We start from the raw sequence: 288,358 nt of genomic DNA on the forward strand, positions 1-288,358 counted from the left end.
TTTTCTTGTGATGAGAACTTTTAAGATCTACTCTCTTAGCTACTTTCAAATATGCAACACAGTATTATTAACTATAGTCAGCATGCTATACATTTCATCCCCATAACTTATTTATTTTATAACTGGAAGTTTTTACTTTAGACCCCCTTCACTTATTTCACCCACCTGCCTCTGGTAACCCCCAATCTATTTTCTGTTTTGTCACAAATGGCAAGATTTCCTTCTTTTTTATGGCTGAGTAGTATTCCATTGTGTGTGTGTGTGTGTGTGTGTGTGTGTGTGTATATGTGTGTGTGTGTACATTTTCTTTATCCATTCATCTGTCTAGTGAACACTTAAGTTGTTCCATATCGTGGCTATTATAAATAATGCTGCTATGAACATAGGGGTGCATGTATCTTTTTGAGTTAGTGTTTTTGTTTTCGTCAAATAAACACCCACAAGTGGAATTGCTAGATCATACGGCAGTTCTATTTTTTATTTGTAGAGGAAACTCGATACTGTTTTCTATAGTGGCTGCATCACTTTACGTTCCCACCAACAGTGCACAAGGATTCCCTTTTCTCCATATCCTCACCAACACTTGTTATTTCTTGTCTTTTTGATAATAGCCATTCTAACAGCTATGAGGTGATATCTCATTGTGGTTTTGATTTGCATTACCCTGACAATTAGTAATGTTGAGCATCTTTCATGTACCTGTTGGCCACTTGTATGTCTTTAGAAATATGTCTATTGAGATCCTCTGTTCATTTTTTAATCGAATTCTTTGTTTTTTTGCTATTGAGTTGTATGAGTCTTTATATATTTTGGATACTGACCCCTTATTAGATATATGGTTTGCAAATATTTTCTCCCATTCCATAGGTTGCCTTTTCATTTTGTTGATGGTTTCCTTTGCTGTGCAGAAGCCTTTTAGTTTGACACAGTCCCACTTACTGATTTTTACTTTTGTTGCCTATCTGGCCAGACTTGATCAATAGTGAGAAATATGGATTCTTGAGCAGTGGGAAACCTGGTCATAGGAGTTTATAAAGCATATTAGTGTAAAGGGAAGCAGAAAGCCCTTTAGAGACCAGGAGGACTCTGGGCCCAGATGCCCATATACTGCCAATTCATGGCCCAATCTCGCACTCACAGCTAATGTCACTGTATTTTCAGGGGACCAGGATAGCATCTGCTACCCCTTATTTCCAGCACGGGTGTCAAGCCCTCACAGAGGGAAGCTCTCCGGTGTCCAGCAGGCATTCTCCACACCATGATCCTGTCCTAAGCCTTGCCTCTCAACTGCCCTTTGTAGGGGAATGACTTCACCATGCACCTTGGCAACCTTGCAGGGATCCAGGCAGGCAAAGGGTCAAATCACAGTTTGTCTTAATCTTGGGGAAACACCTTGTGATTCTCCTGGAATCCAAGAGGACAGGAGTCTGGTAGGAGCTGCTATGAACTATCTCCCACTCACCTTCCCATCTCCCCTGGGAGGCTGTCATAACACGTTTCTCATTGCCTCCCAGGTTCTATGAGGTGCGGGGCTGTCTGCCGTATCTCCCTCAGAACACAGCTGCAGAATGTAAAACCAAAACCTCTTAAATGTAGTCTAGATTGGCTCCTCAGCAACAGGGCATCCCATAGCTCGCGTGGTAGTCATCTGGCTCCTTCTGTTTTGGTGTCTTCCTTGTTGATGTATGGGACAAAGATGACAAGATCTGACACTTTGGGTTTATTCTCCTCTTTGCTGTCCATGTAAGTGATAAACTATCTAAATCTAAAGTGTCTCATTGTATCTTTAGCCGTTGAATCACTCAAGGCCTTGGTCTTGCCTTGTCTTGCATGTGTGTGCTCGACACCCTTCCAAGAAGCAGCAACTGTGCCTTCATCACCTGGGTGCAACTCAAGGAGGAACACCAGAAGTTCACAGTGCATGGCGCCAAGTCACAGGTCCTCACTCAGCACATCAGCAATAAGTCATTTCCCCCTTCCCAAATGTGTACACTAGGACTCTTTGACCAGCAGAACAAGTTGGGGAAGGCCTTTTTACTAAGGCGTGCGGGCTCTTGGCAAGCCCCACACAAATGTTCATAGTCGATGATGTTTGCTCAATGACTGTCTCCAGCGTCTCCAAATCCTCCCAGTGTTGAAAATGCTCTTTTGTTCCTTGAATGGCCTTATTCTTCCTTTAGTGATTAAGATCATAGGTCCTGGGGCCAGCCTGTCTGGATTCACATCCTACTTCCTCCTTTTCAGGAAGTTACTTTACCTCTCTGGGCCTCAGTTCTATCAACTTATAAAATGAGACTAACAGAAGTGACTTCCTTATAGGATTGTTATGAGAAGTCATGAGTTAACATACGCAAAATGCTTACCAAAAAAAATGCATACCTCAGAATATGTTAGATATTATTATTATTATTATTATTATTATTATTATTATCACCAATCTCTCCATCTCTTCTTTTACTTTTCCAGCTTCCTAACCATAACCTCAAACACATCAAGGAACCATTACCAACAAGTTCATGAACAATGATTCTCAATTATTTAATTTTGAGTGATATTTGGGGACTTTTATTTATGATTTTCCCTTTAAGGAATTCCATATTTCTTTGGCTTGCTACATAGAATAGAAAGAGGGGAACAAATAATCACTGTATCCAGTAAACAAATAAAGGAGGTTTTTTGGGTATAAAGTTTTTAATTTGAGACAATTTCAGACTTACAGAAAAGATCTGAATATAGTACAAAGAATTTTTTTTCAGAACCATTGGAAAGAAAATTGCTGACCCAGTGCTCCATCACTCACAAATACTAGTGCGTACTACAAGCAAAGACATTCTCCTACATGACCATAATCAGGAATTTAACGTTGATACATTACTACCATCTAAGCCTTAGGCCCAATTCAGATTTCACCAATTGTCTCAATAATATCCTTTATAGCAAAAGGATCCAGTTCAGAATCCCGTGTTACATTTACTTGTGAAATCTTTTTAGTCTTCTTCAGTCTGAAAGAGTTCCTCAGTCTGTCTTTGACTTTCATGACCATGACATTTTTGAAGAGTGCAGGCCAGTTTTTTCATAGAATGTTGCTTAATTTGGGTTTGACTGATGTTTCCTCAAGGCTAGGTCCAGGTTATGCAAGAAGTCAGGTTGTGTTCTCATTGGATCCTGTAAGTGAGCACATGCTTTGTCCCCTTACTGACTTAACGTTGTTCATCTTGATCCTTTGATTAAGATGAAGTCCGCCAGACTTCTCCATTGTACTCTTTTTCCTCTTGTAATTAACACATATTTTGTGGGAAGGTACTTTGAAACTATGTAAACATCCTATTCCTAATCAAACTTTCAGTTTATTGTTTAAATATCAGTATGGACTCATGGTTTCCTACTTATTAAATAGATTATAATCCATTACTATAATGTTTTATTTGATAACCAAATTGCTCCAAATTTTGCCAGTGAGTGCCCCTTCAAGTTGGCCTCCTTCTCTTTGGTGTGTCCCCACCATTCTTTGTGCACTTCCTTGCTTTCTGGTCCTATAAGATGTTCCAAGCTCATCTTCAACATTCTCTGCCCCAGCCCTGGAATACACCTTTTCTCCAAGGAGTGACCCTTAGTTCTTTTTAGTAGAAGAGGAACATCGTGGAATCATCCAGGCACTAGGTTGCTCCTTTTACTAGGGGTGTCCTGCTCCAAGGCCCTCTCCATAGACAGAGCTGGGGAATATATGTGTGTATATGTAGGCATCTGCAAATGCCCTCCTCACTCTGCAAGGGCTTGACTCTTGCTAGCCGTCGCCACAGTGATGTCCTTCTTGCTCCATTTGGGCCCTGACTCCAATCCAAGGCCAAACCCCATGGATGCCCTCACCTCTCTTAATTAAGTCAGTTCTCCAGTGAAAGAAGTTGTTCTGTTCTTATCCTGTGTCCGCACTTTAGTTTACTAGCTCCATCCACTTATATAGATGAAGAAATAGAAATAACAGTTGAGAGAGGTCAGAGAAGTTTTCATCCATCCCAATCTCATTTAATTTCTGTAGCAAATCATTTCACCTATCTGAATCTCAGCTTATTCACCTATAAAGGAGGATCATTAATTCCTCCTATATATGATTGTGTGGATTAACTGAAATGGTATATATTCAGGCCCTTGGTTTGCAGTTAGGTATTACTATAACGAAAATGATGGTTATAATTCCATCAAGTCTAGAGAAAAGTTCAGGACTCATTCCTGAAAAATTCAGGAACTGAGAAATAAGCGATAGACCTAAGATCAACAGTCTTTCTTTTTAAATCAACATGAGTAAGAAGTGTTTTGGTCTCAGATATTATTTCAAATGTCACAGGTTATGTGAAAACACAGCTGTAAAAATCTACTAGAATTATACAAATGTGATATCAAAATCAAAGAGGAAAAAAATCTCATTTATTACCGGTTATTAGTCACAGTCAACATATTTAGATCTGAATTTAACACTTTTAAGCCATTTGTAACCTGGATCTTTTAGTTATTTAAGGCTGCCTAATAAATGACTCCAAAACTTAGTGTCTTGAAACAACCACGGTGTATTATTTCTCATGATTCTTTGAAAGGACTGCATTCTTCTTCTGCTTCATTCATATTTACTGGGACACTGGGATGTGGATACACAAAATACCGGCATTTGCAGTTGGCTTTGGCTAGGAGCTCAGCAGGGGCTGTCTGCAAGCGGCCTGGGTTGTCCATGAGTTCAAGAAAGTACATTCTAAGATATGAAAATTGAAATTGTAGATGTCTTAATTCTCAGCCTCAGAAGACACATAGCATCTCTTATGCTAGATTCTATTATTCCAATCAAGCCAAAGGACCAGTCCAGATCCAAGGGGAGAAAAAATAGACTGGACGTCTTGGTGGGAGAGATTGCAAAGAATGTGTGGCCATATTTCATCCACAACAAACTCATTAAGAAGGGTGTCCAGGCTTTCAAAGGATCCTATGAGAGACAGTTAATGAATATAGAAACATCAGCCTAGAAATAAGATGAATCAAGGAGACCTTAAAATATTGTTCAGATACTTGGAGGGCTATCACAATGAAGGAAGAATAGACTTGGATATAGAATAGAATTTGAGAGTTTTTTTGAAATGTGCTTAGAAATTACAAGAAGGTACAGTTTAGTGATTCAGTATGGAAACCCACAAATAGAAGTTGGCTAATGTCATATTTACTGTAGGAAATGTTCTTATAATAGATAAGAGGATAGATTAGATTATCTTCATTACCATTTCTGATTCGATGATCATAGATTCCAACAGCTTCCTTAACTGAAGCTTAATTCAAGAAGAATATGCTCAAGAGTGCAACAAACCACTTTAAAACTTATAAAGCTTCCCACTCACCATTTCCAGAACTCTATCACAAGCAGAAGTCTCCAACTAAGTAAAAGTCGATGCACAAATTATTTTTCCCTATGGGTCCCAATTTTTTAAGGTTTTGGCTATCAAATAAGCAAAGTTACAATAATTTAAGTCAAAAGCAAAGCTACCTGATGTTCAACACCAATATAAATCCTGACAATATTTCTTTTTCAAAATATTTAAAATATCTCTCAATACCTCACCAATATGTTAAAGAGTGACACTATAACAGATCTTAAGATCTAGGGCCTTCAGGTTGACAAGCTGGATAAGAACATGTCTGATATGCCTCCCAGCTCTAGAAGCCCCATAACTGTTCACTGTATTTCTTCTAGGGTGGAAGAAGAAGTCCAAACCATGGGAAACCACAAGTGTGTGAAATTTAATGTTGAACAAGAATCATTTTCAAAATGGTTCACAAGTGCCCTCTTGTGGCCACTTCGGAAATTGTGCTACAGTTTCCGTACAAAAGAAAACAAAGCAAAACAACTTGACAATAGGTTAGTGAATACCCTCTTTGTGCCAGGCTCTGTCCTAGAGGAAAATAAAGAATTGCCAAGTTAAAAGGGGGGATTGAGGGGTATTGTTTTTGTTTTTTGTTTTACTTCTTAGATGATAAGCCAGCTAAAAGAAACACTATCTCAAATGTAGTAGAAGGTTTGGAAACGATTATAGTGGATTTGGAGAGACACGTGTGTGTGTGTGTATTTGTGTGTCTGGGGTGGAGGCAAGGGGATGTGCACAGAGTGATGGCAGAGTAGTCAAATTGACTAATGTACCTGGAAGCCCTGGGAGCCTCTAATCCACAGAGATTTTTACAGCATCCCTAAATATTTAGCAGCGTAGGGGGAGACCTTCAGGATCTTTCCGTCATACCAGAACCTTGATAAACGGACATTCTGGTGAACACGGGCTGCATTAATATTCAATCCTCCATGCATTTCTTGGTCCACGGGTGCCAAATCCAGGACTTCCAAGATACTATCATCTATCATAGTAGAAAGCATTTAAAAAGGATAGAGCTGTTTTCCGGTTCCACATGTAGGGAGCTTGGAAGTCACCACACTGTCTTATCAACAAGTAAAAAGCTGAACAGACTGAAAAATTAACAACTCTTCTTGGATCCATAAGACAGGTGAGAACACAGGGCAAACTGCTACCCCAAGATTGGAGAGGCAGCCAGGCGATTACAGGGCTACCAGAGCAAGACTCCTGAGTGGAAACCACCTGGGGAACCAGTGCTGGGGCAGGACAACCTGAACTGTCATTCATGAATTGCTGGAATCTCAGTGTGGACAACTCTGAGAGTTAAAAAGTCCATGGGGAGGTCTCCAAAATATTGTGAGATTTACCTCCAGAAGATTGAGGAGATTCCTACAGTAAATAGGAGAAAAAACAGAGAAAAGTCCCTTGGGCTTCCCCCAGAGGAAGGAGGAAAAGGAACAATTTCGGAATATGCAAGAGCACTCTGTTCTTTTTAGCAAGAGCTGCCCTCAAGGGAAACTAGTTAATCAGAGCCTAACCAGCTGGGGTATTATCAGAGCCTGACTGATTGAGGAAGGAAAATATCCAATTCCAGCCCACTCCAGCCATCATGTTCCACCTAAGGGAGGAGAAGAAACTGAGAAACACTTGTGAAGTTCATAGTCCAGAGACGCACAGGCTCACTAAGACTGAGACCTAATCATAGGGCTATAGAACACTTCTCCTCCCCCAACAACTCACCATCATATTACTAAAGCCCTATTCACAGCAGTTCCTTTTACTTAGTACATCACATCCAGCTATCAAAAAAAAAAAAAAATTACAAGGCATACTGAAAAGCAAAAAACACAATTTGAAGAGACAGAGCAAACATCAGACTAGACATAGCAGGGATGTTGGAATTATCAGACCAGGAATTTAAAACAAATATGATTAATATGCTAGAGATAAAAAATAAAAAACAGTGTAACAGACAGAAGAATGTCTTTGATGGGCGTACTGGTAGACTGGATATGGCCATAGAAAGAATCTCTGAGCTAGTGGATATATCAATACAATTCTTGAAAACCAAAACCAAAGAGAACAAAGACTGAAAAAAACAACACAGACTATCCAATAACTCTGGAACTACAAAAGGTGTAATATACATGTAATGGGAATATCAGAAGGAGAATAAAGAGAAAGGAACAGAAGAAATATTTGAAACAATAATGACTGAGAATGTCCCCAAATTATTGCCAGATACCAAACCACAGATCCAGAAAGCTCAGAGAACACCAAGCAAGATGAATGCAAAAAAGACACCTGGGCATATCATTTTCAAATTACAGAAAATCGAAAATAAAGAAAAATCCTGGGCCGGCCCCGTGGCTTAGCGGTTAAGTGTGCGCACTCTACTACTGGCGGCCCGGGTTCCATCCTGGGCGCGCACCGACGCACCACTTCTCCGGCCATGCTGAGGTCCCTAGATGTTCCTAAGATGCAATGAATAAGCCATCCTAATTGTGCCATGACCAAAGAGAGGCTCTCTGAGCCTCAGTTTTCTCATCTACCCAAGTGTCACATGAGGATGGCCTGTCTGAATATTAACATTACATCCTTATAAAAGGATGTAACACTAATTATAAGGATATAACATAATTATATGGATATAACATTCCATCTTTACCATTTTAAATTCCAAACTATTTTAAACCAAATAACATTTCACACATTTGTATTATGTTTTCTGGTTGTCAAATTGTCTTTATTAACTGGACTTAAGCTACAAAAATCTATACTAATTTTATAGCTAAGCTTCAATAATGTTAAGCTCATTTTACAGGTCAGTCTCAAAATTAAGACTCAAAATTAATCCTTTAAAGTCCAGCGATTTTATGGCCACCTATGATCAAGCAATCAGTCCTTCCATCTGCATAAGACATTCTCTGATGTGGTCTTTCAGAATGTTAGCATTACCCTCTTCTGATACCAAAGTAGAGGACAACAGAGAGGTTAAAGCTGCCCTCTACTAAGCACTCCGTAAATATTAGCTGTTACCATTAGAATTAACATCAAGCTTTACCATGCTCATGTACTTTTTTATTGGTCTTCTTTTTATATTTGTTAAAAGATCTTAGACAGAAATTCCATCAAAGATACGGTTACATTTCCTAAAAGTTTCAATTACCTGGACCAATGGACATCAAACTTCAAGTCCCTAAGGAGTAAAAATTGTTCTTACCCTGAGTTCTTAAACGGAAAGAATTCTAGGCTTTCAGAGAAACCTTAGCACATGTCCCTGGCTTCCTCTTTTCAATTGTTTTATTTAGGTCCCGAGCAAAGAGCTTTCTTCACTCTGACAACTGACACAGAAGCCTTCAGAATCCCACAGCCCCCATACAGCAGAAAACCTCCAGGAAGGATTTGGCTGCTGCAAAAGTCCCAGCAAGGAAGCAGAGCCCCAAGCTAGCCAAGGTGAATGTGTGGGGCTCACTACTGAGCAGTGCATCAGGGTTCAGGGGTTGTCTGGGGGTGGCCATTTAGGGGAGACGCTTATGGGAAGCCGGATAGGAGTTGGTCAAGAAGAGGGAGGCTTCACTGAAATAAATGAGGAAATAAGACGAGAAAAAGTGAGTGCCTTCTGGGAGAAGCATTCTGCTTTAACTCTTTAGGCTTTATAATTCATACTCACATATATTATCTCATTGAATCTTTATCAGTACTATAAGTAAACACATGCCTATGGAATGGCTAGCTAAATCAAGTGTATGAGATAAAATAATGAAAATAATGACAACATCAACAAAAATAATAATAACCAACATTATCAAGTATTTTTGATGTATCAGATATATTCCCAAATATTTCACAAGATTATTCCTTTAGAGCTTGGCAACAACCCTATGAAGTATTAATATTATATACCCATTTTAAAGAGGAGGAACATAAAGCTCAGAGAGGTTAAATCTCTGGCCTAAGATTTTAAGTGGTGGAAGTAGAATAAGATGTGGTTTCTAAGACAAATATTGAGACAATGATTTCTGATAAATAGGCATTACTGCTAGAATTAAGCATATACCAAGTACTATGAGCAATGAGAGGAAGAAGCAACTCAATCTACTAGAATATGTGTGTGCAGGATTTCACCAATAGAAAAGAGTGGAGGGAAAGGCATTCTAGGCAGCAAGAACAGCATAAGCAAAAACATGGAGGCATTAACAGAATTGAAGACTCTCCCCACAACTTGAAGGACTTAAATATAGAAACAAGAGAACAAAACAGAAATAGACAGCAATACGAACAACGTGAGGCAGAAGTTACTAGGTTTCCCATAAGAAATTGAGAAAACAATAATTCGTAAGGATTAGACATTGGTGTTATCTTATGTCTGGCTCCTAAATGCAGCCAATGTGACCATCTTCCCTTAAAAGAACTTGGAGAGTCACTGGGAGAGAGCCCAACACCTCCAGGCCCAGCTTCAAGACACCCTTTCCCCATAATAAGGAAGCATTGTAATGCAGTGGGGAAAAGATATAGTTTGGCATCAGGAGGTCTTAGTTCAAGACCCAGACCTGTCAGCTCCTAGTGCAGTGAGCTACACGAAAACAGTCTCTTCAAGTCTTTGCTTTCATATGTAAATGAGATCAATAATAAAACATGGTTTGCCTAGCATTCCATCTTGGGAATTATTAAATACTGTGAAGTACAGGAAAGCCCCTTTGTAAGATAAATTGGGAAAATAAATATGAGCCTCCTCCATGGCATTGAGAAAGGAATTTATGGAGAGAACCAAAGAACAGTGCTAAGAATATGAATTTTTAGTTAAGCAACACTAGGCTCAAAACTCAGTTCTGCTTTTTTACTACTTGTATTTTTGACTTTCAGGAATATACTAACTTCTCTGAACCTTATTTTCCTCATGTGTAATAATTTCTTTCTACATCATAGACTTGTTATGGGGAATAAATTAAACACAACATATGAGCAAAGCATTGGACTCATAGTAGGTGATTAACTCATGATATGCAATATCATATGGCAAGCAGGTAGAATAGTAGCTGGCATAGAATAAGTGCTCAAAAATATAGCTAAGAAGCTGAATGTGAAAAAAAAGAAGAAGAGGAGGAGAAGGAAGAGGAATAGACTGGGGAGCAGAAAAAATAACACCAGTAGAGAAAGACACATCCTAATGCAGGGACATGAAAGCTCTTTGCAGTCATGATAAGAAGGGAGATGGTAAGAATTTAAGCAATGTATGTAGTTGTGGAAGTTTGAGCTCCACACCTGTGTCAGACTATTATGATGATTCTTTGGAGAAAATCAAGTCTACTTTTGACATCTTTTCCATGATAGTCTACTCAGTGACTTTCTTTCCAGGCTTGGCTAGCAATGGCCTTGTGATCTAGGTGGTGGGCTTCCACATGCCCTGCACAGTCACAGGGTGTAGTATCTCAACCTGGCCGTGGCTGACTTCACCATCATCTTCTCACTATCTCTCCAGCTCATCATGGTGGCTCTGTATTACCACTGGCCCTTTGGCTGGATGCTCTCTGAGTGCAGTAACACCATGTCTATACTTAACTTTCTGGCCAATGTCTTTCTTTTGACCCTCATCTCCATGGACCACTGTGTTGTGATCTTCTGACCAATCTGGTCCCGGAACCACCACACACCAGCTAAAGCAGCTCCGGGGGCTCTGCGAGCCTGGTTTTTGCCAGTCTCCTTCTGTGTCCCCTACTTGGTCTTCAAGCAAACGGTTGTGGTGGAAGGGGTCACCTATTGCTTCAACTAATAGGACCTGTGAAATGAAACTCAAGGAAGTCACCAACTGTGGAAGGAGATCATCATTCCATGGTACCAAACACTGATCTCCAGCCGTTTTGTCTTTGGCTTCATTCTCCCTCTGGCCATAGTCACCTGCTGCTACATCCTTGTAGCCTTGAAGTTAAAACAAAGCCAACTGGCCAGATCCAGCTGACTCTTCCAGGTCCTTGTGGCCATAGTGATTTCCTTCTTCCTCTGCTGGTTGCCCTTGGAAGTGTCCCTGTGGCTGGACATTGCCTCGCCTGAGAGAACAGAGAGGACCTGTACCAGGTGGCCTTACTCATAAGACTGCTGGACTCATCTGTGGCCTTTATCAACACCTGCCTCAACCCAGTTCTCTATGTCTTCATCAGGCATGATTTCTGGGAACATTTGTTCCACTCCCTGCCAGCTGCCTTAGAATGTATGCTCAGTGAGGAGCCAGACAGAGGCCTAAACCCCAGCTCCTGGACAAATGAATCCTTCACAATTAGGACCCAGTTTCCTGATTTATCTAATCACAACTTACTCCATCTTCCTAGACAGGTCTACAGGAATCCAAAATCAAACAGCATCTTATAGAACAAATCACACTTTGTAAATGGCTTACAGGTACTGGGCTGTGTTTCAGAAATAGAACCTTACATGTCTGGGAGGCAGGAGCAAGAAACAAATAAGATCTCATTCTCAAAAGGAAGACACACTGAACAGCTCACCAAGACTCGAACAGAAAAAAGATAGGAATCCTGGGACAGGACTGATCATTATGATCAGGACCAGCAGCAAGAATGACAATGCTAGAGTCCATAGGATTGACAAGAAACTACTTAAAATTTTGCCTATACACAGAGGATCTAAACAGACATTTCTCCAAAGAAGATACACAGATAGCCACATGAAAAGATGTTTAACATCACTAATTATTAGGGAAATGCAAATCAAAACCACAATGAGATATCACCTGATGCCTGTCAGAATGACTATTATTAAAAAGACAAGAAATAACAAGTGCTGAAGAGGATGTGGAGAAAAGGGAACCCTCATACACTGCTGGTGGGAATGCAAACTGGTGCAGCCACTATGGAAAACAAAATGGAGATTCCTCAAAAAATTAAAAACAGAACTATGATATGATCCAGCTATTCCACTTCTGGGTATTTATCCAAAGAACAAGAAAATACTAATTTGAAAAGATATATGCACCCCTATGTTTATTGCAGCATTATTTACAAGAGCCAAGACTTGGAAACCAGTGTTGGTTCTGTAGTTTTGACAAATGTACCAAGATAATGTAAAATGTTAACAACAGATAAAACTGGGTAAGGGGTATACATGGACTCTCCGTATTATATTTTCAATATTTGTGTAAATCTCAAACTATCCTAAAATAAAAAGTTTACTTACAAAAATAGCAGGATGTAGCGAGAACAGCTGGGAGACTGTTTCAATGAGTTGATAATGGTCTGATTAGGGAAGCATCAGCAGGGAGACACTGTGTCAGAAGAGAACAGAGTGAAGATTTCAAAAGTAGGTTCAATGTGAGTTGGTGACTATGTTAAGGGACAAAGGAAACTGGTGAGAGTTAGAGAGAGGACAGAGATTACATTGTTGACGAGTAGCCAAACCAAGTCATAAATTCAGGTCCTCTGTTTTTGTAGGACCATTAGACGCATAGCATCCAGCATGTAGGAGAGCCCATCTGAAAGCACATAGGGGAATAATCCAAGCAGGGAGTAGAGTGACAGAACAGGACTAGAAAGAAGGATGTGGATAAAAGATGAACTAGGAAAACTGGTGGATAATTACATCAAGGACCATGGAAAAGTAGGGACCAAAGATATCTTTAAGCCTGAAATTTGAAATGATGATGATACTCTCAAGAGAACAGAAAAAGCTTGGAAAGGAGGATTGACAGCAAAGATGATCAGATTTTTTTATAAAGTATGCTTTAAATGTTGTCAAGGCATCTGTGGAAATGCTCCATGGTAGAATAAAGCCAGGTGGAGTCTGGAGACATATACTATGTATCTAGAGATGTGAGAAGGACTAAGAAAAGATCATTTGAATTGGCAAGAATGAATTCATTAGCCAAATATGAGAGGTTAGCTTAAAAGTGGTAGGACCAGAAGCCAGAATCTACTCTTAACTGTTTTCATTTTCTTCACATTCTCTCTCTCTTCCTGGGGCTGTTCCATAGCCATGCTATATTTCCTTATTTGAAATGTGGTTAGTTATATTTTGATATTTTGTCCCCAAATATACGCTTCAACTTTTAGCTACAGAATTTTTCTTTGGTTTCCATATATTACAAAAACATTTTCTTTTCTTCCAGTAAGCATTTACATTTCTCAACTGGAATGCTTCCTGCTCTCCTGTTTGAGCATGTAGTTAATCATTGCCGGAGAGGAAGCAGGGCCAGGCTGGGAGAAGGGCAAAGCAGCTGGGAAGTCAGACTCAGGGCTCCATCAAGGAGGAAACCTGGATGACAGGTGTTCACGACTGTTCTGGGCCCAACAGAGGTGGTGTCCAACATTGACGGCTTGCCCCTTTAAAAAAAAAGTTAATATAAGAGCAGTTCAGAAGTTTCCTATAAATTAAATATACAGTATAGAAAGACTTTACCGACAAGAGGAAAGAGAGAGGGCAGGCAGCAGTTGTAGTAACCATTGATTAAGCCTTTAGTGTCACAATCTGAGCTCTGAGCTTCACATGCATTAGGTTCTTTATTCAAGATAACTGCATGAAGTATGCATAGATCCACAGTCGCTAATTCATTCCAAACCTCACAGAGTTCTGAAAACCAGAAGTTTTTGTTTTATTTTGTCACTCATTTGACAGCAAAACTTACCAAGAGATGATCTAAGGTTGTTTATTTTCTTTATATTATATGTTTTGCTGCAGAATTACCAATGTGTTTGATTAGAGAGTGCTACCCTAGACAGCTCTGAGCTTTCTGTAATGAACAATACACGCATCATATGACTTTTCTAAAATTATAAAACTTCTGAATTCCAAGACTCTTCTGGCACCATGGGTTTGGGGGAAAAGACTATGAAAACTGGGGGTCATAAATGTGAAGTTTAGCTCAAAGTCACACAGGCAGAGATTTGAAGTGAGAGCTGTCATTCTCCAAAGACTCAGCTTTCAGTCATTATGTAACATGCTGGAAATGTTGTTATCTTAACAGCTGGCACCAGAATTTATCTTAGGGAAAAAAATATCTTTTATGGGAAAATATCCTGAAAAGAATTTGTTGGATGTGGTATCTTAAGAATCTAGGTGTCATTTGGTTTGCTTTAGACAAGGAAAGACACTGGTTGTTTTGTTCTTGAGTGGAGGGGGTAGAAAAGAAAAAGAAGGGGAAGGAGCAGTCAAACATCTGTGCTTGGAGGGAAATGACCAAGAAAGACTCCCAAGGAAGAATGGTTCTGAAGGCTGATGTGTTGTTTTTTAGTATTCTGTTGTCTGGTGTGTGATACAATCCCCTCCACCATTCCTTTGCAAACTTACTAAAGTCTACTATGCCCACAAACGCCTTGAATGAAAGGATTTTTCCCATTTTATCAGGTGCCTCTCTATTGAACAGTGTGCTTAACTCTGGAGATTTTTTTTAAAAGGTCATGACCTTAGGAGTTTAGTCTAGTAGAAGAGAGAGAAAATAAAAATCAAAAATTAGAATTTTTAGTTTAATATTGTATCATAGAAGCATGCATAGGTACAGGGTTTGCACAGATAAGGAAGCAGCTCTTTCTGCCTAGCAGTGTACCATTATTCTAGCTACATATCCACAGGGACGGCCAAAGCGGGGAAGACCATAGTCACATGATACTGAAAAGTGCTTTTTTAATAACTGTTATTTGGAAATATACTACTGGGATTCCCAGGGCTGGAAGAAATTTCCCTCTTGAGTTACACAGTTCCTTTGATCTCTCTTAGAAGTCCTTTATTCAAAAATATGATTGTCTCAAGCTGTTTTATTCCTCTATTACCCCAGTCATAAACACTCCTCACTTGCCTTTTATGTATTAAATACTGGAAGGCTCTATAGAGGGTCTATGATATTTTCTTGCCACTCTGGTAAATGATTAAAGCAACTAAGAACTTTGAGCCTGCAGAAAAGATTATTAAGATGGGCCTGATAGCGGTCTTCATGAATCTATATTTGAAGTACATTATTTCCCATCTTAAAACTCTTTGTAACCCCATGTCCACTTTCAGGAATAGCCTCTATTTCCCACTCTGTAGAGAAAAACCTCTTGAAACATGTCATTCTCTTTGTCTCCATTTCCTCACATTCTGTTCACTTTCAAACTTAATTTAAATGGAATTCACATATCTTTCCACCAACACCTAACACATAATAAGTCTAGATAAGTATTTGTTGAATGAAAAAGCACATCATACTTCATAAATTTCAAAAAGTACATAAATTTCAATTTGCTAAGAAAGTAATGAAGCTGAGGTACTTCCCCATCTGGTTCAGCCCAGATGAACTGACGCACTGACCGTCAGAAAAAGCACACTTTTTTTGAAAATAGAAACTCAGGAGCATCGTATGAGGGGAAAAGCACATGTAGGTAAATTTGTTTGGTAAAGTAAATAAAAGTATCACATTGAGTTGGAAGATACTTAATGAGATTTTAGACGTCATTATTAGAGTTTTGTGCATAGGTGAGAGAGGAGGTAAAAGTCCTGTAGGTCACTGCAGTGGTTAAACCGTCCTGAAGTAGCACTCTAGGTAGTTCCCTTTAAAAAGCACAAAGGCAAAATGGAACCATTCTAAGGAAGAAAAACTTGAAGCAATGTCAAATGAGAAGTAGTTGATGGACAAGGTTATCTCACAGACGAGATTTAGAGTGGACTATCGTCATTATTAACAAATATTTGAAGAAGGATCATGGAGAATTGTTCTGAGGTCAAGGATTAGGAGAAATAGATGGAAATTCCAGGACAGTTTCAGCTTGGTATAAGGAACTGCCAATCCCTATCTATCATCTGAAGTTGATAGATAGATGCCCACTTGCAGATAGATGAGATTTAAACATCAGAGAGTTCGAACAGATGATTCTTATCCTTCCCAATCCTTTGAGGAACATAGTTATTCTACAGAACAACTGCCAACTGACATTCACTTTGCCTTAAAACTGTGTTGTTAAAAAACACAGTATTAGCATTCCCTAAGGTTAACTACGAGACTTTTATGATTCTGTTAAAATAACCAGTTGATTGGAATACTGAGGAGCATCTAAGCCCAGACCCTCACTGACAGCTACACAGCAAGCGCTCATCTCCACTGCCTTCAACATTCTTTGCCTATAAAAAAGCAGCCCAAGAAAGAGAAGAATATTTCAACTCCAGTTAGATTCTTAGTGATATCTGTTAAAGATCTGTTTCAATGAGACCAAAGTGGTCTGAGACATAGGTCTGGGTGGATTTTCCGTAGCCACAGGATGGGCCTCTACAAAGTCAAGAAACATTAGCCAACAGCAAAGACAAGACATCATGGAGGGGAAGCCTGCCATCTACTGTGTGTAATAGTAAACAAAAGTAGTGCATCTGTGAGGGGCAAGTGGGTGTTAGAGAGCGAGAAAAGCACACTAGATAAAAGGCCCAGTATGGTATCTGAGCAAGACAGACAAAAGAGAATAGGATCCAGAAATTTACCTAGAATTATATGGCCAAGTGGTTTCCGACAAGATTGACATTGCTCTGTGATGGGGGGAAAATGGTAGTTTCAATAACTGAAAATGGGTTGACTGTCCACAAATCAATATTGAAAAAAGATTGATTGATACCTGTTTACATAATGTACAAAAATTAATTACAATGGATTGTAGAGAATTATACAGAATAGAATTATATTCTAGAATTATACAGAATATCTTCATAATCTTGGGGCAGGCAAATTTTCTTAAACAGGATATAAAAATACAATAACAATAAAAGATTGCTAAATTGAACTCAAAATTAATAAACTTTGTTCCTCAAAAGATATCATTAAGAGGGTAAAAATGTAAGCCATTCAGTAGAAGAATATACTTATAATACATATATCTAAGGAAAGTGAAGCGAGCACAGTAAAGAGATCTTGCAAACCATCAGACAGGTTGTCAGTGGCAACATTAAATAAGGAACCCAGGCCTCCTGAAGTTTAAGCCAGCGCTCTAACCATGTCATTGAGCTCAAATAATTGTCAACTTGAAGAAGTACATTAGGAAGAATGAACAAGATATTTGAAGTGAGATATACATTATATACACATACACACAGAATATGTATATATATATATAGAATGTGTATCTGTATATATATACACACACACATACATATGTGTGTATATGTATATGTATACATGTCTATCATAAATATGTCAGTATATCATAAATATATATGTCACATATATCAGTATTTGAGCTCTATGTCCAGCAACAGGACAACTGAAATCTCTGTGCCTCAGTTTCCTTACTTGTAAAATGGTAATAATAATGCCGTAGGGATTAAAAATGATGGAAATAAAATGCCACCACGCCTGGCATAGAAGCTTTTGAAAAATTTCAGCAGTAGCGGTTATAACTATACTGATGATGATGATGTAATTAATATCATTATTATTAAGAGATAGTTTTATGAACTGCTATGAGAGATTTAAAAAAGGGGGGAATCACTACTAACTGAATCAAGCACCACAGGTATTTTAGCCAAGCTTCAGAGGATCAGTACAATCAAAACCAGTGGAACCTATCTGGAGAGTAAGCAGTAGAACGAAAAGAAGGGACCATTTACGAAAAGCCATGAAGTTTCATGACTAATGAAACATAAGTTTGAAGAGTTAAGATGCAGCTAAGTCCAAGAGGTCTTCAAACGTCGGGCTACATATATTAGGCTCTGTATCTCTAGTTTCTGTCATTTTGGGCACAAACCTTGGGCACACTATGTGAAAATCAACAGGTGCCCAACCAACATCCCCATTCCAACAAGTATTATTGGCACCCATTGGAACAGTTCTCTTAAATTTGTCATCGCTCTTTATTCAGGTGAACAATTAGTCCTTGAAACAGAGAAGAGTAGGTCATAACATGTTTGCTTGAGTTCCCGGTAATATACATGCATTGATATGTACACAGAGAGGTAAGAAGAAAGAGGGAGAGATTTACACAAGGCTGGGCCATGTAAACATGCTAAATATGACTAATAGTCTAGTACAGTAGCAGAGTTGTTTCAGCCAATGCCCATCCCATCCCCCAGGGCAAACAATACTTATTCTGTCAAGACCTTGATCATATGAAGCCTAAATGTATTATCCATTATTCTAATCCATGGAAGGAAGAGTGATATTATTACTAGCTAGCAATTATCACTCCAGGGGAAATGGAAGATTATATTTTTGCAAAATATTTATTTACATTTTCTAGGTTTATTCTTACACTAAATGAAGATATTATGATATATATTTTCGAGGTTGTGGAAAATGATTTACCCAGAGTCACGTTACAATTGAAATGGCAGATTTGTGATTGGAGCCAGATCTGTCTCTCATGTCCTCTTCAACTTGCTACCTCCAAGAGCCATTTTTCCATCACAATTTTAAGGCCAGTTTTTAACTAGAATTATATCCTGGTTGTATACTGATTGAGAAATCAAGATTGTCTGTGGTCCAGGGGATATCACTGCAGTGAAATGTTTTTCAAACTACAAGTCAAAATTGGTGAACTATGAGACAGAACAGAATTAAAAGTACTAAGAGTCATAATATATAATAAAGCTACATTTGTTCTTAACAATTTTATTTGTCTACTCATATGTATACACATGCTAGGTCATAATGCAAAATTGATTTTTTACTTTGGGTAAAATCACTGTTTAGTAGAAAGAGCTGAGGCTTTGGCATCAGACAGGCCTAAATCTGTATGTTATTACTGCTGGTATTATTACCTAAAGAGTTCTTTTGACAAGATCCTAACCAATTCCCTCCTCCCCAAACTGCTTACAAGACCAAAGAAAGTCTCCTTTCTCAAATATTAACCCCTCATCAGAGTGGCTTTTGGAACCTTCTTATTGGCAACAAAAGTACTATTTAAATCATGATTTGAGATGAAAAGAAAAGAAACTTTACTTGTTCAACCAATAGCTATCAATGTTTAGCCAAAGTTCCACGAGGGCCAAAATCGTATCCATTTCCCTAGTACTCACAACAAAGCTTTTAAATAGTAGGGACTCAATGACTATGTGGATTATAACAGTGGTTGAATGAATAAAAGACTGAATGAGGCAATGAATGACAACTTTATAGCAGGCACTGGAGACACAGAAATTGACAAGACATAAATCTGGGTCTTCAAGAAAATCAATATATATATTTATTATTTAATTCATGTTTTCAGCAAATATTTATTTAGAACCTACTATTTTCCAGGCACTTCGGTAGGTACTGTAGTAAACAAAATAACCGTATTTGCTCCCTACAGGTGAAGAGGTATTATATAATAATCATACAAACAGCTATACAATAAAGTTTTAGTGTTACACAGAGTATCATGAAATAATATAACAGGAAAGCCTAGTCTAGATGCAGAAAAGAGGGAAGGAAGACTTGGAAAAGCAGCTCCATGAGAAAACTATATTTAGCCTGAGTCTTGAGAGTTAAATGCTGGAAACTTTGTTTTCCTTTTAAGGAGAAACAGGGAAATGACCAGTGTAGCCTGACAGATTGAGCAAGCAGGGGATAAAATGAGAGAGGTAGAAAGGAGCCAAATCACGCAGGCCTTAAACCCTTCCTGGGGATTCTGATCAGTGGGAAGTTGGACAGTGGAATGACCACATTTGCATTCCATAAAGATAATTTGACTGTCTTGTGGGAAGTAACTCTGAGGAAGAAATAACAGTAGATGTTGTTTGGAGACTGTTTGAAGGAAATTTCAGAAAGCCAAAGGCAAAATGATGGCATCATCTTAGATACGACTTTGTAAGGTGATGAGAAATGTCCAGAATTGAAGTTATTTTGGACATAGATTCAAAAAGAGAACTGGGTAACAAATTAAGTGTGGAAGATGGTGCATGGTAAAGGCAGAAGGAGGCAGCAAGGAGAACACTTAAGTTTGGGTTTGACCAACCAGTTGGAAGGAAGAAAAGCAATGAGGAGACTGAAGAAAAACATATTTGTGGTGAATGATCAAACAGTAGTATGGGACATGTTAAATTTGAGGTGTCTATAGGATGTCAAAATTGTCAAGAAGGCACTTAAAACCTGGTCTGAAGATCAGAGGAGAGATCTGGGAAAGAGATTCCTATTTGGGATTTACATATATATTTACATACATGATGTAAAGTATGTGAATGAATGAGCTCACCTAAGGAAAATGAAAAGTGAGGCATGAATAGGGCCGAGGACCAATACTTGAGAAACTCCAAGTATTCACTCATTAGAGGTTCGAGAGTCAATAAAGAGGATGAAGACGACACGAGGATGGAGAAGGTAGGAGGAAATATAGGAGACTGTGCAGTCAGGAAACCTAAGAAAAGAGAATATATCACATGTGATCAAGCGCTTGTGAAGAATTAGAGGCCATGAGTTCTGAAAAAATCTCCACGGAATTAATCAACCAATTAATTAAAGGTGACCAAAACAAGAACAAGTTCAGAGGTAATAGTGCAGGAAGAATCTAGAATGGTGAAGGTTGAAGCCTAAATGGAAGATGGGGAACCAGTCATACACATGAACAGTTTCAACAATGTATTTTGTGTTAAAGTCAAGCATGTTCAAGATACCATGGAAGCCCAGAATGAGCTGAGAAAGTTTTCCAATAAGAAACAACATTCAAACTGAATTTTAAAGACTTAGGAAGAACTCACTGATGTATAAGGGTAGAGAGCATTCTGGTTAGATGGAACAGCATTACAAAGACTGAAAAAATAACAACAATAAAAATAATAGTGATGGATAATATTTCTAAGTGTTTACCATGTACCAGAAACTGTTCAAAAAGCTTTACATGTATTAATTCACCTAAACTGCAAAATCAACCTCTTCCTTCCACTTGCACCATCATCTCTTATTTGGACTATTACAATAGCCTAGCAGTTGGTTTTCCTGCTACTGTACTTGCTTTCTAGCTTATTCTCACAACACAGTTAAAGTGACCTTTTCCAACAAATGCTATATCATGTCATTCCTCCGCCATAACTCTCCAATGGCCTTCCCTTTGGTAAAAACCAAAATCCTTACTATGGCCTACATGACCCCACATAATCTAGGCCCCCACTGCTTCCTTTATCTCACCACCTATCTTTCCCTCTATCACTTTGCTCCAGCCATTCTGTCATCCTGGGTGTTTCTCAAACATGTCAAAAAAGTTTCTGCCTCAGAGACTTTGCACTTGCTGTTCTCTCTGTCTGGAGTTCTTGGATATTTACATGGTTTAATTCCTCACTTCTTATGTCTCTGTTCAAATGTCACTTAATCAGCAAAGCCTTCTCTGATACATCTATAATAACTATCTCCCAAATCCTCCAGCATACTTATACTCTTTATCCTTTTTCTCCATAATATTTATCATAATTTGATATACTTTATAATTATTTGATTACTTTTTTATTGCCTGTCTCCCTCAACTAAAATGCAATGGAAACTCCATGAGGGCAGGGACTATCATTTTTACTCACTGATGTATCCCCAGAGATGAGTATAGTTCTTGACTTATGTCAAGACCTGAGAGCGTCTAAGATTCTACCCTACTTGGGAACTAACGAGTTAGCCTGACACAATTAAAGGGATGCTGGCAGAAGACATAGATTCCTGAGTCAGAGACAAGAGACTTAATTATTCAGTAGCAATAGCCAGAGTGTCAGCATTTGTTCTGCTTTCCCAAGCCCCAGTTTCCACAGGGCAACATGAAGAGGGCCAAGTGGCACCTGCACAGAAAGTGTGTTACAAAAGAAGGATGCCAAGCTTTTTAAAAATCCCTCATCTTGGGGCCGGCCTGGTGGCGCAAGCGGTTAAATGCACGTGCTCCGCTGCGGCGGCCCGAGGTTCGCCGGTTTGGATCCTGGGCGCGCACCGACGCACCGCTTGTCAGGCCATGCTGTGGCAGCGTCCCATATAAAGTGGAGGAAGATGGGCACGGAGGTTAACCCAGAGCCAGTCTTCCTCAGCAAAAAAAGAGGAGAATTGGCAAATGTTAGTGCAGGGCTGATCTTCCTCACAAAAAAAAAAAAAAATCCCTCATCTTTTTAAAAGGGCACTATGTCCACCTAAGCTTTGCCCCAGAGAGAGATAGTATCTTTATTATACTGAATGGTAAACAAATCTCCCCTTTGTTCCAGAGAGAGACACTATTCCACTTTCCAAAGACGTTTGTTGTAAAAACACTCTTGATAAGATTGTCTGAAATGCAGGCAGCCAGTGTCTCCACTTGTGAGACATGCAGAAACATGAGAGAGAATGGAGACTAGTCTCCCAATAACACATGATAGACCCACTGCATATTTTTGAATGAAAGAGCAACGCTTTGAGTTAGGTAATACTATTATTTCAGTTCTCAGATGAATAAAGGGAGGCACAGTGAAAGTGAACTACCTGTCCCTGAACATGGAGCTAGTAAGTGCCTCTGGGGAGCACACTCTAGCCCCAGAACACACACATCTTAAGGAACCGAGTCCTCCCTGCCTCTAACTTGTCTCTCTGTCAGCTATTTAGGCTTTGTGGATGGGTGACAGGAAAAGATAAAAAGAATAAAAAAGGGAAAAGCTGAGGGAAAGGAAGAAAGAATGCAGAGGGTTTTCTAGATATCCACACCTGTTCATATACCCAGAAGCACAGAGTACAAGGGACCTCTGAGTTCACCTTACAGATGAGAAAACTGGGGCTCGAGAGAGGAAGGGGTCCCCATAATCACAGAGGGAGTTAGAGAGAGAACCAACTAACTAACCACCGCAACTCTTTTCCTGACAGAGACTCGGCCTTGCACATTTCAGGCCCACGGCTTTCCTTTCAGGTTTCTTACACAGGGGACAGTCCCCAAACCTGGGGGCCAGGCTGTGCTACGGAGTCAATCAATAACCAAGGAGGTGTGTGACACGGGGCAGCAGGCGGAGCCTGGGTTGCCATCCTGCCTATATGACCCTTCCCGTCCCAGGCTTCTGAAGAGAAGCGGTAAGTTCACTGCGGTTTTTGACTGAACTCCTGGCACAAAACATCGCCATGAAGGTAACAAGCATCTTTCTTCTCTGTGCCTTGGCCCTGCTGAGTTTATCTGGTAGGCGTCTTTGCATATTTTTCTGATTCGAGAAATACTTCTTGACCTGTTGCTTTACCGAGCACATTACCTTCCAGACTTAGACAGAGTCTAGCCTGGGACGGATCTTTTGGTCCCAATGAGGTGAAATAAGATCAATGGATGAGAATTATAGAAACAGGGGTTTTAACATAAAACAAGGAAAACAATTTTACCAGTGGGAATTGCTCAGAGACAAAATGGTTTTCCCCTAGTGATGAAGATGATCCTTTGTCAGAGATATCACAGAGAAAAGAAGAGATTATTATTAACTCTGAATGTCTAAGGCCAATTTAAAAATTTTAAATTCTCATGAAATTGCATAAAATAGATAACAATGATTTCCAGTTATTTAGTATAAAAGGCAGAGTTTGACTGATTAAAAACTTTATTTTTGACCTGTAGAATGTTTGCAGGAAAAATATCCTTCTCGAATAGATGGAGTGCATTATCACCAAACTATGTCCTGAAAATGTTGACAGACAATTCTGAACCCACAGGATTGGGATCAGCTTTCTTTTTGTCATTAGAAAAGGTTAACATTTTTGACGTCTTCTCAGATCTAGCAAAGAAACCTACTGACAGTCAAATCAGCTCTTTGCGAAGAAGAGGAAGAATATTGTTCGTTGTATTTATGAAATATTTATGGGAGCAGTGGTCCCTTTGCTGCTCCTCATGCTTATTAATTAACACAAATAGATGCCTGTGGTGACCACCTGCTCATCAATGTTCAGACTCAATTAGATTCCGAAATCCAGTGGGACCCTGACCACATCAGGTTTGAACTATTCCAGAGGCCTTCTCCAAGCCCACCGGTGTCTCACTAGTTTTCAGGACATTTAGCTAGGAAGAACTACCTCTTTCCCAGATCACCTCAGAGATCTTACCAACATTTCTTTCTTTGGATGCTATCAGATTAGTTCCCCTTCTCTTCAATGAGCTCATCCACAATTACCATCCCCTACATGAGGTCAGCAAGATCTGCTATTTTCTGGGCAACGCAGGACAGATACTTTAAGTATCTATCTGTAAATTCAAGAAATGTGAATTGGACTAATAATCAGTGTAATGCAATGGAGGAAACGAGCTCTTTGGGAACTGAAGGTGAGTCATTAAAAGAACTCCATTTTTTAACATTATTTATAAAAGGAGACTTAAATGCAATTGCAAAAGTTAGTTTTGTGTCAGAAGACCTGGTTACTGCTAGTGGTAACTGTTTCACAGCTAGTTATGTGAACTCTTCACATCTTCATCTATAAACTGAGATAAAGATACTTATACTTCCTACATCACTAACCATGAAATCAAAGATCTAGGAACTGGTTGTGAGAATGTCAGTGAGCATTCAGAAGATATTTGCTCAGTCCCTGATACATTTAAAGCAGTAAGTACCTCATTTCTGTTTTCAACAAAACCAGTCAACTTTTCTGAAATACCAAATTGAGATACTTTGGTCATAATCAAATTTTTGCTTAATTTTTTTGAGGTTTCAGCAGGCATGGGTTCAATGGACTCCAGTGAGATGTCTGTGAGAGAAGATGGAAATGAGAAGGGGTGGGGAGTAGAAGAAGCCAGCAGGGAAGTCACAGTCTTAAATTAAAGCAGAAAGTTCTGAATAAGAAAAGATCTGGCTTCTCGCATTCAGGACCCAACTTCACAAGTCCAATTTATGTTTTCTAGGTAACACTAGAGCTGACTCCCTGGGAAGACGGGTAATGGCAATTTTGTCTTTTCTTATCTCTGGGGCTAGAACTGTTTGTTCCAACCAAAGCACAGCCTAGTTGTCATCTTTCAGCATAGCTTGAAATCAAGACGAGGAGTATGAACGCCAGCAAGGCTGAACCTGTTAAATGCAGATAGTAACAATAGTTCGCCTCAGGGGCTTATGTGGAAGGACAAATTCACTGAATCACAGGCAATTTCTATGCAGTCATCTAGCGCTTGCTGTGAAGGGGTCTTTACATATACTAGGGCTATCTGGTAGGACAAAGATTTGAGGTGGAAGTCTTCTTAACTTCACTCCGAGTAGCCCTTCTTCCTTACAGTGTGACGATGTTGGCATAAAGTTCTCCCAATCATCAAGGTGGGGCTCTAATTTAGAATAAGCAAAAGAAAATAATAAACTGGGTTCTTCCTCTAGAAAAATATTGTTTTTTTTTTTAAAGAAACTTTATTTGTGTGTGTGTGTGTGTGTGTGTGAGAGAAAGATCAGCCCTGAGCTAACATCCATGACAATCCTCCTCGCTTTGCTGAGGAAGACTGGCCCTGACCTAACATCCGTGACCACCTTCCTTCACTTTATATGGGACGCCGCCACAGCACGGCCTGACAAGCGGTGCCTTGGTGGCGCCCGGCATCCGAACCTGGGCCCCCAGCAGTGGAGTGCCCGCACTTAACCGCTACGCCACGGGGCTGGCCCTAGAAAAATATTCTATATCTAACTTTTCCTTTTTTTCCTGTGTTTATAAGGTAAATGTCAGTAAATTTGGAGACCAGAGGAAGAAGTGTCTCTATCCTCAGTACATTTATATCTAGCGAGGATGTGGATGACAAACCAAAAGTGCATGAGTGAATAAATTATTATATTTGTGATAAGTGTTATAAAGAAGGTCTGGTACCTTTAGGAACCTAGCCTAGTTAGAGAGATCAGGGAAGGTGCCCCTAAGTAAGTGAGATTTCCTTTGAGCCATGAAGGGTAAATGAGTGTTAGCCAAATATAACTGGGGAGGGGAGCGTAGTAGAGTGAAGTGGTTCAGAGCTAAAGCTCAGGACCTCGATTGACTGGGTTTGAATCCCGGATCCAGGAATTACTAGCTGTGTGGCCTCAGGTGATTTAATCTCTTTGTGCCTCGTTGTCTTCACCAGAAGAAGAGTATAATAAATCAGTTTATAGGACAGTTGTGATGTTTAAATAGAATAATGCATAAAAAGCACTTAGGACAGTGTTTGGCCTATAACAGTCATTCAATAAAGACTAGTTCTTACTGATGTAGAGGAAATAGGCTGGATAGAGACTTCGAGGGTGGAAGGCACCTAAGGTCTTTAAGTGACAGAGAGAACACCAGTGTGACTGGACCACAGTGTGCAAGGAAGAATGTCCCAAGGTGTGGCTGACCTGAGACGAGCCAGCCCTGCAGTAACTGTAAACTTGGACATTCTCTCACTCACCTTGTTTAACTCTCACAGCACCATTATGAGAGAGGTGGGGGAAATGATCTCATTCCCATTTTGCAGATGAAGTGACTAGGGTGCAGAGACACTAAAAGGTTCACCAACATCACATAAGTTGTAAATAGCAGAGGCATTACTTAAAACCAGGCTTTCTGTCTCCAGATCTTGGATTCTTTCTCTTGGAACACTCAGGATCACTCTCCTAGTCACAATCATGCTTCCATCTTTAAGCTGACCAACTCCAGGGAGGGGAAAACCATTTTAGAGATTTTGCTATAAACTCAAAGAATGGAAAATGGTTCTGTTTAATTCCATTTTTAGGCTCAGTGTAACAATCAGGTGCGTGGATGTACCAAGAACTATAACCCTGTCTGTGGAACTGACGGAAATACTTATTCTAATGAATGCGTGTTATGTATGGAAAATCAGTGAGTAAAAACTTGAATTTCTTTTAAAATATATATTTTAAGCTAGCTGTCTTCAAATTTTCATATGTCTTATCCCTCTAAGCTCCAATCAGTATATCAATAACATTAATCTTACTATGAGAGAAACAAAACATTTAGTTTTTCCAAAAATAATTCTCGATCTCTTTTTCTCCTTATTATATATCTGGCGTGATTATGTATAGAGTGTGTGTGTGTATTATGATAGAAAATCATATTTATTGTGTGAAGCATTGTGCGAGGCACTTAATATTCACTATGAGGTAAATAGTACTAAGCCCATTATATACATGAAGAAATTGAGACTCAGTTAGTTTAAATAACTTACTCAAGATCACCCAGCAATAAGTGGCAGAGCTGGGACCGAATCCTTGCTCTTTCCACTGTGCTTTAAAGTCAGGTACCAGACTAAGTATTTGTGAGACAAAGAAGAAAATCCAGCAGATTTTGTCTCTCAATTTGCTTACACTCAACGCCAATATAGTGTGTGCAATGGAGGATGAGCAAAATGTTCTGAGAGCGCAAAATTAAAAACAGCTCATTAGGCTTGCTAGGATTTGGAAAAGTTTGGAGGCTTTCTCTAGGCCATAAAGAAGGAGAGAGGGCATTCCAATAAGAATAAAAAACTGAAAAGAAAAGGGAAAGGAATTAATAATGTGGTGCAACATAAAATGTGTTAAGGAATAGAGGAAGGAAAGTGTTGAATGGTTCTCTCAATTGATTAAAAAAATTACTTGTATGATAAGAACCCATGCTTTTACAGAAAAACAGGAGATAGTCTGGATTTTTAAAAAGTTCATATACCCAAGATACCTTTAAATTTTAAAAATTATTCTTGGTGATAGTAATGATTGTGTTTACTAAAGCCCTCAAATAAGCAAATATGAATTATATGGATTAGGTGACCAAAAACATATTTTTGTAACACTTTTATTTCTGGATATGAGAACCAGCCTCAAAGAAGCTCATTTTCTGAAATGATAAGTAGGTGATGGAAATCAGACTCAAGCACTCAGAGAAATAGATTTGCCACAGATTTCCTATCTTATTTGGCTACTGAACACTTAACATGTGCCAAGCATTGTACTAGTCTCCTCTGCTTTCCTTGTGCATATGACTAAAAGAAAATAGGTCATGAGCACAAATAAGGTAGCTTCTTGTAACTTGTGACAAATGCTATCAAATGAGGCATGACTGATGTGCTACCAGATTGAGGGGGAGAGACAGATTTCTTCTTACTGAAAGGGTCAAGAAAGTATTCGTGAAAAGGATGCCATTTAAACAGGGCTCTGAATTTTGGTAGCATCGCAGAAGTGTTTCAGGTTAAATAAAGGTGTAGAATGATCAAAGCAAATAAAAGAAATTTCACGAGTGACCCAGAAAGCTTTACATTATTCTAGAACAGATTTGGTATTAAAGACTTTGATTCAGGCTCAAACAACGGCATCCGTTTCCATTATTCCACTATATAAATGCCCTGTAACACAAACGCTCTTCTTGGTCTGCTTTAAATCATTTCAGAAAATTCTCGGTGTTTAACAAGGGTTGTGGAAATAGGTTCCCAGGGGAAGAGATCTACTATCCTGAAGTTTTAGACCCAAAACATTAGGTGTTCTGCTTTGTGGTGAATGTATTTCCACATTAAAGACTTGTAAAAGGAACTTGAAACCACTTGTTAATTTTCTCATGACCTATGTTGTTGACATTAAGGTCAAACATCATATTTCCATCCAAGGGGAGGAGAAAGCAATAGAGCAGCCTTGAGATTTGGGACGTTTCCAAGCGCCAAACCAAAAGGCCCAATATTTAGAGTGAAACATTGGGAAATACGAGCATAGAGCTGGGACACTCTATTCCCTTAACCTTTAAGACCTACCAGTCCTGCTTGCTCTTTCTATCCTTTCAAAAATACATAAATATGAGGGGATTATTTGAATGCCAGAAAATGTTACTTATCTTCCTATATTTCTTAGAAATATAGAAAACAGGTCTAGAGAGAAGATGTGGTTTTCTCAAATGCAACATATTTTCAAATGTACCATATTGCCTTTCTCTCTACTGCCCATTAAAAGCCCCAAACAAATATATTGTATAGTTAACTAGAGCCCGGCTCTGACTCTAGCTGTTGGGTTTTGAGACGGGTAGACCAATAAGGGCTTACGTCTCTTTGATCATTATGTGCTTGGCAGATACTCAGTGAGGCTTTTTTTTCTATTTCTTCTATGTCTTCTCAGGGAATCTCTACTGGCAAATTCTTTTCTATAGACCAGCACACTCCAGTAGAACTTTCTGCGATGACAGAAATACTCTATATCTGTGCTGTCCAATATGGAAGCCACTGGCCACGCCACCAGCTCTTCAAATGTGGCTAGTATAACCGAGAAACCAAATTTTTAATATTACTTAACTTTAACTGATTTAAATTTAAATAGCTATCTGTGGATAGTGTCTACTGTATTGGACAGCACAACTACAGAAAATAAGTCAACTAGTGTGCTCTGTTTAGATGTTTGTGCTTGTGTATGCTAACTGACTCAGAAATGAGTATTTTGAGTGGTTAATGATTATGGAACCTGAAAGCATTAAAAACTCTTAAGATGAAGAGTCAGCAAGGTCCAGATAAAGATAGCATAAGGATACATGGAAATCAGATGTCCTCAAGCAATAGAGAAATAGAGGAATTTTTATAAGCCAGTATATTCAAGGAAAGGATGGTTAGAAAAATGAGAGATCTGAAAACAATCTCATGAAGAACAATTACAGGATTTAGGAATATTTAGCTTAGAGAAGAGAAGAATGATTTGGGAAAGGGAGTGTGGGGGAACAGAGAGGTTTATAACTCAAGGGGAGGATGCTTAGAGCTGGCAGGTATCGTATGCGATAGAGATATGATTTCCTTTTGTGAGACCTCACAGATATGAATCCCCAGAGTTTTAAGGCAAAAGATTGATCAATTAGTAGGTCTTGCCGTAGCCCAGGCACAGGCTAAGATGAAAACCTGGTGGCTAGGACAATGACATCAGGAGCAAAAGAAGCAACAATGGGTTAGACATTCATTTCAGAGGTTTACGTAACGCCCCACCAGATCTGTAAACACCACAAGGACAGACATTTTTCCTTTCTGTTGTATCCCTAGTGTATGTAATAGCTCTCAATCAATATTTGACGAATTAATGAATAAGTGAATGAATAAATGAACGAAAGACAGACAGAGAAATGGGAATAAATCTCAAACCTGTCTATTTTAAATAAAGCTGATCTTTTTTCATTGTTTTTCTCCATAGTCACTTTTCGTCAGCAAAGTTTAAGCTAATTTTTTTTTCAATTTTTTTCTACAGGAAGCGCCAGACGCCTGTCCTCATTAAAAAATCTGGGCCTTGCTGAGAACCAAGGTTCCGAAATCCCATGAGGTCACCACAAACCCTGGCTGGCTCGGTTGTTGAATAAAATGCATCTAAATACTTCTTGTTGCTCCCATATGCTTTTTCCCCAAAGGCACGTTTGATTATTTGGGGGACAGGGGACCCAGGCAAACTCAGAATAGATCAAGTTTTACAAAATACAGCAATCCTGTAATTTCAGACAGGGTTTCCTTCATAATGCTTTTCCTTCCCCGTCTTCCTCACATTCTGAGGGCTCTGTCTCAGGAAATGTGATTCCGGATATTAAGTGACAGGACACAGTTGATCATGAGTACATGTAATCCCGTAGAGGATTAGACTAGCGTTTTAAGGAACAGTCAGAAAACTCATAGTCCAGAAACATGTTACCCATCACCTTTCACCTGCCAAAATAATTCCTTTAGGTTTCCTTGGGATTTAACTGAGCATCTATTGTGCCTGGCATTGGTCTGGGTACATGGACATAAGATTTCAAAGAGCTGCCTGTCTGGCGGAATAGAGTTTAGTCTTTAGATTTTCCATATAACTCAGAATGTAGATTTCACATGAGACACAATTTTCACCAAGAATCATTGAGGAAACCAAAAATGCTACATTTCTATGCTGTGGAGCAGCCTCTGCATTCAGCCTAATTCTTCCCCAGCAAAGGCAATCCCCATTAGTTACTGAGGTTAGCAACAGTAATGTAGAGCTCTCCGTTCTCCCTGGTAGCCTGAAGTTTGGATGGAGGACTTCATCTAGGGTTTGACTTGGAGATCTGCTTCACAGGGCCTGACAGGTTTGTGCTGAAATAACCAGAGGGGGAACAAAGACCTGATTCTGAATTAATTTGAAGAATGGTGTCTTTTACCAGAAACGATCCCCAAAAGATGATCTGGCAAGGAAAGAAGGGACTATAGACCAAACGAACTGATCGTGAGGACTCTGCGTAATTCACTTTGCTTTACACGTGAGCCATGATAACCCTGTAAGGTTACCCTTGTCTTGTGAGTAACTTAGAAAAGTTAAGTAACCTGATTAATGTCACCAGCAAATAAGGTGGCAGAGCTAGGCTTTTAATCCAGGGCTGACTCCAAATCTAACACTTCTCTGTCTAAACCACAGTCACATCACGTGGATTATTCCTTGTCCATTTCTTCTGTAGGAACTTTAGGTAACATCCTCATACTAAAAGGCCTATGTGTTTATATTCAGGGACAGCAAATAAGGGAGAAATAAGGAAGTACCCCCAAAAGAAAAAAGTATCTACAATCATTAAGAGAAGGGAAAGCAGCTTGAACTCCTGAGCTCATATGAAGAACTAGCCTAGAATGAAGAAGTGGATAGTGGGCTAAAAGAGCTTGGGGAGCATCTGGTTCCCTGACATATAGGGGGGAAAGGAATCATCCATTGAACCAGAAATAGCCAATCAAAATCTGTCCCACACTTGCAAAACACAGTTGCCTGACAATCTAAGGTTCAGCTTAATTTCTTGTGATATTCAGAATATACACCTTGAGGTTAAATCTGACCACTAGAGGATGCTGTGGTCTGCCAAGTGACTCACCCAAATAGGAGCCTAACAGCTCACCAAATAAACGCTAACAGAAGTTACAAATGCAAGATGGATTCCAGCATCTTGTCTGTGACACTAGAGGACACTTGAAGGGCACCCCTAATATTAAGGAACTTTGCCACAGTAAACAAAATTTAAATCACTGAATGATAGAAATTGTCATTGTCTAATGGGACCATTTTACAGGTCTGGAGAGAAGAGGTTTGGAGATTATAGGCAGAAGCAATACATAAACCCAGATTGTCTGCCTTTAACAGTTCTGCTCTCTCTCTGACCTGTTAAAAGATAAACTGAGGCAACCCACATTTCTGCCCTGCCATATTTTTGGGGCCCCCAACCTGACAGCTGCCAAGCCAAGTTGTCAGAACACAAAATGAAACAAACAAGAAGACAATAGCTGTCCCAGGGAGAGAGAGGATCGATAACCAATGGGTATCTGAAAGCAAATAAACGAGTCACGGGCGGCCCCGTGGCTTAGCGGTTAAGTGCGCGCGCTCCGCTGCTGGCTGCCCGGGTTCGGATCCCGGGCGCGTACCGACACACCGCTTGTCCAGCCATGCTGAGGCTGTGTCCCACATACAGCAACTAGAAGGATGTGCAACTATGACATACAACTATCTACTGGGGCTTTGGGGGAAAAATAAATAAATAAATAAAATTAAAAAAATAAATAAAAAACAAACGAGTCACAATTCTAAGACCTAATTCTCTAATAAAACTAATAAGGTTTTTTGCCTGCCAATCTGAATTTGGAAAGGAAGAGACAATGTGAAATTTACCTTCCTCTCTTGAGCAGGAACCACAGATAAAGATAGAGATGGGAGGGCTGACTTTGGTAAGAATTCTTACCCCCTTTGCCACATTCTGTCTGCAGGCTCTGGAGCAAGAGGGATGTCCCAGTGGGTCTCATCCTGGTCACCAGAAACCTCAGAGGAAGAAAAATAATTTCCCTCTACCCTTTACGTTGGGAGTTCGGCTGAGACATTTTCTCTAGGGCACCTCATAAATAGGTAAGCTTAGCTAGGTTAAAAGTTCTCCACTGTGGCCACTGTACTTCAAGATTGTCTGTGGTTAAGGTAACTGCTTTTTCAGCCTTCAAACAAAATTTTATTCATTCAAGGCCTCACACTGGAACCAGTACAGCTTAAGTCAGACCCAGACTGGACTCAGTCTGGTTTCAAGTCAGACCCAGTCCAGTTTCTAAATCAGACTCAGTCCCTTTTCCAAGTTGGACCTCTGGCTGCCTTCCGGACCCAGTTTGGAAAAAGAAATGCTCAAAGCCTGAAAGCTCGTAACACACAAGCTGCAGAGCTAGGATCTGAGAGGGCCTCACCCACGGCCTCCTGAGGCAGCGAGACAGCAGTGAGCTCAAGGGGCTCACGGGTACCTATGTCAGGCTGCTCCTTGCTCCTGGGGGCCTTCAGGGCTCTCCTTTGGTTCCCTCTTCTGTCACCAGAACTGTTCAAAAAAGAAACGAGGCATATTAAAAATTTTAAGAGTTTGTTTGAGCAAAAGTCGATTTGAATTGGGCAGCATCCAATCTAGCAGATAGAAAGGAGCTCAGAAGAGCTGTATGAATTGAAAGACTTGTTGTATAGGCAGAAGGGAGCAGAAACAAGGAAGTTATACCAGACAGGAAAGTGGGTTGCTTATTGCAAGGTTACTTTCCTTTTAGGGCATGGCAGGGATCTATCAGGCAGATCACCTGACTAATCGCCTGCTGACCAGGCGATTCCTAACTAACTAATTTAAGACTGCATTTCTGAGAGAGCTGAAATTGTAATTAAGTGAATTCTTGGTTTGGTGACACAGGGCTTAGCATAAATGACTCCATTTTGGGCCTGTTGTCTTGTTTTTAACAGACCCATCAGAAAGCATGTGATTTACTATGTTCCTGTCTGGTGGTTACATTTTAAAAGATATTTACAAACTGGAATGTGTTTAGAGGAGAGAGACTACCACGACTGATAAGACTTTGAAACTTTGTCCTATGATGAGTGGTTGAAAGTAGGAAAATTTGATCTGAAGAAAGGAAAACCCTTAGAAATCTGGTGGGTCTTTTCAAACAATTTAAGGGAGATAACATTAACATCATGAAAGGAGAAACTTTGTTCTTTTTTCCTGCTCTATTACTGGCAGGAAGACAGTATGTAACATCTAGGAGGTGCCCTGTTAATGTTCTTTTTGTTACATATATGAATGGGGAAGAGGAATGAACATGTTCTGGTTGTCTCCAAAGGTTAGAATTTAGACTAATTGGGTAGGGATTAAATGGATGCTGATTTGGGCTCAGTAGGAAAGCGTATACTGTAATGGTTAAGATCAGGGCTCTGATTTAGAGTGTCTGGGCTGGAATCTGGCTTCCCACCTTCTAACCACGTGTCCTGGGAGAAATCAGAGAATTTTCAAAGTCTCAGTTTCCTCATCTCTAATATGGGGTTAATAATCACAATTCCCTCCTAGGGCAGTTAGCATAATGCCTGCCATACAGTCAGTGCTAAGAAGTATTAGCTATTATTATTGTTATTGTTTTATTATTATTGTAATCTTGTAAACCTTTGAGCTCACTAAAAAGATCTCCTGGTAGGAGAGAACATTGCCATGATAGGAGCTTTGCCTCTTCAGGTAACAGTTCATTGCATTATTGAACTGTCAGGGATTTTATGGAAGAGATTCCTCAAGTAGGTACAAGATTGGACTAAAATCTCTCTGCTTTTAACTGTAAAAAATTCCAGAGTTATAAGCCACATCCTCCCCAAAAGAACTCCAGAGTAGTGGCTGAGAACAAGTTTTGTGGACTGAGAAGGGTTTGTGGCCTTGGCAGGGAACGGGGGAGTAAACCTAGCTCCCACTGTTCGTTTCTCATCCCTGGGTAAAGATAAGGACTGCAATCCTCGTTAAATGCAGGACACAACACTGCAAGTAAACTCCAAGAGGGCATGGCCACAGGCCCAATGGATTTCTGTACAGTTTCCTTTACTGGTTTCAGAGTATTTGAAATATGAAGCTATCAGAAGGGAATAGTATATCAAAAATATTTTTGTCCCATTGGAGAAGTAAACTTGTTTGAAATTAAACATTTAAAAAAAAACTATATTGAGCATCCTGACAAATAGGAACATGAGAAAAATTGAACCTCTATTTCCATTTCTCTGACCTGATTTATCCCCTATAAACCTTAGCTTATTCCAACTAAGTAAAAATAAAATGTATTTGCATAATAAAAAAGCCAATTACATAAAAAGGTGCAAGGCTCTTACCTTTCAAAGCCTTAGTGCTGCCAAAAATTTCCTTTGTTTTCTTTCGTTCTTTCAATAGTAGCTGACTTTTAGCTAAAAATATGGAACGTGTAGATAATAAAATGATGTTCACAGGAAAGGAATAATATAGATCTTTGCTTTTCAATAAATCAAAAGACACTGAAAAGCCAATGAACAGTGAAAACAAACAAAAAAGGCTGGTTGGAGATCAGGTCAAAAGACACTTGGGTGGAGTGCTGTTTGTGTCATGTGATTTTTAGATGGTAATAGGTAATGCATTCTACTCTTTACATTTGTAGTCATGAATAAAGAGTGTAAAATAAAATAATTACTATTTTTTGGCTTTGTATTATTCCCTGTAGAAGGAAGAAAAAGGAATAAGAGAAAATTGGGGATTAGGAGTCACCAGCAGAATAATCATGTTGGAAATAGAAACAGAAAAGTAAACACAGAGAAAACTACAAAGAAAATAAGAAAAATACACAACTGTGGAAGTTAGGGAAAAAAAGCAAAAAGAGCCATGCATATAATTAAAAAAAAAAAATAGAGAGAGATAAGCACCTGAATAGAAAAAGAATGAGAAGCAAAGCAAAAGCCAGTGAAAATGTATTGTTTTATTGTGAATGTGGTTCTGGAAGGCCATATTCAAAATAAGTTACACTTTGAACGCTCATGCTAAATTTCAGGGTTTTTAAAGCTCTCTTAGGGCCGGCCCCGTGGCTTAGCGGTTAAGTGCGTGCACTTTGCTACTGGCGGCCCGGGTTCGGATCCTGGGCGCGCACCGACGCACGCCTTCTCCGGCCATGCTGAGGCCACGTCCCACATACAGCAACTAGAAGGATGTGCAACTATGACATACAACTATCTACTGGGGCTTTGGGGGAAAAAAATAAATAAATAAAATTATTAAAGCTCTCTTATTTACTGAAATGAATTGTATGTGCTTTTCTTTAAAACTTAGAACTACTCTATAGCAACCCAACAAAAAGGATGATTAAGGGCTCAGACCCTTCAAGAATTGAGGTTTGAATTACCCCGCCAGGTAAAGAATCTCAACCAGCTGAGGCGCTGCTAGAGGTCAAAGGGAACATGGAATGAGTAGAAGGGCATTATAAATATTACCATAGACTCAAGACCTGCTAACCACCAATTACAGACGTGACGACTCTGGCAGTTACGTACGATGTATTCCTTACTTGTTATGTAGTATTTGTGTGTATTAATCCATTATTTCTTTTGTCTTCTTTCTCTTTCCCACCGTATTTTTATATAAGAAGTAAGATGACAGCTAATTTTATAATTTAGCATTTAAATAATGGGATTTCCAGAGTGAGAACATTCCTGTTTGTTTGCAAAATTGTTAATCACGTTAAAAAAGCATACTTTGGGGATTGTTGCTGAATGAAGTTTAAATAAGGGTAGAAGAGAAGTGAATGAACACTGAGTAACCAAGGGGTGGACTATGTTGATTCTTTGTCTTTTAATTGTCAGTCTGTCCCCACTCTTCAGTGCTCTTTTCTGTAAAATTGGCAGAAATGAGAGCCTGCAAACCATATTTCCCAGGTTCCCTTGACAGATGAGGCTAAGAAGAGATACAAAAAGGGAAGGAAGTGGAAAGCCATTTTATTTTCTGCTATTGGTGGTTGGTCAAGAAATGGCAGCAACATCAGAAGGAGTATAATCTCCTTAGTCCCTGCTCAGCTCCATGGTGTGGATGCAACCGTAGAAGCAGCAGCAGTGGATGCAACAGCCGCAGTAGCAGGATTATAAGGTCCTGCATTCCTGCTCAACTGCAAGACACAGTTTCAGCATCAGTGGCAGCACCTCTAGCAGACAGCTGGCAAGATAAAGGCAGGGGCTCCGGGCCAGATTCAATAGCAACTTCTAGTTTCTAGGTAACACCCTAACCTCCTTTGTTCCTTCAGCCCTTTTAAGAGCCTTGTAACCAATTCCCTGCATTAAACACTTCTTTTAAATATTTCGAGTGGGCTCTGATTTCTAGGCATGACACTAACTGATACAGGTATGAACCTCTGATTTATAAAATATGTGAGAAAACTATTTCCTAAAGATGTCTGCTCTTTCGAGTCACTATTTCCTACCCTAGGCTGGAATATCGTTTGGGTGATTGGGCTGATCTTCTCAGCCAGGGAAACAGTGTGGTGTGGCTGAAGAGGATGGCTAAGCAGGCTGAGGGTGAAGGATCAGGATCCCATCCAGAGATGAAGCTGTTGTGCTGATGGATCCTAGAACAGAGCTACCACTCCCCTTCTTTCCTCTGCTGATTCAGAATCCTCCAAAGGAAAGAGCAAAAGGATAAAAAACTCAAAAAATATGCTGAGTCTGTGAGCCAGTACAAAGAGAAGATGCCAAGTCTGGGAAAGGAAGAAGAATGCAGAGGATGCTGCCTTTCCCTCATCCAGAGAGCCCCTACCCCTCCTGCTACCCCTAGTTGAACCCTGACAGCCACTGCTACGAGGAGCCTCTTGTGAGTCCAAAGGCATAAGCGCCCAGATAGTCAGCCTCCCCAGGCTCGTCCATGGGACTGCTACTGATCACAAGATAATCAAGCAAATGGCTTTAGCATGGAGGATCCCTGGATGAGCTGCTCCTTCTGCTCAAGAAATAAAAGTCTGAACACGCTGGGATGGCAGAAAGGGCCAATATCCATGGAAAAAGAAAGCACAGCCATCAAAGGAGACAAAGCAGAGGGATTGGGGATTGAGGCCTATTGGCCCCCTGCTTTCAGTGCAGATAGCAGTGAGAACAGGGCTTCTTAGGGGTCAGAGAAGCAGAACATGTAAGGCATGGGGAAACACACCTAAGCATCAGAGCACATCATCTTCAAGAAACAGATTATCACTGTTCTCAAGGATATCACCCCTGTGCTAGACTTCTCACTTGTTTCATATGCCTACTACTGACATTCCTCCAAATCCTGCCCCAGTGTAACTTATGCCCTTACTTCTCTCATTTCTACTTTCCTCTGGTCTTGCCTTTACCTGTTTTTACCAAATTAGCCAGAATTCTATTGCAAGATAGTAAAGCATATCATCTCTACGAATTGTGTCTATGAGAACTAAAATGGGTATTTTGCTCACATGACTAGGAAGGAGGAAGCGTATTGACTGATGATTTTGGAAAGCGAGGCAGAGATTACTTCTCAAACATTCAAAGAGTCAAAGGCCAGAGGTTACTTACCTGATATAAAGTCTTTTCAATCAAACATAATTGAGAGAGATTGGTATCCATGATGTTAACTTCTGAAAGAGAGAAGAGGTAAAATTTGGCCTAGTCCAAGGAATCTGTGTGAAATACGCTGAGTGTCACTGGTGCAGGCAGAGACCAAGGCTGGGACAGAGAGTAAGGCCCCCTAACACTCAGGCAGCACTTGCTTTCTCAAGAGAACATTGACTGGAAGTCAGTTTCATGAGTAGGCAAGAAACTAAGGAAAAATTCACCACTATAACAGCGTTCTTTTAGCAATGAGAAGGTCTGTGCTTTGGTCCCAGGAAAGGAAACTGTGAACTTCCCTAGATGGAATGGAGGGAGAAAGTAGGAGCAGGTAACTCTGCCCTCTCCACTCTGATCTGTGTATCTATCTTTGTCCTGCATTGTCTGATATGAAGTTCCTCTAGAATCCAGAAAACCCGGGTAGGAAGCCCTAGTGCTCTTTGTGATGCCCAGTGTGGCCCTGACACCAGCCAATGAGGTTACTGTGTAAGTATCCACTGATCCTTTCAGAGTGAAGGGAATTTCAGGAGTCACTTGTTTTTCATTCCTTGGCAAGGAAAACAGAGCTGAGCAGCAGCTAGAAACATCTGCCTCTGTCTCCCTCAACTTCTGATTTCTAATCTTTGACAGTAACCAAATCCCCACCTGTCTAATTCCCTTGGAAACCAAACAGTAAACAGGAGTGTATACTTCAGTTTCTGCCCTGATGCCTCCACATTACAGAAACCAGTTAAGCATGCTCCAAGACAATTGTTTGAAATCAGCTTTGAGTGGGCAAGGTTTGCTAGGGTCAGTTGTTCCCCCAGAACTCCCCCTGAACCGGGAGGGAGCACTTTAAGTGTGAGAGAGAAGAACCACAGATATAAGGGGCAGTGAGGACAAGACTGGCCAGAAAGTGTAAGGTGAGGGGCAGAGCACAACCAAATCAAGCACTAGGGTCAGATTTCCCAGGGCTCAGATCATACCCCTACCATACCCATATCAAGAACCATTTTTAGTGTTCCCTTCCCTCCATCCCAACCAAGATCCCCAATCCTCGCTGCCAAGTCCCAGGCTAACCTAGGCACTCACCTGACTCAGCTTCTAAATCCTATCTTTACCTGTTTATCCTGCTGTTTTCTCAACATTTCTGGCTGGATGTATCTTTTGCAAGCCAGGTTTAAGACATGTCCATCTGTCTCCCTAGGTTAACTTAATTTAAATGGGCGTGTCCTCCTTGCTGCAAGAAAGAGGGGTTTTTATGCATATTTCAGGAAAACTGGGATGGAGTCACTTCTGAGAACTAGCACTGCATTTATTCACTCAAAGCCACTGGGAAAGAATGACTGATGAGCGGAGGTTTGCGTTTCACCGTAAGTAACCAAAGGAGTCTGTATTCAGTGTGCTTTGTTTCTCAGTGTGTAGTCAATGGAAAATATATTTGATTGGATCGAGGGAGAACTATTTAAGTGGGCTTCTTTACTTTAGTATCAATATTAGACCACAAATGAGTTAGGTCTTTTATATAAAAACTGGTATTTTTAAAGTCATTAAGTAAATACAAAATTACCAACTCTCAGCACTTACACTAAGGATGATCCATGTATTGAAGCATACGAGGATTTTTTAAATCAGAAATGCTGATTCTCAGGCCTAAAAGACTATTATAAATACGAATGGGAGATTCCAGCTAAAAGGCTTCTTTCTGAAGATTTGTATAACATTTTCTGTATGATTATCTGGATCCTGTGGTAAACTTGTCCTCACGTTCAACTTGTTTTTGCCATGTTTGCTTACCTTGACTTTCTGATTAATCTTGTTCTCACCGTCCTTTAATTGTAGGGAACTCGCTCCCATTCCAGAAAACATATTCCTGGTGCCCTTTACTGTGCCATACTTGAGGTATTTCCTTTTAGCAACAACTGGCAGAAAGTCACGAGTGCCAAAGCAGTGAGATTTGTGAGAGGGGAGGGTGGAAAAGGCCCAGTTTGGCTGTTTTTAAACTCCTTTACGTAAGTAGGCTCTTTAGGGCATTTGGACTGTACCTCCTTGAAGAACAATTACATCATAAAATTGGCCAACAATGAAAATTGTTACTGGGCCAGGTACAGGGCCCAGTAACCCTAAAATAATCCCCCAGCCACTCAAAAACTCAACAGAGCACTCCTATCATGTGAGAACCATGGAGCAGGACCTCAGGGGTCAAATTGGAAAAGACAGATTATATTTCATTTCCTACCTCTTCTAGTTCCTGCATTACTCAGTGTGCATTTTCTTTATTCAGTCATTTATTGGCTTGCTTTATCATCTTGAGAGAGTCAACAATTTACAGGAAAGAAATTCTGAAGGAGAAGGGATTTTCCATTGATATTTAAGGCCCTGTTTATTCCAGAGCGTTGAAAGGCAAAGAAAAGAGATCTCTCCTGATGATACCAAAAATCTTGGCTGATTTAAGCAAGATAAATAGTCACATATAAAGCTTTTAAGTATCTCCATATTTAAAATTAGTCCAATCTCTAGGCAGAGGAGGGGATAATAGATGCCTATAAAGACCCCTACTGATTAAACATTTTGTGATTTCAGTGTAGATAGAATGTATCCCTCAGCACATACAGGAAGACTGGGAAAAATTCTTAGAGAAACGAGAACTCAACTTGGGGCAGAGTCAAATCTAAATATTCCAGCAGGGATTGAGAAGGAAATGGGGTTTACATTGCATCTCAAAGTTTAAGAAAACATGTGCTAGAATACTAGGGGACAGAGAAAAGGAGAGAGGGTGGGAAGTACATTGTCATATCATGATAGAAATTAAATGGATTATAAATGTCTGGATTCAGAGATATATTGTGAAAAGACAGTCTTCTAAGAGAGGTAGAACAGAAGGAAATGTAGCTTAAGTATGTTTCCAATGTCAGCTTCAGGGATTCTCCTTGACACAAGAAGCCTGTTCAGGGCAGCTCTACAGAAGGGGTCATTTGGTTTACCTAAGAGGACTGCCTGGAGGCAGAGGCCCAAGGGGCTGTTGTACACCACCTGCTGGGAGAATCAACTCCAGTCTCAAGTGCAGGTGATGCTTCAAGTAGCTGAGCTGTGAAGACTGAAAGGAAAGAAGGAAACCAATAACTGCAACTTATTATAGGGACTCGGGTTGAGTTTTAGATGCATATTGTTTTTTTTTTTTTTTTTTTTGCTTTACATCTCAATTTTCTGACACATAGTAGACCCTCTCTAAATTAGAGAAGAAATAACTAACTGTAAGATTTATTCCTTGAAGGAACACTAGGTAAATGTCCAGAGAGGGGCATAGAAATGAGTGTCCCATTGGACTCAAGTCCCACCATCAGCCTTGATTTCTCAGAAAGGCTCTGGGCCCCAAAGGCAACAGCTAGACAGCACTGGGGAGCTCTGAACGAGGCTTCATAAGGCATCTCCTTGTTCTCTTAGGCCAACCTCCAAGAGGTCCTACCACAAAAAAAGGGCAGAAATGACAGAGCAAAAGGGTCTGAAATAAAACCCAGCCTTCTGCTCTACCTCTCTCTGACTCCATTCATGCTGAGACTGAGAGCTGTGGAGAACGGGGAGCAGGCACTGGAGCTGCACAGGACACTGCACTCCTCCTGATTCTGCTTGAGTTGATTTGTTGCCCGCAGAAGACTATGACCCAGAAACTGGCCAGTAGTTGAGGCCCTTACAGGGGACAATGAGCAGAGACCCTAGAGAGCTCACACACTTGTGGGTACAAGAAGATGAAGACCTCTCTTCAGCATTACATTTTTATTGGGCCACAAAGACCCTTCTTAGACAGCTCTTGGGGAATAAGAAAGGGCTGCATGAAATCATCCTTTACTGGTCTCCTCTCAGGCCTACATGTGCTCCTCTACCATGAAGTCAAAGTATAAGAAACTCTGAGAGATGGGAATGATCCTTCCCTTGTCCTTCTCTTACCCACTATGGTACAATGACTTGAGCCACAGTGAAGTAGTCTGGGAGAATGAGGAATAGTTTAGGATATACAGCGTGAATCTTCATTTCTCCTAGTTTCAGCTAACCTCTTCCCATCATTCTGACTGTTAAAACCTCTCCAAGTTTTCACTGGAAAGGCTTCACATTTATCCTGAGGAGTTAAATCTAGCCCATGCAGAAGAAAGGGGTAGAATTAGATAAACTCTAAATGTTGTTGTCTAACTTAGGAGACTCTGTCTTGCTGCAGTCACCCACACCAAACTGAGGAAGCCTGAATGAAATTTCCGTGGACAATGGCAACCACAACGATGGTGTATGAGGCTCAGACTCTGACAGGAGAATTTGCTTCCTTTAATTTAGCGTTAGAAAACCTGGACATATATAGCTTCTTAAAGTATTCCTCACAGACTGCGTCTCTCATGCCAAGAACCAGGTCATGAAGACCCCTCCCAGACAGCTCTGAGAGGCTTAGAGGAGGTGGCAAGAAGCAGTCCTTTCCCTTGACATCTCATGACTCTGCACTTCTTTGCCATTAAGCATGACTGCAAAGTAGACAGGAATCTCAAGGAATAAGGACATTATGAGGCACAGAATCCTGTTCTTTCTTTCTAGGCTTCTCTAGATGTCAGGGCTTGGGACAATGGGGAAAACAATCTGGGAAATTTGGAAGCACAATAAAAGACGCAATATGAAGCTTTATTCCTCCTAATTCTTCATCACTGAATTTGCTCCCAAACTGTAGCTATAAAAGCCCACCCCCAACTCTATGGTGTTAAACAGAGAGCACATCACACAGTTCACTGATCTGCAACTTGAGGATATTCTCCCAGGAGCCATAATCTATAAAAAAATAAATAAATAAACATCTCAGCCCTAAAGGTCAAATTCAGAAGATCTGGTTATGCTGTTGTGAGGGAGAGACACTCAATATGCAACGGAAGGACCTTATATCTCATAAAGTCTAGAGGAGAGGGTGAATGATCTCTAAATGTTCTTTCCCGGAGAAGGAGCTCATAATACTTGATTCTCAACTAAGATCCCAACACTAGTGCTGCGAAAAAACTTGCTGAGAATTTTATAGAAACCTCAAGAATAAAGCATATAGCTCCTTCCTATGGAATGAAAGTGTCCCCTTTAAGAAAATGACACTAGGAATTTTGAACACTCATAGGTCAGAGTCCTGTCTACCTAAGAAGCAACATGAAGCTCCCTTTTCAAGGCTGAGTCTCGTATACTGAAGTATAAGTCATGAAGGCACCTCCTAGAAAGCTCTGAAGGGCTAAGAGACAACATGAAAGACATTTCAGCTTCAATTCTACCCTTCCGTACTTTGATTTGTGATATTAGGTCTGGGACTATGCAAACCTCATTGTTGCTTGGCTAGTCAGCCAACTCTGCCAATAAGGGGAGTGCTAGAGGGAGATGAGAAGACTGTAGGAGGGAGAAGGGACTTGTTCTTTTCCATTTGCATCATGTATGCTTGATGTTCCTGTGAGCATCACTGCAGCAACACTGGGAGGAGGAGGGCTAGGAGAGGTAGGGAGAGGAAAAGGGGGAGGAAGGGGGTAGGAGAAGGGGAAAAAGAACTAGAGGAGGGGAAAGAGGAGGAGGAAAAAGAGAAAACTTACATAGAAAAGTTACAGACATTATTTTCTTTCCCCTAAATATTTCTGCATGTATTTCCTAAAAACAAGACAATTTCTTTCACGACAGGAATTCAATTATCAAACTCAGGAAATTAACATTGATACAATTCTCTCTAATCTATTTACCTTATTCAAATATTGCCAATTATTCCATTAATGTTCTTTACGGCAAGTTGCTTTATTTGTTTTGGTTCCCCAGGATCCAATCCAAGATTCCATAGCATTTAGTAATCATGTCTCTAGTCTTCTTTAATCTAGAAGGTTTTCTCCATCCTGCTTCGTCTTTTATTACCTTGACATTTCTGAAGAGTACAGGCCATTTTGTAGAATGTCTGTCAATTTGGGTTTGTCTGCTGTTTCCTCATGGATTAGAACTGACACATAACACATTCTGGCAGAATTTCCTCAGAAGTGATGTTGTGTTCTTTTCAGTGCCTCATGTTAAGCAGACACATGATTTCTATTTGTTCTACTCTTGATGCTGTTAACTTTAATCACTTAATTAAAGAGATATCGACTAGCTTTCTTCACTATAAAGTTACTATTTTTCCCTTTGTAATTAGTAGGGACCTCGTGGAGAGATAGTTTGAGACCGCAAATATGCTCTTCTTCATCAAACTTCTACTCCTTAGTGCTAGCATCCATTGATGATTCATGCCTAAAAATATTATTATGATGTTTGCTAAATGATGATTTGCCAAATGCTGGATCATTCCTTTTATAGTTATTAGTTGGCATTCTTTACTGTAAGAAAGAGCTTTTCCTTCTCCCCTATTTATTCCATTTTATTTATTTGTTTATTTATAATAATATGGACTCATGGATTCTAATTTTATTCTATGGATTATATTCCATTACTACCATTATTCATATTGATGCTCAAACTTTCCTGTATTTTGTTCATGGGAGTCCTTTCAAGCTGGCTTCTTTGACTTTTGAGGTGACCCTATCATTCTTTGGGTACTTCTTTACTTACTTTTTTTTTTTTTTTTTTAAATTGTATTTCTTTTTTTTTATAATTTTTTTTTTCCCCCCAAAGCCCCAGCAGATAGTTGTATGTCATAGCTGCACATCCTTCTAGTTGCTGTATGTGGGACGCGGCCTCAGCATGGCCGGAGAAGCGGTGCTTTGTTGCGCGCCCGGGATCCGAACCCGGGCCGCCAGCAGCGGAGCGCACGCACTTAACCGCTAAGCCACCGGGCCGGCCCTACTTCTTTACTTTCTGATATGGCAAGATGTTCCAGGCTCATCTAGTACTTTACTGCCCCAGCCTTGGAAACAGCCGTTTCTCTGAGGAGCCCTGTTTTCTTTTCTTTTAATGAAGTATGGTATTTAGAATGCATGATCTGGACACTGATGTGTCATTACTGCTAGGTCCTCTCAGCAGACAGAGCTAGCACATACATGTAAGTATCCTCTCTCTCTCTCCCTCCCCCTCATCTCACTACTAATCTGCATTCACACAAGCAATCTATGAGAGTGTTGGTTTCTCCATGACCTCATCAACAGAAGCTGTTTTCATAAAAATCTGACTTTATAAGACAGTTTCCCGTGGTCTGTTCTAGTCATAAAGGCCAGACTCACACAGATCTGGGAAGGGGCAGTGCCCACTGTGCCTCTTAAAAGTGTATGCTGCATCCCAGCCTGGAGGCATAGGGTGATAGATGTCTCCAAAGGGCTCCCCCTAGTATGTCAGTCTATGACTGAAGTTCTGCCTGCAACTCTCAGGAGAAGGCAGGCTAGGTATTTCCCAGTAGACTCTGTCCACCTGCCCCATTGTATATGGGAGACATAAGAAGGGTGAGCACAAATTACAGGAGGTACATGAAGCTTTGTCTCAAAGGCTGGTCCCTGATATTGGACTTTGGGTGATTAAGATTCCTGCTAATTCTAGAGTCCTCAGGGATGGCTCAGTGAAAAAAAATCTTGTCTATGCCTTTAAAGGCAGCATATAAAAACTTGCCACAAAGGTAATTTAGAGTGGACAGAAATATTGGGGAGATGAGTATATGACATAAAGCAAAGCATTCTATTACTCCTCTTTGGCCTGCCCTTAATGCTAAGATTCTTGGCCAAAATAAAAAGTGATTGAAAGGAGAAATAGGATAAACGAGTTAGCATAAAACTCTATTCCACCTGATTCTGCCATAGCAAACGTGTTCGCCAAAGTATACATGTGAAAACCAATCCCAGGCTGTTTAATAGCATAAGACATAGGATATATCCATGGGTGCCCCATAGTTTGGATGAGGCCTTGCCAGAAGGCATGAGTGAAAAGATCCTGGTCTTGATGGTTAGACTCAACGAGTTCTGGGGATGGGTCTGTGAGGGGTGAGAATCAATGCTCTGTTGATAAATTGTGTGTGTGTGTGTGTGTGTGTGTGTGTGTGTGTGTGTGAGAGAGAGAGGAAGTTTAGCCCTGAGCTAACACCTGTTGCCAATCCTCCTCTTTTTTGCTGAGGAAGATTGGCCCTGGGCTAACGTCCGTGCCCATCTTCCCCTACTTTATGTGGGACACCTGCCACGGCATGGCTTGATAAGTGGTGCAGACCTATGCACCGGGATCCGAACCTGTGAACCCTGGGCAGCCAGAAGCAGAGCGTGGGAACTTAACCACTCTGATAAATTTTTAATCAAGCCAAGAATGGAGGAAGAGTTAAGTAGGATGTGTTCTAAAGGCTTTTCATTGGAGAAGGAAGGTACAATTCTAGTTTCCAACTGCAGCTCCCATGCACAGCTACAAAGACTGAGGGTTTGCAGGGATCTTGACAACAGTCATGAAGTCACTTTTCTATTGAGAGGTGGAGGTGGAGGGGAGATGCCCATACTAAGAGGACACTAGGAGTATTGGTGACACATCATTTAAGTACTTGTTAAAGGAAATGGAGAGAAACAGCATTAGGATTCCTCTCTAAGTCTGGTCTCTCAGACAGGCTCTAGACTAAATTACCATCATGTACTTGGAGTTGTTAGTTTCAATCATCTTCATTTCTCATCCTCTATTTTGTACATGAATCTGTATGACCTGAGAATACGGTGCCAAATGGAGGAAAGTACGAGGTTTCAGGACACTGAACGTACCACTTATTTTGTGATATATTAATTAAAGCTTAGATAAAAGAAATCTGGGAAGCCCAGATGTTAGGAGCCAAAGTACGAAGCTCTTCTTTTTGGTCTCATACCATCTGCTTCTAAAATCCTGTTTATAGAGCTTTACCCAGGTTGATTGAGGAACTGAAGCTCAAAAACTCAATTTAATATCTACCCCAACCTTTGGTTCAAGAGATAGAAAAGAGCATCACTATGACATATAGAAGGCCAGGCCTTTGAATTAGTCTAATTTAGGTCAGAGAGGCCACAAGTAGGCATAAAATATTCTTTCTGGGCTTGACATCCCATACTGAGTTCTGGGACATGAAGACTTCTCCTTCAGGGACAATATGTGAAGCAAACCCACTTTTGTTCTATAATATCTCCATACAGATCTCTGCATAAAGTCGGACCCAGCTCATTTTTCAGAAAATTCTGGGAAATTAGGACATTGCATGATACAAAGCACTTTGCTCTTCCTCTTTGACATCCCTATGCCATTATGTCTTCTGGCCAAAATAGAACCGGTTGGAAAAATGGAGAAAATATTAGGAGCTCCATCACCTCGGATTCACAATAGGTGTTTTAATCCCAATAACTAGGTATTAAAACCAGATAGTCATTGTCATTCTACTGTATCAAAAGAAAGAATAAAGATCTACCCTCAATTATGAAGGCCAAACAAATCTTAAGAATTACGGAGGAATTTGCATGAAGCTCAAGATGCCACATCTCCTTTTGCTCTGGTATTTAAAAATTGTTCCTTATTACAAAGGCAGATTACAGGTTGCTGGGAATCTAGGGGAAATAATCATGAAGCAGTGTGGCCTACTGCTCCTGTCTAGGTCTCCAGCTATTCAGTGACTACAGGTAAAATAAAGAAAGCTTGGAAACTGAGCTGTTTGGAGATGTAGAAATAAGGGACATTTTTTCTCACTCACTGTGAGTTTGCTCCTGATGTAATGACTTTTAAAGTCTCACCTAGGACAATATAGCCTGAAAAGGGAGGTTAAATTCACTATTCATGGCATTCTTACATGTCACGCCTTTCAGGAGATAAGAGGATGGTTGAATAACAGTGCAGTCTTGAATTCTACTGCTGATATTCTGCTCTCATATTAAAGGCCAAATATCTAAAACTCTGGAAAAGGGCCTGGCCCAATTTTCCATATTATAATGTAAAATCTAAATCTGTCTGCAGTTGGGATGATGTAAGTGACCCCTAAAGAGACAGTTGTGGTGCAAAATCCATTGACTCTGCATTGTCCAGAAGCACAGCTTCAATGACTCTGTAGGGAACTGTGGCCACATAGTGTTAGGCTTTCTAAGAGGAGCTTCCATTTGAGGGGGACACTAGAAAGTAGGATCCGCAGAGTTTGCAATTCTACTGAACAGAAGGAGAGGCATGAAGTCCTTTCTCCAGGCTTGATGTCTCCTACTGACTCTGAGTTCCCTGGGCCTCTACCAGACAACTCTAGACAAATGAAGGGAAACTCATGAAGCAAAGATTCCTCTCTTCTTCTCATGCCTTCAAGAAATTCTCTTTTATGAATACAAACAGTGAGATTAACAGGAAATTTGGGCATGAGCAAGTTGTACAAGTAAAACTGTCTGTATTTTTCTACCACTGTCCTACTGCACTCTAATGTGGAGGCAATGAAGCACGAAAAGTCAGACAAATGAGGCTGCACTGAATTTCTGTAGCTCACTCTCACTTTATGTGACTGCAAAGAAGATAAAGGAGATTGGAGAAGGAACTCAAAAATAACTATTTGTTGGGGCTGGCGTGGTGGCGTCGCCGTTAAGATGGCATGCTCCCCTTTGGTGGCCCCGGGTTTGCTGATTCAGATCCAGGGCACGGACCTATGCACCGCTCATCCAGCCACGCTGAGGCAGTGTCCCACATAGAGCAACTAGAAGGATGTACAACTATGACGTACAACTATCTACTGAGGGCTTTGGGGAGAAAAAAGGAAAAAAAGGAAGAAGATTGGCAACAGATGTTAGCTCAGGGCCAATCTTCCTCATAAATGAATGAATGAATGAATATTTGTTGTATAACCAAAATATCCGGAGCCCTGATTTGCCTGGGTGAATGGATGAGCCCTGACCTACACAATGAAAGGTCACATTCTTGCCAAATATACTCCCTACGCCCTCCACATCTGCTTCAATATTTCTCTAAAAGTCCCCCAGGGGCTCATTATATGAACTCCAGTATCAGTGTAGCAGCCCCTCGTCTTTGCTTCTCAGGACCAGGCCTTCACCAGTGCCATAAAACACGCAACCCCTGCTAGTTCCAGATGCCCCTTACACACGGTCCGCTGTGCTTCTTGCCACTCTGCATGAGTCCTTGTCTCCTCCATGGTGCAATGGTTGACCAGTTTATCCTGTCCAGGGATGCCCTCAATCCTTGTCAGGCAGAAATGCTTAGCAGTCCCTTTCAAGGTAGGGAAAATTCACTCTCACCTCCACACCTTATGCTCTTTTGGGGAAAGAGAGAGCTCTTTCCCTCTATGTAAAGCTCTTTTAGTGAGGTGAGAACAATTCTGTCTTCTTTTAAAAGAGTTGTCAAGGCAGGACTACTTGGGCCCCAGTGTGTGAAAGTGTTGAGGAGGATGGATCTTTCAGTTTCCACAAAGAGCACAATATACCTGACACCCCCCAGTGTAACTGGGTGAAGACTGATTCAAGGACCAGTGCCACATTCTACATAAAAACATTGTTTTCATCCATTCTCCTTTTTTGTTCTCTGTTTTTGGTTATATATCTCTCTGCCATAAATATAGTTGTAAAATAGAAGGATATTGTGAGAGATGAAGACATTGCATGAAATGAGAACTCCAAAATTTAACTTTGGGCACCTTGCAATTCAGTGGATAAGGTTAAAAAATTATCTGGAAAGACCAAGAAAGGTTAGGAGAAAGGATATGAAATTCCATTTCTTCAACTTCAATGTCAGACCATTGTGCCCTTAACATCCTGTGTGAGGTCTCTCCCAGGAACAAAGGAAGAGATTAATAGTCATTCTATCTTCAGGTTCAGATGATACAAGGGCTGGCTATTATGACCTACAAAAATCAACCACCAGCTTAGTTTATTCAGGGTCATAAAGATCAATCCTGTGCATAAAATGTATATCTCAGGGCTTGAAGATCAAGTGTGACTGAATAAGTAAAACCACTCTTGTCTCCTCATTTGTATATTACCTATAAGTACGTAGCTTCTCAAATACTCTTTGGGCCAGTGTTAACATCTTACAGGTCTTCAAAGTAATTAATTAATTAAAATCATTGATGTGTACATTTTGCATTTGCCTGAGGGTTGTGATTTTACCATTTCTAAAATTATACTTCAACAAGAGTTAAGAGTTTTACAGATTTATTCGAGAGATGGATTGGGTTTTTGTTAAGGATTGAGACATTTATTAGAAAGAGAAATGGATGCTGAGAAAAGGGAAGGAATTTGGACTTAGGGTAGAAAAAAAGAGGTTTAAAAGAGTTAAAATGAGGGAAGTTGCTTTCCTGAAATTTAACTGCCTGTCTCCGGGTTTGACCCTGCCTTTCTTCTATCATCCCCATTCAGAATCAAACCCACTTGGCCCAGAGTGGTAGTCTCCAACCCCTTCAGGAAAGACCGCTGAGCTTGTAGCAGGAGCTAGAGCAAGGGATACATTAAGTAAGAGTGCCCTGGGAGGAGGCAGCGGGCAGAGGCAAGAGAGTTCAAAGATTTCCTTGCAAAGTTTGTTGTTCTTGGCAGAGGGGAAAAACACCCCACAAAACTCAAATTCCTTCATTGTGCATTTTCCTAACGTGGAGGTGTTTGCAGCTTCCAGGCTCCCAATTTTAGACTTCAGATCAACTATAAGAAGCAAACTGAATAGCAATAAAATATAAATGCAGAATGTAAATATTTAAAGAAAGTGGGCTCATAAATACATGAAACAGCCCATGCAATCTGTAAGCTCCACTTTCAGACAACCCTTTCTCCTTTCAGTCCCTCTGCACCTGGCACGTCTGTCAGAGGAAAATAAGTACTCAGGCATTTGAGGGACCTAAGGAATAATTTGGGAGTCTTGAAGTGGAAGGTATTAGGGAAATTTTCAAAAACTTGGAGGCTGGAAAGAAAAGATTGGGGCTTTAAAGTCTTTAACAAGAAAGGTTCCAATATGGAGGAGGGGATAAAATAATAGAACAGCTGGAACTCACAGAGATCCTTCTGCATGCTAGGCATATGCTAAGGTTCTTACAAACATAATTCATTTAAATCTCCATTTAGTAGGCAAAGGAAAGTTTTACTCCAGCTTCATAGATGAGACAATGAGTCTGAGAGAAGATATGGTTACAAGGTCTCATGATTAGAAGGTGACAGAATCAGGATTGCACCCCAGGAAGAAGCCGAACTAGCTGTGGAAGAGAATATGGTTTGGAATGTTTGGGAGACTCAGAGTAGAGGAAGGCCATTCTTGTTGGCAATGGACTTCTCAAGACTTGGGGATTTTCTGAGTCAAAGTCATGGTGTTCTTTCAGCCAAGTTCCTTCCACTGCAGTTGCACAGCTCAGTGAAGATTTGCCCAACGCACTGATTGATCGTTAATGCCTAACTCTCTAGAGCACTAGGCCTGGGGAGGGAGGGAGGAGAGACCCCTGAAATTTGGGCCCTTAAAACTCCTTCAAGTTTTCCCATACTTTCCCAGAACCAGAGCCCTGAGGTCTTTCCTCACTACAGAAGGTAAAAACAAAACCTCAACAGAGCGACCTTCAAAATGGAAGTTAGTTGTGTACTGAGACATGATCTTTGATACCTGCGTCTGCCTCAGCCCCAACATCCAATCCACCAGCAACACCTCGCAGTGCCACCTCTAAAACGCATTCATTTGAAACAGTCCGATTTTCTCCGTATCCACTGCCACCACCCTAATCTAACCACTCTCATCTCTAGTCTAGATGACCACAGCACCCTAACTACATCCACTTTTGACTACCACCAATTCATTTCCCACATGCTTTCAACTAGATTTAAACTCTTCAATGACTCTGCATGGCCTTTAAGAAAAACTCCAATATGCCCGACAGTGGGCTGCAAGGTGCCGTGTAATTTGGTTCCTGCCCACCTTCCCAACTTCCCCTCATGTCACTTTCCCCCACGCTCACCACATACAGTTGTACTGACTTTCAAAAATAGTTCTCATTCCTGGCCTTTTCTCTCCTCAGAGCTCATCTTTCCATCTGAAACTCTCTTTTCTTAGCTCTTACATCACTGGTATAACCCATACTTCATTTCTCAGTTTAAATGTCACCCCCACCGCGAGTCATTCCCACTCTCCCCACCTCCAGTCCTTATCTTCCTCTTCGTCATTTATTGCTTCATAGCACTTGTGAAAATTTGCTCTTATTTTAGGGATTTGTTTTCTTGTTCTTTGACTGCTCCATCCACTAGACTCTAAGCTCCCTCAGGACAGGAACTACTTCTCTTTTGTTCACTGTGAGATGCATGTGCTTATTATAGTGCCTGGCCCATGTTCTCGACTCTTCGTACTGCATGGAATAAGACATTTTGAGTTCCTAAGCACTGTAAAAATTATGAAAATTATGGCGTCTCCCCTAGATAACTAAAAGTGAAAACTATACTAAAACTAAAACTTGCATGTATACTGAAATTAAACTAGCTTATATGTAGATTTTCTGATTGCAAAATTTTGGAAAAGCTCATTGAAATGGAACCTTTCTCATTTCTTTGGTCTCCCTGACTTGCTGGTAACCTGAGCCCATGTGTTGTCTGCCATGGGGTGATATACAACTGCTCAGGACCTGAAAGGGAAAAACTGTTTCTCGTTTCCACATCAGAGCAAAGGTTTGTATTATCACGTAAATCTTACTTAATAGGGGCTGGCCCGGTGGCATAGTGGTTAAGTTCATGTGCTCCGCTTCAGTGGCCCTGCGGTTCACGGGTTCGAATCCCCAGCACGGACCTAAGCACCGCTCGTCAAGCTATGCTATGGTGGCGTCCCACATACAAAGTGGAGGAAGATGGGCACAGATGTTAGCTCAGGACTAATCTTCCTCAGTGAAAAGAGGAAGACTGGCAATGGATGTTAGCTTAGGGCCAATCTTCCTCAACAACAACAAAAAATCTTAATAAATGTGTAATGGAGCAGTGGTCACTGTTAGCATAACACTTCTTTTTCTACCGTAAGAACAACTAATCTTTTGGCCTCTCTTTATGCTTTCTCATCCCATTCAGCCTGTTAGCTCCTCAGATATCAATAAACTCTAGTCCTGCAAATAAGTTAACAGAAGGGAAATATGGAGGAAAGAAGTTGTGTGTTTATGTGTGTTGGGAAGGGGAGGCAGATTCTTTTAACAAACATGTAAGTGGCACATAATGTGCACAGGTACTATGGTACAAGCTTTAAACAAAAATTGAGTAACATGCCATGTTGTTCCACATCTCAGCACCTGCATACATTTCCTTCCTTTTGTCTAATACCGCCTGCCCCCACACCCTCCCCACAATGCCTCCAGCAATATCTTCCCTCGGCTCCCAAACTCAGTTATATCCTCCCCTTATACACTATCAGAGCTTCCTGTAGTTCTAAGAGTAATTTATTCTAAGTAATTATGTAGCCTCTCTTTGCTTTTAGATGATAAGCTCCATGAAGAGAGTGCTCATTTTATCTTATTCGCAGCTAGAGCCCTGGTACCTACTACAGTATACGGTAACAGCTAGCGATAAATATTTGTTAGATTAATGTATCAATAAATGAATAAACAGTATATCCCTGACCTCAAAGTGTTTACAATCAAACAGGAGAGAAAGGCAAAGAAAAAAATATTTATCATTCAACATGATGAGTGACAAGGGAAAATGCAAACCTCAGTTTTAATGCTAATTCTGGTATCAGTGAAGACTCTCTAAAGGTGGTGATGGATAAATCTTGAAGGTTGAAAAGCTGGGGCAGGGAATGGATTTCCAGAGGAAACAGGATGAGCAAAGGCAAAAGTTTCCACCTGCTGTGCCAAGAGCCATCCATCAGATGGTTGGCCATAGGAGTGTAGAGTTCATGGGAAAGGTCTCTTTCTAATATCCTTTCTCACTGATACTATTGATAAAGAACATGCACTGAGGTCAGAATGATATCCTTATTCTTAGTGAACTTGAGAAGATCCTGACTGCTTACATTTAATGTTCTCTGTAAATATACAATATATTAATAGTATCTTATAGAGTAGACAGGAAATAAACAACAGTCACTTCTAAGCTCCTCCCTTTTTGGGGGCAAATTCACACGTTGGCCTATCTCTGAGATAAACATCTCCAGAAATCCTCATAGTCTGCTGAAAGCTGGTCTGCAGTCATAAAAACAAGTTCTTAGAATAACCCTGAGTGATCTGAGTGTTTTGGAAACAGCCAGAAAAATGTGCTATGCATAACCATAGTTATTATCAATTATATTAATAATGATATTAGCTAATATTATTTATCCTTTATGACATACCAAATACTTGTTAACTCTTTGCACCGTGAACTTTGATCCTCAAAACAACCCAATGAAGTAGGGACTGCTCTTATGTCGTACAGATGAAGAAACTGAGGCACAGAGAAATTAAGCAGCTTGCCCAAGGTCACTCAGAAAACAAATGGTGAAGCATGAACTCAATGTAGGCAGTCTGTCTCCAGAGCCCACACTTTGCAGCTTCCTCCCATTATGCTGTGGTTTCTCCTGAAAATTTAATGCTGCTTTTGGAGTCAATACACACACCCTGTACTTTGTCAGACATCTCATAGAATTCAGAAGTCAAAGTCGGAAAGGCCCCAGGAGAGGAAGATAGTCTGGTCACTGTTAGTACTTCTGGAGAAGACGGTCTTACAACAACATCAGTATTTCCCAAAGAACACCACGCATACCACTGGTGATATGCTAGATGACTTTGAATATGCATGGACAAGCATTTCCATTTTAACAGCTTTGTATCTTTAAAATATGTTTTAGATAGACATTATACTAATGTGCATGTATGCTAATAAGATAATTATTGTAATTATCTTTTTGATTTTGAGAAATATCAAAAATAATATAACTAGACAAATAATATTATAATAATAACTTATATAGCCATGCTTCAAAGTAGAAGTTGTTGATATTTTATTTATTCACTGGTTTATTCATTCAACAAATATTTATTGAGCACCTAATATGGGTCAGTACTATTAACAAATAAACAAACAAAAATCCCTGCCCTTTTATAGTTTACATTCTAGAGGGGAGAAACTGATAAAAAATTTTAAAGTGCAAATAAATAATATAGTATATTAGAAGATGATAAATAGTATGGAAAAATAAAGCATGGTAAGAGAGTGAATGGCAATGGAGAGAAGGAATGAAATTATAAAATTAAAAATCATTACAAATAAAGTTGAAACATCTGTTTTACTAAAAATATACGTACAATTTTGCTTTAAGTTCCTTTCTCTGGGGCTACTCTCTTTGCCATGCCTATTTTTATTTATGTTCTGCTGAAGCCAGAGACGAATTTCATTTTAAAGTAAATAACCAATAATTAAAGTAAGTAAAAATAAATAATAAGTAATTAAATATCTAAAGAAAACTATTATTAAATAATGATAACAATGCTGCATGGATATGACAAAAAAACGGGAGAGTAGCATTTGGATGGCTAAATTGGGGAATTGTTCAAATAGGGAACACCAGACACTTTTCTCTCCCCCAATTGATTCCGCTTGCATTGATGGGAGGAGAGAAAACTAGAATCACTCCCGCCAACCAAGTCAGCTCTTGGTGCTAAAGATGAAATGCTTCTTCACAAGGCCAGCGGGGAGGATTCTGTCACCTAAACACGTCTGAGCTTCCACAACCTGCAGCTTTCTTCTCTGCTCACTTACATACCACCTCTGTGGAGACAGCAGAAGAGGAAATATGGAGAATACAAAAAGAAGCGAGATCAACACACCCATTCCTTTATGTCACACAACTGCATTTAGGGGACACTGCTGTGGAAGTGTGTGTGGACTGTGTGATTGTTCAGGGAGGCAGGGGCCACTGTCTGTGCAGAGCAGGATGCAGGCTCTCCCTTGGAGAGGACCCCGAAGCAATGCCAAGGCTGAGGATGAGCTGCGACCCTTTCCCTGACCACCTAATTACCTTCAAGTCAGTTTTGTTGGAGTCAGGCCCCGGCATCAAGGGTGAGCCTATGTGGGAAAAAGTCCTCTCACATTTTCATATTAATTACTTAAGAATGAGTAACAAATAATTACAGGTAACATTTATGGAACACTTACTATGTGCTAGACATCGTTCTAATGTTCTACATACATCATTCTATTTAATTCTCACAATGACTCTCTGAGGTTCTATGATTATTTCCAAAAACATAGGTTCAGGGAAGTTAATTATGTGTCCCAAATCATGTCTATAGTAAATACCGGCCCCAGAAATGGACCTCAGGCCGTCTGACTCTGAAACTTGTCCTAATCCCATTTGAACCTATAAACCTTAACCTTATGGGTTAAGAACAGAGTATCTCCATTCCACAGAGGAATGGCAGGAAACTGAAGTGGTTAGGAGAGCAAACGCTAGTGTGAGAAGAGTCAGAGGTTCAATTCTGGCCCTACCATTTACTAGCTGTGTGAATTGGAGAAATTTATCTAACTCCTTTAAGACTTAGAATATCTTCAACTGTCTCATTTTAGAGAACTTTTAGTTTCTCAGGGCCTCCATGTCTTTGCCATCATCATCTTCATCCCAATTATTAGGTATTGTTTTCTCGCCTTAATTTTTTCCCTTTTCTGAAATTGCCATGCAATTCCCTTAATCCCTTGGATTAAGAAGTGGCTACAGGGCCGGCCCTGTGGCTTGGTGGTTAAGTGCGCGCGCTGCGATGCTGGTGGCCCGGGTTCGGATCCCGGGTGCGCATCGAGGCACCACTTCTCCGTTCATCCTGAGGCCGAGTCCCACATACAGCAACTAGAAGGATATGCAGCTACGACATACAACTATCAACTATCCACTGGGGCTTTGGGGGGAAAAAAATAAAATAAATAAAATCTTTAAAAAAAAAAAAAAATTAAAGAAGTGGCTACAATGTACTACTACTACTACTATTAGTAATAATAGTAAACGTTTACTGTATGCGTACTACACGCAAGGGCTTTTAGTGCATTATCTCATTCAGTCTTTACAACTATTGCATGAGATAAATACCAGTGTCATCTATAATTTATAGTAGAGAGACAGAATTTACCTAGAACTCAAGACTGCTGATTTCACTTCCTTTTTTCCTACTTACCACTGGCTGGGAACTCCAAGAGCATCCATGAAAATGGCATGGAATTTCCTGCAGGCAACTGAACGCTTCGGGAGTTTGACACTAAAGACGTTTGGAACTATCCACCAACTGGCGCTACGGACAACTGTGGTTGCTCAAGGAATTTCTGCTTCCTCAGTTCCAACTTCCTTTTCCACAGGGGAGTGCCAAATACCTCTGGGTCCTCTTCAGAGCTGGAAAAACAGTGAAACCAAGTGACTCACCTGAGAAGAACAAGCAGAGAGTAGTGCCAAGAAATCAAACAGACTTATTTTATTGCACTGTCCAGCCACTCTCTTTGCTTTTTGACAACCTTGAGTGGCACTGAGTTCAAGATGCTACAAAGGACAAACATAATTGGAGTAATAATAATCTCCTATTACACGACATGATTTTCTCCATATTTGCTATTATTTTTTCTGATTGAAAATTTAATACATTTTCTCGGAAGACTATAGAAAATGCAAAAAATAGCTAAGCTATTTATATGTTTCAGTCTAGATTTCGATTAAATTTAATCTCTTCCCACGCCTATACACCCTTGCCCCATTTTTCAAGACCCAGAATCCGGGGTAGAAGAGACCAACAGCGTCACAGAGGGCAGCAGCACAAATTCACTGCCCTCCCGACCCCACAGCTTGTTTCCTCCACCTCCCCTCCCCCTCAGTCTGGTAGCCTACCATTGGTCATTACCATGACAACCAGCAGCTGCCGGGGCAGGCGGCCTCTACCGCAGCAGGGGTGGGGCCGTGGGGGAGGGGGCGGGAGAGGAGGAGCCAGAGGAGGTGTCTGCTGCAAGTTCCTGGCTGCTTCTGAGCTCACCCCATCCTCCGAGAGGGAGGAGGCCAAGTGGTGATGCTGCTGCTTCTGCCGCCTCGACTGCTGATACTCTAGTGGAGCTGGAAGGGTGGTTCCTATTCGCACCATCGCCAACCAGAGAAGGAGGGAAAAAAAATTCCCAGCAGCCGCTGCTGATGTTGGGTTCGGAGGCTGCATCCGACTCGGTCACAAGGAAAATGGATTCAGTTTGCATCTCTCTCTCCTTTCAGCCGCTTCTCCGGGTCTCAGCATGGTGAGTAGGAGACAGCGGGTCTATCTTCTTGGCTTAGCTGGCTGTTAAATGACCTGTGTATACATTTGTGGCCTGCACTTGAACAATGACTCCAGGATAGAAAGATGTGGAGACAGAGATGGGGATGGAGGGAGAGGAAGGTTGCCAGGGAGAGAAGTAAGAAGGCATCCGCTTGTGTAAAAAAAAAAAAAAAAAATTGGTGTTCTGATTTTATCTTGAACTGGCTCAGAATGCAGACTGAGCCACTTGGTTTCCTTACAAGCTTAGCAACAGAATTGGGTAGAAAAAGAGCTAAGAAATGGGTGTTGTTGAAAGGAATCATTTCATTTGCAGCTCTCACATATGGGGTTGGGCCTTCCTCAAAAACACAATTGGTGCCTTATAAGCTTCCCGGCCTAATTATAAGGTGGTTTTGCTTATTTCCTTCATTGCTAAGAAAAGGTGGCCCCAGAATTTAGCATTCTATTTCATATCCTAATGTACTCTTGTTGAGAAACCATTTGCCGGATACAGAGTTTCATTTTTAGTACATAGAGTTGATTGTGAACATATAAATGTATACCCTATGGATATGCATATCATATAGACACATGTTACTTAGCATTTATAATGCATTTATGAAACATATTTATATGCAGAATGTGCTTTGCAGTCATTTTTATGGGTTATAAATGCCCTTGCATGCTTGGAGGTAATTGCATATTTTTGAAACCGTGCTTCTGGTTTGTATTATTATTCATTGGCTTCATTTGGATTAATGTGAGTTTTTTTTCTTATTATTGTCCCTTAGTTTCCTTGTGACCAATTAGGACAGGTGCCTGTCATTTAATCTGTATCATAGCCCTAGATGCGAATTCATAGCCTGCCCCTTTTCTTTATTTTTGGTTGGGTGTGTGGAGGGTGATTTGAGAGCCCTGAATTTACAATGATGGGAAAGGGTGGTGGCTTGTGGTATTATGTCCAGTATTTTGCCAAATGAATGTTGAAACACATCAGTTTTCTTGAAATTCTACCCCAACCCTTTCATGTTTGTGCCTTGTGTCCCAGGAAGCACAGACGAGCTGGAAGGTGAAATGCATTCATTTTATTTAATAGTGCTGCTATTTGCTGTTCATTCCTTCAGTATCCAGGCACCATTTTACAGTTCTCACAAATGTTGTATTAGGGGTCTACTTCTTTAGGTGGTTAAGTAGGAAAGTGGGATTGTTTTGAAAATCTAGGTGTTCCCAAGTACCCTAGCCATTTCCAAATTAGCCTGCTTATGAAATGAAATGAAACAAGAGAGTGAGCAAAGCTTAGCACAAGAATGTGTGGCTTGTAGCTGAAATGGGGGGCTATTGTAGTTTACAAATGCTTTCTGGGTCTGCTTGACCTTTTATTATCTCAAGGCTTTCAGGCAGCTCCGGAGACTAAAGATGCCTGAGATGAGTAGGGTACAGGGCTCTGTTACCACCCAGGGTAATGGATTTCACTGAATTAAAGCCAGAAAAATCCGTGCAGGTAAAAGTGTGTTAATAATATTATATTCATCATACGCACTAGTATTATCTATCTTTTCTATAACAATATCATTGTCAGTGCAAACAATTTTTACCATGTAAAATAACAGTATTTTTTGTTTTAGTCTTGCATTTTATTTTACACATTGCCCCCCTTCATTTAAAATTTTTGCGTGTATTTGAATCAGATTTATAGTTTAATTTCTCTGAGAATAAATGTCCTGTTTAGTTTATATATGGGGAGGCTTTTCAGCGACTTAATGGGAAGAATGGATTTAATATGCTCAAGGCATGTCATATATTATATAGATTCACAACTCTGTAAAGTCATGCTACCGTTTGCCTAATTATAACAACTACATAAAGTAGAGCAAGGAAAGAGTTACTGGGCTTGTATGCCATATCAAAATTTTTATAATACACTGCATCTTAAATCTTTTAATGTTAACTTTTGACTTCCAAAAATTAAAATTTCAGATCCATCTACAGTAAGCTTTAAAAAATTAAGACACATTGTAGTTGACCCTGTTTCATGCAATGAAAACAGATATCTTGGGGCTTTGTATTATTTCCTTTGTGTTGAGTTTTCATTGGGATGTGGTTTTATAGATGAAGTTGATACAGTTTGAGCAGAGGCAAATCACTGTAGGCCATGGGCATAGAACTATCAGTAGCATGTTTCAGCTATGTAGTTAGACCCTGATGGGAATACAGGTCTAGTTTTTGATCCCACAACTTGAGACGATTATATGGCCTGTGCTGAGGGGCCACAGAAAAGTGAAGTATGTTTACAGGACCACAGATTGAACTCTCTAAGAAAAGATAAGGAAACTAGGATTATTTCATTTGGAGAAGAGAAAACCGGGAGATGACAATCATTTGCTTCAGAAGAGCTGAGAGTTTTTACATAGGGCATTGCTTATTGCTATTTGTTGGAACCTAAAATATGGTCAGTAGACTTCAACTTCATTAGGAAGAATGAAGATTAGAAACAAAATGTGGAACTTCCTGATAGCAAATTTGAGTTGTGAACTGGGTAACCAGATAAGGCAGTGCATTCCTCTTTCATCAAAACTTCCAAAAGTATGACCTAGACATGCATTTATTTGGGATGGACTAGATTTCTTTCTCAAAAACTTCTCTTGTTTTTTCTAGAGTAAATTGTCCATGTAAGAGTGTGATTTAGTTGTTTAACATCAGGTACTTCTAAACCTATAACAGTAAGACTCCATTTTGTAATGGGCTTCTAAATTACAGAATCTGGATATTTTTAAAGAAATCGATTGACCGTCTGCTTGGAGAAATTTATATGTCATCTTGTCAGGATGCAGGAAACTGAACACTGGCCTCTTCATAAGAGTCCTTTCTCAGCAGCTTCATGGCATGTGATGCCTAATAGCCATATTAAAATTATTCCTTTTGGTATGGCTAATTTTGGAAGATAAAATGGGGTTTAGTGGGGTCTAGATACAAAATAATTCAAGAGCCATCAAGGTGATATCAGAAAAAACCAAGTGTCTGAAAGATACATACAAGTTATTATTTAAATCTGCCGTTTAACAACAAACATTTTATTAATTACCTTTTTCTCGAACACTAACTTGAAGATGTTGTTCTTGTTGGAATATTAAATATTTGGACCTGTATTTACACTTTAGTAAAACTTGTTTAATTGGAGTAAAACACACATTGTCTAATTTCTCACTTTGTGATAGGATGTTTCTTATCTCTTCAAGTGACTTCAGAAAATATTTCAATTTTATGTACATGCTTCATCCATCAGGGTGACTTAGAAAATATCTGGAGAGTCAAAACTGTTTTCTACATTTCTCATAGGTTCATAAAACGATTAATGCTTTGCTTTCCATGGTTGGAACCTAAAAGAAAACCAGATTTGTCATGGAAGTTTTGACATAAATAACTCAACAGTTGGTTTTCACTGAAATAAATAAACTAGATTTATACTTGGGTTACTCTGAGAGGTCATTTGCAATTCCCCCTGTTTGCACATCCCAACTATATTATTTTACCAAGTGAAAACGTGTTTTCAAATAAGATGAATTAGTCAATTGAAAAATAACTATTTGTAGAGCTCTTATATGACTAGCACAATTTGCATATGCAAGCGACATAGAATTTCCTTGGGGGATGTAAAGTATACACACGTGAGATAGTAATGATGGAAACAATATAGTTGTAATTTGTACTATCGTTACACCTTATATTAATATAATCTTTTGTAGTTCTCAAAGTCATTTTACATTCTTTACTTTTCATCTTATATTCCTCAAATTTCTATCATGCCAGTAAAGCTAGTATCATCATAATTATTTTAAATATGTGGAAACAGGCTTAGAGAGGTTAGACTTATCCAAGTTTAGGTTTGGTAAATGATCTAACCAGGCCTGGATTCTGAATCTCATGAGCCCAAATCTGCTGTATTGGAAAATTTAACAAATTATCTCACTGATTTGAATTTTAAAATATCACATACAGTAAATCTGCGTTGTGTGGCTCATTTTTATTTGAATTTTTGGATATTTCAGATGCCATGATTTGCTTTTTGGTCATATTGAATTGCCAGATAGAGTAAGTGTATGCTTAGGGTATCAGGCAAAAAAAAATGGTGCACACAAAAATTATTTTGGAGAAAATATGGGATTCTTGCTATTTCAGAAAAGCATAGAAGCGTTTGTCTGGGGAAAAATCAGGACTTTCTTGGACTGATGTGCACTTATTTTATGGCTAAGTATTGTTTTTTATTTTTAATGACATGCAGGTTGGGAGGTAACATAAATTTTTTCTGTGCTTAGGACCAAATTAAGATTCCTATAGGTCCTGGACCTTGAAAAAAGTTAGCCGTACCTCCTACCTTAATGTCCTAAGCATCTCTCCACCTACATGTTCTTAAAAATGAAAATGATATTAAATCATAAATAAGTGTACATAAGTTCAACATTTTTATGATATTTTCCCTGGACAAATATTCTTACACTTTTCTGAACTATCAAAAATCAAATACTTTTCTTCAAAATATTCTAATTTGAGGGTGTCTCCTCTTCTTTGCTGATGCCCTAGGCACATACTTTGTCTGACTCTCATAATTCAGCGCTGGCCAAAGAGCAAATCATGCCATCTGAACTGTCATTCCACATTTGGGAAGTATCCTTTATAATTAGTTATCTTGCAGTACAAGTGAGATCTGTCACACTAAAGACATTCTGCTTTAAATCAATATTCACCGATGCAATTAAATTTTATATTTTAAAGGTTTTTTCACTTTTGAAAAATACATCCTCATTGTGAGAAAAAGAAAAAAGATAGTACAGAAATGTATACAAAGAAAATCACCCATAAGCCTATCATCAAGAAATAATTACTCTTAGCATTTTGGAATATTTTCTTCTAGATTTTTTTTCTGTATGCCAATATAAACACACTCTGACACACAGTTTCTTAAATGGGACCATACTTTAAGCATTGTGTTGTGCTTCTTTTTCTTTATATAAGGTAGCCATTTTTCCATGTCAATGAAATATGTCTCTCCAAAAATTTTAATCTCTGTGTGCATTTTTCTTGGTGATTCAAGTTGTTTTTCCCCCACTTGAGGGGCTTTATACTTTGCTTTTAAATATTTCTCATGATACAGGTAGATTCTGCTTGATTTACAGCAGCTGTGAGTCAAGCGTTATTTTCAGGAAATATGAGATCTGTTACCCTGACCTGCCACTGCCTCTCACAATGGGTATTAAATTAACCTCAGTCATCTCTTGTCTCCTGATAATGAATGAGCTTTAAGCCCAAGTCAGTGAAATCCCTATTTGAATCCCTAGGAATTTCACCTGGTGCATGCATAAGGAGCAATTAAAAAACAAATACAAATCTCTTTCAGATTCTGTTATTTTTCCTTGGTGTGGTAGTGGCATCTTGCAGTCTTAACCTCTGTGACCAACTCAAATCCTTTTTTTTTTTTTCTTTGATGAGGAAGACTTTCGCTGAGCTAACATCTGTGCCAATCTTCCTCTATTTGGTATGTGGGACGCTGCCACAGCATGGCTTAATGAGCGGTGTGTAGGTCTGTGCCCGGGATCCGAACCTGCAAACCCTGGGCTGCTGAGGCGGAGTGTGTAAACTTAACCACTATGCCACCAGGTTGGCCTCTCAAATCCTTTTTGAAAACATTTTTAAACAACATGACTTCTCAGACTGAACTAAGATATATTTTTGGCATCTGTATATTCCTTAAACCTGTATATAGTTTTAAAATGAAACCCTAGTCATCTGACTCTTCCTTTTTTTAAAATATAAAGGTTGGATTCTTCTTATACTTTAAGTTTGAGCTTTAAATATAACTCCTTGGAGAGGTTTCCTTAAGTATATGCCCACTGTTACCCTCTGTACCCTGTGTGTTTTCTTCATAGCATTTATCATAAAGTTGCAGTTATAGAGCTATTTATTTGCTTACTTGATTTTCCCTACCCTTCACTAGATTGTAAACTCTATGAGAGGAGAAAAGGGAACTGTTAATTAATAACGAATGCCTTGGCACAACATATGTGCTCCATAAATACTGGGTGACTGAATGAATGAACGAACGAATGGTCCCCGGAAGGACCTCTGGTCTAAGATTGTAGAAGAGCTTTCCATTAGTAGTTCTTCGGACTGTGATTCTCATCCTTTTATTTTGGCTGTAAAAACAAAATGGATTATATTCTTATAATGATATTCTCAGGATTTTAAGACTTTCATAAAAGAAGACCAAATTCTTAAAGGTAACAAATCACAACACTTAAAAATCCATCATTGGAGCTGGCCTGGTGGCGTAGCAGTTAAGTGCGTGCGCTCCACTTTGGCAGCCCGGGGTTCGCAGGTTCGGATCCCGGGCATGCACCAACACACCACTTGTTAAGCCATGCTGTGGTGGCGTCCCACATATGAAGTAGAGGAAGATGGGCACGGATGTTAGCCCAGGGCCAATCTTCCTCAGCAAAAAAAAGAGGAAGATTGGCATCAGATGTTAGCTCAGGGCTAATATTCCTCACAAAAAATAAATAAATAAATAAAATCCATCATTAAAAATTGTTCACTGTGTGCTATGACATAAATAAGAAAAGCTGTGAACATTTCTGTGGCTTCCTTTTAGTCCCTTTAAAAAGTGAATTGCAAGTCAGGAATAGTGACACCATGAAAGGAATATCTTTGAATTCACTGTAATTTATTAAAACAAATTAGTAATTTAATTATTATTAGCATCAAATTACATGGTACACACTCATAGCTATCTTGCTAGTCTAGAAATCCATTCTTACTAAATTCACTAATCATAAATAAAACATTCCTTCATATCTATATCCAAAAATTAAGCTGAAACAGAAATGGAGGCAATAACCCTACTCAAAAGGTAAATTAAGGCAGCTTCTTGCTTTCATGAAAGTTTTGAAATCAAATATAAGAAGAGTGACTTGGAAGGGAGGGATATACATGGCAAATACAGCGAAATATCTTCAAACCATTGGGAACAGCCTCTCTGTAGGTGCCTAACCTGCTGATACACTGAAACTTGAGTGTGAGGAAAAAGTCTTTGTTCCCTTTCTTTGTTTGACGTCTAAATCAAGATTGTTTACTGCAATGCTTGAAACTCTGGAATCCAACTGCAGTTAAAATATACATAGAAAACGAAATCTGACTAAGTTTAGTTGACACTATGTGGTCAGAAAACAATTCATTGGTATTATTTTCAAGAAGGAAATTTTGCTGAGATCATTATGACTCTAAAAAAGCCTTATGAGCATGTGCTTATGAAAAGAGGGTGATATTTTCATCATGCTTTCTGTTCCAAACTGGAAATGTTCCCCTGGAAAATGCTACCCAGTATAACCACAATGAAAATGTAAACCAAGCAAATGTTTCTCACCCACATTCCTTATCTGGCTATTTCTTGTGCAGCATTTTGTGGAGAGAGGTACCTTCCAAAAACAAGCTGAGTATTTACTCCATAGTCATTACTGATCCATATTTAAGGCCTGTACACTATTCATAGGTCAGATATACCTAATTTGAAGACATCTTCCTAAACAGAAATTGTTTTGTTAAATGCAAGAATACTGATGAAAACAACTAGACAGAATATTTTAAATGAGTACCATTCTGTAAAATCTAGGATATCCTGTCATTCTACCAACATGCCGTTAAAAGAATGGCAAGACAATCAACAATAGTTTTTTATGTAACAATAACGAATCTGGAGAGTTTATATTAAAAATCAACACTGAATTCACATGAGAATTCACAAGATGCTAATTCTGCTAATTGGCACTGACAAGACAGAGAGGGGGACTTAGGTGTTTTGAAGATATATATTATAGATCCCCAAATTGTTTTCTTATGAATTTTCTAGATAAATCAGATTATGAAACTGGGTACTCTGGAATTACTGGGGTTTCTCCATTGTCTGCTCCGCTCTTGTTGCCTAGACCCAGAGGAAGGAATTACTCCTACTCCACTGGCTCAGTCTTTGTCTCCTGAGTCTCTCAAGGAGAAATTTAAGCAGTAGTTAATTAACCATAAAATGGATTTTGTATTTTAGAGACTATATGATTTTTTTGATGTATTAAGGAAAACATTTGAATTATGACTTTTACTTTTAAAGCACCTTGTTTAATAAAGGCATCTACAAAATTTAGAATTTATAGTATTTTGAGCCAGATGCCTAAAACATTAGCAATCGTTAAAAATAAACCCTAGCTTTTTAAAAATAAAGTAACAAGGAACCCCTTACCCCTAGTTAATTTTACTTAGAAGGGACATTTTAGCCATCTTCCTCTCTTCTTCGCTAGATTGTCCACATTGTAGGCTCCACAGGGTGCAGTGCTATGCTCTGAAACAAGAGAAAGGAAAATATCAGCCTGCAACAAGGGAAATGATTCTTCCACCATGGGGGCGACCTTCGGGTTTTTATCCTCTATAGATTTAAAAGAGCCTAGTCTCTAAATGCCTGCTCAACATGCCCGATTCATCCTAATGCTCTTATCTGGACAGGTTTGACTACACGTATTGTCCAGTCTCTTTTAACTGTGGTATATGATTTTAATTTTTCTCGTTTCACTCCATTTACAGTTTTTGAAGTCAAACCTAAATGGCTTAGTTAAGGCCCCTGGAAGATAGTAAAGAGACAGGATTAATATTTCTAGTCATTTGCTTACTGAACTTTCACTAACATTTGTATCGTTTGAAAACATTAAGTGTCTAAATTTATTTTATATAATCCTCTTGCTTTGAAACATTGATCTTTGGCTGTATAGTCCACTGTAATCTAAGCAGAATCGATCTCTTCTCAGTTCACGTGGTGCCATCCCTGACCACATTCTTGATGTCCTCAAGTGTTGTTTGCCTAACGAAAGGATCTTCACGACAGAGCGTAGCTGATGAAGTAGTGGAAAAGCGTTTTGTTCAGGGGCAGTCGTTTTACAAAGACGCACTCTCCCTCGGGTCAGTCTGAAAAATTTTTCAAACTTGCTGCTGACACATTTCTATTCCTTAGAAGAATTGGGGACATCCATAGTTTCAAATTTTCTTTATAATTCAAGTAAAGTAATTTATTCCCACAGCAAATGAGATAGTCCAGACCCTTTTAATAACAAGGATATCTAACACATTCTGATTATAACAAATATAAAAGGAAGAAAACAGAATGATTTACTTTTTCAAAGTTATCCAGAAAAAAAGAGCTAAATTCTTTGAGCACCTATTATGTATTACACTGTTTTCACCTGTGTCCATTTTCGCAGTTCTCACAACAGAGGCATTGTTCTTCCCATTTTGCAAGAGGAAAATGAAGCTTCGGTTAAATTTCTTAGGCAAAGCCATTCAATTATGAGTTTAGAGCTGAGACTGCAGTAAAATCTAATTTTATAGCACAGTGGTTAAAAACTGGAGCCTGTGGACTGGACCAGCTCAGGGAAGCATTTGTAAACATGTGTAAAGTGTTTGTAAACAACAGTATATGTTTCTAGCAGCAATATTTTTAAAAATACACTTTTATCCAAAATTTTATAATTTTGACATTTGAAAAAACATCTGAGTATCTGTCTTCTCTTAGAAAATAAGAAGATCTGGCCTCACTGGGCCCATCTCCTCATGGCAAACACATCTGGAGTTGAATAATGGGTATTCCTCTGGGTGGGTCTTGTGCTCGACAGCGTGTGCTACATAGACCTCCAAGCCCCCTGCCCCCCCCAATTGATTTGCATTGACTCTTTGGCCCTTGAGACAGTTGGGCTTTTGACCCCTGTTTAGCCCGTTTTCATCCAGTGTGCCATGTTATTTCCCTGTTAAGCAGAGGTTTTGTTCTTCAGGGAAACATTCAGTTTTTATTAATATAGAAGCTGAAATGAATGTAAAGAATAACCCAGCCGATACGCATTTGATAAAAATGAACTATGCGTGTGAAATATAATGCTGTTGATCTGGTTTTTGGGCAATCACAATGACATTTCAACAGGATAATTTGCAGCTTCAAGTGTTTCCTCTTATGCACTATCAATTATTTATTTTATCTCTTTCATAATTAGTAAGTTAAAGATTTTTCCACAATTAATACGTATTTAATACTTCATTTTACAAGTTACAGAGAACTTTGGATACTTTAAGTTCTCACAAGTATATAGGTAGAGGAGATATATATTATGGTATATGGTATTCTATTACATTACATTATGTTATGTGATATTATTTATAATCATCCTTAGGGTAAAGTTCAGACTGTCTACCTGTGTTCAGCATCACCTAACCACTAAGCGATAAGTATAGGACTTCAATCCAGATTTCTCTACTTCAGAATTTTTTTGTTCTATAAGATGCTGCCCCAAACAACCAAATGATCCATAAGTGATGCAAGTCAGGGCCAAAGAATTGTGACGTGATCTGACCTGGCCTGTAAGTCCTAACTCAGGCACTAAAGTAACCTAGGCCTTCCGGTTATCCTCATCAAGTCCTTTCTTTCACATACAATCAATGGGTGTGTGTCTGTATATAGAAACAAATAAATAAACCAAGAGCTTTGGGCCAGGGAGGAGGGAGGATATGTGTATCATTATCATCATCGCTAACACCACAAAAGCTAATTGAAGGTCCTGAAAATAGAAAGCATTCATAGATTCCGATTATTAGCCCTGGTCCAAAAGGAACTTATGTTTTTAAAAGGGAAAAGGGCCACATTTAAGTAGAGTATTAACACATGTGACATTTAGGATGGAATACATAAATAGCACCACAGTTCCTAGCAGAAGTCTTTGTTTTGGGGAAGTAACCACTATGGCTTCTAGCTAATGGACCTAAACTATTAATGCACCTGTTGACCGGGATGGTTTTGAATTGGTATTCAATCCTATCTTTCTCCTCCTAAGATAGATCGTTCATTTGATGAGCCAAATATAACAATGTTTACATTAATAGAGATTATGGAGGCACATCAATCTACTTTTTGGACTAAATTCAGATTTTAAAAATGTCTAAGAAATTTCTTTCAAAACACATTTGACATTAATGTTCGGTGTTGTTGCTGTGTTGGTTTTTGTTTGTTTTACTACCCTGCCTAAATGTCAAGCATTGCACTCAAGTCATTTCATACCTTGTACCAACACACTTTAAAAAAGGTAATAATATCCCTCTTTTATACATAACTAAACTAAGGTTGATTGAGGTAAAGCAATTTAATACTTACTCAAGGTTATCTAACTAATAACTGATGGAACCAGATTCTGAGCTCAAGTTTATCTGACTCCAAAGTTGCTCTTAACTGATAAGCTAGCCCACTTCCCTCTTATAATGACAACTTGATTGTGCTCCTGAAAATTAAAGTAAATGAATAGAAAGGCAAATATATTTTTAATGTTATTATTATTGTTAAATATTAATCAAGATCCAATTCTTTCTAAGTGAAAGCTGGCAACACTCTGCTAAAATTTACATTCGAGAACAAAATCCACGTAACCACAGTTTCCTCAATGAGGAAAGAAAATAAGGGGCTGAATGAATCCCAGTTCTAAAATAGGCTGTTTGGAGATTTTATGTTTCACTACCTATTAGGAGATCATGCACGAGTTATGTGTATTTGTACAATGTAACTGGGATTCTCTTTCTAAAACAAAATTTTAAATAGTCCTTAAATATATTTTCATAAAAGAAAATTACCTAGTTTTCCTTCCTACTTTTTTCATGATAAAAAAGCAAGAAAACATTTTGTGCTGTGTTTTTGACAATTCTGTAAACTATGAATATTTCCTTTTCTTAAAGAGATTCAGAGAGCAGTTTTATAGAAATTTCATTTCTGGGAAAAATCCCCAACTGCCAAGTAGACTGAGCAGCAGAAATCCCAGAACTTCTGTTATGAACAATATGATTTCTGTGCACTTATAGTTTCCATGGTGCTAAATTTATGAAACAAGACTTTTTTGTTTCAATCTTTTGCTTGTAGTGAATAGCAGGAGTTTTGATAAGAATAAGTTTGGGTGAGAAAAGATTAAACCTTGATTTATTTGTCTCTATATATAGATCAGTTATCTATGACAGATTAATTCTGACCTATCCCAACTGTGGAATACAGTGAAGCCCTTTACACAGTATGTTGTTGAAAACGGTTTAGTGGTATAGGAAAATATGTAAGCTACATCTTTTAAGTTAATAAAAAGAGGTCAAAAAGCTAAGGAGGGAATTTAATCCCAATTTGTGAAAAGGGAAAAAAATTACACAAACATATATACATTTTTTAAAAGGATCAAAATAGTATAAATTAAAATATTAACAGGAATTAATTCTGGGTGGTAAGTTTATGAGAAATTTCTTCATTGAGTTTTTTATGTTTTCTAAATTTATTAAAATGCATTTCACTTATTTAATTAGCAAAACATGGTGAATATTTTTAAATAAAAAGTTATATCATCAAAATTTGTAAATCATCCGCAAACCCAAATATTTTGCTATCCAGAGTGACTCTTCATGGCTTCTGGAAGGTGGAAGTTTTGCTGTCTCTGGGTTGGAGGCTCCAAGCTGGTTCCCATAGACAACCACAATGTCCCTGATGAGCCATAGAGAGAAGGGAAAGGCTAGGAGGATAGGATTGAGGCTCTCTACACAAAGTACCCTTTGGGTGTCCTCCTAAAGTTTTGAGAAAAAGATCCTGTCACAAAATAGTTTGAAAACCCAATGATATAATTGATGTAATTGATATTCTGTGTGCCAAAATATCTAATTTCTTTAAAAACTAAAATTTTTTAGTTGCATATTTATCATCTTATTTTCACTTGAATATTTATCATTTTATTTTCATCTGCCTCTGGTGGTTTTAGTTCACAATAGTTATTAGACTCAGTATTAATAAGACAAAACTCCAAGCTTAACTCCATGTGACTCAGTTATAATTCATTTTTACTGAAAACTTCAAACAAAGGTTGTTAGATGAGAGGACAAAAATCTACACAAATTCTTCAAAATGCTGACCATTTGCCCTTCAGGAGGTAGACATAGTTATCCCCAACATGAAGGACCTGCTTACACTTTTGCTGCTCTCTCTGTAGTTTAGATGAAATCTTTCTGTTCTTGGGCCTAATAATAATGATGATGGTGGTGGTGATGATGATATGATGATGTGATGATGATGATGATGACAGTTCATACTTTGAGTTGCACAGCTCCAGGGAGGACTATGTGAATGACACCTCCCAGAGTTGTGCAATGAATTAACACCTGCTATGTACCAGGTGAAGTTCTGAACACTTTATAAGTATAACACTTTTGATGTAGGTACTATTGTACCCTCTTCTTACTTCTTTAGTTGAGGAACTAAGACAGAGATGTGCTCAACCAGATAACAAATGGTTTACTGAATGGTTCCTAAGTGTTTGTCTTTATACTGGGTAAGTGGGACAAAGATCAGGGCTCTATTCTCAAAAGGCTTATTGAATAGTAAGGGAGACAGGTCTATAAACAAAGAGTTAACAGTAAAACATGGACAATATTGTAATGGTATGGCTTTAGCATTCAGCCAGCAAAGGACATGGCCTCAAAAAAAACTAAATACCTTAACATTTGCCATCAAGATATAGAGTCTTATTTAAGCTGAATTGTATTTGTTCTTTACTGAAGAAATAAAAACAGAATGTGAGTGATTTTTTAGTGAGTATTTCCTATTGCTGTATATTACACATTGTAATACTGTACATTAGATTGTATATTTTAATACTGTCTGACCAAACCCATCTCAATTGATGAATCTTCAGATACCTCAAATATCTTATTTCTTATGTGAATTACTAACCAGAGTTTTTTTTTTTTTCCTTTATGACACCACCTGGTGAACATGTTCAATTGAAACCAGGAAGCTATTTGAACATTTTGAATTAAAACAGAACTTTAGGGCCGGCCCGGTGGCTTAGAGGTTAAGTGCGCGCGCTCCGCTGCTGGCGGCCCTGGTTCGGTCCCGGGAGTGCACCGACGCACTGCTTCTCCAGCCATGCTGAGGCCGTGTCCCACATACAACAACTAGAAGGATGTGCAGCTATGACATACAACTATCTACTGGGGCTTTGGGGGAAAAATAAATAAATTAGTTAATTAAAACAGAACTTTAATATAGTCTTCAAACCGAATGCAAATGAGTATTCTTTAGATTTGTGGTCCGCATATTAATACAAAGAAAAATTAAGTTTAATAATAATTCTAACATCTGTGATGTGTTCTTCTAAGTTAGGTGTATGTGTGAAGGAGTAGAGAGGGGGGAACATACAAAGGTGAATAAGACTCAGTCCCAAAGGTACAGTGAGCAGTAAGCATTTAGGCACTAAAATTATGCCAAGAGACACGGAGGCCTTTATCAGGACATAAGAACGTTTACAAGTTGAGTATCAAACAGTGAAAATCTATACAAGAAAACTTGGTTAGGAACGTCAGTCAAGGAACATGAATGAAGAAAAATAGTAAATTCACGAAGATTGAGTTTACTCCCCTGAAAGTGGGAGAGGGATGTTGTAACTTGCCTTAAAGTTAAAAAAGAATGTTACAGTGACATGGAATCAAGCCACTAATGGCATCCTTTTTCAGAGAATAAAGGAGAATATGGATTTTAAAAATAAAGTGAAACGAAACCACACAGACAAATCGCTTTGCTGCATAAATGGTTTGCTGTGCTCTGAATTTGAACATACTGGAAGCTTTATCACTTGGGGTGTATTAGAAAATAGACAATAAGACTGATGTAAGGCATGACTGTTAAATCCTGAAGAGAAAATTATGAATGGCTTTCTAAAATTTTTTTCCTGTTTGAACCCTTCCTATTATGTGAATCTAATGAGCCCATGTGCACAGTAAGTATTGGAAAACATGTTAAATACATTGATTCCAGTTACAGTCAAGGGACTCTTTCATTATGTTTTTTCTGTATTTAATTTAAAAAAAAAGAAAAAAAAAAAAGTAACCCAGAAAGTGAGGAACAATATAAATCCAGAGGGAAAAGTTCACTGAGTATTTAATGAGAGTATTGATCCCAATTTGCCTGCCTTCACTTTGGTGTTTTTCCTTCTTTGAGTTATGGTTATCAATACTCCAACCTCTGTATTAAATAATCTGTAAACTCTCTCTCTCTCTCTCTCTAGTCAAATGCCACTAAGGCAGAAACTTGTAAAACCCTGGCAAATCTCTTAAACTCTTTATTTCCGTTTAAGTAAAAGGAAAGTCTTGGGCTAGATTGTCTATAAGTAGGACTCTTCTAGCTGTGAAACTATATGTTTATGACTGTGACTGTCCATCACATTTTCTGTTAGTCCTTTGTCATAATAAATGCTTCCAAAGGTAATAAAGCAATATTAGCTTTTTGTCATTTTTCTCTTTCACTGTGTACAAGTGTGTGTGTATGTGTGTGCGTGTGTGTGTGTGATGTTGCCATTCAGTTTAGCAAACAGGTCATTAAATCCAGGCCATACATCTAAAAAGGCATGTAATGTGGTGTGCTGCTGGGCTAATTAGTCAGTCCAGCGCATAAAGCTATTGGGTTTACTTTTTCTTGGCTTCAGCTCACTGAATCCATAATTGCTAATGTTCAACTACAAGGTGAATGATTGATTGACAGAGATATTATTGAAAGGTTTTCCAGTTTATTTAAGGAGTTACATTAGCTTATATTTAAGGACTCTTTCCACTCAATATTATGAATGTGTGGTAAGTAGACCCCCAAGGCAGGAGTATTCTCTGACTCTTAAAATATTTGCTTTTGCACATTCAGAAAGTGACTTTCTAGATTTCCATTTTTAGAGGCCATGTTGGAAGCCAGCTTGCCATATGTGTGGTATTTTAATCAAAGTATGAATATAGCTCTACTTTTTTTTTTTTTAAAGATTTTATTTATTTATTTTTTCCCCCCAAAGACCCAGTAGATAGTTGTGTGTCATAGCTGCACATCCTTCTAGTTGCCGTACGTGGGATGCTGCCTCAGCATGGCCGGAGATGCGGTGCATCGGTGCGTGCCCGGGATCCGAACCCGGGCCGCCAGCAGCGGAGTGCGCATACTTAACCGCTAAGCCATGGGGCCGGCCCTGAATATAGCTCTACTTGAAAGAAAAAAGTCAAATGAAAAGATACAAGATTATCTTTTTCATTCTCTCCCATTTCTCAGGACATGTTTTGCTGTTGTAAAATAATTAGAGAATCCCTTGAGTTGACGGGCATTTTTTCCCACAGTCTTTGTCTTGCTACCAAGTTCACTTATCCTAGCTGTGATTTTTTTGGGGGTGAACCAGTGCGACACAGTAGGGAAGCCCAAAACGGATTCAGAAATCCTGGGTTTAATCTTTGTTCAGCTACCAGCTAGCTGTATGGCATGAGCAGGCATCCCATCCATTCTTGGCTTTTCTTTTTCAACTGTAAAAAGAGAGATGAAAGATATCACCTTCTTTCTTGTCTTGTTGCTCCCCTTGAAAGGAGGAAAAAAAAAGTAAAAGTATATAGAAAGGTTTTCTTAATTCCTTTGCCCTCAGATGTGTAGGTGTATTTGCAAACTAATTGAAGAAATCGTCTTCAGAAATCCGAAGTCCTTTTATTTGCCTGTGGTAGTGATTACAATTGTTTATGGACCTTACTCATTTCTCCCGTTAGCCAACAATCTGCTTGAGGGAAGTGAAGTGGGAGAGAGAAGGAGACAAGGGGAGAAACACAACCCTAAGGAATAGATCAGAATCCAAGAAAGGGTGAGGGAATTGCAGAAGGCTCAAAAATGCATATTAGGGCCGGCCCCGTGGCTTAGCGGTTAAGTGCGTGCTCTCCGCTGCCGGCGGCCCGGGTTCGGATCCCGGGTGCGCACCGAGGCACCACTCCTCCAGCCATGCTGAGGCCGCATCCCACATACAGCAACTAGAAGGATGTGCAGCTATGACAGACAACTATGTACTGGGGCTTTGGGGGAAAAATAAATAAATAAAATCTTAAAAAAAAAAAAAAAATGCATATTAATTTGTTTGTAATATCTAGATCAGAATCCAAGAAAGGGTGAGGGAATTGCAGAAGGCTCAAAAATGCATATTAATTTGTTTGTAATATCTAACTACAAAATGTAAAACTGCATAAAATTGCCTTGACTGGTTGGAATATAATGAAGTTATAGTGAAAGAACATTGCAGAGGGAATGTGTTATAAACTGTTTTTGTTTTGTTTTGTTTTTAATTGAGGTATAATTGACATGCAACATTATATTAGTTTCAGGTGTACAACATAATGATTCGATATTTGTATATATTGCAAAATGATCACCACAATAAGTCTAGTTAACATCCATCACCATACATCGTTACAGAGTTTTTTTTCTTGTGGTGAGAACTTTTAAGATCTACTCTCTTAGCAACTTTCAAATATGCAATACAGTGTTATTAACTGTAGTCACCATGCTGTACATTATATCCCCATAACTTATTTATTTTATAACCTGAAGTTTGTGCCTTTTGACTCTCTGCACCAATTTTGCCAACCCCCCACCCTTGCCTCTGGCAACCACCAATCTGTTCTCTGTATCTATGAGCTTGGAGGTTTTTTTGTTTTTGGTTTTTTTTTTTAGATTCCACATATAAGTGAAATCATATGGTATTTGTCTTTCTCTGTCTAGTTATTTCACTTAGCATAAAGCCCTCAAGATCCATCCATGTTGTTGCAAATGGCAAGATTTCCTTCTTTTTGATAGCTGAATAATATTCTATTGTACCTATATATATATCACATTTTCTTTAACCATTCGTTTGTCAATGGACATTTTCTATATCTTGGCTATTGTAAATAATGCAGTGAACATGGGGGTGCATATATCTTTTTGAGTTAATGTTTTTGTTCTCTTCGGATAAATACCCAGAAGTAGAATTGCTGGATCATATGATAGTTCTATTTTTAATTTTGGGGGGAACTTCCATACAGTTTTCTGTAGTGGCTGCACCAGTTTACATTCCCACCAACAGTGCACAAGGATTCCCCTTTTTCCTCATCCTTGCCAGCATTTGTTATATCTTGTCTTTTTGATAACAGTCATTCTAACAGGTGTAAGGTGATGTCTCATTGTGGTTTTGATTTGCATTTCCTTCACGATTAGTCATGTTGAGCATCTTTTCATGTATCTCTGTGTCTTTTCATGTATCTCTGTGTCTTCTTTGGAGAAATGTCTATTCAGATCCTCTGCCAATTTTGTAATCGGATTGTTTCTTGCTGTTGAGTTGTATGAGTCTTTATATTTTGGATATTAACCTCTTTTCAGATATATGATTTGTAAATATTTTCTCCCTTTCAGTTAAATGTTTTAAACACTGTTATAGATAAAAAAAATTTTTTTAATGACATGGAAAGATGTTTAGAATATATTTAGTAAAAATGTGGATTTAAAAACACTGTGTCTGGGGGCCAGCCCAGTGGTGTAGTGGTTAAGTTTGTACACACCACTTCAGCAGCCTGGAGTTCGCAGGTTCAGATCCTCTGTGCGGACATATGCACCACTCATCAAGCTATGCTGTGGGGGCGTCCCATATGGGAAGTAGAGGAAGGTGGGCACAGATGTTAGCTCAGGGCCAATCTTCCTCAGCAAAAAGAGGAAGATTGGCAATTGATGTTAGCTCATGGCCAATCTTCCTCACCAAAAAAAAAAAAAAAAAAAGAAACACAGTATGTCTGTTAAAAATATGTTCATATATACATAGGGAAAAAAGACCTAAAGGAAAAAGAAAAATATAAAAAGTGTTTAAGTGGTAGAAATATTGGTAAATTTTATTTTTTTATTTTGTTGATCAAGATTTCCTGTTTTTCCCAATGAACATATATTACTTGGTTAATAAGAACAGAAGCAAACCAAAAAAAACTTCTAAAGTTTCCTTTACCTGAACATTTTAGAAAGTTTCTGATGGATACTAGGTAGGGGCAGGCAGACTTCACATTCTTTAACAATTAAGTTGAATGATTTCATTGTTCTCTTGATCTTTTTTTTTTAAATGTCAATGAAAATAATTATCAACCCTAACTATATGCAGGAAATGAAAACCCTGGGATTTAGGCAAGCCCCATGAAGAGCAGCAGTGCTGTCTTGCCAGTGTTAAAGCTGTAAAGATACTGAAGGAAAAGCCACAAGATCAGGTCAAGCAAACCAGAGTGATTACATCATCACCATCGATAGAAAAAACCCAGCATTTCTTGATGTTCTATCTACTAATAGTTAGGCAAATTAATATTGGGGTCATCTCTTTTTTGGAAAATATGGCCAATTGGCCTATATTCATGGTTCTTTTTCTTAATTTACAAAATGAATTCTGATAAACCATTATTGTCATCTATTATTTATTCAGTGCAAACTCATACTGTAATCTTTCTTATTCATTCTAGCTATTTTTTAATGTATCTGTTACAAGCATGAATTATTCTTTCCATAAATTATAGATCAGTTGAAGAGTTTCATTTATCACTTTTGCTTAATTTTATTCAATGTCCCTACCATTTATTGTGTCTGTGCTCCAGCATCCCCCCGCTATCCCCTTTCAATATCTTCTTTCCTCAATTTGCTTCTCTATGTTGCTTGTCCTGGACACTCAGTATGTAAGACCCAACAATTAGACGAATCTCTCGCTGGCAGAGTAGTCCAGTGCACTCAGATCTCCCCTTGTCTGAATTCCTATCATACTTGTGATCACTACTGCTCTGTTTAGTACATAATTGTTCTCTTTGTTTCAAATGTTCTCATTTTGTCTCCACATCTAGATTGAAAGGCCCTTGAAGAATTTACAGTCCTCCTCCTTTTCTCAGAAATGGAAGGAAACCTTTGTTTTACAAGTGAATCCTGTGTGCCATGTACTATGCTGCGTGTTTTGCATGTTATCTCATTTACACCTGATAACTACTCTAAGTTGATATTAATTCCTCATATGCCATGGAAGGAGACTGAAACTCAGAAAGGTTGCATACTTTCTTGAGGCCACACGGCTGGTTACTGTCAGAGCTTTCTGCCTAAGTGTTTTCTATTCCACCATATTGTCTGACTGGTTGATAAGAAGTCACTTAAGTGTGGTAGCTCTTTCATTATTTTATTTCCTTTTCTACCTTTCCATATTTTTGCTTTGTTTGACATAATTGAGGAAAATGTAATGGTAGAAACATTAAATATAATCAACTCTTGTTTATTTGCTTTTAAATGGCCTTCCGTGTTCATGCCAAGTTTTTCTTACTCTCTTGGTATCTTCCTCATGATATTTTTTCCACTCACCAAAACTTCGTTAAACCTCAACGTGCCCAATTCACTAAACTGCTGCTTTAGCCCAGGAACAGTATTAAAGACATGGATACGTGGATAAAGTCTGTTTATTTCCTGTGTGACAGAACCTACCTTCTCCCTATTTGAATTTGAGATTCCTCTAGGCCTCTAAATTATTCTCCCAGTTGTGGAGGCACCAGACTCAAGACAAAAGGCAATGAAGGGGAAGCAGTGATTCTGAAGGTAATTCCCTCCAGTGCTTCTGGGATGTTTAGAAGCCTGTAGTGACCTGACTCCAGCAAGAGACAGCAGAACTGAATATATACGGAGAGAATGCTGAGTAGGAAAAGGCTCCCCTTCGACTGTGTTAGCTTGGCAGGAAGCAAGAGAAGACAGCCTCATAGCCACTCCCAAATTAACCAGCACGTTCCCACTCTTCTTCTGTCTGCCATGTTTCTGTTTGTTGATGAGATACACTGGGTTTATCTTCCCATCAATGCAATATGAAGAGCTAAGAGGGAGTGCTTCAAAACACAGGCAACAAGATACTAAAGGAAACTATCTGAACGCATCATTCCGGGCTATTCTAACTCTTTGCCTTTCTCACAAAGTTCTTCTTTGCTCCCCAGAATTCAGATGGGACTGCAGGAGCGAACAAACTGGCTACCAGTGGTCTGGTGTTTGAAACTGTGGTAGTCATAGACAGTCAAGAGATGGTGGCCTGAGCTATTATTTAGTTCAGGGTTAGAGAATTTTACACATGTATATTGTTCTTAAAATGGTTGTTTCATTCTCATACTATACTGGCAGAAGTTCGAAGGGAAAAACGTTTCCAGAAGACAACTTGGCAATTCATATCAAAAGCCTTAAAGTGACGTACTCTTTGACTTTGCACTTCTGCTGTTAGGATTGTATTCTAGGGAAATATTTGGATAAAGATCACCTTACCATTTAGCATCAAAATGTTTTATACTACCAAAAAATTGGAAACAACCTGTTATCGAATGAATTGAGTTCCCCCCACCAAATTCATATGTTGAAGCCTTATCCCTCAATGTGCCTGTATTTGGAGATAGGGCCTTTAAAGACGTAATTAAGGATAAATGAAGTCATAAGGGTGGGAGCCTAGACTAATATGACTGGTGTCCTTGTAAGAAGAAGAAGGAACGCAGAGGAAAGGCCATGTGAGGACACAGCGAGAATATAGTTACCTACAAACCAAGAAGAAGAAAGTCCTCACCAGAAACCAACTTTGCTGGTACCTTGATCATAGACTTTGAAGGAGAGAAAGACTATCCTCTACCCACTCTTGGTCTTTCCTGGCTGGGCTACAAATTAAATTGACATGAGACCGAATAGCAGGAGAAAATCAAACAAAATTTAATAACATGTATACATGGGAGAAACCAGGGAAATTGAGTTTCTCAACAAATGGCACAGGTTTTCACCTCAATTAGCATATTCAGATAGACAAAGGTGGATGTTGGGGTAGTGGTTTGGATTTCAGAGGGGAAGAAGACAATTCATATGGAGATGGAAATGCAAGTGTTTGTCACACAACTCTTTACAGGGCCACCTATAGAGAATGTGGCTGGAGAGACAGAATTTTTGATAAGATGGGCTTGTTGGTACCTTTCTTATTGCATGTACTTTACATCATACTACAGCTATCATATGGTAGTGGCTCCTTCCTGGAACAGGCCTTCTATGTTAAATTCTTTAGGCAGTTTGGGAAGGGAAGGTCAAATGTCCTTCAGAGAAAATAATCAAAGTAAAGAGACATATTTTGAGGTAGCCAATTTTGGTCTCCCACAACTTATAGCCTTCAGAAGTGTGAGAAAATAAATTCGTGTTATTTAAATCACGCAGTCTGTGGTATTTTGCTATGACTGCCCTAGGGAACTAATACATAACCTAATCGTCCAATAATAGGAGAAAATGACATGAAGTAAAGTACAATCCAACAACGGAATGTAATGCAATCATAAAAATAATGATTTATACCATGCTTTTTGATACAGACAATGCTCCCAATATGGTTTTAGTTAGAAAAGAAGGTAACTGAAAAACACACATAATCTGATCCCATTTTGTATAAAAATGGATTTATCTGTATGTATGTGTGTGCCTGTGTGTACAGTGTCTAGAATTATATGCAACAAATCCTCAAATCCTTATTAGATATAGTTTTCTTCCTCCTCCTCTCTCCCTTTCCTTTCCTTCTTTTTTTCTTTTTTTGCTTGTCTGTAAAGCCTATTTTGTTCCCAATGAACATGAGTTATTTTTGGAAATATTCATATAAACACATAAATTTTTATCCCACAGTTTAAAAGTGGCTTTTATATGGAATAAAATGTGTCCATATTATAAAATTCTTGAGTTCAGTAACTACTACTATCTTATAAACTCATGTGTATAATATCATTAAATATTTAATTCTCCTCATCATCATTATAATTTAATCTGTTTTCATTCCCATGATCAAAAAATTCCCTTTCTACACCACTTGTCATATTTATTAAGCATTTCTGAGTGAAGAAACATGTAAACGTTTTACTTTGCCTGTTTCTAAAACTTGAGTGTAGTGGTAAGTGCTGAGAATATGCACTTGTAGAGAAAAAGATGCAGATTGAATGCTGGCCCAGACACTTAAACAGTATGACCTTGAGGTATTTACCTAACCTTTCAAAGTCTCACTTTTCTTAGCTCTTTAAATATATAATAATAATATACTTTTCTTAAAGTTTGTGGTTAAGATGAAATAAGATAACATATCCAAAGCGCAGCAGAGAGATTCAGGGCAAGGATTTTGGCATCAGAGTGCCTGAGTTTGAATCTCAGCTCCCTGACTTGTTAGTTGAGTGGCTCTGCACAAGTTACTTAACCTCTCTGTGCCTCAGATGCCTCATATGTAAAATGGGAATAATAATGCTACCTACATAATCGATATTATTTTGAGTATTAAATGTGTTACTACTTATAAAATTATTTTAATGATACTGGCACATAGTAAGACTATGTGGGCATTTATTAACTCTATGACGAATTAATACAGGGGTTGGTATATAGTATTTACCATCAAGAGTGCCACATTGTCAAAATATAATAGCCCAGGTGTTTTGCATATATGGGAAACGACTGTGTATTTGTTGGCACTTTTCTTGGTGTGTAACTGGTGAGAACACCTTGATTTAGGAGCTTTTTTGAGAATCTGTTACCTTTAAAAATTCTATTTATTATGAAAATAGATATTAAGGGACACTAGAAGAAGGAAGATTCCTTCCAGTGTCTTCATTTAATTCTTCAATTAATCATATTTCCTTCCAGCCTGCCTAATATGTATAGGAGGTCATAGTTATAATTAGAATGTATATGCCTTTGTGTGTGGGCCTCAGACTTTTCACAGTGGAGGAGTCTCCCTGTGCCTGTCGAGGCCAGAGGAGCCTGTGGATTCTGGATCCCATCCCTTCTCACCTTCTCAAGGTCTTTTCTCCTGAAGTTGTATTCTCTTTCTCCTGAATCATCCATTTCTTTCTCTCAACTCGATTACTCGCATCAGCTTATAATATGCTCTTGTATCTCTAATCTTAAAAATTCCTATTTTGGCTTCAACATCCCCTTTAATCACTACCTCATTTAGAGTCTGCCCTTCACAGCAACACCTGTTGAAAAAAGTGTTTCTCAGTGCTGTCTACACATACTCCCCCCATGCTTCCTCCTAAACCCATTCTAGATGGCCTTCCATTCCCATCTCTCCACTGAGACTGCATTTGTCAAATTCCCAGGACCTCTGTGATGCCAAATTCTAGTCATTTTGTCCTTTTCTTTTCTTGACCTCTCAGTTAAGACTGTTGACCGGTCCCTTATTGTTTTTCCCTTCATGGTTTCTATTACTACACATTCACTGATTATTTCTTCTATGTCACTGGCTCTCTCTTTTCCCTTCTTGTGGCTGGTCCCCATTCTACTGTCTACCTCTAAGTATTTGAGTTCACTAAGCTCAGTCCTCGTTAAGCTCTCTAGCCACACTCTCGTCGGGTCATCGCATGCATTCTCATCTATAGGATGACAATGCCCATTTCCAGTGCTGACTTCTCAGAAGTCCAGACTCAAACTCATGATCTATTTACCATTTCCACTAATGTGTTTACTAGTTTATCAACTTTAACAGGGACAAAGTAGCACTCTTTATTTATGTACGTGTCACACCAAGCCCAACGTGTCCTTCTCCAGGCTCCATCTTAGTAAATGGCATTAATTCTCTAAATTTTTTAAGCCAATTTGCAAATCTGCCCTTGATTTCTTTCTTTCCGTGATACCCAACATCCAATCTATTACCAATCCTGTTACTTTTACCTCAAAACATTTCCTAAATTGGTCTACTTTTCCATCTCTATTTCTACCTTCCTAGAAGAAGCTGCCATCTTCCCCGGCCTGAACCACCTCAATAACCCACTAGTGGGATGGCCTGCTTCTCTCCCTGCTTATGGTAAATTCTCCTCACAGAAAACAGGGCAATCCTTCAAAGTGTAAATCAGATCACAACTTTTGCTTCAAAATCATCATAAATATAAACTCTTTATCAAAGCTTACATAGTCCTACAAATTGACTTGCACACCTCTCTAATGTCATCATCTTCTGCTCGTCTCTTTCTCATGCGTTCCCCTTTCTTTTCTTCAGGCATGCTCTTGGAATGCTCTTCTCTCTTCTTTTAATGAGATTGGCTTCTTCTCATCATCCAAATTCCGTGTCCTTTCTTCAGAGACGCATTCTCAGATCATCCAATCTAGAGAAGTCACCAGACACTCCCCATCACCTCACTTCATCTTAGTGATCTGTATAGCACTTGCTACTGATTGGTATTTTGTTTAATGGTGTGTTTGTTTTCTTTCTACCACCGTTACTCTATTTGTTCGTTTTCACATCCCAGAAGCCTTAAACAGTGCCTGAAGAGTAGGCACTCAAATATGTGTTGAATGAATGTTCTAGACTAGATTTCACTTAAACATTTCCCCATGTGATTGCATGTTCCACAAAACTATCTTTAAAAAATAATAATTAATCTAATTGATATACCATCTCATATTTTTTCGACATTCAGGTCATTTCCTTTTTTTCTCCTTTCCACCTCCCTTGATCCCCTTCCTCCCTCACTCCCTCCTGTCTTTCTTTGCTTTTTTTAATCCCCCTGTACCTTCCTTCCTTTGTTTTCTTTTGTTTTTCATTAATAGATAACACTGATATGAACATCTTTAGGCATGCACTTTTACTCTTCCTTTTAGTTATTTTCTGGGAATAATTTACCAGGTAATGGAAATCAGATCAAAGGGTAAGACACATCCTATGATCCTTAAAATCTGTTTTCTCTCTCTCCATCCCTTGAGTCATTAATTACCAAAAACGAGAGAAGGCACAGTGCTATGCACAGATAGATAGAGACGTTTCCAAGAGTAGTAGAGTGGACAGTGAACACTTTCCAGTAAGTAGTAGAAGAATTAGTCAGTGTATGTGAAAGACTTGAATGAGGCACCTGGACTACACATAGCCTCATAAATTGCACGCTGGGACCTTTGTTTTCCTTTTTTTGGTTTGTTTGTTTAGTTTTTGTATGCATATGTATGTATGTATTTGCATGCATATATATTTCTCTATGTTCTACTGGGATTTTCATTGTATAAAACTCTAAGGCTTTTATATTTGAGTGTGTTGAACTTTTTCTTAGTGATTTACGGTTTCTATTTTTTCAAACTTTAGAAAGTTATTGCACCTTTGAAAATCTGATAGTCCATTTTTAGCTAGTTTTTCTATTATTTGAAAGTCATAGTTAACTCGTTAAGCAAGCTGAAGCTTATTTTGATATATGATAGTGAACTGTAAGTTAGGTAAGCTTTTTCAAAATAATTTCCTTTGCTCTATTTAATATTACATTTTATTTTCAAAGAAGTTACTTTTATCTTTCCTAAAATTAGCTTTCATGTTTATATTAGCAATTACTCACTAAGTCCTTCCCTTATTAACAAAAATTATGTAAATTATTTAATCGTTATATTGCCATATACTTTTCTATAACTGTTTAGATACAGTCGTAAAATTGGGAAATAGTGGACAATATTTTGATTACCTTAGTATTTGTGTTCTCATTATTGGTCTAATAGCATTTTAAGGAGGAGTCAAACTTCAGGGACTCATTTTATTTTCTGAATCTTTACTAAACTCTTCATTACTGCATTTGACTATTTATCTGAAATAAAATCTATGATGAATAATAGATGTTTGTCCTTTAAAAGTTAACACATGATATAGCTTATACATGAGTTTAAAAAAAATTATGGCTCATATTTTGAAATGAAAAGAAGTAAATATCAATATTAGTATTTCATACATTGCAAAAAAAAAAAAGAAGCAGATACTGTGGATTGATGTGTATATATAAGCTTTTATGTTAATTGATGTATATAAATCATAAAATTTCCATCATATCTCTATTTATCAAAAATTATCAGAATGCTTTAAAAATGATGTAGATTGATACTAAACCTCACATATAAGTGCATTATCATCCCAGGATTTTAAAAAATTGCTACCAGCATATACATATATTAAATTCTTACCACGTGTCTTATTTCATTATGACAATTGCTCTAAGAGGTATATATTAAAGATATTATTATTATCACTCATTTCATAGAAAAGGAAACCAGGGCCCAGAGATTACATGACTAGGTGAGGTTAAGTGGCAGAAGCTGGATTCACACACCAGCCCCGTCTAACTGCAGGGCCACTGGGATACTGTGCCTGATTTGGTTGATTTGAGTAGCTCTCTTGTCTCATGAAAGCTGTAACTCTCAAAGATCTCCTCTAGATTTTTATAAAAATTTAAATCCCAAGTTTAATCCTGTGGGTTGAGAGAGTAAGATGCCTCCCTAATGCCACATTACAGTCTCTGCTGTGCTACGAAGTCAAGAAGTAAGGCAGGGATTTCATTTGTGAATTCTTCCCTACCCTCAATAGTCCACTCCACTAGAGAAAAGATCTGTGGATAATTTGTATTCTTTGTCCCGGTGGCTACCTCTGTCCTGTGTCCCTTGGGTTCTTCATTTTTGGTAGTAATATTTTCTGTGAATAGAAGGGGTCCTACCTGGATGTAATCACTATACAGCGCATATAAACGGACCTTAACCCGGCACTGTGCCTACCCTTTCCTTTATGCCTCAAAGCACTGATACATAAATTAGCTTCTTTCATGATCAGCAATTTTAATTCACAGGGACTCTTCTTTTTCTCTACAGAAACCAGTTTCCTTTAATCAAATAGCATAAATTATGTGAAAGGGAAGAAACTTAAGTATTGACTGGGCGCCTACTATAAATGTGACAGCATCTAGCGCAGTTTCCAGAACACAGCAAGCACTCCATAATTTTTCCTTTTTCTTGTCTTCCTCCTTTACCTCTCTACTCTGCATGTCTGAGGTTTTGTTCACTGTTGCTCACCTGTGTCAACAGATGGCAAAATCTAGAAACAGCAGCTACCGCTTGGAAAGGGTAGAGACTGGCTGTTTATGTTGACAAGTCCTATCAGAGAATGGATGTGTGCAGCCCTGCACTTCTTTGGTGACTTTAGATGACAGCGGGTGCCTGCACCCTCCCTTCCTCCTCTCAGTCTCTGGTCTCCCTCTACCTGTCCCCAGTGTTCATTGAGCAGAGAAGAGTTCCCACAAGCAACTGTCTTAAAGAGATTTATTATATCTTGTTTGCAAAGCTTTTTCAATTCCTCAAACAAAAAGAAATATAAATACAGCACATCCACTTTTGTTTCATGTTTTATTACCATGAGAACTTTTCATGAACAAAGCCTTTCTGAATAGCTCGGAAGGTGAAGTACGCAGTGATTCTAAGGCTGAGTGGTTAGAATGTTCTAATCTCTGCACAAACCAGGGTGAGGAGTGAGGGCAGGAGCCTCCCTGTTGTTTTTTTATTGACCTTTACTGACAAATGGTTTCTGTAAAGACAACACAAATGCAAATTGTCTCTGGTAGAATTCTTCTCTCTGACGCTTTGGTCCCTACATACAGATATAAAGTGCTTTGAAAAGTAATTCTTTCAAAGCATTGTACTTTCGTTTAATTCACTGTAGTTGGAACATTGATAATCACAGTGAATATTCCTTTTTAAAAAAACATCTAAATATTCCTCTTGGGCCCTTCCCTTTGCATTAATAGATTCATCTGTTTATTACACTTTTATATGGATGTTTGTAAGTAACCGATGTTCCTTTTCGTTAAAGTAATACATGATAATACGTGCATATGTAGATTAAGTTAAATGATCTCAATACTCATTGCGGGTCCTCAGATGGAATATCTTCAGTTCACTGATACGCTAGTGTCAATGAATGCTCGGATCCCCTAGCCATTAAATACTTGCAGATGGACTAGTTGTAAAAAAAATGTTACTATGCCTTGTTAGTTTCAACCAGTTAACAAAAACAAATTGCAGAGGCACTGGGAAGAATAATGCTTATCTGGTTAACCTTATTGCTAACATCCGTGTCTGAGTACAACTCTTGTTGGTGTTGCTAATGTGTCTTAGGTCTTCATTTCTTCTCATTCCCACGCTTCGCGTGGGTGCAGGTGATCTCCCCTTTCTTGTGGCTCCTGAATCTATGTTTTCAAGACAGATTTCTATATTACCAGTTTTCTTGGACTTATCAACTTGAACATCCATGGCCCTTCCCCTTATGTTCCAAATTTCACATCAACACCTACCCAGTTATTCAAGCCAGAATCCCTAGTGTCACCCATGGTACCTCTCCTTCATCCCTCCAATTAATCCATTCCGAAATTGTGTTGATTCTCTCTCCACAACACCTTTATGAACCCTTATCTTCTTCTTTGCCCTCACTGCCAGTACCCAAGTTTAGACCATCATCGTCTTCTGTCTGGATTATTTCAATAAACTCTTAACCGGTTTTCTAGTATTTGGTTTTTCTAAAGCTGCTTCAGAGCTCCTGGATTCATCTAATGAGCTCAGTCTTGATCATGTTACTCTGATTTTTACAAACATCCAAAGAGTCCTTGCTGCCTACATAGTAAAGCTCCAACTCCGTAGACTTAAAATCTGGAGCCAGCTTACAAGTCTTATATTGAAATATTCACAGCTGCTCCTTACCTGCACCCCTCACCCCAACACACATCATTGCAAGCTATCTTCTACTTATAGTGGACTAATCTCTAGTCCTCAAACAAAAATGTTTTATGTCTATATGCTGCTTACCCTACCTGGTGATAGAGTATAGTATTTAAAAGCCCAGGCTTTCAAGTCATGCAGAGCTGGAACAGAATACAGTTTTGCCCATGACTAGCTATGAGGCCCTGGCTAAATTACTTTACCTTTCTGGGCCTCAGTTTGGTTTTTTTTTTTGGTGGGGAGATTGGCCCTGAGCAAACATCTGTGCCAATCTTCCTCTATTTTATATGTGAGATGCTGCCACAGCATGGCTTAATGAGTGGTACATAGATCTGCACCCAGGATCCGAACCTGCAAACTCTGGACCACCGAAGCAGAGTGCGCGAACTTAACCACTACGCCACAGGGCCAGCCCCTGGGCCTCAGTTTTTTAATCTGAAAAATGGGGATTTAAAACAAGTTTAACTTATTAGGTTGTTGTGAAGAATGATCCTCAAGTGCTCAGTACAGTACCTTATTAATGGTAAACTTTTAATATATTAGCTTGTATTACCCAGAATGCACCTGTTCTTACACCTGAATTCTGAAATTCCAGCCGTCCTTAAAGTTACAGCTGAGCTGTAACCTTTCCTGTATAGCTTTCCTTGACCTAGACATCTCCCGGCTCTGCCCCCACGAAGTCATTATTAATCATCCTTTTAGCTAACTTCTCAGAGCATTTTGTAATCATGCTATTATAGCGTGTATCTCAATCTACTGTTATTTATGGATCTGTTTCTCCCACTGGAACGTGACTGCTCGCAGGCAGGGGCAATGGCTTGCTCATTTTGTATCCTGGGACCTAGCGCAGATCCTGGCCTATAATAGGCATTCAGTAATTGTTCACCAAACTGAATTTGTTAGATACTTTAAACATCCTATTTCCCTCCTTGTTACACTATTTACAGATGATTGTGCTTAAAATTGAAAAGATAAGCCAGTGATAGCATTTTCTAATCTCTCATTTTTATGAAATTAACTTAAGTTGGAACCATCAGTATGATATCCAGTCTCTGAAAACCAGACTTAGTAATAAATGAATCTTAAAAACAAACAAAAAAGGAAGCATTCGATATCTTTCGTTCTAAAATTGTAGGTCTGTTGGCACAGTGAGGTCAGCATAGTTACATCATTGCATTAGGAGGAGTTCATGAATTCATTAGCCACTCAGACAATATGATTTGGGGTTTCACTCTAGTCATCAACAGATGTTCAAACATCAGAGAATGGCTACAGTGTTCTAGACACAAAAAGCAAGTGCCTAGTGCAACCCTTAGCTATTCTAAGAAACATCTTCAACAAAAAATACATTTGGCTAAGCACACAGGGACACTGTGTCACGCCAGAGTCACCAATAATATTTACGAAGGAGTAGATTAGCTTTTCTCCCCACTAGAAAGGCAGTTAGTATACAAAGGAAAGTGTGAGAGGTGCCTGCTAGGACTGGATCCTTTAATGCTTGCTCTAGGACATTTATTTATTTATTGTTTTGGTGAGGAAGATTAGCCCTGAGCTAACATCCGTTGCCAATCCTCCTCCTTTTGCTGAGGAAGATTGGCCCTGGGCTAACATCCATGCCCATCTTCCTCTACTTTATACATGAGACACTTGCCACAGCATGGCTTGATAAGCGGTGCGTAGGTCCACACCTGGGATCTGAACCTGTGAACTCTGGCCCGCCAAAGCAGAGCCCGTGAACTTAACCACTACACCACTGGGTTGGCCCCTAGGACATTGTTTTTTTAATTGACACATTTCACGTTTATAAAATGAACTGGATTTCCAGTTTCTCTTGAAAAATCAGACCTATCGGTTGGCTGCTTTTTCACAGAGCAAAGCTTAGTGGCAGCTGATAAACAATTACCTGCTTAAGGAAGGCTGTCATTCTGCCAGTTCCCATTAGTCAATACACGGTCCCCTTCACCCAAATGTATCTCCTCACTCGATTCTGTAGGGCAGTCATTTGTGCTTTTAATCTCTTGCTCCAAGGCTTGGTTCCCAAACCTGCAGAATTGGTAGAGCAGCAATTAGCTTGTGAGCTTTTTGTAAGGACTAAATGTGATTTATGTGAAGTGCCTCACCGAGTTCTTGATGTCACCGTAAGTTCTCAGTCAACGGTGCGGACTATTTCTTCAGTTCACTTTCAAAACCTTTGTTTATTGAGCTTCTACTATGTGGCAGGTACTGGGCTCGACATAGAGATAGAATGGTGAGCAGTACAGGCGTGGTCCCTGCCTGCACAGTGTTTATGGTTTAGCATCCAAGGAAGTGTCGGTTATCATCCTACTAGCCACGTGGCTTTTGTTTGTGTTATGGAACAAAGAGGGAGAAGTCATTAGGTTCTTTTGAGAATTGCTACATTGGACTGAAAACACAAAAGCAACAGACAGCTTTGTAAAAAGGCATTTGAAACTGAACATTCCAGACAGCTCTTCATTCTCACCCCTCCCATGAAGCTGCTCCTCCTCCAGAACTCCCTAACTTAGTATATGACCTTGTTATCCACTCCGTTGCTCAAGCCAAAAAGCTAGAAATATTTTGATTCCTCTCCATCCTCTCCTCTATCCCCCACCATGTTTAATTCTTCAGGAAATTCTGTCAGCTCCTCTTGCAAAGCATTCCATAGGTCTGTCCGTCTCCCCAGCTCTGTACTGCTTCCAGCCAGTCTGGTCCTAGCCACCATCACCTCTCTGTTGGATGACGGCACAGCCTCCTGACTGCTCCCTCTGCTTCCACTCCACCAAACATTTTCTGTAAAGGGCCAGACAGTAAATATTTTAGGTGTTATGAGCCATACAGTCTCTGTCACAACTGCTCAATTCTGCCCTCATAGCACAAAAGCAGCCATAGACAATTGAAACCACTGGGCCTGGCTGTGCCCCAATCAGACTTTATTGACAAAAACAGGCTGCAGGCTGGATTTGGACCACGGGCCATTGTTTATAGTTAGACCCACTTAACTTAAACCCCTTCAGTGGTTTCGCAAAACACTAAGAATCACCCTCAGCTCTCCTGGTCGTGTTCTACATTGCCCTCTTGATCGCACGCCCCTTTTACCCCAGCTACGCCATCCTTCTGATTTTCAGGCACGCCAGCTGATTCCCCCCACAGGGCCTTTGCACCAATTGCCTTGAATTCTCCTCTCCCATCTTAGCATGGCCTGACCACAATTCAGACTCACCCCGAATGACTATTTAAAGTCATTCATTGCAATCTTTTATGATCTTTTCGGTACTTACCATCATCAGAAAATATCTTATTTACTAATTTGGTTAATTTTATATGGTGGTCTGTGTTTACATACTAGTTTGTAATCTGGCAGCAAAGAGTAAGGCTATTATTTCACTGCTCTATCCCCAGAACCTGCCCAGTCCCAGGCACAGAGCAGGCCTCAAAAAATACTTTTTGGAAGGAAAAATAAATACTCTCAATCAGTATAAACCACAGCACCACTTTAAGCCTGCAGTCCTTAAAGGCCAACAGATCCTCATCGGTCAGTGCAGGCCATGGCTTTATTCTGCCTCCTTGACCAAAAACTGCCAAGTGTGGCTGGCTTAAAAAGGTGGAGTTGTAAAATCCCTTTCAACCAGAAAGAATGTAAATTTCAGGACAAAGAGTAAAATCCATGTAACCAAAGAGCCTGTATCATTACTAAGTTTACACTGATTTCTGCTGTGTGACTGGTCTTGGTCTCCCTGTGGCCCTTTGCCCGTGCTTAATGTCTGGAGGGAGGTACTTACACAAGAGATTCCTAATAAAGAGACACTTTACAAAACAAGCGTTATGTGTGGGTGTTAATATTTTTCTTTTTGTCTAAAGTATGAAAGCCAGAAGATCCAAACTACATCTCCCAAATGTACTCCTTGACTTCAAAGGGACACAAAAATCCTTTGTCCAATAAGCCATCCTGATTCTTCATTGGAAAAATATAACCATTGTTGTTATAGGAGGATAAGAAATAATTTAATACAAATGTTAGTCAGTATATTAGTCTGCTCCAGCTCTCATAATGGAATACCACAGACTGGGAGGCTTCAACAACACAAAATTCACTTTCTCACGGTTCTGGAGGCTGGAAGTCCAAGATCAAGGTGCCAGCAGAGTTGGTTTCTGGGGAGGCCTTTCTTCCTGGCTTGTAAAAGGCCACCTTCTCACTTTGACCTCACATGGTCTTTCTTCTGTGCATGTGGAGAGAGACCTCTGGTTTCTCTTCCTCTCCGTGTAAGGACACCAGTCCTGTCAGATTCAGGCCCCACCTTTATGACTTCGTTTAACCTTAGTTACCTCCTTAAAGGCCTTATCTCCAAATACAGCCACCTTGGGGGTTAGGGCTTCAATATATGAATTTGAGAGGAACACGATTCAGTCCATAATAGTCAGGGACCTTCAAATGCTGCGATTTGATATAATATAGACGTCTTCGTTGATTATATGATCTTTATTGATTAAAGACTTCTTTATTGATTATATGTATATATTTCTCCTTTAATCTCCCTTGGGAAGTCTATGTCTTACTCTTTTTATCTTATTGGCTCTAATATTTTACAACCAGTCTCAATCTTGCAACTCTTAATAAATCGGGGATCAGAGCTTCCAAATAAATGAGTACTACATGTGAAATTCACTCTCTCAGTGAGACTGGAGAACAAAGGAAAACCCTCTCTGTGGGGCCTTTATCACACGTGGTAACAACACAAAGGCACCCACTGGGGATTGTGTCCCTTGGGTTAAGAATGAAGCTGTTTACCACCGAATGGCCCCCTTCCTGCCAGTTCTCACATGCTTGGCCCTTTCAAGGCACCTCTCCCTAGAGAGTTATTTATTTTCTATTCCTTCATTTTCACTCAAGTTTATTTCAGAGTATTTGTGATCTTCCCTTAGGAAGATTTTAGATCTGGCGCTTGAATGATCAAGGAGCTATTCTTTAATTATTTGACTTTTAAAAAATAATAAGTTTTTGTTTATGAAGGAAACTTTGCTGAGTGTGTACCATGTACAAATCACAATGTTAAGTAGCTTTTATGAATATTTCCATTTAATCTTGTCAAAATCCCTAAGAGGGAGGTATTGTTCTTATCTTCTTTTTATAGATGAGTAAACTAAGGTTTGGAATGGACACGTAAAACAAACAAAAAAGTTAGTAAGCTTGGGGCTTGATTCCAGCTCTATCCAATTTCAAGGCTGAGCCTCTTTGCATTTAATGTGAAAGTTGTTGCTCATTCATTAGTCATTCTTAGAGGAACTGGACTCAAGCCCATTGTCATTATAATTTAAAGTGTCAGCATATAGGCAAAATATTTTCTATGCAACATTTGATTCTTCATGATCCGAATTCCAACGTGAAGTTCAATCCAGTCCAAGATTTATTAGGCGTCTACCACTTGGAAGACACTGTTAGGTGGGCAGTATGGATGGACAGAGTCCTGCTCTTCTGATCAGTAACAGGTTGACAGTGGTTCTGACATAAGCGCAACTAACAAAGTACCCTGGGACATTAGAAATAGCTTCTGCTAAGAGAACTGAAAGAACTGAGGAGTAATTTCAGCTAAAAGTAAGGCAGGATATCATTTCTTATAAGAGTCTGGGTTTGAGTCGTAGCTCTGTCACTTATAAGTTGTGTGATTGAACAAGTTTCTCTAAAGCACCGTTTCCTCCTCTATAAAATAAGGATAAAGATGGTCCCTAGTTTCTAAGTCTGCTGTGAGAATTAAAAGACATAATGCATGAATAGTATTGAATATTGTGCCTAGCACATAGTAAGTATTCAATAAATGTTACAAATGTTGTTACTGTTACTGGTAACCCTTAAGAAAATCACTAGATTGAAAACAAAGTCAACTAGTCTGCCCATATTGAAGAAAATAAGGTCACAGGTTTAGAGTTGACAGATTTATGTGTATATTTTGGATCTGTCACATATTAGCCATGTGACTTTATTCATGTTTTCAACTTTTCTAAGCCTCAGTTTCTTCATTTCTTAAATGGGAATAATGAAGACATCTACCTTGTAGCTCATTGTAGGTACAATAGTAGCATCAGATATTTACATTGTAATTACAGTGTGCCAGGAATTTTTCTAAGGGCTCTCTGTGTATTGTTTCATATAATCCCCATAACAACTCTGCTAAGTCTTATAATTATCACCATTTTATATATGAGAACACTGAACACACAGAAGGTAAATAAGTTCCCAAGTTCATCAGCATATATGTGGTAGAGCCAGGATTTGAACCCTGGCATTCTGCATTCTTTTTGTGTGTGTCTGTGTGTGTGTGAGGAAGATTAGTCCTGAACTAACATCCGTTGCCAATCCTCCTCTTTTTTTTTTTTTTGCTGAGGAAGACTGGCCTTGGGCTAACATCCGTGCCCATCTTCCTCTACTTTATATGGGACACCCACCGCAGCATAGCTTGACAAGTGGTGCATTGGTCCACACCCAGGATCTGAATCTGCGAACCCCAGCCTGCCAAAGTGGAGCACGCGAACTTAACCACTACACCACTGGGCCGGCCCCTTCTGTGCTCCTTAACATTAGGTTATACTTTTCTCATTTGTTACATAAGTCTATCAGGGGCAGGCCCCGTGGCTTAGCGGTTAAGTGCGCACACTCTGCTACTGGTGGCCCGGGTTCGGATCCCGGGCATGCAGTGACGCACCACTTGTCAGGGTATACTGAAGCGGTGTCCCACATACAGCAACTAGAAGGTTGTGCAACTATGACATACAACTATATACTGGGGCTTTGAGGAGAAAAAAGGGAAAAAAAAGGAGGAGGATTGGCAATAGATGTTAGCTCAGGGCTGATCTTCCTCACACACACGAAAAATAAGTCTATGAAACCTTTAGCAGAGTGCCTAGTGCAGTGTAAACATTCTAAATGTTCCCAGTTATTGTTATAAATAGTAACATATGGGAAAATAGCTCCTCAGAAGAGTAGCATATGAGATGTACTTTGAAGAATATGTGTCAGCAAGTAAATAGTTAAGCAAACCCAGGCCTTGGAATTTTTGCATTTAGACATTCTAGACAGAGTAAATAGCTTGTGCAAAGATACAAAGGCAAGAAGATACAGGACATATTTGGAGAATAGCGAGGGTTGAATTTGGCTGGAATATAGGATGGGGGAGGAGGTCTGGGACAATAAGCCTGAAAAAAGTTGGCTGGGATTAAACTTTGGAGTGGTTTAAATACAATGAAAGGGTAAGTCACTTACTGATTTTGAGTAGAAAGAGACATTCAGTAATTTTCATGGCACCTTGAAATGGGTTGCAGGAAGCAGAGTCTGGAAAAGGGGAGAAGGCTATTGAATTAGTTCATGTGACAAATGATGAGGTCCTGAAGTAGACCAAGTGGTCATGAGACCACATCAGGACAGAAACTCAGCCTCTGTCTGTTTATTTGCATCTTTGATTATTACCAATTTTTATTGCTAGAATCCTCATGTTTTCAAGCCAGTCCAGTGTGTAATTTTTTGTTCTTCAACTTGTTTAATTTACCCCCAGAACAGAAGCTCTTGGTGGCTAAGTAGAAATGATGGTTTAAGCCATTTTTCTTGCCGGGACATTTATATGTGTAATGATTTCCAGCCTTTATCTCCAGCAGAGGAATGGAGAGCAGTTCATTTCTCTGTGCTTGATTGCACAGCCTTCTCTGGTTGCACCATGGCACCACCATAGTTTATTTATTTATTCATTTTTTGTGAGGAAGATCAGCCCTGAGCTAACATCCATGCTAATCCTCCTCTTTTTGCTGAGGAAGACCGGCTCTGGGCTAACATCTATTGCCAATCCTCCTCCTTTTTTTTTTTTTTACCCCCAAAGCCCCGGTAGATAGTTGTATGTCATAGTTGCACATCCTTCTAGTTGCTGTTTGTGGGACGCGGCCTCAGCATGGCCGGAGAAGAGGTGCGTTGGTGCGCGCCCCCGGGATCCGAACCCGGGCCACCAGTAGCAGAGCGCGCGCACTTAACCACTAAGCCATGGGGCGGGTCCCACCATAGTTTAAAAGAAGCTTGTTTTTTAAAAGAGCTCCTAATGACTCTACTGGGTAAAAAATGTAGGCAATCTGGCATGAGGACAAGTAGGGGACATTTGTACTTACATGGAGTCTTTTTCACATCCTAGGACTCACAATGCTGCCTGATTGTTAATAAGCGTTGGACACACAGACAGCTTTTTCTGCCTGGACGGTTGGTCCTGGTGAAGACTTAGAAAAATCCAATCTCCTGCCTTAAAGCACTAACTTTCGGGCACTGGCTCGTTTGGTGACTTCATTTTTATTAGCAGAATAAGTGGCTTATAAATCTTCCAAGATGTAAGAATCATGAAACAAATTATGCTAAAGCAAACCAATGGACTACCGGGTTACCAATTGTAAAGTGAGATATATGAACAGCAGTAATGCCTCAAATGTATGTAAATGAGAAATTCTGAGTAATAATCATTTTTAGAAAAACAAAAAGTGTATATTTTTATACTAATGAATGAGTAAATAAAGATGTATGTATAAAAATGGAGGAAAATAGAGTTATATAATTGGTTGATATTTTGGCAGATATTTAATTCTGCATTAATAAAACCAGCTAATGTTTCTTGAGTACTTTATAAAAGGTTTCAAGCTCCATGATAAATGCTTTGCATATATATAATATGAATTTATAAATTATATGTTTTTATTTTGTACATTTGGTGTTTATATGTTTTCTATATTTATTTTGTTTACATATATTCGTATATTTAAATATAAACAATAATTTATCAGGCAAAAGGCCACCTAAAGTCTCAGAAGAGCAAGTGGCACCAGAAAATTGTCCTTCTTCTGACAGATTGGAGGTCTACCTCTATGTCACTTCCATTCTTATTTTTAATCCATGGGTACAATTTAGGTCATCAGGCTTTTTCTACGGAGGATTAGAGGAGGAAATACCCCTACTGGGCACATCTGAATGAAAAGCCATTAAGCAGTACTTGAAGTTTGGTGAAGCCCTGCTACTCCAGGATAGCTCGGATGCTCCCAAGAATCCTGAGAAGGTGTACCTATTTCCTCTGGCTGAGTCTGATACCTGCAGAAGTCCACTTTTTTCTAACCATGTATGTATTTTGGATTTTTTCAGCTCAGATCCTATACTCTCAGAATTACAAAATTTGATATCATCTCCCCAGAATTCAGCTGTCTGGAAACCTCATCTATCTTTAACACAACTAGTAATCAAAAACAGTAATAACTATAAATGCTTGTCTATATTACTATAAGGAAATGACGTTTATTTCTATTACACTATATGACTATATTAATATTCACCAAAATTCTATGCACAATTTTATGGGTGATGAGTCTGAGGTTCAGAGAATCTCTGAATAGGCAAAAGAACAAAAATAAATTCAGGTACTAAAGTTGATGCCTGGTATCTTGAATTTATAACATCGCCCAAGGCTGCTTGTGTTTTTGTTTTTAAACACAGCCAACAAAATTTGGTTCTTTAATCTTTAAGCTCTCAGGGAAAGAAAAGAGCACAGGTCAGAGGAGAGTCTGTTATTTGCAGGCTAATAGCAGATGTGAGAAATATGATCGTTAGCAATAAAAGAGGAGAGTACAAAAGGCCATAAAGATCAAACATAAGAGCTGAAACCTCCACGTGGGTCTGGAGTGGTGAGGGAGGGATGAGTGTTCTTTTCCTCCTGGTGGACACTAAGGGAAGGACTTGGCCACAGCAAAGACAGTCACTAGTCCTTATAGTGACGATGCAGAGACTGCAAGCCAAGACTTTGTTACTCTCTGTTTAATGAATCAAGGAGTGTTTCATCAAACGGAATCTAACAAAATCCAAAAGTTTGGGAATCCAAAGGAATAGGTCTTGAGTTGTCCACATCATTTCAAGACAGTTTTAGTCTTCATTTTCCTGCACTGGCAAATATCTTGGTGATGTGCTGGCCTCACATCATTGGTAAGTGTTTGTTAGTGTAAATCTAAGTGTCATTCCCTAAGGTTTGTCTGTCTGTGTGTGTTTTCCATAGGATCTGTTGTTCAGGGAGCACTCAATGGGCCTGTAATAGGGGCTAAGGGCAGACCTCATTTTCAAAGAGGATTTCCATTTAAACATTGATGCTCTGTCCACGTGAGGATTTGTGTACAGTCAGAGTTAGCTTGACAGGATTGAAAAACGTCCATCATAAAATCTAAAATTTTTATCCCATTGCAAGATCTTAGTGAACTATGATTAATTTTATATAATAAATACTGTAACTATTTTTGTCAGGAGCACAGTTATTTTGCTTTGAAACAGTATAGATGGGTTTAATATGTTTAAAATATATAACAACTTTTGGAGAATTGTTTTGGATTTTTATTCATTTTTTAATACAACTGGCCTTTGAGAGTCTTTGGCAATTCATTGATAAATATCATAGAACGTTTCTTCAGTGAATTTTTAAGAATCTGATCATGTTCTTAATAGTGTCGTACAAGGGGTGAAATTGGAACCTGGGGGCTCCTTATCATAGACATGGTGTCCCCTGTCATCACGTAATGTGGCATGCCAAGCTGGAGAAGACTTGTTTGTTTTCCTTTGCCAAGCAGAGTTGGGAAAAAATTTCATTAGCCATCCCAGGTCCTCTCTTTGATATCTTCAGCTACCTTTTGGAGACAGGCCAATTCCCTGTGTTGGCTCATTTAATTGTCTTTTTTTCTTTGAAAAACAAATGAGGCAACTTGCTTTAAAAAAAAAAAAGAAAGAGAAAGAAAGAAAGAGGAAAACAGCTGGATGCTGCAGAGAAGGGGTATTGAATTCAAGCTTTGATTAACCTTGGAAAAATGCCAGCCTCCATAGAGCATAATTTTCGGTTCTATTTTTCAAGGCTGAGCCTTTTGGAGAAGAACATCACTACGAGGTTAAGGGCTTCATGGGCCTTTTGGTAGCTCTGGAGAATTCACAAGGAAATCAGAGCCAACTCGAATGTAATACCCTAGACCAAAAACAAAAGAAAGAAGATAAATCCTCTAGACAGATTCCCTACATTCATTAGGATATTTGGTGCTATGGAACATTCTCAAATAAGTACTGAGAGTAGCATTCGACTGTCCAATCAGGTAGCTTATCCATGAATTATTTTCTCCGATAATGGAGAGACAATAAGGATAATCTGCTAATCCGGGTTTCTGTCTTAACCTCAACTTCATCTCATCAGTGAACAGAAGAGATTTTTAAAATTTCTGGGCTATAAGTTTCCTTTGAGATCAAAGTCTTATGCCTGCAATTTATTGTGAGATACACAGATTACAATTAAAAAAAGCATTTCTCCTCCATATACACACCCACTCAAGTACTGTTACTCAAGTACCATCAGCAATTTTTGTATCTTTATAACAGATTAACCAACCTTCTACATGAAAGCTATTTCAAATTAAATGCATAATAAAAGATTTATTTAGACAATGTGGGTGAGAGTGATGAAGAACGCTGGCTCAGCTCAAGTCAGATAGCCGTGGCTACAAGCCTGTCATGCCTCCTACAAGCTGTGCGATGCCGAGCAGGTCACCTAAAATCTCTAAGCATGTTTCCTTATCCATAGGAAAAAGGATCAATGGGTACTTTCCTCATAGTGTCGATGTGAGGATTCGTAAAATGATAATCTAAAGAATTAACACAGCAACTCATGTATTTATCACAGTAAGCACTCAGTAAGGTCGATTATGAGTACAATTATTATTCGAAACGTTTCTCACAGAGAGAAAGCTGAACATTGAGGATTGGGATAGTGTGTGGAATTCTAGGAGAATCAAAATTCAGTTCTATTTCAGGTTTTCAATGCTATTAGTCAAGAAGCCTTGTAATATGCCTATTATATGCCAAGCTTTTTGTGAGACATTTTTCTAAGCCATTAATATTCATATTTCCATAATTAATTTGCTTCTACCAAGAAAATAGCATAGGGATGATTAACAACTTAATAGATTAAAAAGGAAACACCTGGAGGAGGGCGTAACAGCGTTAAGTACAGGTCATCATTTCTTGAAGGACCAACTGAACAAATGTAGGATTGTATACAGCTGTGCTCATTCACTTACACAACAAGCATTTATTGAGTACCAACAATGCACTTTCTTGACCATGCTACGTAAATAAACCCTATTTTTCTCTCTCTTACCCTGCTTTACTTATTCTTCTCAGCGCTTATCATCCCCTGCTGTGTTGCATACTTATTTCTGTTTTGTTGTTGTTGTGTCTTCCCTCCTAAGACTGTAAGTTCCATGACGGCCAAACTTCATTTGTTGTTTCCCGTACACCTGGCACGTGGTAAATGCTCAGTAAATACTTCTTGAATAAATGAAGGAACAAATGAATGAAAATAAACTTGCTCCTTTTTTTTTTTTTTAATAATTTTATGTATTTATTTTTCCCCCAAAGCCCCAGCAGATAGTTGTAGGTCATAGCTGCACATCCTTCTAGTTGCCGTATGTGGGACGCGGCCTCAGCGTGGCCGGAGAAGCGGTGCGTCGGTGCGCGCCCGGGATCCGAACCCCGGCCGCCGGTAGTGGAGCACGCGCTCTTAACCACTAAGCCACGGGGCCGGCCCTAAACTTGCTCCTTGCCACAGAAGAGCTCAAGAATGAGTTGACTTATGAAGAAAGCAAGATCTCAGAGGGCATGATCCAGGATGGAGAGGGGGCTACCCTGCACCTTAGTTGCATCGAATAAATAAAATAAAAAAAAGCATCAGGGTATAATATGTACTTCTGAGCCAATAGTTCAGTGTTGGCCAGCCCTGCTTTTGTGACAGCTTAGGGTGTCTCTAGTTATCTTAAGGAACATGTTGCAATCCCACCAGAGTTCCGTAAACAATTCACTAAAAAATACAATACAATAGTATAAAATTATGTATGATCCACCTGGCTTGTGGGGAACAAAGAGAGAAGGTCACAGATAATGCAATATCAAAGTCACAATACACCGTTTGGCAGTGTGGTTTGATAGTGGCAAAGCCGTTGTCTTTAAATATTGTGGGCCTGTGTGTATCTATGTGTGTCTGCACATGTGTGTATGTGTGTGTTTAATTGAAGCTTTGAGCGAGACCTTCTATAATTTGGTCACCTTGACCACTGCTGTCACTTTGATTGTTAAGGTTAGGCGACCTGGATAGCAAATGGAGTTCATCTTGAGTGCTGTTTCTTTTCAGCAGTTTTGTGATGCCCAGACTCACATCTCATTCAGGCTCGGGTATCGATTGCACTGACCATTGATTCTAAACCAGTAACATTCATTCAATACTTAATTATAGCTCACAGGCTTTCTCTGAAGCTAGAAAGAAAACACTTTCTTGTGCGTTGCTGGGGGGAAATTATTTTCCTTTAGTTCAAATCTAGAGTGAATATTGCCCATCTCTATCAGTTTTCTGTATAGGTATTTTCTTGCACCACATAACAAATACATTACCCAACTCTACTGACAATTATAAAGTGAAACAAAGATTTCTCAGTTTTCTGGTGAATTAATCAAGGACATGAGGAAAATTCCTCACCTCTAGGAAAGAGTATATACTTATTACTTTTACCTTCTTATATAGTAAAAAAGTTATATGTGTTCATTTTAGAAAATTTAGAAAATAAAGTAATAAAATTTAAAAAAATAGACATATAATAAATGCCAGTCACAATTCTACTCTCTAAGAAACAGCACTTTGGCATTCATTCTAAAGCTGGAAGAAGTATACTTTTTAAAAAGTGTATATCGGATAAGTTTTTTGCAATGCAGTTATTATCAGAATTATTTTAAATATACTCTGTGCAAATATTTTTAATTTATATTTGGAGAAGTACTGAAATTATTTGAGTAATTAGGTAAGATAAAAAATTTTTTCATATAGTGATACCCTAACACCTAATTCAGCTGAACAAGTTTGTATTTTAGTCAGTTGGGATTTTTGCTGCAGGATGTCTGTTATGCACTTCCAGGTCTGAATGGACTGGGCACTCTGTACTGATCAACTCCATCCTAAGAAATCAGGCCCATATGAAGAGTTAGTTGTCCAGGATACCGTGAGAGGCTGCATAAATGATCTCATTGGGCCTTCCAGCTCTCGCGATTCATGATTATATCACAGTGCCTCCCCATATAAAAGGAACCCACAACTCATTGTAGAGACAGTGTTCTTCACCAACCCTACGGGTGAGGTCTGCTCTTCAAGATGGGCTGCAGTAATAAGAATAAGACACTTTTTTTCCAGCTGTCATTAATTGAGCACCTGCTAAGTGCCAATTATTGTGCTAAACTAAGCTCTGATTGTGGAAACAAGGTCTGATATCTGAGCTTTAGCCTTTTCATTATGCCAGAGGATTCTTGGAGGATGAGAGAAGAATCTGCAAGACAAAGATTTCAGGATTATTGTGACCATCCCATACTACTTCTAAGTTGTCCAAAAGTTTTTGGGAATGCAGATACACTGAGCGTCAATGGGGAAAGACTTGGTGTTGCGGGGAAGGTTCATTGGGACAACTACCAGGTTCTAGCCTGGGAAAGGCTCAAAGTCAACTGACAGAAAAAACGAATTTCGTGAAAGTGGCTTGTCCTTTAGGAACAAGACTATGGCCAGACCTACTTGTTAACGGCTGCCATTGTTAACTCCCTAACTCTTCCCCTCCCCCAGCAATGTGCAGTCCAGCTTCACAGTGTGCTGATAATAAATATATTTTTAGGTATGTAATGACCATCAGTCTTCAATTTCTTTTCTTTCTTTTTTTTTTTGTGAGGAAGATCAGCCCTGAGCTAACATCCATGCTAATCCTCCTCTTTTTGCTGAGGAAGACCGTCCCTGAGCTAACATCTATTGCCAATCCTCCTCCTTTTTTTCCCCAAAGCCCCAGTAGATAGTTGTATGTCATAGTTGCACAGCCTTCTAGTTGCTGTATGTAGGACGTGGCCTCAGCATGGCCGGACAAGCGGTGCATTGGTGCCCACCCGGGATCCGACCCCGGGCCGCCAGTAGCGGAGCACGTGCACTTAACTGCTAAGCCACGGGGCCAGCCCTCTTCAATTTCTTTATATCTGAGTGATTAATGTGTCTTGCAGTCTGATTCTATAATTATAAATTAAATCTTAGTGCTACCTACAGTCCCACTTTACATATTATTTGCCCTTATGTAACATTGTTCTGAAATACATATGTGTAACAAGCATGCCTTCTCTGTGGTGGCATCTGGCTAAAGCCAAGATAGCAGGTTAGGAGTGTGTCTCAAGAGAAAGCACCATATGATTGTATGGAAAAGGGTCTAGTTCTAGTGTCCAGTAGATAAGGTTTTCCTGCTGTTAAAAAAAAGAGAAAGAGCTATTTATACCTATAATCAGTTGTGCTTTGAACAAGTACAGCTCATGGAACATAATCAAGTACTTTATTTTTATTATCCACCACTCACTTTAAAATTTTCATACTAGGCATAGTCTTTCTATGACCCTGGATGGAAAATGGGCAGGGCCTGTGATTTTTCTGGTCAGTCTTAGGTAATAGAAAGTCCTGTGATCTCTTTAAATCACAGATAGTTACATTTTAGAAATTAGACTGTCTTGTCGCAGGGGGTGATCACAACTCTGAACTTGATTTAATGTTGGATTTTCTGCCACTCACAATGGAGGCCAGACTTTTGTAGTGTGTGTAGCAGGGACTCCTTGTCTTTTTCTCACCCTCCACTGTGGTTGGAGCATTGGAAAAGGAAGGGCAAAGGAGGCTAGAGGAGTTATTATCAGTTGAACTGGTACTGTTTCAAGATGGCTTCACGCTCTCTTCTCCTGTGGACTTCTTTTCTTTTTTGCCACAAGAGAAAAGAGTTTGAAGCTGAATTTTACCTTGTGGACATTTTTGAGGGTTCTTTAGAGGTGTTTCCATCAGCCCCTGGAGCTGTTACTCTCATGAACCAGGCAATGTCACTCCTTTGGTTGGCCACCCCTGCACTCCGCTGCTGGTTGTGTGGGAGGACCCTCCACATGGACTCTCATGGATAGATTCCCATTGCCCCTTCCAGGTGGTACTCTTGGGCACGAGTGCAAACACCCCTAGGCCAGCTTTTCCTCTCATGAGGCTTACATTTGAGGGTAAACACATATTCTTTGATCCGCTATTAGAGGGAATGCAGTTGCGCCAAGAACTCTTTTCCACTGTTTCAGTAAAGCAGCTCACCAGCCTCTCTGCTGCCTTCCAGATTTCCCTGGTGGGAGTCACTCTCAAGTCCATTGCCTCTAAGGTTCCGAGAGACCCACATCAAGCTCTCCCTCACTAGGCTTCAGTGGCAAGGACAGGCACCCTCTCATCCCTTCCCCTCGGTGAGGGTTATGGAGCAGATGTGACATACCACCCTCTGATTTTTCCCAAAGTCAGCTAAACAAAACCCTTCTCCTTTTCACTCTCAAACTTTTTATATCCTACCTCTTGTTTCAAGATCCTTGGGTGAGGGCACAAGGGTCATGAAACTGGTTTTCAGGAGTACACTGAAAACGTATATTTTGATCTGGTGTCTCTCTTTGCTTTGCAGCATCTATTAGATCTTCAGCCTTAGTTAAAATGTTAACATTAGCACTCTTCTGCTCATGATCATCTCATGATCTCATTAAATCCTAATAACGTTCATGTACGTAGCTGCACTCTTATCACTCTTTCTGATGTAAAGATAAAAACCAAGAAAAGTAACTGGCTCGAAGTCACACATCTGTTAAGAGGCAGAGCCAGTATTTGATCCTAAGTTTTTCTCACTCTAAAACCCAACTTCTTAATTATCAGTTTCATATTTACTAGCACACTTATTATAAATGTAACAGTTCTATAAATGAAGTTCTAAAGTAATGTCAGTACTGAGTAATTGTTTGCATGGCCTATACGTTGAATTTCCATATACTGAATATTCTTATAAAATACACAACCTAAATTTCTCTTGTCTTCAAGGCATTGCTACTTAAATCCATTATATTAACATTTTGAGGAAAAAAAGTGTATCTGTATATATGTACTCAGTAAGACACTTATATTAACTGAGACACTTAAGTCACTCAACTTAATCAATCAAGAAGAATCCTGACTAGGGCCGGCTCCGTGGCTTAGCGGTTAAGTGCGCGCGCTCTGATGCTGGCGGCCCGGGTTCGGATCCCGGGCACGCCTCAAGGCACCACTTCTCCGACCAACCCGAGGCCGAGTCCCACGTACAGCAACTAGAAGGATGTGAACCTATGACATACAACTATCTACTGGGGCTTTGGGGGGAAAAAATGAATAAATAAAATCTTTAAAAAAAAAAAAAAGAAGAATCCTGACTACCTTTAATGAGAATGTTATTTTCTGATAGAGGAATGTACATTTCATGAGCAGAATCTTAAAATCAATCAGCAGCTACTGGAACCAATTCCTGTATAATATTTTAAATAGCTAAACCTAGAGGTCTGTCACAGCGTAAATGCATTCTTGGTCAGAATGTATACCTTAGAGATTAGAAAAGGAGGAGAATTGTGGGAAAATCCTGCTCCGTGTAATGTTTCCAGCCTTCGAGGACTCCAGTTCTAAATTTATATCATTACCATTTCAGTTAAGGGAAATGAAATTCTCAGTGCTATTTATTAGTGAGTTCTTTCTTCTTAATTTCTCCCTGTCTCTAGAAAAAAGTACTTGAATGTCTTGGTTTGAAAATGACAAAATAGAAAATTACATTCTTTATTTGTAGTCCTGATTTATAACACTGAAAGAGCAGAGTTACTGTAAGGCTAGAACAGGGCACAAAGAAAAACAGTGATAATCATATGCTTCAGCTCTATAATTCATTTTCTTAGGAGATGTTTTGACATTAAAGTGGGAAGTATTTTCATTCTGCAAGATCAGGCAATACTTAAATCTAAGAAATTAAAATGAAGTATGGCGGGCCGGCTCCGTGGCTTAGCGGTTAAGTGCGCGCGCTCTGATGCTGGCGGCCCGGGTTCGGATCCCGGGCGCGCCCCGAGGCACCACTTCTCCGTCCAACGTGAGGCGAGTCCCACGTACAGCAACTAGAAGGATGTGAACTTATGGCATACAACTATCTACTGGGGCTTTGGGGGGAAAAAAAATGAATAAATAAAATCTTAAAAAAAAAAAAAAAATGAAGTATGGCATTCAAAATTTCTATTATTGCAATAAATATTTCTGAAAATATCCTGTTTTTTTCCTTCAAATTTATGTGCTTTAATGGAGATTGCTGGGCCTGGCATCAGATGGTCAGCAAATATCTTACCTAAAAGGACAAATGCCCATCCCTGTAGTAAGAGAGGTAAATGAGCACTTATATGGTCTTATAAATCATATATCTCACGCAATAATAGTAACTAAGGATACCTCAGATCTCTCCCCATCAGGCTCAGTGTCTCTTCCGGTAAGCCTCTCTCTTCTTCCCTAATTGGGGAACTCATTTGGGAAATGGTAATACTCAGCAGGTATATGTGAAGAATTAACCTTAAATTCCCCAAATTGCTACCAGTTACCTGAATACCTCCAGTATTTTAACATTGAAACAATATAGAGCTCACGTAAAATATGTGTAAAAGATACATATAATATTCAACACTGGAAATCTTTAAAATATAGGGTTTTGATGAAATGAACTCTAAGATACCCGTTTATAGCTAATGGTCTTTAAATCAAACAGATTAATCTTCCTAGAATGTTCTTGGCAATGATTGAAACAAAATTTTCAATTTTGTTGATTAATCAAGAAATTAAATGAACTAGAAAACCCCACCTCTTGAGAATTGTAGGTGAGAAACAGCTTACTATATTTCTTTCTTAAGCCAGGTTAAGGAATTAGGAGTGAGAAAGAGCATTAGTTTGTAAGAATTGCCTCATTTAATCTGCCTTGAGACTCAGATTGGAGAATGACTTGCCCAGAGTGGTAATAAGTTGGACTCCACACTGAGACCAGAACTATCAGACTCCTCACTTCTAAACCAGTTATGCTAGTCCACTGTGCTGACTTTATTATTTCATAGCAATGGTCCCCACAGTGAGTTACCAATAGCAACCTTTGATAGAAAGTACAACGGACTAAAAACATTTAGTACCATGCCTAACAGACAGAATTTCGCAATAGCCAAGTATTAACTAAGGCTAATTGTTAACAAATATGAGAATTCAATTGGTGGAAACATTTGGAAGATGATACCTGTAATAATAACAAGCAACGTTTGAAGTGGTCTTTACTGTTTGAAAATCACTTTTGTGTTCTGTAAGGTGTTGATTTGAGTTTCACACCACTCTCTTTTTTTTCAAACAAGGGAACTAAGACAGTCTCAGTAATTTGGCCAGGGTGACATTATTGGTAGAGCCAGCACTCAGACTGAGGTCCGGCAGGTGAGAAACACATTGAGATACAGACAGCTGAATAGCAAGGCTCTCGGAGGAGCCCTTCTTCCTGATGCTGCTGACCCCAGCATATGCAGATCCACAGGAATCCTTTTCCGGGGATTCCCACTCAGACCCTCTGCATGGAACCTTGCAAAACTGGTAGAAAGTCTGCCTGGGAGGAGGATGTTTGCTGTTTCTTGCAGCAGAGCTTTTCTTTCTCATATAGACGTCTGCAAGGGCTCTCAGGGTGCCCCCTTACACCTCCTCCCTTTACACAGAGGATAAATCAGACTCCCTGTTCACACTCATTAGAAACAGAAAGCAGTTTATTAGCAGTTTGTTATGAGCTGCATGTAGTTTGTAAATCTTACCCGCAAATCAATTTCTCCTGTTCTTGGAATGCAATCTATTTTGTCAATAACCTTCCATACAAAGATGCTGAAACAGCAATGGTAAATGGAAGGATAGAAAGTTTATCAAGAATAAATAGGAAAACAAAAGGGCATAGGGAGCAAAATGGAAAATACCAGCACAAAAAGACAGTAAGTAGGAAATTCAAGCATGAGGTAGTGCAGTAGCAGCATAACATAGAGACAAACATTCTCCTTTGTTCCTTCCCTCCTTTGTTAAACACGGAGCCCAGTATAGACTGAAGCTGCCCATTTCAGTTTCTCTGTGTCTGAGCTGCTTTCACAACTAAAGTGAATGATATCATCATGAGTAAAGTTTTTTTCTTTTTTCTTCGTATTTATTCAGTAAGCATTACTTGGTGACAACTACCTGTCAACTGTTGTACTTATCATCGGGGATGAAACGATTGATACCATCTCTCCCCTTAAGAACCTCAGAGTTTAATGGATTAAAAGAAATCCTCACCTAAACCATGATTCAGTGACAAGTAGCAGTTTTGTACAGGCAATCTCTATCAATTTAAAATTCTGTAAGCATCATAAAGATTTTAATTTTAGATATTTCCTTGAAGGTGCTGGGAAGACAGGAGAATTCTAATATAACATCATAAGATCAAATGTCAGGATGGTGTTAGGTATGTTAGAACTTCATGCTATGAATGACAAATATCATAGCATGAGATTAAGAACAAATTCAAAGGTCAGACAGATCTAGGTTTAAATCTCCATCTCATGCAAAAAGTACCTGCTATGTGACGCTAGGCAAGCTACTTAACCTCTCTAAGCCTTAGTTTTCTTACTAAAGAAATAGGAGTGGTAGTACTTAACTCATCAGGTTTTTGTGAGGATTAGTGACGTGAGGCAGATGAGGCCTTCAGCACCTAGTAAATATTCAATACACGTGTGTTATTAATATTATTGTTATTATTATTAGCAGCAGTAGTAGGGGAAATAATATCATTCATTATTATTATCTGAAAGTTCTCAATAAGCCCTGTGTTTTCTCCTATATCCACCATTGAGGCAGATAGGGAGAAATAGCCGTATTTAAATTCTAACACACTCCACTTCTTACAAGGGATGGAGCCATCTCTTTTTCTGTGTGGATAATAACAGCTATGAATAGAACTCTGGAGGCCCCACAAACACGTGGTGAAAGAGAACAACATTAAGAATTACTCCTGCAAGATGGGGGAAGGGCACAAGAACAGCAATGATTCCAAATAAAGCCACTAATCTTTTTTATAGTTATGTTGGGTGTTATGGGAAAATATATGGAGTCACATGGCCTGCTTTCTTAGATGCCATTTAATCAAAGCTTTATTACAGAGTCAATTAAACGTGCTGAAAATAATTTACTTAACGTGGACTGGAAACCCAAGGTGGTAGGAATTTGGAGATGCAAATCAGGAGTCTGTATTAACCACCTCTCTTAGAACAGTTCAGGGACAGGGGAAGAGATCACCCATGCAGAATATGATTTAACTTGCAACTGCTCAGCAATACTTAGTTTTTAAAACCCACATATTCCAATGTGTTCCAAGACTTGCTGTAGCGATGCTTTGTATGCGCAACACGCTGATCCTAATTGAAATGCTGAGTAGTTTGTTTCTCTAAGGTTCAAATTCTTGATACATCTTCTGAATATCAAACACCCAGAACAATGCTGCAACACTGGCAGATGTGCAAATAAGTGTGTTATGTTGGGTTTCTACCACGATGTCAAAAACAGCTAATTTCAAAATCATCCTCAGTCTCAGATGGCTGGAAACAAAATAGTTTTGAAATCTAGGTGACCTATTTTTCAAAACTATTGTTGCGATTATCTTTGAGGGAAATAATCTAGATGAAAGGAAGAGGAGAGCATTGCTGTGTTGTCAGGGACTCTACGTCTGAGGCTCTTTTTCCTGGGTAAGTAAACATGACCATGAATTGAAGAGATGGTGCAAAACTTTTAAACCATTTGGCATGTTATCGAGGATCTGCTGCTTTCACAACTCCTGTGAAATCCTCATCCGGAATTCCTCTCAATAGTCCCCCTTGATTGTCAGGCCTCAGTAGTAGGGGGACTGCATGTAATTCACTCTCCAGAACTAGACGCTTTTAGAGCACTGCTAGTTACAACAGGAGAGCAGGCGGGGAGCAGATCTGTCCTGAGCGCACTGGAATATTACCATTGCTTTACTCAGAAGTCTGAATTATCTCACATCCCCAAAAGGATTTCTTTGATCTTGAATGATTTCTTTTCCTAAAAGTTCCGAGCAGTGCTTTTTATTGTCAAACTAGATTGTCGCGGCCTCCTTGACCTCTCTCCTCTAGTCATTCGAAATGCAACTGATAGGATTCTTGTTTCTGCATCACATCAACTCTGAATCTGACCTGGGACACTCACCCTCATTTCCTGTTCATTTACTTTGTTCCAGTCTAACAAACTTGCGCGATTCTGCCTTGCACTTTATCTGCTTGTATTCTTTGTTAAGTTAAAATGGCCTGAAATCACTCAAGCTTGGCCCATAGTTAAAGAAACCAATCCAAGTGCATTGGTAGGAAATCATCCAACGTATCACTCTGCAGAGACCATTTATCTCAATAAATGAGCATTTTCTATGTGCCAGGAACAGTGCCAAACGCGATGCCAAGCACTTTGCATCCGTTAATTTAATTTTTACAACCATGTTTCAGATAGCTGTTATTATTGCTCTTTTATAGATAGGAAAGTGAGGCTTAGAGAAGTTAAACAACTTGTATGGTCTTGTAGATAATGACATGGCCACGCACATTTCAAACTAGGCACAACTGACCTGGAAGTCCACTTCCCTAACCATTGCACTCTACTGCTTCCCCTTTAAAGACAAGCTCTTGTGTTTGCTCTGCTCTGCTGGGAGAGTTTTTCAAGGAGTAAATATTTCAGAGGACGAAGTTTTTTATTTGACAGCATCTAGCCTTGCCTTAGCCTTTTGAAATTATAACATTTTAGAGATGTAAAGCTTGGCTATTTTTCTGCCCTTTATTTCCCGCCCCCCCTCCAGTTTTTATTGATGACACTTGAGCATCTTCTTTCAGTTTCCAAAATGCTGTCTCAAACATCCTCTCACTTTATCCTCATGAAAGTGAGGAGGTGAGCTAGGCAAGGATGGAATTAAGACTTTATAGACGAGAAAACAAACATGAAAGGGTTAAATGAGTTGGCCAAGGTCATGCATCTGTGACTAAAACTGATGTCAGCCAACTCATAATCCAGGGACACCCTGACTTGTTATATGGGAGTGCAATATCTATGTATGTATGTATGTATCTATCTATCTGGACAGTGATTAAAAAGGAAAAGAAAACTTCTGATCCAACTCTTTTAAAAATCAGTTCAAAGTGCCTCAACTTGTGAAGACTTCATAAAGATGGAGTGGGTACAGGAAAATCTTCCGTCTGTATCACTATTCCATGTTAACAGACCCAAGTTTGAGTTTGAGCTGAGCCTCTTATTAGCCTGATTAATCACTCTGAACATCAATTTCTTCTCATTAAATTAACAGGATAATAGTTCTTACCTCCTAGAGTTTTTAGATGGATTTAAAGAGATGATGCCTACAAAGCACGTATCACAATGCCAGGCACACAATAAGTACACAGCACATTAGGTGTTTTTCTTTTTATTGTTGTTATTGTTACTAAAGAGCAAGAAAGACAGAAAAAGATACTTCTATGCGACACCTTGTCTCATTATAACAAGTTGCAGGTGTGATAACAAATAAGAGGAAGATGACAAAAATAATGGTGCTAGAAAATGTATGTTTGGCATGTTTACATGGGGCTTTCGTTTGTGAGCATATGGCGCATTAGATGGTAAAAGAAAACTACCTTGCACTGTAAACACTCTACAGTGAAAAACTGAATTTAGGTCAGTGTCTTGAATCCTCAGGACCTAGTTCAATGCTTGGAAAAAGTAAGTGTTCAAAAAAAAAAAAAAATTAGAATTATGAATAAAGGAATAGTTTAGTTAATTAACTTCTTATTTGTCTTTGTAACCTTATCATCTTGCAGCGTGCCTGCCAAAAAATAAGTCCTCAATTAAGTATCTGGTGAGGTGGATTGTTTTCCTTTATAATAAACAGTGTCTTTTAGATTTGGAGTTGAATTTGATTGAAACCCCATTGGAGATGTGAAGATGCCTTCCCACAGGGTAGTAGGAAATTACAAGATCATTTTACTGTAGTATCTTCCAAATATGTCGTCCATCTTTTCTTTTGAGTTTTAGACCATTCATTATATTTTTTAAAGGGTTTATGGTTTGAGATTGTTATCCCCAGGCTACCGTGAAGAGACAACTATATAGTGATAGCTGGTGGGTGAAATATAGTGAGTACTTTTTAAGCCGTGTGCTATTCTTTCCTGTAATGTCTAATAATGGTTTATACAGACTGCATAATGAATGAGATACAGGCAGAGCTGTAATTGCGAAAAATAACTATGCCAAAAGGCATAGAAGAGGAAGAGAGAATCATCTTGTGAATATTAAGGAGACATTATCAACTTTTTACTATATTTGGATCAGCGATTACCTGTTTTAAAAAATTGCCTATGATTGAACACCCAGCATTGAGAGAAAACAAGTTCTTCTTTTTTGAAAACAGTGACCAACCTTCACCCCATGGCATTGCCCAAATTAATGTTAATAACCCAAAGCATGAATTGTAATAGAACATTCCACCTAGAATGTACAAAGTCATTGTGTTAAACTCTTCCCCTACCCTGTTTGAATTATTTTTTTAAAAATCACACAAATGTTTCTTATTTTTGGAAGAGTTATTTCACATGGCCTTCATATTTCAGTTAACATATGTGGGAGGCTGCTAATTTGTTGGGTTTAATTGTATTTTATTCTCTAAAGATGAAATCTCTCACGGATTAAGTGTAGAAATGGAAGTATTGTGTTTCTTAACGATTGCTGTAAACTAGAAAGTAGGGATTAAAATCACGGTATTATATGCTAGTTTATAAAATGTTTAGCTAGGATGCTAAATGTCATGTAAATCAACATATTTACAGAACACGTATACCTAGATTTTGTGTGTCTGATTAGGTGGGATGTATGATATTGTTTTTCTCTAGATCTGATATTAAAATGAGAGTAACAAGGCATAAAGCCTAAGTAGATTAGAAAGACCAACCCTATCAAAACATGAAATTTATGAATTATATTCTAAAATTCCCACTATTTCCTTTAGATTTAACACTATGCCAATGATGCATGGTTAAATTTTTCAAAATTCAAAATGTAATTAGTCATATAATATTCATATTTTTCCTGTCCCAGAAACACTTTGCTGATGCAGTGTAACTATACTAACATTGTAAAAGTAGTGCAGTCTCTCCTGCAATAACAACATAAACTGGGTTGCAGGGGGAAAGAAAAGAAAAGAAGGATGCAACTGGAAATGAACTATAGCTATTTGCTACCTTTAATTTTTTGTAAGTAGATAATTCTTTGAGAAAATTCGTTAACTTGGCATCGAGAGAACAGTAAATTGATAGTTTTGTTTTATTAGACAAAGCAACAAACTTGACATCTTTAGCATCAGATGATTTAGTTTCTTCTTTATTTCACTTCTAATGTAACCAAAATATTGTCACCATCCTCCTATGACTAACGTTGCCCCATATTATTGTATTAGTAACACTTTCCTGGGGCTGGTCAGGTACTATAAAAAATCTCAGGTCAAATTCTCTTCACTCTATGAGACAAAAAGAAATAAGAAATTTCCATCTATGATATTCTGGAACTCATCAGTGCAGATCTTGAAGGATTTAGAAATTTTGGAATTCATGGAGAGGAATTTTCGGAAAGCAGCCACTCCTTACACAAGGAGACTCCCACGTGCAAAACACAATCAAAACCGAAGAAAAAATGAAAAGAGGGAGGAGAGGAGGAGAGGAGGGGGGGTGGGAGAAAGAGAGAGAGAGGAAGAAGAGAAAGGAAGGGAAGGGAGGAATAACTAAAAAGAGCAAGGAGACAAATCTGTAATCTGCGATAGCAAGATCTAAGAACATCCTTAAAAGATTGCACAGGTATTTATAAAATCATCAGGGTGAAAATTGCAACCAGAAACAAAACACTATGATTAGTCATTTGCAGCAAAGTTGGTAGAGAGTGCAGAGAGCAATTAGTTGATTTTTAAAATGTTATAGACATGGAGGACCCTTTAGAAATCTTTCAGTTTACTGACTTTAAAATGTTGCCCCTTCAAGTTCTTTTGTATTGTAAACTATTTATGAGTACTCAGATAAATAGGAGTAATACCTGTTGAAAGCAAGTACCGTGTTCCATAATTAGCCTTGAAATACTTGTCATCTCTAGGATAAACCCTTCCTAAGAGATTCCAGCCCTGGGAAAAAATGAGAAAGGTGACCCTCATTTCCTCCCACACTTTAGTATCAAGAAATATGATTTAAAAATAATAATACCAGTAGATGTCTTGAAGGGGCTATCTTTTACTCAGAGAGGAGTATTTTTAAAAAACCTCCCACTATGATTATAGATTTTTCCATTTCTCTTTATAATTTGGTCAACTTTTGCTTAATGTTTTTTGAGGCTATGCTAATATATACATACAAGTTTAGAATTGTTATATCTTCCTAGGGAAATTGAATTTTATTGTTATGGCGTTATTCTATGTGTTTCTAGTAAAATTTATTTTTCAGATATTAATGCAGCCACCACAGCTTTCTTTCAATTTTGTTTTTGTTACTTATATTAACATGAATATATGTATTTATTTTTTTAATTATTTTATATCCTTATATTACAGATAAAGAGCATGTAATTTTGGCTTTTTTGTTTTTTTCCACTGTGCCAATTTTATCTTTTTCTTTAAATTTTTTTTGTTGTTTGTTTGTTTGTTTATTGTGGTAACATTGGTTTATAACATTGTATAAATTTCAGGTGTACGTCATTATACTTCTCTTTCTGCGTGGATTACATCATATTCTCGTGTTCACCACCCAAATACTAATTACAATCCATCACCACACACATGTGCCTAATTATCCCTTTTGCCGTCCTCCTTCCCCTCTTCCCCTCTGTTAACCACCAATCCAATCTCTGTCTCTGTTTCTTTGTTGTTGTTATTATCTACTACTTAATGAGTGAGATCATATGGTATTTGACCTTCTCCCTCTGACTTATTTCTCTTTGCATAATACCCTCAACGTCCATCCACGTTGTCACAAATGGCTGGATTTCATTGTTTCTTATGGCTGAGTAGTATTCCATTGTGTATATATACCACATCTTTATCCATTCGTCCCTTGATGGGCACTTAGGTTGCTTCCAAGTCTTGGCTATTGTGAATAACCAAGCTGCTATGAACAGCAGGGGTGCATGTATCTTTACGCATTGGTGTTTTCACGTTCTTTGGATAGATACCCAGCAGTGGAATAGCTGGATCGTATGGTAGTTCTATCCTTAATTTTTTGAAGAATCTCCATACTGTTTTCCATAGTGGCTGCACCAGTTTGCACTCCCACCGGCAGTGTATGAGAGTTCCCTTCTCTCCACATGTCCCCAACACTTGTTGTTTCCTGTCTTGTAATAATAGCCATTCTGATGGGTGTGAGGTGATATCTCATTGTAGTTTTGATTTGCATTTTCCTGATAGTTAATGATGTTGAACATCTTTTCATGTGCCTGTTGGCCATCTGTATATCTTTGGAGAAACGTCTGTTCAGGCCTTTTGCCCATGTTTTACTTGGGTAGTTAGTTTTTTTGTTGTTGAGATGCATGAATTCTTTATATATTTTGGAGATTAACCCCTTATCAGATGTATGGTTTGCAAATATCGTCTCCCAGTTGTTAGGATGTCTTTTCATTTTGTTGATGGTTTCCTTTGCTGTGCAGAAGCTTTTTAGTTTGATGTAGTCCCATTTGTTTATTTTTTCTATTGTTTCTCTTGCCCGGTCAGACATGTGCTTGAAAATATGTTGCTGAGACCGATGTTGAAGAGCGTACTGCCTATGTTGTCTTCCAGAAGTTTCATAGTTTCGGGTCTTACATTCAAGTCTTTAATCCATTTTGAGTTAATTTTTGTGTATGGTGTAAGGTAATGATCTACTTTCATTCTTATGCATATGGCTATCCAGTTTTCCCAACACCATTTGTTGAAGAAACTTTTCTTTCTCCATTGTATGCTCTTGGCTCCTTTGTCGAAGATTAGCTGTCCATAGATGTGTGGGTTTATTTCTGGGCTTTCGATTCTATTCCATTGATCTGTGTGTCTGTTTTTGTGCCAGTACCATGCTGTTTTGGTTACTATAGCTTTGTAGTATATTTTGAAATCAGGGAGTGTGATACCTCCAGCTTTGTTCTTTTTTCTCAGGATTCCTTTACCTATGCGGGGTCTTTTGTTGTTCCATATAAATTTTAGGATTCTTTGTTCTATTTCCGTGAAAAATGTTGTTGGAACTTTGACAAAGATTGCATTGAATCTATAGATTGCTTTAGGAAGTATCGACATCTTAACTGTGTTAATTCTTCCAATCCAAGAGCACAGAATATCTTTCCATTTCTTTGTGTCTTCTTCAATTTCTTTCAGCAATGTTTTATAGTTTTCAGTGTACAGCTCTTTCACCTCTTTGGTTAAGTTTATTCCTAGGTATTTTATTCTTTTTGTTGCAATTGTAAACGGGATTGTATTCTTAATTTCTCTTTCTGCTACTTCGTTGTTAGTGTGTAGAAATGCAACTGATTTTTGTATGTTGATTTTGTATCCCGCAACTTTACTGTATTCACTTATTACTTCTAAAAGTTTGTTGGTGGATTCTTTAGGGTTTCCCTGTATAAAATCATGTCATCTGCAAATAGTGACAGTTTCACTTCTTCCTTTCCAAGTTGGATCCCTTTTATTCTTTTTTCTTGCCTGATGGCTCCGGCTAGGACTTCCAATACTATGTTAAATAGGACTGGTGAGAGTGGGCATCCTTGTCTGGTTCCTGTTCTTAGAGGAATAGCTTTCAGTTTTTCACCATTGAGGATGATATTAGCTGTGGGTTTGTCATATATGGCCTTTATTATGTTGAGGTACTTTCCTTCTATACCCATTTTATTCAGAGTTTTTATTATAAATGGATGCTGTATCTTGTCAAATGCTTTCTCTGCATCTGTTGAGATGATCACGTGATTTTTATTCTTCATTTTATTAATGTGGTGTATCATGTTGATTGATTTGCGAATGTTGAACCGTCCCTGTATTCCTGGAATAAATCCCACCTGATCATGGTATATAATCTTTCTAATGTATTGTTGTATGTGATTTGCTAGTAGTTTGTTGAGGATTTTTGCATCGATGTTCATCAGTGATATTGGCCTGTAATTTTCTTTTTTTGTGTTGTCCTTATCTGGTTTTGGTTTCAGGGTAATGTCGGCTTCGCAGAATGAGTTAGGGAGCTTCCCCCATCCTCAATTTTTTGAAAGAGTTCGAGAAGGATAGGTATTAAGTCTTCTTTGAATGTTTGGTAGAATTCACCAAGGAAGCCGTCTGGTCCTGGACTTTTATTTTTGGGGAGGTTTTTGATTACTGTTTCGATCTCCTTACTGGTGATTGGTCTATTCAAATTCTCTATTTCTTCTTGATCCAGTTTTGGAAGGTTGTATGATTCTAAGAATTTATCCATTTCTTCTGGTATTCTCTTATTTTTTTTTTTTAATTTTTTGTTTATTGCAGTAACATTGGTTTATAACATTGTAAAAATTTCAGGTGTACATCATTGTACTTCTATTTCTGCATAGATTACATCATGTTCACCACCAAAATACTAATTACAACCCATCACCACACACATGTACCGAATTATGCCTTTCACCCTCCTCCCTCCCCCCTTCCGCTCTGGTAACCACCAATCCAATCTCTGTCCCTATGTGTTTGTTTATTGTTGTTATTATCTACTACTTAATGAAGGAAATCATACGGTATTTGACCTTCTCCCTCTGACTTATTTCACTTTGAATTATACCCTCAATGTCCATCCATGTTGTCACAAATGGCTGGATTTCATCGTTTCTTATGGCTGAGTAGTATTCCATTGTGTATATATACCACATCTTCTTTATCCATTCGTCCCTTAATGGGCACTTAGGTTGCTTCCAAGTCTTGGCTATTGTGAATAACGCTGCAGTGAACACAGGGGTGCACGTACCTTTACAAATTGGTGTTTTCAAGTTCTTTGGATAAATACCCAACAGTGGAATAGCTGGATCATATGGTAGCTCTATCCTTGATTTTTTGAGGAATCTCCATACTGTTTTCCATAGTGGCTGCACCAGTTTGCACTCCCACCGGCAGTGTATGAGAGTTCCCTTCTCTCCACATCCTCTCCAACACATGTTGTTTCCTGTCTTGTAATTATAGCCATTCTGACGGGTGTGAGGTGATATCTCATTGTAGTTTTGATTTGCATTTCCCTGATAGTTAGTGATTTTGAACATCTTTTCATGTGTCTGTTGGCCATCTGTATATCTTCTTTGGAGAAATGTCTGTTGAGGTCTTTTGCCCATTTTTTAATTGGGTTGGTAGTTTTTTTATTGTTGAGATGCATGAGTTCTTTATATATTTTGGAGATTAAGGCCTTATCAGAAGTATGGTTTGCAAATATCTTCTCCCAATTGTTAGGTTGTCTTTTCGTTTTGTTGATGGTTTCCTTTGCTGTGCAGAAGCTTTTTAGTTTGATGTAGTCCCATTTGTTTATTTTTTCTATTGTTTCTCTGCCCGGTCAGACGTGGTGTTTGAAAAGATGTTGCTAAGACCGATGTCGAAGAGCGTACTGCCTATGTTTTCTTCTAGAACTTTCACAGTTTCCGGTCTTACATTCAAGTCTTTAATCCATTTTGAGTTAATTTTTGTGTATGGTGTAAGGTAAGGGTCTACTTTCATTTTTTTGCATATGGCTATCCAGTTTTCCCAACACCATTTGTTGAAGAGACTTTCTTTTCTCCATTGTATGTTCTTGGCTCCTTTGTCAAAGATTAGCTGTCCATAGGTGTGTGGGTTTATTTCTGGGCTTTGGATTCTATTCCATTGATCTGTGTGTCTGTTTTTGTGCCAGTACCATGCTGTTTTGGTTACTATAGCTTTGTAGTATATTTTGAAATCAGGGAGTGTGATACCTCCAGCTTTGTTCTTTTTTCTCAGGATTCCTTTACCTATGCGGGGTCTTTTGTTGTTCCATATAAATTTTAGGATTCTTTGTTCTATTTCTGTGAAAAATGTTGTTGGAACTTTGACAGGGATTGCATTGAATCTATAGATTGCTTCAGGAAGTATCGACATCTTAACTATGTTAATTCTTCCAATCCAAGAGCACAGAATATCTTTCCATTTCTTTGTGTCTTCTTCAATTTCTTTCAGCAATGTTTTATAGTTTTCAGTGTACAGCTCTTTCACCTCTTTGGTTAAGTTTATTCCTAGGTATTTTATTCTTTTTGTTGCAATTGTAAACGGGATTGTATTCTTAATTTCTCTTTCTGCTACTTCATTCTTAGTGTATAGAAATGCAACTGATTTTTGTATGTTGATTTTGTACGTTGTATGTATTTTGTATGTTGATTTTCATTGGCATATAGCTTTTCATAGTATTCTCTTATAATCTTTTGTATTTCTGAGGTGTCTGTTGTAATTTCTCCTCTTTCATGTCTAATTTTACTTATTTGAGCCTTCTCTCTTTTTATCTTGGTGAGTCTAGCTAAAGGTTTGTCAATTTTGTTGATCTTTTCAAAGAACCAGCTCTTGGTTTTATTAATTTTTTCTATTGTTTTTTAGTCTCTCATTTATTTCTGCTCTGATTTTTATTATTTCCCTTCTTCTACTGATTTGGGGCTTTGTTTGTTCTTCTTTTTCCAGTTCCTTTAGGTGCATTTTAGATTGTTTATTTGAGATTTTTCTTATTTGTTGAGATAGGCCTGTATCGCTATAAACTTCCCTCTTACAACCGCTTTTGCTATATCCCATAAATTCTGGCATGTTATATTTCCGTTTTAATTTGTCTCCAGGTCTTTGTTGATTTCTCCTTTGATTTCTTTGTTGACTCAGTCGTTGTTCAGTAGCATTTTGTTTAATCTCCACATATTTGTGGCTTTTCTGATTTTCTTCCTATAGTTGATTTCTAGTTTCACACCATTGTCGTCAGAAAAGATGCTTGGTATTATTTCAATCTTCTTAAATTTGTTTTGTGGCCTGATAGGTGATCAGTCCTGGAGAATGTTCCATGTGCACTTGAAAAGAAAGTGTATTCTTTGGTTTTTGGATGGAATGTTCTGTATATATCTACTAGGTCCATCTGTTCTAGTGTGTCATTTAAGGCCAATGTTTCCTTATTGATCTTCTGTTTGGATGATCTATCCAGTGGTGTAAGTGGAGTGTTAAAGTCCCCTACTATTATTGTGTTACTGTCTATTTCTCTTTTTATGTCTGTTAATAATTGATTTATATATTTAGGTGCTCCTACGTTGGGTGCATAGATGTTTACAAGTGTTATATCCTCATATTGGATTGTTCCCTTGATCATTATGTAATGCCCTTCTTTGTCTCTTTTTACAGTTTTTGTTTTAAAGTCTATTTTGTCTGATATGAGTACTGCTACCCCAGCTTTCTTTTCATTGCTATTTGTGTGGAGTATCTTTTTCCATCCCTTCACTTTCAGTTTGTGAGTGTCTTTAGGTCTGAAGTGTGTCTCTTGTATGCAGCATATATATGGGTCTTGTTTTTTTATCCAATCAGCCACCCTATGCCTTTTAATTGGAGCATTTAGTCCATTGACCTTTTGGTAAGCTATTGATAAGTGTGTACTTACTGCCATTTTTTAACTTTTTTCTCTCGGTGTTTTAGTCGTCCTTCTCTGTTCCTTTCTTCTTCTCTTGCTCTCTTCCCTTGTAGTTTGGTGGCTTTCTTTAATGTTATGTTTGGGTTCCTTTCTCTTAGTTTTTTGTGTATTTATTATAGGTTTCTGGTTTGTGATTACCATGGGGTCCATATACAGTATACTACCTACATATATAGGAATCTGTATTAGGTTGATGGTCTCTTTAGTTTGACCTCTGTTGGAAAGCTCTACTCTTTAACTCCCCTCCTCCGACATTTTATGTTTTTGATATCATATCTAACCTCTTTTTTGTGCATTTGTGTCCATTACCTTCTTATCATGGAAATAGATAATTTTTCCTATTTGTGGTCTTCTCTTTTCCCCTTAAATAAGTCCCTTTAGCATTTCTTGTAGTACTGGTTCCTTGGTGACAAACTCCTTTAATTTTTGCTTGTCTGGGAAACTTTTTATCTCTCCTTCCATTTTGAATGATAACCTTGCTGGGTACAGTATTCTTGGCTGTAAGTTTTTTCCTTTTAGCACTTTAAATATATCGTGCCACTCTCTTCTAGCTTGTAAGGTTTCTGCTCAGAAATCAGCTGATAGCCTTATGGGGTTTCCTTTGTATGTAACTTGTCTTTCTCTTGCGGCTTTTAGGGTTCTCTCTTTATCTTTAATTCTGGATGTTTTAATTATGATGTGTCTTGGTGTGGGCCTCTTTGGGTTTATCTTGTTTGGTGCTCTCTGTGCTTGCTGTACCTGGATGTCTGTTTCCTTCCTTAGGTTAGGGAAGTTTTCAGCAATTATTTCTTCAAATGGATTCTCTGCCCCTTTGTCTCACTCTTCTCCTTCTGGGACAACACCTATAACATGGATGTTAGTGTGCTTGATGTTGTCCCAGAGGTCCCTTAGACTGTCCTCACTCTTTTTAGCTCTTTTTTCTTTTACCGGTTCAGCTTGGGTGATTTCTTCCAGTGTTCCATCCAGCTTGGAGATCTGTTCTTCTGTATTCTCTACTCTGCTTTTGAGTCCCTCTAGTGAATTTTTCATTTCCGGTATTGTATTCTTCATTTCTGATTTGTTCTTTTTTTATACCTTCCATTTCTTTGTTGATGTTCTCACTGAGTTCATCAATTCTTCTCCCAAGATCAGTGAGCATCCTTAACACTCTTTGTTTGAACTCTCTGTCAGGTAGCTTGCTCATTTCTCTTTCACTTAGTTCTTTTTCTGGGGTTTTGTCCTGTTCCCTTAGTTGGAATGTATTCCTTTGCCTCCTCATTTTGCCTCTTTCCCTGTGCTTGCATCTATGTATTAGGTAGGTTGGCTACATCTCCTGCCCTTGAACAGGTGACCTTATATAAGTGATGCCTTATGAGGCCAGGCAGTGTGCTTCCCTCAGTTCTGAATGTTCCAGGAGTGACCCCTATGTGAGCTACGTGTGTCCTTCTGTCATGGTTGTGGTTGCTCTCCCTGTAGGTGCCCAGGGAGGCTGAGCTGTGCCCCTGGCCAGCTGTTGTAATGCTCAGCTGCTTGTAGTTGTTGTGGGCCCTTCAGTCTCTTTATCAGGTGTGGGGAGCCCCAGCACGGTTGGCTGTAAGTTCTAATAGCACATTTGTGTTGCAGTATTTCTTTTAAGTGAGTAGGTCCCCAGCGTGGCAGGTTGTTAGGTTCAGGGGCTTAGAATTGCTATAAGCCTCCAGCCTTTAGGTCTCTTGTCAGTTCTCTGAGGATTGCAGCTGGGTGGGACTGACCTCAGGCATGGGAGCACCTAATTGTTTCAGGCTTTGGAAGGTGGGGCAAACCCTCATGTGGGTCTTTGAGAAGCAAAAGTCTTCTGCAGCTGCCAAGCCCCGCCACCTGCAGATCCACACACACAGTCAACACAGTCCTGCCCCATGTGCACACCCCAACCTCCTGAAGTGGACCCACTCTCTCCAAGGCGGGAGCTCCACACACTCTACCACCGCCTCACACTCTCCAGCCGTTCCTTGGACCCACTTGCCAGTCTGCGGAGAATCCAGGCAGCTCTCTTTGCAGGCCCACAAGTTGCCCAAGGGCTTGTTGTTGGGTGGGGCCAGTCCCTAGGGTGGGCTGCCTGCCCTGGCTGAGCTGGATTAAATCGGTGCTCTAGTGGGTGAGGCAGACCCTGGGCTAGCAGGCCCCAGGGAGAACTCCAATGGCGTCTGCCAGCGCCTGTGTCAGCACGCCCACACCAGGCCACAACAATGGCCGCCGCCAATATCCCAGTCCCTGGAGAGTTCTCACCTCTCACCGAGATGCATTCAGAGCCTATCAGGTGAGTCTCTTTTCACCAAAGCACTGTGCACCTTTCTTTGGTGATTTTCGGTTGCTTTCTTAAATGGGTGAGTATGTGTCTGGGCCCTTTAAGAGCCGATTTTAATTTCTTTGTGAACCAGCTTTTCTGCGGATATTCCCCAATGTTTTAGTAGCAGGCAAAGTCAGATATTATGCCACTCATCCTGATTGTGCTGGGTCCAAAACTGCCCACAGCGGGGGCACTCCCTGGCTCAGGGCCCCGCTCCTCCAGGGAGGGCTGCATACCTTTGGGCTGCTCCAGGGCAGCCATGAGGCGCTGCGGCTTGTGAAGGCAGCATTTTTTCTCTCCAGAAGGGAGTTTCTGCCTCTTCCACCTCAATTAGGATTGTCCATTGTTGCGGGAGTTCCTCTTATCGAGTTTTCAGTTCTCTCTCTCTCTCTCTCTCACCTCAGTTTCCCTCAGGGGTAATTTTTCCAAGAGTAGTTGTCCGCGGGAGGAGGTGAGTTCAGAGTCTGCCTACGCTACCATCTTGACTTCTCTCTGCCAATTTTATCTTTTAACTGGTGTATTTAATTCATCCAAATTTAATGTAATTACTGACATTTGGATTTACATTTACTACATCACTATATGTTTTCTGTTTGCCCCAAGAGTTCTATATTAGTTTTTCTTCCTCTCTTTCTTAACTTCTTTTGGATTGATAGGAAATTTTTTATTGTTCAATTTCTTCTTTCTATTAATTTAGAAGTTATAGACTTTTATTCTATTCTTTTAGTGTTAACCTTAGTAATTATACCATATTCTTGACTTATTAAAGACTAACTTTAATCTAATCTATCTTCCTCCTAGTCCTTAAACCATATTTATCCTTCTTGAGTTATAGAATTATCTATTATTTTTGTGAATTATAATTATATATATGACAAGAAATATTCATATTTTTAAGTAATCAGTATTCATTTAGATCTGCTTAGGTTTGTATCACTTTTCCTGCTTTATTCCTTCTGTCTGAAGAATACCCGTTAGAATTTTCTTTAGTGTGCACCTAAACTGTCTTTATTTTACCTTCATTCTTGAGGATATTTTCAGTGGAGAGAGGATTCTCATTTGGCAGTTGCTTTCTTTAAACATGTTGGAAATATCATTCCACTGTCTCCTGCTTCTCGGCTGCTGTTGAGAAGTCAGCTGTCAGTATAACTGTTGTTCTTCTATAGGCCAGCCATCTGTTTTTCTCTGACAGCTTTTAAGATTTTCTCTTTGTCTTTAATTCTTGCTGCTACTTATTGGACTTCTTGAATCTATAGATTAGTGTGTTTCATCAATTCTGGAAATAATTTAACCATTTTCCCTTGAAACATTGCCTCTGCCCCATTCTGTCTCTTGGATCCTTCTGTGGCTCTATTGAACATATGGCAGACTTTCGTTTTGAATCCTCTGTCTTCTCTTGTATCTTACATCATTTTCCATCTTTTGATCTCTCCATGCTTTGGACCTATCTTTCATTCACTGATTCTCTTCTGTTGCACCTAAACTGCCAGTGAACTCATCTATTGATTTCTTAATTTGGGTTGCTATTTTTTTTTTCAGTTTTATAATATCTTATTTTGTTCTTTCCCAAATCTCCTATAATATCATTTTTAATATTTTCAGGTTGCCTTTTGAAATTTTCAAGCTTGATTTTTATCTCCTTGAATTAAGTAAGTATAGTTGTTTTACATGATCTTTCTGATGATTACAGTATTTGATGTGTGTTGTCTCTTGGTTCTGCTGGTTCTTACGCATGCTATCTTGTCTCCTCCTGTGTTTGGTCACCTTTGACTGTGTGCTGAGCATGGTATTTCAATAATTGTTAATAGAAACCATTTGAACCCTCCAACTCAATTTCCTTTTGCTCTTCTCAGGCTCCCGTGGGTAATAGCAATGTGGGTTTACCTTAATCTAAATTTGGGGTTTGAGATTTTCTGGGTCATCCAGATGACTCACAGCCAGACTGGAGTCTTTATGAATATTCATTTACTTTTCCTTCATCTTTTCTTTTAGTATGCAGCACTCTGAGGTCCCAGCCCCAAGCAAGGACGGTTTACCTGGATTCCAACTTTTTTCTCCTAGCCCCATTAGTCTATCAAAAACTCATTTCAGCCCCTTAGCCATCTCTCCTGGATCAGCAAATGCCATCAGACCAACAGCCCCTGAGTGCTCTGTGTTCTTGGCTCTGGGTTCCTATTTTTCCCCAAATCTCAGCCTGGTAGTTCTTTACAATCTCGTTTACTTTTTAATGCTTTTTAAAATTTGGAATTTTTTTCCAGCCTTTTAAATTGTCTTTATTGGTTGAGGATCGGTCTGAATTATCCAGTTGCCATTACTTAAGTAGAATCCCCAATGTACTTAAAAATTTACTATTTTTCCTACTATTAATGTCCTCATAAGTAAAAAGGAGATTACCTGCTTCTTTCAACTCTTTTAAGTGAATTGATGCCTGTAAAGCCCCAAGAATTGTACCTGGTACTTAGTGAATGTTCAATAAAGTTTTTGTTGTTTTTCCTAACATGATTGCTGTTTGTTAAAAATATCTCATGTAAAAAATGGAACCTTGGGCCGGCCCTGTGGCTTAGCGGTTAAGTGCACGTGCTCTGCTACTGGTGGCCCGGGTTCAGATCCCGGGCACGCACCGACGCACCGCTTCTCCAGCCATGGTGAGGCCACATCCCACGTACAACAACTAGAAGGGTGCAACTATGACGTACAACTATCTACTGGGGCTTTGGGGAGAAAAAAAGGAGGAGGATTGGCAATAGATGTTAGCTCAGAGCCGGTCTTCCTCAACAAAAAGAGGAGGATTAGCATGGATGTTAGCTCAGGGCTGATCTTCCTCACACACACACACAAAAAATGGAACCTTGATGCTAATGGAGGCTCACACTTGCAAAAAGACTTCTCTAGTTTGTAAACTGTCAAAAAAATTAAACAAGTGCTAAGTGATTTTGTATTAGTACAATAAAGATATACTAATTCTACAATCTTCAAAGTGAAAATAAATGAGTCAGCCGCATTATATCATTAAATGTAAAATGTAACAAATTAAATTTATACAATATATTATTAATATTTAGGATGTGGTATATTTTTTGAGATTGCCAGTTTTGACAGTTCACTTTACTCTGTTTCCTCCCCTCCTTGTACACACATTTCTAAATTGCTAGTCATATTCCTTAAAGGAACCCTGCCTAACTAGAATTACTTGGATTTATGAACTTGCATTAACAAAGAGTATTTATTTCAATCCTTAGCATTCTCAAAAGGATTACTGCTTAGGCTTTTACTTGAGAAGGAGAAAGGCAAGTAAATGTATTTGAAGCTGAAATGTGTGTCCTTCCATTTGTGCTTTTAAACATTCATAGACATGACCATTATTTCCATGTGGTTATGGTGCCTAAGTTAAAATGGATGAGGGAGCAACTGAGTGAAACATCCAATTGCTAATTTTAAAATGTCCACTCCCTCTTGCACTAACTGATGTTGGCAAAGCAATTTTATAATGTGAGAAAGCCAAAGAGATGAGAATAAAACCCTATGTAAGTATTATTAGTGGAAAGACTCCAAAATTTGCTCCCTGGCCTGTGTGTTCCTACCGTTGCAACAGATTTCATATGAATTTACGAGACATATAATGCATATATATTTGCGTATATGCAAAATATGATCAGTTTCACACAAAAAATCAAAAAGAGAAAACAGGGGATTATAAAATTATAGATGAAAAGGCACTATCTAATCAAGTCTTGTCATTTAACAGATGCAGAAACTGAGACCTAGGGAGCATAAATTGCATTATTGCAAATAAAATTGACTAAATCCCTCCCTAGGGCTGGAGCAAACCCAGTGGGAATCTTGATCCTATGAGTCTGTGCAGTTATTACCTGGAGTAGCTGGAAGTCATGACTTGCGCAGATGAGTGTGGATTGTAGCCAGGAAGAGCAGTCCAGAACAGGAGGGGCAGTTTCAGACATCAGTTTGATGGTAGGTGTGAAGTTGAAGACCTGAGACAAAACCAAAGGTCAGAACACGGAAAACTTGGATCAGAAAACAAAGTTCAAAGTGCAACATGGCATACAGTTTAGAGATCTAAATTATGAATAAAGCAAAGTTCTCTGTAGAATGTTCTAACATGACATAAAGTCTGTTCGACTAGTTTAAAGTTGTATAGCTGGTAAAGATACCTTTAGCAACACCTTATAGTCTACCATTTAAGAAGAATTTACTGTGTATCACACACTATGATTTATGTCCATTGTTTCATTTAATCTTCTAAAAGACTCATGAGATTGGTGATAGTTCTATTCCATTTTTACCCATGAGGAAACTGAGGTTTAATAAAATTAGGTTGCCCCAAATCCCATAAGTATCTGTCTCTTTAAGCTCTCTGCATTCCCCCCAATATACCCCTCCCTGCTTCCGTGTTCTTTTACATTTGTTTTCTCTGCCTGATTGAAGAGTCTGGGAAGGAAAGAAACCCATCCCTTTTATTCATTACTGAGTCTCCACTTCCAAGCATAGTACCCAATGCAAAATAAATACTACTTGTTGAATGAACAAATAAATGAGTAAATGAACAGAATATACCATTTTATCATCACTCCTGTGGACTGGCAACTACCTCATTATGACACTAGGACACTGCAGGCTTTGAGTTTGATGTATACTTCCCCTTTTATTAGACACAAATATCCATTTCTTGACGGTAACGGTCATATTCTCTTTTGCCATCAAGCCCATGTTCTCCAAGTCCCTATGAAAATAAAAATAAGGAAAATTATTTTTTAAGGTCGATCCATTCATGTCTCTACTATTGCAGAATGTTGTCATTTAACATGTTATCTTTTCAACATTAGTGAATAATTTGCAGAAAGATTTAAGAGCCTAAGACTTTTGACTTAAGTAAGAAATGGTATAAAGATTTTTATTCCTCTCTGTTCAGAAACATTAATTTCTTACCCAGACATTTTACTACTTGGAATGTGTCCCTATAACTGATTCAGAAATCTGCATCAAGATATAAAATAATAATATTATCTTACATTTGCATAATCTAATTAAGTTTTCAGAGCTGCTTCCCATCACATCTATCATTTCATTTTATGTTTCTCTTTAGCAGAGCCTTGGTGCATTTTGAATTCATTGTGCCATAATAATATATAGTTGAATACCATTAAAACATTGATATTGAGGAATGAAACTACAACCTTCATTTGTACAGCACTGTATAAACCGCTTTCACGTATATTATCTTAATGGACCTCACAACAACCCTGAGAATGAGATAAAGCAGGTATCATAATCTTTATTTTACAGACCGAGAAAGGGAGCCTCAGAAGTTAATTGACTTGTTCTGAATGTCACCCAACTAGTAAGTGGCAAAGCCCAGGCTAGATTCTAGGATTTCTGACTTGAAGTGAAAAAAGCCAGTTGCAAAAGACCATATATTGTGTTTTCACTTCTCCTTGACACTTTGCTGTACATACAATGCATACCTGTTGGTTTTTAGTATTTTACTTTTCTTTTTTTGATAGCTAATAATTTTAATGATGAAATTGTGTGTCACAGCAGAATCTATATATCTCCATAATGTTATAAAGCATTCATAATATGTCTTGAAATTTCTTTAATATGTGAAACAAAATAATCTCCAAGATCCCTTGGAGAATAACCAAACCAATCCTGTAATTGTAAGCATGAATAAACTGGGTTCAAAGGAAACTAAATGACTTGCTCAAGTTTAAGAAGGTAATTAATAAAAGAGCTCAGAACAGAGCTCATGTTTCTTGGCTCATCTGTTCCTTTAGTACTCCTTCAGATTTTATTAAGCCTCTGTTCTATGTTGATTGCTCTATTAGGCACCAAAGGATGCAAAGACCAGTAGAATATCATTGCCTACTGGAGAGATGAGGCATGCACATTGATAAATAAAATGCAAGGCACAGTGTGATGAGAGCTTTAAAAAAAGTACAAACAGGAGAACAAGAAAAGAAAGATGCGTATTTTCACCTCCCAATTACTTTACATTGACTTCAGAGTAAGTTGTTAATGTGTCTTGTTCAGTTAGTAGTATAGACCACAGACGGTATATAATTGCATTTTTAAAACATCTTAAAACACATACTACATACATCAGTATATATGTACGTATTTATATAGAGAAGCTTATATAGATCCATGTGCATAGGTATGGAAATATTTATATATGTGTAATTGTAGGCATGTGTGTATATAAATAATTATAGATATATACATAAACATTTGGGGGGGTGTTTGTGTATGTGTTTTCTTTTTTTCTGTGTAAAATTTATTTAAAATTTTTTTCCAGTTTTATCTAGGTATAATTGGCATGTAGCATTCTATAGGTTTAAAGCGTACAACATAATGATTTGATATATGTATGTATTACAAAATGATTACCACAATAAGTTTGGCTAACATCCATCACCTCACATAGTTACAATTTTTTGTTTTTGCCTGTGACGACAACTTGTAAGGTCTACTCTCTTAGCAACTTTCAAGTGTACGATATAGTATTGTTAACTGTGTTCATCATGTTGTACATTACATCCCCACAACTTATTTATCTCATAACTGGAAATTTGTACCTTTTGACCCTCTTCACCCAATTTCTACATCCCCCACCCTCCACCTCTGGCAACCACAAATCTGATCTCTGTTTCTATGAGTTTGGTTTTTTTAGATTGCACATATAAGATCAATCTTACAGTATTTGTCTATCTCTGTCTGACTTATTTCACCTGTGTGTATGTATTTTCATACACAAATACATGCAAGTATATATAACAGTTTGGTGATGTAGACCCTTAACATTCTCAGCAGATATCTGAGATCATCTCAACTCCCCTAATGTAATGAAGTTTTCATAAAACAGTTATACAATATCATTTAAACATTGGACAGCTCCATGAATCTAAACATAACAGATCTTATTTGCTACCACAGTTCAACTCCTTGATTTTTTCAAAATACCTCTTTGTAGATGAAAAGATCACTCTTAGGCCTTTCCACGCCCATCAGCAGTGCCATTGGCTATATTTGGGGGATGATTTTCACAAGGAAACAAAATGTGCTCTTGTTGAGGTGGTTGCTTCACCACTTCAGGAGGTCACTGCATTTCTAAAGAATAAGGCTGCCTTGGGATGTTGGGCAGTTGCCGAGGCTCCCTCACCAAAAGTAACCTCAGCTGCACACTGCTTTCAGGGTAGTCAAAATTTGAACACAGGAATCCACCATATTACAAATGGCCTCATATTATGGACCTTTAAGGTCATTCGCAAATGTTGTGTTTCTTTGATTAAGACACAATTCGCTGTATTTTGTAACATTGATTTGCTAATATCTTTTTGGGAAAAAAACAGTTGATTGTAAGCAGCATCTCGATTTCAGGAACATTGAATGTGAGGAGAGGGGAGTTCATATTAGAATGAAAGGAACAGAAGTTAAAACTGTGAATGAAAAATAACAAGTTTAAAGAGCTATTTACTGTGTAGATTGATTATTAAACTAATCATAATTAAAATACATATTGGTAATCATAATTCCAACTTGTTCCTCCTCCTGCATGACTGTCAATTAAGTCAATGTTTTGAAGTGTATTGAGCATCAGAATCATCTGGGAGCTTCCTGAAAATGGAGATTCCTAGTCCTCCTCAGAGCTCCTAATTCAGAATTTATAAGGGTAGAGCCTAACTTTGGTATTTTTAACAAACTCCTCAAGTGATACTAATTCTCTTCAAGTTTGAGAATCAATGGCTGAAATCCAGTGTTGAGGTAAATGTAAATCTTTCTTTGGTCCACACTCCTTATTTTATTTTGTTTTTTGTTTGTTTTATTGTTTTCAAGTTGACACTATCCTTCCATTGTCACTTGAACCCTAGTTTGTTGGAATTTCACCATATGTATCTAAATGTGTATAATATTTTCATACTCTTTGACTCCATAATTGCACACTTCCAAGAATGTCTCCCAAGGAAATCTTTCATAAAATAAGTGAATATTTGTTGATATGTGTATAATATAATTTGAAGTCTCCCTTCTCTCTGACTTATAATCTTAGGAAACATTGCTCAGAAACCATCCCTAGCTTTTTTCTGACTTTGCTCAGACCAGTCAAGGTAGCCTACATCAAAAGAGCCCAAGTCTTGTTCTGTGGAAGCATTCAATTCAGATCACAATCCCTTCCCAACGTCTTGTCACGATTCCATTTTTCCTAAGAAGATTCTTTACTTACTATTTCTGACCTTATTTGCATATCAAACATTGACTCATCACAAATTCAGTATCACGGATCCACTGTTATATATCACATCGACAGTCTGAGTCAAACATTTGAAGGAGAGTGCATGATGGAAAGTGTATATGTCTGTCAGTTTTAGAGTGGGATATGTCACCACGGAGGATGTACCAATGCCAGTGAAACTCTGGTAGATACGCATTGTGTTTCTGTGAGCCACAGCATCATAAAGTTGAGTGAGAGACTCTCGTGGGGCGTGGGAAGGGGTGCTGTCACTCTGCCACAACCTGGCGTTAATCTAGTATTTCCCAGAGTGTAATGTTAGATGGGACATGAATAGATTGTTCCCCGTAGTAATATATTTATTGTAGCATATACTAGAAAAATATTACTAACATACCACGACTTTGGTTTTACAGATATATCTGCTTAGATTGAGGCTAAAATAGTTGAAATTTAGGGGTAAAAATGAGTTGATTTAAAGAAAAATTAATTAAATAATATTATAGTTGGCATGAGGATATAGTGAAAATTGTGAGGGCTTTATAAAAATACCTGAAGTTTGGGAAGCACTGCATTTATCAATACTGGTTGCACATCTGACATGGGCACCCAGCATCACAGAAAGCTCATGTCCATTTCAGTTCCTTCTGGGACTCTATAGCTTAGCTGCCCTTGCAGAGGACTTAGCACAGTGCCTGGCACATATTAATAAATATTTATTAAATTACAATTCCTGTATAAACTGTTCAATATTCTGATAAAAAACATCATGGGGCCGGCCCGGTGGCATAGTGGTTAAGTTCGCGTGCTCTGCTTCAGCAGCCCAGGGTTCACGGGTTTGGATCCTGGGCATGGACCTACACGCCACTCATCAAGCCATGCTGCAGCGGCATCCCACGTACAAAATGGACGAGGATCGGCATAGATGTTATCTCAGGGACCGTCTTCCTCAAGCAAAAAGAGGAAGATTGGCAACAGATATTAGCTCAGGGCCAATCTTACACACACACACTCACTCACTCACACACATAAACATTCACCTGCCCTCACAGAAAGCCTAGGAGTATAACACACAGGTAAACACACATAAGCTTTGACAGCAGGAAGAATGAAGTACTAATTTCCACTCCTTACTGATGGTCATTCTCTGAATAAATTATTAAACTTCTGAGACTGAGTTTTCTCATCTGACAAATGGCGATAATATTTAGGTATGTCATAGTTTTTAGGATGAATGGCAGAATCTACATAAATTGCTAGTCTTATTGCATGGCACATTGTAGGTACTCAGTATTATACTTGTTATTATTTTCTCCTCTTTTTAAAGAGATGGTCACTGTATCAAGTGACTATAAAAAGTGTTAAGAGGTCTGGCCCCGTGGCTTAGCAGTTAAGTGCGCGCGCTCTGCTACTGGTGGCCCAGGTTCGGATCCCGGGCACGCACTGACGCACCGCTTGTCCGGCCATGCTGAGGCCGTGTGCCACGTACAGCAACTAGAAGGATGTGCAACTATGACATACAACTATCTACTGGGGCTTTGGGGAGAAAAAGGGGGAAAAAAAAGGAGGATTGGCAATAGATGTTAGCTCAGGGCCGGTCTTCCTCAGCAAAAAAAGAGGAGGATTGGCATGGATGTTAGCTCAGGGCTGATCTTCCTCACAAAAAAAAAAAAAGTGTTAAGAAAAAGAGTTTTGGGTATTTATGACAGTCAATGTTAACCCACAGGCATCACTGAAGGGAACAATTGTAGGAAGAGGGATAAAATAGAGGAAGAGACCATGAATGGAGTACCTCAGCCAGAGTCCCCACACTCTATCCTTGCCAGCATTGGCTGAAAAGAATTGCTGGTCAATTCTTTGTTAGAATGTAGTTGCTCTGGCATTACCTCCATTCCTGATACTCAAGTCTTGGGGAAGACTAAAAAAGCCAGCATCCCTTTTGAGCATCTTTTTAATCAGTTAACTAAAGTAATTCACTTCTGCAAGAGTCTTTCCTTATCAACTTATGTTTTAAGTTTTTTCTGTCGGATCTGCCCTTTACTCGTAATAGCTGTGTGATATTCCACTGTAGAGCTATTCCACTGTAGATACTGATATTTAGTATCAGTATCTGTAATGATTAGCCTTATACAAAAATTATCTTACACATGTGCAAGTGCACCTATAGCATAAATTCCTAGAAGTAGATTGTCTAAATCAAAGGGTGTTGTATGCATTTTCAATTGTTAAATCTGGTGCCAGGTTGCTCTGCAGAAAGGTTGTGCTAGTTTACACTCTCACTACAATACAAGAGTGTTTCCCCACATCCACGCCAAAACAGTGCATTTAAACATGTTTTTCCTGATAGGTAAAAAACAGAATTGTAGTTTTAAGTTGCAAGTTCTTAATTATGCACAAGATTGAGCTTCTGCTCTCTTTCAATGCTTTGTTTCAAACTGAGTGACCAACCTCCCAACCAAGCACTTTATTCCGAGGATAGGGGGCAGAGCATTTCTGCCCTGGAATTGACCTTGGATTTCACTTAGTCCAGCTCCCTCAATTTGCAGACCAGGGAGTTGAAGCCCAAAGTGGAGAGAGTGTTGCCAAGGGTTACACAGCACCTCAAATATATTCTTCACTTAACAAGTGACATTCACTGTCTCGGAGTTAAGCACTCTTTGAATTCCCTTCCGGCTCCAATAATCCAATGTTTAAAGTGCAGAAAAGATAAATGACTGCATTAGAATTCTGGGGTTCAGACCCAGCTTGAGCAAGACAAGTTTTTCCATACATTCACAATGGGCCTATCTGATGCAAAAGGCATTCCAGGGAATCAAGAAATCAGAGGACCATTATCCTTAGGAGCAAAGAATACTCTCTCTTGCAGCACCAATAAACAGATTCCAAAGAGATTTCACTCACACATCCTGGGTATAGCAGATGATGAGATAAAATTATCCCAGCTGATTTGTGTGCAGATAGATGTTTACTGTACCTTGTTATTCACACTCTGCTGTGTTAGTGCTATTTTCTCTCTCTGGCTCCATCTGATAAATGCTATATCCTTCAGAAGAGTGAACAAACACAGCTCCAGTGGGCCCCTGACTGCCTTCACACACAGTCATACTGCAGGGCAGGGCTGCTTCTTCAGAGAAGCTTCCTAACCCCACCCCAGAGCCTTTTTTCAAAGTCAGAATAATCAGCAATATCAAGAACAAATGATTATTGAAAGCCAAAGATACTTAGAAGTTAAGGAAGCAAACCTCTGCCAGACTTCAGTATTGAGTAATGGCTCTGCTGATTGATTATTACTGGATAATTCAGTCCTCTGAGAAAGTGACTCATTCCTCCCTGGCTTTCTTTCCTCTTACCTTGTTCCACTCAAATATTAGAGACCCTTCCTCTCATCCTCCCTAACATCAAAGGCCCCAGTAGTGGGGAGCAAGGAGAGAAGGGAAAGTACACCACCATCTATTCTTGAGAGAAGAAAGTATGGGAGACCTGGATTTTAGCACTAGAGCTACCACTAACTGACTATGGGACTTGGAGCAAGTCAGAATATTTCCCTGGGTACCCTCTTTATTTCTGAGATTCTTTACTGCTTTGGAATTCTAGGATTGGCTTTTTTATGTCTTGTGAAACTCCCATTCTATTGCAAATAAATTTCATCCACATCCAATTTTCACAAGTGTATTTGTTAGGAGTCATTCTTTTGCACGCAACAGTAACACAACTCAAACTGGTGTAACAGGAAAGGTAATTTATTATGTTATTTAATGGCAAGTCTAGAAGTAGAGCTGTACCCAAGCGTGTTTGGATCATCAGTGTTCTGTCTTGCTGACTCTCAGTCTCCTTCCCTCTTGGGTTCTACTGTCCTCTCTGTTTTAGTTCTTTCTCTGTGTTGGCAAGGTAGCAACTTTGAGATCCAGACCATCGTTCCATCAACTTGAGCAAAGTAGTCCCATAGATAGTCCTAGAATTGAGTTTCACTAGACAAAATTATGTCCATCCAGAACCAGTTGCTGTGGCCTGTTCTGCATCATGTCCCAACCTTTTGCCAGGCAAGTAGGAAAGAGGTAGAGGGGGAAGCAGTTGGCTCTACTGAAATCATGGACTGAGAATAGAGGACGGATGGTTCCCTGCAGGAGGTTCTGTTATCAGAAGAATGTAGAGAGGATGGGCAAACAAAAAGAGTGGGCAGTAGGTTTTAGTATCATTGAAGCCTACCTTTTGCTAACAAGAAGATTCTCTCCTTACTTTTCTTTCTTTTTTTTTTTTTTTTTTGAAGTCTAATTTGTTTTTTGTTTTTTTTTTAATTTTTTGTTTATTGCAGTAACATTGGTTTATAACATTGTAAAAATTTCAGGTGTACATCATTGTACTTCTATTTCTGCATAGATTACATCATGTTCACCACCAAAATACTAATTACAACCCATCACCACACACATGTACCCAATTATCCCTTTCACCCTCCTCCCTCCCCCCTTCCCCTCTGGTAACCACCAATCCAATCTCTGTCCCTATGTGTTTGTTTATTGTTGTTATTATCTACTACTTAATGAAGGAAATCATACGGTATTTGACCTTCTCCCTCTGACTTATTTCACTTTGCTTAGCAACATCTTTTCAAACACCACATCTGACCGGGCAAGAGAAACAATAGAAAAAATAAACAAATGGGACTACATCAAACTAAAAAGCTTCTGCACAGCAAAGGAAACCATCAACAAAACGAAAAGACAACCTAACAATTGGGAGAAGATATTTGCAAACCATACATCTGATAAGGGCTTAATCTCCAAAATATATAAAGAACTCATGCATCTCAACAACAAAAAAACTACCAACCCAATTAAAAAATGGGCAAAAGACCTGAACAGACATTTCTCCTTACTTTTCAAGTAGAGACTGCTTTTCATTTTACTTGCACTAACTATGAGGGTAAGGAGAAGGAATCAGCATTCCCTCCATCTTTAAATTATCCTGCCTTTACTACTCAACTACAAACCAGTATCTGATGGCAAACCATGATCTGAATTAACTTATCCCACTGTTGGATCCAAGCTTCCTTCTTCAATCTAATCCCAGAATACCTTCTTCCCACCACCCAGAATCATGTTCTTTCTCTATATCTTGTCTCTCTCCTTAGAGACATTTTCATTCATGGCATTGGTGCTTACCTTATATTGTCCTTACAGTTCTTGGAAAACTTAATCCTCACTATAGCCTACAAAGTTCTACATATTCTCACTCTCAGCTACCACCCTTTCCCTCTGTCACTTTACTCCAGCCACAATGGTCCCTTCATAAATGCTCCAACTGTTGAATATGCTCAAATACCAAAGAGCCTCCCTAAATTTCCACTTCCTGCTAGAATGAAGTAGCTCATGACATATCCATACTCCCATTGAAAATAATTAGAAAACCAAATATGTTACACAAGTCATATTTTAAAGGCATTAGCTGCAGAAGCAAGGAAGATTAGAGGGGCTAAAATTCCAGAAAGATGAGAAACTTTCGAAGGTGATCTGAAGACCTGCAGTTGCTTTTTTCCCTTGGAGATTTGCTAATTCTTGGCCCTGGCTACAGGTTGAGAGTCTGGGTTTGGTCCTGATCAGAGCTTTTAGCAGTGACACAATGAGGAAACTCAAACACATAGCTGAATTTCCCCCATGACACTTGCTAAATACTAAATTTGCCATTATCTCTTCAAATATTACTTCTCCCCAGGTTTGCCTATTTTCTCCTCCTATAGATTCCGTAAGGTATATATTAGACTTTCTCACTCTGATTTCCATTTGTGTTAACCTCTGATATATTTTTTCAATCTCTGTCTTTTTGTTCATTTTATTAAATAATTTCTTCAGGTCTATCTTCTAGTTCACTAAATATTTCTTCACCTGTATCTAACCTGATGTTCACCACCCATTTAATTTCCAATTATAATTATATTTTTGTTCCTAAATGTTCAACTGGGTTATTTTTATATTGATAAAGGTTCAATTTTGGTTATTTTATAAACCATATTTATTTGGTTATTTTCATTATTTTTATAAAATTTTATTAAAATTTTATATTTTTGTGACTAGTCCTTGTATTTTCAACTTCTTGTTTTATTTTTTAATAGTTTTGCATATATAATTTATATTCTGTGCTGGATAATTTCAATATTTGAATCTTTGTGATTCTGATTTTATTGTCTGCTCCTCTCCCCTCAGTAAACTTTTCTATCTTGGAACTTTATCTGGGGAAATTTTTTGAGGTCTATGTTGAAGGTGTGTTTCTCCAAAGAGATTTTGAGTTTGCTTCTCTCTGTTCACTTAAAGCACTCGTTTTTTAGCCAACATGCTTTCAACTAACACGAGTAGTATACTTTCAGGCCACACACCACCATGAAGGATGACTTGTGGTTCCATCTCAGGGAATGATTTTCCCCATTCTTCACACGTTAGGGGTTTTGAAATAGGCAATTTGCTCTGGTGTTCTTCTGGTGGAATAGGTTGATATTTAGTTCTCTTTGGGAACTCAGTTTTACACAGGCTCCTTTATAAAACATAAGGCTGTGCTCTTGGTAGATACTAGAGTTTATTTCCTGTCCCCAGTGCCCAAGAGTCATCATATTTTGGCTGATGCCCCTAGGATAAAGCCATCTGTGCTGTTTGTTTACATTTCTGGAATCCTATTTTTGTTCCATTATTGGTTATTGTTAATCCATAAATTTTAGGTGATTTTTTTTAAGTGGGTAAAATGTTCAAGAAAACTAGTTCACTCTATGACAGGAAAAGAAATTCTCTTTAATTCCCCTCTATTCCCTAAACCACTCAGCCCTGTTCCCACCTCTCTTGCCTGTCTACCTACCCTCTTTTTTGGTGCTCTTACTGTTATAAAAGGCTCCCTCTCTAATTGTTTTCTTACTAATGTAGACAACTTCCCAGGATCTGTCAATTATCTTCTCTTACGCTGGAAATCTCTCTACATCTATTCTTCTCCGTATCCACCCAGGCTAGAGCCTGATTCTATCTTGTTTAACAACTGCAATAATTTTCTTACTGTAATGCATTTTGACTTACTAACGCACAGCTCTGCTCATGTCGTAAACCTATTCAAACCATCAGCAATCCCTGTGACCTACTAAATAAGGCCTTTTGCTGGCCTAAATTACATTTCCAGCTCTATTTTCTTTCAATTTCCTTTACCTGCAGCACAAACTTGGTGTGTCTTAGTGTTTTCTTACCATCTGTAATAGTTGGGTATATATTTAATCTGTGTTATTAGATTGGGGTCACAGCATGAACAAGGTAGGGAGTGTAGAAGAGTATAGGCCAATTACAGGGAAAGGTGGGTAGCAAATAGATCTTATAGCCAAATCTTAGACTACATAGATTGTGATAAATGAGGTTTGGACCAGATTGTGAGGAGCTTTCAATGCTGAAGAGGTAGTCATTATTCTGTGGGCCACAGGGCACCAAGGAAAGACCATATTGTATTTATTTTCGTATCACCACTTTGCATAGCTCTAGGAAGCATACATGAAGGATGTCCCCTGAAGTTGTGCAACATGTCAGTCTCAGGAAACCTCATACCATATAGGACAAAATCTTAAGCATGGTTGGCCTTTGGTATCTGCTTACTAAACTTTGTTCAACCTCCATAGGGAGATGTCTTAACATTCTTTTTGTAGTTACATAACCTTTGTTGGGATGAAGAAAGTTAAGACAGATAGTATATTGGGAAGATCTCCATAAAATGTTGTTTTGTTTTTGTCTCTTCTTTAAAATGGAAGCAAATATCATAATATTATATTCAGATTTTAGATATTGGTTCTGTTGTGGCTTTAAAATATTTAATATAGTAGAACTCTGTATTATGCAGCATAACTGTGCCAGAAAAAATGCTTCAATTTATATAGCTTATGTCTCAGTCTAAGTCAAGTAGGTACGCCGAAAGTTATTCCTGAACTCCTATAAATCAGTATGCAATAAATGAATATAAAGGAGGAAAAGTCCCTGAGCTAGTTGGCTTGCTTTCTCTCTCTCTCTCTCACACGCACACACAAAGATACACCTCCACCTCCAAACAATAGGGGAAGAAAAGAGAGAAGCAAGCCTTGCTTTGCTGGTCAGAAGCTAGGGAGGAATGTAAATGTCTGGGCCCAGAGCACAGGCGAGGGCTGCTGCAGTGGGAGCTGTGCTCTTCCCACTGGATAATGCCATGGCAAGGAATCCTGTCATCTGGCTCTCCCTAGAGAGGAAATATGGGAACTGCTGCAGCCAAGCTGCTGACTAAGAGAAGCCATCACAGGTTTCACATATCTTGAGTTTAAGGAAAGAAAACCCACATCATTGAGAGTCTTCTAACTTCTGGAGTGGGTGTGAAAGGAAACCTGGCAATTGGTGCCATTTTGCTTTTCTTTTTTGTCCTCTCAGCTGGTAAATAGGCTTTTCTTTGTTTAAGCTTGTGTTAAAGAGCACTTAATTTAGTTGGATTGGTAGCTATCTATGAACTGCCAAATTTGGTACAAAAATCACTCCATGAGAGTCCTGAGTGTTAATACTTATGATGTCTTCAGGTTGGTTTGATTCTAACTTGATCATGAATACTTATCCTCAGTCTTTTTTGAGAGGAGGGGAGAAAAAGGTCCTATGTCTAAAAATGGCCACATGGTAAACAAATTGGCTTACTCGCACGTGCTTCAATTATTCTGTGCCTTCAAGTTACTCAGCCTCCAACGTAGAACCTTAAACTAACATAAAATTTGTCACAAATTTGGTAAGCCTTGAGCCACACACATGCATTACTTTGGTCAAAAGGACAAGAGACAAAAAACTTAATCTCTGTGCCTGTCAAAACAGTTTAGTTTCTCTGTGTTTTATTTTCTTCTTTTGAAGGTTGTTTCCATCTTTGCTGTATTTTTTTTCAAAGATGAACTCTGACTTTTCAACAGCTAAGAAGAATGAATCTGAACAATACTAAGAGATAAGAAAAGTTGGAGAAAGATGGAATCTCAGAAGTAACATGAAGGCACATTCAGGGAGGCACAAGAAGCCAAATTACATATCAGACTGGAAAAGCTGCAGATGGAAATTGCCAGCCACAAAGGGGAAGGGAGAGAGGGAGTATGACAAACAGCGACTTTGACAAGCATAGCCTATCAGTTTCGCTAGACAATTGCAGGATCTGTAGGAATCTTGTTGGGATGGCTCATTTTCCTGCATGGCTTCTCCACCTCTCAGGATGTTCTGGCATGGGATAATGACTGCTTTTGGTGTAGATGGCCCACCGAGGAATCCTGTTTATATTTTAGCTACCTATAATATGACTGTGCTCCCACAAATAGCCACAAAGACAAGATAGGAAACACCCAGAATGATAACAAGCTGCTGGAATCCCCCTGGAAAATGAACTTTATCTTCTCGAGCCAACAAAGAACCTTCAAGTAATTTTTTAAACCTGAGTAGTTTTCCAGTGTAGGCAATAGTGACTGTCAGCAGACAATTCAACATTAAATCTCAGGTTGAAGGAGAGTGATCCAATTTGACACCAAGAGAAGACCTAAGTTCTACTGTGGCTTTTCTGATCATCAGTTTAAATATATTATTTGACCATAAAATTCTTTAACAAAGTTCAATAAACATGTTATTGAAAATGTTTTTAGAAGAAATTATTTCTTTGAGAAGGAGCAAACACCACGGAAATGCTTAATCGATTTGATTTTCTACTAAAATCTAATTTGATCAGAAGTTCAACCCCCAAAATCTGATTTGTCTGATCAGAAGTAATTATGAGTCTTTAAACCATTTAAACCGTTCCATTAACCTGCGTTTTTAACAATCCTTTGAAAATTTGACTTGATAGGACTGACACTAAAGTGCAAAAACTTGAACTTAAAAAATTACCATAAAAATAAATTAATGCCCTTGAAAGGATAGACATAGGGTGTTTTAATTCCATTTTTTTGGACATTTTATGCCCCTTACTCTTGCCAAAAATAAAAAGATTAATTAAGCTTTCAGCATTTTTTTATTACAAAGAAATGTGTTTGCACAATCTCTTTGCCATCCCTAACCCCACGCATCACTCACTGGTCTATTTTGTTCATTGCTTTCTAATTCTGAAAGATGAAAAAGGAAAATGATTTATAATTTGTAGTTATAAGATAAATAGATGCGATTATCTCAATGACTACTCACTGTGATCTCATCACATGTCAGATGTCTAAGAGTAATAATAATGTTAAATGTATTGAGTTTTATGATGTGCCAATTACTCTGGTATGTATTTGCATGTATTAGTTTATTCAATCCAAAAAACAGTTCTGTGGGACACAAATTAAAAGCTGGGCACAGAGGAGTTAAGTAATGTGTCCAAAGTCACATCATAAGTGGTTAGAGCTAGTCTTTAAGTCTAGGTCCTGACTCCAGAGCTCTTGCCCTGAACCTTTATGCAACATGATTTTTCTGTAATTTTTAAGATGTATGAGTATGTGATTATGTTTATAAATAGCTAACTCTAAAGATAGAAAAAAATGCCATGTCTGACTTTTACTGTTTTCATCAAATAAAAATTGTCTACCACTTTAGATTATATACAAAATTCGTGGTACAGATTATTATTATTGTGCTGTTTGATAATAAGACGAAATGATAAAGAGCATCCACTTTCTCTGACTTATAGAAAGAAATCATTTTTCTCAGTTTTACAGTATTTATCATCAGTGTCAGTGTTGACAGTTTTCCCTGATATTATGAACTGTTTTGTCAATCTTATCATTACCCACAGACTTTTAAAAAGACAAATTTTCTGAATCTAACTTGGCAGAAGCACAAGAAAGAGAGAGAGACAGAGAGAGAGAGAGAGACAGACAGACAGACAGAGAAGGACATCTTTATTTTGTTTTCAGATGGGCATGTTTCCTATACCCCCGGCCAAAATTACAGATGTTGTACTTTCTTCTTGCCACTCGTCAATCCATTCATTCTTTCATTCATTCACTCTTTCTTTCATTTAAAAAATATTTATTGCATACTGTATTGTTTTCATGCTAGTCACTACGGTGAGCGAAACTCAACATTGTATTTTCACAGAGCTTCCATTTTAATGGGGGGCGGCAAATATTGATCAAAACAAACAAACAAACAAATATATAACCATAAACTATTTAGAAAAAAATAGCTGATGCTATGAAAATGTGCACAGGCCTGATATGGAAAAACCAGGAAGTCTTCTATACTCGTTTCCTAGAGCTGCCATAACAAATTGCCACAAACTGGGTGGCAAAAACAACGAAATTTATTCTCTCACAGTTCTGGAGGGCAGAAATCTGAAATCCAGGTGTCAGCAGAGTTGGTTTTTTCTGGAGGCTCTGAGGAACTCTCTCCCATGCCTCTCTCCCAGCTTCTGGTCCTTGCTACCAATCCTTGGTGTTCCTTGGCTTGTAGACGCATCACTCCAATTTCTGCCTCCGGCATCCGGATGTTCTCCCATATGTGTGTCTCTGTGTGTTGTATGTAAATTTTCCTTTTCTTAAGAGGACGCCAGTCATTGGATTAAGGCCCACCCTAACCCAGGATGACATCATCTTAACTTGATTCCATCTGCCAAGACGCTGTTTCCAAATAAGATCACAGTCATAGATAATGGGAGTTAGGACCTGACCATATCTTTTGGGAGGACACAGCCTAACCTACAACAGCTTCCTTGAGTCACTTACATTTGAGCTGAGATCATTAGAATCTAAGGAAGAGAAGACCGTGCAAAGGGAGTGGGACGTGTAAAGGCCCTGAGGCAGGAAGGAGCATTCTCTTGATGACTTGAAAGGACACAGACACAGACACATATGCAGGGAAGCACGAGAGCGACAGGACTCAAGGACGTGCACCCACAGGTGCAGCATGTAGGCTCCCACAGATTCCCTCACACAGGTGTGGACAGTCACAAACCTAGTAGTCTTCTCTCTGGTTCCGGTGCTCCTTCTTCTACATCCCACACATCAACGAGCGCCATCATGTGTCCTTGAGTAGAAAGAGGGGAAACATGGCCCTGTTCTGGGCATGGCTGTAGGAGAGAAATTCTATGGGGTAAAGCCTCCTTCAGGGCCAAAGCGTGGGTTGTGAGACATGAACACAGTGGAAGAAGATGATTTAGGCTATATCCCAGCTTTGTAACGACTTGGGTGAGTGACTGCTTGCTTCTGAACCCCAGTTTTCTCATCTCTGAAGTGGGGAGACTAGTATATGCCTCGGAGTCTGATTTGAGTATTAAATGAGATAAAGCATGTTAGAGCACTTTGTAAACGTATAAAATAAGGAGAAAGAATGTTAGCCGGTGCTAGGAATAGGGAAGATTAAAGATTTTGGCCCTTTAAGCTGAGCACAGTTCATGCAGACGCCTTCCCAGTGACAGAAGGAGCAGGGCTGGGGGAGAGGGGATTTTTTAACAGCATTTCCCAATCTGTATACCATGGAGGAGGTGAGAAGGTTAATAATAACAATAACATTTAATCTGTGCACAGTGGAGAAGGTAGGAGCGTTAATATTAATCATTTTAAAAACTGAATTTACGTACAGTGGTTTATGGGGAACGACTAGTTTTCTCATATACAATCTGATGCAATGCTTGCGTCTCCTAAACCCCTTTTTAAAATAAAACTCACATATCAGGGGATGGGAGAGTCTATAAACAGAAACCTTATCTGCTAGCACGTTGGCAGGAGTGGTTTATCACATGTACCGATCTTGGGGAGGCTGAATGGAGTGAAGTGCTGGGCGAGAAGGTGGTGACAGAGGAGGAGGAGAAAGGAGGCTAGAATGGGGCTCTACTCACCCCCAAACCCCAAGAAGGCCCTGGGAGATTGGAGAGAAACTGGAGAAATCTTGTTTTCCCCCGGAACCTATCCTGTCCACTTTAAGGGTCTCAGCTTTTCCAGAGACAGGTCAGAGTATGTAATTGTCAGAGCTGTGGTCAAGGTGGGGCTTATCACGCAGAGGACAATACAGTGTATGGTGCGGTGGCCGCACAGCCACACAGTGGTGGAGAATTACCTGCAGACCGACCCGCGGTTGAGAAGGGAGGGATTGGAGCTACATTCCCCAGAGGGTTTGAAGCAAATGATGTGAAACCTCTAGGAACCCTTTTGATCCTTGAACGAGGTAGAAATCTTCAGCCCGTATATCTTTCCAAAGTGTTGTGCCTTTATATACATATATGTACACGTAGAAGTATATTTATGTACACATGTACTTTTTCTTTAGTTTTTTACACGAATAACATTATAATTTGTGCTTCATTCATCATCTTGCTCTTTTGACTCAATAATATGTCTTGAAGTGCAACTAGCCTCACTAGTTCATATAGATCTACTTTTGTATTTCTTAACTGTTGTGTACTAATTTGTAGACTCGACATACCACTTTGTTAACCCGGTTCCTTTTACATGGACATTACATTGTTTCTAGTTTTTCACTATTACAGTGTTGTACAGGTATGGGTTTGATCTTTATGAAGTCCTTCATTATTACCTTTTAATATGCTATATAATATATATTTATCTTGCTGATTTTTTATCTCACTCTACTAGAATATAAACACCATGAGAACAGAGATTTTTGTCTGTTCTATCCACAGCTCTATCTCCAGCAACTAAAAGTGTGCACCCAATAAACATTCATTGAATGAGTGCTTTCTGGCCACATACTGCCTCCCCATACCATTATGGTATATTGTCTTCTTAATAGAGTTAAGCTCTCAGAGAGCAGGGATAGTCACCCTCATCTCTTTCATCTGCAGTGCCTGGCACAATGCCTTTCTTAGAGTGGGAACCTAATAAATTTCAGAGACAAACAGTATAGCGCACTGTTTAATACTTCAGTTGGACCTACATGGCTTTGCATCTCAGCGCAACGATTGACTGGTCCTGTGAGACTGGCCAAACACCAAGCTAAAAGGATTAATAGCAGTTTATTTCTGGTCCCTCTTTCCACCTCCACAGCTCCCTCCCTCGGCTAAAGCCATCAAAATCTCTAAACTGGATTTTTGCAGTGGCCTCCAAACCAGTCTCCTTATGCAAATTCTACTCTTACCATTGCAGTCAGTGAAATGCTAAAACCTAAGTCAGATCAGGGTACCCCTCCTGTCAAACCCTCCATTGGGACCTCACTCTGAGTAAAAGCCCAAGTTGATGTAAAATGGCCTGAAAAGCACAGCATGGTCTGCACACGCTGCTCTCCATTAATATCTGCCCTCGACTTGGCTGCTGTCCTAGCTTGCTCATTCCCTCCAGCCTCGCTGGCTGCCTGCAGTTCCTGGAATTCAGATATCTATGCCCACTGTGGAGCTCTTGTACTTGCCCTGCACTCCTGGAATGCTTTCCCCTCAGGCATCTGCATGGCTCACCCCATTCCAGTCTTAACCAAATAGCACCTCCTTGGTTAGGCTTTCCCTTGTCTAAAATCGCAACTCCACCTGGACACTTCCTGTCCCCTTCGTACTTTATTATTTTTTTCCCATAGCACTTTGTCATAATCTAGCAGAGTGCTTATTTATTTATCATGCTTATTGTGTGACTCTCCCAACTAACATGTGAGCTCCATGAGCCAGAGATGTATATCTGTTTTATTTTATTCATTCGGTGCCAAGAATGGTGCTTGGCAGCTATTAAGTGTTCAATACCTATTTGTCGAATGAACTGATTTTAAAACAGAGCACTTATTTAACGCATACTGTACTAAACCCTTTACCTCTGTTATTCCATGGAATTTTCACCACCACTCTCTGAGGTACTGTAGTGACAGAGTGAAGACCATGGGCTCTACAGTCAAACAGCTTGGATTAAATCCTCCCCCCTTCGCTTACCAGCTCTGAGCCGAAGGTCAATCGTCTGCTTCACTAAGTCTCAGTTACACCATCTGAATGAGTACAAGGGAAATATTAATGTCTACTGTTTACTGCCATTGGTTGTATTTTGTCAGGCTCTGTACAAAGCAACCAGGTCAACACTATAAGAAGTTTTTCAACCCCAGCCCTAGATTTAGGCTTCAAATCCCATCTTATTTAATTATCTCATGTGATCATTTAAGACTTAATAGCTATTTTGTGCAAACTATTTTGCAGGAGTAAAGTACTCCCTTGTCTTATCCTATTTCACACAGGAAAAATATTAACTGCTAGGTTATAAATGCCCTGAAAAATGGGATTTATCAGTGAAATGCCCTAAGCGGTGAACTCCATCAGATCTCAGAGCATTGCTGCAATAATGATGCAGACCTTTTGTTAAATCTTTGTGACGCTCTGGGCAAGAAATGTGTTTAGTAGTCTTACACTGTAATTTCTATAGAACAGGATTTGGTTTTGAGTCATTTGAGAGTTTCAAAGATAATAATAGATACGAAAAAGAAAGGAAAGATGTTCCCTTTCTGATACTAAAGAAGAGACAAGTGCTGTGTAGTGGTTAAAACATGTTTTTGAATCAGGCTGACCTGATTTTAAATTTTGACAGACACATCATAGGCTCTCAAGAAATGATTGAATCAATGAACAGCTCATAGATATAGAAGCTATGTAATGTTGGGCAAATTAAAAAACTTTTAATTTCTTCTCTTGTATAATGGGAAAATGATATCTATATTGTAAATTTGTTTGGTGAGATATTAAACGTGCAAGGGTAAGTAACATGCGTGACATATAGAAAGATTTTAATAGAATTATTAATAAACAGTTTTTTTCACTATACAGTTCAGAATGTGGAATCCTCTTCCCTTAAATTATTACACTTCCCTGAAGTGTAATAATACAGATGAACTTAGTATCTGATATAAAAACGAGCCCTTTCCAAATTCTTTCTGCCTCCTCCTCCATCCTCCCCTCAACTCCAGTTAACCAATAGTCTTGGTACATCCATAATTCTTACCAAATCTTCTTAGATAACATTTATCCAAGTCTTCCTTATTCCCTCAACCACACAACAAATCCTCTCTCATCTTTGGAAATTCAGCTCTGTCGTCCCTTCTCTTAGAAGCAGTCCCCGTCCTCCCCAGGGAATTAGATCTCCTCCTCTGCCCTCCAGTATTGTCTGGTTTACTTCTGTTACAGAACTCATTACATCTTCGGGCATGCAGTTCATTATTTACATGTTGGTCTCTCCCAAAGGGGGAAGTTGTAGAGAGGATTCATAAATCATACATTCAGGACCGGGCTAGATGACTTTTAACACCCACCTCAGAGGATTAAAAAGATAATGCTTGTAAATAGCATGAATGGAATGGTCAATAATAATAATTATGATAATGATTAACAGTAGTAATAGTATTCATCTGTCACAGTATGAGATGAGTAAGCAGATGAAGTGTAATAATTATCAATACAAATGCTATTATGATCTAGAATATTATAGGCCAGAACCCCAGGGCTTTGGAATATCAAAATTGCTTACTATACAAAGAGGAAATACTGGCTCTCAGAATCTTTGTTTAGGGTCCATGTGAAGAAAAGAATTTTGAGCCTTTGAGACTTTGCTTTTCCTAACAAACTGTCTATAGACAGTTTGAAACCTTAAATGATAAATTGTAATTTCTGGTTTCTGTGCCAGGAGGTAATAAGTCAAAGAAAACATTGGGAAAAAATGTGTTTCTCAGATGTAAATTGCTTACATTTGAAAATATATTGCTTAAATTTCTGAATACTTAGATACTATTAATGTACTGCAGAGTTTAATATGGGGTAAAATAAGGTTATGATTAACTCAGTGGTGAATTACACTTCCTCCTGTAATAGTCTATATTTTGGGAGAATCACGTTAATATTTTGTGGGTTTAAGAAGTTCTTAACTCTTGCCAATGAAAATTTCATTTTCGCCCCATTCGCTTGCTTCAACAATCCTTTTATTTTTGAGTACCTACTGTTAGACACTATGCTAAGCCCTGGGGATAAAGTGGTGAACAGCCCCAACTTATATTTATAATGTTGTGGGTTAAATGAGAAAATGAATATATATCACTTATCATAGTACCTGGCTTATATTAAGCATCCTGAAATATAATTTCTTGTTATTTCTAAGCACATGTATGACTCTTTTCCATTGATGAAATGAATAAGAATTTCTTTAGCTTAGGAAAGAAAAGGCCCTTCTATCTCTCCATCCTGATCCAAACTTCATCTCATTATATCTGAGCATTGGCAGTGGATTCCTCTCTGGACCTCTAACCTCTAGTTTCTGTCTGTTCCATTCCCCCCTACACATAACTTCAATAGTAATTTTCCTTTAAAAAAAATTGGATCATGCCTCTTGTCTTAAAATATTTATCAGATTCCCAGTAATTATTAAACAAGATGTAAATTCAGTGCCTAGGCCATCAAGATATGCATAATTTACCCTTTCCTTATTTTTCTAGCTGTACGCCCCTTGGTTCCCCACAGTGAACCTTCCACACAGGACATTGTGGTCTACAGTTTATTCTTCACACTTATCTTCCACTTGTCCTGCCTTCTTGCCATTTTTCAATCCCTCCTGTTCATCCTTCGTGTTCCAGCCTTAATCATAAGGCCTTCTCTTTTTTTTCCAGCTTTAGTGAGATATAATTGACATATAACATTGTGTAACTTTAAGGTGTACAGTGTAATGATTTCATATATGTATCTATTACAAAATGATTGGTACAGTAACTATGGAAAACAGTATGAAGGTTCCTCAAAAATTCAAAATAGAACTACCATATGATCCAGCAATCCCACTTCTGGGTATACATCTGAAGGAAATGAAATCACTATCTCGAAGAAATATCTGCACCCTCATGTTCCTTGCAGCATTATTTACAATAGCCAAGACGTGGAAACAACCTAAGTGTCCATCAATGGATGAAAGATATTCCGTGCTCTTGGACTGGAAGAATTAACATAGTTAAGATGTCCATACTTCCTAAAGCCATCTATAGATTCAATGCAATCCCTATCAAAGTTCCAACAACATTTTTCACAGAAATAGAACAAAGAATCCTAAAATTTATATGGAACAACAAAAGACCCCGAATAGCTAAAGGAATCCTGAGAAAAAAGAACAAAGCTGGAGGTATCACACTCCCTGATTTCAAAATATACTACAAAGCTATAGTAACCAAAACAGCATGGTACTGGCACAAAAACAGACACACAGATCAATGGAATAGAATCGAAAGCCCAGAAATAAACCCACACATCTATGGACAGCTAATCTTTGACAAAGGAGCCAAGAACATACAATGGGGAAAAGAAAGTCTCTTCAACAAATGGTGTTGGGAAAACTGGATAGCCATATGCAAAAAAATGAAAGTGGACTCTTACCTTACACCATACACAAAAATTAACTCCAAATGGATTAAAGACTTGAATGTAAGACCTGAAACTGTGAAAGTTCTAGAAGAAAACATAAGCAGTACGCTCTTCGACATCGGTATTAGCAACATCTTTTCAAACACCACATCTGACCGGGCAAGAGAAACAATAGAAAAAATAAACAAATGGGACTACATCAAACTAAAAAGCTTCTGCACAGCAAAGGAAACCATCAACAAAACGAAAAGACAACCTAACAATTGGGAGAAGATATTTGCAAACCATACATCTGATAAGGGCTTAATCTCCAAAATATATAAAGAACTCATGCATCTCAACAACAAAAAAACTACCAACCCAATTAAAAAATGGGCAAAAGACCTGAACAGACATTTCTCCAAAGAAGATATACAGATGGCCAACAGACACATGAAAAGATGTTCAAAATCACTAACTATCAGGGAAATGCAAATCAAAACTACAATGAGATATCACCTCACGCCCGTCAGAATGGCTATAATTAACAAGACAGGAAACAACATGTGTTGGAGAGGTTGTGGAGAGAAGGGAACTCTCATACACTGCTGGTGGGAGTGCAAACTGGTGCAGCCACTATGGAAAACAGTATGGAGATTCCTCAAAAATCAACGATAGAACTACCATATGATCCAGCTATTCCACTGTTGGGTATTTATCCAAAGAACTTGAAAACACCAATTTGCAAAGGTACATGCACCCCTGTGTTCATTGCAGCCTTATTCACGATAGCCAAGACTTGGAAGCAACCTAAGTGCCCATCAAGGGACGAATGGATAAAAAGCTGTGGTATATATACACAATGGAATACTACTCAGCCATAAGAAACGATGAAATCCAGCCATTTGTGACAACATGGATGGACATTGAGGGCATGATGCAAAGTGAAATAAGTCAGAGGGAGAAGGTCAAATACCGTATGATTTCCTTCATTAAGTAGTAGATAATAACAACAATAAGCAAACACATAGGGACAGAGATTGGATTGGTGGTTACCAGAGGGGAAGGGGGGAGGGAGGAGGGTGAAAGGAATAATTGGGTACATGTGTGTGGTGATGGGTTGTAATTAGTATTTTGGTGGTGAACATGATGTAATCTATGCAGAAATAGAAGTACAATGATGTACACCTGAAATTTTTACAATGTTATAAACCAATGTTACTGCAATAAACAAAAAATTTAAAAAAAAAAAATAATAAATAAAAAAAAAGAAGAAAAAAAAAAGAAAATATGATATATATATATATAAATATATGTATATAATATATATGTACACACATATATACACACATACACAATGGAATATTATTCAGCCATAAACAAGAAGGAAGGCCTTCTCTTTTGATGAAGTCATTTATTTATTCAGAAATATTATTCAGAATCTATTCTGTGCCTGGCACTGTACAAGGCTCTGGGATTTAACAAGGAGCCAGCAAGACATAATCCCTGCCCTCGTGATACTACTCCTCTTGTTCTGTGTGTGTGTGTGTGTGTGTTTCCCCACTCCTTTGACACACAGTATATACAGCTTTGTTTGGTAAGTACATATTGTATCATCTTCAACTTTAACACAACACCTTGCATATAATTATGGTTCAAGAGATGGCTGTAATCTGTTTTTTTAAATGATTTTCCTACAGTGTATGGCCCACACTGGGGTTAGGTTGACTACCTTCCCTTATTCAACCCCACAGTCTTGCTTCCAAGAGCCTATCAATTGAAAAAAAATGTAGTTAAGCATTGGCTTCTGGGACAAAATTAAAAACAGAATCCTAAATGTTAAAAAATAATCTAAAAATTATTCTGTAATTTTTTTATACTACATTATACCATCTCATAACATAGGGAAAATATTGATAAACAGTTTCTCTTCAGTAGAGTATGGAAAATTAAATGCATCTTCTTTATAATAGAACTATATAGTATGTCCAAAAACGATTTTATTCAAACTTTCTGTGGTTTTACTTAAGTAATATTAGTATTAATCAATGTGAAACTTAATACAGAAATTATTGTCTTTTTTTGATAGCAAGTACACGTTATTCACCTTCTATATATGGAAATTTGTACTCATGTTTGACACTTTGCAAAGGTGACTTTATGATAGTTTATCTTTTAAATTCAAGGTCTTTGAAAACAGTCACCAAAGAAACAACAAAATAGGTTATGTAGGTTTCACGTATACCTAAAATAGAAAAGCTTGCTGTCACTTATATATATAATTCTCTGAAGACCACTCCTTCTAATGATTTAGGTATTTTTCTTTAATTTTGTATACCAGTTTGTTTTCAATAACAATGTACATACAGATAAGTGCCTACTTTTGGCAGGGGCTCTGATGCATGTTTGTTGCTGTGTCTGACCTTGAGTACATAATTGTTTCCTGCTGTGTTTGAGATTTTGCCCCCATGTCCAATGAAGTTGGTACTTCTCACTCTACAATAGTTATAAAATATTTTGAATCCAGAAAGAAAGGACAATGCAAATGAGAATATATAGCACTGAGAGACTTAACTTTGCTAAACTTGTCCTTATGAAAGCCTTCTAAATCCAGACAAAAGAGTACAATGCAAGATGACTTACTCAGTGCTGAAGAGTGAAATTAAGCTTGGGAGTATGATGGAAAGCAGCAAGGATCATGAAATCTCAGCATATGGCTCAAATAAAAATTCACTTAATTTTATTGTTGGTGTAGCTGTTATACCAACCTTTAACTTTTGCCTGAAATCAAAATAGCCATTCACGGGCTCCTGCAAAGTAAAGAAATTTCCCTTAATAAACCTTATTATGAATGATCTTTGTAAAACTTGTGAAATATGTTCCTCTGTCTCAGTATTTTCCTTGGATCTGGATCAATGTTAATTAAACTGAACTTCATGGTGGTAATTGTGATAAGTATTATGAGTGCGAAGATGACTAAGACACAGTTTTACCCTTAGGTAGGACTCAGTCACCTAAAGAATAACTATAATATACACTATAATATAAATATAACATAATATAGTTATTATAATAACTGTAATATATATGGCCACAGCCTCCTAACTGTTCTTTCTGCATCTGTGTTTACCCGTTTAGACCATTCCATTTTCTGTTGCCAGGGGACTATTACTAAAACCAAAATGTGGTTGAGTCACTCCCCTACTTGAAACCCTTTGGTGACTACACATTGCTGTGGAGATGAAGTCCATATCCTTTAACATAGTTTATAGTACAGCCACACGTTGCTTAGCAACGGGGATACATCCTGAGAAATGCGTCGTTAGGCGATTTCATCGTTGTGCCAACATCATGGAGTGCACACGTACGCAAACCTAGATGATATAGCCTACTACATACCTAGGCCCTATGCCACTGTCTTATGGAACCACCATCGTATATGCGGTCCATCATTGACTAAAATGTCATTATGCAGCACGTGACTGTATTTCTCTACCAGCTGCTCCTTGCCTACCTCTCCAAGCTCATCTCTTGCCATTTTTTCATTTACCACCAAGCTCTTACCTATGTTTTTCTCCAGAGCATCATTCATATTCTCTTTTACCTCTAGATCTTCATACTCAGTACTCCCTCTAACTAGATAGAACATTCTTCTTTCCCACTCCGACCATTTGCTGGCTGATTCCTTCTCATCTTCCAGATCTTTGTTATATATCACTTTTCCTAAGGAGTCTTTCCTGACCCACCCAGACTCCTGTGATCCCATTTTCTATCATGTGTGCAATTATCACACTGTATTAGATTGCTGATTCCTCCTCTGGGAAGGACAGGTGCCCTGTCTCTCTTGCTTATCATAGACATCCCTCACTCCAGATGTTTCATAAGTATTTGTGAATTGATGAATCAATAAATTAAGGAATGAGTGATGAATAGTGTAAGAAGTGTCTTCAAAGTGAAAATGGAAACTGAGATGAGGGAATAATTTATTCCACCCAGGGTAGCTAAAGAGGTGTGAAGCAAAGTGATACAAGATGACATTGGATCTGGCCCTAAAAGATGAGTAGGAGGGAGTTCACAGGGAGTTGAGGAAGGGAAAGGGAAGCCAAACAGGGAGCTGCTTGAGCCAAGTCAAGGATGTGCAAAGTAGCTCAGTTCTGGATGAACGCTGCCTGCTCTGGATTTCAACGTAGACATTACTTCACCCAGCCTTCCTGACAACCTCCCTTAAAGAGGTTAGATGTCTCTTGTATGTGTGCTGAGAGCTCTCTCTTCCTCTATACTTCATGAAGTATATTTCTAATGTGAAGTTTTGAACCTGAGATCTAAAAAGCAAATCCATCAGGAGTAATAGGTTTTTGGTTGTATTTACATAGCATTCTTTCATATGAAAAATTTAACATGTAGACTTTAAACAATTTATAATAATAAAATAATTACTATTATTATGTGATAAAGAGGGCAATTCGGTGGGATAATAGGGGAAAGAAAAACAAACACAAAGAGACAGACAAGCCTGACACCTTATAATCCTGAAAATGCGTAATTGCTACCATACTGAATAGCAGCATTTCAGATTCATTTTCTTCTAACAGATATGTAAAGGGTTAAAAGCCTTTTGATCCCATAGCCACATCACTTCATTGGCTTTATGTAGGGAAACTAGAACTCCAGGGTTGGACTGGCTTACATAGCAGCTCCCCCCCTTTGTATTAAATTGCTTTCTCAAGTTCATGAATGCACAGTGAGACATTTTTCTTGCCTAAAGAAGAGTTTAAGAAATGATATGTCTCTGCAGGACACCAGCAATAAAGTAAGTAGGTTTAATTTGTTCATTTTAAACACTAACATCTGACTCTAAATCATCATCTTTGAAAAAGAAGTGAGGAAGAGCTTAGACAAACTAGCAAGGCTTTGGTAGAGTGGACATTTTCAAATATTAATTATGGAGAAGTGTTGCAGCATTTAGCTTCATATATAGGAACTCTAGCTATTTTATATTACAGTTGCTTTTCAAATCATAACTCAGAGGCAACAGGCTTATTGGAAACTCTAAAATTTATAACGACTTTATTCAGCTTATAGCTCAGGGCAAAACCGGCTACAAAGCCAAGACTCCTGGGAATACTGATCCAGACAATGCAGGTCCCATTTCCCCAAAAGCATAAGCGTGAATTCCTTTAGTCTTTTCAGGATCTCTGTGCTTTTCCTGGCCCATCTTTTTAACACAAAGGAGTGATAAATTGCTGCTTCTTCCCTTAAAATCTAAACTGGCTTTTAGTGGATAGTTAGGTCCTGGAAAAATAAAACCTATGATAATGATAATAATAATAATTTTTTAATCATTTTACACACTTTAGCTCATTTGTTCCTTGCAAGAGTTCAATGAGGTAAATATATCCCTTTCCCCACTGTACAGTAAAAGAACAGAAGCTTAGACAGTTTAACTAATTTCTCAAAAATATACATCTAGGAGCCGGCCCAGTGGCCTAGTGGTTAAGTTCGCGTGCTTTGCTTGGGTGGCCCAGGGTTTGTCAGTTTGGATCCTAGGCGCAGATCTACACACCGCTCATCAAGCCATGCTGAGGTGGTGTCCCATATAGAGCAACTAAAAGGATGTACAACTGTGACATACAACTATCTACTGAGGCTTTGGGGAGAAAAAAGGAGAAAAAGAGGAAGATTGGCAACAGATGTTAGCTCAGGGCCAATCTTCCTCAAAAAACAAAAAAGAAGAAGAAAAAATATTAAAAAAAAAAGAATATACATCTAGGCAAGTGGCATGAGCATCATGGCAGAGTGAGTTGTTCTCTTTGTCTCTCCCCTCTAAGTTACAACTAACTGGACATTCATTAACCAACAGAGGATTCTCTACACAGCAGAACAGGATGCCTGAGAGATCCACACAGCTGTACATCTGAACATGTGTGGACTGCATCCCCAGGAAGCAGTGGAACCGGGTGAGCAGACCATGCCCCCTCCCTAGCGGCAGCGATCCAGGTCGTGGGTCCTCACACAGTGGCCAGCATGACAGTAAGGGGGGGGGCAGCCTGGCCTTTGCATGAGGCTTTTGGAGTGGTGGCCCAGCCCACGGGAGCACCCACCTTACTGCAGTGGCTCCACCTATGGGAACACTCCCTGCTGAGTGGCAGTGGCTCAGCCCCCATGAGGGAGCCCCACCCACCGAGTGCAGCGGCTCAGCCAAGCTGCCTGCTATATTCTGAGATATTTTATTCCAGCGGGATCGGAAAACAAGCTCCTGCTCCCTCCCACAGTGGCAGGTGGAATCTGTGACCTGATGCTACCACAAATGCACCAGCAAAGGATCAATCCGTAAACACCATGAAGAACTACAGTAACACATAAGAGCAGAAGGAAAATGACAAGTCTCCAGAAACCAATCCTGAAGTCACAGAAATTTACAACCTAAATGACAGAGAATTCAAAATAGTTGTCATAAAGAAACTCAGTAAGTTACAAGAAAACTCAGAAAGACAGTTCAGTGAGCTCAGGAATAAAATTAATGAGAAGAAGGAATACTTCACCAAAGAGATTGAAGCTCTAAAAAAAAAAAACCAACAAATTCTGTATATGAAGAACATAGTTAATGAGGTAAAAAATAATCTAGAAACCATAAAAAATAGAGCTGACATTATGGAGGACAAAATTAGTGATTTAGAGGATAGAAGTATAGAAATGCTTCAGGTGGAAGAAGAGAGAGAACTAAGATTTTTTAAAAATGAAGAAATTCTTTGAGAAATATCTGACTCAATTAGGAAAAGCAACCTAAGGATTATAGGTATTCCAGAGGGAGAGGAGAGGGAGAAAGAAGCAGAAAGCTTGTTCAAAGAAATAATAGCTGAGAACTTCCCAAACCTGGGGAAGAAACTGGACTTACAAGTTTACATGAAGTCAGTAGAACTCCTAATTACATCAATGCAAAACGACCTTCTCCAAAGCATATGCTGTTGAAACTGGCTAAAGTCAATAACAAAGAAAAAACATTAAGAACAGTAAGGCAGAAGAAAATAACCTACAAAGGAACCCCTATCAGGCTTTCAGCAGACTTCTCAGCAGAAACCTTACAGGTTAGGAGAGAATGAAATGATATATTCAAAATACTGAAAGACAAAAATGTTCAGCCAAGAATACTCTATCCAGCGAAACTATCCTTCAGATATGTTGGAGAAATAAAAGCTTTCTCAGATAAACAAAAGCTGAGGGAGTTTGTTGCCACTAGGCCTGCCTCACAGGAATCGTTGAAAGGGGCCCTCCCATCTGAAACTAAAAAGCAAAGGCTCAAAAACCTTGAGCAAGGAGATAAATAGACAGATAGAATCAGAAAATTGCAGCTCTCTATCAGAATAGGTTAGTAAATACTTAATTATAACATAAAAGATAAATGGAAGGAAAGTATCAAAAATAACCATAAACACTTCAATTTAGTTACAAACTCATAACATAAAAAAGAATAATTTGTGACAACAATAACTCAGAAGGGGAAGAGGAGAAGGATGGAACCTGCTTAGGCTAATGAAGATAAGAGGGTATCAGAAATAGACTATCTCATCTATGAGATCTTTTATACAAACCTCATGGTAACCACTAAACAAAAAAATCATAGCAGAGACACAAATCATAAATAAACAGAAAACTGAGAAAACCATCATGGAAAATCACCCACCTGAAATGGCAGTCAGAAATACAAGGGAAAAGAAACAATGGAAATATAGAACAACCAGAAAACAATAGATAAAATGGCAGTAGTAAGCCCTCATATGTCAATAATCACTCTAAATGTAAATGGATTGAATTCTCCAATGAAAAGACATAGAGTGGCTGGATGGATTAAAAAACAAGACCCAACAGTATGCTGCCTCCAGCAAACACGTCTCAGCTCTAAAGACAAACATAGGCTCAGAGTGAAGGGACGGAAAATGATAATCCATACACAAATGGCAAGCAAAAAAAGCATATGTTGCCATACTTATATCAGACAAAGCAGACTTCAAGACAAAAAACACCATGAGAGGGGCTGGCCCAGTGGCGCAAGTGGTTAAGTGCTTGCACTCCACTGCGGCAACCCAGGGTTCGCCGGTTCAGATCCTGGGCGCGCACTGACGCACTGCTTGTCAAGCCATGCTGTGGCGGCGTCCCATATAAAGTAGAGGAAGATGGGCACGGATGTTAGCCCAGGGACAGACTTCCTCAGCAAAAAAACAAAAAAAAAAAAAGAGAGGAGGATTGGCAGATGTTAGCTCAGGGCTGGTCTTCCTCAAAAAAAAAAAAAAAAAACACACCATGAGAGACAAAGAGGAGCAGTATATAATGATAAAGGGGACATTCCTCCAAGAGGACATAACACTTATGAATATATATGCACCTAACACGGAAGCACCAAAGCTTCTAAAGCAACCATTAACAGACCTAAAGGGAGAAATTGACAACCACACAATAATAGTAGGGGACCTCAACACCCCACTTACATCAATGGATAGATCATCCAGACAGAAAGTCAACAAGGAAACAGTGGTCTTAAATGAAATACTAGACCAGATGGACTTAATAGATATATGTATAGAACATTCCATCCAAAAACAGCAGAATACACATTCTTCTCAAGTGCACATGGAACATTCTCAAAGATTGACCATATATTGGGAAACAAGGCAAGCCTCAATAAATTTAAGATTGAAATCATATCAAGCATCTTTTGCAACCACAATGCTATGAAACTATAAAGCAACTCTAAGAAAAAAGCTGGGAAGGTCACAAGTATGTGGAGACTAAACACATGCTACTGAACAACCATTGGATCAAGGAAGAAATCAAAGGAGAAATCAAAAAATACCTGCAGACAAATGAAAATGAAAACACAACATACTAACTCTTATGTGATGCAGCAAAAGCAGTACTAAAAGGGAAGTTCATAGCAAGTTCATAGCCCACCTCAACAAGCAAGAAAAATTTCGAATTAGTAATCTTAAACTACACCTAACAGAACTAGAAAAAGAAGAACAAACAAAGCCCAGAGTCAGCAGAAGGAGGGAAATAATAAAAACTAGAGCAGAAATAAATGAAATAGAGACTAAAAAAACAATAGAAAGGATCAATGAAACTAAGAGCTGGTTCTTTGAGAAGATAAACAAAATTGACAAACCCCAGACAGACTCACTAAGGAAAAAAGAGAGAAGTCTCAAATAAATAAAATTAAAAATGAAAGAAGAAGTTACAACAGATACTGCAGAAATAAGAGAATACTATGCAAAACTATATGCCAACAAATTGGACAATCCAGAAGAAATGGATAAATTCTTAGACTCATACAACTTCCCAAAACTGAATCAAGAAGAAATAGAGAATCTGAATAAACCAATCACAAGTAAAGAGATTGAAACAGTAATCAAAAACCTTGCCAAAAACAAAAGTCTGGGACCAGATCGCTTCTCTGGAGAATTCTACCAAACACTCAAAGAAGATTTAATACCTATCCTTCTCAAGCTATTCCAAAAAAATTGAAGAAGGTGGAAAGCTTCCTAACTCATTCTGTGAGGCCAGCATGACCCTGATACCAAAACCAGACAAGCACAGCACAAAGAAGGAAAATTAGAGGCCAATATCACTGATGAACATAGATGCAAAAATCCTCAACAAAATATTGGCAAATTGAATGCAGCCATACATTAAAAGGATCATACACCATGACCAAGTGGGATTTATACCAGGAACACAGGAATGGTTCAACATCCGCAAACCAGTCAATAAGATACACCACATTAACAAAATGAGGAATAAGAATCACATGATCATCTCAATAGATGCAGAGAAAGCATTTGACAAGATCCAACATCCGTTTATGATAAATACTCTCAATAAAATGGGTATAGAAAGAAGGCATCTCAGCATAATAAAAGCCATATATGACAAACCCACAGCCAACATCATACTTAACAGTGGAAACCTAAAAGCCGTCCCTCTGAGAAAAGGAACAAGACGAGAGTGTCCACTCTTGCCACTCCTATTCAACATAGTACTGGAGGTTTTGGTCAGAGCAATTAGAGAAAAAAAATAAAAGATATCCAAATTGGAAAGGAAGAAGTAAAACTGTCACTGTTTGTGGACATGATTCTATATATAGAAAACACTAAAGAATCCACCAGAAAACTATTAGAAATAAGCAACAACTATAGCAAAGTTGCAGGGTACAAAATCAACTTACAAAAATCAGTTGCATTTCTATACATTAATAATGAACTAGCAGAAAGAGACGTCAGGAATACAATCTCATTTACAATTGCAACAAAAAGAATAAAATATCTCAGAATAAACTTAACCAAGGAGGTGAAAAACCTGTACACTGAAAACTATAAGACGTTATTGAAAGAAATTGAAGAAGACATAAAGGAATGGGAAGATAATCCATGCTCATGGATTGGAAGAATAAACACAGTTAAAATGTCCATATTACCTAAGGCAATCTACAGATTCAATGCAATCCCAATCAGAATCCCAAAGACATTCTTCACAGAAATAGAACAAAGAATACTAAAATTCATATGGCAAAACAAAAGACCCTGAATAGCCAAAGCAATCCTGAGACAAAAGAACAAAGCTGGAGGCATCACAATCCCTGACTTAAAAATATACTACAAAGCTATAGTAATCAAAACAGTTTGGTACTGGCACCAAAACAGACACACAGATCAATGGAACAGAATTGAAAGCCCAGAAGTGAAACCACACTTCTGTGTACAGTTAGTGTTCGACAAAGGAGCCAAGAGCATACAATGGAGAAAGGAAAGTCTCTTCAATAAATGGTGTTGGGAAAACTGGACAGTCATATACAAAAGAATGACAGTAGAGCATTATCTTATGCCATACACAAAAATTAACTCAAAGTGGATTAAAGAATGTAAACTGAAATCATAAAACTCCTGGAAGAAAATATAGGCAGTACACTCTTTGACATCAGTCTTAGCATCTTTTCGAATGCCATGTCTACTCAGGCAAGGGAAACAAAAGAAAAAACAAACAAATGAGACTACTTCAGACTAAAAAGCTTCCACAAGGCAAAAGAAACCATGAACAAAACAAAAAGACAAACCACCAACTGGGAGAAAATATTTGCAAATCATATATCCAACAAGGGGTTAATTTCCAAAATGTATAAAGAACACATACAACTCTACAACAAAAAAACAAGCAACGTGATCAAAAAATGGGCAGAGGACATGAACAGATGTTTCTCCAAAGAAAATATACGGATAGGCAACAGGCACATGAAAAGATGTTTAACATCACTAATTATTAGGGAAATGCAAATCAAAACTATAATGAGTTATCACCTTATACCTGTCAGAATAGCTGTAATTAACAAGACAACAAATCACAAATGTTGGAGAGAATGAGGAGAAAAGGGAGCGCTCATACACTGCTGGTGGGAGTGCAAACTGGTGTAGCCACTATGGAAGACAGTATGGAGATTTCTCAAAAAATTAAAAATAGAAGTACCACATGATCCAGCTATTCCTCTACTGGGTATTTATCCAAAGAACATGAAATCAACAATACAAAGAGACTTATGCTCGCCTATGTTCATTGCAGCATTATTGACAATAGCCAAGGCGTGGAAGCAACCCAAGTGCCCATCAACTGATGAATGGATAAAGAAGATGTGGTATATATATATGTATATACAATGGAATACTACTCAGCCATCAAAAAAACAAAATCGTCCCATTTGCAACAACGTGGATGGACCTTGAGGGTATTATGTTAAGCGAAATAAGCCAGACAGATAAAGACAAACACCATATGATTTCACTCATATGTGGAAAATAAACAAACACATGGATAAAGAGAACAGTTTAGTGGTTACCAGAGGGGAGGGGGGTTGGGGAGTGGGTGAAAGGGGTAAAGGGACACATATGTCACATATGGATGAAAACTAGACTGTTAGTGGTGAGCATGATGCAGTCTATAAAGAAACTAACATATAATAATGTACACCTGAAATTGCTCAATGTTTTAAACCAATATGACCTCAATGAATAATTAAAAAGAAAATGGCAAGAAAAAAAAGAATATACATCTAGCAAATTCAATACAAAACCAGTTTTGCTGATTTCAAATTCCAAGCTCCCAATTGCTGACATTCTACCATTCTATTTTGTAAGCTCCCAGCTGGCATTTTCATGCCTTTGCCATCTCTTCAGCCTTCTCACAAGCGGAGCTGAATCTTGCCCTTTCTTCAAGAAGTGTTATTATAGTTAAGAAGCTTTGAAGACTGCAGATGTGTATTTGAGTTGTAGCTCTGCCATTTCATAGCTGTGTAATTTTTTTCAAGTTAATTAACTTCTCTGATCCTCGGTTTTCTTATCTAAAAAGTAATGAGTAAATATCTGAACGGCTAATTGGAATTCAATGAGTTAATGTACCAAAGTTAGTGTACCTTAGCACAGTGTCTGGTACGGAGTAAGAGCCCAATAAGGTAGGCAGCATCATTCAGGCTCAGCTCACAAACTACCTTCTCTATCTTGATACTTTTTCAGTCCACTCTGAGCTACTCCCAAATCATTTACCAACTATTTCATTCACTGCTTTCTAGAATGTATTTTCTCTTTATTTCTCCTCTTCTAGACTGGAAGCCACTGGAGGGTAGGAATGAGGCTTACACTTTTAACATCTATGAGAAGCCAAGAACCACACTCAATAAAAAGTGGCCATATTTTCGTGACCAAATATGTGGCCACATTTCTTGGCAAAGAATTGTGTGGTATTTTAGAATGTTTAAGAGCCAGTAGAAAATGTAGTTGGGTATCAAAATGTTAAACTTTCTAAGAATTTTTACTTTCCTAGACAGACTGTGCAACCAAGATTATAACCTAAGATCAATAGCATAGATTTTTCATATCTAATTACTTATAAATTGATTTAATAAATTTCTAATTTCTTGATTTTAATCTTGAAGTGTGTGTCTTAAAAAGAGAATAATGCTAAATGGGAATTTTTAAAGCTGGACATTTTGGTACAAAGACTAGATGCTGAGGGTCCCTAAACACTAAAAGACATAAAAGGACTACAGCTGGGGACAAATGATCTCAAGATTATTTCAAATGCAGCATCCTACTTATAGTCTCCAGAAGTGGTACTCGAGGAGAAACCATGGTGAGGAAGGAAAGAGGCCTCATCTGCTCATGTTCATGTCACTCCCCTCTCTCATTGGTTTCTCTCTCTCGAGGGTTTTGTGCCAATGCCTGAATAAGTCTATAGAGAACCAAGAAAAAGAACAGCTTTTTAAATATTTGAGGCTTTCCGTAAGTGTGGCACTTGAATTATCATTATTTTTGCACATCCCCTAGCATTCTTATTCAATTTAAGCATCTTGAGGACAGTGCTTATAGGCTATTTTGTTTCTGCTACCCTAGTTAATAGTAGAAATAGAAAGTACTCAATAAATGGTAACTCTCATGTCGTAAGCTGTGTGAGACCATCACTTACACTCTTTCATTTAACTGTCAAACTGTCCAATGCCATAGTACTGTATATCCCCATGCCCCTCACCCCCATTTCACAGATGAGGAATATTGAGGCCTAGAGAATGCAGTGATTTATCTAAGATCCGTATCTAACTAACACAGAGTTGGGACTTTAGCTCGTATCTGTCTGACTCCATAACCCATACTCTTAACAGAAATTCTCAAAAATGCCTGTGCATCAGAATCACCTGGCAACTACTACATCAAAATCTCCAGAGATTTAGCTCCAGAATGACTGAAGCTCTCCTGTAGATTTTAACACAACCAGACCAAAATTTAGGAAGCTCTGCTCTCAAACACTACACTACATTTTATCCTCAATAAATATCTGTTGGATGATTGAATGAATGAATGAGTGAATAAGTGATGGCTATAATTCTTCCATTGATAATCCATTCCTGCATTAAGGTTTGCTCTCAAGGAACGATCCTTATTTTATTTATTTATTTTTTTAAATTTTTTGTTTATTGCAGTAACATTGGTTTATAACATTGTAAAAATTTCAGGTGTACATCATTATACTTCTATTTCTGCATAGATTACATCATGTTCACCACCCAAATACTGATTACAACCCATCACCACACACATGTACCCAATTATCCCTTTCACCCTCCTCCCTCCCCCCTTCCCCTCTGGTAACCACCACCAATCTCTGTCCCTATGTGTTTGTTTATTGGAACGATCCTTATTTTAAAAGGCAAGTACTCCTGAGATGCTGTCTCTAATTTTCTGATGTCTTTATCAGAGACTAGTTACAGAGAAACTCAACCTCAGTGGCTCTGGGAGGTACCTATTTAAGGACAAGGTAGGACCATGTGCTAAAATTCACACCTTTGGTACCTCACAGTGTTGCCTGGGGCTACTGCTGCTGCTGTTGCAGCTAAAAGCTGGAAACCTAGGGCTCACTTAAAATTCCTTCAAGTTTTTTAATGTTGTGAAGCCCCAGCCAGGATGGGCCCTTAGTTGCATAAGGCTTCTATCTCTCCTCCAGATCTTCTGCTATGTCAGACATTATCAGTGACAAGGAGTCTTTGGGTGGTCCAGGAACATTCCATCTGTGTGCAGTGATACTTCCAAACTCTGCTTTATGCTCTCAAGCACACTCCTTAAAGGGGTGGTGTCCCTCTTCTTGGCAGCCAGCTTCTCTGGAAGCTTGACCTCAAGCCACTTAAGCTAAGGCAGCACAAGTGTTCATCAACTGATGAATGGATAAGCAAAATGTGGTTTTATCTCTACAATGGCATATTATTCAGCAATAAAAAGAAATGAAATATCAATACATGCTGTAACATGGATGAACCTTGCAAATATTAAGCTAGGGTGGAGGAAGCCAGTCACACAAAAAAGCACATATTGTATGATTCCATTTAGTACAAAATATCCAGAATAGGCAAATCCATAGAGACGAAAAGTAGATTAATGATTGCCTATGGCTAGAAGGGTTTGGTGGGAAATAGGGAATGACTGCTAGTGGGCATGGGGTTTCTTTTTGGGGGGATGAAAAGTTCTAAAATTGATTGTGGTGATGGTTGTGCAATCTTGTGACTATGCTAAAAACCACCGAGTTATACACTTTAAAAGTGTATATTTTATGATATGCGAATTATGTCTCAAAAAGCTGTCCAAAAAGAAAAGAAAAAAGGCAGTACAAGGTGACAGAAGCATTGTAGTGAAATTGTATATAAGAATCGTGAGATTACCAGGCACCCATCACAACTGGAGAAAACTTTGGAAAGTTCCCCTTCACCAGAGGAGTGTATAGGACCATACTTAGGAACAGCTGCTCACTTTAAGTTGATTCTGTGTGTAACTTCTTATGATGCTTTTTTCTCTCCTGAACATGTATCTAATTTTTTAACCCTTTTCTTTTTTCCAGACCTGTGGGACTAAGTTCACAGTAATTCACAGACTAAAAATACGTGAAGTCAGGCACATAGTATTGTATTTTTTTGGAAAGGATTATAAATTAAAATGTAAAATATGGCTGTTGCTTTGCACATTTTTGCTGCAAGCAATGCCAGAGAGCTGGTGCTCATTATTTACAATGGGAGAGAAGCATGTAATAATGTTAAAAGTAGGACATGATTCTATCAAAGTCTCCATGTGTCAGAGTTGCCACCTACTTTTCATCCCCATGGCCATGGCCCAGTTCAGGGCTGCCTTACCTCTCGCCTGGACCATTGAAGCAGCCTAACTGATTTCCTGCCTCCAGTCTCTCCCTGCTTATTAACTCATCTTCCATCACGCTGCCAGCGTTACCTTTTAAAATGCAAATTTGAGGCAGTGCAGCCCAGAGAGTAACAGCTTGGGTCCCAGTCTCAGACTGCCTGGATTTGAATCTAGGCTTTACTGCCTGTTAACTCAGTCATCTTAAGCAGGTTACTTAATCTTTCTATGAATCATTTTTCCCCCGATTTTTACTGAGCATTAAATGAGAGCAGTATGTTAAGTGCTTAGTCCAATGACAGGCTTATAGCAGTCCATCACTATAAGCTTTTATTATTACACTTAGATTCAAATGCTGCCATTTTTCCTCATTTCTACATAATGAAATCTAATCATTATCAATTCAATCTAATCATTGATCATGCAGGAACCTGTGAAATGTAACCCTAGTCCGTCTTCTCCCAGTTCACAGCCTTCTCTAAATACATCAGGCAAATTTGTTTTTCTCGAGCTCTTTCCTCTGTCATTCCTGTGTCTCCAGTTAGAGAGGCCCATTCTTCATTCAGGAAGACTGTAAGACTGTGAAGGGACTGGGAAGCTTTTCCCAAATTCCTCTCTTCTCTGTGTTCTGACAGCACCATTTGAGAGAAGTTGACCAGAGTGAGTCATATTTTATAGGTAAAATGAACAGGACTTCCTGGTGCACTAGATAAGAGAAATGAGGGATAAAAGAAGGAAGGATGACTTCTAAGCTTAGATCTGGAACAACCAGGTACGTGCTGGTGCCTTTTATTAATGCAGGGAAACCCGGGGAGGACAAGGTTTTGAAGAGCTAGTAATAAAGAGGTCTGTGTTAGTTAGGTTAGGTTTGAGATGCCACTCAGGTATCCAAATAGATTTGGTGAGTAAGCAGTTGAATATATGAGTCTGGGGTTTGGGGAATGGTCAGGGCTATGGATATAAAACTGGGAATCATAACTCTATAGGTGGGGCCAGTAGAGATAACTTGGGGGAAACCTGGGGGACCAGCAACATTTAGAGATCAACTAGAGGAAGAGAAGCAACCTGTTAAACGTATACATGTGAGTTAAGTGCTGTCTTATTTATCTTTGTGCCTAGTGATGTTTGTCATACAATTTTTAATAAATGCTTGTTAAGTTCATTTCAATTCTAAAAGAAAGAATGATGGGTTCTTAGAAGTCTGCCAGCCAAACACTTTAATGATTTGGCCACATTTGCAAAACAAGCAAGAAGGACAACTCCAGCATCTAGGTTAGGGTGGAATATGGTGGACTGTTCCATGACTGCTGGAGACAGGCTAATCCTCCCTGTCCCCTAACCTTTCCCTATCCGCTTTCTCTAGGGACACTCCAAAGAGCATGGCCTCAGTGCTCATGGTGGGGATGGCAGAAAGCCCAGGATCCCAGCGTGGTCTTCAAGGCTGAATACCAGGGGTCTTGAGAGAGCAGCAGCTGCTGGAACATATGGGTGACCAGTAGGAGTTCCCTTTAGTTCTGGACTGAAGCACCTCCATGTACACAATACCCAATTTTCTCAAAAGTTGCATGGGAAACTTTCTTTAGTATTTTGTCATGTTTTTCCCATTGACTTTAATGGTTTAGTATTCATATTTTTCTGACCTCCTTGTTCCTATGAAGTGCTTAAGAATCTGTAAATCAAGAGAGATCCCTCTTTTTTTCTCTCCTCTTGCTACTGTTCTGATGAGGCCTTCATCATCCTTCACCTTGATAAATTCAGTAGCCTTCTATCTGGTCTCCCTGCCTCCGTACTCTCCCCACTCTGCCACCAGGAAAACCACATCAAAGCACTGCTGTGTTAGGGCGTCCACCTGCCAAGAACTTCAACAGCTTCCTCATTGCTTCCAGAAATAAAAAGATTCTAAAATTTTAAGGTTGGCATTCCAGGTGTCCCACAATCTATTGTTTCCTGGCAAGCTGGGCAGAGGATGAAGAAAAATGAATAGAGTAGGAAAAGTCTCTATGGGAAGAGAGAAGAATCCAAAAATTAAAAGTCATTCCTTATGGCCAGACTATCAGCGAGTGAAATGGAGAAGATAAGCCTAGGAGAAGTGCATATTTAGGCATAAAGAGCACTCTGAGATGTGAAAAACATACTCAGATGCTCATTAGATCTTTGAAGGATTTTAAGCAGAACATTGACATGCTCAGACTAGCCCTTTCAAAAGATGGCTCTAAATTCATGTGCAAAGTGGACGGGAGATCCTGGAGCTAGGAACCCAGAGGAGGAGGCTCTTATAGGCAGCTCAGGCTGAGGGTGACTGGCTGGCATTTAGCCCAGGTCTTCGCCGCAATAACTGCTGTCTCTGCCTCTTCTCAGGGCTTCGAGGGCAGCAGCTGAGGAGACCTTACCAAGGAGCACCACGCAGTAAATGCTGAAACATCGCACTCTGGGATAAGAAGCAGTAACATGGCAGCACCTGTTTGAAAGGAATTAAAAACCAACAGACTCCATTTAGAAAAGAACAATGTCCAAGAAAGGGCGAAATAAGGGCGAGAAGCCCGAGGCGCTCATCGTCGCCCTTCAAGCTGCCAATGAAGAACTCAGGACCAAGCTCACAGACATCCAGATAGAGCTGCATCAAGAGAAGTCCAAGGTGAGTGAGCACTACCTGAGGCCATGGCCTTGAGAGCGGCTCTGGCCCAGTTCTACCTGCCAGCCCACCCAACAACCCCTGTACATGTGGAGATCCTCTTATGTGTGGCAGGAGGGAGTTGAGCACAGGATACGCAGAAGGTGAGAATAACGTGCTCGTAGGACTGATCTCTGCCTCCTCAGGAACCCTGGTTCAGGGAACCAGGTATAAAAATTGAGACAACGACCCCCACGACCACTACCTCCTGACACTTAGTAGTTGTGTGACCTTGGGCAAGTCCCATCCTTGCCCTCTATAGGTTATCCCCTCTATGGCATTTAGAGCAGTCTTTCTAAAATGTATCACACCATGTCACTCTACTGCTCAAAACCCTCCAATGGCTTCCTACCTCTCTTAGAGTCAAAAGGTTTTCCTTACCACTCAGAATATTTCCTCCAGTTCTCTCTCTGACTCGTCTCCCACTACACTCCCCCTGGATCACTCTGTTCCAGCCTCTCTGCTGGGTCAAGAGAGAGATGCTAATCACATTTAGGGCCTTTGTTCTTGTTCTTCCCCCATCAGTTATATGCTCCTTCCTTACCTCCTCCAGGTGTCAGCTCCAGTACCATTTCTCTGACCACAGTCTCTAAAACAGAACACTGCCCATGCCCAGTTACCGCCCATAGCCTGACTATACTTGATGCATTTCACAGCAATTTATATATTTATTTATTTACTTGTTCAGTGCTTCTCTCTCCCAACCGAGTGTAATCTCTATGAAAGCTGAGTCTTACCTTGCCTGTGTATCCCTAGAGCCTAAATAAATGTCCAAAACTGAAAAGCTCAACATATATTTGTTGAACGAGTAGAGGAATGAATGAAAGGTGATTCATTCATTCCTTATACCTCAGTTTCTTCGTCAGTAACGTACTACTGTCTTGTAAAACTGTGATGACATTTAAATTAGACAAGGATATAAAGTAATTATGAGAATTAAATGAGAAAATTCATGTCAAGTACTCAGAGAACTGCCTGGAACGTAGTAAACTCTCAAAAAAAATAATAGTAATATTCTTTCTGATATGCTCTGCACTTATTAAGTCAGTTGCTAACTAGACTTAGGGAAGTGTCTCTTTACTTCTCTGAATCTCGTCTCTTAAATGGATATGCTAACACTTATCTCACCAGCGGGGTGTGAATATCAAACCTGGTGATGGATAGGAAAGCATTTTGAAATATTTGACGCACACAAGACATGTTTGTTCCCTGCAGACCGGAGACAACTGTATCATCATAAAGTTGCTTTATGTAGATTACTCTTTTTCGAGTAAGAAAATGTTCTTGATCAAGCTATAGATCACAAACCAACAAAAATCCTTATTCTATTTTATCTACCTCTTCTTCCTTGACATTACTATTAAATTTTAATTAGTTATTTTCCCCAAAATTTATTTCTCCTACTTTCAGCGCTAGTAAAGCTTGGATCTGCCAAAGCCGCTTGCCTCCTGTCTCAGCTAAGCCTTAGCTTTGGATAAGCAGACCCCAATGTAAAGTTGTGAAGGAAGATTTTTAGTTTCCGTGACCCTAAAAGGAGCATGGTGTCATAATAAAAAAAAAAAAGAAACAAACCAAAAAAACAAGAGCTTTTGTTTGAGAGTCAGAAGACCAGGACACTGTCTTTCTCTCTCTTTGGGGACAAATTTAAGTGTCTCAGTGTCTCGATCTGTAATTCAGATGACTGAATCTGTTTCTCCATATCTGTGTCTCTCAAGCATCATTGTGCATTAGAATAACCTGGGGAAACTTATTAAAAATTGAGATCCCTGTGCCCACAATCCCAGGATTCTGATAAATTAGGCGGTTGAGGACCAGGACTTGCAATTCTAGCGAGCAGTCCCGGCAGTCCCCAAGGAGGTGGTTCTCCGCCATCATGTTGACAAACACTCCACTCTGATATTCCTTCCAGGTCCCACAATCTATGAACATTTCATTGGGTTTAACGCTCCCTGGGGCAATGTAACATTTCAAGGGAGGCAGACTCCTTTAATTGTAGTAAGCACAGGATGACAAACTACATTCATAGGAAGACGCTTGTGGGTCTGGAGGCTGGTAACCATAAACTGTCGCTGATTTACAGAGAGGAAATGCACAAGATTTCAAAGAGGCAGAGGCCCCGAAGACCCCACCACTGCCAGTTTTCCACACATTCAAGCCTTTTAAAAGGGGTAACTCTGAAGTGTGGACAGGGTTGCCTGTTTATCCAGGGCCTGGCACTGGTGTCTGAGCTGGCAGGTCAAGCATAATCTCCCCTTTCTCTGATGAGACACTGGAAGCCAGCCTCAAATAAAAGCACTGCCTCTATCCTTCTCTCTGCTGGCTGTCCCCGTCTCCCTCTCTGTGGCAGTTAATTACAATCCCAGCACAGGGACCAAAGCAAGGCCCCCCCGCCTGTCAGCAGCCTTCCCCAAAGAGCAAAGGGAATTTAAAGGGCAAACAAGTCATAAAGCAGTTCTATTAAAATAAATATGATTGTGTTTCCAAAGGCCCAGGCTTTAAGAGAGAGAATATGAACAATGCCAAGATGTGAATTCACACTCTCAGTTTGGCTCCAAAGCTATGATGATAAAATGACAATTTAGCTACTGGGAAATGGACTAAGTTAAAGAGAGTGGAAAACTTTGGGGCGACAGGGCATTACTCCTTTTTCCAGAAAGACAAATCATCCATTGACTTTTACAGAGCGCATTGAGTGTAGAGCAGAGTTATAAATGCTTTGGGCTGATAATGTAAATAGTTACGCTTTCTTGAATGTTTACTGTCTGTCACACACTGTAATAAATGCATTTCCTTCTGACGTAATTCCAGCCCTTTCACTTGGCACCTGAGTGACCCTGAGCAGATTATGAAACACTCTGGGTCTTCTTTTCCTCATCCGTCAAATGGGATAATAGTAGTGTCTGCTTTATAAGGGTGTATGTCTACGTGTTAGTTTTTGAGCAGTTAGCTGTGTGCAAGCATGTGAAGTGTGTTAATTCAATTATCTCATTTCATCTTCACTACCACCCTCTGAGGTGGGCGTTGTTATTATTCCTATTTGACGGATGAGGAAACGGAGGCTTGGTAAGGTAAAGTAATTCACCCACAGTTACATGCTAGTAGGTGGCAAAGTTGGTTCTTCACTTCTCCTCTCCTCCAAAATCTGTGCTCTTTTTTTACATGTTTTTTCCAGTTTTACTGAGATTTAGTTGACATACAACACTTATTAAAGGTATACAACATAATGATCTGATATGTGTATAAATTGCGAAACAATTACCACAGTTAAGTTTAGTTAACATCCATCACCTCACATAGTTACAAATATTTTTCTTCTGATGAGAACTTTTTTTGTGTGTGTGTGAAGAAGATCAGCCCTGAGCTAACATCTGTCGCAAATCCTCCTCTTTTTGCTGAGGAAGACTGGCCCTGGGCTAACATCCGTGCCCATCTTCCTCCACTTTATATGGGACGCCACCACAGCATGGCTTGACAAGCGATGCGTCGGTGTGTGCCCGGGATTTGAACCCCGGGCTGCCGCAGCAAAGCACATGCACTTAAACCACTATGCCACCGGGCCGGCCGCGATGGAAACTTTTAAGATCTATGATCTTCCAACTTTCAAATATACAGTACGGTGTTATTAACTACAGTCACCATGTTGTACATTACATCCCTGTGACTTATTCATCTTATAACTGAAAGTTTATACCTGTTGACCACCTTCACCCATGTCCCCCACACCCTACCCCCTGCCTCTGGCAGCCACCAATCTGTTCTCTGTATCTACAAGTTCAGTTTTTTTAGATTCCATATATAAGCGAGGTCATACAGTATTTGTCTCTCTCTGTCTGACTTATTTCACTTAGCATAATTCCCTCAAGTTTCATCTATGTTGTCACAAATGGCAGGATCACCTTCTTTTTTATGGCTGAATAATATTCCTCTGTGTGCGTGTGTGTGTGTGTGTGTGTGTGTGTGTGTGTGTGTGTGTGTATGTACCACATTTTCTTTTTCCACTCATCCATTGATGGAAACTTAGGTTATTTCCATGTCTTGCAAAGCCTACACTCTTAAAAACTGTGAAGATCTGGAAAAAACTGGAAACCTTAGGCAGAGGAAGAGAGAATCACAGAACTTGTCTTTCCACTATTATGCAAATTTCAAATGGAGAGACGAAGTAGGAGAGGGGGTGGGGACATACCCATATCCTTCTCCCATAGAGGCCTGCATTTCTACTGCAGGGAAATGAAACAAAGTATTAGACACAGTCAACTTCTAGTGAATAGAAATTATCTAGAAGATTTGCCAAGCACTGATAGGAATGAACGTATAGATAAGTAGGTTATTTTGAACTAACTCCAGGCATAAGGGCCAAGAGGATGGAACTGTGAAGACCCTGTGGTGGAAAGGAAAGCGCGCTAAGTGGGGCCTTTGTGCTGTAGGACTTTGTCATTTCTGGGCCTGCATTTTCTCCTCTATAAAATGAGCAGATTGTGGACAAGATAGAAGAGCTAAGATCCTTCCAGAACAGTAGGGATTAGTCAGGAAAGGCAACTCTCTGCTCTAGCTTCCCCTACGCTGAGATAGTTCTCAGGGTCCTTCTGGTGTCAGACCTCCCCTGAGACCTAGTCTAGATGACGCTGTTCCGCTCCTTCCAGCTACTCTACCCCGTCACCCTGTTATATGTTTATCCTAGAACTCTCTGCTGTCTGAAGGCATCTCATTTGTTTATTTGCTTGTTTATTGCCTGCTGCCCCCACCCCAATAAATTGTAAGCTTCCTATGGGTAAGAGACCATGTCTGCTTAAGGTGTTCCCTAAGTGAGGTATCCCAGTGCTGAGAATGCTGCCTGGCATGTGGGAGGTGCTCAATACTACTTGTTTAAAGAATTTTCATGATCTCTTTTTAAAGCTTTTCACCCCATTAATAACCCCATGGCATAAGTACCATTATGGTATTTATTTAGGCGGGAAACTCCAGGCTCGGGTGGAGAAAAGATTTCCACCCAGGTCTGCCTTTTTCTTGGAGCAGCACTCTGAGCCGTTAAGCTGCGGTGTTTGCCTCTGTCTCTTTGGTGGACGCCGTGAGGCTGTAATCCACTGCACAAGGGGTGTGAGCACACCAGGGATCTCTGGGAGATGGGACACCCACCCACCTGATTCCCCAGGGCTTTGAACTCTCCCTCACAGGCAGCCTACAGCTACCATGAGCCCCACGGGCACAGTGACAGAGGGGATGAAGGCACAGGAGTGGAGAACAGGGCTCCAAGGGTAGAGGCAGTGGGGCTGTGGGCCTGGGTTATAGGATTTGGGAAGAGTCAGTTCCAGACAGGAGTGTCCACCATTGGAACAGACCTCAGACTGCAAAGTGCTTTCACAGTCCTCACAGCGAGCCTGGGACAAGGGCAGGGCACCATTATTATTCTGACTTCACTGAAAAAGAAAATGAGTTCTAACCGGTTAACTCATTTGCTCCCAGTGACACAGCGAGTGGAGGAGCCAGAATTGTATAAGGTGATGATCAAGGTAATGCTGAATGTCTTATTCCACTGCGCTCTCTTGCCTCTAGAGCACTCTCAGAAAATTAGCCCACCTTCTCTATCCTTAAGTGACTGCTCCAGAGCTGTCAGGTTCAGGACCCGAATTTGGCACATGGTATTTCTTGATTTCTGCACCTTAAGTTTTGTTTTCAGGAAGCGTTAAGTGGCTAAAAGCAAGAAATGACAAAATAGAAGCCTTTGTGCTTCCTCAAGTTGTATAAAATTTCCCTTATAAGCGACCTTCTTATAGTGGCAGCTTTCTTCTCCTTAACATCTCCCGTTTCAGAGTGACTTAGTGCCCATGAAAATCCCTGCCGCCTGCTGAGAGTTTAGAGCTCCTAGAACATCCCATGTGGATAATCCAAACCAAAGCTATGTTAGCCTGTCTTGTCTTGATAACCTCTCAACCCTCCTTACCTTTGATGGGGCTGTCCAATTTTTAATCCTGGATTTCTAAGGTCACATTAAAGCTCAGCGTCACCAGCTTTATCTTGGCAGAATTTACACCGGCATTTTCAAAGCCCCCACTAGAATCAGGACAGCAGAGGAAACTACAATGTGAGGTTTATGTGGGGTCGTCCTGAATTTCCTTCCTTCTGTCATAGCATAGCTTTCTCAGTAGGATTAAATTTTCCTAGTGATTTTTTTTTTCTTTCATAAAACCTCCGGGGTAGAAGAGATTTGGGAGCTGTGTCATTCAAAGCGTCTGTTCTGTGCTCACCCCCTTGCCCTGTCCCACCCCACACCCCACTCCTGCTGCGTACACATAATCCAAGTGACTTCCAAGTTAAGATTAGATGCCACCAATGCCAGCGAACTCCAGACATCCAGAGGAAACCCAATCTTTGAACACCTCTTTCTGCTAGGAAAATAGCTATTATGGTCTTGATAATGTAATAATAGTAATGTTAGTCCTATCATGATAATATGGGTGCTTAGATTTAGGTTGTTGGTGGTATTAATATAGCATTGCATGATATAATATTAATATATACAACAATATTAATTTTCATTAATATTGTTATATCTACCATGTATTAATAATTATTAATCTCCCATGTGTTCCAGGCTTTTCTAAGGATTTTTTATACATTATCTAAGTCAGTCCTCACAACAACCATATGAGAATATAACCAATTCTAGTTTATACTTGAGAAAACTGAGGCTGGAGAAATGAAGCCCCACTTGGCCAAGGTTTCAGAGCCAACAAGATCTGGGATCTGACCCAGACCTGGCTCCTGGCCCGCTCAGGGCTCTTTCTTTATGTTCTGCTGATGTAGAGATCATTCCTCACTTTTCTCATCTGAAGTTCGGATGAAACAAATACTACCTACATCATGTTGCTCCCAAGGAGGTTAAGTGTACTGATGTGTGTAATGCCTTTAGAAAGGTGCTGACTCATAGTAAGCCCTCAATGAATGCTAACTATTATGTGATCCAGCTGAAATGTTGCTCCACAAAATGTTTCCACTAATCAAAATTGATGCTTTCTTCTCCTAAATAATTTTTTTCCATTTCAAAGTATTATCCTCTTCATATTTTTCATTGTTACTCAGGAATAGTTCTTCATCTTTTTGTATACTTAAGTCTCGTGACTTATATTAAGATATTAAATTCGATTTCCTTAGTGGTGCAATCTGAGCTGCAAGTTTCAGAAAATGATTTTATTACAGAATTTTTATTGGTTCTTTTTTCCCTCCAAAGGTAAGTCACATCCTTTATATCACCTTCATAGTGAAAAACTTCTCCCAAGCTTTAAAAAAAAAGTCATACCTAGAAATCCTGCAAAAAATGCCAATTTCCATGACAACCAAAATAAGCGGACATAAAAAGTGCCAAATGTAATTCATACCTCTGAATTTTCTTTGGGTTCTATGAACTCATTTAAGTGATGGAAAGAAGGCCGGGGTTTGTTTGTATTTGTTTTTGTCTGCAGGCTGGGATATCTTTTCCATATACCTGTATTTTCACATTTTTTCCCTTTTTTCATTCCTCTCCTCTCTAGTCTACACACAAAAGATTAGTGTTCATAACTTGAGAGAAATGACATAGTCACAAAGTGATTGGAATGCCTGGAGCGGGGGAGAGGTGAGGAGAGGCAGAGTGAGGAGTAGAAATGGGAGCTGGAAGTCCAACCAAACCTTCTGAGAGCCTAAAAGGCCAAGCTGAGGTGTTGGGATTGTATTCCACAGCATAAAGGAGCCCTGGGTAATTTTTGAGCAGCCACATAAATCAGATCAGAACTGGGCTTTACTAAGAGAATGTCACCAGCCGTGTGGGGAAAGCTAGGTTCATTGAATGAACCTCCAAGAACTCTAGAGCAATGCTGTCCAAGAGAAATATAATACAAGCCACAAATGCAAGCCATATATGTGATTTTTAAATCTTTTGTAACCGTAATTTTAAAACGTAAAAAGAAACAAAATTAGTTTTAATAATATACTTTATTTAACTTAATTTATCCAAAATATTATAATTTTAACATGTGATCAATATAAAAATTATTAATGAGATATTTTACATTCTTTACCTCGCACTAAGTCTTTGAAATCTGGTGTTTTACACTTAAAGCAACTCGCAATTCAGACAATATCCCAAGTGCTCAGTATATTCTAAGACCACTGTATTGGACAGCACAGCTCTAGAGCACATGAGATAACAGGCATCTGGAAAAGGTCCTTGGCCTAAGCTGGAAGCAAGATCAGAGGACGGTCATTTGAGTATGCCCGGCTGCTTATTTCACCAAGCATCCTCGTGCCTGAGTTCCTTTAGAATAACCGGCATAGGAATAATTGCTGTGCCTTTAAAATAAAATATTCGTCAAATGCCAAGTGGACTTAAAAAATCCTGTTCTAGCTAAAGGTAGGTAAACTGTTAAGGTAAGTAAAATCTCAGACACTTTGCATTATAATTACAATAGTTTTAATAAGGAGTTTGAATCTTAACATTTTTCAGCTGGAAAAGCTCTTAATGATTATTTTACGAAACCTTCCAATTTTACATACGTCAGAGACTTAATACCACTCAACTAGATATTACTCCTGGGGCTGCCCAATTCTTTCCTTTTTCCAGGTTACTCTGTGTGTGTGTGTGTGTGTGTGTGTGTGTGTGTGTGCGCGCGCGCGCACGCGCGTGCGCGCTCTTACGCATAACAGAGACAATGAGAAACAAAGACAGGCAGCAGAGATGTGGTGGGGGAGGAGGACGAGAGAACAGGAGCTAAGAGGCTTTTTTAAGCTGCAAATGCCAGGACTCCACCTTGATCTACTGAATCAGAAGCAGACTCAACCAAATTAAGGTGGTGCTATTGCTAATCTGTAAGGATACCTATATTATCATTGGAAATGTCACAAAACACAGAAGATTTTTTTATAACCAAAATACCTGAAAGGGAAAGAGGGTTAGAAGGAATTCTTTATTAAGCTACTTGGAGTGTTGGCTTGGAGGGGAGCAAGAGAGGGAGAGGAGTGGGAGTAGAGAAGGATGCAAAGAGACATCCATGGAGCACGCAGAAATAACAGCCACTGAACTCCTTTAACAGAGAGAGGGCCCAATGGACTGCTGGGTTTTTGGCTGCTGTTGTGTATGTATAAAATTTGGAGATGGAACCCAGTTGCCATAGTAAGAAAAGGTGAGGTTGAGGGTGTGTCAACTGTCTCCTTCTTCACTTTCCCCTTATCAGCAGCATCTTCTCTTCCGAAGAAAAGGGACCGGCCCAGAGGTGTAGTGGTTGAATTTGCATGCTCCACTTCGGCGTCCTGGGGTTCGCAGGTTCTGATCCCAGGCACAGACGTACACACTGCTCATCAAGCCATGCTGTGGCGGTGTCCCACATACAAAATCGGGGAAGCTTGGCACAGATGTTAGCTCAGGGACAATCTCCTTCAAGCAAAAAGAGGAAGATTGGCAATGAATGTTAGCTTAGGGACAATCTTCCTCACCGAAAACAAATAGAAAATATTTTATAATATTACTTTAGGCACCAATTTATTGGTCTGATCATAATATTGAACTACAAGCTGTCCTGAGACACTCACATTTACCGGTTTTGACCCAGCTAGGGATGTGTAGTTTATAAAGCTCTCCAGATGATCTGTTCTGAACTCATCCTCACCAAGGTGAAAACCATTATAGCACTGCTTCCTAATTTTAACCAATCACCTGGGGATTTGTAAAAATGCTTGTTTGGAGTCATAGATCTGGGATGGAGCCCCGGAGTCTGCATTTCCAACAAGCTTCTGGGCAATGCCTATGCTGCTTGTCTGCGGACCACACATTGAATAGTAAGGCCCCGGGAAATCCAATATTTGTCTGAACAAAGTAATAGAAGCGTCCTTAGGTATTTCCTCCTTTTACACACTGTATTCTTGGCTTTAAAGCCAGTAGTTCCCTTCCCTCAGAGCACAGTGGCCTGGAATTTGAAAAGAGATGAGGATTTAAGAGATCACAGGAGCCTGTGTTGCAGATCCTGCCTAGGAGCACACCTTTCCTTTGAGGCTTATCTGTTTTCATCTTTTCGCCTCTCTGCCTTTAGGTGTCTAAGCTTGAAAGAGAGAAGACTCAAGAGGCGAAGAGGATTCGTGAGCTGGAGCAGCGCAAGCACACGGTTCTGGTGACAGAGCTGAAAGCCAAGCTCCATGAGGAGAAGATGAAGGAGCTGCAGGCCGTGAGGGAGAATCTCATCAAGCAGCACGAGCAAGAAATGTCAAGGACAGGGAAGGTGCGGGACGGGGAGATCCAGAGGCTCAAGTCAGCTCTGTGTGCTCTCCGCGATGGCAGCAGTGATAAAGTAAGGACAGCGCTCACCATCGAGGCCCGGGAGGAGGCCCGAAAACTGTTTGATGCAGAGCGCCTTAAGCTCTTACAGGAAATTACGGACCTGAAAACTGCCAAGAAGCAGGTGGATGAGGCTCTAAGCAATATGATCCAGGCGGATAAAATCAAGGCTGGGGACCTTCGGAGTGAGCATCAGTCCCACCAGGAAGCCATCTCGAAGATCAAGTGGGAGTCGGAGCGGGATATTCGGAGGCTGGTTAGTAATCCAGTGCAGTGAACCCGTGCAGACCCATTGTCTTTCCAGGTTTCAGAGCGCCCTAGGGTTTGCTTTCTCAGGTGTTTCTTGTGAGTGGATTATACACAGTGCCCACCTTTTGTCTAGTGCTCTGTCCAAAACACAAGTTGATAGGTAGATAGGTAGGTAGGTAGATAAATAAAACAGATATGCCCAGGCCCAAACTGGAATTGTAAAACATAAAAGATTTTGGAATCACCTTTCTCATAAAAACTGGATTCTTCCATCCCCGTACATATGGAGAGTATCTACTCAATGACTCCTGTTTTCTTGAATGTCTATAAAAATATTCTGAATTATGCACTCTTCCAAAATCAGCATGTTTTCATGGACTTTCCATTTATAAAATGTTGTTGGGTTTTCCAGGGGTAGGGAGAATTACTTTGGCTTTCAAGATGTCTGAAAAGGGCAGCTGCTGGGAACATCCTGAGTGATTCACCAGTCTTCTTTCCAGGAACTATGTCTGAAAGCAATAAATACAGATATAAAATCCTTAGTAATTTTTTAAATAGATCTTTTTTCCTCAAATAAACAAGGCCATTATAATTTTTAAATTGGATGTCATTCCTAGGTAGCTTGTTTGCCATTACCAATTTTCAAGATTTACCTCGACCCCTATGGAGTCGGGTCTTTCTTTTTAGTGTGTATGACCGAAAGCCACATCAGTCTCTCACTATGCTTAAAAATAAAACAAATATAATTACTGTGTGAAAGCTGTAATGTCCTAGAATAACTTTGTCCATTTCTTTTAGAAGAAACTGCATATATACTCAGAATGTTTAGCATTAGTTATATTTTAGTTATATCTTATCAAATTAACCATCGCCTGTTAGAGTGTGCTTTATGCTTCCCTAAAAATATTTTCTTAGGAAAAACTACACTTTCCCTCATTTCTGCCTATTCTAAGCAATTATTTTCTAAGAATTTTAATTATATTCCTTGGATGATATCTCTAGAATTTCAATTCTAAGTAAAAAGTGGTTACCATAAACATTTTAAAAAGCTAAATGTGTAAATTTCTTTGTACTGCAATACAGTGTGACTGTAAGAGGTTGCCTTTGCCACGCTTCCCTAATTCTTTATCTGCCATTCCTTCTGTTGCACTGGTTGGCAATGAAGACCAAACACAGTGTGGAAACGTTGGTTTCTGCCCTGCCTTTGGTTTTTGAAATGACAGTGGCTGATGAGAAACAATCAGGACCATGAACTCTGGAGTCAGCAGGTAGGTCAGTGAAAAGAAAGCTTTACGTTAAATATTTTTGTTTGTTGATGGTTTGCCATGTAAAATACGAGTGTATCTACTTATTGATCTGTAATTTTTTCCATGACTTCCTTTCACTGGCACATTGCTGACATAGACTTGAAGTCCCTCCTAATAACAATGTAAAATCTAAGCCACCTGAAGAGTGGTTCAAAAATTGGGTGCAAATAGAATAACATGGGAAACTTCTTCAATAATATAGATGCACTTGTCTTCATTTTTTCCTTCTTATCCTGGTACTACCCCTACACCCAACTCCATTTTTGGAACTGGAAGGGAGAGAAATGGGAGCCGTTCTGTCTACAAAATTTCCCCAGGGAATTCTGATACGTACCCCTTCCCATCTAAGAACTAGAACTTTGAAAGATTTTCAGTATTCTAAAACCAGAATCCATGCTCATAACCACTCGCAATAAAGACTTCTCTACTGGATATTCTACCAAAAACTGCTTTGGGAATTGCTGGAAGTATATGGATAATCTTGGAGTAGGTATAGCACAGTGCTTAATAGAATGGGCTCTAGAGTCAGAAGAGTAAATTTAAAGTCACGCTTCACCATTATTAACCATAAGACTATGACCAAGTTTTTAACCTTTTGGGTCCTCAGTCATCATGTGTAAAATGGTGATAGCAGAACCTACATAATAGGATTGTTATAAAATGAGATAAGGTATGTAAATCTCTGAGCATAGTGCCTTGAGTATAGTAAAGATAAAGAAATTTCAGTTATGATGATGGTGATAATGAGGATGATTGTGTGGGGAGTAATGGAATGATTTCCCAGCAAGGTCAGTTAGGTAGGGTATATCAGGATCAGCTAGGAGCATGCAGATCTGGAGCTGTGATAAATCGTAAATCACACCAGAAAGGATAGGTCTATTGCATGAGTGTGCTACTCAGTTAAGAACAACACTGGACCTCAAGTCTTCAAAAGGAGATAGAAACAAAAGACAATGCTTTTATTCCCAAATTAACAGGACAGTGTTTGCTTACTCACCAAGTTTCAGATATCACAGGACCATGCAGAATTTAGCCCAATGCCCTCCCAAAATTCATCTAAAATTTAATTATGTGACTTGGAGACAGTAGCTCACAGATATTTATATGTGGAAAAATGTGACTGTGTAAAGAAACACAGTTTCTGTCCCAAATATATATATTTTTTGGTCTAAGGAACACAGCAAAAAAAGATTTATGCAAACTGATTTGTTCTATATAAGGAGACATTTTTATAAAGAGGAGAGCAGTATAATATTGTTTGTATAAAATGTCTCTACCCTCTCTCCATCTTGAATATTCTCATAGAATATAATGAAATGAGAAGAAAGGTTTCACCTGATGGCTATACTCTCTTCAAAAATTATTTACAGACATTCACATCACTAGCCCTCATCCAGGGATGGCAAAAAACTTTTCAGTCCAGTGGAACTCTGATCAATCGATATCAAATGCTTATGGCCTCTAGTTGAGAAATATTTCCGAGTCCGTGTCCAGGCTTAACAGAAATGAGTGTTGGGGTCAATAAATATATCCCACAGATGTAGGAGGGGAAATAGTGGCTGATGTTACCAGATATTTTCTATTCCTGTTCTTGTCCCAACCATGATTTTCTGACTAATGTAAAATGGTTGTAAGAACTGGCTACTCTGAAATATGAATCGGAATGGAAAGAGCCACATGACACGAACCATGGAAGGACCTCACTCCAACTTCACCACCTGAATGCAACACACTGGCCTTGGGCAGTGCCTAGGCTACTGGAAGGTCTGAAGCTTCTTCAGTTGCAAATGACCTATTCATAGTGGCTCCTTCTATTTAAACTGAACTCAAAGGCCATTTTCCCCAAACAGGAAGTAACATCAAAAATTGTCCTGGGGAACGTTGTAGTGGAATATTTAATATCTGTCTTTATTAACACTAATGACCCATTTTAAAGTTAACCTTTCCTCTCCTATCCAACCAACCCAGATCATCTCAAACAAATTGAAACAAAGCGTCAATCCAAGATACACTAGAGAGGAAAAAATTACTCTCCTGACACCTAATTAGCCTACGATAGCCCTTCATTACACAGTGTGGCCTTGTCTGATTCATGAATTCAATATTTTTGTCATATTCATGATTTTCTTTCTATATCAATCAGCAGAAAGAAGGTAAACTCATACCGTTGTAAAAATGCATTTCTTTGCAGCATTGTTAAATAAAATGTCCTGGGTGTCATTTAATTCAGATGGATGAAATCAAAGCCAAGGACAGGATCATCTTTTCCCTGGAAAAGGAACTGGAGACCCAAACCGGCTATGTACAGAAACTCCAACTGCAGAAGGACGCTTTGGATGAACAACTCTTTCTGGTCAAGGAGGCTGAGTGTAACATGAGCAGTCCGAAACGGGAAATTCCAGGAAGAGCAGGAGATGGCTCTGAGCACTGCAGCAGCCCAGTAAGTCTGTTCAAGTTGAAGTTAGGAACGCAGGAGTCATCTTTTATTTAGCTCCCAAGTTTTACTTTTCACTTAAGCTCTTCTCCTGTTTACTACAAAGAAATCAATTCTACCTCCTACTATAAAAACAGCTAGTGCCTTGGGAACAGGGTTTTCTAAACTCCTAGATGACAAAGTGGTCTGCACTGCATTAGCAGATCACAAGAGAGTTACAGATCTTTTTAAATCCTTCATAGAATTTTTCTAGCCCCATGATATCTATCCAAACTTCAGCCTATTATAAGAATCATAAATTAGATGAAAATACTTTGCCTCTTGCCAAGACTGGTAATTTTCACTTGTGTGAACAATTGAGTTGGAAATTGGTAAAGATGGTTATCATGTACAGGAGTCAAAATGTATAACTGTATAAAAGACTAAGCCATTTACAGTCATCATCTGAAAGCTTCAGTCTGATTGAACTTGCCATTTATTTCCCTTGATTTTCACCATTTTATATGAGAAATTATTTTCAGAAGTGCTGTGATAGAAATCAGCTTATATACAGTTGACTTTCATATCTTATACCTTTCAAATTATTTAGCGGCTAAAAAGATGAAAATGTATTATTTAGGAACAGAGATAGGCTCCAAAATAGTGCTTAGGACAGAGTAATGAATAATTTATGAATCGATCTTCAGGATATATATATATATATCCCAGTAGGTGGTGGAAGGAGTACTGAACTAGGGTTTAGCAGATGTTAGTTTTAGGTCTGTTGTTGACACTTACCTGCAGTGTAGCAAAATTGTCAAGAAATGGGCTCTAGATTCAGACCCTTTAGTCCAAATCCTGGATCTGCCATTTCCTGTGTGACCTTAGGTAAATCAGTTCATTGCTCAGAGTTTCCTCATCTGTAAAATTGAAGCAATAGTGGTACTCCATAAGGCTGGTCTCAGGTTTAGAAAAGATAATATGTAAAATGCTGAGCACAGGGTCTGCCACACAGTTAGCATTCAATCCATATTAGTTATTGATCTATTGATAGTAGCCACAAGACCTTGAACGAGTTATGACCTCCTTGGATCTTACCTGTTCTGCTGAATCCTCTAGGATATTGTTAATCTAGGGATATAATGTGTATGAAACTGCCTTGTCAACAGTACAGCACTATCAAAATGTAAGATGGTAATGGAATTGCAAGTGTATAACGGTCCTATGGACTCTAGAGCATAGACTTAATCCATGACTGCTGTGTGTAAAGTGATCCATGACAATTATGCCAGTGGGAAAGCCAGTTGCTCTGGGCAAAATATACCAGCAAAGGCTATCCTGTAATCTACTGCTTTTTATACATGAAGGCAATGCACCAATCTTCTCACTCTGACCTTTTTCTTCAGGAGTATGCAGGAATTTACAAAGCCCGTCCCTACCTCCTACTCTATCCTCTCTTTGGCTAAGTGTAATAGCAGGACATCTGTCTAAGCTGTGGGAAGCAATGTGCAGCCATGACACCAGGAATGCTCCTTGAGCCTCATGTAATCACAACATGACCTTGGTCTCACAGCTCACAGATCTGAAAAGATGATCCAACCATCTACCCCTCCCGCTGCCAGGAGTCAGGGCTCCAAGGAGCATCTGCCACATGGAATTCATTTGCAGTTTCAACCAGGCTTGGTCTTAAACCCAAGTGGTGAATAGTGGGGGTTAGAAGAGGGTAAATATTTACTCCTCTCCGAATAAGAGAACATTTTACTCTCACCTCAAGCCAGATGAAAGCAACTGAGCCTATCACTTTTATGAGTGGTATCCCAAAACTTTGTGAAAAGGTGTAATTGAAGAAATACCCATTTTAATTTTCGTGTGTAGGATTTGCGAAGAAATCAAAAGAGAATAGCTGAATTGAATGCCACTATAAGAAAATTAGAAGACAGGAATACCTTGCTTGGAGATGAACGAAATGAATTGGTGAGTTCTAATCAGAATTTTTTGTTTTATTTTTTTGTTAAGCATTTTTTTGTAGAAGTATATATGATGTTTAATATAATAAAAATGCAGAGTAATAAAAGTACAGCCTAATAAACATGCCCAGAGTGATGCACCCATATAACCACCACCCAGATGAATAAGTGGAAGACTACCAGCATCTCAGAACCTCCCCTTCTTGTGACTTCTCCCAATCACCATCCTTCTAAAGTTAACCACTGTACTGAATTCTATCTCTACAGATATCTATTGCCATTTTTAAAATGTGTTGTGAATGAGATCATACGATAATCACTCTTTTGTGTCTGGCTTTTTTGCTCAGCATTACATTTGTGAGAGTCATCCCTTGTGTGGCATGTAGAATTCATTCACTTTCTTACTCTATCATATTCAATAATACACCACAGTATAATTATTCTTCTATTGTTATGGACATTTATGTTGTTTCTTAACAGTTTTAAGCTGTTAATGGTGCTGCTACATGTCTTTGGTGAGAAAATGTGCTCATTTCGGGTGGGAACATACCAAGAAGCAGAGTCACCGGATCACAGAGTATGCATGTAGTCACCTTCTGTGGCTATTGCCAGTTTTCCACAGTTATGACAATTACATTCTCAACAACAACGCGTACGAGTTGCAGTTTCTCCATATCTTTGCCAACATGCAAAGATCATTGATCATTTTAGTCTTTTTGGTGGGTGGGAGGTATATTCTTATTGTAGGAATTTAATTTTTCTTTTCCTTCTTAATAATAAGGTTGCATAATTTTTCAAGTATATATTGGCCTTTTCAGTATCCTGAGTGATTTACTCTTTGTCTTTTGCCCATTTTGTTTTGTGCTGCTTTTATTTTCTTATTAATATTAGGAATTTTTTACATCATTTTTGGACATTTATGTGTAAAATATGCTCTGTGTCTTATATTTTACATTCTTAATAATCATATAAAGAAGTTATTTTCAGCATTTTCTTTTTTTAAATATGTGCATTTTAAGTCATAAATGTCTCTCTAAGCATGGCTTTAGCTTCATCCTAAAAGTTTTTTATGTCATAATGTATTTCTATTTAATTCAAAATCTTTTCTAATATTATATAATTTCTTCTTTGACCCATGGGTCACTTGGCAATGTATGGCTTAATTTCCAAACATTTGGAGGTTTTTGAGTTATCTTTTTGTTATTGATTTCTACCTTACTTCCACTATAGTCAGAGAACATACTTTGTATTATTTCACTCCTTTAAAATTTGAGATTTGTTTTGTGACTCCAGCATATGGTCAATTTTAGGAATGTTTCATGTTCACGTGAAAAGAAGGTATACTCTGCAATTATTAGATGCATTTTGAGTCAAGTTTATTAATTGTCTTGTTTAAAATCTTCTATATCTTTACTGATATTTTTGTTTGCTGTTCTCCCAACAGATTTGTCCATTTCTCTTCTTAGTTCTGTCAGTTTTGCTTTATATATGTTACTAGGTACATATAAATTACAATTTGTTGTATGTCTTCATCATTATGAGTTTTTTTTATTTCTAGTAATACTTCTCGACTTAAAGTCTTTGATATTAGTTGAACTATATCACATTCCTTTTCTTTTAGTGTTTCATGAATATGTGTATTTACTTTCAACCTTTATTGTATTTCAAGTATATCTTTTTAAAGGAACATTCTGTTGGGTACTATGGGACAGTGGTTATTGATGTATGGTATGGTAGAATTACAGATATTTCCTTTTCTTTGTGTTTATCTGCATTTTCTAGAAATAGCATGTACTAAGTAAATTTAAATATTTAAAACCCTTGTCATTGACCTGCAGAAAAATGACAAAGTTAAAAATAGTGAACTTAGTGGAATAGTTTATTTGTCCTTGTATGTACTCAGTGTTTAATATTAATGCTTCAGGTACTGAAGCTCAAAACTGAAAATTAAGTGAGATTATTTATGAAAAATAAATTCAGTTTTTGTCTTTGATATAAAATGTGAGCTTTCAAATGGCAGTTAGGATAGAGTTGGAGAATACCGTTTTAGAATCACAAGGGAAGCTTTTTCAAATATTCATAGAGAGCTATGTCTCATACCTCAGCATTTCCCAAAATGTTAGAGTCTCAAAAACAGGAGTAAGTACTTTAAACAATCTTTTCAGATATTTCTGGTATGCCCGTCCACTTTCCTTGCTTTGGTACCCCATCCCATATACATACTCACATTCAGAATCATTAGTATGAAATGAATTAACTAATCATGAGAACTTTAACATGGAAATCCATTATGTATAGAGTGCCCATAAAATATGTCATCCAAATAGGAGAGTTTTGAGAGTAAAAGGGGGAACTATTAACAATTACCCCAAGACAGCATTCATTAACTTAGACCAGTGATTCTCAACTCAAGGCAATTTTGGCAGTATCTGGAGACATTTTTGGTTGTCATAACTGGGAGGGTGGTACTGGCATCTAGTGGACAGAGGCCAGAGATGCTGCTAAACGTCCTACAGTGCACAGGACAGCTCCTCACAACAAAAAATATCTGACCCCAAGTGTTCGGAGTACAGAGGTTAAGAAATGCTGCCTTAGCCTAATTGGGCAAACCAGAGTATGGTCACTCTTAATTATGGGTGGGTAACAGTACAATCATACTTTTCCTAGGTTTGGTGAGAATTAAATGGTCTTTTTTTTTTTTAATTTTTTAATTTTTATTTTTTTTTATTTTATTTATTTTTGTTGTGAGGAAGATCAGCCCTGAGCTAACATCCATGCTAATCCCCCTCTTTTTGCTGAGGAAGACCGGCTCTGAGCTAACATCTATTGCCAATCCTCCTCCTTTTTTTCCCCCAAAGCCCCAGTAGATAGCTGTACATCATAGCTGCACATCCTTCTAGTTGCTGTATGTGGGACGCGGCCTCAGCATGGCCAGAGAAGCGGTGCGTCGGTGCGCACCCGGGCTCCGAACCCTGGGCCGCCCGTAGCGGAGCGCGTGCACTTAACCGCTAAGCCACGGGGCCGGCGTGAGAATTAAATGTCGTTAAACACAAGTGTCAACAGAGTTTTGAAAGTATGGTTTTATTTTTTTCTCCATATAACTTTCCTAAAAATAAACAGCCTTAGTGTGAGGAGACTTAGCAAGATCTCTGATGGAAAGAACGGGCTTTGGTGACAATCAGACTTGGATTTGGGTCTTGGTTGCATTGGCTGAGTGACTGTGTGATTCGGGTGAGCTGCTTTATCTCTCTGAGCCAATGAGGGGTCATTCCAGGCCGAGGGAGAGGTATGAGCAGTGTGGGATTGGGGCTGAGCATAGTGGGATAACGGCTGGAGGAGTCAAGAGGGAGCAAGGAGTGCAGTCACTTTTCCTGAGCATTCCCAAAAGCAGAATCTCAGCAGCACCACCTATAAGGTAATAGACTGACATAGCGTTTTAAAGACTATGATGAAAAGCCCTTAGAGGAAACTGAAAACAAAGCAGCCTGTTAAATGAAGGATTGAAATGTCGGTGGTCAGTCCTGAGACACATAGTGAAGCAGACGAAGGTGATCCCAGATGGGGCTTCACCCCTACCGATTTACTCCCTCTCCCCCCACATCCTCTCAAACACGAGAGACGAATTGTAACTTATGTCTTCCCAGTTAAAACGCGTGCGGGAAACTGAAAAACAATGTAAACCTCTCCTGGAAAGGAACAAGTGCCTCGCCAAGAGAAACGATGAACTGATGGCGTCTTTGCAGCGCATGGAAGAGAAATTGAAAGCTGTGACCAAGGAAAATTCAGAAATGGTGCGTATCACAGGCTCTGCAAAGTCGCAGCTCCCTTCTTTATGTTACCCCAGTGACCTGACTTATTGTGCTTTCCCAGTTTATTTTTAAAATACAATGCTATTTACGAAGGTTTAGACTTTCCCTTATGTAAGCAAGGAGACTTGAAGGAAGAAAGCAAGAGAAGGTTGCTGGCTCTAAATTTTATGGTGTTTCTAAATTTGCAGAATGGTAGGAGTGCTTCCAGGAACTGCACACTCTCCAAAAGCTCCAAAATAGAGAAGCAAAGTTTCAACATAGCTCCTCAAGCACAGAAACCTCCTTCCAAGAATTTCACTAACATGCTCTTTACAGAACTGTACAGTGGGTACTACTCATCTTCTCAGATTGTGCATAGTAGTTGGGGAATAGATGCCATCATTTGTATTATGTATGGACGAGTGATAGGCTAATGCACTCTTTAATAGACTTCTGGTACAGCTATAGAGAGCTTCAGACATTCCCAATGCTTTCGACTTATTACAGCAGATACAATGTACTTGAGGGTTCTGGTTGATGTGTGTATTGAAGGTGGGCAATTTTCAAATTTAGCTGGAGCTGCATAAAGGTTCTACAAATGTTTTACGTTAACCACTAAAGTTTGGGATTTTTAAAGTCTCTACCTGTGCATTCTTCGTTTCCAATGCAGAGAGAAAAAATAACATCCCATCCACCCTTGAAGAAATTAAAATCTCTGAATGACCTCGATCAAGCTAATGAAGAACAAGAGACAGAGTTTCTAAAACTTCAGGTCATTGAGCAACAGAACATAATCGATGAGCTCACAAGGGTAGGTCTTGATCAATCTATAAACTCTAAGCTGTTCCCCAAAACAAGTAGCCAAGAAATCAAAATACCCTGGAAGCACTTAATAATTTTGGATTAGCCCCAAAGATCCAAGTTCGTATGTTCAGTATGTAAATTGGTTCAAGAGACTCTATTCCAAAAATACTTTATATTATTAAACTATTTTATACCTTGTCAATTATAATCCTTTGTTAACTAATTTGGTAACACAAATAATAGCTGCAAAGCACATTAAAAGAACTTTCAAGGGGCCAGCCCGGTGGCACAAGTGGTTAAGTGGGCACACTCTGCTTTGGCAGGCCAGGGTTCTCAGGTTCGGATTCCGGGCACGCACCAATGCACTGCTTGTCAAGCCATGCTGTGGCGGCGTCCCATATAAGGTGGAGGAAGATGGGCATGGATGTTAGCTCAGGGCGAGTCTTCCTCATCAAAAAAAAGAGAAGGATTGGGATCAGATGTTAGCTCAGGGCTGATCTTCCTTACAAAAAACAGAAGAACTTTCCAATGCATTATGTGAGTAGGTACGTAGTATGGGTATATCTTATAATTGCCTTCCAGTATCAAAATTCGGAGGTTCAGAGATTAAATATTTTGCCTACAGTAACAAAACCATATGCCTTTTATTTCCCAACACCTAATTCAGTGTCTAGCATATAGTTTAACAAATATTTGTTGAGTGAACAGCGACATCATAATTACATGACAGAGCTGAAATTCCAGTCCAGATCTTCTGACCATGACTTCAGTACCTGCTGAAGTAGGTCGAGCAGTTATTACTCCCATTTGCATTTGGCCGAGGTCTGTGTTACCAACAAGGGTGGCCTAAGACCTTTAGATGCCTTTGGGTTTCCTCTTTTCCTTTCTGTCTTTATTCTGTGAATGACATCTCTGGTCGCTCTCACTTCAGGACCAAGACAGGGCCTAGAGAGTTGAAGAACTAGTGATGGGGAGTTTTAGGCAATAGTCTCCAGAGTAGGGTGAGCAAGATGATTTACTGCCATTGAGGGAAGAAAAGATTATAACTTCTGTTCATAATTGTTTATGGTTCATCTTTTTAAATTTTCTATGTTGAGTATATGTTATAATGCATATACTATATTAGGAGGGTAATCTAAGTATAAATTTTTAAAGTTTTAGATAGATTAAGGTCGCATGATCAAAATATTTTTACTTATAAAAAAATGAGAAATCAAAAAGGTTAACACCACTGGCTTAAACCAGATTCTTTCTTAAACATGGCCTTCTGAAGCGCAGTGCACCTTATTTCACTTCCGTATCCTTAATAACTCATAAATCTCACAGATTCAGTAGTCCAGGAATTTGCTTGGCTTTGATTACCCTGAGTTTAAGATGAAAGTTTCTTATAGAATTTTGACATGTTTAGGCATGTCAGCCAGACTCGCAGAGACGTAAGTGTCACTTATTCCATCTACCTTTGAATTTGTACAGTAAATACATGGAGTACTTAGCAGATGAACATGAAATTCCCAGGATATCTCCATTCACAACAAAAATAAATAAAAAATTGGATCATTATTTCTAGAAATTCTTTGAGTTTCCCAGAAAATTCCATTGGGAACCCCCCACACACACACAAAAAAACCACTAGATGATTCCAACCAAGTAGATACTCTGTTCCCATCTTCAGAGACTGCTGGTGAGAACAAGGATCTAAGAATAGTCAAAAGATAACTTTCTATGCCTTTCAAGTGATTAAATGAAAAGAATAAGGTTTTACTTTATTTTAAAGTGATATTTTTTCAACACTTAAATTTAAAGTAATTAAGCGTCTGAGGAAACCGAAGACTTGTGCTTTGAGAGAATCTGAGTAACTATTTTCAGAGCTCCTTGATCTTCAAGTGTAAAACAAAGGATTCTGATTAGGAACACAGTGTACTTGATTGTGAGGCTCTCAGATCCATGTAGATTATCAGGAAAATTATAGGATATTCTTACTTTGAAAAGATTTAATTATGAAACCCAAAAGTTGCCAAAATTTACAAAACATAATCTTATTTGAAATAGAAATTGTAATGCCTCAGGGGAAAAACAACTTTGTCTTTGCAAAAATAATAATAATAATAATAACCTATAGGGAAATACGTACCAACTCAAGATCTGAAAAGTCCTTCATCTGTTTTCCAGGACCGAGAAAAGCTCATCCGTAGGAGAAAGCATAGAAGAAGTTCCAAGCCAATTAAGGTAATGAGAAAACTAGGTTATCAGGCTTTTGCCACAAACAGAGAAGTGAGGCTTGCCAAGAAATCTTCCTGCAAAAATCTGATAAATTAGATGTTCCTGAACTGCAGCAAACCATAGACTTTATTTGCTAGAAGAAAATCTCTTCTCTTGACAGTTCTCAGAAGCCCAAAAAGGATTGTGTTGTGGATTTTAACCTAAAAGGGTTTGCTTTAATATGACTTTCTCTGAATGAGGAAGCCACTAGGTTTGACGTAGAAAGGGTTTTCTGACAAATTGGAGAGTCACATTCCAAGAATGTGCAAGAGATACATATAATTTGATGTCTCCCATTGAATAACATTAGCATCTCATATCCACCCTATAATTAATTAATATATTTTCATTATTCACTTGGACAATATTATTGATAATGATACTCCCAATCTACCAATATCTGCATGGTCTCTTATAGTCTACAAAGTTTTGTTATTTAATTTGTCTGTTTGTTTGATTTTTGTCTTTAGCAAGCACATCATTTGATTTGAATATGGAATTAGATGTGATAAGACAATATTTGATAATCTCCTTCACATAGATGCCTAGACTTTCAGAGTCTCTTGATTATATTTTAAATACTGGAAAGAGTATATCACATGAACTGATCATGGTATAAAATGTAATATAAAAGAGGCTCCAATGTTTCTATGAACAGAGCCAAATATTAATGAATCTTCTGCAAAAACATCAGAAGTGTAATAATATGGGACAAATATTTACTGGAATTATTGTGTTCGTGCTCAATATTTTTATTTCGTCAAAGAAGCATTAAAGGATCCATGTCTTCTATATTCATTTGCATGTCTGCCAGTTGACAGTGCTTTACTAGTATGTCAACTTCCCCCACTTTTAGTTGTTATCAGTAAATATGTACTTTCCCTCCATTAGAGGCCTGTTTTGGACCCATTTATTGGCTATGATGAGGACTCCATGGATTCAGAGACATCATCCATGGCCTCATTTAGAACAGACCGAACACCAGCTACTCCTGACGATGACTTGGATGAAGTAAGCTTGCCCACTTCTCTAGTCTTTTGTGATATTGTCACCAAATCTTTCCTTTAAGGGGGAGGAAAAGTATTGCACTTTTTGTCTCCTTTATGAACAGCACAAAATGATTTCACAATTTTGAGACCATGCTTGACTTTGTTGCCTCTTAGAAAATAGCTTCCCCTATGTCATGTAGCCTTAGAAACTTCTCTAAAGTTCAGCTCTGTAACTTGAAGACTTCTTTCAAAATAGAAGTTACTCTCCCACATTCTTTATCTGGGAAAGATGTGAACTAAGGAACAAGCTTAGAAGAAAAAGCTTTTAGATGCAGTCTAAGACAGCAAAGTGTGCTCTGTAGACCACCTTCATCAGAATCATCTAGGGGGTTCAGTAACAATGAAAATTCTTGGACTCTACCACACAACTCCTGACTCAGGATCTTGGGTGTGGAACCCCCAAATCTACATTTTTTCACAAAACTCTCTGGTGGTGGTATTATGCTCTGAAGTTTGAGACCTGAAGCTATAAAACTATGTTTTTATCATTTATCTGGGGAAGAAGTTGTTGGATATGAATGTATTGAAAAGATGTGAGACTAAAACTGTGAATATCATTTCCTTAAATTTGGATCCAAATCTGGGTATAAGTTCTTCTCATTTGGATCCAAAATTGACTGTTATCCAAGCCCAAATAGGTAATAATCGGAAATGTATAAATAAACAAATGCTTCTTTTATTAAAATACTTAAGTATTTCTACAGTGTCCATCTTGAAAATATTACAGTATTTGTGTCCATACACATACTTTAGAATTAAGAATAAAATCACATAGAATCCAAAATCAAACAAACCTTTAACTTCTCTTTAAAAAGTGGACAAATGTTAATATTTCGCATTGAATACAGGACCTGAACATAACATGATTATTTTTTGGCTTTTTTTTTTTAACCTCAAGAGTTTAGCAGCTGAAGAATCTGAGCTACGATTTCGACAATTAACAAAAGAATACCAGGCCCTCCAGAGAGCATATGCCCTCCTGCAGGAGCAGGCTGGAGGCATCATTGATGCTGAAAGAGAAGCCAAGGTTAGTGTGTACCTGGGAAGGATGCTCTGAATTGGCTTACAGCAGTCGTGGCATAAAAGTATCATGAACATAAAAATATCAATAGGATAACTTTCCCTGTACCCTTCTCTCCACTACAGCTTCTGAGCTGTTTTATCTTTTATGTCAGCAAACCTTGGATTTGAAGACATTAGAACTAGCTTAGATCGATGCTTTTTTCTTTTAAAGATAGTTGAGTATATAGTTCTCATTCTTGCTGTTTGAAAACTTAACATTTTCAAAGCTAGACAATATTGAATTTTGATAATCCATTTTTAATGAATTCTTGCTTGGAAAAAAACACTTTTATCTGTCACAAGCGATAGTTGGCCAGTTTCTTTTCTTAGTTAATAAGTACATGGCATTACATTGGGAGCTTACCAAGAATTTTCACTGACAATATCTCATTTAATCTTTATGACGGCTCCTTAAGGTAGGTGTTTTATAAAAGAGGAATTTGAGGCTCAGAGAGGTTGATTGAATTGCCCAAGATCACATAGCTAATAAATAGAAAACTGGAATTCCAACTCAAATCTTACTGGTCAAATGTTCTTTCCATTATGTCACAACTGCCTCTCATAAGCCTATTTTATTTCAAAAAAAGAAAGAAACACACACACTATTAATACTTAACAGTTATTGAGTGCTTGCTGTATTCCAGGCATTGTGCCAAGCACTTTACATACATTATCTCATGTAATCCTAAAACAACCCTATGAGTTAGGCACTATTATTATCTCCTTTTTACAGGAGAGAAAATAATAGCTTAGTAGGAGTTAAATGTAGCTTAGTTACGTGAAAACCTGAATATGTAGCTTAGGTAGCTTAAAGCCAGGATGTGAACCTAGTCCTTCTGAGTTCAGAGTCATACCCACCAGGCCGTAGCTGCCTCACAGAGTAGTTTACATGGGGCAAGAAAGAGTGTGACCAGCCAGTGATTCTATCCTGCTTCTCATTTAAAGGCTCCACAGTCTGCTGAGGAGAGTTGTAGGAACTCCTGTTACTTGTTTAGTGGGAAAGGATAGATATTCTAGTTATATATTTTTAAATGGTAGCATACACACATACATGCACATATACATAAGTGAGTAAACATATTTTTTTTAAAAACCATTGTTTTTTTTTTTTTTTTTTTAAAGATTTTATTTATTCATTTTTTCCCCCCAAAGCCCCAGTAGATAGCCGTATGTCGTAGGTTCACATCCTTCTAGTTGCTGTACGTGGGACTCAGCCTCGCGTTGGACGGACAAGTGGTGCCTTGGGGCGTGCCCGGGATCCGAACCCGGGCCGCCAGCATCAGAGCGCACGCACTTAACCGCCAAGCCACGGAGCCGGCCCTAAAAACCATTGTTTTTGATTTGAAATAGACTAGAAAGCAGTCACTAGAAAGGATATATGTGTGTGCCTTCATGTTTATGCCTTAATACTGTAATAGTTGTGGTTTTCATTATCAGTATTTACTAAGCATTCTTACCAACATAAGATTGGTCAATTAAAATAATAGCATATGCCTTGTTTTTTGGAGAGGTGATGATGTAGAAACCAGTTCTCTTTCTCTCATCTCACTCTCCCATCTAAATAAAGGTGTAGCATTATCTCTGGCCATTAAAGTCAAAAACACTTACCATTCTGAGCAAAAGAGTCTAAAACAAACCTAACAAGATATTAGAAAAAGGGCTATAGAGTAAATTCAAACAAAGCAGAAATGCACAAATAGATAATATAGATGAAAAAGCATCAATGAAAACAAAAGATATAATCATTTCGATACAAGAAAAAATAGATTATACTCAACACCCATTCAAATTTAAAATAATTCATAGCAAAATTAAGCTTGGAATTTTTTAACCTGATGAGGGCAAATATAATATTTAGTAGTCTAAAGAAATATTCTCCTCACAGTGAAGAATAAGAAAAGGATACCTACTATTGCCTATTTAATTCAACTTTGTACCAAAGAACCTATCCAGATCATAAGACAAGAAAAAAATATGTGTATTGGCAGAAAACAAAAGAAACTAATTTTTTACAAAAAATGGGATCGTGTATAGAGAGAATACAAGAGAATCTAAAAACAAATTGCTAAACTAAGTGAAGCAAGGTTGCTCCATACAAGATCAGTGTTCAAAACTGCTGATACACACACACACACACACGCAAAACACACAATAGATCATACATACATACATACATACATACATACATACATACATACATAGGTTTGGACTTAGATTTAGATATATGGCACAAAGTTGCCTCAAAAGAATGGAAAGATTTTGGAGAGGCAAAATGGGAGAAGGCTTTCCAGAAGGGGAACTTGTTCAAATAAAGAGAGAAGTGGAGAGGTACAAGACATATTTAGGAAACAAGGAGATCACTAGCAGGTTAGGGATGGATTCTGTGTTGATGAGTAGTGGGAAAAGATTGGAAATATGGTGGGAGTTCTCAAATCCCAAGCTAAAGAGTTTGGATTTTAACCTGATAGGAGCCACTAAAAGTCTTAAGCAAGAATTTAGATCATAAAAATAGTTTTTAAAGATTCTTTGATCATAGAAAATTTTTCTTTTGTTTTTCTTATTTGTTGAGTTCTAATCAAGGATTATGGGGGGAAGAAAAACATTGAATTATCATTTTGCTTATTGAGTTCTGGATTTTGATTTCACTAGGCTCAAGAACAGCTCCAAGCAGAGGTGCTAAGGTATAAAGCCAAGATTGAAGATCTGGAAGCGACTCTGGCTCAGAAAGGGCAGGTAGGCATTTGGTTACTATCACTTCTGCAGATGCAGACAATTCAATCTGACCTTCCTCTAGATCACCCTGTGCATGGGCCGCATCCAGGACATGGCTTGGCTCTCCACAGTGACCTTTCTCAAACTGTGTCAGAATGTTCAACTCTGTGTTTCTGTCCCTGGTGTTTTTCTGGCCAGAGTGTGAACCCAGCGAATGAGGTTGGGCAAGAGAGAGAATGCCAGAGGAAGAGGAGGCCTTACAAACAGCCTAGAGTGGTCATAAACTGCTAAGACAAAGACCCCCCCCCCCCAAGCTGCATTCTTTGCCTCTGTGCTACATTTATGGTTCTGCATTTTAATGTTTTCCATCCATATGTATCTAGCCTGTGTGCATTCTGACCCTTTTCACTTTTTGCCTGTGTGGTCACTTCTGAGTCCCCAGAAGGCTGGTCCTGGATTATTCAGACTGAAAAAGGTAGAGCTAGTGAGTGACAATGAAAAAGGGGTTAAATTTTCCTGGCAACTTTGGCCCCCATGTCTTTGAATAAGGAGATGGCAGGGGTGGGTGTCATTTACCAGTCATTGGCAGGCAAACAAACTGGGTGAAAAGAAGACAGCTCTGGCAAAGTGGTTTGACGACACATGCTCTTTCGTGCCACTCTGAAATGCTGACTGCGCGATATTCTTTGTCAAACAGGATTCACACTGGGTAGAAGATAAACAACTTTTCATTAAGAGAAACCAGGAGCTTTTAGAAAAGGTATGTGGGGCGCAACACTCTAGTGGGGCAGAGGAGAAAATGATGAGAGATCCAGGAGCAGCAGGGGGTCCTCTCAGGAGTGGCACAGGGGCTAGGGGAAGGGGAGGCTTTTCCGGCCCTGCACTCTCCTCTGCTGCGTGCTCAACTGCATCCCTGTCACCGCCATCACCATCAGTTAAGTGGCACGTGTGCATGGCTCTGCGCTGGGCATTGTGCCGACTTGAAAGGATGTGATCCCTGAAACCTATCAATTTGTTAACCATATATATATACTGTATATGTACTGTACATATATATATATATACACACCCACACGTGCACACATCCTATGTGGTTGTCCATCTACAAGAAACACGTTATGAATAGGACTTGTTATTTTGTGCAAAGAAGTTATAGAGTATGACTCCAAGACCATGCTGCCACCTAGCATAGACTGTGTTCTCACTCTTAATCTTTTTGCTAATCTTGGCTGTTTATATATTTCTTTAATGAAAGAAATTTTTAAAAGATGCATCCAAAGCACAAAACAGCATGTCCAGGAGGTTGATCAACAAATCAAGATGCAAAAGCGTGGTTTAGGCCCAATACAGTCATGTGTCGCTTAACGGCAGGGATACCTTCTGAGAAATGCATCGTTAGACGATTTCATAGTTGTGCGAACATCCTCGAGTGTACTTACACAAACCTAGGTGGTATAGCCTACTACAAACCTAGGCAATATGATACTAATCTTTTTTGTGTGTGTGTGAGGAAGATCAGGCCTGAGCTAACATCTGATGCCAATCCTCCTCTGTTTTCTGAGGAAGACTGGCCCTGAGCTAACACTCATGCCCATCTTCCTCTACTTTATATGGGACACCGCCACAGCATGGCTCGACAAGCAGTGTGTCGGTGCACGCCCAGGATCCGAACCGGCGAACCCCAGGCCGCCGCATCAGAGCATGCTCACTTAACCACTTGCGCCACCAGGCCGGCCCCCTATGATACTAATCTTATAGGACCACCATCATATATGCAGTCCGTCATTGACCGAAATGTCATTATGCAGTGCATTACTGCAGATATAATTAATTTTGCTTACCTAAATGTAGACTTTTGAACTGGGGCGATGAAATACAACAGAGATCATTTTAAGTTCAAAGGTGGCTTTTCCTTTGGTATTTAGCTTCCACAAATCTAGTGAAAAGATTACAAAATAATCTTGTATTGTTTTTGACAAAAACAGAATTTGAAAGCCCGTTTGAATAAGGGAAATAATTCTGTAGGTTGACCCAAAGTTATGTAGAAATTATCTTAGAATTATTTCTACCAATAATCACTAGCCTTGACAAGCAATAAAAATTAACCACAACACCCTCGTAAGCATGAAAAGGGAAAGAAGATACTTGTCCTCCCACCCCTCTGGGCTGGCAAAGTTAGGGCATCCTATCTCACTTTCTGTATAATAGAGGTGATGTCTAGAAGGTGGGTGGGTATTCCAGGATTGAGAACAGATACTCTCAGAAAGGTTAAGGGTCCCTATACAGAAAATTATCAGACACTGGCCCTGGTCTATCTATGAATTGCAACCTGTGAACCACGGATCTGATTGCCAGTGCTACCCACCAGAACCAGGGATCTCCCCAAATATCCCATCTCTGATCCCAATCCAAGATTCTAGGAAGTAGAATCTCTTTTGTGATCTAAGTCAACTTCTAAAAACTTTCATAAGTTCACTAGATAACAAAAATGTAGTGTAAAAAACTTGAGTTGACTACATTAAATAATGTCACATATCTCCCCATCTTTATTTTTCTGTAGTTTTTCTACACCATGAGGCTTTGAGAAAAAGAGTATTTTAGTAGTCTCAGAGATGCCCAGTAATGTATTATTAAATTTCTTTATCATCTAAAAATAATTCCCATTATGTCTTCTGTCTGATTTCCTTTGGTCTTGATTTCTTTGGGCTAAAAGGGAAATTTTTGAGCTCAGCCTTCTAGAGTAAGTATACAAAACCACAGTGACAATAAAGCTAAACATCCTACTCCAAGTGTGTATACTTGGGAAAGTAAAATTTATCCTGTGATAAAAAGCCCCTGGTATTTTATTTCTAACTTTAAGATTTTAAATAATCTCTGTGCATAAGGCCCACCCATACAGCTAACATCAAAGGCAGTCCAAAACCTATTGCAAGTCATGAAAATGTTCTCATCCCTTGTAGACATGGACCTGTCTATAGGGCAAGGCATGTTTGTACACAACTAACTTAATTCCATGTTCCATCAGGTTATACTAGAGGTCCTGTAGGAAAACAGAAGGGGTGTCACTTCTAAATGGGTAGCCAGGGGAAGCCTCTTATGGTAGGAGATGTTAGAGCTTGGTGTTCAAGGAAGTGGAATATTTTCTCCTGTAGAAAAGGAAATGGGGGAGCCCTTTTCAGGCAGAGATGAGCACAGACAGAGCTCCTGGAGTAGTCAGTCTGTAGGGTAAATCTGGGTTTCTAGATTCTGGTGTTTGTGTGATCACATGTGCATGTGTGAGTGTGTAGAGATGACAGTGATAACATTCAAAACTGGAAAGCTAGCTGATGACCGGATTATTAAGGTTTTTGAATTCCATATGGAGAAGTTTGGCTTTATTCTGTAGGTAACTAGAATTCAGCAAAGTTCTGTATGTGATCAGAGCTGTGTTTAAAACATTATTTCTCCAATTTGTAACTTCAGAAATAAGGGGTGTCAGCCTCCATTATTTATGCCATCAAATCTAGTTCTAGGACACTGTCTTTGCCCCACAGCAAGAGCATAGTGAGTACTCTCAGATTCACTAATCACAGCGTCGCTAGACTTGATCTCAATGAATGGAGGTGTCCCCCAGCATTTTCCTCTATGAGCCAAAAAACTCAACCAAAGGGGTAACTAGAAGGAAAGCCAAAGACTTATTTTATTCACATCTACTTGGGATTTATTTTCATGGTCTAGATGAATTTATTCACATGCTTGCTTTGCAAAGTTGTAGATGCTTTTTGCAATGTTCACCTAACTTGAGGATTTACTTTATTAGATAGAAAAACAGGAGGCAGAAAATCACCGGTTACAACAGGAACTGCAGGATGCCAGAGACCAGAATGAGCTGCTGGAGTTTCGAAACCTAGAGCTAGAAGTAAGGAAATGATGATAATGATAATAAAAATAATCATATCAATTAACATGCAGTGAGCGTGTCCTCTGTGGGAGGTGCTGAATTAAGCATTTCAGATGTATGCCCTTTTTGGACCTCACAACCACAAGCAGGATTTTATAGATGAGGCAACTGAGGTTAAATAATTTGCCGAAGTCCTGTGACTAATAAGTGGTAAAGCATTGATGCAACTCAGAATTGTCTGCTCAGATACTGTACTTTTCAACACCATTGCCTTTATGAACAAGACTAATGAATAATTTTAAAATAATTTAAATAATAGACTTCAAACTCCATCAATATTTTATTGCTTTTAAATAATCATTTCCACACTTCATTGAATTCTGACTCATAAAATCTTACTTCAAGAATTATATTTCAAAATGAGCAGTATACAAAAATATTTTATCATTAGACACTTGAATTTGTAAGTAAACATTTTAGTCTATAATGCATTTATGCAAAAGGATAAGAAGCAAGGTAACTTGTTCTAGGAAATACTTTGGTTAATCAGACCAAATTTCAGTCTTCTTTTTTTTTGTAAGGAAGATCGGCCCTGAGCTAACATCTGCCAATCCTCCTCTTTTTGCTGAGGAAGACTGGTCCTGGGCTAACATTCATGCCCATCTTCCTCCACTTTATATGGGATGCCACCACAGCATGGCTTGACAAGCGGTACATCGGTGCGCGCCCAGGATCCGAACCGGCAAACCCCGGGGCTGCCGCAGCAGAGGGCGCGCACTTAACCGCTTGCACCACCGGGCCGGCCCCCAGAGTCTTCTTTTTTTAAGTCAAGCATATCAATCAAAACAGATCTTGATTGCATCATGCAGAATCTAGCTTAGAGTCTGGTTGAATGTACATTGATGTGTAAAAAATAAGAAAAATTCCCATTTTATTTCTTTGTTATTTTGCCAGCAATTTCTTCTTGATCTTACTTCAAATTAGGTTTGGATAGAGTTAGCGGTTGGTATTCCTCAGTGAAGAAGAGTTAAGTCGTCTTTGGTAGCCCATATATCTTACTTACAAAGCTTGAGTGGATTGAATGCACAAAAGGCTGTTAGCTGCCATAAAACTTCATGGTTGAAAGACCACTCTTTGTGACACCTGAAAGCTCTAAATACTTGTATAATTTAAATTGTTACTCCACTTCCCACATTTCCCCCAATCAAAAAATTTGCAAGACTGGATCACACCATTTATAAATCCTTCTCCCATACATCTCAGTTGACTAATCATTTCCTTTCCATTTAAATTTAAGTATGAACACCTTAGTTTGATATTTTTTTTTTTGGCCAAATGACATATTTGATAAATTGCTGAAATAGCATAAAGAGAGAACACAGACAACTGGTTTAGTGTTTAATCAGTTGTTGCTTTTTTTTTTCTTAATTACCGTAATTCTTCATTGTATTTCAAGGAAAGAGAGAGACGATCCCCTCCATTTAATCTACAAATTCACCCATTCTCAGATGGCGTGAGTGCTCTACAGATCTACTGTATGAAAGAAGGTGTGAAGGTAGGCAGATATTTAATTTTTTGTTTGTAGAAAGTAGAAAAACTGGGAATTGGAAAAGGGGAGGTTGTTCATGACTGTTTTGTCTTTCAGTCACTGAATGTCATTTTGATACAAACTATGTAGGAATTGAAAATAGTCACATTTATTGGAAAATCAGTAGAACATAAAGTAAATATGTGACAGATGTACGAATAGTAACAGCAAAAAACACAGGAAGCCATGATTATTTAGAAAAGAGTAACATAAAGAATGATACAGAATCAAAATATTTATTAATAATTACCCTTAATTGTCTAGAGGAAATATTAAACTCAGTACTTCAAGAAACATATTTCAAGTATGCCAGATAAAAAAGTATTTGTTGAGTCCCTTTGTTGTGCTGTTCTAGGTGCTGTGGAATTCATAATCTTGAAATTTCAGAATTAGAAGAGACCTTGAAATCATCTAGTCCACCATCTCTTTTGATATGCTTAATTTAGGGAGGATTTCTCTTTTGGAAGGACTTAAGTTGATAACATGTTGCTCACTTAGACAAAATATAACTCTATCTTTAGTGATATTGGAAAACATTTTAAATATTAAGGTTGAATGGAGGTGGCTCCATTTCCTGGAAAATATATTATCCTTCACTATAAGGAAATTATATGGTGAATATCTATTCCAGAGGTAAAGCTAGGAAGCCTCCCACTATTCCTGGTCTCTCCTTTACCTTCTGCATGGCCCTTCTGCTCCTACTCTGAGCTGCGTATATACCTGCTTTAGTTGCCTTCTCTCTACCTATGAGGTTGAGCTAGACTTCCCCCTTCCTGGCGGTAGGGATCTTCTGTACTGCGATCTGAACATAAGTGAGAGGAGAAGGTGGTACTAATGAGGTGAAAAGTGGGGGGACGATTAGGTAGTAAAATTGTGCTTCCTTGTCTTCCATCTTACATCACTCTCATGGTGTTTAAATCTCTGGCCTTCCTGGGTTGCAGGAAAATTTGTAAACCAAAGCAATTTTTTGATTCAACTCTAATTAAATGAAAAGCACTTTACTTTAGATGCTTTTTCCTAGATAAATCACAAACAACCTAATCCAATGGATGTAATTTATATCCAAGGGAACTCTTTCAAATGGAGTTCAGCTGCTTCAAACTGACTCAAGGAATATAATGAAAATCAGCTGTTTTCCATAGGATGAAATTAATGCTAGACACAAAAAATGAAACTGCACTATCATTTCTATGTGGCAGTCAAAATCTCACCAGGTCAAAATTCTATTAATTAGAATGAAATTGGTTGATTATTTATATTAATTACCTGTTACTTTTCTTCATACCTGAAATCTATCATCATTGAAAAAATTTTTGAAAATTGTAAGAAAAAAAGTTAAGGAGAAAATTCCAAGTCCTTAGTACATCCTAGACTCTTTCATATACAGTCTCTTTATTCTCAACATTCACCTGTGAAGGAGGTATATCTTATCTTCATTTGGCAATTGGCAAAATGGAGAATGAACTGTTAAGTAGTTTTCCTAGGTTCACACAGCTTATAAGAGCAGGGTGGAAATGTAAAATCAGGTGTTGCCTGACTGAAAACAACCCAAGGAAGTACAAGCCTTAAAATGTCTTCTCTAACTTAAGGGTCAGGCACTGATAGAATGGTAAGCCACGTTTGTGTCTTTGACTTGAATGTATTTCCTTGATTTTGCAGGATGTGAACATCCCTGATCTCATAAAACAGCTTGACATCTTAGGTGATAATGGGGTAAGTAATGAATCCATTAAGTACAGTAGAGATATGAATTTGCCTAAAGAGAAGCAAGAAATACTTGCCAGTGCATCATGTATAAAAAAATATCAAGTGAGACTCCATGTTCACTTAAGGATGTAGCTCCCAGAGAATCACCAGTTTATCAAACAACCTCGCTCAGTGGTTGTAAGGATCTCTGGAAGGTAGTGGCAGAAATGGAAAGTGGTCAAGTGCTATTCATGGGCAGGTTTCAGGTTTGAATGCCAACCACATCTGCTGTGATTAAAGCTAATTACCTTCTGACTGTTGCTTGGAGGCATCTAGCGTGAAATTAATCAGTCATGCAGTTGCAAATGCTGCTAAATAGTAGGGTTGGTGGCAGCCCCATAAAAATGGACCAGGAAACTATAATCCCTTTTCTTTCTAAAAACATCTTCCAGGCAGGGTCAAGGCATATTAATTCAGTGGGAGGAACATTCATTGAGATACTAGATGAATGATGCATGTAGGTTGAACGGGTCACACCATTTTTTCCCTTGGAAAATGATCCAAAGAGAGAACACAATCAATTAAATCATATCAAACTGCTATGAAGAGATTACTCCTTATTTCATTTTGTTTCTGCTTTTCTCATAACATGACTGTTAATGAAGTATGCTTACAGCAAAACATAAAATCAAGTTAGTATTAGAGAGAGATTTAAAAAAATCACAATGTACTTTTTACTGGTTTTGAATATTTTGAAGAATAATTTTGAAGAATTATTACTAAATAGAATTGAACATTTGCTAAGGTTACATGCATGCGTATGCAGTAGTGTCTATGGCAGAAATTTAGGCAGTATTTTCTGATAGTGTAAGTATCATGAATGTCCTTAGCTTATTTTCTTTCTTTCTTTCTTCACAGAATTTGAGAAATGAAGAACAAGTGGCCATAATTCAGGCCAGCACTGTGCTGTCCCTGGCAGAGAAGGTAATAAGTTGTACTAACATTCAAATCATCTGTGTCTGGCTTAACATCTGAAGGGCAGGGTAGCGTTGAAGGACATTCTCTTTGCACATGACTGCGTTCTTGAATACCTAATAAATATTTTATTTTTCAGTGTGATACAACCCAGATAGAATGAGAACACACAAAAGAAAAATCTACACACTGATTTGGGGTGGGTGGATAGTTCTTGCTTTGAAGTCTCTTTTTTTATTTTATTTTTTTTTGTGAGGAAGATCTGCCCTGAGCTAACATCTGCCAATCCTCCTCTTTTTTTGCTGAGGAAGACTGGCCCTGGGCTACATCCATGCCCCTCTTCCTCTACTTTATATGGGACGCTGCCACAGCATGGCTGGACAAGCGGTGCAGCGGTGTGTGCCCAGGATCCGAACCGGCGAACCCCGGGCCGCCGCAGCGGAGCGCGCGCACTTAACCGTTTGCACCACCGGGCCAGCCCCTGAAGTCTCTTAAAAATATAATTCTTAAAAAATGAAAAACCTTCTGAATTACATTATTTAGGCAATCCCTACCAAGCTGGGAGGCCAATAAAGAAGGATTTTGTTAAGAGGTGGTAAACCGGAACGTGACTCTTTTATAGGCTTTCCTTGGGTGTGTACATACCATTGTTCCATCTGTTTCTGTAACATCGGTGTGGCTCACTGCAGTCTCATTCAGAAAGCCCAACCTAGACTGTCAGAAGGGCAGCACTGAGTGTGCTCTGGCCCCCTTGCGTCTAAACCTGGTAAATGGCAGGAAGAGAGAGAGGAGAGGAAAGAGCCGAGGGGAGGAGCCAGCTAACTGGCGGTATTCATGGTGCCTTGAAGAGCGGTGCATAGTTGAGAGTCATGTTTACGTGGCTGGATAAAATGAGAACTGTATAGGTTCCTTGAGATGCTGTCTTAATTCCTAAATGTGTAAAAAGATTGTTATAAAGTAAATGAAACCATGAGCAAGCAGTCAGCTTACTCCAATCTGAAATGAGGGAATTCTGTAGGTCAAATGACCCAGTTAAGTTACTCAAACAAAGCAATGACATAAAAAAAAAAAAAAAAAGGCAGAGGGAAAGGGAAGGACTGCTATAAAATAAAAAGGTTTAAGAAATATTGAAATGATCCTGGGGGCCGGCCCGGTGGCGCAAGCAGTTAAGTCCACGTGCTCCACTGCAGTGGCCCAGGGTTCACCAGTTCAGATCCCAGGCGTGCACCAATGCACAGCTTGTCGAGCCATGCTGTGGTGGCGTCCCATATAAAGTAGAGGAAGATGGGCACGATGTTAGCTCAGGGCCAGTCTTCCTCAGAAAAAAGAGGAGAATTGGCATCAGATGTTAGCTCAGGGCTGATCTTCCTCACACACACACAAAAAGAAATGATCCTGTTTTGCATCCTGATTCAAGCAAACCAAGTGTGAAAAAAAAAAAGGACATTTTGCTGACAATTGGGGAAATTTTAATATGGACCAGGTATCAGATGACAAAAGGAATTAATGTTAATTTTGCAAGGTGTGGAAATGGTCTTGTGGTTATGTTTTTTTAAAAAAGGTCTTATCTGTTAGGGATGCATATTGAAGTATTTACCTGTGAAATGATATCTAGGATTTGCTCTTATAAAAACTTACTTCGTTCACAATTTAATTACAGACCTTATTGCTTTCCCTCTCATCCTCCCAGCCAATTAACAGCACCACACTGTCCTCAACATAAGGTCCAGAATCCAGAACTTGGCAAGAGGCCCCCTGGGATCTGGCCCTTTCCTACTTCTCTAGTACCCCACTTCCTTCCTTGGTCACTAGCTCAGGTCCAACCATATACAAATCCTTTGGGGCCCCAATCGCCTCTCTCTCTCTCTACCTCTATTTGCATTCCTTGGTCCTTTACACTGTTCTCTTTGCCTAGAAGATATTATCTTCTTCCCTTTCTACTTTTGTCTGGCTAAATCTTAATCGTTGGACACCCCCATACACGGGGAAGCCTTAGTGTTCACCCAAGCCCAGGTGGGTGTTCTTTCTCTGTGTTCCCACTGACCTGTGCTTCTGCTATCATGGCTTTTAACAACTATAATGCAACTGCCTATTTTCTTTGGTCCACTAGACTCTAAGCTCCACGAGGGCGAATGTGGTATCTCTTTTCCCCCTTTGGTTTCCCCAGCTTTTCACACCAGTCCAGCACATCTAACAGGTGATCAATAAATGTTTACTGAAGGACTGAATGAATTTTTGAATGTCTACAAGACACTGTTCCCACGACACAAAGATGAAGGAAACACTGTCTGCACCACCGGTTCCACTATATTTATTCGGCAATGATAGCCAGAGTGTCTCATTTAGTTGGAGTCATGAGTCGTGATTCTTTATTGTAAGACAACTCACCTTAGTTTAGGGATATAAAGAAAACTTGGACCTATTCTATGAAAGGGAAGGAAAGGAAAAGGAAAAGGAAAAATAGGTCTTGTGTGCCTCACATTTACTTTGATGGAAGAAAAACTTCCATTTCCTGCCCTGTGTGGTGGTATGCAGCTTGAACTTGGTCGTAACTAACACTTGCATAGTGCTTCTTTTGAGCATGGCATTGTCCTAATTGCCCAAGTCCTGGTACTACTGTTATCCTCATTTCACACGTGAGGAATCAGAGGCACAGAGAAGGTAGGTAACTGCCCAAGTCACACAGCTGGAACACGATGAAGTCGGGATTCACACTCAAGCAGTCTGTTTCCAGAGGCCATGATCTTCCTAACCACTGCACCAAACTTCCCCTCAAGCATCCTATTAAAAGCAGGAAGTACCCGATGCAGAGCATGTAGGAGTTGGTTTTTTAGAGCTTTGGTGAATTAGCCCATGCTTCCACTTACCTCCTTTGCAAGACAGGTGTCGGAGGTTCAGTTGAACAATCACAGGGTGGTGACTATGTGTTTGGCACTGTGGTAGAAAGTGAGGAACCAGATAAATAAGACACGAGCCTGTCCTTGTGGTGCTCGTGATCTGTGCAGTTGCCTTTTGTGCAGATCTTTGCCATTCACAGGTTAAAGTCACCTGCTTCCTTTGGGATTCACAGATAAACATTTCTACCTCCTAGTAATTCTAAATGTCAACCTTGAATTTTCTGCAACTACAGATTTGAGTAGCACACTACTATATGGGAGTGTGATCCTTAGCCGGAGAATGAGCCTAGACAAATTTCCAACAAGCAAATCCCATTGTGACTTTGTATTAATAATAATAATAATAGCAGTGACCTTAACTGACAACATATTATGGGCCAGGTACTGCACTCAATACTGTATGTGTATTATCTCATTGTTCCTCACAACCATCCTATTTTCATCCACTGTTTTTATTTTACACAAGAGGAAACTGAGGCATGGACTATTCAGTGACTTGTCACATGTCACACAAGTAGTAAGGAGCAGGAGCCAACACGCAAATCTTTATCTAAAGCCCATGACTGAACTACTTCACAATTCACAGTACTCTTTAAAACATGATTTACGAAAGAATTTTTTTCTCACTGACAAACTGGCAGCGAACAAGAGGAAGAATTTTAATAAAGCTTGACAATATGCAATAGCAATATGAGGCTGTTTACAAGAAACCCATGACTTTTGACTGAAATTTGTTTTGGGGGAAGCCGTGTGTATGGACAAGAACTGAGAAATTAGATCCTTTTGAGTTTCTCCATGCCTTTTTTCTTTCCCCATGTTCCCTACAGCCGAGGGGTTGTTGGACATGAATGTGAAGGCTCCAGTATATAGAAAAATGCTCAGTGTACCACATAATTTATCACAGACAAACTAAAAAGAAATAGCTGTAATGGGGCACATTTCCAATCATACAGAAGTACAAGAATAAATGTTAACCAAAAACTAGAATTTATTGGGTACCTAGTACATGCAACATGCTGTGAATAGTGCCTTACATGAAATACATCCTGTACTCTTCACATTAATCTCATTTTACAGATAAGAAAGTTGAGTCTTAGAGAAATCAGGTAACCTTTCAAGGCCACACAGCCATGAGAAGCTAGATTGGAATTAAACCCAATGTAGTTTGCCTCTAGAACCCACACACTTAATTACTATGCCGCATTGCCTCCGTAAGGGATAAGCTGGTGTTTGACTTGGTAGAGACTCATTATAATAATTTGTTCTATTAACCCATACATCTGGTAGGCTCACACCATAATATTCAAAGTCTAAATTCATTCAGGGTGTTGATCAATGCCATATAGCAGAACGATGTATTCCAAGTGTTAGGAAAAGTAAGTTCTCATGTGATTTAAAATGTCTCCACTCAACAAAAATGATTCTTCAACACTGAGCTGTTATGAGTTTTATACTGAAAATTGCCATTTCTCCCGTCTCACCTGGGCTTCTTGTTTCACTATGCCCCTTACAACCATGGACAATTGGACATCCCTTCTGCTTGGAACTTGCCCCTCGCTTTTACCTAATCATCTGACTCATTCTTGAGACTCCAGTGCAATTGTCACTTCTAAGAAAGCCTCCCATGGTGTCCATCACTGAGGACAAAAAATTTTGTGTTGGTCGTATTCTAGCACATCGCCTGACACATGGTAGACATCATGAAGGCATTTGTTGAATAAATGAATGAATGATTAGAAAACCATAGTCTTGTTTCTGAACTAAGAGATAAAAGGCACCGAGTTTTCATTTCAGTTCTCAGTCTGCTTCTTGAGCTATAAGGGGAAGAGACTGAGCACCTCAGGAGACAGCACATATGCACCATATCAAGCAATCATATCAGACATTTCTGTCTTGTTTACCCCTTAGTGGATCCAGCAAATCGAAGGAGCAGAGGCTGCCCTGCATCAGAAAATGATGGAATTGGAAAGTGACATGGTGAGTACAAAGATGAGGTATCATAAAAATGAAGAAAAATTGACAAGGCAAATGGAAAACAACAGTTTTCTACCAGTTTTATCTGGCACTGATGAAAATTTGTAGCCTTCCCATTATTTTGAATACAGACTGTGGAACAAAATTCCCAGAAGTATTATTCAAAATTTCAAGTTGTAGTCTGCAAAAGTATCATGTTGTATTTTTGTAGTATTTCCAAAACTCATGCTGTGGAAAATTCAGTTAGGTGTTTTCTTTCTTGGGCTAAATAATTTTTCTACCATATATAATTATAGTAAAAGTTACAGAAATGATGGGTGTAACACTGATTTTAAAAATTCCCAGGCTATCTCGTGCCTAGTAGGATGGCTACTATCAAAAAAAAAAAAAAAGAAAATAACAAGTGTTGGTGAGGGTATAGAGAAAGTGGAACCCTTGTGCACTATTGATGGGAAGGTAGAATGGTATGCAGCCACTATGGAGAACAGTATGACAGTTCTCAAAAAATTCCAAATAGAATGAACATATGATCCAGCAATACCACTTGTGTATATACCCCAAATCATTGAAAGCAGGGTCTCAAAGAGATGTTTGTACACCCATGTTCAAAGCAGCATTATTCACAATAGTTTAAATGTGGAAGCAACCCAAGTGTCTATCAATGGATGAATGGATAAGCAAGCAAAATGTGGTCTATACATACAATGCAATATTATTCAGCCTTGAAAAAGGAAGGAAATTCTTGACACATGCTACAACATTGATGGACCTTGGGGACATATTATGCTAAGTGAAATAAGCCAGTCACAAAAAGACAAATACTGTATGATTCCACTTATATAAGGTATCTCGAGTCTAGTAGTCAAGCTCATGAAAACAGAAAATAGAATGGTAGTCATCCGGGGCTCAGAGGAGGACAAAATGGGGAGTTGTTCTTTAATGGATATAGAGTTTCAGTTTTGCAAAATGAAAAGAGTTCTGGAGATTGGTTGCATAACAATGGGAATATACTTAAGACTACTGAACTGTACACTTAAAAATGGTTAAGATGGTAAATTTTATGTTGTATGTATTTTACCACAATTAAAAAAATTTTTTTTAAATCCCCAAGCCTAAGAATTAGTCATTATTAACTTATAGCAATACATAGAATTTTATAACTGCACTGTCATTAATGTTATTATTACTAATAAACAGGTAGTAATTCCTGTCAGGTTAGGAATCCTATAGAACTCCTTGCAGTCCTAAGAACAACAACTTGCATTTATATAGCATATGACAACTTATATACACATCATTTGCTTATATTTTACACAGGGTTGACATTTTACCAAGAGGTTAGGCTCTGAAGTCAAAGCGTGTAACAAGAACTGTTCATGTTCAAATACCCTTGAAAACTCTTTAAATGCACAAATATTAATTGTGCAATCAGCCTGTACCAGACTAGGTACATACCATTAGGAAAATCACAAGCAATTTTATTACTGATGTAGACATATAGTCTCTCAGAAGTCGATGCAATCAAGTTCTCCAGCTCTGGAAGATGTCCTTGTTCCTTCAGTTAAGCACACAAAGAAATAATTGGCTGTACTTGGGGCTATGTTGTACACACAGATATATTTTAAAATGCTAATGGCAAGATGCTCGCAATATGAGAGGCACACAGAAACTGAGGACAAGCAAGGGAACATCAGATTTAAGTCTCCCAGCTCACACTGGCTTTGTGGCACAAGCAGACACTCATTAAGTGGCACTGTGGGTGGAATCGCCCCCACTCTCTAAATTGTCATCTATTTTTGTGTTTGCTAATTGTACACAGATAACTTTGAGTAAGTTAAGTTTTTTATTATACAACTCTGCCATATCACGTTTCATAACATTCTTATAAAAATATATTGTCACAATATATTTGCACAGATACACTTACTAGTTAACACTTACCTTGGCAAAGCTATCTTAATCACATACTCATGGATTGGCATAAAAATCTTTTAAAGAATTCCATGTGGGGGCCAGCCCCGTGGTGTAGTGGTTAAGTGCATGCACTCCGCTGCTGGCGGCCCGGGTTTGGATCCCAGGTGCGCACTCATGTACCGCTTGTCAGGCCATGCTGTGGTGGCGTCCCATATAAAGTGGAGGAAGATGGGCACAGATGTTAGCCCAGGGCCAGTCTTCCTCAGCAAAAAGAGGAGGACTGGCATGGATGTTAGCTCAGGGCTGATCTTCCTCACACACACAAAAAAAGAATTCCATGTGGACTGTTCATTATATCTTTTATGCGTCTTCCCATTGATTTTCACATTCCCTATGTGAGACTATGAAAGGTGAACTATTTCCCTAACAGACAAAATCTATGATCCTACAAACAGTGATTTATCTCGTGGTAGAATTAGAGAAAACATTGATCAATGCAATTTATATATCACTTCCTTGTTAACCAAGCTGACTCTATTTATCAATATGGCCCTTTTTTGTAGGAACAATTCTGCAAAATAAAAGGCTATCTGGAGGAAGAACTAGACTACCGGAAACAAGCGCTCGACCAAGCATATATGGTAGGTACAACAAGCAGTCAGGACACTCAAGAGTGTTTACAATTTTATTCTATCGAGTAAAGCATCCTATTTAAGTTGTCAGGCCGTGTACTTGAATAGACCAAAACATGCAGCTCATTTATCCAGTGGTTTCCAGTTCTAATTTTAGAACAAATATATCCCTAGCTCTTTGCTGTTGCAATATTCCTATAATACTTAATATTTCATTATACTTCATTTTTAAGAAATTAAATGTATGTCGCTATATAATATTTTAATGAAAGATTGTATAGCAGTGTAGATTAAAGAGAAGTTTTCTTAAATCAAATCCAGTTGTTTGGGAGCCTAATCTAGTGATGGAATAATAAAGTATTTAACGTTTGCTGTGTATATTTTTAATTCATTTCTTTCTGACAACAACCGTCTGAGGTATAGGTAATATTATTATTCCTATATTACTTATGAGGAAATGAAAACTTAGAGAGTGAAAGAACTCTGCCCATATTGGTAAGCGGGTAGTGTATCGATCTGACTGTAGACATGGCAGCCTTAACTACTATAATCCAGCCACAGTAAGGCAGGCTGTATCGGTAAATGGGCCATGCCTTTTTCTCTTCCACAGAAGATTATGCTGATTGGGGAGCACATTTGATCCATTTCCCTGTACCAAATTCATAATGCATAATTCCTAATATTGGACTGAGCTTACATTTCTTCTTTTTGTACACAAACACCACCCCCTCATTAATTTACAGTAATGACTCAAGAGAAAAAGAGAAAATTTGAAAGAGGAACATTTCACGGAGTTGCTAGTAGAGGTTTTTATAATGCTTTCCTGGAAGCAGCCTGAGTCACTTTTGGGAAACGAGTGAAGCACTTAGCCCCTGCTTGTAACAAAGATGAAATAGTGTTCCCCCTCCAAAATGAGTAAGAGATTCTGAGCATCGCTTGATAGGGAAAGGAGAAAATGAGTTGGTCACTAATTAGAGAATAAAGAAGGAGATTTTCCCCTCCCCTCTTACCCTTTTATCCTTACCTCTCTCCCAATACATGATAAGATTAAGCTGTGTGCTTATGTGTGCCATGACTGAGTACTCATTCAGACAACTACATTTGACTTTAAAAAGATGAGATCTGCTTAGTCCAGAACAAGAGCTAGGAAAGCATCCCTCACCGGGAAATGTCCATTCACCTCTGTCAAAGTCACAAGGGGGAAGATTATAGATTTTGGCAACTGTATCTGAAGCATGTTATACAAAAAAAAACCAACTGGGATATAAGCAGCAGTAGACGCTTCATCTAAAAAAGGGCAAGATTCAAGAAAGCATTTTATAGCCAGAGCAACTGTAAAACTCAAAAAACAGACCAATTCCAAAGACTGTATGCTATTTTTAGATCATATTTCCAATTTTTATTTTAAGAAAAAATATAGAGACCATAAGGCCATCTTTAAGTACAGAGCTGTGTCGTGTGAAAGTGAGGTGACATTTTGTGCATGAGATATATCTCCAATTTCAAGTATTTTATTCCAGCTTAGAACACTTCACAATACTTATCTGTAAAAGTATGGCCACCATGATAGATCTCTTTAAATATTTGAAGGGCTGTCAAATGGAAGAGAGGACAAACATTCTCAGCTACATTTGAGAATAGAAGAATGTACAGTTATTATAACAAAGTAAGGACTTTCTAAAAATGAAAGGTATGTGAAATGGACAGGATCCCAAGAAAGAAAACAAATTCCCCATCATCAGAGAAGTTCACATATTGGCTGGATGACTCTTATGGAATCTTATAAAAGCGATTATCAAAAGGCTAGTTAGGTTAGATAAGCTTTGAAATTTATTTCATTGTTATGATCCTGTAAAAAATAAATACATCCGTCCCCATATACACGTGTGTATATGTTCACACACCGCACATAAATGCTAAGTTACAAGGTTAGACTTTTCCAATTCTATTTGCCAGAGGATCCAGGAACTAGAAGCTACTTTGTACAATGCTCTGCAGCAAGAAACTGTTATCAAGTTTGGTGAATTATTAAATGAAAAACAGCAAGAGGAGTTGAGGACGGCAGTAGAAAAGTTACGGCGGCAGATGCTGAGGAAGAGCAGAGAGTATGACTGTCAGATTCTTCAGGAGAGAATGGAGCTCCTACAGCAAGCCCATCAGGTGAGGACTGAGTCACTACATCTGTGTAGAGTTGGTACTAAGCAAATGGGACTTAGTACTAAGTACATAGTATTGAGTATGGGTATGGAGAAGCCCAGGAGATATTAGCTGTTTTCAGAGAGTAAAATAAATATCTGTTGTTTTCCATCTTCACTCAAATATAGCATGACAGTTTTGTAATGATCCAATCTTAAGAAAATTGGCGTTTCAGAAGCATCGCATATTGCTACATTTTTGCAACTACTTTTTCATGAAATACCCTTTGAATTTCTTGGAGCCTGATTATCTCCCTTATGCAGGGAATTAGGACTCTCTCCAGGGCAGAAATAATGCTTCCCCTCTGTTACTCATCCCAGTCCATAACCTAGCCTGATCAAATAATCTGAACAGGGGGAAAGAGAACAAGGGCCTTTCTCTTTATTCCCAGAACAAACAGCAACAACAATAAAGGCTGGAAGCTGCTGCTTACTTCCTGGCATTTGCTGTATGTCAGGAACTAAACTCAGGGCTCCGCTGACATCATTTCATTTAATCTTCACAGTAGCCCACTAAGGTAAGTATTCTTATTATCCCAATTTAGGTGATAGTGATACTGAAGATAAGAGTGCTTAAGTGATTTGCCCAGGATGACACAGATAGTAAGCAACAGAGCCAGGATTCCAACCCAGGTCGGCCTGACCCCGAGGCCAGAGTGCATAACCACTGCACTACACTGTCTTATGCAGCTTAAGTCATCTATAATTTATATGATTCATCTAGACCAGCAAGGATCAAAAGAGTTACCCAATACTGATTGCTAGCCAAAATTCTTAATTCCAACTCTTAGTTCATGTCGTAGCTTGAAAGGTGAGGACTAGAGAGCCCTGGTCAAAAGGCAGATTCCGTAAGAATTCCAGATTGAAAGTGTCAGGCTGTAGTTTTTGGTACTCAGAAGCTGTAGCAAGCAACTGGTACAAAATCCAGATGGGCTATTCAAGAAGTAATGTGGTCATCAGAGATCAAGATGAGTGGAAAAGGAACAGGGGTTATTTTATGCCACCAATTTATGGGCAACATGACATTGAACACACTTCAGCTGTAGCCAGGAGCTTTGTGGATCTTTATAGGCTAACAGATTACTCAAGTTAACAGGGAACTCTGGAGCCATTTGTCTGAGAGATAATAAACACATCATGTTTGTTTCAGTGCCCCTTCAGATTGCATCACAAATGTTTGGGCTTAGACCCTGGAAAGAGTTTTTAAAGCCTTTAATAATAAACTCTATGGCATCATTGTATTACTGCAGACATCCTTTTCTATCAGGGAATGAAAGTGCCTCCTGCATAAATTTCTCATGCTGCAATAGCATTTAATTAATTTCAACAAATCAGGAGTTGTACTATGGAACCACAGAAGTGTTTATTTTTAAGATGGAAAATAGTTATCTAAATTTATTTATAATTAAAACCTTGTCGTCTCTTTTGAGTCTCTCTGTAATCAGCTAAGGTACTTCATTCCTCAAAGAGATGGTATTGCTTGTTTGAAGTTATCCAGTCTGATAGGTACCTTACATTTCTAAGCCTCAGAGTTCTACTGACATTTCTGTCTCCCAAACAGATGTTTATTAGAATATGCCTTTTCTAGTTATTTCTTACTCTTCTTCTTCCCTGTTAACCAGTAGCTTTGATTTGAGAGATTTATTCCAGAGGGCATTGGCCAGGATTTGTCATGCATAAGCATGTAATCTAGTCTAAATTCTAGAGTATATCACTAACCATTTATTAGACGTTTCTGTTTGAATGTTTCAGAGTGAACTCATATGAAACAAACATAAATATGCATTCTTATCCTTATTTCTCCCTTCTCTCCCCATCTGCCTTTCTTGGTCAGTAGAATTACCATATCCCAAAGCTCTCAGGCAGGAAACCCTTGAGTCTTCTTTGTCCTTTATCTCCAACAGTTAATGTAGCACTAAATCCAGTTGGCATTTCCGCTGAAATGTTTTTGAAGCTGGTCCAGTGTGTCCACACTTGTTACCCCAGGCACAGGCAGGCCCTTTCACTACTGCAACAGCTTCCAGGTGCTGCCACACGTCCTCTGAGGTAACCCAACTCCATCATCTATGCATTTATTCAGTCGGATGTTTCAACACACTTCCTAGGCATTAGATACCATGCTAGACAGAGAATTCACCATGGACCTGCCTTTACAAAACTTAGATCTATAGATGGAAACAAAGGAGATTAACACAAAGAAAAACGATTATGATATCTCGATAAGTAGCATGAAAGAGTTGTATGCAGTACGCCATGGGGACAACTTACAGCTCTCCTCTCTTCAGTTCATCATACCTGTCACTGCAGATTCTTCTCAGCTTTCCTGATGGTACCTTCTTCCTCAAAAGCCTCCATGATCCCCATTTCCAGTTGAGTCTAGTCCTATGCAGGCCCCGCCATTCCTTCATGAGCTGGCTGCTCCTCCCCACCAAAAACCTCCAGAGCATACCTTCCTCTCTACTCATGCAGGACTCTTGCTGATACCTCTTGGGCCATGACTTCCCACCTCCAAGACTTTGTTTGTATCATTACTCACCCTCAAATGCCCTTCCATGTCTGCTGCATTTATCCAGATGTTCTCATTTTTTCAGTCCCAGTCTAAGATCCACGTCCTTCAGGATGCTCTCCCTGATGAAAATAATGGACCACATACTACTGAAAGATCTGCTTTCCATATCCTGTTATACACTCATTCAAAACCATTTATTGAGGGCCTTCTTGTACCAGGTGCTAGGAATGTGGTGGCGGACAAAGATATAAAGGTCACTGCTCTCATCTGTCCTACAGATGAAGAGGGACAAAGCAACAACACAAATGAACAATGACAGAGGCAATTTCAGAGAGCAGCAATAAATGCTAGGAAGAAAATTATACAACGTGTGTGAGTTTGGGAATGGGACTGGCCACTTTAGACTGGCTAGTCAGAGCAGGCCTCTCTGAAGATATCTAAAACCCAAGGAACCAGCCACACAAAGATCTCGGCAAAGTGTCCCAGAAGATTGAGAGAGCAGGGGCTAAGTCTCTCTTGTGGGAAGGTTTGGAATATTCAAGGAACAGAGAGGCCATGTGGCAGGAGCACACAGAGCCGAGGTGAGGTTGATAGGAGGTGAAGGTTGAGAGGTACAGGGCTAGATCATGTAGGGCCTTGAAGGGATTTGGGTTTTATTCTGAGCACAACTTGGCCAACTCTCCCTTCTTTCTCTTCCTCACCCTTAAAACCCAGAGACTGCTGAGATCATTTCACATTTTAAAGATTCACACTAGTTGCTATACACGGATGTAGAATGGACCAGATTAGAAACAGCAAGAGCCAACGGTAAGCTATCACACCAGTCCTGATGAGGGACGACAGTGACTTGGTATACTTGGTGGCAATAGAGATTAAACTTAGGTAGAAAAGGGATCTGTTTTGGACCTGACAGTGTTTCCTATCGGATTGGATGCAAGTGGATGGGAAGGAAAAAGAAACAAAGCATGCGGTTGCAGTGAAATGTGAAATGATCTCGGCAGTCTCCGAGTTTTAAGGGTGTAGCGTAACTAACTCATTTAATAAATATGTATAGGCAGCTCCTTTGTACTAAACACTGTACTAGGTATTAGAGATTGGTGATGAAGTTGTACATGGTTTTCCCATTGTTTACCTTTTCTACTTAATTCGTTTTTCCCTGTTCGTGTTTTAAATTTTGTCTCCCCATCTGGACCTGATAGTTCTTTGAGATCAGGAACTAATTGATGCCTTATCTGTATTCTCTGTTACATCCAGCATAGTCCTGAGCATGTAAGAAGGTACCCAACAAGCACAGACTTGATGGCTGAATAGAAACTGCAATAATCTCACGTGTCCATGATTTTATAGCTATAATACCAGCCTCCACATCCAGTAGACATACCAAGGAATTACTTGCACACTCAAGATGAAAATATCTAGCAAATTTATCTTTTGCTGTGTAGCTTGGGAGCATAAACAGCACTATGGAAATATACACATCACACAATCATACACTATACACACACCATCAGCTTTCCAATCCCATTTTCTTCTCCAGCCTTCGTTGTCTTATAATTTCAAGGTCAGCCTTGGTGGTCTCTGACCAAAACACACCATCCTCTCCTGCACAAACCTCAGCCCCTTTCCTATAAAGCAGGATTTCTCAGTCTCTGCACTACTGACATTCTGGGCCAGGTGATTATAGTGGGCTGTCCTGTGTATCGTAGGATGGTTAGCAGCATCCCTGATCTCTGCCCATTAGATGCTAGTTGAAACCACCCCCTGCGCCCACCAAGTTGTGACAGTGATCAAATGTGATTCGAAAATGTCCAGACAATTAGATAGACGTGATGGTTGCACAACTTTGTAAATATACTAAAACCACAATTGTACACTTTAAAATAAACTAAGTAACTAACTTTTAAAAATGTCCAGACATTGCCAAATGTCCCCTGGGGGGCACAATCATCCCCAGTTGAGAACTACTGTTTTAGAGAGAGGGAGATCTGATTTCCAAGTTCAGATATTCTTTGTTCTAGCTTCCCTTTTTTCTCCCCACCTGGCATTATAAAAACCTCTCTTTCTATATTATCACCCCGTTTAGCTTCCAGTGTTTTCTTCTCAGACTCCAATTCTCTATTTTCTAATTATTCCCTAAAGAGGCATTAAATAACAAGCCTACACCGTGTGACCATGTGCTGTGAACATAAAAGGCCCTTAGATTACCAGAGAGAAATTTGAAGACTGTGTTGCACTTGCAAATAATTGTTTATGTGATGTTGATTTCAAATCTGTGCTATTTAAATTACTGGAATTTTGTTATATAGTTGATGGGTAAGTTCAAAGACAGTTCTGGAACTTTTTTGTCTTTAGGATTACTTGTGCTATTTTTGTTATGTTTGGTTTTTTCCCCTAATTTATCAGTTTCCTCCTTGGAATTTTTGTTGAAGTGTAATCTCTCCTTTGTTTTATGAGAACTGGCCAGTCGTGTTTTATGAGAAAATTCCATCCTAAAACAGAGTTGAAATAAGGTTAAAAAGAACGGGTAACAAAAAACAGGGGGATTGTTTATATTTGTGTGAGTCAGCTTTAGCCATATTTTACTGTGGTAAGAAACAACCAAAATCTCAAGCCACATGGTTTACAGCAAAGTTTGTTTCTTGCTCACTAGTTCTGGGACTTAACTGCAGTCTCTACAAGGATGTGGCATTCCCACATCTCACTGCAGTGCACATTCCACTGTGCAAAACAGGTCTCATGGCGAAGCCCAAGGACAGAGGGGCAGGGACTATACTTCTCCCAAAGGGAAGGGAGCTGCAGGGATTGCCCGGTAGAGAGAGGTGGCAAATATTTTTTAAATATGATCAATGACAATGATTTTCCACCACAAGTACCAGTAATTTTTGAAACATGCAACAACCTCTGGGTATGGAAAAACATATCTATGATGTTTCCAGCTGCTAGTGCTAATGTTAATGTTTTTATAGAAAGTTTCTGTTTTCTGATTGTTCTTGGTGAACAATCTTTTCTGTTCAACTTAATGCCCACTAACACTTTCTGGTTTTTTTTTTTTTTCTTTCTTCAGAGAATTCGTGACTTAGAAGATAAAACAGACATCCAGAAAAGACAAATAAAGGACTTAGAAGAAAAGGTATGTGTTAAATTTAATATCAATTTTTATTTTTATTTTTTTGATCAGAAAATAATACCGATTTCACTCACTGTGTGTGTTCTTTCTTTCTTCTCAGTTGTTGTGTATCTTGCACAGGCAGGTGTAGTCACAGTAAATGTAGACTTCACCCTCCGCCAGGCGCCAGGGTTCCAGCAAAGTTTCTGCCTTCAGTAACCTATAGTCTTGACATTTCTGCCTTTTTGTTGATTCCTATTCTTTTCTATATGTGTTTGGTTTTTTTTTTTTTACTTCATTTTCCCCTTCCTCATCTTCGTTTCCTTTCCAAAAGTTTCATTTGAGTTCTGTTATTCTCCTTTGCTCTTTCTTTTTAAAATCTTTGTAGCACCTTAAAAAAAATCTTTCCCATTATTATTCATAAAAAGCCCTTTCTTCTTTGTGCTGCAATTTCACCTCAATAATAAGTTCAGAAATGTAGATTGACACATAATTATGCCCTCATGTCACTTGCCCAGTGGTCTAAAAGAGGAACTGCTCCTTCCAAGTCGGCCAGCACTTTTTTGTGGTAAAGCATAGTAGTTCGTAAAGACGGCATTTGGTGGGGGAAGGGACAGGGCTCGGACAGGGATGCTGAGCAAGCTGCAATGAGTTAAACAGTCTTGCACAACATAGAATTATCCTGCCCAAGATGATAGGAGCACCCTGCTGAGGAACACAGCAAGGATGGCCAGAGGTTTTCTGTGGAGTTCCGGTCTGATTGACTGGAAGTAACTGCCTGAATCCCCGTGTTGCAAAAAAATATGGTTGTTTTGCAGTGTCTTCCATGGGCACCCAAGAAGAAAATAGCAAACCATCTCCCATTTCTGAGACTATGGTTAGAATTTGATTCATCCCAAATTGTTTCTATAATTGTCCATATATGTGAGATCAGAGGGAGCTGGGAGGGTCCAGTAGCCAGACCATCAGCCACCGGGCTTCTTATGTAGGCTGGGTCTTCAGGTACTTATTTGACCTTGGGTAAGTGACTTCACCCCCTGTGTCTAAGCCACGTCTATAAAATAGAGATTATAACACTAGCCCTCACCTCCTCTCATGAGTTCCCTGAGAAACAAATGAGGTCACTTATGTGAAAATTAGGAAACACTAAGAACGTCAGTCAAATTAAAAAGGTATAATTTTTAAAATTTCCAAACACAAAGTACACATCTTATGCAAAATTTGAAATTTTCCTCATTTCAGAAGTTTGCTAGTTAGTTCTGCAGAACTGAATGAGGCAAAGGTAAAGTGCATGAATCAAAGACCGAGTCTAATTTCCCAGCGTTGGGCAGGAATACCCACAGAAGGATTATTCCACAGCTTCTCTGGTTGTGAAAGGACATACCTAATGTCTTCCATGTTCCACATTTTTGAATGGCGAGTTCTTGGCTCTAGTCATTCTCTCTGCTAATTCATAAACAGTCCCGGGGCTGGCTCAAGGAGGAAGTTATGGTTAAGACAGTTCTGCTCCAGAAACTTTAGTTCAGTTTAGTTCTCATTCAACTGAGGAAAAATAAACAAACAAACAACGGAATTTTTTATATCTATCAATGTCACCACCCTAGCCATTCTCTTAATAAGCCCCACAGAAGTGTTGGGAGGAGAGGGATTAAGATTATGTTCACTGTCAGAATTTAGTGTGAACTTCTCATTTCATGGATCTGAACTTCCTAAATATTTATGATAATGGAGTAACATACTTAACAGGAAATAAGAGTCCTTTAGCTACCAAAGCAACATAGTCCATGTATCATAGTAAATTAAGCCGCTTCACAAACCATACAGTTGGTTTCTGATTAGAGATTTGAATGAGCTGTGAGGTTTATAACGCACCTTCTATTCGTTTGACCTCAATTCTCCTCGTCCACAAGCCTAGTAAAAAGGCTAAAGATCACTTATGTCAGAGATATTCTTCATTCTTTCCCTTGTGGAACTTGAACATGGCGTCAGGGTGCATACGGTATTCCTTCTTTGTTCCTAATTCCCATGCACACAGTTGGTATAAATCGGGTGATAACCACGAACATAGCAAAATCGCTTCAAATGTGCAGCACTTGACCATATCCAAAGCACTTGCACTTTCATTGTCTCATTTGATTCTCATAATTCTTCTATGAGACAGACACAGCAGATATCACAGTCCCCTTTTAGCTGGGAGAGATTAAACAGCTTTCCCAAGATCGTATAGACAGTCCATGGTAAATCAAGGCTAGAGGTCAGAGTGTCTGGCTCTTGAGTGCCACAGTCTGCCCACCGTACTGCATAGACTCAGAATCTCATTGCAGACTGAGTGATGGGGTTCTCCTCATGCCCAGAGAGGTAGTGTTGATATCTGACCTTCTCATAGGAATGGTAGAATCTTTCCATTTTTCTCCTTCTCCATCCTCTTCTGCTACATGTGCCATCATATCACTCTCCATCTTCAAGGACTGAAAAAAAAGGACAGAGTTTCTGCTTTTCAGATTCATAGAATAGTCGCCAATACATGGCTCTTAGCACCATATATATAATTTGTGCATACAATTTCACCATAGTGAAACAAGAGCCTGATAAGCAGTGGCATTAAATGACATATGCAAATAATATGCCCAATATGAGAATGCCATGCCATACATTACTCTTATTCAAAGATGTCATATCCAACAGAGTGATCCTAAAGTGTGATAACAAGGCAAAAGACTTTGTGACTCTATAAGAATAAATCACCAAGGAAATTGATATTTGAAAAAACTGACCTGATCTGTGACCTTTATAATTAGTATACGGTTGGTTGTATACCAGAGCTACACAAGTTATTTAACTGTTCAAGTACCTGCTTCTCCAGTGAAGGTTCTTGGTGAAGAGACAAATCAGAGTCCATTTAACTTCTATGAGTCAAATAAGGATAAATCTATCTCAGAAGCAGGACAGGCTGGAACAGCATCATGCATTCATTATCCAAAGTGTCCACTGATGGATGAGCATATCTCATACCAAGAGCGTGACCACACATCCTCCCTCATCCAGCACAGTTTGTACCTGTGGCCCTGATGGAATTACTAGTAGTGTTCCCTTTCCCCCTCAGGAGTGTCCCACTGTGGATAATTGATCGTGTTCACCCTACATATTCTTTCTGCTGTGCCTTAGTCCTAAAACCTAACACATTAACCAAACAATGATAGCACTGAGTGATTAAGTATATGCTCTGATCAATTTGTGTTTTCGAAATACCCTCCCACACATTAAAAGTAGGGACAGTAATATATAATAGAGTAGGACTCAGGAGCTCTAGGCTCTAGGCTTCACTATACCATGAAATTCTGTGAAATTAGTCTATTGATAAACTGCTCTGTACTTTTTTTCTCACTTATAAAATTAGAAGCTTAGACCAATTATCTGTAAGACCCCCCTCAGAATTCTAAAATGTGTATGTCAACGTTAGTTGAACACCGGTTATTCATTGCACTGCTGTGCCAGCAGATAAATAAAAGGTATGTTTATTTTAAACAAAATGTACTTGGTGTGTACGAGAGAAGTGGTCAGCCTTGAGCGATGTGGGAAAGCTGAGGTTTTGAACTGCCTGAATGGCACTACAGAAATTCAGATTTACGTAATCTTCTTCTTTTTCTTCTGCAGTTTCTGTTTCTATTCTTGTTCTTCTCTCTTGCCTTTATTCTATGGCCTTGATGTCAAGGTGCCTCTTAAAGGTAAGATTCTATTTAATTCTCAAAATGTGGTTTTAAGAGGTATTTGATGTGAAGGATGCTGCATATAGTAGTTACTATGCCCGTGTTTTAAGAAAATAAATACACTTGGTTTGGTTAGCTTAAATGCCATAAAATGAGAAACAGATTCAATCTATTTGGGTGATTATTAAAGACATAATGCAAACATGAAGTATGATGGAAATCAAAAATTTTTTTCCTAGTTAAGGTATTGCTTTGGGAAATCACAACGTCAATGGATCTCAGTAGTCTCATCGTAGGCTCTCATTACACAGAAAGAGTTGCTTCCTTATCTGCAAAGTGAAGAAATATGAGTATATTTTTAGTATCTCTTCCAGTGTGAAAATTATGATTCTGTAAATCTAACAAACTAAAAATGACTGATTTTTTTTAACCCTTTCTCCTAGTCGCTCTTCATCAGAACTCAGGAAAATGGGCTGTTAAGTGAAATTGGGTCTTGTTTTCAAATAAGATAATTTTCAATGTGAATTTAGGGAAAAAAATAAAAGAAGAATCCTATTATTACTAAATTATCAAGTCCATGTCCCATGAATACATATATAAAAATTCTTAATGATTCCTAATGCTATTAAAAATACAGATTCCAGGGCCTTCTGACTCAATAATCAGATTACAGGAGATGGAGGTGAGATAGAGGGTGGAAGAGGTGAAGAGCAAGGATTGATTTATATATATATTGTGAGGAGATCAGCCCTGTGCTAACATCTGCCAATCCTCCTTTTTTTTTTTTTTTTTTTGCTGAGGAAGACTGGCCCTGGGCTAACATCCACTCCATCTTCCTCTACTTTCTGTGGGGCGCCGCCACAATGTGGCTTGCCAAGTAGTGCGTCGGTGCACGCCCGGGATCTGAACCGGCGAACCCCGGGCCGCCACAGTGGAGCGCGTGCACTTAACCGCTTGTGCCACCGGGCCGGCCCCCAATATTTTTTAACAAGCATACTAGGTGTTTCTCATGTCTATCCAGGTAGAGAAACCACAAATCTTAATACCACTGTTCAAAAATGAGGAAGGGCTAGCTAGCTGCTATTCTAAATCCATTTATCATCGTCTGTGTCAACTTGAGTTACCCTATTAAGTTGTATTATGCAGGGATCTCTCCTGGACCTCGTGTTATTTAACATTTTCTATAGCAGGCTGAAAAATGGAGAGGAGACACTTTCTCTCTCCGCGGTGTCAAGTCTGTTACCTGGATGTGGAACAGACAAGCAAGAGTGCTTTGGCATGACCTGACACCAGGAGGGAGTCAAGCAGATGTGCCAAGAGAGTTTATATCCTCAGACAACCAACCCTCTGGCTATATTCTTTCTTCCAAAAGACTTTCTTTTCAGACTGACAATTAGCCTTTGTCTGGCAAGAAGGGTGGTAGCCTTGCGGCACATAATGAAGAAGACCGAGTCTCTTAAATTGAATGAGAATATCTAAAGGCAAACTGGTGAGATTCTCCAGGAAAGGATCAAAATGGCCAGAGCATCAGAAAACAAACAGCCCTTCCCCCAAAGAACAATAAATAAATAAAAAGAGCAAATAAAGTTCTGTGAGGCTCAAGTACTACGTAATGGTTTAGGGGAGAAAAATCAAACCTTATAAATACTAGCTAGAAAATGAGTAGATTTGAACATTAACATCAATAATGGCTAACGCTTACGTGCCAGGTGCTCTTTAAGCAGTAGATACATTAATCCTCACAAAAGCCCCTATAAAATAGGTGATGTGTTTATTCCTGTTTTTACAGTTGGAGAAACCGCAGCATGAGACTTTCCCCAGACCACACAGCTACAATTGGCAGGACTAGTATTTGTACCCAGGCAGCCTTACTCCAGAGTCCACTTTAACCACCATACTGCCTCACAAATGAAAGAGAGCATTTCTCTCGTGTGTTAAACATCATTTATGTTCATATATATCAGCAATCAGAAATGTCTTCTATTTGTATAGTACGTCTTAGCTATTGGGTTTTGAAATTACAGTGTGCTTGTCTCTATACCTTTTCCCATTTTTAATAATTCTTTGAGGGATATACATGATTTGACTTGCTTTTCCTCCAGAGTCACACAAATTGACACTTAATAATTGTCTGCTGAATAAAAGAACATAACGATAATTAATAAAAATATAGCAAATTGATGGGCAGATGGTTGAATGAATGAATAGCTGGGTAAATGAATGTGAAAGCAGATTTGTGACAGGTTAGATCAGAGCCCTGGAGAGCATAGTAATGTAATACCAAGGTAACTATCCAATTTGTTCTTTATATGTCATTTGGAGAATAACTTAAAAGAATGAGTGAAGAAAGAACACATAAACAAATATGTTCTCCCCCAGCTCCCTAGTGGGGTACCCTCCTTACTGGACTCAGGGCTTCTCCTCTAGACACTCATATAACTCATTCTCCACACAGCAGCCCGAGTGAGTTTTAGGAAACACAAATCTAATCATGCCCCCTTCCTGGGAAAGCATCACCAATAGGCTCAAATCCCAATTCCTTAATGTGGCCAACAAAGCCCTGTATGGTCTAACCGCAGACAATCTCTCAGGCTTCGTGTTGCTCCAGGATCTCCCTTGATGAGCCACACTCCTTCCTGCCTTCCACAAGGGTTTACCCACACAGTCCTTGTGCACAGAATACTTTCCCCCCCACTTTATCTCATAAACACCTACTCTCTCATCCTTCAGATCTCAGCTCACTTGTGATTCCCTCAGGGAAGTCTTCCTTGATTTCACTTCTGGCCAAATTTTACATGCATTTGGGTTTTTGTTTTTGTTTTTTTTAATTAATGTCTCTCTCCCTCATTGTATATAAGGTTCATGAGGGCATGGACCATACGTGTTTTCTTCACCCTTGTATCACAAATACCTAGACAGTGCCTAGCGTGTAGTCGACAATCAATAAATACTTTTTTAATGATTGTGATATTATGATAAGGAAGACGAAGAGGATATCCTGTTTTGCAGTTGAAGAAGTGCATTGCGTATCTGTTATTTTATTTAATACTTACAACAACCCTGCAAAATAGTATACTATGATAACTCTCCAAACATTGATTTCCTAATATAAAAAATTAGTAAGTAATAGCATCTACTATTTTTCTGAGGATTAAGTGATATTATAAGCAAAGCAAGCAGTGCAGTACCTGGCACACAGAAAAGCTCATTAAAAGCCAACTTCCTAGGACGCTCATTAAAAGCCAGCTTCCTAGGACATACCAACCATTCTGTCTTGGATCATACATTCCGATATGTGCTTCTATCTCTCTGGACCACATTTTCCACACCATCGTGAACTGGTTAATATCCATTTGTCCTTCCCATCTCAGTGTAAAATCGGGGACTCAGGCAAGCCTCCCATGATCCTCTGGTTTCAATTAAGTTTCATTCAATATTATCTGTTTTCCCCTCTAGGATTCTCATAGACCAATTACCTAACAATCCTCAGTGTCAGTTTTCTCATCTGTAAAATGGAGGTAATAATAACTGCTACCATTTATGGAACACTTTACTATATGACAAATTGCGTATGAGGGTGATGGAGGGAGAGGTGTCAGGAACGGCCCTTAGGGTCCTGGATGGTGTAACGGGTTGGGTGGTGGTGCCCTGTAGAGAGATATGGAAAGCAGAAAGAGGGAGTGACTGCTGTTCGTGATTTTTGGTTCTTTGTGATACTAAAGAACAGGAGTTAGCTAGTTTGTTAATCAATATGCCTCTAAATGTGTGATCCATAACGATCTAAACCACCTTCTAGCAGTTGGAAAACCCTAAAGAATAATGAACAGAAGTAGCCTAACAATTGATCTCAACAAATATTTGCTAAGTGTCCTCTATGAACCAGGAAGTGTAGTAGGTACTTAGATACTAGGGTCACAAGTCAGAAGTGGCATCACTATATTCACTGACTTAAGACCGGTGGCATGTAGTCAACTCTCAGAAACGAGAGCGGGAATCACTGTTCTACGGAGGAGGAAAGTAAAGCTCCGTGCTGGTAAGCCATCCATTCACAAGAATCCATGAGATTCTGTAATATCCAGAAGGGCCTTCTGAATGAATTTATATTCTATACCGTTTTAGTTAGAGTGTACTGACATTTAGCTCACTGAAAATTGGCCATCTCTGGTGACCCATTGAATAACACTTCAGTTATTCAGATGCCAATTTGAATAAATATGGCTTTGCTGTAGAAATCATAGTTCCTTTTACAGATACTCACTTGACAGAAATTTAACATTCTGGGAGACTGTCTGTAAGTCCATTTGTTTTTTTAAAACCAACATGGTTTTACTCAAATGATGGGCTTTACTTCAGTTGTGACAGGCAGAAATGATGCATATGTGCTGAAACAGAATTGAAGATTTATCTCTGAGAATATACAAATTGAAAGTTTGCAAGTAAAAGACTTTTTGTGTTGGCATATTTGTTTTATATATACAAATACTATATATATATATATGTTTATGTATATACACACACCTTAAAGCATCTTTTATGTACATTCAGATCAGTTCTCTTCTTTACAGAGAATATGGGGATATTATAGTTGTAATTAGTTGTTTGGTGCTCTCATCTCAGTGGACTATAAATATGAACACAGTCTGTTTTCTCAAAACATGGCTTTCACTCAGGTTCTGTCTTATTTCCCTCTCTCAATAAATCTTAGGTTAGTTTCCCAATTTTTTAGTCACCTTCGGTTCTCGAAAATCTAGCCCAATTTAAAAATTCAATCTCAGACTGTTTCATCTCATTTCTTCCCCTCTCCGCAGTGGAGGAGGAGGTTCATGCCTGGCTCTAAGAGATCTCTTCCCCTTCCTTCTTCAAGGCTCAGCTCTTCTGGAGGGCAGGGAAGAGGAAGAGGGAAAGCCATATGTGCTTCTCAACTCCACTGGAGTGGCGTGGCCCCCTCCCTGGTGGTCGATGCTGTTTCTCTGGCTATTACTGACCAGCTCTTTATGTCTTTTCTATGAGAGGTGATCAAAGACTGGCCATTTGGGAGACGTATGTGTGAGTTCTTCAGGAGCTGTGCAGGGCATGGCCGCTGCACTATGCCCTGACAGGCTGAGGCCCAAGCTCCTCCACTGCCACTCTGAAGCCCATCACTGGTGGTACCAGCCCTCCCTCTCCAGTTCTCTGCCCAGAGAGACAGAGGAGGATGAGCAATAGGTGAGCGTTGCTCTGTGTTTGAGCAACAGAATGCAAGACTCCTTAATGCAAGCACCACCAATCTCTATTTATGCCTTTTGGCGTGCTCCCCTCCCTCCCATATTATACTCTCATCCCAACCACTGCGCTTTCTTCCTCTCGTTCTCCTCTGTGACTCTTTCACTCTTTCTTCCCAGTCTAATCTAGTCTTTGGGAGCAGACAAAGTGGCTCTGCAAATAGGAATTCCAAATATTTCTGACTTGCACCATGGTGGGAATTTCTTTGAATCTTTAATTTGCCTCTGTGTGGTGGACTGGAAGTGTCCTTGGGGTCCTAAGGGGCTCCTTTTCCAGCACTTTGGATCTTGGTCACCATTTCTGGGGTACCAGTAAAATCCTGCTACAGAATTATTATCTTTATTTTATAGATGGGGAAATTAGGCTTAGAGAAGTAAAATAACTATGTCCTTGGACATACAGTGAGAAATGGAAATCCCATCTTCTCCATCCATGTCATTCAGACTCTAAAGGCCACGTCCTTAAGCAGCACATGATAGCATGTCCTCTGTGCCATTTCCAGCTTTCACTGGAAGAGAGCATTAGGTCCTAAACTTCTACCCAAGTGAAAACCCAGACAGTGGACTTAAAGAGGAACAGGGCTAGGAGTCCTGCCTGGCATAGCCCAACAAAGTACCTTTTCAGGGACATCTCTGGGGCCTACCAGGAAACCTGTGTGGCAGAATTTCCAAGGAATCCCCAGGTCAGGACCTTAGGGTGGAGACCACCTGCCATTGGATACAATTGTTGGGGAGGAAGTATGACATAAAAGTAAGTAAGTCACTGAAGGGCGTGGACAAACCTGCTTTTAAAATAATATCTTAAATTGATATTTGGGAGCATGATGGTTCAGTTGCGCTTCTTAAGGCACTGCCTTGGAAAGCCCCAGAGGAAAAGGCAATAATGGTAATAGCTAATATTTCAGGCCACTTACGATGAGACAAGAACTATTAATTCCTTCGTATGCATTGTTGCAAGAACCCTTAAAATAGATACTTCTGTTTTCTCGTTTAAAATTAAAGTAATTAAGCTTAGAGAATTTCTTTTTATGTAACTTGCACAAGATCATACAGCTCAAAGAGGTGGTAAAGAATAAAAAATATTTTTCTTTAAAAAAAGTGTTTTTTCTGTTTCAGTTATTAACAGAAAGGATGATTAAAGAATTTTCCCCTCTGTTTTACAGAGTAACCGAAAACACGGATAAGACCCCAGAAAGGCAAATACTTCTAAACCTTCAAAGATGGCAGAAATGTTTACAGCACTGAGAGGGAGATCAAAGCTAAGAACTACCCTGTAGCCAGGACTACAACTGTGTATTTTAAAGCCATTATTCAAGGTTTCTTACTTGACAGTTCCTACATGACCCTGTTGAAAATCTACAATATATGCTGCATTTAATGAAACATGTATATGTCAAACCAGAAGAAAAGAACTGTAAACATATATTGTGTAAAGAAAAAATTCAGCAATGGAAACAGTTTCAGCAGATCAAGCAAAGATGTGTCTTGGGCATGGAACCAAAGTTACAAAGAAACATTCTACCCCTGCTGTGCAGGGGGGTCATTTTAATGTAACACCACACCCCATGGAAACATTAGTCCTGAAATAAACGTCATTTGAAAAAATGAAAACAAAAAAACAAGGGTGGGGGGGAATGAAGCACGAGGAATACCTATGAGGAGCTATTTACAATAAAATGTTTCATTTGAAAAGTCTGGTTTCTTACTACAGGGATTTGCTTTTCTGTCTTTATTATTGTTTAAAACTCAGGAACAGAGACATCTGCGATGTGAATGGGAAGAAAAGCAGTCTCTCTCCGTTTGTTTTTTCTGCAAAAGGTGGAGCTTGTGGGGTGCATTCCACAGGTGACAGATGAGAAGTGGATCACAGTGACCCCAGCTAAACTGGCCACTGAGGCGAAGGACCCAGGCGAATGTAACATAAGAAATAAAAGCAGATTTGATGCTTCCTTGGCCTTCTGTCACATCTGTGTTCCTCCACGAGCAACAGACTGATCTCTTTCATGTCGAAAATTAAGAAGAAGATGCTCTAAATCACAAGCTCCCTGACACAGTTCTGTTTAGAATGACACCGTCTATAAGGAACATGGGCCAGAGAGCATCTCTGAATCTTTCCATTTCCAAAATACTGGTTTTCAAATGGCTGCTTAAAGTTGCCTGCATAAATATATGATTTGAATAAAAACACAATAGAGGCAATAAGTAAACTTCTACCAACAGTTAAGTTTGCCACAGAGATGTGAATATTAAATGTAATTATGAGTTTTTTTTAAGTATCCTGATATGCCTAGAGCATTCTGACCTCTTATCATTTAGACTGATAACATTTTTTCCCAGAGAGCTGACAGCAACAAGATAACTACTTTTTTAAAATAGAAGTAACATTATGTTACTGATATGGTCATTTTCTACCAGAGACGATGAGAAGACTGGTACTTTTCCTAAGTTATGTAATACTGAGTCTTGGATTCAGCTCTGAGAGCAAATAAATATTCCTGAAAAGCTAATTTTACACCTCATTTACTGTAGATAACAAAACAGCCTCAATTTTTCAAATTGTCAAGGTTTTATTTACAGGGCTAGAATTCCCATGCATAAAGAATGTGTGTAGGGAGCCAGAAACTCTTTCTATGAAATGTTACACAAATCCTTCCTTAAGTGGGTTCAGTATATTATTCTTTGGTTTTAGCACTGGCATTTTCAAAGCCAGAACAATAACTGAAGAATGTATAAGAAAAGCTAGAATGCTGGGGTCTCACTTTTTGTTCTTATATTTACTGCTGACCCAGGTATCTTTGGCCCAGTCACTTAACCTCTCTGTGCCTCAGTTTCCTCATCTGCAAAATGAGGTTCAAATGCTTTTTCATAGCTGTTTTTTTTTTGCAATTCTGGAACAAGAGGTGCTTAAAGTAGCACAATGTGCTTTGTAATTATTATGACTGCTGTGTTATTTGACTTTCTTGTATTTTTGAGAAAAAGAGTCCTCTGTGTAATAAAATAGTGCTTCAGTTTGGTTAAATCTAAGCACTACAGCACTGAAGCCTTTCCCATCAAACTACCTGGGACATTACTAGCAATAAAGATTGACAGATCCAGAGCCCAGATCTCTAATAACCTGTAGTAAATAGATCATCTCATGCTATTGAGCAAGATAGAAGAATGTGTCATTTCAGTGGTAAGCATCTCCTAGCTCTCCCTGTTGTATATGCGTGCCATGATACAAAACTCCACTTTTATGATAGGAGAGCCAACCATGAAATTAAGGCTTGGAGTGAACCGATAGCATCACATAATTAGTCTGATTATCCCTTTCATTTTGGAGGAAGGTCCAGTGATATGACCTACTGGGAATATACAAAACAACTATCCTTCTGCTGGATTCTTTGTTCAACTGGGTAGGTTCCACATTAAATATGAATAGTACATTCATTGTGCAGGCAATGGGAAGGAGGGCCACTACAATCTGTGACCCAACCCTTTCAAATCTCAGAACATATGGAAGAGGATAAATTACTCTCCCATATCTTTGACTTTTCTCTTCCATTGCTCTTCATTGGCCATTCTGGAGTCCACCTGAGCAAATTCACACTCCATCTGCTCTACCAAACCTACTTTCCTTCCCTTCCCTTCATCTTGCTTTCCCCATCAAGAAACTTGTAGGTTAAATTTGATATCCAAGCACTGACTATGGTTTAAATGATTATAAACATTTGTAAAAATAGTGTGGTTTAATCATATACTTTATCTGCTACAAATCTGATTATATCGTACACACACAAAATCATACAAGAGCAATGACAGCTAGGAAGACCATCTAAGCAGCTTTAGATGTGTTTAGAGCAAATGCAAAAGGAGGGATTCTTTCTTTTTGCTTAAGATCTAGGCAATTAGCTAATTTCTCTAGATTTTAGGCTAAAGAGTGATGTTTTTACCAAGGCTTACTAATGATCCTCAAAATTAATATATCATTGGGTAAGGCTAAATATTTTGGCAGATACATCTCTTTGTTATCCAGTTCCACAATTATAAAAACATTAGCAAAATTGTAAATGTATGTATCAGTCACTGATGCATCCATGGAAATGGATCATATCTAAATGAATGCTTCCCTTGCATATGATGTTCAGCAATAGTAAAAAAGAGTGTCTTATTTTAATAATGGAGAGATTTACTGTGGCTGCACTTCTTACAGAGAGCAGATAGCTCCACTCTGATCTTTAATTTCTGTACCTTAACTATCCTGACACATTTGGCTAATGACTTAGTAGCAATCAGAATAACATTCTTCCGGGTTCATTTACTTCATTTTTCTTAAAAAAGCATTCATCTCTTAGAAAATAAGCATTACTGAAAATATTGAAAAATAGTTTGAGATAAAATGAAAGCCCCACTTCAGCAGTTATTCAGGAGAGGAACATTTTCATGAGAAAGGAAAATATAATGGAAGACTATATTTGGCTGTAATACTAGAAAGCATCTATTATTAAATTGCTAAATTACTAACTTTTTTTTTACGCCATCCAAGTTTTAGGAAATACTGGAATTTGCCAGAAATAACTATCAGATCCCTTTTAACCTATGTCATATAAATGAAATTATTGCCAAGAGTGAGGTTTTAGGAGCCGAAGAATAACTTTTGCTGTGATTTTTCTTCCATTCACAAATAACCGCTCACATAGGTGGTGTGGTTGTTCAGTAGGGTAGACATGATGTAGAAGGCTCACGGGTTGTCACTGGAGTAGAAAGGGGACATTTGTTCTCCACTAGTAATAGAAGTAAAGTTTTGCCAGATAATTTTGCCACAGTATTTTATTTCAACTTACTTTGATTGTTTTCGGTTTAAAATAAATCTCTGGCCAACGTGTTCCTTTTTACCTGTTATCAACATTTTATGTAAACCCATTTTGTAGTTCATATGTTCAATGTCTTCAATGTAATTCATAAGTTCGTTGTTTTAAAATGAAGCATGTCTTTTTAACTTGGTGTAGGTTTTCATGGAAACTGTAAAAATAGAATTTATCAGTTTTTTGTTGATGTTTTATTAATTGGATCATGTGTATTATGTTACATCAAAATAGACAGCAGAGACATTGTATTTTTTAAATATTTAATTGCATTTTTTTGATCTGTCAAAGAGTGGCATAGACTATATGTATTTATCTACTATATTGAAAAGTTCATTATAACCTCTGAGAGATCAGTAATCAAAGCAAATCTTAGATGACTGTTTAGGTCATGAATTAATGCTCCCAGGTTGGGCCCAAGCCTCTCCTGAAGTGGACTTCTTTCTAAAGGGAAAAAAGTAGGTCACAAGGTCCTGAGGGATGAAAGCTTCCATTCTGTTCAACTGCCTTGTCATTTCTATATAATATATTATCTTGAGACTGAATTTCAGGCATATTGGCGAGAGGATTCAGACATAACAGAAGGTTGGAGCTGACCCTCTGATTCCATTCCAGTCCTGGGCAGGGCAGTTTCACATGTCTTGGCTGCTTTTAGTTTGGCGTTTTAGTTCTTCCTAAATAAATGTTCTATTGCTGAGAGTCCAAGTCCAATGTTTAACCAAAATTACTAAAGATATACATCAAGGGTCAGTGTGGCAAAAATAGAAGGATTATAATTTCCTGTATTCAACATAGTGTATCAAACTCAGAGGTATAGGTGGTTGATTGGGTGAAGTTCCTGCTTTCTGTCTTTGTATTTTTGCATTGAGGTCTTTGTACCCATGCTTATATTTCCATCCTTGTTGTATCAAAGTTCTGTAGGATGGGAGTGGTGTAGATAAACAACTCTGAGTCCAACTTTGCCTACAATCAAGACTCCATAAACTTGCTACAGTGTGAATGACGCAATTTCCCAAAAGCAGATCCCCAGTATCCATTAATAACAGTAACCACTTACATTTGATTGACATCTCACAAAATGTGCCTATTTTCTTCCATTCACCATAATAACTTCCCACAATGAGGCAGATTAAAATCCAAACACTTTTATAAATATGTGATGTACATATATACACATATATATTCTGTACATAGTATGATGGTGTGGGCGCTTACTAAATGTGTACTTCTGTCCTAGGATTGAGGACTTAAGGAAGGAGTTTTTCTGATGCTGCTAGGTACCTCAAGTTTTTGTTTAGCATCTGATGTCTGTGCTCTTTCCCTCCTTGCCTGCCTCTCCCTCCTCCATCTTCTGTCCATTACTACTATTTCCTGTTGTTGCCTGAGACAAAAAACTACTCATTGGTTTTCTAATTATTCAGGCCCATAAACCAGCCTTGTGATGCCAATGATTTTCTGGGACAAGCAACAGAAAATCTAGCACAATCCACAGTATTAATATCAGCCAAAAGTCCTATATTTTTATCAGCTAAAAATCCCATTCCAAGAAGGGTCCATGCATGTTTTAACCTTCAAGATCCAATCCTGTGGGGACTCAAGTATAGAGCCAATGTGTCTGAATACGTAATTCCCCGGATGTCTGTTGTACTCATGAAGCCAGGGGGCCAGTTCCTCAGTTTTCATCCAATCAACTGCCTCAGCTGGAGTTCCTTCTCTCCATCTCGTTAGCATGACTCCATATATTGCTTCAGCGCTTGCTTATTAATGGAAGAAAACTATAAAGCGACCGAGTTTCGCCACAACGATCCTCTGAAGTGCACCGAACATGTACATGTACTGTATGTATTACCGTAGAGTTTGGAATCAACTAATTGTATGTAAAGTTTTATGAATGGTTATTTTATAATTTATGTATTTAATATAGGAGTCAATGAGCTCTGGTGTTTTAGTTTGTATAAAAATAAAAAGCTGCATTTTTTAAAACTTTTATCTTGCATTGTTCATAGGTTTTTGTTTTGTTTTGTTTTTGTAACTGAACTCTTATCTACTTTGGAAAAACGAGGTGAAGTAAATCAGGGCTATAGTGTATTGTCAAGCAACAATCTCTACATCATGGATAGCAAATAGGTTTCTTCTCATCCATCCACTCTGAATTTTTTATTGTGCCTACCAGGGGCACTCTGGTGAGGAGTCCAAGGCAGAATTTACATTCATGAGGAGAGCACTGTAGTTCTCTCTCTGAGTACGGTTTGGAAGAGAATCTTGCCAGCTGTTTGCCATCCTTGTTCTAGATGTTATACTTCTTTTTCTTTATCCACCTACCTTTTTTCTCTACCTTGTAGAGTCACTAGATGTAATGAGTTAACAAGTGTGTGTTACGTGAGCATCCATTGTGTGTGCCCGTCCCTATGGCCTGGTATGTATGGCGCTATCCTCAGAGAGCTTACAGTTTAATGCAGGAAACAACCCATGTATACGTGAAACAAAGACCCAATATGGCACAATAATTTTGTAGGTCACTGCTAAGGACTATTGAAAATAAGTATTTGAGAAGGGATTCAAAAAATTCATGCTAAGAATGTTTCTTCTTTCAATTGTAACCTCTTCTCTTTAGCAAAAAGTGTCACTCATCAGTTCATGTCAATGTCCTGTCACCCATTTATAACAACCATCTATGCGCCACGTCAAATCCTTACAACAGAGAAGAAGAAGACATAGCCCTGGCCCTCAAGACATCACACTCTATATTATTTGATGAAGACTTGCAAACTGGCTGAGTCTCTATGAGAAGGGTACGAAGCATATCAGCCTGCCACGAAATAGGCAATTATTGTTATGGATTCTGTCTAATTTTACAAATGAAAGCTCAGTTTTGATGACCCCCAATTCTGGTACAGTGGTGTATAACTCAACGACTCAACTGACTTCTCCTAGCTCCACAGGAAAGTACCCCAGTGTCTTCTTGGCACTAAAGGGGGTGGGGGACGCTTCCTACCGTAGTGCCATTGAGACCAGTAAACATCCATGAGGCCCGTACAAAGCCTACACAACAGGATTCCTCCTAAGGGCTTGTGACACAGCCCTGCCCTGCCCTACAGGTGAGTAAGTGCCGCCACAGAAGCGCAGGTGTGTGGTCAAATGCTTACCTACCCCGTGGGTAAAGGTTTATGCCGAATGTCTGATAAAGAAGGCTCATTTTATTGAAGCAAGTTTGTAGTTACATATGGAATGTGAGGGTGAATTGTGAAGGCTTTTTTCTCACTGAAAGTGCTCCCAATAAAAATCTGTTTTTAACAAATACATTTTTTGCGTGCAGATGTACTTATAAATATGAAGTCATTGGTTTTGATCAAAAGGCTCTATAACAAATAGTCATTGGTAATCTGTGCCAGGAATTACTATAAAAATATTGAGAACAAGGGCCATGACATCTATGTCATCTATATGAAGCCCCATATAACACTTCTCTTGGAATTTAGGAGGAGGAGGAGGAAACACAAAACAAACAAACAACCACTTCAGTAACTGGATTTTTCTTCGTTATGATGAGATAAATAATTTTAAATTATTGTGCCCTGACTGCCTAGAGATGCATGAACAAATCTAAAATTTAATTATGGTATCTTATCAATTTTTTTTTGTGTGTGTGAGGAGGACTAGCCCTGAGCTAACATCTGATGCCAATCTTCCCCTTTTTTCTTGAGGAAGTTTGGCCCTGGGCTAACATCCATGGCCATCTTCCTCTACTTTATATGGGACGCCGCCACAGCATGGCTTAACAAGCAGTGTGTCCGCGCGCACCTGGGATCCGAACCTGCGACCCCCAGGCCGCTGCAGCGGAGCACGTGCACCTAACGGCTTGCGCCACCAGGCCAGCCCCTCAATTCTTTCTATTTTCTTTTTACTTTATTGATTTATTGTTTTGCCCTTAATTGATTTTAATTTTGCCTTTAATTTAAACCACCTGGGGCCGGCCCTGTGGCTTGGTGGTTAAGTGCGCGCGCTGCAATGCTGGCGGTCCGGGTTCGGATCCCGGGTGCGCATCGAGGCACCACTTCTCCGTCCATCCTGAGGCCGAGTCCCACATGCCGCAACTAGAAGGATGTGCAGCTATGACATACAACTATCTGCTGGGGCTTTGGGGGGAAAAAATAAAATAAATAAAATCTTTTAAACCACCTGAAATCTATGTTTATACAGCCACAGGTTATAAATTCAATATTTAAAAAATGCACATTAAATATTCTTAAAGCTACTGTGGGAAAGTATGTAGAAAAATATTCAAAACTTGGAAATAAGGTACAATGATGAGTCTTTATCTTTGTAAATTTCACCTCAGAGTGGTTTCTAATATGCCATTTGGAAAGTCATTTGATTCTGGGGAAATGTGACAATTGATGTTTTACAATGCTGTAAAGTTGGAGGCTAATTTACAGAAAATTGATAAGGTATGACATATTTTTTCTGCTTGAAAGAAAACGAAAAACCCGAAGATTAGGTTTTGTCCTATACACAAATTTACCACTTTGGTTTCTAACATCGCCTTCATTTCAGCACACCATTCCCTAGTCTTCAAATGCTTCTTGAATCAATTCATTCTGCCGGTTCCTTTCATTAGAGTGCATAAAACTGATACATTCATTTATTTATTTATTTTACTTTATTTTTTTGCTGAGGAAGACCAGCCCTGAGCTAATATCTATTGCCAATCCTCCTCCTTTTTTTCCCTTTTTCCCCCCAAAGCCCCAGTAGATAGTTGTGTGTCATAGTTGCACATCCTTCTAGTTGCTGTATGTGGGACGCGGCCTCAGCATGGCCGGACAAGCGGTGCGTCGGTGCACGCCCGGGACCCAAACCTGGGCCGCCAGTGGCAGATCGTGCGCACTTAACCGCTAAGCCACGGGGCCGGCCCCCGTTCATTTATTTCTATGAGAATGGTATTTTTAACAATTTGATGAGTGCTTTTTTAAAAGATATTCTAAAGGATATGGAGACAAGATGTGTTCTTTGCTCTCAATGAACTTATAGTAAAACAAGACAAATAAGGCCCAGAAACAATGAAATAGACATCAATACAGGATGGTTAAAAGCCATGAGGATACCATAGGCCACTAAGTACCCTGAGGTAATCTTTCATTCTAGACCTTCTCCTTCTCCTATGTTCCCCCAACTCGGTGAGAGATGCTAGATGGAATTAGGATGGATTCATGGGCTTACCTCTCTCCCGACTTTCCCTCACCCTCCACATCCAATCCTTCACAAGGTCTATTGATTTTAGTTCTCCAACCTGTCTCCTATTCCCCATCACTTCTACTAAGAGCTTTTCGCCTGAACTCTTGCAGCAGTTTCCTAGTTAAATTAACTGCTTCTAGTTGTGCTCTCTTTACATATACCCTGCTTATTGTTTCCAGCTTGATTTAATGTGCAAATCATACCAGGTTGTTCTCATCTTTTTGGTTTCCCATGCCTACCTGGGGTTAACTCTCAAATGCTTATGGAACTAAACACATAACAAAACCTAGGATTTGGGACTAGGGTCAGACACTGAAGCCAACATAAGGCCACTATTTTATCCAACCCAGCTATAGAAAATAAGGCTCAAATTCTCTCCTTAGCATGGCCACTTATGTCCTGGATACATCTTACTCACACTTGAAGACTCGCCTTAGCCATTATCTTCTTCAAGAGCTGGACAAAATATCCCTTGTTCTCATGAAGCATTCTGCGTGTACCTACCTTGTCATTTACCATGTATATTAAAATTACTTGCTCTGTTCACCCCTACTTATACCTCCAATTAAATCTGAGTTATTTGAGGGCAAAGAATATGCCTTTTTCAGCTTTCAGTCTTCAGCATCTAACACAGTTCCTAGTACCTAGCAGAGTCTCACCGAATTATTCTAATTCTGTTGTTTATGTATAGTACTGTGGAGGGAGGAGTCACTTCATTTGGATGACAAAGACTCCATGAAGGTGGAAATAGGTGAACGGGGCCATTTTTTGGCAAGTTATTTTGTTGTTGTTTTTGTTTCTTTTGTTATTTCCTTCTTTTCTTCCTTTTGTTCTTTTATTTTATTTTATTTTTGAAGGAGAGTTTTGTTCCATAAACCAAAAGTTCTTCAGAAAACATATGCAAAAAGAAAACCACATTCCCTACTCGCTTCACCTCTTTTCCCCTGTATATTCTACCATCTGACCACAGGAGGGGAGCATTTGCCCAGAAGTCCCGGAAAAAGCGTCCACTCAAGGAAGATCTGAAGCTGCTTTGATGGGGTATTTTGTGTCCCACGGTTTTGTGTCTCTCTTCCACACGTCCCTATGAAAGCAATAATCTAAATACAGGCACTGCCTCGTCCCCTCTTCTGGCATCGTTTTTCACCGTCTCGGGTTTTGCAGCCTTTCCTTATTTCGGGGAGGCTGGGTTGTTATCTTCACCCAGGCAGCAAATTCATTTGCAAACACAAAGGCTCAGGGAAACTTAGCAACCAATTATACAGTCTCCAAATATTCCAGACTCGCTCAGACGCCAGACAAAAGGGGTCAAGGTAGTTCATCAGATTCACTCCCTAATTCTCCACCTCTGAAGCAAGTCCTCCCCGGAGAACAGACAAGGGAAGGTATGTTATTGTGTCTAGAGTTTCTCTGACTGTGTGAATGCACTTGAATTTTTTTAAACAACAGTGTTATGTTTTAAATATCTTTGCCAAAACGTGTTATTTTTCTGAAAGGAATTTTTAAAGAAAAAATAGGGATTTGTCTTTAAAAAACATTTACCTCCCAAGAAGCACAAGAATGCAAAACAGCAATAATTTCTTATTTGTACAAACATTGGCTAGATAAGCATTTATCCCATTAGTCTGCCACTCTTCACCAGAAATGGCATTTTATAAGTCACTCTGTAATTGGCAAAGGATCCCTGCTTCTTAGTGCTGGCATCTCCCCAATTATATAGAGGCTGCTATGGGAAAGCACAACTTAAATAAGCCAGGTGCTTCAATTTTATTTTGATTATTGATAGAAGTAAAGCAGAGACCCAATTACACTGGCCTTTCCCTTTCTGGCCTATTTTTCTTTCTACTCTGTTATAAGAGGTAATATGTGTATAAAAGACAGACAGACTGGGTCCCAGTCGAATTTCTGCCACTAGGTATGTGTCATTGAGCAAATAACTGAACCATCTGAAGCCTCCCTTTTCCTCTTTGGTAAAAGGGATAATAAGATCATTTCGCTTGTTGGGCTGTTGTGAGAATTAAATAAGATATGTAGCAGGTTGAGTACAAAAAGCTTTAATGTATGGCTGGTATATAAGGGCTCAGTCAATAGCAGGCTCCATAAATCATATTTTTATTACGTGTTATGTTTTCGGTTCATTTATTAGTATAAAAGGATATAGCACAAGAGGTTAATATAAGAGCGTAAAGTATGAAAGAACAGTAATAGGCTTCTTACCCCAGACATCCCTGCCTTCACAATCCTTCCTGACTCCTGGCACTTTCTGACAAAGCCAAGCCAAAAGTATTCAGCCAGAGCATTGCAATGTTAAGGAAATAAGCAGTGATTTATGTAGAGGACCACGCAAAAGTCTTCCTGCTCAGGCTAGGGTGAACAGGCGGTAGAGGAGGAGCAAACAAGTGGCAGGGCAAAATCCTGGGCAAAATGCCAACATCAGGCACTGCTGGGAAGCCTGTGTAATAACCCTTGCAATACCCCCTTGGCACCACAGGGCGTCGCTATAGTGAACCGTTGTGGTCTGGGGTTCCTCTGACTCAGACATCACTGACAATTAACTTTTACTTGAGCATTAATTATTGAATTTTTCATTTGTGTACATCATAACGGGAGTCGTATTTTAAGACTCAGAAGAGACCTTAACCGTTTAGTCATTCACTTTTTTATTCGTTCATTTTTTTGTGTGTGTGAGGGAGATCAGCCCTGAGCTACCATCCATTGCCGATCCTCCTCTTTTTTGCTGAGGAAGACTGGGCTAACATCCGTACCCATCTTCCTCCACTTTACATGGGACGCCACCACAGCATGGCTTGCCAAGCGTTGTGTTGGTTTGCGCGCCTGGGATCTGAACCAGTGAACCCTGGGTCTCAGCAGCAGAGTGCATGCACTTAACCGCTGTGCCACCAGGCCAGCCCTATTCATTCCTTTTTTTATTCCTTCATTTTCCAACAAATATTTATTGAACAGCTACTATGTGGCATGCTTGCCCGTGTGTGAATGAGAATTACACGTGTAAGTGACTTGCCTATTGGCAGAACTAATAAATAGCAGAGCCAAGACGTGGGTTAAATGATCTGACTCCAAGTTTAGTGAACTTTCCACTAAGAAAAATATAATTCGTGTAATTAATCCACTGTATAATACATTATATAATCCTATTATTATAATATACAATTATATTAATGTAATTATCAATACAACTAATTATATAGTAAATGAATAACAATAAAACAATGGCTGAGCCCCTATTATGTGTCAGAAATCTTTATGCATTTTTTCACATACTATCTGGTCTCTATCTGACTTTTTGAATCCCAGCTCTGTTCCACATTAGCTCTCTGACCTTAATCAAGTTAATGAATGTCTCTGAGGCTCAATTTTCTCATCCATAAAATGGAAATAATACAACCTGCCTGGCAGGATTATGGTAAGGATTAAATTAAAATGAAATAAAATGAAACGTAAAAATATACACAAAATGCATGATACAGGATGGGGCTCAATTATTATCATTCATGCTCTTAACAACTTTGAATTTACTAATAAGGAAACCAACACATAAAAGTTTGGTAACTTGAAGCTGGCCCGGTGACGTAGTGGTTAAGTTCATGCTGTTTGCTTCAGTGGCTGGGGTTCACAGGTTCAGATCCCAGGCGTGGACCTACACACCACTCATCAAGCCATGCTGTGGTGACGTCCCATATACAGAGTGGAGGAAGATTGGCACGGATGTTAGCGCAGGGCCAATCTTCCTCACCAAAAAAAAAAAAAAAAAAAAGTTTGGTAACTTGCCAAATTTATTCAGCTAGTAAGTGGCCAAGCCAGAATTTGAACTCATATCTAACTCCAAAGCTTTTGGTCACTCCATTGTACTATGCAGCCAATGTGCTTTCATCTGCAAACGGTTAGTGGGTCTTTGAGGGGACAGAACATTTAATACCACCCCCCCACCTTCCCTAGTGCCTTGATCCACACAGCAGTCAGTCCACACATGTCTGTTCAATGGGCAACATATTTAGACAAGGGGAGAATACAGACTAGAAAAGTTTCATTTTTGTTTTTACTCTTTTCTGTCTACAATTAATGTACTAAGGGTTAAGAGGAAACCTCGCTAACTTGTTAACTCAAGATGAAAGGATATGACCCTTCACTGTATAAAAGCTTGTGAATCCACACATGTCAACTTAGAAAAAGGAGGGAACAGCAAAACCAAAGGAGAGTGTTTATTTGGGGTCTTAGAATTACAATTTGGAGAACACAGTTTCCAGCAGCAGCCAGAAAAGTGTCCCCCTGAGGAGCAAAAAGTCAGAAGTTTTTATTAGAACAAGGAGAGCCCAGAACAATCACTTCAGTTTGTTTGGGAGGGTCAATTTACGTTATGGTTCATTGGCTGACTCAAGGATACCCTGTTGCTGCCAGAAAAGGTATATTTTTGCACAGTCCTTCTGAAAGTCCTTTCTCAGCAAATAACCCTTATTGGCACATCAGCAAGGTCAGCACAGCTTCCTATTTTTAACAAGATGGAGTCCAGGGTGCAAAATGGAGTCACTGTTGTCAGCTCATTTCACACGCTGTTACCTCTGCAAAGAATCCTTTTGTCTTTTGACTCCTTTTCAAGTTTAAAGTAAGTTTCTGTTCCATCTGCCTCAAGACAAGGGACCAGTGACTCCCTGCAGCTCTACAGAGAAAAGGATGGGATCGGAGGAGTAAAGACAGTGCTGACCAACCCTGAGTGTGGGTGGAGTCAAAAGCTCCCTGCTGGGGGGAATGGAGAGGGACTGGAGGGCCCCATTGTTCCTTCCACCTCCCAAACACTCCTTCCCCTGCCTCTCTCTCTCATGCCTTCAAACGTTCTCTTGGGGTTAAAAATCAATATATATTCCAGAAAGCCCCTGGGCAAAATGGAAGTGAGTTACCCAGAAAGGCCATACATTAAGGTATTAGAATCTATTAACAGAAAATTCTTTTGCATTAGACTATCTTAGCTGCCCTATTTTACAGCCCTAAGGAAAAAAGCATCATGAATGATAAGGGAATGTCCTACTGGGGAATAAGGTTTTCCTGAGAGACCTAGATGAGGGGAGGTATGTGGGGAACTAGGATTAACTGAGACAAACTCTCAACACCACAGTGGTGTGCTGGTAGACAGGCTCTAGCAAGAGAGAGGGAGCCTTGCTTTATACTCTGCAGATTTCTCTGAGGTAAAGACTTCCACCATGGCTGATTTCAGGCTACCAGTGACAAAATTCCTGAATATTTAACAGTTGGCTGTCAAGGCTGGTACAAGCCAGCTCAAACACATCATTACCAGTAATTTTGGAAGGATGAAGTAACTTCCTGCCAATTTGTTACCATTTGAGTGACAGACAATGTGACTTTTCTAAATAGGTATGTGTTTATCCCTATAAAGTGCAATGTGCTCTGTCCCCCACCCCACCCCTAAAGAGCAGTGCTCACTGAGGAATATGGAGGGTTAAGATGGAGTGTCACCACAAATCAGTACATGTAAAAACTGGTGAAATGTAAACCAAGTCTGTGGTTTGTTTTGTATCAATGTCAATGTCCTGGTTTTGCCAGTGTGCTACAGTTACATAAGTTGTCACCAGAGGGAGAAGCTACATGAGACTCTCTGTACTATTTTCCCAACTTTAAGTTTATAATTATTTTAAAATAAAAAGTTGGGGGGGAACCCTCAAATAGTGTAGGAAAATGTAAAGACGAACAGGAAAATTTACCCCCAAATCATACCACACCAAAATAATCATCATTATCATTAGGTGGACAAATCCTAGACATCTTTCTGTGTAAATATACAGGTAGAAGGGGAAAGGTTGAGGCAACTTTTTGGGGAAATGGCGTTCTATAATAGATCTTATTTTTAGATACATATAAGTAATCTAATTATACTTGAATTTAACAAAAGAACCTGACGTTAAACTGTAAGAATCAGTGAACTACAGCTAAGTTTGCTGTGACCACACACACACATGCACACACACACACACACACACACACCATGGAGCATCAGATTTCTTAAATGACCAGACTAGAGCCTGTGGGACCATTTCTTTGACCCTAAAATTAAGGCCCTTAAAATTATAAGCTGAGTTCATCTATTTCCTGTTCTCAAAGGTCATACCACTAAGAAAGGAAGCATTGAGTGAGCCAGCCCCCTAAGCTTTCAGAAAAAGATGCAAAAATCACTGAGCATTAACCTTTCAAAACATCTTTTCATATTTGACTCCCTGCTTTGTTTCACAGCTAAAGCTTTTGACCATACTGTCCTCTCTCTCTCTCTTAAGACTACCAATATGGTAGTACAATATTAATGAAAAATAACGTAAAAATTTAATATTGATATTTTGTCGTAGAGTTCACCTGGCTGCATATTTCAACGACATAATAAAACCATCTTACACATGTCACGCACTTTATAATTTAAAAGCTCTGCAGTTTTTACCTCCTTTGAATGTCATAGCAACTCTGTACAACAGTCCCGGCTGATATTTTACTCCTATTTTACAAGTGGTAACAGTGAGGCTCCTAGAAGGTGAGCAACTTGCCTACAGTCACAGGGCGTAAGTGGAAGGGCCAAGGAGTTTTACAGGTTCCTGGACTTTTGCCTTTTCTGTCACATGTTAATAGAAGCTTGATATGACTTTAAGACCCTTAAAACCCCCAAAATGTAAATGTAATTTAACGTAGCTTGTAATACTCTCAGGAAATTAAAGCATAAAGGGGATTGAAATCTTCTCTACTCCCCAAAAGAAAAATATTTCAAACCTACTAAGAGGTTAGTAGGATTTTTTTTAATCATACGAGCAGATTATCCCATCTTACAGAGCAGGACCCAAGGAAATGGAACACAAACAGATAAGTTTTTATTTTGGATAGGGAAAATAATAATAATAATAGATAGTATTTTTAATATGTCAGGGCACTATGCTAAGTATTTATTTGTATTATCTAATATTTAATGCATTGAGGTAGACATGATTATTATCTCAATTTTGCAAAAGAAACTGAGGTTTGAGGAGATCAAAAAGATGGGAAGTAACAAAGGATCTGGGATTTGTGCCCATGTTTGTCTGATGCAAAATCCTGCATTTTTCACCAGAATAAGGCTATATTATACTCTCTGGAGAAAAGAGGCAGGCCAAACAAACAAACAAAACCCAAGACTAATTAAAGTCTTGGGAAAAGAAGGAAAGCTGACCTTTGGGATTGTCATGTATTCTCTGCCTCTTTCTCCTATTCCCCGTCTGCCCTCCAGTTCCCCAAAGCCATTGAGTGCTATTTCCTCTTGTCCCTATCCAAAGTTGCTCTCTAAAGTGTCTGGATCTCATTTAAGATAAGGACAAGTGACTCTTCACAGCTTTAGAAGTCCTTGCTCCTGAAGCTTAAGACAAAGCACTAGTTAATCCTTTGGAAGCTTAAATTGCTTAGTTCTCAGGAACTGGAGATTTGGGATAGAAAAAAACAATTCTAAAAAATATGGCATACAGTCAATTGATTTTTGATAAGTGTGCCAAGACAATTAAATGGAGGGGAAATCATCTCTTTAACAAATGGTGCTGGGACAACTGGATATTTACATATAAAAGAATGAATTTGGACTCCTCCCTCACACCATACACGAAAATTAACTCATAACATATCATAGACCTAAATGTAAGAGCTGAAACTATAAAACTCTTAGAAGAAGGGTATAAATCTTCATGCTTTTGGATTAGTCAACAGTTTCTTAGATGACACCAAAAGCACAAAAAACAAAGGGAAAATGGTTAAACAGGACATGCTCAGAATTAAAAATTTTGTGCTTCAAAAGACACTCAACAAAGTGAAAAGACAACCCACAGAATAAGAGAAAATTTGGAAAATCACATATCTGATAAGGGACATGTATCTAAAATAAATAAAGAAATCTTCAAACTCAATAATGAAAACCAAATAACCCAATTAAAAAGTGGGCAAAGGATCTAAATAGTTCACTAAATAAGATCTACAGATGACCAATAAGGACATGAAAAGATACTCACCATCATTAGAAATCAGGGAAATACAAATCACAATGAGATACCACTTCGCACCCAGTAGGATGACTCTAATCAAAAAGAAAGATAATAACTGTTGGCAAGGATATGGAGGAATTGGAACACTTATATACTGCTGGTGGGAATGTAAAGTGGTGCAGCCATTTTGGAAAACAGTCTGCAGTTCCTCACATGGTTAAATATCCAGTTATCATATGACCTAGCAATTCTACCCCTTGGTATACACCCAAGGTAATTGATAACATAAAAACACAAAAACTTGCATACGAATATTCACAGCAGCATTATTCATAATAGCCAAAAAGTGGAACAACTCAAATATACATCAATGGATAAATAAATGGATAAATAAAACATGGTATAACCATATTGGAGTATTATTTGGCAATAATGAAACAATGATACATGCTACAACATGGATGAACCCTGAAAACATTACGCCAAGTGAAAGAAGCCAGTCACAAAGGACCACATATTGTATGATTCCATTTATATAAGAATACCAGAATAGGTGAATTTATAGAGAAAGTAAATAGATTAGTGGTTGCCTAGGGTTAGGGTTGGGGGGAAGGTTGGAGGGTAATGGCTAAGGGGTAAGGAGTTTCTTTGGTGGGTAATAAAACCATTCTAAAATTGTTGTGGTGATGGAAGCAGTACTCTGTGAATAAACTAAGAGCCATTGAACTGTACACTTTAAAGTGTGAATTATATAGTATGTGAATTATATCTCAATAAGGCTATTTCAATATGGCAATGCAGCTGGTGGGAATACAAATTAAGACTATAATGAGATGTCACTACCTACCTATCATAACAGTTTAAATTAAAAATAGTGACAATACCAAATACTGGCAAGGATGTAGAGAAATTGGATCTGTCATCTATTGCTAGTAGGACTGTAAGTGGTATAGCCACTCTGGAAAATAGTTTTGTGCTTTCTTAAAAGAAAACTATGCATGCTCTTACCACACAATCCAGCAACCACATTTCTGGGCATTTACCCCAGAGAAATGAAAACTTATATCCAAATGAATCATGTACATTATTGTTCATAGTAGATTTATTTGTAATTTCCAAAATCTGAAATAACCAAAATGTCCTTTCAAAAGGACAATTTGCTTAAAGTGTAGCATAGAATATTACTCAGCAATAAAAAGCAATGAACTATTGGTGCTGGCCTGGTGGCTCAAGAGGTTAAGTGCGTGCGCCCCTCTTCAGCGGCCCGAGTTTCGCATGTTCGGATCCCGGGCACAGACAAACGCACAGGTTGTCAACCCATGCTGTGGCGGCATCCCGTATAAAATAGAGGAAGATGGGCACGGATGTTAGCCCAGGGCCAATCTTCCTCAGCGAAAAGAGGAGGATTGACAACGGATGTTAGCTCAGGGCTGATCTTCCACACACAAAAAAAAGCAATGAACTATTGATACATGTAACCTGGGTGGATCTCAACGGCATTGTGCTGAGTAAAAAGAGACAATCTCAAAAGGTCACCTACTATATGATTCCATTTATATAACATTCTCAGAATGTCAACATTATAGAGATAGAGAACAATTCGTGGTTTCCAGGGGTCAGGGATGGTGGAGCTAAGGTGATGGGTGTGACTATAAAGGAGCAGCATGAGGAAAATCTTTGTGGTGATGGAATAGTTCTGTATCTTATGTCAAGGAATGGTTACACTAACCTACACACGTAGCAAAATGACATAGAATTATACATACCTTCTACCAATATCAATTTCCTGGTTTTGATATTATACTATAGTTCGGCAGGATGTAATCATTGGAGAAAACTGGATGAAGCATACACAGGAACCTCTCTATACTATCTTTGCAACTTCCTGTGGATCTATAACTTTTCCAAAATAAGAAGTTAAATATATGTATGTAGGTATGTATGTTTGTATGTGTGTGGAGGGGAGCAGAATTTCCCACCCCAAAATATGCCTCTTTGGCTTGAGGATTATTTTGGGCTGATTATTTTTAAGAACAAAAGACTCGGGAAGAAATTTGGACTTTCCCTCTAACTGCCTAAAAGAATTTAAGATAGAAGGCCTGTTCCGGGAAGGGGCTATTAACATAGATAACTATAGCATAATATGAACTAGGTGTGGTAGACAGGGAGGAACCTAGCAAGGCCCATTTGATCAAAGTCTTGTGTCTCATTGTCTCTTGATGGGCCAACAAATATTTGTTCACCAAACATTAACTATTCTCATCTTCCTGTAAATTGTCTCCTTTCACTTCAAAGATCCAGACCCCTGTCCCCTTCTTCTAAGTCCAGAATGACATATATACCTCATTTTGTCTGTCTTTGGAATTCTTCACGCTTATGTGAATTCCCCATGTGCACATATTAAACTTTGATTTTCTCCTGTTAACCTGCCTTATGTCATTTTAATTATTTGACCGGCCATAAGAACCAAGAAGGGAAGGGGGTAATTTTCCCTTCCCCCACACATATATATATATGTATGTATAAATACATTGCCATAAATATACATATTTATATATAACAATGCAGCTGGTGGACATTCAATAACTACTAACTATAAGCTATTTATTTTAGGGGATATGTATAAATGTACAAGAAATGCAAGAAAATTCATTAAAATTAAGCACATTGCTCTTCACTCCTCGCAGACAACACCTACAAGATAAAAACCAAGAGAAATGAGTCATCCTCTGGAGAAGTTATAACACCTTAGATGCCTTGTCTACATTGAAAATGTGTGCAAATAAATGATAGATAAACATGACACACCCCCTAAATTTTGCCAGCTTCTGAATATTCATCATAATAGTGGATTTTAGCTTCTAAAGATACGGAAATCACGGCTCTGGCCCCCCAGTCTGGAGGAAATGCTGTGCTGCAGCGGCCATGACTTCATTTCCTTCTACAGCAATGTTCCCCCTTTCAGGTTCTTGCACTTGTGAAATCCCCTCCTCTTTCACTCCACCAGGCAGCTGGTTCCCAGCCTTGGAGTAAATTCAAGCCTTGTGGTTCAGACCATGCCAGCAGCTGCCAGAAGGATCCTAATCTTTCAGTTCCTGGACCATTGTGAGCAAGGGTTTTCAGCCAAGGTAATCAGAGACTGACTCCACTTCTCAACACAAACCAGACAACCAGAGTGGAGGGTTTCCCCTCAGGAGCCTGGCTCAGCTTCTCATTCAAGCGAACTCCTTTCTCAAGAGCTGAGCTGCATGAACGTCATTCCTCACTTGGTCGTATCCCTCCGCAGCAGGAGTAGGGCAAAGCTCTGCAAACATGGGGGCCAGACGCAAACTAGTTCTCTATCCCTAAGGCTGCCTGTTCTCACCAGGCCAGGACGAACTCAATGAGAAACCCCTCACCACATTGGAACCCACTTCCGATTATCTTTTCACCTCTAATTACGATCCTTCAAGCCTTCCACCCAACTCTGAACCTACCGTCCAAACTTCCCACTTCACTTCACATTGTGTATGTATTTTCTCATCTCCTATGAAGTCTTATACAACTCACATCACAGCCCAGTTACTATTGCTACGTTATTACTGTCAGTCACCACTTTACAAGAACTTACTATGTTCCAGGAATTTATACACAATATTTAATTTATTCATAAAAACCATAAAAGTTAGGCGCAATTATTTTCCTAACAAACTAAAAACATCAGCAGCGACAACTGAGGTTTGTATATTTCCAAAGCCCTCACTTTTAATGTTGCCACCAGAGGGTGTCCTCCCTATACTGAAGGACTTGTATTGCCATGGTCCATGCTGTGACCTTGCAATATGAGACACCTAGGCCTGACCCCAGCTAGGTGACTCTCTTGATAAGTGGACTTGCATGGCTCATAGCCATCTGAGCCTCATTTGCTCATTTGTGAAAATTGAGGATGAAAATATTGCCTGCCTCCCTAAGCTGTTGGGTGAATTAATTGAGATAATAAACTCTTTAAAGTACTCAGCATGTGCTGTACGTAAGACAATGAACCGCAGTGAAAGTCTGTCAAAGGAATTAAGGAATGAACCTGCAGCAATTAGCATGAATAGAGGAGAGAAGAGAAGAGACACAAAAAATGCCAAACAATGACTAACTAGAGACCATTAATATTTGGCTTTGTGATGTGGCCAGACACATTTGGATAAGAAAGCCCCATGGCTCTCTCCCAATTCTGTTGGCTGTTGCTGTCTGTAGGAGTTGAGTGCTGATGAGGCTGCACCCATGAGGTCTGTGCCCTTGTGAGCAATTCATTTTTTTTGGTTCCATAGGCGCCAATGACATCTCTAAGGCAGCCATTCAAAAATACAGCTTTTGAGAGGCACTGATCCAAAAACAGTTATATCTGAAGAGCTCTCTTTCTCTACTGCTAGATGGAGGGATAACTTCACACAGAAAGCAAAATTCGTAGCTACACTGACTCATATCTTTGTTGGGCCCAATGTTTCTATATCATTAGCTCACCAGTTCTGGGATTTTGAGCTTTTACCTACTAGTAAAATAGGGGGAAAAAATAGGGAGAAACTTCAAAAAGTTTATTTAATAAAATAAAGATTTTAAACCAAAAGAATAGAAAGAAATCTCCATTTTTTAGGTTGTATAAAATTTAACACCTGTCACACTGATGATATTTTTCTTATTTTACTATATACCCACAAAACTTTGTTACAGTGTATATGGACAGGTATTTGGGAATGACAGCTATATATTACTTGTTTCATAAAAACCCAGAAACAAAGTTATTATTCTCAATTTACAGAGGAAGAAACTAAGGAATACGTAGGGTAAAGAGATTTTCCAAAGACACGGTGCACTATACTGAGCAGGTGGGCTCAGACGCAAAATGTTCAGAATTAGGAAGTTCTCATGATGCAGTGCCAGCAACCTATGGGATGCTAAGTAATTCGTGAAAGCTTAGTCATAGGAAATTTTAGGCTACAGTTATGTAGCTGTAAATACGTAAAAGAAAATTGAAATTTTCATCAGTTATCTTTAGGGTTTTTCTACTCCCCCAAAAAACGAATTATATACCTAGATGAATCTAAAAATATGGCTACTGCTTTATTATGAGGATACTATTTTAATCTAGATATTGCATATATATATATATATTCTCTCAAATTGAAAGACCATAGCTTCACCATTCTCTTTCTTTCTGTCTTCCTCCCTTGCCCCACCTTCTTTTCCAACGTCTAACATACACTCCATTACATTCTCAGTCCTACCCAATGTCCTGAACTGTCATACGCTCTGTAGTGAGTTGGGGTGAGTACATTTTTGTATGTTTTTTAGAAACAAGTTGATAATGAAAACATCTTGGAAACTCAGCTAATTAAAAGCCAGTCACACTTTGCTGTGAGGTCCCAATATCATGATAAACTATTTCCCCTTGAAATAAGCCTGCCTGGTTCTACCTGCTCAGATTTCTCAGCTCTTAAGTCTTCAGAATTACTGCCCTTTAGAGCCGCAACTTTAGAGCAATGCCTGGTGTCACCATAATTGTTGCAAAGAACATTCTTTGATGGACTAGACACCCTGCATGAAACACTTAAACAGACAGCACACATCTGGGTGAGCTAGCTTATAGCTAACTCCATTCTTGGGAATGATCAGAGAGCAGAGCTCCCAAACACAAGTCCCATGGACTCTATTCTTCAGGATGTCAATGTGTGCACCTTTCTGCTTCCTCACTCCAAACAGCAGCAGTAGTACAAACAATGACAAACATTTCATGTTCAAATTTATTTGGTTAACACTGGATTATGCTATTTTCATATAGGCCAGCTCAGAGCCTTCATCCTAATGTTTATTATGAATTTCCAAATATGCTGAGTTTTTCAAACGTTTTTTACCAAAGAGCACTTTTTGACAGGGTTGGGGGAGGGAACCTTAAAAAAAGTTCCTGGACTATTATTCTGTGGAAATGCAGTTTGGGAAATTATGTTCAAGCATCAACGTGCTAAACTCGTGTTGCTTACTTAAGATCTTTCAGATTTGTAAAATTTTTTACTAACTTTGTACCCTAGAGTGAAAAGATAAATTGCAGATGACTTTATCCTCCAAAGCCCATGACTCCCTGGACTTGGACCTGAAACATTCTATAATTTTTCTTCTTTCCAGGATCCAAGGCCCCCTCCCTCCATAAATCTATCCTCAGCTCTAATTATAAAAGCAAGAGTTTAATAAAAGCTCAAAATGTGCCAATAAGCATGCTGCATACAATATTTCATTTAACCCCTAGTCAATGCTATGAAATAACTATAATTATTGTCCCCATTTACAGATGAAGGATCTAAGTCTTGCTAGGTTAAGGCATTTTTCAAGATCACTTGGATAATTACTGGAACCGAGGCATGCTGTCTGCAGAGCCAGCATCTTTCAACACCTATTCCTTCTCCCTTGTGTAAGTCCTAGCACCTACACTGATGTCCCTCCTTGATGGTTTATTATGCTTGACCCTGTAAAAACCCTGCACATGACTCTTTCCACTTCTGTGGCCCCCCGGCCTAAACAGTGTGTGGGGTGTTTCATCAGCACTATTTTTATTGGAATAGAGACAGAAAATAGCCAAAAGGATCAAGACATCCACAAAGGGGCCAAGGGGACTGACTGGATGTCCCCTCCCAGACAAAGGTTGTGTCCATCTCATTCCTTTGTGAGCTGCTCCACACTTGAAGGATCCTCAGGGAACACAAGAGACTTGTGAAAAGGGAAGAGCAGTCCAGCTGACTCATAAAAAGCCTTCTCTGTGTCCTGTCCCTCTGACTTGGACCCCAATGAATACCATTTGTTTAAATAATGATCAGAACATAATAGATACAATGAGGTTGCCAAGAGCCTGTCCATTCAGCTCTGCTTGGCTAAGGGAAAAAGAGAAAGAAAAAGAAAGAAAAAACACCCACCCCGATGTGGCCATGACATGCTCATTGGACTCAAATTTCTCCAAACCAAAGTTTGAGCTGGAATCCCAAGATCTATCAGTTCTAAGGAATAAAGAAGTTGGCAGATAGACCAGACCTCCTCCCCTCTCAAAAAAAAAATGGGGTGGAGAGGACTAGTAACTACTTAGGAATAATTATCAGAGCAGCAGACCTTAGTAACACCCCCTCCCTGTTACGACCCCCAGCTGGGAGTGGGGTGGGTAATGGGTACTGTATTTTGGACTGGCAGAAGTATACAGGGGTAAGGAACAGGACCTTTGGTGTCGTTGGGTTGTGGTTTGAAGCCTAGCTCTTCCTTGATCAGATTATGTGCTCTTGACCAAGTTAACATTACTTCTCTGAGAATTGGTTTCTTTAGTTGAAACCATGGAGAAAATACAGCCACCAAGTTTTATGAAAACTAAATGATTTACTATATCTAAGAGCTGTGGAAATGGAAAAATTTTGTTCATCATTGGAAGCAGAATCCCCACCATCAAAACCACGGATGACACATTACTCTCTTCCCATCTCCACTCTTACCCAAGAGCCCTAGACTCTCCTCCCTGTTTTAGCCATATGCCACACAAAAATTTTAAAAAGGAGCATGTAGTGCTTAAAATCCAGTATAGGAGAAAATAAATAATGTAGAGATGCTGGTGGAGGCATTATGCTTTGAGCCATCCATGAGAATTACAGTCATCTCCAGGGAAGAGAAGAGGTAATTGTTGCAACTCATTATGTACCAAAATACACAACTAGCCCCGGTGCACCCCGAAGCCTGACATTCTAACTTACCAGGCATAAATGCACTTCCCTGGCCTCCAGCAAAGGGAACTCAGAACTGCCCACTAAGGAATGGCCACTGAATATTTTTCTTGCAGATGGAGACTATTGAGGTCCAGATTTCTCTGGGCTGGAATGCTCTAGGCCGACTAGCAAAACATGTGTCCTAGTGTTGTCAATTGTATTTCCCTTCATCCAATCTCTGTGTAACCAAGGGGAGGTACCAGATGGTGGTAATAAACTTGCTCATTGATTGGAACCCTGCACGCCTAAGAAACATTACTATCTGCATAGCAAGTGCTCAATAAATGGAAACCACTTTACAAATGTAAGACATGACCGGCGGGGGTGAGAAGCTTCTTTCCAAGGTGGGAAGAACATATAACCATGTGCAGATTATCCTCAAGGTGAGTCCAGAATATTATCCTCACAATTCCCAAAATATCATCTAATCTCCAACAATTTTGCCCAGACTTTCATTTTCTTTAAACTTGATCTCCTTAATCTGGCTCCTAATTAACTTGTTATTCTCCAAAACATATCAAAATATCTACATTGTCAGCTTTCCCTCATTGCTCCTGTAGGGGAGGAAAAATAATTTCCCTTTACCCTTCTAGATTCTTGCCTGAAACCCTACCTCCACCCCCTGCCTCCCCACCCTGCCCCACCATAATAAGACAGATTGAGCCAGCCCTGATAGCCTAGTGGTTAAAGTTCTACGTGCTCTGCTTCAGCGGCCTGGGTTTGGTTCCTGTCAGTAGCCATGCTGTGGCAGCAGCTCGCATAGAAAAACTAGAAGGACCTAAAACTAGAATATACAACTGTGTACTGGGGCTATGAGGAGAAAAAAAAAAAGAGAGAGAGAAAGATTGGCAACGGATGTTAGCTCAGCCTGAATCTTTCCCAGCAAAAAAAAAAAAAGAGACAGATTGACAGAACGGAAAGAAATGGACGTTTAATAACATGCATACCTCCTGGTATACATGGGAGATACCCAGGAAAACTGAGTAACTCCCCAAAATGGCCCAAGCCAACGCCTCAAATACTTTCAGCTAAAGACAGAAAGAAAGGGCCGGCTCCGTGGCTTAGCGGTTAAGTGCGCGCGCTCTGATGCTGGCGGCCCGGGTTCGGATCCCGGGAGCGCCCCGAGGCACCACTTCTCCGTCCAACGTGAGGCCGAGTCCCACGTACAGCAACTAGAAGGATGTGAACCTATGACATACAACTATCTACTGGGGCTTTGGGGGGAAAAAACTGAATAAATAAAATCTTTAAAAAAAAAAAAAAAGACAGAAAGAAAGACGTGGGTGGTGGGGAGAAGGGGAGGCCAGTTATGGGAGATTTTTAGGCAAAGCATGGTGAACAAGGGTATGGTTGTTATGCAGATTTAAATCCAAGACTTCTCCATTGACAAGAGTTTCTTGAAATTTGGTCATGCTCTTCCTGGTACAGAGAGGGAGACACTCTTACAAATGGAGATTTCACTAATAAATGTAAATTTCTTGTACAAAAGGGTAACTCCAACTTGGTTTTCAGAGATGCTCCTGTGTTGGCAGCCTCTCAAAAATAATCAATATGCCAAAGAGGCATACTTTGAGATAGCATATTTTGCTCCCCTTCACTCCATTCTCTTTTGACTCTTGCATTACCTCACTTCTGTATAAGTGGGCTCTATTTATATCAAAAGTAAACCCAAATTATTCTAAAAAGGATTTGAGTAATCTCACATGTATTTAAATGAACCCTACTGCCCCCATAACCCCCCACACACACATTCAAAAACGTATTATATAAAATCAGGAATCTGAGAAAAAAATGACCAGGTCACTGCAAGAAACCATCCATCCTCTGGCCCTCCGCCACTGCTGTGGGTTTACAGAGAAGGATTTACAGCCTCACACTAAGAAGCCAGGGAAATAAATCCACGGGAATAAACACGAAAATTGCAAAAGAGTGAATTAGACATAGCTACCTAAGAAATAAAAGTAAAGGACAGCATTCGCTCATTAAGTATCTGGACACATAAGCCTCGGAAATTTCATCTTGGCCTGATTTGCCCAATTAATTAAACTATTTTAGTCCCCTCTTTTTCTTTGCCTAGCTATAACTATCTATCTCTGAACTGAGCCCACCCAGGGTGGTGTTTCAAGATAACGTAATCCCCCAATTTTGATCTCAGTGTGAGGCCTTCAGAATTTAATCACAGGAGTCCAAAATCAAACAGCACTTAAGAATCAGCTCTTTCAGTTTTTGTACAAAGAACTTCCCAGGACACGGGCAGGCACCAGCCTGGCTCAGCCCAGCGTCTACTTCCCTCTAAAGAAACTAGACGGACAACTCTCCAAGTGGCTCCCAGTGGAGCTGTAGTGAGTCCATTCTCCCAGGACAATCATGGCTCTCTCTGCTCCTATCTTTGTAAGGGAGGCTACACTGAGTGATTAAGGGTCTGTCCCTGTAAAATAAATGTATTGTCAGAGACTACAAGATGATATAGCCGGCAAGTTCCCTAGCTGAAAAGAGAAACACAAAAGTCTATTTCTTTACTCTTCAGTTTTTGAACTCCAGTTAAAAAAAAAAATTCAAATGACAATGATTATGTCAAGAAAAACACAAGGTCCCACCAGACTCCTGGACAGCAGCCATTAGTTGAGCAGAGAAATGCATATGAAGATACAAACTAGAGAAGCCAAGAACTTCGTAAGGAAAGAGATCTGGAGGGACCCACAGGGGACGGTTTTAGAAGCAAAAGAAGTTGAAGCCAGCAAGATGGGGAGGCTATGGAAAAGGAGATTTGGGAGAGAGAAAGAACATGTCTGGCACCTAGACAGAAAACATGGAAAAAGAACAGAAATAGAAAAAAATGGATTTCATGAATTTTGTCTGTACATTTGAGATGTTAGCATATTCGTAAAAGAAATGAATTAACCTTCAAGCTGCCGATGGGTGAACAGAGACTGTGCTAGGGGATCTGGTCACATTTGAGTTATAGATCCATTTTTTACTGAATACTTTGAAAAGGCAAAATAAGTTGATTTCTCTCTCTCTAAATTCAGTGTCTAGGACTTCTTTAAGCACAAGACGCCATTTAATGAACATTTTTTCTATTTTGATAGCAGATGTTATTCTTTTGATACAGTGTGAGGGGAGTATAGGGGATATGAGATAAGAGAGCTCTGCTTCTCCCCTCAACTAGTTTTCTCTGAAGATCTGATTCCAATTCAACTCTACTTCTGTATAGCTATACACACATACAGGAACTATAAATCCATATTTTGTGCTAAGCATTTTCAGATTTTTATAATCCCTTCTTTATGTAAGGGAACTAAAGTTAAGAGGTTTATAAACTTACCCAAATTCCAAGGCCAAGATTTGGAGACATGTTTTTGACTCCTAGATTGGAGTTCTTTCCACCACAACTCATGTTTCTCCAGGTATGGGCCACCGACCAGCAACATCAGCATCACCAGGGAGAGTGCTAGAAATGCAGAATCTCAAGTCCTATCCCTGACCTCCTGATTGGAATCTGCATTTCAAAAAGATCCCCAGGTGATTCCTATGCACACTTCAGTTTGAGAAGCTGTGGCATTCCTCCACACCACCCACTGCAACTGGAGCATTCATTTCCAGCTATAGCATTATTCTGGATATAAAATAGCTGAGAAAAGCTCTGTATGAAATTTGAAAAATTTATACTGTTAAGACACCATATGAGATTAAAAAGTAAGCTACAAAGCAGTGTGTATAGAATAATTCTATTTTAAAATAAATTTTAGGGCCGGCCCCGTGGCATAGCGGTTAAGTGCGCACGCTCCGCTACTGGCGGCCCGGGTTCGGATCCTGGGTGCACACCGATGCACCGCTTCTCCGGCCATGCTGAGGCCTCGTCCCACATACAGCAACTAGAAGGATGTGCAACTATGACATACAACTATCTACTGGGGCTTTGGGGGAAAAAAAAAGGAGGAGGATTGGCAATAGATGTTAGCTCAGAGCCGGTCTTCCTCAGCAAAAAGAGGAGGATTAGCACGGATGTTAGCTCAGGGCTGATCTTCCTCACAAATAAATAAATAAATAAATAAAATTGTTTAAAAAAATAAAATAAAATAAATTTTATATAAGTAGGCCTGGATAGTCACACAGAGAGTAAAGATTGGAAGGATTTAGATGAAAATGTTCTCTCTGGTGATGGGATTACAGGGAATTTTGTCTTTTCTTTTTCTTTTTTAGTTTTCTTTAAGAAACACCTATTAATTTTTAAGAGTTAGTTTTTTGGTAATCTTCACTGAATCTGGCCAGCTAAGGGGTAAGAAAAGTAATGCACGGAAAAACCATGAATTGGCATTAAAGAGCCCAATAGAATGTCACCACCAAAGTTTTCTGGGGTACCCACCAAGCACATAGGGAGTGCTCAGAAGCATTCTAATATATCAGCCTCCTGTAGCCACTCCACTCCCTGCCAGGAAGGGCTCATTCTTCTGGCCCCCAGGGGGCAGCCCTGTGTAGGTTTACAAGCGCCTGCTCTTCTCCCCCAGAGTGTGAATAATCAGGCGTCATGTTAGCCATAACTCAGCTACACCGAGGAGGGTCTGAAAGATTCTGGGCACTTTAACAACAACAACAACAAATATTATAGACACAGAGAGATAATATTTTATAAATAGAGGGAAAATCTCCAAATAAACAGAAAAGAAACAGAACACAAACCACCCACATTGCTCAGCCATAGCACCAAGGAATCTCTAGCTACAACGATATCTTGTGTTTGTGGAGGCTAAGGGGAAAGTAGGAAGCATAAACACAACAAAGACACTAGACAAAGTTCAGACGGCATAAGAAAAGTCTAGTTCTACTTTTTACTAGCTGTAAAACCTTGGGTGATTCACTTAATTGCCCTGTTCCACTATTTCATCCCATTGTCCCAATCCTCAGCTTTGAGGATTTACTGAGTGCTTTGAAAACTGTCAAGTGTACAAATGTAAGAGTTTCCTGTTGTGCTAGTCCAAGGAAAAACACACTCCTGTGTGTCTTCTCTACTCTCAATTCTCTATGACAGCACTATTTCACTTCTGACACCAGATGTGCGGGTTTTCCACACATTGAGCAATTCTGTGGCACCAGCTGGGTGTCCTACAATTTAATTCAATTCTGACACCCTCTACCTGAAGAGAGTCCCACAGGTTAAGGGCTCAGTCCAACAAGAGAACCATCCCCCGCTTCAGATGCCTATCAAAAGTCCCAGGTTATCGCTTGTACTTCTGACCAACCGGCTATAATTTGGAGGTTCCCATCACCCCATCCTCAGGTTCCATTGATTTGCTAGAGTGGCTCACAGAACTCAGGAAAACATTTACTTACTAGATTACTGGTTTATTATAAAAGAATATAACTCAGGAAGTATAATTATATAATTATAATAGGATATAATTTCATCAGCCAGATGGAAGAGGCACACATGGCAAGGTGTACGGGAAGGGGTACGGGGCTTCCATCCTCTCTCTGGATAAGCCACTCTCACAGCACCTGCACATGCTCATCAACTTGGAAGCTCATCAAATTTTGTTGTTCAAGAGTTTTATAGAGCTTAATCTCTTCTAATCTCCCTCTAATTTACTTGGTCTTTCTAGTGACCTGCCCCATCCTGAGCCCCATCCTGAGTTAGAGTGACCGCACTCCAAGTCATCTCATTAGCATAAACTCAGTTGTGATTGAAAGAGCTTGTTATGAATAACAAAAGATACTCCTATCACTTTGGAAATTACAAGAGCTTTAGAAGCTTTGTGCCAGGAACCCAGGAAAAGGCCCAATATATTTCTTGTTTTACCACAGCTGGTTATCCAACATTTGCCCCACTAGGTCCATTCTGTGCCCTTCTCTGAGCTAGACTGTGACTTGAGATGCTGATGTCTTTAGACTATGTTGTCCAGACTCTCTTACCCACTGGCTTCTGTTGGGTTTGGCAGATGGGAAGCAGCAACAGGAAACGGGAGAGCGGGAGGAGACAGAGGTAGAGGTGAGGGAAGTTACTCCCTCACTCCCACTCTCTTCTTGCCAGATACTTATGTTACCTTAAAGAAACCTCGGGAGTGTACATGCCACCACCTTTACTGTGCAACACTGAAGACTAGAAGGCATTCTTGAGCTTTTGGAGGGGTTTTGTGCTAATTATTAAGTATTAGGTCTACTTATTCACCTTGTTGCCAAACACTGAACCTCGGAACTTTAGAATAGGGAGCAGTTTGGAGTATAACTAAGCCTACTAGTTCCCAGACTGGGTGACAATCCCTGGTATCTAAAGAGCTTTGGAAGAGAGCACCAAGTGTGTGTGCTTGTCTGCAGTGTTGTCTGCAGATGGAATCAATCATATGTTGCATACAAAAACTCCCTGATATTTTCTAAGTGTATGCAGATAGACTCACAACAAAAACAAAACCTTGTAAAGACATGGCTGAATTCACAGGGGCTTGTAAATCATTGATACTTATTTTCTCAATGTAATTAAAAGTATGGCCACTATCATGGAGGACTATTTTTTTTTAATATCAACATTTTGGAAATAATTCATTTAGGCTCATTTCCAATGAATTTACTCTTTTTATTGTTTTGGTTTATCATTTTGGGTAAATTATTTTCCCTTTGATTCATTCAACAAAAAATAATTGAACACCTTATATTCATTCATCGTGGTATCTCAGCTACCTAAATTTGGATTCTTTCAAAAAGTGAGAGGACAAACATCATCTCACGGACCTTATGTTCTAGTGAGGAAGACGCTCATTAAACAAAATTATTACCCAAGTATTTGTTTAAATTACATTTGTGACAAATACCATGAACAAAAGTTATAGGGTGAGAGTGTAGATATAGCAAAGGACATTGCCCAATCTAAAGTGTTGAGAAATCCTCCCTAAAGAAGAGGTATTTAAGTTGAGCCTTGTTAACACTCTTGAAAGAAACTGCTTTGCCACACTTTGCTCTTCACTAAGCCAGTGAACACCACTGAGGACTTCTCCATCAAGTCTGTCTTATATCTGGCATTATGCAAACTGTACAGTAACTCCCCGCTGTCTTGTTCTTGTATGCAAGCAGGAAAGAACTCTAAAATGAGCACTTTAAAATTATCAATATATTCCTTTACACTCTTGTTACAAATGGGCATTCTGCATCTTGCCATGCATATATTTTCAAGATGCTCAGTTTAAGGCCTTCATGCTAGATTGTAAAAGAGAATGGTCAAGTAGAAGTATTATTATTGTGATTTGCAGTATTTTTCTTTACTAGTGGAAAATTAACTTGGAGCAGATGGTAAGTGTGAATATATTTGTTCAATTTATCTTAAAAATTGTTCTGGGCTATATTGAATAAATGTATTAGCCTTTGATTCTCAGGATACTTTCTTCAGATTTTAAGTGTACATACATCATGTTGATTCAGAATCTGGCTCTGGCATGTGCTGTGGATGTTGCGATTTTACGAGGTCATCACAGATTGGGGAAAAGGAAGCTTTTATTCTGTTAAATATAGTTGTCAAGGCTATGAGGTTTGAACTTAACTTACTTTGCACTGGACTGATTCCTGAAATCCTCTAATGTTTGGAGAAAAGAAAACTTTATGCATATCAAATAAAGTAAATCAATATTAGCAACGAGCTTGAGAACAGCTTAATGAGCCCTGAGTGAACGCAATCACAGAAAGAGCAGGGAATTGATGAAATAACACTCAGCCAGTGCAAAGCCCCCTGCAGTTGTGATAGCACTGTATATAAAGCGAAGCATGAGGACAGAATGTCCAGGGTGGGAAACCGAGGGAGCCTGTTTTATTCCCGAGGGTCTGCATCTCAGCTACCTGCCCTGCTAGGAAAGATTTTAGAAAGATACATGGTTGAAGGTGTTAAGGACTAGTAATGGCTTAATTCTCATCTCACAGTTAACCCTAAGGAACAAACTGTCTAGCCTGCTATTTCAGCATGCCAGTGGCCTTTCTTGTTACTCCTCAAATCACACCACGTGATGCCATAATATTCAGTGGGCTCCCATGCCAGACGATGAAGCCGCAGCTTCCTCATCTATGCAATTAGGATAATATTAAGACTTATTTAGTATGATTGCTGGGAGGTTTCAGTGAGGCAATGGCTTGCACACAGGAAAGATTAGACAATACCGGCCATCACGAGCAGTACTGTTACTGCGGTAGTCAGAGAAGGAGCCATGTACTCAGCACTGTACAACAGCTGCTAGCGCATGGCTGGTGCTCAAATATGTGGAATGAATAGGATTTTATTAAAAATCTAGGATGCTGAGGGTTTAAAATTCAGAATGATGAAAGGTCTCATTCGTTTTTTGCTGCTCACATCAAAAAATCAAGCTGGAGAACACAACCTTACTGTGACACTGAGAAAAATGAAAAATTAATGGTTTTATCCTAAACAACAACAGAAAGAATGTGTTTCTAATTAGGTGAAAAATATTACCTTGACCACCAGCTTTCAAACACTGACTTCTTGGAAGAACGTGGAAAAATCCAAATCTAAACAAAAATCTGCAGCTTCTCCAAGACCCGTGCTCAGAGCGTATCAACTAATACTCTAGGAGGGAGTAGTTTTCATCCACCAATGAAACTAGCTTCCTTTTGCAAACCCCCTTTTATAGGCAGAATTCCTTTTCCATTTCCTTGGAGTTTTATTTCACTCTGTGGGCTGCTTGCAATATTTTGGTTTGAGGGAATAAAAGGGAGAGAAGGGGCAAAATGCAGGGTGAGTTCCTCCAAATGTCAGGCAGGGTAGTGCCAGGCCAGCTGGGCCTGAAACCTGCACCGAGGCGGGGCACTGGTGTGGCTGAGAAGGATGTGAGCTCAGCCTCGTCTGGTTTCTTTTAATGCTCACAGCAAAGGGCCTGAGTTAATGCATTCTTTCTTGATGTCTTACATAAAATCAGATTATTAAGCACAGAGACAGTCAACTGTTCTCTGTCCTCCTGGCTAGCTTTTCAGCATCACCATAGCAACATCAATAAACAGAGAAGTAAATTAACCTCTGAAGAAGAAGTCTGCTGGCTTTGCTGTCCAAATTGCTCTCATTTTCCCTGCTGAAACACACACACACACGCTGTTGTGATCGTTATTTTCTTTGTTGTTAGATCTATGTGCTGTTTGACCCAGTGGGGACAGGACCTAAAAGCACAGCTTGGTTCTTATCACCCCTTTGTTTAAAAAGCCATCAATTACTCCCGACTCCCTACAGAATTAAGTCTGATTCCTTTGCTCAGTGTTCGAAGTTCTTAATCTCTTTCAAAGCCACATCTCCACGATTATTTGTTGATGGCCCCCTTACGCCATGCAAGGAGAAAAAGGTCTGATTTCCTTAGAAGACTCTTGTCCGACCTTGACATTTCTGTCCATGCCTCCAGCTATCATCTCAGCATAAGCAAAGTAACATTCAAGTCTACCTCCAACATTGAGTCCCAAACTTCCCCTCTTTTCTATTTCTACTGCCCCCAGCCTGGACCAAGTAATCCCCACATCCAACCTGGATGACATCAGCAAGTCTCTGAACTGGGCTCAGTGCTTCTACACCCTGTCCTGTGAGGTCTATTTTTGACACAGTAATCAGAATAGTCGCTTAAAACTATTAATCGTATTAGTTCACTCTCTTGCTTAAAACCCGTCTGTGACTTTCCCGGCACACAGATTAGGCCCAAAGGCCTTATGAGCCTACTGGGTCCCGTGTGACCTGGCCCATGCCCATTCATCTGACTTCATTTTATACCCTTCTTCGGTCCCCACCTCTTACTCTCCAGAATAACTGGCCTTATTTCCATTCCTTAAATATGCTGAGCCCTCCCTTGCCTCTGGCTTTTTCATTTTCTCTTATTCTAGAACAATTTCCTGATTGTCAAGGGATTGACACCTTCTCATCATTGTTCAGGTCTCAGCTCAAATGCTTTCTCCTCAGAGAATTTCTTGACTACCCTATCTACCGTTACCCCCATCCCACCTGACACTCTATCAAATTGTCGTACTTTGTTTCCTTGATGATAGCATTTAATACTATCTGACATTATCTTGCTTTTTTATTCGACAATTGTTCACTATCTGTGTCTCTCTATTAGACTATAAGTAGAGCAGGGACCATTTCTGATTTGCTCACCACAGAATTCCCAGCGCCTAGAAACACGTCTGGCACATGAAAGGCCATCAATAAATATTTTATGAATGAATAAATGAATAAAGCTCATTTTTCAAGACCCAGTTTATATGTGACCTTTCTCATGCAGCCTTTATCACCCATTGCCAGAAAGCTCCTCTCCCTCCCACACATATCTCCTACACAGCATTCATCATTTTCTTCCTTTTAGAGGAGTGATTTGTACAGCTGCCATATCTTCTCTATTAACTGGGGCCCCCTAAGGATTGTCTGATTCGTTTTTATAACTTACCATGCATATCCTTATATGTCAGAGGTGCTCAATAATAGATTGTAACTGTTTCTGCTTCTTACCCCTGCAATCACCCACAGGCACAGGCCTGATCCTATGACTGGCCTTCTACTAAATGTTGAAGCTGATGATGTTTATTTCTTGGTTACTAACTATAGTAGACACTTTCCATGGCCCACATCTGGTGTGTGAGCTGATATGTGAGGACAGTTCTTTGCAAGCTGAAGGATCACTGCCAGTGTTTCCAAGCGGGTACCACACATAAGAGCCTTCTTCAAAGTCCAGCAGGCCGCTCCACCCACGCATGCACCCTTTGGAGTTGCCAGAGAGCCATCACCCCCCAGGGGTAACCCTCAACCAGTAGAGACAAAAACTGGGGCTAAGTGCCTTATTCTCCTTTTATTCAGACAGGCCATTTGGGGAGACGTTCTAGATAGTTTTCAGTTGTCCTGGCAGAACTGAGCCCCTGTCACTTATGGCAGCAACTTCTATAATATACCTTTAAACTGGATTTTTATCTCTTCCTTGTATCAGTCCCCTCTTTCCCTCGCTTCTGCTTCCTGAGATCACCTTCCAAATAAACTAGCAGTAAATAAGTTCCTGTCACAGGCTCTGCTTCAAAGGTACCCAAAATAGGACATTAACTTTTTCTTTAAGAACTTCCTTTGCTTTCAACAAATGCTATTGGAAAACCTGGATATCCACACGTAAAAGAATGAAGTTGGACCCTTACCTTACACCATATACAAAAATTAATTGAAAATGGATCAAAGACCTAAACATAGAGCTAAAACAATAAAACTCTTACAAGAAAACACAATGGAAAAGATTCATGACATTGGATCTGGCAATGATTTCTTGGATATGACACCAAAAGCACATGCAATGAAAGAAAAAAGAAATAAATTGGACTATATCAAAATTTAAAATTTTTGTATGTCAAAGGACTCTATCAACAGAGTGAAAAGGCAGTCCACAGACTAGGGGAAAATATTTGCAAATCATATATCTGATAAGGTCTTTATATCCAGAATATATAAGGAACTCCTACAACTCAACAACAACAAAAAGTAAACAATGCAATTCAAAAATGGGCAAAGGACTTGAATAGCCATTTCTCCAAAGATATACAAATGGCCAATAAGCACATGAAAAGATGATCAACATCTCTAATCAGTAGAGAAATACAAATCAAAACCAAATGAGATACCACTTCAACCCTTAGGATGGCTATTATCAGAAAAACAAGTGGAGAAATCAGAACCTTTGTGCATTGCTGGTAGGAATGTAAAATGGTGCAGTCTCTGTGGAAAACAGTAGAGCAGTTCCTCAAAAAAACCAAACATAGATTTACCTTATAATCCAGCAATTCCATTTCTGGATATCTATCCAAAAGAATTAAAAGCAGAATCTCAAACAGATATGTGTACACCCGTGTTCATTGCAGCATTATACACAATAGTCAAAAGATGGAAGCAACGCAAGTGTCTGTTGACAGATGAATGGATAAACAAAATGTGGTATATACATATAATGGAATCTTACCCAACCTTAAAAAGGAGAGAATTTCTGGTACATGCTACAACATGGATAAACCTTGAAGACATTATGCTAAGTGAAATAACAGTCACTAAAGAACAAATTCTGTATGATTCCACTTATATGAGGTACCTAGAGTAGTCAAATTCATAGAGACAAAAAGTAGAATGGTGGTTACCATGGGTTGCGGGGAGGGGAAGTGGTGGGGGAGTTACTTTTAATGGGTACAGAGTGTCATTTTTGGAAGATGAAAAGAATTCTGGAGATGGATGGTCATGATGATTGCACAACAATGTGAACATACTTGATGCTACTGAACTGTACACTTAAAAATGGTTGCAATGGTAAAAAAAAAAAAGAAAAAGTCTCTATTTTGCTGCAAATCTATAGAGACTGAAAGCAGCTTAGTGGTTGCCTAAGGCTGGAGGGGATTGGGAAAAATGGGAAGTAAATACTAATGGGTAAAATGTTTCTTTTTGGGGTGATGAAAATGTTCTAAAATTTATTGTGGTGACAGTTACACAACTCTGTGAAATACAAAAAAACGTTGAATTGTATACTTTAAATGGGTGAATTATGTGATATATGAATTATATTTCAATAAAATTGTTATATTAAAAAAAAAGGAACATCCTTTGCCATTTGACAATCCTTCTACTTAGGCAACAAATCAATGATCTTGGCTATCCATGACATTCTTCCTCATTACCTTTAAAAATTCAAATTCCTCCTCTCCACCAAAATTAACTACCCTCTGCCCCATTTTCTTTTCATCCTGCTCTCTAAAAACTAATATGATATACATCTATGTTTTTAAAAAGGCCTAATGAGTACCCATGAATAAACACATTTGATAAAGAGCCTCTGATGCTTAAAAGATTGAACTAATGTGGAAAGTCCAGGAAACCTGGCAGACCAAGGAGGAGGATATATTTAGATAGGTGTCACAGCAAACACACTAAAAGCTGCCCATGAGCTCTTCTCTTTTTGCTGCCAAGAGGGATAGAAACTATCGGTCACAGAGCTAAGCTTTCACTTTCCAGAAAGGAAAAGTAGAGAAAATGGGGCAGAGCTTCCCAGCAGCCTGAGTCATTGGACTCAGTCAGCATTACAGTGGTGTTCTGGATTGCTTTTTATCCCCCAAAAGATAAATCCTGGGGTTCACTGAAGAGCTCAAGATTAGAGAGGGCAATCTGGTTCTAGAGCAGCCCTGTTCAATGTCAAAGACAAAGGAAGTCAGACACTAGTCAAAGTGCTAAGGACAGATTTTAATCATAGTATCTTATTGCAATAGGAAAAAGAGAGCTCAACTTTTATTTGAAAAGAAGTGACTGGGTGTTTTAAAGGGAGAATGAGGAATGGGGTGGTGGTGAGCAGAGGGGGAGGGCTCAGTAGAGTCAGGGAAGTGAAAAACTACAAAAACCAGGGAAGGGAGGGTTGGTCCATGTGAAACTCATCTGGTTTGTTAACTAAGGCTTGTAGAAGTTAGGCTCCCACCCTTCTACAGAGGCTGGGAGGCAGGTGCCCTATCTTCAGGTATTGACTGGAACACAGTAAGTTCTTCTGGCAGCCTTGAGTTTTCTCAGGCAAGCACTTTAGGGGGGGCTAGAGTCATACCAAGGATGAGGCCTTGAGCTGTTAGAAATGATGTTAGTGTTTTTTCCAAGTCTTTATAGGCCAAAGTTGAAGCCTAGCCTAGAAGACAGCTCAGAGGAGCCTGGCTAGTGTTTGGTCAAGAAGAGCATCTTTGTCATCTATCACTTGCTACCTGTGTGATTCTGGGTGAGTCACATATCACCTCTGACCCCTAGTTTCTGAGATCAAAATTGAATTCTTCTAAGCCCCCTACCTTTACCCTCACCCACCCCCACCATAGATACTGTACTGAAAGGTGGGGGACTTGGGTTTGAGTCTCATTTTAGTACTTATTAGCCATGTGACCTAGAACAAGTCATGTCATCAGTGAGTCTCAGTGTTCACGCCTTAAAATAACAACAAATGACCTTTACAAAGGTTGAAATCTGTGACTCCAGCTTCATTACATTTCCTTGAATGTTTCAAAGGTGTTTATAATCCTACTTGGGACTTTCACTATTTTGTGTGGTAAAGGGAAAAATTTTAAAGTACACAAATGTCCTTTAGCAGAGGACTGGTTAAGGAAACCACACATTCATACAATGGAATCCTAAGCAAAAATTTAAAAATAGATCTTTATAATAGACTTAGAATAAAGGCCAAGACACACAAAGTGAAAAAAAAATCAAGTTGCAGAATAGGATTGTTAATTGGATCTCATTTTAATTTTTATTGAATGAAAAGGCATATAAATAGTATATGAATATGTACATGTCCACATTTATGTGTAGAGAGATAAAAACTTGATAGGATACACACCAAACACTAATATACTTGGATTGTAGGCTACTGTGTGTGTGTTGTCATGAGGGAGAAATTTTTCTAAGTTCTTCTGGCTGGTCTAAGAATTAAATTAACATGAGATAGAATAACAGGAGAAAATCAAATTTAATTATGTATGAACAGGATCCCTCAAGACATGAGGTTCCCTGACAGTCAGGCAATTAAGGCTTATATGCCATCCTGAGCTAACGAGAAGTGTAGGTAGGGGTCTGGGACTTCAAAGAGGAGGAAGACAATTCACAGGAAGATGGGAAGAGCAAATGTTTGGTGAACAAATGTTTGCCATGCCATGCAGAGACAATAGGCACAGAGAGGACTCTGATCTCCAGGCCCTGCTAAGCTCCCCTCACCACACCTGGCCCATATTCTTTGTAGACATCTCTGGTGATAGTGTTCTCCTGGACCAGGCCTTGTATCTGACTTCTTTTAGCCAGTTAAAGGGGAGGTAAAAAGCTAAACTTCCTGAGTCTTTTTCTTAAAAATACTTAGCCTAAAATAATCCTTATGCCAAAGAGACACATTTTGGAATGGCAAATTTTATTCCGCTACAGTGTTATATATGTGTATACTGGTGTTGGGGAGTAAAGGATGAGTTAAACAAGATTAGAATCCATCAGTGAGGATATCACTTTTCTCCTTATAGAACAGGCAACTTTGTGCCAGGCTGCTGTGCTAAGCATTTTACATCCAGCAACTCATTTAATCATCCAAATAACCTGAAAGGTGATTATTATTATTTTATTATTAATATTCTTATTTTACAGATGAGAAAAGTGAGGTACAGAGAGGTTAAGTAACTTGCTCAGTATCACCCTACTGTAAAGTTCCAGAGCCGAGGTTCTAACTGTGGCACTGATTTCGAATTTTTCCCTCCTTAACCAGTATTTAGCTTCTTAGCTAATTGCTTTTGCAATAAAAGTTAAAAATAAATGCTTATCAGCAGAGTAAGCTCTAATTCCAAAATGATTGTTCTCTCTTCATCACAAAGACTTCTTCATTTTCCATTTAATATGGGGAAATATTTCCCACATAAGAGTGTATATAGGTAAAGAAATACCTGTTTATGTTACACTAATATCCATTAGTAACACTTGTTCTTAACAACATGTAGTTTAAAATCTTCAAACTATCCTTTTGTTTTGCCTACCTTTATAAATAGTGAACAAATCTAGTGAGGGGAAAATCCCAGTATCTGAAAGTCAAAAACATCTCACTTCCCATTCACTTCTGCTTCTTGCCCCTGCCTCTACTAGTCTGAGGAAAAGTGAAGGTCTGTAGATAAATCCTTGTAGACACATCCGTAAACCAGAGAACTCACTACCTGAGAGTAAAAATGGGAATGAAAAGGACTGAAATTTTTTTCAACCGCTTGAAGACAGAGTAATTGGAACACAATTTGCCAGTTATCCAGCATGCTCCAAATTGAAGTAATTTTGGAAGATGATGAGAAAATGTCAATTCTGTCTCGTAAACTTATCTTTGGGCCAATCCAGCCAGCTTTCTCGGCAAAGAGCGTGGAGGTGGAGCTGAGCAATAGAGGGAAAGCGGGAGGTGGGGGATCAAGCATAGCCCACCCCCACCACCGCCACACTCACACAGACATAGTGTTTAGCAATTACTTAAAATGAACAAGGAAGTTCACATTCTTGTCCAGAATTCCTTGTTGCATGACTTCAAGCTCTTTGAAATTCTTGTTTCCCCCACCTGAAATCACATCCTTCCTTCTTCATCTCTCACAGGAAACAATTGCAAAGTATCGGTTCTTGGTTGAGTGCTGTGAATGTGAAGGATTTATAAATAGAAGACTTGATTAAGGCAAAGTAATATGCTGGGGCCAGTGACATAGATATTGGGCTTTAATATTTAGTTTGGAGAGACAAAAAGAAAATGCTAAAGAGGGGATGTAATGGAACAACAAAATGGCAGCAGTGAGAGGACCTGCTGAGAAATCAGCCAGTGACAATTAACCAGTGGTCTGGCTGGCAAGAGGATTTCAGGGACATGAAAACCTTATATTAAATTTTATATCATTAGCCTTGTTAGGATGTGACATAACTCTCTTCAATTAATGTAGTGCATTTCTCATATTGGAATATTTTAAGGAAATCAAGGAAAATATGCTGCAGGTACATCTGGGTCACACCCAGCCTACAGGAGAACGGACAGATAGCAAGATGAGTGACAGTAAAATCTCATCAAAAGCCAGCAATATGAGAAAGAAATGAATAGGAAAAAAACGTAAGCCTCCAAGAACTTTTGAGGATAATGGGTGGATGCTAGAATTTCTACTACATGTGGATATGTAGTAATGCAAAGTATTCTTTAACACTGGCTCTGAAGTTGGACTGCCCATTACTTAACCCAAATGTCACCGGTTACTAACTGTGACTTTGGACAACTGACTTTATTTCTCTGGGCCTCAGTTCTGGACCCTATAAAAAGAGGAATAATACTTGAACCTATCTCCTGGTGGTGTTATGAGAAATAAATTAATTAAATGATGTTAAGAGGAATGAATATAGTTTTGCATGTAGTAGGCCTTCAACAGATTTTGTCTATTATAATTATTATTATTATTTTTTGTGAGGAAGATCAGCCCTGAGCTAACATCCATGCCAATCCTCCTCTTTTTTTGCTGAAGAAGACTGGCCCTGGGCTAGCATCCATGCCCATCTTCCTCCACTTTATATGGGACGCCGCCACAGAGTGGCCTGACAAGCGGTGTGTTGGTGCATGCTCGGGATCTAAACCTTGGCAGCCGGCAGCGGAGTGCGCGCAATTAACAGCTATGCCACAGGGCTGGCCCCTATTATAATTATTATCTTATTATTACTACACATGTGAAAGATAATGTAGTGAAATCAGGAATTGGCAAAGACTAAAACTTTTAAAGTACATAGTTTTATGAAGTGGTCTATGACAAAGTGACGTTTGTGTACAACTATTATAAGTGAATATAAAATTAGTTGACAGAGCAAGAATGGTTGCCTAAAGTAACATTATTAAAATGTAGTTATTTTCCGCCAAAATGGCTAAAATTAAAAAAATTGACCACAATCGAATTCAAACTGGAATTCTTATATATTGCCAATAGGAATAAAAATGGATACAACAACTTTGGAAAACTGGTTAGCATTATCTATTAATATTGAACATGCACAAACCTAGGGCGCAGCAATTTCACCCTTAGATGGTTAACAGAAATATATGTGTTTGGCCACAAAAAAGTCTTTAGAAGGATGTTTTTCCCAGTATTATTCTTGATATCCTCAAACTGGAAACAACCTGAATGTCCATCAAGAGTAGAATGAGTAAATAATTTCATACTGTATAGTACAACATAGCAATAATAATAAAAAATGAACTCCCACTACATACAAAAATATGAGCAAATCTCACAAAAATAATGCTGAGATAAAAAAGCCAGAAACAAATGATTAAATACTTTGAATGAATGAATGAATCAATGGTTTGAAATGAGTGGTTTATTTATATGCAATGAATATATAGTTATGAATATATAGTGTTATGAATATACGATAAATACAGAGTGTTGACTACTATATAGTGAGAAAAATGTATAGTGTTATATGTCAAGGCAGTGATGACCTTGGAAAGGCAAGGGTAGTGATTGGGAGGGGCCACCAGCAGGATTTTTAGTAATGTTCTAGTTCTTTCCGTAGGAAGTGGATGCACAGGTATGTTTGCTGTAATTCTGCAAACTATACGGTATGATTTGTGCTCTATTATATTTCAGTAAGAAGGTTTTTTTTTTTTTTTTGGTGAGGAAGATCAGCCCTGTGCTAACGTCTGCCAATCCTCCTCTTTTTTTGCTGAGGAAGACTGGCCCTGGGCTAACATCCATGCCCATCTTCCTCCACTTTATATGGGACGCCGCCACAACATGGCTTGCCAAGCGGGGCGTGGGTGCGTGCCCAGGATCCAAACCGGCGAACCCCTAACCGCCGCAGCACAGCGCGCACACTTAACAGCTTGCACCATTGGGCCGGCCCCTAAGAAGGTTTTTTAAAAAGTGGACCCTTGATAAAGTTGGATTCAGTATTAGCTCCCACTAGATCCAAGGTGGTACTTGCTCTTTGCTCCAAGGATCACAAACTTCCAGTCTCTATCATTATTCAGAGATGAAACCATAGAAAAGACTCTGGCCTTACCACAAAATAACCAAAACCAATGACATTTCTAAAAGGAACTAAGCAATAAACCACATATTACAGTTGGCCAATAATTCCACAAGCCAACAATTCCATTCAAAGCTGCTCCCAGGCTTAGAGAAACGAAAGAAGTTCTTCCATTCCCACAAATCCATTTGTCTTACCATTTCCATTGCTCTGCACAGCAGGAATTTTCTTTCTTTCTTTTTTTTTTTAAATTAGCTATTTTAGATTAAATGTTCAAATGCATTTGAAAAGATTCTTGCAAAAACATAGTGATTTGTGAGTCCTTCTGTAAAAAAGATTCAAGTTCAGTTACCCAGTCATTTCTGCATTTGGTGATGCCAGTTTGCCCTCCAAAATGTTTCATCATAAATTTAATAATCAGAACTCCCCACAAAAAAACCTCATCTTCATAACTACTTAACACTTGTAGCCATATATTTATTGTGTGTCTGCTTCTTTAATTTCTGTCTCATGTGTGAGACCATAATTTTCATTGGGCCAGGGATTAAATCTTTGTTGGTTCATTTGTTATATATCCAATACCTAGAAGATACACAAACAAATAAATGACTAAGTATTTTTATGGCTTACCAATGTCAACATGTTTCAAAACTTTTTTAAGGAAGAAACAACAAATAAAATCTTACGCAGATCCCTGATGCAACAAATATATAAAAGTGGAGTTATGGTGCAGGATTGTCTTCACTGTATCTCAATACAATCCTAAGGATTCTCACAGCAGAATATGAAAACAATGTGACCACCTAGGTAAATAATTACTTAGTTCTCTGAACTGGGTAGAACTATTCATATATTTAGCTAGCAGAAACGTTTCTGGATGCTTCCAGCAGACCTGCAAATAAACAATAGCAAGGCAAAGCAGAAATTAGATCACTGTGAAACCATCATCATCAACCTCATTAGTCCACCTAACTCTCTTATTTTGTGTGGACTCTCTCTTCACATCTTTCAGCAATTTGTTCACACCCGTGAAGCTGTCAAATAGAATAGTAAAAATAGATCCTATTTATTGAGTAATTACTCTGTGCTTGTGCTGTGCTAAGTGCTTTACAAACATTAATTTATGTAATCCTTTTGTAGCTGTAAGAAGTTGAGGCTGGAAGAGATTTAAAAACTGGACATAAATCAAACATCTACTAAATTCGGATTTGAATCAAAATCATTGGTTCACTCGTTGATTCAACAAATGTATATTTTTGAGTCCTATTTTATTAGCTCTAACTCCTATTTATACCTAAACAGCTTTCTATACCACCAACAGATAAGTACTTTGTATCTACCAATCATGGCAAGATACCCCAATACACCCCCAGATCCGTTTACTTTTTTCCTTCTTGCCACCAGTGAGAAGTCTTTTAGCTTACTATTTTTTAAAAATTATTATTAATATTACTCTGAGAGACAGTCAATACCAGTCAGTGAAATGTGTGTTTGCCTTGTATGCTGTGTATCCTAATTCTAGTCCTGAGAAGGTCTATAAAGGAGCTAGCACCATTATCCTAGGATAGAGCAGGAATGATAGTCACTCTGACCATGGCCTTGACCATGAAGCTTGATGGAGGAGATTGGGCAATGGACGGAACCGTATTAGAGAAATCAAATACAGCGGACCCAAGGCATCCACTTGTGGTTAACTCTATGGAAACGAAAAAGTGATTCAGGGATAAATATAAAGACTATTTTCGATCTTGTTATCTACATTCCATCTGTGCTCATCATCAACTTATAGTCCAGATGTTTCTTTTCTGATCTTAGATCGTACTTACATTTCTACCCAGGGCACCATTTTTGTCTGAAAATCTCCAAGGCCTTTTCCGCAGAAGCAAGTTTTTCAGATGGAAAAAACAAGACAATATAGAACCCTCCTCCAAACCATGGTTTCTTTCCTTTTTGAGCCATATGGTAAGTTAATTAGGAAGTACAATGTTTCTGTTATTTTGTTCTTTGACTCAGAGAATTCACAGATATACACAGAGTTGACTCAGATTTGGGTTTGGGACATACACTACGTAGCAGGGTAAAATTAGCTCAGAGAGAATTTCAAGACTACTGAAGGGGCCGGCGCCATGGCTTAGCAGTTAAGTGCGCGCGCTCTGCTACTGGAGGCCCAGGTTCGGATCCCAGGCGGGCACCAACGCACTGCTTGTCTGGCCATGCTGGGGCTGCGTCCCACTACGGCAACTAGAATGATGTGCAACTATGACATACAACTATCTACTGGGGCTTTGGGGAGAAAAAGAGGGAAAAAAGGAGGAGGATTGGCAATAGATGTTAGCTCAGGGCTGGTATTCCTAAGCAAAAAGAGGAGGATTGGCATGGATGTTAGCTCAGGGCTGATCTTCCTCACAAAAAAAGAAAAAAAAAAAAAGACTACTGAAGAACATGTCAGAAAAGTGACCTGGATAGGGAGATTGGCTTCTCCAGGAAATGTAGTTCCAATCTCAAGGAAACTAGATGACTACTAAGAGCTGAGAACATGTAAAAGACTCAAATTAGCTCCCTATAAACCTCTGAGTCCACACAAGGATATCAATGGTTGTATATGACTGTGTCCCTTCTTGCAATTTGTATAAAGTGTGCAATGTAAAATGCATGCATTTTCTGCTTTTTTGTATGTGATATTTTATTTGCAAGAAGCTATTGAACTGAACATTATGAGATATTTACTCAGAATTACTAGAAGTGATAAGGTACTGTGTAAAATATCCATATAAAAAGCATGCTAGGGGGCTGGCCCAGTGGCGTAGCATTTAAGTTGGCGCACTCTGCTGCGGCTGCCCGGGGTTCGGATCCCGGGCGCGCACCGACGCACCGCTTGTCAGGCCATGCTGAGGCGGCATCTCATATAAAGTAGAGGAAGATGGGCACAGATGTTAGCCCAGGGCCAGTCTTCCTCAGCAAAAAAAGAGGAAGATTGGCATGGATGTTAGCTCAGGGCTGATCTTCCTCGTAAAAAAAAAGACAGGATTCAGGGATGATTCTAAGCTTTTTAGTCTAATCAGCTGGAAAGATGGTGTTAGTGTTACCAATAAATGATGAACAGAGTCTGTGGGAGAAGCAAGATTTTAGTGGAAGATCAAGAATTCAGTTTTGACACATTAGTTTGAGATGATAAGAGGGCAGTTGAATATAGGAGCTTGTAATTTGTAAGAGAGGACTGAACTGGAATAAAAATTTGGCAGTCATCAGCTTATACATATTATGAGATCATCAAAGAAGTGAGAGATCCTCCTGGGAGGTCAGGTAAGATTTCAACTGAGAATAGAGCATTGGATTTAGCAATATGGTGATCACTGGTGATCATGACAAGAGCAGTCTTAATGGAGTAGTCAAGGGGATAGAGGGGAAAAATGTGGTAGAAAGTCTACAAAGATGGCTGCCATCTTTTCTTTCCTCCTAGTATGTGAATATTTCTCCACACATCACGAGGGAAGTCTAACACTCCTCCCTTTGAATCTTTGTGATTTGCTTGACCAATAGAAGTATGTTCTATGAAGTATTGATATTCCTAGGTCTCTTCAACACTTATATTTGGAGTGCTCCCACTTGGAACCCAACCACCATGCTGAGAGAAACCCAAATCACATGAAGAAACTATGTCTAGACATTCCAACTGATAGTCCCAATTGATAGTAAGCATCAACTGCCAGCCATGTGAGTGAGCCATCATAGATGGCCAACCCAATCAATCTTTTAGATGACTCCAGCCTCAGCCACCATCTGAGTGCAACCACATTGTAGGTCGGGTTCCCTAGGAAGCAGATTCTGAGACCGAGAAGGTTCATTAGGGAGTGCTTTGGGGAAGGGAAGGCTATGGAAGGGTGTGAGACCTTGGGTGAGGTGACCCTCAGAGGCATTCCCTGAGACAGCTGAGGGCTATCTGTCAGCCACACTCCTGGCAACTGATCTAATATGTCCTTCATTCCTGAAGTGGGATCTGAGTGACACATCACAGTGTCACAAACTTCATGACAGCACAAACTTCATGACAAATCTAAGAGAGAATTGCCCAGCTGAGCCCAGTCAACCCACAGAATCATGAGAGGTGACAATAAAGTGTTGTTCTAAACAATTTAGGGTTGGGAGAGTTTGTTAAATATTCATGGATAACTAGAAGAGAAGATGGAATAAGGACTGAGCTTTGGAACACCTCAACATTAAGAGGACATGGAGAAGAGGAGGAGCCGGTAAAAAGACAGGGAAGGAGTAACCAGTTGTCAGGGAAGAGGGAGAATCCCCCTCCGCCCTTTCCCTTAAAATTCTTCTGACTGGCCAAATAATTAAAAGACAGGTTAGCAGGAGAAAATAATACCAAGTTTAATAACATGTATACATGGGAGAAACCAAGGAGACTGAGTTTCTCAACACACTAGTGGCAATTCTCATCTTAAATACCATCTTCAGCTAAAGACAAAGGATGATGTTGGGGGTGGGGGGTTTGGGATTTCAGAGGGGAAGAAGACAATTCACATGGAGAGGGAAATGTAAATGTTTGTCAGCCAATTCTTTGCAGGGCCACCTATAGAGAATGTGGCTGGAGAGAGAAATCACAGTAATCAAGAGTATGTAGGGCCAGCCCGGTGGCGCAAGTGGTTAAGTGCACACATTCCGCTGCAGTAGCCCAGTGAGCACTGATGCACTGCTTGGCAAGCCATGCGGTGGCGGCGTCCCATATAAAGTGGAGGAAGATGAGGCACGGATGTTAGCCCAGGGCCAGTCTTCCTCAGCAAAAAAAGAGGAGGATTGGCAGATGTTAACACAGGCCTGATCTTCCTCACACACACACAAAAAAGAATATGTAGATTTAAGTCCTCTCCTTTGTACTGATAAGAGTTTCCAGAGACAAGGCCAGCCCCCCTCTTCCCAGCACACAGTGGAAGATACCTTTACAAAGGGAGATTTTTCTTATAAATGCAAATGTTTGTCTGGCAACTCCTTGCAGGGCAACCTAGAGAATGTGGCCTGGGAGAGACAGAATTTTTGATAAGATGGGCTTGCTGGTGCCTTTCCTATTGTAACATCTATTTTGCATTATATTACAGCCATCATATGATAGTAACTCCTTCCTGGAACAGGTCCTCTATGTTAAATTCTTTAGGCAGTTTCGGGGAGGTCAAATGTCCGTCAGAGAAAACAATCAAGGTAAAGAGACATATTTCAGGCTGGCCAAATCTTGATCTCCCACACAGTGAAACAGGGGGTAAAGCAAGACTGTTGTGTCAGACTTGACCCTGTAGACCCTCAACCCTTCCCTCATCCTTCCCCTACTCGTGTGTGTATGGCAGTGAGATTGACCACTGCAGGCTGCTTTTCCAAGATTCTGATGTTAGCTTGTTTACAGCTGGGGTTAGTTTATGAACAGTACTGGTGGAAAATTGGAGGGATGGAGAAAAAGAGAAACCAGGGACTTTCTCTCCTTCTCTGAGGTGGCTTCTCATTGTGACTGTTTCTTTTCCCTGGCTCTGGCTTCTGCCAGACAAATCTTCCAGTGTTCTAGCTTCTGCTGGGTCTCCCCAAGCCCATGGGCACCTTCTCTCCTATTTGTTCCTCCAGCCTAAGTTGGTACTATGTTTTTGCTATTGCCAATCTCTGGTTTCCTGACTATCTCTGTTTGGCTTTTCAGCTCTTTTGTCATGTGTGTCATCAAGGCCCTGAATTAAATTCCCTCTGGTCAAATACTAAGAAGAGTTTCTATTTACTTGATTAGATCCTGACTTCATTAGGTCCTGAAAGCCAAGTGAAGAAAGTGTATCAAAGAGGAAGGAGTAATTAACTGTGCTAAATGTTGCTGAGAGGTCAAGTAAGATGAGGGCTGAGAATTGATTATTGGCTTTAACAAAATGGAGGTCATTGGTGACATGATCAGAGCAGTCTCAGTGGAATGGTGGGCAAGTTAAAGATCAACTAGGTTAAATCAGAGACCATATCTGCAGCTGTGGCAGAGCCAGTTCCCCAAAGGATTGACAAAGGGGAGACATAGAATGGATGTGGGTAAATAATCACAGTATCCACTCTCACCAGGAGAGAGACAGAAAAGTGAGGTCACAGAGGGGATTTATCTAGGTGGAAAGAGTCAGTGATCAAAGCCAGAGCCTTCCAGTGAATAAGCTCAAGGGTTTAGGTTCATTGCAGAAACATATGACAAAGCAGAAAGAAAAATTCAGAAATTCTGGTTAAAGCACCAGAAAAACTCAGAATCCCTTTGCAGAACGGTGATTTTCTGCTTTCCAAACTCCATTTTTGGAATTGGACAAACCAATTAACAGTGTCTTCTGGGTGAGTTTATTGCAGGAAGTTAGTAAAAGCTGATAAAATATGTTTGTGCAATAAACTTCTGAATACAACATTTTTGAATAGCGTGTCCACTTGAGGGATGTTAACCCAAAGAAATAATCCTAAAAAGGAAAATGTTGAGGCATAAAGATGAATAGTGGATTATTATTTATTAGAATAAAAAAGTTGGAATCATATTAGTTGTTGAAGAATCCAGGAATATGTAGTTACACTATAGAGCATCCACTCAGCTCAGAAGACTATTATGAAGACCACTGAAAGTGGTTCCATACACAAGAAAATACAGACAATTTAATGTTCAGTTTTACAATGAAGGCATTTATATGCAAAGCATAATCATAACTAAGTAGAAGTGTGCCCACATTTAAGTAGCAGTGTGAAGTGTAGAGACCCTAGTAATCTTTCTACTTTTCTATGCTTTATTCACTGATCATGTATATATTTATTTATTTTTTCACTTGAGGAAGATTAGCCCTGAGCTAACATCTGTGCCAGTCTTCCTCTATTTTGTTATGTGGGACGCCGACACAGCATGGCTGATGAGTGGTGTGGGTCTGCGCCTGGGACCCTGCAACCCCAGGCCACCGAAGTGGAGTGCACCGAACTTCACCACTGCACTACAGGGCTGGCCCCTGTATAATTTTTTAATAGTAGAAAAAATAAACTCTTTAAAAGGAAAAAATATTCAGGTGATAGGAGACAGACTATTCCCTATTGGGGAAATTCTTTATTTAGTAAGGGGTACAACAGAAATGGTTTCTTTTACTCTTAGTATAGGCTATATCTTAGCTAATCAAAGGCTTAATCTGAGTTCCAATTTCTTTGGTTGCTTGTGATTAGCACAATATTTATACTTGTGACAGAGCTGGCTTCCTTGCAATCTTTCTTATCCTATTACTCAAGCGTTTGATTCACGTGTCATATCACAATGCTTGAAATGACAAAATTGCATACATGCAGATGTCACAGCCAACTGCTGCAAGTTTCTAGGATCTTAATTACATAGATGAAAGCTTGTGTTGCATGCAAACACAATGAAAATGTTCATGGAGAAAGGAATAGGAAAAAAATGCTGTATTAAAAATATCTTTAATGCAGTCTGTAGAAACAAAAAAAAAAAAAAAGGAAGGAATTGAGTCTGAGATGAAATTATGCCATTCAAAGACATTAGGAGTACTTAGTCTCAGATTTGAAAGGATCTGTCCACAAATCTCCCCATCTAGAACCAACACCCTTTTCAAACCACTCTGTTATTTCAAAACCTAAATGGGTAGCATAAGTGTTACGCTTTCTTTATATTGTTGGAGAGTATATGCTAACAAAAGATAAGGGAGTTTTCAGACGTTAAGTTAAGCTCAGAAGAATGTCAATGTCAACCAGTATAGTAATTTCAACAAACCCCAACAACAAAGAAATATTTGGGATTCCATTGTAAATGAGGAGAATCCAAAAGTTCTTTATTTCTTCTTCTTAAGGTTAACCAAGAAGCATCAACCAACATTACCCGCTTGACTTTGATCATAGCAACAAAACATTCCAGATATCTTATGCAGACAAGGAGTAAAGGCCTAAACTTCAGATCCTCTTACATTCCTCAAATTATTTTAAAAGATGAATAAACAGCGGGTGTGTTGTTTTGGTAACCCAAGAGATTTCTAATCAGGTGTGCAAATGTTTTCTCCAAAATTTAGCATTCTTTCTTCCCTCAGGTCAGGCACTCTATTTTCTCCTACTCACAATAGTTCAAATTCCTCTTCATCCACTTATAGGTTAATGAGGAGCCTAATATATTCAAACTCTAACAGCACCTTGGGTCAGAAACAGGGAATTGTATAGGGCAACTGATATAGCATAGTTTTAAAAGCACAGGCCTAGGAGTCCAAGTTCCTGGAATTAAATCCTGTCTTTACCACTTACTAGCTGAGTGAATTAGGCAAGCTGCCTAACCTTTTTGAGACTCATGACTTCATTCATGAAATAAAGATAACCATAGTACCTTCCTCTTAGGAGTATTGTGCGTCTAAATGAATTAATACACATGAAGCACTTAGAGTAGTGCTTCATTGTGTGTATTTAATAAAATGTTAGCTGTAATTTTAATCAGCAAGCTTTGTGTCCGGCTCCAGGAAATTCTTTGGAGATGATTATACCCACCCTTCAAGATAATGCGGTAGGACTGATTATTAATCTCTCTAGTTCATTTAAGTGAACATCTGGTCAAGTTTTCATTCCAAACAATATCAGTTGAAATGACTTGGCCAGACCATGACTAAATAAGGCAAACATTCTCTAATTCTACCGTATTGCTGACCAAAAATGTTTTTTCTCCTCTGCTTAGAGCCAGAGACAATGTTAAGGCAGGGTGGTAATTCATTTCATTTTACAGACAAGGGAGTGTTTAAGCTAAATACATGGATTCCAACTACAAATATCTGGATAAAATATTTTTTAAGAGCAGACACTTACAACACCATTCATATTCTCCAGGAATTTATCTATCAAATCTTGATTATTTTGTGTGATAATTTCTCTCCCATAAAGAGAAAAGATGAAGACAATACAACTGATTTACAAATGGCAGTCTTCACTAAAGTTGCTTGCTGCTATGGAAAATGTAACACCTTCTTGTCCACAAAACCCTGATGCCCCATGGATTCTAAAAATAACACAGACCTCTTTACTCCATAAGAATAATAGAGATAAAGAGATCTTTGAGGTCGTCTCTTGTTCAACCACCACATTTTAGGAAGGAGATAATTTAAGAGTGAAGCAGAAAGCTGATTTATTTAAGGTCTTGTGGCAAGTGTAGGACAAAACTGGGACTAGAATTGGACCACCTAACCCCTAAGGGAGTGCTTTTCACACTGTTCCCATATTCCCATCCTTCCCCAAACTCCACTGCCTACACTTATGGAAAAGAGGGTCTTGGAACATTAAATTCCAGAGAGATATCAGTATAGATTTCTTTCTTCTATTGTCCACTTGCATTGAAACCTAAGTTCTTTTCTATCCTGACCATCTGGACACCATATGAAGCATATTTGGCACTTTAAAAAATAAAAAAAAAGCTGTGAGTGTGCCAAAAAAATTCAAGTAAGTGATCAACAATACATTTTACCTCGGATGATTCTAACTATTTATCTATTACTGAAGACTTAGGATGGGCCAGGTCCTGGGCTAAATGCTTTATGGGGATTGCTTCATTTACTGCTCACAAGAACCATATGATGCAGTCAATATTATTACCACTCTGACAGATGAGAAAATTGAGACTTAGCGAAGTTAAGTCAATTGCCTAAGGTCACACAAGTATGAAGTCTGAGAATCTAGTCATAAATGTTGGTAATCTTATCCCCAAGCCTGTGTGTAAGCCTTTTTCTACTTTGTGGCCATCACTGCCATCTGCACATCTATCACTGTCCCTAATTGTTTTTCTACTTCTTGCTTTAAAGATAATGAATGTGCTCAAGGTTTATTGGCCTGATGCTATTTCTTCCCTTATTTTATTTTATTTATTTAACAAACATTTATACAACAGTTAGGTGCCAGGCATTGTTCTAAGCAATCTATGTATTATCAGATATATATTCATTTAATCTTTACCACAACCCAATGAGTTAGGTAAAATTAATACTTCATTTGATAGACAAGGAAACTCAGGCATTTGTGTCACTTGCCCAAGGTCACACGGTTAGAAATGACAGACTCCGCCACAACAGTTGCATCACTTAATGTTACACTTTTTTTCTTTTCTTTCTTTTTTTTAAAGAAACTATTTTCAAAAGAAAACTTAAAGGAGAAATGTTTTGATGGAAGAAAGATTGGGTCATCCCAGATTCCTCTGCTCATATCCATTACCATGGTAACCTTTGGGGTGTGCCAAGGATTACAGTCTGAAAATCACTGCTTTAGAATGTGCTTGAATAATTTTTTTCTTTCCTACTTATTTCACATACTTATTACCTGTTCTTAACCCAAAGAAGTTGTGTTGCCACAAGCAATAACTTGCAGATGATTATGCAACCATTAAAAATGATAATTATAGGGACTATGTTATAACATAACATGGCAAGGTGGCTATAGTGTAATATTAGGTGGAAAAATGAACAGAAAATTGCATGCATTGTATGCTTATAGCCATATAAAAATCTATATGCCTATACATCTTGGAGTGGCTATGTTAGAGCAGTAGGATTATGGGTATTTTTTTCTTTTTAAAATTTCATCTGAAGCTTTTCTATCAACTAAATTAAAAACTCCAATAAAATACCAAAATCAAGAAATATTCCTGAGAAAAAACTCATTCTTTAACCAAAGGAAAGATTTAGTTGTAGGTGAACTATCAAAATAGTGATTCTTCTCCATTTTATGTTTGTGGGATATCTACCTCATAATGATCTGCTAGCATTTGGTAGATTATTTTAAGGGTATTGCTCTTAAAAGTTAATCAAGAGCCTGATCAAGTGAATTATGCCCATCTTCCATAAATATAATTTAACCATTAAAAGTACTATTTATGGTATGTTATGACATGGGAGCATGTTTACATTATGTGAAGAGCAAAAATATAATGTTTAAAAGGAAAGCAAAATATAATGTTACATATGTTGTATGATCACAGTTATATTTATGTATTTTTAAAAGGCAATATATAGAAACAATGCAGAACAGAAATATACCAGAATATTAAGATAGGTTGTGTTGGGGAGAAGGCTGTTGGATAATTTTTTCCCCTTCTTTTATTTTTCTATATTTTTCAAAAATTTTACAATAAACATGAATTATATTATAATGAAAAGCTATGAACTTCAGTTTTAAGAAGAACCAGGAACCTAAAGTAAAAAGCAAGAGAAGTCAGTGTTTTATTTGAGGAGTCTAAGAGTAGTGGAAGTTGTTCAGAATTTCATGGCCCATCTTTCCTTTCATGGGGGATGGGAGACCAGAGGAAATGGGAAAAAGATCATCCGGTCTAAATGCAGCCCTCAGATTTCTCAAAGCCACACAGGTAGCTGATGTTTTGGTCCCTGGGGTTGTAGACAAAAGTCAAGTTTCAAAAGAATATGCACCTTATGAAATTTTAAAACTATAGCAGGCTCTCTTCTCAAGGAAGCTATTTGTTTTTGTTTTTAAGTACAGTTCAACTTCGAAGATCTTACAAAAGAAAATATTATATCGATTGCATTTTTCATTTGAGACCAACAGAAACAATTCTGTTCAGGAACTACCTGCACCATCTTAGAACATCCCAAAACTGGCTGGTTATCAGAACAACCTGGGAAGCTTTTAAAAATAATAGATGCTTGGGCTCTTAGGAGATTATGACTCAGTGGACAAGGATTGCGGGTCTTCTCCAGTTCTTTTAAGCAAAGAACTGTAACCAGGCCAAAAAAATACCATCCTAGGGTAACCAACCATTCTGATTTTCCTGGTCCTGTCCTGATTTTACACTGAAAGTCCTACCTCCCAGGAAACTCCTTAGTCCTAGGAAAACAAGAACAGTTGGCCATCCTAAATCACCATCTCCAGACTCCTATCCTGGACATATACTTGAATCACTTTTAGTCATGGTGCTAACAAAGAGAAATGAAAACCAGAAATAATGGAGTAAAATCTTTGAAATGCACAAGTCGTCTCTTTGAGGAGCATTGTAACCTCAAAATGGTCACGTTGAAAAAGGAAAAACCACTTAGATTGTCGATCTTCCAACTTCCTAAATGTTTCTCTTTCCCCGTGAGCATTTTATTTAAGAGAATATGATAGGGATTCTTAGCTGTTATAACTCCATTCTAAAATGCTTCTTAGGAAAAGGCCAAAAGAATGACAATTTTACTCAAAAATGTAGGTCCGTCGTGGGTAAACAGCCATCGTGGGTAAACATTGCCTTTATTTTTGTTTCTTTTTTTTTTTTTGACTTTCCAATGGTAAGATAATAAACCCAAACATTAACAAGACAACTTTCTTTCAAAGTTGGGACTGGAATTAAAGTGTTTGGGTCACTTGTTCCATTCGTTGAAGTTGGAATGGGTAGGGTATCATTCTTGCATTTTATTACCTTCTTCATCCTTTGTTCAATAACAATATAGTTGGAGGGATGGAATAAAGAACTCTTCAGCATTAACAAACGGAGGAATGATGTTTGTTATTATTAGAGATTTATTCTATTATGAGGAGCACACATTGAGCCATGAGAAGTTACACAACTTGAAGCAAACCTCTTATAAATGTAGTGAAGAGTGACTTTTTGTCCTTTCTGCATCAAATCATAGTGTGGGGGCAAAAACTGACCAAATAGTTATTTTTCAATCATTGTCCCAAATAAAGCTATCCTATTTTCCCAGTAAAAACAAAACACTGTTATTTTTACCTTTCTCAACTCTGTGTTAAGAAGAAAGAAATTATATGGAAGATCTAAAAGATACGATTTCATAACAAGTCCTTTTGACATTCATCCCCAGTGCAGAATCTTGGGTAAAGTCGGCTTATAAAATTTTAATAGCTTTGGCTATGCTTTCAAGTGTCTTATTTACTTTAACAACAGGCTTCCTAACCAAGATTACAGAGCAAGTAATCTATTGTTAATCAGCCTGTCTTCCTCGCCGGGGCCAAGGAAAAGCAAGGGATTGTAATGCTTTGGAGAAACTGTGAGAAGTGAGCAGTGAGCAGGCAGCGTTGTGTAGCGGCCTAGCATACTGGCTCTGCAGGCAGAGTGGTTGTGTTCAGATCCAGGCTTTCCCTCTGACTAGCTCTGCAACCACAGGCAAAATATTTTAACTTTAAACCTCAGTCCCCATCTGCAAAATAAAGTAATATTACTGACACCCCAGAGCATTTTTGTGGCTTGAATGAAATAAGCAAACACCTAGCACAGTGTGAGCAGTGAGGTATGTGCTCAGTAAGCACTGGCCGCTAATGTAATTCTCTCTTCCTCATTCTCCATGCTCCAACCACATGGGATTTATTAGTTCCTAAAATGGGCCACATGTTTGATTTCAACCGTACGCCTTCACAGATGTCATTCCACCCACAGGAAGCTCCCCTAGCCCTTCATGTTACTAAATCTCATCATCTTTGGAGTCTCAGTTCTTCAGGGAGGCCTTCCCCAGTTACCTAAACCATAGGCTGGTCATAACGTCTTCCTGAACTTTCCCTTTATTTGTCAGAACTGGCATATAATAAGCACTTAACAAATGATAATTATTTACTAACATCATTCTTATTTAGAAACTTAATGTCATAAATCAAATAAATAGGGGGAAAGACAGCTTTACAAAATAATGGCATTTATAGCCAATGGATTTTCCCACCTCTTATTTCCAGTAACCAGGTTACAGCAGAGTGTATCATGTAGTATTTGCCAAATTTCACTAATTCTTATACTATCGTAGTTTTGCCATATCTGTACTATATCCATACTGTTTGCCAAAAATTTTCTTTATATTGGTTCACTTTTTTGTTAGGTAATTTGTTTTGAGGAAATATTAAATCATGACCTTTAATGAGAAACCAGTCATTGGTAACCACTAATCTATTTCATCTCTCTCCTTTTCCATATCAGGAAACTGAGGCCTAGAGAAGGAAAGGAACTTTCCCATAGTCATTAATCAAGTATATATCAATGGCAATAAATCAGATATCCTACTTCTCAGCCCACATTCTTTGTGTATTCCACACTGCCTCATTTGAGCTTCATTCCAGACGGCACCTGTTTTAGTTTGCTTGACACATTTGGAAGGGACTGACAGAATAATCCATACTTATTTTTGATAATTTATAAAGCTAACTAAGGAACTACACCAGTGGTAGTTGTTTCTAACAGAAAATGATGCCCTAATTTGAAGAAGTAATTTATGTTTCAGAAATTATGACAGACCAGTGACCTTCTTTCCTGTCTTAAGATTCACTCTAATAGCTTCTATCTACTTTACTAACAAGTAAAAACAATAAAGTTAATTAGAACAAATTTTATCATCACAAAAATGGTATTGTAATGGAAAAGCTGCTTCCTCTTTATAAACAGCTTTATTGAGATTAATTAACATATCATACAATTAAAATGTACAGTTCAATGTTTTTAGTATATTCACAGGTTGTGCAACCATCACCACAATATAATTTTAAAAGATTTTCCTCTAAAGAAACTGGTATCCATTACCAGACAATCCCTATTCCCCCTCCTTCCCACTCCTCAGTCCCCTCAGCACTAAGTAATCACTAATCTACTTAACCTACTTTCTGTCTCTATGGATCTGCCTATCCTGGACAGTTCATGTAAGTGGAATCATACAACACAGTCTTTTGAGACTAGCTTCTTTCTCTTAGCATAATGTTTTCAAGGTTAATCATGTTGTAGCATGTATAAGAACCCCATTCCTTTTTATAGCTGAATAATATTCCATTATATGAACATACATTCATTAGTTGATGGACATTTGGGTTGCTTCCACTTTATGGCTATTATGAATAATTGCTGCTATGAATATTCATGTAGAAGTTTTTGTGTGGATGTATGTTTTCATTTCTCTTGCATATTTACACCTAGCAGTGGAATTGCTGGATCATGTGGTAAGTCTATGTAAAGCTGCTGTTTTGCCTACCTAAAATTCTTGACTCCTCTATCTAGTACCAGTCCTTCCTGGCTCCTTCCATTTTGCTGTGTAATTTCTCCCTCTTTGGCCATAGTCTTGATGGAACTGTCAATCAACTCATCAGGACCTTCCCTGGCTAAGGGGTGAGCATGTGATCTAAGTCCTACCAATCAGATGCCCTCTCCCTGGAATTTGATTCCTCGGCAGAGGGACAGAGAGGCTGAAAGGAGTAGGAACTCATTCATTACTGTCCATTCGTCTTTTTTTTTTGTTTTTTTTTTTTTTTTGATGAGGAAGATCAGCCCTGAGCTAACATCCATGCTAATCCTCCTCTTTTTGCTGAGGAAGACCGGCTCTGAGCTAACATCTATTGCCAATCCTCCTCCTTTTTTTAAATTTTTCCCCAAAGCCCCAGTAGATAGTTGTATGTCATAGTTGCACATCCTTCTAGTTGCTGTATGTGGGACGCGGCCTCAGCATGGCCAGAGAAGCGGTGTGTCGGTGCACGCCCAGGATCCGAACCCGGGCTGCCAGTAGCGGAGCGTGCGCACTTAACCACTAAGCCATGGGGCCGGCCCTCCATTCATCTTCTACCATCTACGTCTTAGAACTACACTTATACTTTAACTTTTTCTACAAGTATTGAATTTTCTCATATCCTTACAATAAATTCTCTGATTTTGTTTTTTTCTTAAGCAGGTCAAAGGTAGCTTTGCTGCTTGCAACCACCTTTAGCCACATCTTGAACACTTTCTTTGGATAAAGAGAAATGTATACCTATTCATTACCCCAAACTGCTCTTCCTGTTGATGCTATAATTTGGTCAACTCATATCTTTCCCCAGACTCCAGTCTATTATCCAAGAGGGAAAGGGAAAACGCTCTCCATTATACGCCCTGATCCCGAAAACGAGGAATTTGAACAAGTCCCTGAATTCACCCTGTGTCCCAAAGACAAAGATGCAAATGCCAGAGCCACCAACAATGGTTCTTCTTT

General features: G+C 39.0%; 2 protein-coding genes across 3 annotated transcripts; both read left to right on the forward strand.

The window, feature by feature from the left end:
• The first annotated feature begins 23,358 nt into the window (after positions 1-23,358).
• Positions 23,359-30,494, forward strand: SPINK1 (serine peptidase inhibitor Kazal type 1). Its single transcript, XM_004420004.3, has 4 exons — positions 23,359-23,413; positions 25,112-25,143; positions 26,924-27,030; positions 30,387-30,494. The coding sequence occupies exons 1-4, from the start codon at positions 23,359-23,361 to the stop codon at positions 30,430-30,432; spliced, it is 240 nt and encodes a 79-aa protein (XP_004420061.1). The 3' UTR covers positions 30,433-30,494.
• A 27,823-nt stretch (positions 30,495-58,317) lies between these two features.
• On the forward strand, positions 58,318-234,886 carry JAKMIP2 (janus kinase and microtubule interacting protein 2). Of its 2 annotated transcripts, XM_004420005.3 has the most exons (22): positions 58,318-58,573; positions 167,533-167,809; positions 177,901-178,398; positions 181,929-182,138; positions 183,987-184,085; positions 187,723-187,869; positions 188,537-188,677; positions 190,840-190,896; positions 191,821-191,940; positions 192,877-193,005; positions 195,690-195,773; positions 196,450-196,512; positions 199,552-199,650; positions 201,089-201,187; positions 202,880-202,933; positions 203,825-203,890; positions 208,687-208,755; positions 211,230-211,307; positions 213,255-213,458; positions 219,067-219,132; positions 222,763-222,833; positions 229,240-234,886. In XM_004420005.3, exons 2-21 carry the CDS (start codon positions 167,681-167,683, stop codon positions 222,811-222,813), a joined length of 2,463 nt encoding a protein of 820 aa, XP_004420062.1. In that variant the 5' UTR covers positions 58,318-58,573; positions 167,533-167,680; the 3' UTR covers positions 222,814-222,833; positions 229,240-234,886. The 2 variants fall into 2 exon arrangements, with proteins under 2 accessions (XP_004420062.1, XP_087285721.1); XM_087429595.1 differs by lacking the exon at positions 222,763-222,833 and having other exon boundaries at positions 58,319-58,573.
• Positions 234,887-288,358: the final 53,472 nt, after the last annotated feature.

This window comes from Ceratotherium simum, chromosome 4 (genome assembly GCF_057802395.1).
Source record: "Ceratotherium simum simum isolate JZ-2026a chromosome 4, ASM5780239v1, whole genome shotgun sequence".
Classification (NCBI taxonomy): domain Eukaryota; kingdom Metazoa; phylum Chordata; class Mammalia; order Perissodactyla; family Rhinocerotidae; genus Ceratotherium; species Ceratotherium simum.

What these genes read in the sequence shown, in the direction of transcription:
- SPINK1 (XM_004420004.3), top strand. Translation starts at nt 23,359, where the DNA reads ATGAAGGTAACAAGCATCTTTCTTCTCTGTGCCTTGGCCCTGCTGAGT. An exon ending in GGCCCTGCTGAGTTTATCTG is followed by an intron (nt 23,414 to 25,111) that starts GTAGGCGTCTTT and finishes TATGTTTTCTAG; the next exon opens with GTAACACTAGAGCTGACTCC. An exon ending in CTGACTCCCTGGGAAGACGG is followed by an intron (nt 25,144 to 26,923) that starts GTAATGGCAATT and finishes TTCCATTTTTAG; the next exon opens with GCTCAGTGTAACAATCAGGT.
- JAKMIP2 (XM_004420005.3), top strand. Translation starts at nt 167,681, where the DNA reads ATGTCCAAGAAAGGGCGAAATAAGGGCGAGAAGCCCGAGGCGCTCATC. An exon ending in TGCATCAAGAGAAGTCCAAG is followed by an intron (nt 167,810 to 177,900) that starts GTGAGTGAGCAC and finishes CTCTGCCTTTAG; the next exon opens with GTGTCTAAGCTTGAAAGAGA. An exon ending in CTGACGATGACTTGGATGAA is followed by an intron (nt 191,941 to 192,876) that starts GTAAGCTTGCCC and finishes TTTAACCTCAAG; the next exon opens with AGTTTAGCAGCTGAAGAATC.